Source organism: Vulpes vulpes, chromosome 1, assembly GCF_048418805.1.
Source record: "Vulpes vulpes isolate BD-2025 chromosome 1, VulVul3, whole genome shotgun sequence".
Lineage (NCBI taxonomy): Eukaryota > Metazoa > Chordata > Mammalia > Carnivora > Canidae > Vulpes > Vulpes vulpes.
Genome location: NC_132780.1, coordinates 48,824,627 through 49,112,984, shown reverse-complemented (window position 1 = coordinate 49,112,984; position 288,358 = coordinate 48,824,627). Strand labels below are relative to the sequence as shown.

At 40.5% G+C, this 288,358-nt stretch overlaps 1 long non-coding RNA gene across 1 annotated transcript; it reads left to right on the top strand.

Annotated features, from left to right (window-relative positions):
* The first annotated feature begins 60,140 nt into the window (after positions 1 to 60,140).
* LOC112908675 (uncharacterized) lies at positions 60,141 to 210,877 on the top strand. The gene is made up of 5 exons (XR_012002565.1): positions 60,141 to 60,412; positions 63,209 to 63,536; positions 200,394 to 200,451; positions 205,853 to 205,935; positions 210,742 to 210,877. It is a non-coding gene; the product is annotated as an uncharacterized lncRNA (long non-coding RNA).
* Positions 210,878 to 288,358: the final 77,481 nt, after the last annotated feature.

Here is a 288,358-nt window from a genome sequence, read left to right as displayed (position 1 = left end):
CTCATCTCTTTGAAGTGCTAAGGCGGCTCTTCATGGAGGGGGGAGAAGAAAGGGAGGGGGTTCAGGGTAGTAAACACACTATCTGCTCCTCTGGGAGGTGCGGGGCGACTTTCCAGGCACAGATGTTGTTTTGCTGTTAGAGCCAGAGACGCGGCCTTCGCGGGGGAGCTGACCGGATCCCAGAACGGGCCCCCCTCCCCCACCCCCTCCCCCTCCCTAAACTGGGTCAGGGACAGCTTCATATTTTTGTTGTCCTTGTGGCACTGCCAGCTCAGAAGTAGCATGATTGGCTGAGACTTGGAACTTAACAATTAACGTTAAATACAGGCAGCTGGCTGTGTTTTGATTAAAAGCCACAATCAAGAAATCTGGCAATCTGGAATTCTGTGTTGGCTGAAGCCTGGTTTTTTTTTTTCTTTTTTTTTCGCTTTTTAAAAAAAAACCCTATTTGCACAATTGCTCGTATTTTGGGGCCTTTTCCTTTACTGTCCCTAATGTTTTCCTTGTTTAAAAAATTGGCAGAAATCCTCACGAGTCATGTGAGGTGCCTTGGGGTCTGAAACAGCCAAGGTGTGCTGTGTTGCCTCCCACGAGACCTGCAGGTTCCGCTCTATTTGATGGACACGAACACCGAAGACACGGATCACTTTGTTAGCACAATCCTTCATTCTTCTTTTTTTCCCCCTACTCAATTAATTGCTCATAAATGGGGGAAAAAAAAAAACAACTCAGATCAACTCCGTTTAGTGACAGGGTCAGTCTGGAGGCTGCATTTTGTTGCTTCTAGGGCCATCTTGCGGTTGACAACTGTATTTACAATTTGGAGGTCAAGGATGGATTCCTTTTTTTTTTTTTTTTTTTTTAAAGATTCTATTTTTTCATGAGACACAGAGAGAGGCAGAGACACAGGCAGAGGGAGAAGCAGGCTCCCTGTGGGGAGCCCGATGTGGGACTCGATCCCAGGACCCGGAGATCACACCCTGAGCCGAACACAGATGCCTAACCACTGAGCCACCCAGGCCTCCCAAGGATGGATTCATCTGGAAAGTTGGTACACTCTCAATGTGTCAGTGTGACTTTGGACTTTCTGGTTCTACGACCTGAGTGCGATGACCACTACTTAGTTTCCATTAGAAAAACATTTCACAAAATATTCTATAATAGGAAAAACGAGGTGTGAGGAGTATGGACACTTATGCACTATTATGAAATATATCGAGAAAATCCAGGTTTTGCAGTTCATAGGAAGCATCTGCATCTCCTTACAAGGCCCCACGTGTTGCAGGTGGGAGAAAGACAGGGGAGCCCCTGTTTTCCTACTAGTTCCATATTTCAGATTTCTTCTCTCTGTTGCGCCCTAGATGACAACTGGCTATATGAGAAAACTGACAGAAACTGGGGGAGGTGAGGAAGGAGAATTCAGACCCCCGGGCACTGGCCCAAGGTCTTCTGGCTGTAGATGAGTCGGGCCATTCTCGGGGCATCTACATGGAATCTGCCAGGGGCAGCTCGCCCTTTCTGGCTTTCTGGGTACCATGTTGGGGATGCGTCATGAATCACTGTGCTCCATAGACCCCACGGCTCCCCCTGCCCCTTTGGCTAGCAGGGGTACTCTCGTAACTTCTGGATCTTTCTGCTCAGGAATCTTTTGGATCTTCTGCAGTAGCACTCAGGCTATCTATTCCACCATGTTGGAAGTGGTGCCACACCGATGACTGATCCCTAAAGACCTGCTTGGGAGTTGTCAGGGGCCCACATCTATGGACCTGGAAGTGGGAGTGGAGAGATGTTGATAACACTGGCAACCGACCCCCTCTCTCTGTTTCTAATCCCTTTCTTTCCATACTCCTTCAAGGGGAGAAAAAGGTTCTTCTGCCTTCTGCATTATAGGAACTTACCTTCCATCACATTTTTTATCCTATGACTTGGATTCTCTTTCTAGGACTTTAGGCAAACCTGTAGAACCAGTTTTGCCAAGCCTGACTGAGCCATTCACAGAATTGTCAAAAGTATCATATTTCTAGGGATTCGAAAATACGACTTTTGTCATCAAAGTCCAAAATTAACTCTTTGTGTGCATTTTTTGACATAATTATACTGATTCCTCTCAGAGGCAAATGGATGCTTCTGGCAGAATGGGGAGACAGAATATATTGGGAAATGCAAATTGAAAAGCACATTGAGGACCACCTGGGTGGCTCAGCGGTTGAGCGGCTGCCTTTGGCTCAGGGCCTGATCCTGGAGACCCCGGGGTGGGGGGGGGGTGGGGGGGTGGGGGGGTGGGGATCGAGTCCCATGTCGGGCTCCATACATGGAGCCTGCTTCTCCCTCTGCCTGTGTCTCTGCCTCTCTCTCTGTGTCTCTCATGAATAAATAAATAAAATCTTTCAAAAAAATGAAAAGCGCACCGATGTCTTTCAATAAAACATTGTCTTCAGGCCACTGTTGTTATTCATTCTAAAAATGCAAACCTCCCAGTTTGGACAGAAACTTGGAAAGCAAAGTACAGGCATCAGTATTACTTCTTAATGCTTCTCTCCCGACTAAGCCAAACTCAGATCTGTTGATATTCGATTTTGCATTGACAGTCTCCTCAGGCAGATGAAGAGCAAGGAGAGTAGGAGATGCTGGTGTATTTTAACAGGGATCCAGTTTCCCATGGCAGAGAGGGTGAGTCTGCAAAGCCAGTCTTCTTGACAGGCCAGTCCCCACACGGAAGCAGTATTAACTCTTTCTAAACAAATATATCTTTATTATGTCTTCCCTTCAAAAACATTCAGGGTTCCCTAGGAGAGACAGATGGAAACTTTCAAGGTCCCTTATAATAGGGCATACTTTACCCTGCAGATGCAGCTCCCACCACCCTCTGGTAGACAGGTTGTAGGCAGACAAACTGCTATGTCAGCCTGACATGCTCTGTCCCTTGCCACGACCCCACTCTGAACATCCATTTCTTTTTTCTGCTATTTAGATTTAGTTCACCCTTCCAGACCAGTTCAAATCCCTTCTCATCTGTGAAACTTCCCCTAAAGAGTCAGCCTCTCTTTCCTTTGTATTTCTTTAGGTCTGTGGTTCTTAACCTGCAATGAGAATCAGAATTACTTGGCAAGCATTTGATGGGCATATTCCAGCCTCAGACTTGTAGAACTTAATTCACTTGTTCTGGGATTGGGTCTTTGTGGTTCTGAGACCATTCCTGCTGAAGAATCGGGGCTGAAATTTAAGGTCTGTCCTATTCTGGAATGTTCAGTTTGGCATTTAGCAGCCAGGGCTTGCCTGTCAATGACCTGTTTGAGTGTAATGAAGTGTAATGAAGTGTGATGAAGATCCACCATCAGGCTACATCAGAGCTGATGTTCCCACTGTCCCCTGGGGTCTTCTGCATGTCCCGGACACAGCAGTCTTCTGCTTGCTCAAGGAATGCTCTAGGAATGCCAGCATGTTAAGGGACACGAAAATTCCTGATACTTCCCTTGATTTACTTTGTGGGCAAGAGCAGAGGCTTTTCACAACATTGGATTTCAGACACACAGAGCCCTCTGGTGGTCTGTAGGATAAAACAACCAAATGAAAAGTCATTACTAGGGAGGAATTAGTATTAATTCATTAACATTTATTTGTTCAACACCTCTTATGTGTCAGACGGTACATTGGAGGTGCGTGATAACAAACAGCCCCCCACGATCTCCCTCATTTCAGTGGAGCACGAGAAGGAACAGGTGATAAAGATGCCACTAAGCACAAAGGGCAATTCCAGATAGCCCTGAAGGCTATGAAAAACAGCAGGTGCGCGAAGGAGCCCCGGGAGACGGAGGGAAGAGAGGGGAGAGGGTCTCATTCTGAGTAGGCTGTACCTACCTGAAGGGCAGGGTAGCCCCTTGCATAGCTCTCTCTGAGTCAGCAGACTCACCCCCAGAGTGCTGGGACTCCAATGGAGGACAGGCCATGAAGGAAAAGACAATATCACTAGCAACTAAATAACAGGGCAATGAGACCTTTCCTTGGAGGCTGGATGGAAGCTTGACAGAGGCCAGGTCCCTGGAGAAGAGAGGCAGGGGTGTGGAAACCGGGCCTTGGGGCATGAATGTTGGTCTGGAGGTGATTGCGAACAGTGTGGGCCAAGGTCCAAGATCAGGAGAGTGACAGTAGGCTGGTGAGCAGGGAGGACTCCAGGGCACAGAACTGCAGACTGTAGAGCACGCCCTCTGCACCCACCGCCTCAGAATCCTAGCAGGAGAGATACCCCAGGAGGGGTCTGGGCTCTCAGGTCCCCTGTGCATTCAACACCACAGCTCTAGCAAATGTTCCTGGTCATTAGTCAGCAGTCACGGCGTATTAGCCAGTTGGCACCCAGGGTGGGTGTTTAGTTAGTGTATGAGGGCGAGGGAATGTGGTGGCTAGGCTGTGCCCCTGTGCCTGAAACCTGGCCCACTCTCTATGTATCATAAGAGCCTAAGGTCAAGGATTCTGTGTTTAGCACCAAGCAAAGTGTCTCCTGCTGTAGGAAGTAGGACCTCAACAAATACTTATTGGTTTCTATTTGACTGTTTCAACTTTGGGCTTTGATTTTTGTTTGTCTCTTATCTGGAGAAGCATTAAAAGCATGTGAATGGCATGTGAATCACATTGATGTGGGTAAATCAGTGGTTGATGAAATTAGGATATTTTTCTTCCTGATTCTCCTGCAAGCATGATTTAGATAATTGTAATTATATCTGAGGAAGAATTACAATTATGAGATGCAAATGAGCTTAAAATGGTACTCTTTGGGATCAAATGTACACAACTGCTCAATTGTTGGAGACCTGCCCCAAATTTGTGTTTCAGTTATTTAGTGCTGAGTGACAAACCACCTTAAAACTTAGTGACTTAAAACAACAACGATTTCAAAAAGATATACGCACCCCTGTGTTTATTGTGGCATTGTCTACAATAGCCAAGATATGGAAGCAACAACCCTTGTCCACTGATGGACAAATGGATAAGGAAATGTGGTATATATAATCCATGGAATATTATTCAGCCATAAAAAATTAGGTTTTGTTATCTGCGACAACATGGATGGAGTTAGAGGGTATTATGCTAAGTGAAATGGGTCAGACAGAGAAAGACAAATACCAGGTGATTTCACTTATATGTGGTATCTAGAAAACAAGACAAAATAAGAAAATGAGAAAAAGAAATAAAGAAGGGAAGAGCAAAAGAAGGAAAGAAAGAAAAGAAGGAGGAAAGAGACTCTTAAACACAGAGAACAAAGCAATGGTTGCTAGAGCGGTGGTGGGTGGGGGATGAAATAGATTAAAGGGATTAAGAGGTATAAACTTCCAGTTATAAAATAAATAAGTCACTACAATTATCGTGGTGAGCCCTGAGTAGTGTATAGAATTGTTGAATCAATAGGCTATGAAACTAGTGTAGCATATGCTAATTATACTTTAGTTTAAAAAAGGGAAAAGAAAACACATACCTGATTGTAAAATAATAAACAAACAAACAAACAAATAAATAAATAGATTTTGTTGTCTTTCTCAACCCTATGAGTGACTGAACTCACTTGAAAGAACTTCTAGTCCACATGATTTGGGCTGAGGCTATAGTCATTTGGGTGCTTGGTTGTACTGAAATGTCCAAAATGGCTCATTCATAGATCTGGCAGTTGACACTGGCTGCCGACTGGCTCCTTAGTTTTCGTATGTGACCCTCTTCATAAATACAGCTTGGGCTTCCTCCCAGCATGGGAGCTCAGTCCCAGGCAGTGTTTGGGAGGAAGGAAAGAGAAGTTGCTGGTCCTATTAAGGCCTCTGGGGTATGATAAGAAACTTTCACCACATTCTGTGTGGCAAAGTCCTCATGGGGCCAGCCCAGATTTCAGAGGAGAGACGTAAACTCTACTATTAAATTGTGAAAGGCACACATGTGCAAGAAGCCTCCATCTTTGGACATGACGTACCCTGCCTGCTCTCTGACCACCACAACTTGCATCCCTTCCATGTGCAAAATATACTCACCTCCTCCTTCCTACCTCCACTTAGTTTTATGGTATTAGGTCACAGTCCAGGATCGCATTATCAAAGTCTGGTTCAGGTATACATGGGGGTCCTTGGGTACAGCCTCATTGGCGCAGTTCCTGCCCTACACACCACACCCCCAACTTACAGTGTGAGAAGTGGACAGTGTAACTGCAGCAAATACAGCAGCAGGAATATAGCTGTCACTAGTCCATAGTAATTCTGAAACCCAGCCATGCATATGTTGACAGGTGGTTGTGTTTTTTTTTAAACATTTATTAAAAACCACTCCTCCTAGGGAATTGTTCTCTATGACTCTTGATTTGACTGATTGAATCTGTCCTTTCTTTTCCATTAGAAATGCTTGCAAACAAGTAGCTTTCTCAGCCTTCTTCTCCACAGTAAGAGGTTAGGCACCCAGAAATCTCATTTTGAGCTGTTATTCCCTTAATACAAATTAGTATAATTCCTCTAAAAAAAAAAAAACCGTTATAGGTTTCCTATGTATCAAATTATGACATTTTCTCCATTAGGCAAACTCCCTAGCCCATCATTGTTTTGAGACAGGCACCTCTAAACCCTGGAATGACAGTCAGGATGCTGTGGGCAAAGTCCGTCATGATTCTAGAAGGCCTATTGTCTGGCTGAGAAGGTCTTGAGACAACGTCTTACATCTTTCTGTGGACTTAGAAGGGTCTTACAGCTGTGTTCTTGGCTTGACTTTGACTCTGAGACCACAGTTTACTTGCAGAAACCTAACTTAATCTTTACCTAAAGGCCAATCTTCCTTTGATGACCCCTTCTTGGGCCTGGGGGTTCTCTGTGTGTTTTCTAAACTCTGCTCTTAAACTGAACTGTCCTGTTTTGAGGGGCTCATCAGTTCCTTTCCTCAGATTTTCTCAGAGGCTACTAAAAGAAACTAGTAGTTCCTTTGAACATTCTGTCTGGAAATCTCTATAGCCAGGTGTGCATGTTTGTATCCATCGTACCCATTGCTGCAGACAAGGTGGCCCAAATTTCAGAGTGGTGCCAAACTTGGACACAGATTGTCTTTTCTTCAGTCTCCAGTAGCAATTTCCTCTCTCACTTCTTTCAGTTTCCATCAATGGTTTCTCGGAGGGCCGTCTGGCTCTTGCCTGCCTCTCAATCCCAAAGCCAAAGCTACATATTTTTGGTTTCTGTTACAACAATACCCTAGATTCTGTTTCAGTTTTTTTTTTTTTTATTCTTGGAGAATAAACTCTAAACCAAATAAGCCTTAAAACTTAGTGGCTTAAAACAACATCGAGTCAGCTATCTCTCAGAATTCTGAGTGTCAAATGGACTCAGCTGGGCAGGCCTGCTCCCAGAGATGGCAGCTAGGACTGAGGTCCTCTGCGGGCTGGGCAGGAAGGGAAGCTCCAGGATGGCTCACTCACATGTCTGGCACTGGCTGTTGGCTGGGAGCTCGTTAGGCCTGTTGACCAAGGCCCTCTGTTCTCTTCCATATGGGCCTCAGCACGTAGCTGCACAGATGTCCTCAAAATCCGGTGCTTGAGAGGAAGAAAGAACATTCGAAGAGGAAGGAGGTACAAACTGCTAGCTGATGGTCTGGGTTCGAAATTCGCTTCTGGACATTTAAGCAATTGGAGCAAGAGGCCTGCCCAGATTAAAAGGGAGAAAAATAAATTCAGCCACTCAGTGGAGAAGTGGCTTGCACACCCTGGAGTGGCTGGAGTGGCTGGAGAGGCTGGAGGGCATGTGGGTCAGGTCGCCTTGGGAAATAAGCAAAGCAGGCGAGTACTGATCACCTCTTGTAGCAAGGAATCACATTGAATCAGACAGTGCTTTTCTCTTGGGGAGGAGAGAGACCTCACATTTCTGGAGCCCCCTGATCGTTTTTTTCTTCTGATTCATTCTGTATAGTAAAGGTATATTAATACTTCCCATTCAGACAATTGGTATTTTACTATCTACTTAGGGTAAAAAATTTACCAGGGTAAAAAAATGTGACATTTCCTTCTGTTGGACTGTGATCCTTGGAAAAAAAGTTGGAAAAATAGGGATTGAGGCATGAAGCAAAGTCATAATTTAGCACTGATCAACAATATTAAATGTCACCACAGTGTTCTTTTCTGATAAACATAATTTTTGTAAATTGTTGCAAATTCTCTGGCTGATCCTGATGGGGGGAATGGAATGACCATGAAGAGTAAAGCCGTCCCTAAACCACACTTATTCCATGTTGGTGTGTGTCTTCTCCTCCTTCCTCTTCTTCGTGTCCTTCTCTTCCTCTTCCTCCCTATCCCCTTCCCCTTGTCCTCTACCATCTCCTCTTCCTCCTCCCTCCTCTTCTTCTTCATTTTTTTTAATTAAAAAAATTTAAATATCTTTTTAAGATTTACTTAAGTTCAATTTATTAACATATGATGTATTATTAGTTTCAGAGGTAGATGTCAGTGATTCATCAGTGTTATTAACACCCAGTGCTCATCACATAACATGCCCTCCTTATTGCCCATCACCCAGTTACCCCATCCCCTCACCCCCTCCCCTCTAGCCACCCTGAGTTTGTTTCCTATGGTTAAGAGTCTCTTATGGTTTGTCTCCCTCTTCTTTTATTTCATCTTGTTTTATTTTTTTCTCTCTTTCCCTATGATCCTTTGTTTTGTTTCTTAAATTCCATATATGAGTGAGAGCATATGATGATTGTCTTTCTCTGACTTATTTCGCTTGGCATAATGTCCTCTAGTTCCATCCACGTCATTGAAATGGCAAGATTTCATTTTTTTGATGGCTGAGTAGTATTCCATTTTCTTCTTTAAAAAGATTAACATGCTATAACAACTCAAGCCATCTGGAATGATGTAAAGTTAAAAACAAAATCTCTACCTAAGCCCCACATCCTTCAAAAACCAAACGCCACTCTCCATAGACAACAGTTTCTGGTGGCAGATCTTCTGGTGGTTGCCATCATCAGAAATCAGTTGTTCCTAAATTTTAGAGTGTATTGGAAACCTCTTGAGGGTTTTAGCAGGTTTGGGATGGGGCCTGAGGATTTTAATTTCTAGCAAGTTCCCAGGTGATGATGATGCTTTTGTCTGGGATCCCATTCTGAGAATCCTGTCATGAAGAATAAAACTTTTTGTTATTGACTTACACTACATCCTCTTCTCCTCTCTCATTTATCTACTATTTTTCTTAATTATATATATTTTAATTTGGGTGTTTATCTTCATGTGAAATACAAATGTCCATGTTTATTTCTGGGTTGGTCATTTTTAGACAGTATCTATTGACAGCCAGAACTATAACAGGTGAGCAAACATGGAAATTATTTCTGTTGCTTTATAAGTATGTCTTCTGGGAAATTATACTTTTAACCATTTGGTGATGTTACAGGGAAATGCAATTCATTTTTACATTTTGTTCTTATATCTAGTCTTTCATTTGCTAATCTGCTAATCTTTCATTGATGCTAATTCTTATAAGATTGCGCATGTTGATACTTGCAGTATTCACTTTTACTGTTGCGTGTTTATTTTCTGATTATAACAGACACTAATAATCCATCTTAGTATCGGCGGATGTTCAGGATTTTAGGTAGTCTCCTGCTTCTGCTTCTCCTTTGACTTTTTCTTTGCTGTTACACAATGATGCAACAATAAAATTTTAGCACGTGTCCTTGTGGACATGTGCGATTTCTTTGTACCAAGATATGCCAGGGAGTGGAGGTACTGGGTTGGGGAGACCCAGATACCATTTACATATGCACAGTTTAGAGCCTGCTAGCCTGACCTGTTTTTCTGGTGATTGCCATGGTGACCAGCTCTGTGAGATCTGCCAGTGACTTTGCACGGGTCTCCCTCCTGTCTTTACTCCCTTCCTCCAGCCCAGGACTGCAGACTCTGCTCCTGTGTATGTGTGTGTGTGTGTGTGTGTGTGTAGAGTCTATGCCCACAGGGGCACACCTTTGGCACTGGGACACAGAGGCCAGTGGATGAACCTTCCCCTTTGTTCCTCAGGACTAACTGCCCTGCAGTTTGGCCTCTAGAAGGGTGATCTTCTTAGACCCAGCAGCCAGACCAGACTCTGCTGGTGTTCCATTTCCCTAGCTCACTCTGATCACTTTGAAAATATTCCTTGTCTTTGGTGGGGAGGTGGTGGGGTGGGGCAGGGTGTGTGTGTGTGTGTGTGTGTGTGTGTGTGTGTCTATGAAGCAGGGCTGATCTCTTTGGCTAATGGGGCTGCTTCAAAGTCTTCCTATCTACCAGGGTAGGAGGAGTGTGGAGGGCTTGTGGAGAGACTACTCATAATTGAGACCTAGGGGCTTAAATGACACACCCTAAATGCTGCACGGAGGAGAGTAGGGATTTACTTTACTGGGCTTTAGTTTTGGGGTTCCAACAAAGTTGGTCCTAGCAGAGATCCTAGTATAAGGGTTGGTTTGTTGCAGTGAAAGTCAGCTAGGGATTTAGCTGTATATTCAGGAGGTTGAAATGGATGCGACTTGGATACCCATTACCAGCTTAGATTAGTAAAGAGAGTCAGGCAGATGGCTCAGTGACTTACTAGCCATGGGCACTCTAGGAAATTGTGAAATACTGTGATTGTTTCTTATCTGTAAAGTGAGAGTAATAAGAGCATACTGTAAAGAGTTACGGTGGGGGGTAAGATGACATGATTTGTGCTATGCACAGAACACAATGACTGACACACAGTAAGTACTGTGCTAGGTACCACCACCACCACCATCATCATCTGGCCCATGACTGAGTTCCATGAAAGTGTATGTCAACTGATATACACTTAAAAAATTCACTCATTTCTATTTAGTTCCAGAAGCATAAAGGTATTTAGTCCAATCTCCAAATATCACAAAAGAAGACAAGAGGATCTAGAGATTATGTTTTGATTACATAGCTCACAGAGCCGGCAATTGGCAGACCCTGCAAATACTTTATGAAATGCCAACTCAAATATGGAAAATCAAGATAATTTCCAGACCTGTTTTGGCTTCTGGAAAAGTATAACAGCTGGTTTTTCCATTGCTGCTTCTGACTTTCAAGCACTTGGTAGACCAGTCCAACCAGAACTCAGATGCTTTTTGAAAGACCCCAAATGACATTTAAAGCATTATTAGAATTAAACAAATGTGTAAACCACTTTGTTGCCTGTAAACACCTTTTGGTGAAGGGATGTCATTTTATTTATTTATTTTTAATTTTTTTAAATTTTTATTTATTTATGATAGTCAGAGAGAGAGAGAGAGAGAGAGAGAGAGAGAGGCAGAGACATAAGCAGGCTCCATGCACCGGGAGCCCGATGTGGGATTTGATCCTGGGTCTCCAGGATCGCACCCTGGGCCAAAGGCAGGCACCAAACCGCTGCACCACCCAGGGAGGGATGTCATTTTAATTAAATGGAAATACGACTTTGCCTTTTGTTGGTCCCACTCAACACTGATTCTTTTTTTCTGATAGAACATCGTGATGATGTGAGATTGTAATGGGTTTGGGTTGGTGAAATAAATCTTTGAGAAGATAAATTTAAACAGAGTTTAATTCAATGCTATTAAACAGCTTTAGCTATTGATATCACCCCAAGCAGGACTCTTGTTCTTAAATGCAAGGGGGAGTATGTGTAATTACTCAGTGAGTCCACTGAGAGGAGCCATTTCCCTAACAAAGATAGAGATAAGACCTGGAACTGGTGTTCAGGCTTCAACATCCCCATCAAGGTCTAAAGATAAAATTACTTATGTGCGAGGTCTCCAGATTTCCAAATACACCATAATTTTGTACTAATCAGACAGAAGCATATTCAAAGAGGCAATACAAACATTTAGCTGCATTGATTTAAAGCATGAATTTGTTGAACGCAGCTGGTGGCACATCTCCCCAAGGGAAGGTGGCACATCTCCCCTTTGTTCTTTCTCTTTGCATTCCCTTCAGAAATATCCAGCACCACCTACAAGTTAGTTGCTGGTAGCAATAGCAATAGATAATGTTTATAGAGGGCTTGCTATGTGCTGAGTCTGTCATGAGTCCTGACTCATTTAACCTCACAAGGATCCTGTAAAGTTGGGAATAGTTATCACCATCCATATTTCATAGCTGGGACACAGAAGTGCAGGGAGGTAGGTGAATGTCCTAAGGTCACAAAGCTACCAAGAAGCAGGCAGTTTGTCTCTCATACTTCATATGCTGCCTTTCGATAGCAGAGCCCACTAGCCTTGGCTGAATGAATGAGTGAACAAAGCAGGAAGTGTGAGAGAGAGATCATGACATAAGGTAGCCCAGGCAGGTGTTCCAGTGATCAGAATTAGAAGGGTTTTCACTTGAGACAAAGAGAGAAAAGTCAAAGTACACAAATTAGTCCTCTGTACAATCGCATGACTACAGCACAGACACAAGAAAAGAGATGAAGATGAACTTGATTTAAATATGCTTTAATAGCAGAAATTCTGTCAAAAATTCTCAGGGATAATGATGTTGGGAATAGTAGAAGAAGGATTTGACCCAGATGAAGGGAATCAGGCATCAGAAACAGTTTGGGTGAAAAACATGCTGTGTTGAACAAAATCGAACTTTGTTATGGTTTTGTCTTCTCCATATTTTGTTAATATCTTTGAAGTGCCTCATCTTCCTGGACTGTCTTTAAAAGTTTTCCCTTTTCTCTTTTATTCCTGTTTTTGTAGCTGTTTTGAATACCCTGACTTTGCCATATTATCTTGGCCGTGATGATATGTGAACCCTAATTTGCCTGGCGATAAAAGAGATCTCACAGAGAAATCCAGAAAGTTAAGAAAACTAAGCCAATTTTTCCTGACTTCAAATGATTTCAGCCATACTATGTTTGACACACAAAATATTAAAGATGAAAAAAGTAAATGAATCATTTATAACCCCAAAGAGAGGAAAAGAGTCTCTTAGAGACTCTTCTGAGGAAAAATATCTAATATGGAGCCTGAGAGATAAGCTTGTGGTCCTTGAAGAAGCTCATGACCCGTAGCTGTGTTCACTTTCAGATTATTTTCTTGGCAAAACAAAACAAAACAAAATAAAACACATGGTGATTCAGAAAAATTAACTTATGGAGACTATCTGCTTTGCCAAGGGTAGTGTGAGAGCCCTGTTTTATTATCCTTGTGAGTCATCTCTTCTTGGTTCTGTAAAAAGGTTGCTATGAAACTCATTAACTGTTACTTAGGAATAAAACCAATGTTTGTGATTCATTTATAAAGCAGGAATTAATTGATTTCCATAATTAAATGGAGTCTTAATCTTTGAAGTAGAAATGACATTTGCCATTGACGATGTCATTTTAGGTATCAGTTGTTTGTGTAGAAGTCTTTTTTTTTTTTTTTTAAAGATTTTATTTATTTGTTCATGAGAATACACAGAGAGGAGAAAGAGAGGCAGAGACACAGGCAGAGGGAGAGGTAGGTTCCATGCAGGGAGCCCAACATGGGACTTGATCCCGGGTCTCCAGGATCAGGCCCTGGGCTGAAGGCAACGCTAAACCACTGAGCCATCCGGGCTGCACTATAAGTCTTTTTTGGATTCTCTCATGGGCTTCATTTCAGTTCAGAGTAAGAAAGGCAGTCTTGGAGCTTTAGTCAACTGCTTGGCCATCTGGCTGGATGGTGCACAGAAAGTGACCTTTTCTTTTATCTGTTTAATTTCACCTCAGGAAGGGCCGAGTGGCCACAGAGGGGTTTTGAGCCATGGGAACCTAGGAGACTGGTAGGGGGCACGGCTTGGCCAGATCCAGAGAAGGTGGTGGTTTAGCCACAGAATGCAGAGAATCACAACTAGAGAACCCACATCCATCAGTAAGTTCCAAAGGAATTGGGGATCTGAGAGAAGCCACCCAGGGGAGGGTCTATGTAGCCACAAGAACAAAATGGGGATCAGAAAGCATAAGCAGGAGCAAAGAATGTCTAAGAAACTGCCTCTGATGGGTCCCCTGGGCCACTCCTTGTGGAGTTGTCTACTTGACACATGTCCTATGGCAAGGTCAGACTTCTTAAAGTGCACGGTTACCCTGAAACCACAGAGGCTAGAAAAAATAAATGAAAAGACACATATGACTATGTAAAAAAAAAAAAAAAAAAAGCCTGTCTGGCGAGTTGCATTTTAAGAGAAAGTTAAGACACTCTGTCTTAACAGCTTAACCCTCAGTCTGTGGATGAGGAGAATGGGGCTGGGCAGGGAAGGGGTTGGGGTGGTGGGGCCTCACTCAAGTTTACCCAGTCCCTGGGAGTCCCTCTCGTGGAGCTAGTTTTTCCCTTCACCTACCTTAGCTATCCTCCCACCTAAACTGTTTGGACGGGGGCTGGTGGTGACTCAGAACCAGGTCTCCCAGAGCCTGTGACTGGGAAGGTAGCTGGGAGCGGGGCTGGGAGAACCCGCCCATTGAGGTGGGAACCACACTTCTCTTATACTCTTGCACCCTAGATTCATGATGGCTTCCACACATTTCTGGGGCAAGTATGAAAATCTATCATTTATGTTATATATATATATATATTTTTTTTTTCATTCTTGTCAAAAACACCCCATAATACATCTTCTCTGGAATCCAATACCCAGACATTTTTGGGAGAGCCTGATACAGACTCATATTCCTTCTCTGGGAAAAGCAATTTTTGCATCTTGAGGGAGCTTTCTTTTCCAAGAAAGGGGATTGAGATGAATATCTTGGAAATTCTATCTCCTTGAATTGCCGGCTCATCACACTGGGAATTTGAGGAAAACACATGACATGTGTGACAAGATACAACTGTTGATGTGAGCATAGCAAACACTTACTGTGCTTTGTTCTAAGCACTTTCCCTCCTTCACTCACTTAATCCTCCTTGTAGCCCCCCCAGGATAGATAATTCCCATTTATAGGTGAGGCTACTGAGTAGCTAATCGGTGCCAGGATGGCTCTGAAGTGAGCTGTCTTAGTCACTCTACTCAACTGTCTCCGAAAATGGAAAGGTGATCCATTTGTTCCTGTTCCCTCCCCTTGTTTTTGAATTAGAAAAATGGAAAGAGCACTATCTTTCTTGCCCCAAATGTCCTGGAAAATTTGGACAGTAAATCTTGTAGACTCTCAAGAAGAAAGAAACTAGTGTTGCTCTGGGGGAAGTTTATGGGTCTAATGGACCATCCGCTTGAGTGTGAGAGAACTAGATGAAATGTGAGCTTTCACAAATGCCTTTGGAAGTTGGACAAGATCTCTAAGGCAAAATGAGGGCAGAGGATGGGGGAGACGAAGAGGAATTACTGAGTGGTTCTGGGAGAGCGGGGCTGATCTGAGAGCTATTGCCTAAAGAATAAGAATTCTCACTCTGGGAAGACTTGGGTGGGTATATTGACTTAGCAAAAGACTATCATGGACGATAGAGTCTGTCATCACTTTTGTGCCTCTCTATGAACCCCGCCTCATGGTATTCACATACTTGTGTCATCTCTGCTTCTTGAATCTGATCTGAGCTGGTCAGATTGTGAGTTGCTTTAACCAACAGAATGATGTACAGGAAGGTGGCTCAGCCAGCTTCCAGCTGTTGGGGCAATTCTAATGGAGACACCAGATGCAGGAGTGAAGAAGCCCTGCAGACATCATATGGGACAAAGACAAGCTATCCTCTGTATCCTGACCAGAGAATCATGAGAAATATGCAATAATTATTGATACGGGCCAGCCATTAAATTTCAAATAGTTTGTTTCACAATACTTGATAACCAAAATAAAGTGCATAATTTGCATGTCTGGGAGCTGCAGAGAACTGAGGCCCAAACCCCCTTTACTTGATCCCAGCTCCGTGAATCCTGGTGGCAACATTATTTCACCTGTATCCAGCATCTCACCTGTAGGACCCCTAGCATCAGTGCTGCCATGACTTGGCAGAAATTCTTCCTAGTTACCCCATATGGGCAGCCCCTCATCCCCCTGGGCTCCTCCTATAATGTCTTGGGATACTCCTAAGCCTAAACAAGTGGAGGGGGTAGAGACTTGGACATTTGGTGAGAGAGTGTGGTAGTTAATTTTATGTGTCAACTTGACTGGGTCATGATTTCCAGATATTTGGTCAAACATTATTCTGGATGTTTTGTGCTTGTGTTCATTGAATGATATTAACATTGCAATTGGTGGTCTTGGTGAAGCAGATTATCCTCCATATTGTGGGTGGTCCATATTTAATTAGTTGAAGGCCTTAATACAACAAAGACGGACTTTCCCAGGGCAAGAAGGAATTCTGCCAGAAGATGGCCTTCGGAGTGGAGCTACAGTTCTTCCTTGAGGCTCCAGCCTGGTGGCCTGCCCCCATCAGATTTTGTATGAGCCAGTTCCTTAAAAATCTCTTAACCTCTCTTTCCCTTTCTGACTTTGTATATATATATATGTATATATATATGAGTGTGTGTGTGTGTGTGTATAAGCCTGTTGGTTCTGTTTCCCTAGAGAACCCAGACTATTACAGATAATAAGGTTTGCTGCATATATTCTTTGTGTCACTGAATTGAATGAGCTCAAGACCTTCTGAGTGGGGACAGTAGTGAATGACCCCTTGTTATGTGTATTAGAGCAATTACTGGTTTGCGAATTTGGGGCTGTGTGTTTGGCTTCTCTGGCTCTGCCCCTCTGTGACCTTGGGAAAACCAATCAACCTTTTTGGGCCCCAGTTTCATTATGGCTATAGCTCTCAAAAATTTCTGTAATTTAAATATGGTTATTAGGATAAAAAACGAAACAATGGAGCCATTGTTACTGCAATAATGAGTGCTTAATCATGGCCCAGGTGGGGACCATATAACAAGCTTTTTTTTTTTTTTTTTTTTAAGAGAGCTTTAGAAAGTGTGCATATTTTGCACTTCCTACTTTCTGCAGTTTAAGTTGTGTGAGCTGAACAGAGGGGGATTCTCGGGGGTTGCCATACTTAATCAATTATCCAGGGACATTAACTGGCACACCTGTTCACATTTACCTTTTTATTACTTGGCCTCAGAGCCAATAAAATTATGGTTTGTTCAATTCATTTTCATAACACATTGATTGCTTTTAATCATATGTTTTCTCCAAGTGTCTGAGTGCACAGGGGAGAAGGGCTATGTAAGCATCAGGGTCTGTCACCTAAAGGGAAGCCAACAGATTCTCTTTGACCTCAAAGGTCCTAACAGGAGGAGGTGTGCTTTCCCGGCCTGGGTGAGCTCTGGCTCCCTGGCCCCTGCCCCAGCATTAAGGAGGCCTCTGATAGTCCTGTGCAACCTAAGAGCAGCACCTCACATCTTTAAGTGACCTACTGATGAGGGCTGGCTCAGGTCACCTTTATGATAATACAGCTGGGATCCAGTTCTCCCGTGAGCTGCGGACACAGACCACAGGGGTGGAGCACCTCTTACGTGTTTTCTGACTCCCAGGAAGATCTTGTCTTGCTTGCTGGGACCCCGTCTCTGGACAGACAACAACAGTGGACTGGTTGCTGCTGCTCCATGTGGAGTTCTAGTGCCACAGAGATTTGAGCCTGGAAGGTGTGATCTTAGCGATGGCAGGTGCATAGTTGTCAAACTTAATTTCAGCGGTGGAGCCATTTGTTGAAAAGAAATGTGGTGCAGAAGTGCAGTATCGGAAGCGGATGGAAGGGGCACTTCAGGATGAAGCAGTCAGGGGAGGGCATGAGGGCTGATACCCCCTGGGGGGGCTCCCTCAGCCCTCACAAAACCCCCAAGGAGGTGACCCAATTTTTCCTCTTACTCATGAGGAAACTGAGGCCCAGGATCATGAAGGGCCTTCCCAACAGCACTCTGCAGAGTGCAGCAGCCTGGTGCATTTCTTCTGGAAGCTTTTCCCTCAAGTTATTCCCACACCACCACATTGCTTTTACCCATGACTTGCAAGGATTTTGGTTTGCTCTTCCTGTTGTAAATCATGGTGGGTTGCTTCCGATGATCTGGAAGAAATTCTGCTGTCATATATGGTAGTTCTCCCTTATCTGTGGCTTTGCTGTCTGAGGTTTCAGTAACCCGTGGCTGGTCCTGATCTGGAAGCAGAAGATCCTCTTTCCAACATGTTGTCAGGAGGGCAGCAACTATATCACATTCTCCTCACTTCTTCTCATCATGGAGGCATTTTATCATCTCACTTCATCACAAGAAGAAGGGTGAGTATAGGACAGTAGGATACTTTGAAAGAGAGTGAGACCACAATCACATAATCTTTATGATGGTGTAGTTATAGTTGTTCTATTTTATTTAGTTATTGTTGTTAATCTCTTACTGGGCCTAACTTATAAACTAAAGTTTATCTTAGGTATTATGTATAGGAAGAACATAGTGTACATGTGGGGTTTGATACATTGCCTGGGGGTTTCAGAATGTACCCCCCACAGAAAAGGGAGGACAACTGTACAGCCTTCCTGAAGATGCTTTGGTGAAGGAACAGAGATCAATCTAGGAGCTGGCTGCTGCTGTTTCTAATCCTGACCCCATGCCACCCAGCTTCATGATGATGGGGAAACTGCTTTCTTTAACTGGGCTACAGTCTCCTTATCTGGAAAATGAAAGTCATAACTTCTGGGATATGAGTCATATTAGCTGTTGTTGGTGCTGCTGTAGCAAATCATCACACACTTGGCAGCTCAAAACAACAAAAATGTATTCTCCCATAGTTCAAAGGGCCAGGAGTCTGAAATTGGTTTTGTTAGGCCAAAATCACCATGCCAGCAAGGCTTTAATCCCTCTGGAAGCTCTAGGGGGAGAGCGGTCTCTTGCCTCTTCCAGGTTCTGGAGGTTATCGACTGACATTCCTTGGCTTGTGGTCACATCACCCCAGTTACTGCCTCAGTGGTCACATTACCTTCTCTTCTCTGTGTGCCTCCTTTTAATAACTCTTGTGATTATATTTAGGACCTGCCTAAAAATCCAAGGTACTGTCCTGACTTTAAGACCTTAAACTTACATCTACAAAATTTTTGCCATATAAGGTAACATTTACAGGTTCTAGAAATTGAGACCTGATACCTTTGGGGCTACTATTCAGCCTACCACTCTAGTCGACCTCAGGGCCTTGTTCTGGCACTCGGGGAAGATGATGTGTGCAAAAATCCTTAATAATCAAATGTATTAAGTATGGCTTTTTCAAGTGATAGCAAATGTATTAAGTTCTTTTTAAAATTGTAATAAGGATAATATCTGTCTCTGCAGCAGAATATACATTAAAGTTACACAAGATAGTAAAATGTTAACAATAGAGATCTTACATGAGGTAAATTGGGTACATTTATTCATTTTACAGATATCAACTGATCACCTACTATGTACCAGAACTCTTCTAAGCACTTGAGATCCACTAGTAAATAAAGATTACTGGTTTTGTGCAACTTCTGTTCCGTAGCAAGTTGGGGCTAGTGGGAGTGGAGAACTACAAATAAATGTGATAATAATGAACTTACAGAGTATGTGAGGAAGTTGGACAATTATTCCTATTGAGAAAGCAGGGACCAGGGGTTGGAGGTTGGTGGTAGGCCCATTGAATGGAGATACTTGGACAGAGTTACAAGAAGCACGGGCATGTGCCCTGCAGGCATTGGGAAGAAGAGGGGTTTAGATTCACTATGATTATAATGGGTTGAGGTGGATAAATTGTTAACAGAAATGAAACAGTGAATTTGTTCTTCAACACACTTCTACTGCTGGCCTGTTTGAGGGATTGTGAGTGAAGATCTTACAGAGGCCATTCACATCGTGAGCCTGACCTGGGGAAGGCTGGTAGAAGCCATGTCTTGGCAGAGAGTGTCTCGTCCACCAGAATAATCTGCACACTCTAGCTGCCCGTGCTCTGTGGAATGTACACCAGTGGGCCTTGGGTGGCCAGCTTTGTGAAAGGTGGGGTACTTTCTTTTATTAACCCAAGGCAAAGGGGGTAGGGATGGCAAGTTATCACCTCCTTTTCTGAATTCCTGCACTGTCCATCCATATATCACTGGTGAGTGGTGTGGCGGATGTTTCTACTGTTCAACAGTGTCTGGTTCCCTTCTGCTTCTGGGCATCTAGGAAGACTGTACATGCCTGCCTGCTCAAAGTCAGACATGCCACGTGACTTGCTTGCCTTAGCCAGTGAAACATGAGTGGGAGTGACACGTGTCCCTTCCCAGAGAAGACCTTTAATTGGTGGTGTTCATCTCTCCAACCTCTTTTCCTGCTTCAGCAAGTATGCAAACATCCACCAATCTGGGGAGGTGACACAGAGTCATCACATGGATGACAGCTACCCTGCAGAATGGTCCTGACCTATAAGAGATAATTCATACCACCAAGATTTGGGGATTTGTTTCCATAGGTGAATCCTAGCTTATTCTGAGTATATATATATATATATATATATATATATATATATATACTCACTATATATATATATATATATGCTCCCAGATATACATATACACACACACACATACACACATGCACACCAGATTTTATATATATATCATATATAATATAGTAGGCATAGTATCTTATATATATATCTATTATAATGGGCATAGCATCTTACATCCACCTTGCATCTTACATCCATCTATTACATGCATGTATTTACCCATTAGTTAACAAAAAGTCCTACTATACTATGGAAGAGCACAAGCTTTGGAGTTAGATCCTGTTTTTTGTCCTGGTCCCTTTGCTTGGTCATTGAGTGACCTTGAAGACACAGTTTCCTCATTTTTGCAATGAGGAACAATGACTGGGAGCAACTTTTGGTTGGAGAAAGGGAAACATTGTGAGAGTTATGTATTGCCTATCACTTTGATGTGTATAGAGTGTGGATCCCTCAGCAGGGGAGGCAAGCCAGGCCCCTAGAGCATAACATGTAAGGAGGCACCCACTTCCAGGCTCCTGCCAGGTGGATGCATGTCTGTGTCAGTATCTGTCACTCCCTGGCTGGGAGATGGCAGCTTCTTGCTGGTCAGAGCTGTATCTGCTTCAACTGCCTCCGGGACTGACTCCCTGGAGGGCTACATAACACGATTTCCATTTATGGGGGGCAGACCAGCACTTTTGCTCCAGCAGAAGGACTGATGCCTCAGAGAAAATTCTGTCGCTAGCCCTAGACTGCCAACTTCCTTGGAAGTGAACAGAGCTCTTGCCTTCTGGCTTGGGGGAGCTGCAATGCTTTGAAACAAAAGGGTGTTTGGGGAGTCAAGAGTCAGGCTGGGTCTTCAAGGGGTGTTTGGTGATGCCCTTTCAGCTCAGATCCACTGTTGTTGGCAAACACCCAATCCACTTTGGACTGTTGTCAATGAGAGAGCTGGAGACAATGTTCCCCCCCCCTCCCCCAGCCAGGCAGAATTCCAAATTATTGGCTGAACCAGACTAAACTAGGACTCATGGAAAAAACTTGCCAATGCCTTTTAATAGCTGAGTCAGTGTAGAGGTTTGGATGCAAAACTATCAAGTTCTAGACATTATACTTAGGAACATTCCAAAGTCACCAGGATAACTTGCAACACACATCATTGCTTTGCTCCTTATCTGCCCTTTCTTTTCCAGCACTTTGCCAGTTCTCCTGTCGGAAAACAAAGACACTGAACACTTCATCTGTTTGTTTTGCCTCTTTCACCTGACCAAATGTGTGCTCTCAAATGAACTTGGGGAGGGGCGCCTGGGGGGCTCAGTCAGTTAAGCCTCCAACTCTCAGATTTCAGCTGAGATCATGATCTCAGGATTGTAGGATGGGGCTCTGAGTTGGGACTACAAAATAAATAAAAATAAAAATAGATAAAATGAACTTGAGGAGAAACACTAGTCTGGGTTCTTCCTTCCTTTTTAGGATTTATTTATTTATTTTAGGTGGAGAGAGTGAGAGTGTATGTAAGCAGGGAGGAGGGGCAGAGGCAGAGGGAGAATCCCAAGGAGACTCCACATTGAGGGGCTCGTCTCTCCACCCTGAGATCATGACCTGAGCTGAAACCTCAAGAGCTGGACACTTAACTGACTGAGCCCCCTCTAGGTGCCCCAGTAATCTGATTTCTTTGGTTAATGCAAAGGCTCAAAGTGTCCAGTTAAACAATCCAACAAATGTCATGGATTCTCTAGAACAAGATTAGATGCCATCTCAGATAAATAGACAAATGATCGTTCTATTTCACTGGCACAGAGTTTGTATTGTCATGTGATATATGTATTCTAAAGAATGTTGGATTCTGCAAAATTGAGCACTTGACAGAACAGGGCATCTTTTGACCTTTGCACCTGTATAATTAGACAGCACAAACAATCATCACAAAAACACTAACACATTTTAAAAGGCATTTTTAAAAAAAAAATAGAAATATCACAAAAATATGGAACTTTACCTTTAAAAAAAAGATGAAAGTTGTTTGATCGGAGGAGATGTAAGCCCAGGAAAGCCTGAGTTGTGAAGACAAGCGTATCATGCACAAAGCTTGGGGAGAACAGAGCAATATGCCCTTGTTATAAGGGGCATATGGTGAACTGAGCAAAAAGGAAGAACATGGAGTGAGTGGGCTTCTTACACAGTGTTCTATTCCTTGGTGGCTTTGCAGCAGTCAGCACTGTTGGTATGCTTGGTGGCTCAGTTGTGTTTGACTTTAACACCCTGGGACAAATCACGTATGAATCCATGGAACTCCTCCTTACATGATTCCCTTATTTGTTAATCACATAGGAAATAGTGCACGTCACAGAAATGTGCTTTATGGCAGATTGTGTACGCTCAGGCATGAACTGTTAGGATTGAGATCGAGGTGATTTTCAAGGAGTACAGGCAAGTGGAATCTTGACCAAAGAGCCTCATATGGTCTCTCATCTTTCACCAATTTTCTCTTCTCTTATCCAGAAGGAAACTTACATCATCTTTTTTGTATTGACTTCTATGTAGTATTGGTTCATAAAAGAAGCTCAGCTCCTTTCTTTTTAAAAAAGCATTATACTTGCAAACAAACAAGTTAAAATAGTTTAACTAAGGTTAGTGAAAACTTTCACAGTAAATAGACCCAGATTTGGTTAGGGAGAGAAGTTTGGCTTCCCAGTTTCTCTTCTATTAGTCACTGTTGGCAGGGGAAATTGTTAGCCTGAAGGCATCTAGATATTTTAGGAGAAACAAAATCTTAAGCTTTTAAAATTTTTCCAGCTATTTTGAGGCCTGGCAAAATCCCATGCATGTTTGCTGTTTTGGGTTTAGTTTTGCTGAACACTTTGCCTATTCAAAATCAAAGGGAGATTTAATCTGCATAGTATGTTTCTGATTATTTGTATGTAAGTCAGCAAAATGGTGCTTGGTCTGAGTTATTTATTTATTTTTTCATCTCTTTGATTCTTATTGCACTTCATGAATTTTTCCTCCCATTTCCTCTCTTTGGCTTTAATTTAATGAATGTCCTCTTCATGGACAATAAAATATTTGCATTTCGAGAGGCTCAGATTTTGTCAGAACATCAATATTCCCAAAGTGGGACACGATGATTTCCCATAAGGAATGTTGGGACTGTTTAGAAGCTGGAGGTGGGGCTTGGAAACCTTTGACTACTTCTTTGATTTCTTGACTTGCCTTTTTATTCGTAGTTCTTAGGGCAAATACGGTTGCTTATGTCTTAGGAATGATGGTAAGACAGGAAGGCAACACCACCAGCCAGCCTCCCGTCCTTCTTGCCCTCTCCCTCCTCCCCCTGCACAAACACTAAACTCAATCTTGCCATTGCTTTAAAAAGATTAGCTTCAAAGTTACAAGTTTAAAGAATCTGCAGTATTTTTCACGGGCTAAAACAAGAATATTTACGACCTGTCAACTTTGAAATAGTATTAAAGGCTGTTGGGCAATTTGACTTTTCCTCCTTCATTTTTCCAAATGTCTCATTTTATCTCATCCTCTTGTTATTCTACCTTCCCAAATGAACTTGCTCAGCTTTTCCAGATTTTGCGATTCTGCCCAGTGTCAGGAAGTGTTTGGCTCCCAGACTGCTGGCTTGGAGTGCTGGCCTCAGCAGGAAGCCCTGGGGGACAGCTGGTATCCGAGAGACTAGTGGGTTCGTGGCTCTTCGGCAGGTCCCAGGCTGCTGACAGAAGGCAGGACTCTGGCGCTGGCTCTTGGGCATCAGCTGCCTTCAGCAATGTCTCCTGGAGCTTACAGAATGTGGGTGAATTCAGGGGGAAACCGGGATCTGGGTAAAACAACAGGAAGGCAAACACTGGGGGCTTGGCATTTATTTATTCTTTGCTTAAAATGATTCAACCCTGCCCATGAAAAGCAGTCCCATCTTTTTCCCCACCCATGGAACACATTTCCTCTGGATAACGCCTACACTCACAAGCTGAAATCTTGAATCATTACTGGTTTTATTTACATGTACTTTCTAGCTTTAATTTATGATATGGTTTTCTTGGGTTTAGACTGTATTTCTTCAGCCTTTAGCAATACAGATTACTTCAACTAAATAAAATTAATAACTTGTTTCCAGATTCACTGCCTGGGGTGGATTAGAAGGTCAAGAAAAACAGAAGGAATGCAATTATATAAAAGCCAATTCAAGGATAGCATTTAATATTTTTCAGATAACAGCTTTAGTGAGATATATTTCACATACTATAAAACTTTTTAACAGTGTACAATTCAGTAGTTTTTAGTATATTCAAAGTTGTGCAACCATGACTATCTAATTTCAGAACATTTTTGTCACCTCAAAAAGAAACCTGGTACACTTTAGCAGACACACCCCATCCAACTCTTCCCCCACCCCCTGTCAACCATGAATCTACTTTTGTCCCTCTGGATTTGCCTAATACGGACATACATAAATGAAGTTATATAATACTTTGTCAGCTGATGGATATTTGGGGACAATTTTGATTATGAATAACACTGCTATGAGTATTCATGTACAAGTTTAGCTTGAACATGTGTTCAGTTCTATAGGGTCTATACCTATGAGTGGAATTGCTGAGTCCTCAGAAAACCCTAGACTTTTGAAAAACTACCTGTTTTCCAGAGTATCTGCATCATTTTATATTCCTACTAGCAGTTTGTATGCGGGCTCGAATTTCTCTACATTTTTTCCAACACTTGTTATTGTCTTTCTTTTTTATTTTAGACCTTCTAATGGGTGCGGACTGGTCTTTCAAGGTGGTTTTGATTTGTATTTCCCTGATGGCTAATGGTGCTGAGCATGTTTTTATGTACTTGTTGGCTCTTTGTATATCTTCTTTGGAAAGATGTCTACTCACATCTTTTATGCATTTTTAAATTGAGTCATTTGTCTTTTTATTGTTGAATTATCAGAGTTCTTTATATATTCTGGAACAATCCTTTACATATGATTTGCAAATATTTTCTCCCACCCTATGGAATGTCTTTTCACTTTCTTAATGGATTCTCTTAAAACATGAAAGTTTTTAAATTTTAAAATATTTTTAAAAAGATTTTATTTATTCATTCATGAGAGAGGCAGAGAAACAGGCAGAGAGAGAAGCAGGCTCCCCGTAGGGAGCCTAATGTGGGACTTGATCCTCGACCCCAGGATCACACCCTGAGCTGAAGCCAGATGCTCAGTCAGACGCTCAGTCGTTAAACCACCCAGGAGTCTCTTTGAAAGTTTTTAATTTTGATGAAGCTCAAAATACCTACTTTTTGTCATTTGTGCTTTCAGTGTCATAGCTAAGAAACCATTGCCCAGTCCAAGGTCCTGAATATTTACTCCTATGTTTTCTTCTAAGGTTTTTTTATAGTTTATAATTTTTTGGGGGGGGGTTGGGTTATAGTTTTAACTTTTATATTTGAGTCTTTGGTTCATTTTGAGTTAATTTTTGTATATGGTGTGAAGTAGGGGTTCACCGTCTTTCTTTTGCAGTCGATATTCAGTTGTCCCAGAACCATTTATTGAGAAAACTATTTTTCCCCATTAGTCTTGGCATTTTTGTTGAAAATCCAGCTTTATTTTTGGTCTCTCAATTCTATCTGTTGACCTGTGTCTATCATTAGGCCACTACCATGCTGTTTTGATTATTATAATTTTGTAGTATGTTTTGAAATTGGGAAGTATGAAATCCTCCCGGCTTCTTTTTCAAGATCATTTTCGGTGTTGTGAATTCATTGCATTTCCATATAAATTGTAGATCAACTTGTTAATTTCTGTAAACATGGCAGTGAGAATTTAATAGTGGATTAAATTTGTTTTACGATGAATAAGAGATTATTACTCAATCACTGCTATACCTTTTATCTTAAAAAATAAGACAAAACAACTGTGAAGTGTTTGTGTAGTGAGCCAGGAAGGCAGAATAAATTGTAGAGGTTGTTTAGAATCAGGGAGGTCTGGATTCCTTGTGAGTGCACCAACTTCTAATATGATTTTGTGTAAGTTGCTTAACTTTTCTGTTTCCTCAGAAAAAAACTGTAAACTTGGAGTAATAATGGGTACATTGTAGAGTGACTGTAAGGATCAAATCAGGTAACTTGTTTTTTATGCTTCTGGCACAGTGCCTGGTATATCGGTGCCCAGTATATAGTAGCAATTATTACTGTTATTAGACATTCCCCACTTCTGTTAAGGAGAGAATTAGAAGAAATGAGACAAATTATAGACCTAATTATGCAGATTATAATATAAAGGAGAACTCTTGGCACCAATTGTGAATAGCTTATTAAAAAGAGACTTGGCTTCTTCACCTGATGAAATTTAAGTGAGCAGGACAGCCTACAGTATGGGGAATTTTAAAGTATATTAATGCCTGAAAATAGAAGAATATAATACACCCATGATTTTCAATGTGTGATGTGAGGTCTGTCAAGGACAGAGCTATTATCTTAAGCTGTTTTTTACTTTTTCCATTGTCTTTGTCTTGGAGTGCACAGTGGAGTTTTCCAGGAGCTAGATGACATATGATGATGTTATTGCTCTGATGAGAATGTGGGCTTTGTACTTTTGTGTTTTAGACTTTTTTTTAAAAGTTTTATTATGAAATACAATAAGTATCAATAGACATAACCCTTATAAGCAAAAGTTCTTTGAGGTCTTCCATAATTTTAAAGCATAAAGGTACTGAGCTAAAAAATTGGCAACTTCTTTAGTAGACAAACCCTGAGATACCACTAACAACTCATGTTTTGAAAACCTTCTATATGCCCAATACTGTGCTAAGTTTTCTTGGCATCATGTCATTGAAGCTTGATGATACACCATTGTTGAATCTCATTTTAATGGTAAGGAAACTGGTCCTGAGTAGGATTAAGTAAATTGCTGATCAGTGGCTGGTAAATGGCAGAACTAAGATTTGGACCCACTGCATCTTGTTTCTTGGGCTCTGTCTTAAGATTCTGTAGTGTTGGAGATTCAGAGGATATTAAGCTTCACAGTGAACTCTTGCTCTGGGATCTGAAGAGCTGAAAGTCTGAGGTATGTGCTCAGCACAATTTTAGAAGGCAATATTGTATTATGAATCTTTAGCAGTTGATTGGAACAAAAAGCCAAGGCCAGGATTGGGCCCATAATATTCCCAGAGATCTTGCCTTGACACTCTCAGCTCTTCCTAAAGGAGGTTCGTTGGCTGCCCTCTATCCTTTACCTCGTTAGATTTATGAGCTCTTGATTGCAGCAGGGGAGAACTGGCCAATGCTATAAGCCCTGCTGTGGGGGCTGATTAATCACTAGCTCCCAAGTGAAATTTGGAAAGAGTAGGACAGCCAGGAAAGTTACAGATAGGGCTATGCCTCCACATATAAACTTCTTCTGGTGCCAATGTCTGGACTTTTGGCATTTTAAAAACAAAAGAGAGCTAGGGATAGCAAAATGAGGTGAGGAGGAGGGGCTGTCACAGGCACTGTTAGAAAAAAGGAAGGAAGGAAGAAAGGGAGGGTAGAAGAAAAGAAAAGAAATGACCCTAATATTTTTATATTGCAAAAAATTCTTGACTAGACTTGTCCAATGTTATGGATATCAGAAATTTACCTAATTGATTTCCATCATTAAAAAGTCTTTTAAAAATTACCATTTATTATGTGTGTGACCCACAGGAGACCTCAAGGCTTGACTTTGCCCAAGTCTCCAACCCATGGGCAATTTTACATTTGGTGGGTACACAGGTTCCATTCATCCCCAATTTCCTGGTGAAGAAACTAAAGACCATAGAGTCTTAGGAGTTTGCTTGAGATCTCACAGCTGGTTTACAACATGGACACCATGCATTTTCCTTTCTCCAGATACTTCACATTTCTGGATTTTAAGGACCAGCAAGTTTTTTTTTTTTTTTTTAATGGAAGTGTGTGGAGGGGGAGGAGGGATGAATATAACAATGATCTCCAATTTTTTGTTTTAGCAAGTAAAGACATTAAGAAGCCATAACCACTATTTGATATCAGTAGTTCTAATAAAAGAAAGGACATTTACCTGTATTTTAGTGTCCTTTGAAGAAGCTTAAATTTAGCTCTATGCTGTACTTTAGATTTTTCTACTTTCCTTTATTTGAAGGCACATTGGGGTAAATTTTGCCAAAGACTATTCTTTGTCTTCAAGCTGATATTTGACCACCAATGAGCTATATACAGTTATTTTTCTTTTTTAAAAAATTATTTTTGAAGTATAATTGACATACCACATTATATTTTATTTCAGTTTCAGGTGTAAAATGTATTGATTCAACAATTCTGAACATTACTCAATGCTAACCATGATAAGTGTAGTCACTATTTGTCACCATACAGCATTATTATAATATTATTGACTATCTTACTGATGTACTTTCCATTCCTCTGACTTATCTATTTTATAACTGGACATTTTCACCTCTTTATCCCCTTCATCTATTGCTACCTGCCCAACACCCACATCCCCTCCAGCAACCACCAGTTTATTCTCTGTATTTAAGAGTCTGCTTGTTTTTGTTTGTTTGTCTGCTTTATGTATTTAGGTGCTTTTAGTTTCAGGTATATGACATAGTGATACAACTTTTCTATCTGTTATGCTATGTTCACCACCAGGGTGATACTATTATAATATCATTGACTCTATTTCCTATGTTGTCCCCTTTATTCTCCTGACCTATTCATTTTATTTTATCTTATTTTAATTTTTTTAAAGATTTCATTTTTAAACAATCTCTACACCCAATGTGGGGCTCAGACCCATGACCCCAAGATCAAGGGTCACATGCTTGACTGATTGAAACAGTAAGGTGCCCCCCAACTTCATTTTATAACTGGAAGCCTGTATGTCCTATTCTTTTTCACCCATTTCCTCATCCTCCTTTTCCCTTTGCCAATTAACATTTCGTTCTCTGTATTTATAGGTATGGTTCTACTTTTTGTTTGTTTCTTTATTCATTTGTTTTGTTTCCATTAAAAAAGATGAGAAAAAAAAATAAAAAAGATGAGATTTTGCCATCTGTGACAACACAGATGCACTTAAGGGTATCATGCTTAGTGAAATAAGTCAGACTGAGAAAGACAAATACTGCATGATTTTACTCATATATGCAGCTGTACTTTTAATTCAAGAGGAAGGTGGAGCATAACCCTTCCATAATCTCTTCTTTGAGAGAGAGAGCAAGCCCTGCTTCCTGATCATTTGAATAGCAGGTGTGAATTCTAATGCTTGTAAACTAAGCCCCCAGGGATGGCTGCAGTCAGTCCACTGAAAACCATATGTAGCAATGCCTGAACTCCCATGAGGGCAGTGTCCACCTGGCCTGTGTTACTGGCTAACTGTCAGGGCCAATAAAGTTACTGATGAGAATCTGTGGGATGGCTTTTCTTTCCATTTTCACTTGGATTCCAAACCTACGTGATAGAGCAAAAGGTTTATGGGAACATTAAATATCTCCACTAATTGTCTGACCTTCTATGATTGGGGCTTTGCAAGACATCAAAGCTCTAGTTTTCGGTGTAAGCTGAACTCAGCTGACCACATCAGAAAAAGAGAAATAACTGACCTTAGTTGGACTTTACCATGACTTCCATAGCAATGACCTTTGGTTTTTGCAATAACAAAGTTATAAATACATTATATCAGAACGGGTGGATGTGATTATACCATGTGTCTGCTTTTATAGGTGAGAATGTGAAAAAAATTCCTCCCTCAAGGTGGTCCATTTACTCCTAAATCTCAGCAAGAGTCTTGGTCATTTCAAGTAACTGGCTAGCCGTTGGGGTGATCACGTTTCACTCCTAAATTCTGGGATAATCTTAGGGACTCTTAAGTCTTCTAGGGGGTTCTGAAAAGTCTGAATTAAAATGGGTCATGGGGAATTTGCTAGAGCAGTGGCATCACCCAGGATGATGCTAGTCATTATCCATGTGCCCAGGATACTAATAATTGGACCCCATTTCAGCCCCAGACAGTGCTTCTCTTGATTTATTGTTCTGTTCCTGAGCCTCTCTGCCCAAACTTCCCATCTCCAGATTAGTTTGGAAGCTCTGGGGTCAGTCTGCTTTTCTGGGGGCTGTGGAGTCTGTTGTGCCTTAGAGCAGTAATGGGAATTTAATCTGGGTTGAAGATACAGTTAATTAAACCAAACTAATAAGTATTTCCAGAGATCTACTGTGTGCAAGTCCCTGATTCTTGTCACTTTGTTGAAGGTAGTGGCATAGGAAAAAGAGATAAGAAATTTGGAGTCCTTGGAAATTTCAGACTTTGGAATAGGTCCTATGGCAACATAAGAGTACTGATTGACTTATGGGGGCACCTGGGGGAACTCAGTAGGTTAAGCATCTACCTTTGGCTCAGGGTCCTGGGATTGAGCCCTGAGTTGGGCTTCCTGCTCAGCGGGGAGTCTGCTCATCCCTCTCCCTCTGTCCATCCATCCGACTGGTGCTCTTTTGCTTGCTCTCTCTCAAGTAAATAAATAAAGTCTTAAAATAAAAAGTGTACTGATTGATTTAGCACATTATTTATTTTGTATGTATTTTCTATTGTGATCTCACTGAACAACCATGGTAAGTGCTGGTATCTCCATTGTACGCCCGAGGACAATGGCAAATGAGTGGCAGAGCTGAAATACTTGCATTTCTAATTCCAAAGTTGGTGATGCTGTATTGATTCCCAATTCTCTCCTCCAGACCCTGTCCAGGAAATAAACTGCAAGGCTATACTTGAAGCCACCAACTCATCTCAAATGCAATGATCTTTTTATCTTTTTAAATTTTATTTATTCATTCACGAGACACACACACACACACACACACACAGAGAGAGAGAGAGAGAGAGGCAGAGACACAGGCAGAGGGGAAGCAGGCTCCCTGCGAGGAGCCTGATGTGGGACTCGATCCCAGGACCCTGAGATCACAACCCGAGCCAAAGGCAGATTCTCAACTGCTGAGCCACTCAGGTGCCTCTGCAATGATCTTTTTAATTGTACAACTGTTTTTTGGCATTTCTGCAGCCATGCTGATGATGCCTACCTTATGCCAGCTCCCCGAAGGACACTAGTGATGGAGAAGAATGTTCTGGTTGTTCTCTCTGTGGAGACTCATCTGACCAAAACCTAATTTTGTGAACCTAAGGGCTGCAGGAGCCGCTTCTCCATCTCGGTCCACACTGCTCAGAAGACTGAGCTTCCTTTGGCTGCAAGATGGTGAATCATCTCTCCCCCTTGTTGCTCAAATTGACCACTGGATGTGGGGCCTGCCTTCAGGAACCATTAATTATGAAAGCAGGTTCAAAAAGGTCATCAGCAGAAATGGGGGTTTCAATCCAATTAGATCCTGGGAATTGTCTTAATAACACTGACCATCACTAAATTTCAAAAATGGGCTTTGCCGCTTTCCACGCCTGGGCTGCAAAAAGTCTGGAGCTTTAATGACCTCTTATGTCCATTAAGGGATATGATAGACATGAAGTTTTATAAGGTAAGGACCAAAAATGGAACGAGCTTTCGATGCCAAAATTCCATTAAGCCTGCAATAAAGGACATAGCCGATCTATTTTGCAGATATATTTTCAGGTAGTGAAACCAAGTAAAATAATAAAACCTTTTAAATTTAATGTTTATTCTAGGGACTGATCATTTAAAAGAAAAAAAAAACATTCTTTTTTTTTTTTTTTTTTTTTTAAAAAAAACATTCTTAATGTGGCTGGGTAATATGTTTTTCTGCTCTCTTTTTCTTCAGGGGCCTAGTTATATTTTTTCTTTTCCCCAGGGGCAAAATAATTTTGCTGTAATAGTATGTTGGCGCATGGGAATAGATACAGGGCCCTTGCTGGATCTTCCTCTAGACTGACTTCTCTTTGCTTCTGTCACTCACCGAAAGGGCCACAGGAGATAAAGCAAGTCTCCCAGCCAGCCCTTATGATCTGGTTCAGCCCTACCCACTTAGTATTTATTTCATCCTCTTTCACTAAAATGAAAAAGCATTTAGCTTATTCTTAGTGTGTTACTAACCATCATATAACTTGATAGAAGATTGGTGAGGAGAGGAAGTTGAATAAATCCATCTACCACCTTTCTAGTTCTTGAAGCAGGAGGAAAAGTTGCGAAAAAGAACAAATCTTTTGCTGCAAAAATAGCTTCCATCACCAGAGAGCCAGAAATTTTGTTCCTGGAATGTAAGGGAGCACACGGTTAGATTTCCAGAGAAACCAGGGGGCTGAAAATGTAGGGGAAAACCAGTGATGGAGGTAAAAGTGATTTCAGTGATGCTCCAAGTTCAACTGAGTTTCCCTGCATGGATGCAGGTGAAGAATGAGCAGTGCTAGCTTTAACGGGTAGGATTTGCCAGGTTTCTCTGATGATGGCAAACAGGCAAGACCACAGTGCACAGAGTTGAGAGTGACAGCCTCTGAAGTCTCACTTGAAAGTGTGAGCAGTGACGAAGGGGTGTGCTCAATTGTCTGTGGGTCCTAGTGGGGCTGAGGATCCGTCGACCAGTAATACCAGGAATGCCAATAGTGGTCCTAGGCAGACAGTAAGGTGTTTAAATGCGGGCTGCTGGTGGCAGAGTGGCTGCAAGATCTAGGATGGGGCCATGAGAGTTGCTGTTGGTCCAGAAGGGTAGGAGAACGTACCAAGAACCCCATCCTCCCAAAAAAAACAAAATTCCAAGAGAAGCCAGAAAAAACCCAAGCAACAACACTCTGTCACCGCTGCCACTGAAATATAGCCAAGCACTGTTGCATACGAGTGTGCCTATAAGAAAACAACAGAAGAACATTACAAGTAAAAAGAACAGGTAACTTCTAACCAAACCAAAGCCAGGAACACAGACGGCTCTAAAGATAGTGTCTCAGGGGAAAGCCTTCGGTGAGAAAGAGTTGCTTCAATTTGGGAAAATTTACAGTTCAAGAAAGAGATGTAATGAGGATGAACCTTTATGTTCCTCACAGTGTAGACCTGAAATATGCAAAAATCAAATGATTTAAGAGAAACAGATCAAGTTACAACCACGGGGACACACAGCAGTAAGTCAGACACCTTCGTGGGTGCGATCCATAAACAGACGTCATAAGTGCACTGATTTTATTTGTACAAAGGCACGATGCACGTGCACACAATTTGTTCTTACCTCGGAGGCTGCGAACACCGTCAAGAGGGGGTAACCGAACACGGTGCAAACTAAGGTCCGGTGAGTTATTAGAAGAAAATCCAAGGTTTACCAACAAGTAGCTGATCGCTTTTATGACACCGAAGCCTAAGTCTCAGCATTTTAATGGAATTCTGCCTCTAACTTTGATTCAATTTCTGCTCTTGGAGAAGACATGAGCCTTAAGTTGTGAGATTCCCGTTGTAGCTGGGTGCCCGTGTAAGTTAATATGCAGACTGACTGGGCCCCTCACCCCCGCCCCGCCCCCGCCCCCATGCTTGTGCACAATGCTCTGAATGTTCTGTGTTTTCCTTGCCTTTGATTGCCATTCCATCCCCGGCTTCTCATTTCCTCCTCTCCTGAGTTTTGGCCGGCATATTTTTGGAACTTAAAAAAAAAAATGCATCCTCTGTCTTTTCTCATAGGCTTCGTTTGCATGTTAGTCTATTTTGGATATTTTTTTCTCTGATGTCTTCAATATGCTTTATTTCCTGTTTTTATAGGCTTTATATAACTTAGGAAAAAATGTGATCCAAGACGTGTCTGGAGGAGAGGTGATTATTATTATTTTTTTACTGTAATATGGAATATATTGACCTGCAGTGTTTACATGGGGTGTGGTTTGCAGAGTTGTCTTTAGATGACAGTGACGGGAGTGTTTTCAGGGGCTCTTCATCGTGGGGAGGGCAGTGGTGAGACACACATGCAGACAATTAGCGTACATGCAAACAAGAGGGTGGGATAGTGTCTGTTATCCTTCCATTGGCCCCATTTCCTTCTCTTCCATATTAACATTATCAGTGACCATTGAACAGCAAAAGTCTGAACCGCTTGCTTCCACCTGTATGTGTGTTTTTTCTAATTAATACAGTACAGTAACGTAAATGTATTTTGTCTTATGATTTTCTTCATAGCACTGTCTTTTCTCTAGCTTACTTTATTAAGAACACAGCACATAATACATATCACATACCAGCTGTGTGTTAGCCCACTGTTTGTGTGGGCTGGGCAAGGCTAGCTGGTCAACAGTGTGCTAGTAGTCGTGAGTTCGAGGGGAATCAAAAGTTATATAGCGACCTTCGACTGCATGAGAGGTCAGGGCCCTTGACCCTCATGTTGTTCAAGAACCAATTGCACTTTTTTGTATTCAGTAAGTGCACAAATCCTAAGTATTCAGCACAAGGAATTTTGACAAATGTACACATCGTGATTACCACATAAAATGATTCCATCCTCCTAGAAAGTTCTTTTATACTTCTTTCCAGTTAGTTCCTATTCTCACAGCTCTCAACCACAGCAGCAGGAAACCTCTGACCTGCTATCTATCATATAGTTCAGCTTTCTATGCTCAAGAACTTCCTATAAATTGGACCATATGTGTTCTTCCATTTATGCATTATTTCATTCTGCATGTTATTTTTGAGATTTATCTGTATTATGTATATCAGTAGTATATTTGTTTTTTTTCTTTGCTTCATAGTATTCCTGCATGAATAAGCTGCAATTTTTTGTCATTTTTTTAAAATTTAAATTTTAGTTAGTGAATATACAGTACAATATTGGTTTCTGGAGGAGAATTCAGTGATTCATCACTTACTTACAACACCCAGTGCTCATCAGAACAAATACCCTCCTTGATACCCATCATCCATCTAGCCCATCCCCCACCCACCTCACTCCATCAACCTTTAGTTCGTTTTCTATCATTAAGAGTCTCTCATGGTTTGTTTTCCTCTCTCATTTCTTTTCCCCCTTCCCATATGTTCATCTGTTTTCTTTCTCAAATTCCACATATGAGTGAAATTATATGTATACCACAGCTGGTTAACCCATTTTTCTATTGATGGAAATCCGGGATGTTTTCAATTTTTTTTGTGAATAAAATTATTATTAATGGACAGGTCTTTTTATGAACACATACATTTGTTTTGCTTGGTCTATACCTAGGAGTGTTACTGCTAGGCCATAGGGTAGGTGAATACTTAAATTTATCAGAGAATGCCAATTTGTTTTCAAAGTGACTGTATGCTTTTAAACTCCCACCAGTAACCTATGAGAGTTTTAGTTATTCCACATCTTTGTCAACATTTGGGAGAGTTAGTTTTAATTTTAGCCATTATGGGACGCCTGGGTGGCTCAACGGTTTAGCACCTGCCTTTGGCCCAGGGCATGATCCTGGAGTCCCGGGATCAAGTCCCACATCGGTCTCCCTGCGTAGAGCCTGCTTCTCCCTCTGCCTATGTCTCTGCACACCCCCTCTGTGTCTCTCACGAATAAATAAATAAAATCTTAAAAAAATTTTTTTGCCATTATTGTGACTGTGTGAAAGTATCTCACTGTGATTTTGCTTTGCATTTCCTTGATAGCTAATGAAGTTGAGCACCATTTCATATGCCTATTGAGTGTCTTTGTCCATTCTGGGTGGTATCACAGGAATACCATAGCCTGGGTGGCTTTACCACAAACATTATTTTTTAGAGGTGTGGAGGCTGGGAAGAGAACAGTGCCTGGCTTGTAGACAGCTGTTTTCTTGCTATATCTTCACATGCTGGAAAGAAAGAGACATAAAGGGATAGAGATAGAAAGATAAGTCGAGGGATAGGGATAGAGATAGAGAGATAGAGATGGGGGCTCTTCTCTTGTGTTTCTTCTTATAAAGGGTGCTAACTAATCACCTTCTAATGACCCAATCACATTCTCTTGTCCCATCTTCTAGTACTATCACATCAGAAAATTTCAATATATGAAATTAGGAGGGTGACACAAACATTTTGTCTATAACATTGAGCATTTGAATATCTTCTTTGGTGAAGTATCTACTTAAGTCTTAAACCAATTTTATTGGGTTGTTTACATTTTTAATATTCCATTTCCTTTTGAAGAGCTTAAATTATTAATATGTTAAAATCAAGAGCCAACTAGATGCCTGGATTACCACAGGGCTTTCAGATGTAATATCTGAATCAATACAATAAACTGCATTTTTCTTACTTTACAGGATAGGACTCTGAGCCTCAGTCAGATTGAAAACTCCTCTGAAAGGGGAAGCTTTCTGACCTGAAGTATACAGCCCTTGGTGGTCAGTTCCACCAGATTTCACTGAGAAATGGGTGGGAGGGAAGCCATTACAGAAGAAAATTCATTTGCCTGGAGATTGGCCCTGGCTTTAAAAAAAAAAAAAATCGTTAAAAAAATCGTTTAAAAAATAATCTTTTATCTTAGAATACTTAGATTTTTACAAAAAAAGTTGCAAAGCTAATGCAAAGAACTGCCATTTATCCAACTGGTCCTTGTTTTTCCTTTAAAGCTGTATTGAAATGAGATTCATATACCCTACAACTTTCCATTTACAATGAAATGGTTTTTAGCATATTCACATATATGTGACGTGCAACCATCACCACAATTTCAAAACATTTTATCATCTCAAAAATAAACTCTATATACTTTAGGTATCATCCTCCATTCCTAAGTGACCATCAATCTACTTCTGTCTCTGTAGATTAACCTGTCCTGGATGTTTCATGTGAATTGAATCATACAATATGTGGTCTTTTGTCACTGGATTGTTTTGGTTCTGGCTGTTCCTAAGCTGCTGTGATCACTACCCCTCCTGGGCACTCTGCAAACTCCATTTCCAGTCCCCTTGCAGCCAGCTGTGGCACATGGCTGAGTTCTGACCAAAGAAGTCCAAGCAGAAGTTGATGTGTGTGCCATTTCTAGGCCTGGCTCTTTGAGGGCAAAACCAACCCAAACATCCCAGCCCTCATCCTCATGCTCTTTCCTCATGCTTGGGCCGAGTGAAAAAAAATTCTAAAGACCTAGACAAAGGCGAAAGTAGAAGACCAGAGGAGCCTGGGATGCTGAATGAGGAGCAGAACCCTCCCCTGACTCCTACTGAAGAGTGGCTGGGGCTCTAAACAAATGTTTACTGTGTAAAATAAGCTCTTATGGTTTAGGAGTTGTTTGCTCCAGCATCTAGTTTTATCTACCTCTCCTACTAACACATTCTGTGAACATTCATGACTGAGTGTACTTCTAGTGTGTAAAACTCTGATCAAAAACTCCGATCATGCCTGTCTTTTTATTAGGGTGTCTAAGACAAGCCATTCACTCAAGGCTAAGAATTAAGAATCATGATACCTTTTCTGATGGTGCTCTAGCCTGGTGTGCCAGCACAAATTTGTGATACTTTCAAGCAGTCTTAAAGAAACAGGCCTTTCCTAAACTTAATATATTATTGAGTTGGAAAGAGCCAGAGAGGACATTCTTATGGAATAAATCCCATATATCCAAAAACATTTCTCAATGTCCTTATAGTGGATTCTCCAAGCTTAGCGTTTACTTCAATGTCTTTGCTCCATAATCTCCTAGAACATAGAAGCCTCCTTAGAAAACATGAGGAACAGAGCTATGTGAATTTCAGGGCATTTCATGAATTATAAAAATCTGCTCAATTCCAAAGATCAAAACTTCCACCCATCTGGGGTATATAAATCCTATACATAGAATTTATGAGGAGGGTTATCTTGAATTATGTGTTGGGTGTTGGGTTTGGCACATAATAAATATAAATTATCCCCACAGGACAGTAGTTAACATCCAGGGAGAAAAAAAATCAAGCATCTGTGAAATTTAAACAGGAAGATGCCCTACTCTTCTCAGAGAAAAAAGAGTTTATAATCCCTAGGAGATAAGAATGATGTTTTTAAGTTCTTTACTAACTCTTCCCCATGGGAGAAGGAGAGATTTATCTGCTCAGTGATATTTGGAAAAGGAGCCAAAACTTGGTTTACTCCTCTGGGTCTCCTCCTTTTCATTTCTTTCTGCCCCAAAGGTGCCTTCGGCAGTCTGCTGGGCTGCTGGCTAGCAATGCTGTGGGAGACCTGTGGGCCAGCTGCCCCAGAAATTAGTGAGTGAGTCTGTCCAGTTTTGATGGGAGGTGTTAGGAAGCCAATGGAGGCTGGCTTTCTAAGATACACCCTCTAGAACAGCTTCATTGGTAATCAAGCTCACATTTTCTTCTTCATCTCTCTGACCCTGTGTCTCTCAACTGGTTCTGAACTTGGAGTGTGCAGGGCATTAGCATTGGAAATACTTATTGGTCCCTTGGTTTCTAGCTGATGCACATCTAGTATATTGCATGTGACACACAAATCAGTGACTACCTAAACCTTCTTTGCCATGTGCAAAATTGCACTGAGACTGTGTGTGACTTCAAAAGAACAATAGCATTTTTGAGTGTTCTCAAATAGATGGAAACTCCTTGAAAGGAGTGGAAAACTTGCATGAAAGGTAAAATCAGTCAAAGATGGCATATATGTAAGGGTTAAGTCATGTGGGAAAGACGGGTCTAATAGGAGGTCAGTGATTGAGGAGGCTGTTGTGTACTGGAATATTTCTGAAGATTAAATGTGGCCCTGCAGATGTCTATAAGTCTTGTATGTATGTAAGTTTATACGCAAAGAGACAAAAAAAAAATCTTTTCAATGTACCTCAGCATACGTGGTTTCAGTTTTCCAGAGGTTATTTCTGGTTATTTGGGCCCTGACTTTTTTCCCCTTCTAGTTGTGCTCTTTCCATGGCATATAAGAAATGTTATAGCCAAATACACAAAGGGAATCTAAGGATTTTGAGTTCATGTGTATTTCTCTTATTAAAAATAATCCGGGCTTTTGAAATTTCCTTAGCATACCCACGTCAAGGATGTGTCAACAGGAACAATGTGAGATTTGACATGCTCTTCGTTATGTGGTTTTCTCTGGATATTTCTCCTCCACCCACACTTGCTCTGTAATGTATCATTTTTTTAGAGGAGAAGGTAAATGAACACTTTCGGGGACACCATCACAAATCAAAAAAAGAGTGAACACAGCCTGAAGAAAGAGAATGTCAAGAATGGATGTGAACCATGGATACGTGAACACAGGATGAGATTGTGAAAGCTCGGGTTCCTGAGATGGCCTTTGCTCTATGGTTTACCAACACCTGAGTGGCTTTGTGAACGTACCACACGCTCCTGGTTCTAATTTCCATCAATCACCTGAGTGTTGGCCAGCATCTGCTCAGCTAATCATATGGCCTTCATGTAACCTTAAAGAAGTGCACTGACATAAACGAAACATGTGTTGCAGTGTCTCGGAAGGATTCCCCAGCAGTGTTATTGGGAGAGGGGCACCTTCACAGGGGCAGGAAGGGAGCCTTCTGCTGGAAGTCCTGGGCATCGCACCCTGCCCTTGCATCTGCTGTCTCTGTGGCCCCTCTGTCTCCTTCTCCTTCACTCCACAGAGATGAAGTTGGGTCCAGAGGCACTGGCCTTGGGCACCTGTAAGACTGATTCCAATGTGAGGAGCTCAGGATTCTTGCCAGTCGCCTAAGTGCTCAGTTTGGAGCCCCTCTTACTTTGGGCACGGGTGCATTCCCAGCAGCTTCCCCAGATGTGTTCTGTGGGAGAAGATGGGGGAATCTGGTTTTCTTGACTGTGGTAATGTCTTCCTTAGGTAGGGATGCTTTACCTTTAGCCATAAGATCAGGCACATTTCCCTTTAGGTTTCTGGGGGAATATGAAATGAACATATAAATCTCATAGTTCAATACTTGAGAAATATTGAAGCCAAGGTTATTTGATGGCTCACTGATATTCTTGATGAAATGATGCTTTCTTTTAATTTAGATAGATTTTTTAAATAAGTCTGATAACTTTTAAAAAAAGATTTATTTATTTGTATTTATTTGAGAGAGAGAGAAAGAGATCATGAGAGCAGGGTGAGGGGCAGAGGGAGAAGGAGACTCCCCACTGAGCAGGGAGCTCCTGTGGGGCTCAGTCCCAGGACTCCGGGATCATGACCTGAGCTAAAGGCAGGTGCTTAACCAACTGAGCCACACAGGGGCCCCAAGGCAAATAATTTTTAACCTGTGTATTATCCAACATTTGAAGCCTAGGGCTCCCCCATGGCTTTGTTATACTCCACGGAAGTGAGGAGTCTGCCTTCCACACACCACCCTGTCCTTCTGAGCAGATCTAGTTTCAAGACACTCATTAAATGTCATATGTTTAAGGGATACTTCAGGCTTTGTGTCAGACGTGGTAGTTGCTTACCTAATATTCTCTCTTTCCTTACTGCGAGAATCACATTTTGTTGTGTTGTCAATGCAGCTACCTTATGCGTGTTCATTTTCTAACCTGTCTCACTTGTGATATGGTTTTAGCCAAAGAGATGTTAACAGAAATCACTGGATGGGGCTTCTGGGAAAGGAATTTAAAGGAGCTTGTCTTGACTGACATATACTCCTTTGCCTTTGGCCCTTCTATCCTTCTTTTGCCTGGAATGGCCACTGTAATTGTTGGTGCTCCAGCAGCCATCCTGGGATCTCGAAGATACTGTAAGACTGAAAACTATGTGCTAAGGATAGGGGAGCCTGCATCCTGATGACATTGTAGAAATTCCATGCCAGCCATCAATTTCTCATCTCTATACTTCTTTTAAGTCACTGCCACCTGTGTTTTCTTTTACATTTCAGCAAAAGTCAATTCCTTTTTTTTCCTTTTTTTCTTTTTTTTATTAATAAATTAATTTTTATTGGTGTTCAATTTACCAACATACAGAATAACACCCAGTGCTCATCCCATCAAGTGCCCCCCTCAGTGCCCGTCACCCATTCCCCCCCACCCCCTGCCCTCCTCCCCTTCCACCACCCCTAGTTCGTTTCCCAGAGTTAGGAGTCTTTATGTTCTGTCTCCCTTCCTGATATTTCCACACATTTCTTCTCCCTTGCTTTATATTCCCTTTCACTATTATTTATATTCCCCAAATGAATGAGAACATACACTGTTTGTCCTTCTCCAACTGACTTACTGCACTCAGCATAATACCCTCCAGTTCCATCCACGTCGAAGCAAATGGTAGGTATTTGTCGTTTCTAATGGCTGAGTAATATTCCATTGTATACATAAACCACAGCTTCTTTATCCATTCATCTTTCGATGGACACCGAGGCTCCTTCCACAGTTTGGCTATTGTGGACATTGCTGCTAGAAACATTGGGGTGCAGGTGTCCCGGCATTTCATTGCATCTGAATCTTTGGGGTAAATCCCCAGCGTGCAATTGCTGGGTCGTAGGGCAGGTCTATTTTTAACTCTTTGAGGAACCTCCACACAGTTTTCCAGAGTGGCTGCACCAGTTCACATTCCCACCAACAGTGTAAGAGGGTTCCCTTTTCTCCGCATCCTCTCCAACATTTGTGGTTTCCTGACTTGTTAATTTTCCCCATTCTCACTGGTGTGAGGTGGTATCTCATTGTGGTTTTGATTTGTATTTCCCTGATGGCAAGTGATGCAGAGCATTTTCTCATGTGCATGTTGGCCATGTCCATGTCTTCCTCTGTGAGATTTCTCTTCATGTCTTTTGCCCATTTCATGATTGGATTGTTTGTTTCTTTGGTGTTGAGTTTAATAAGTTCTTTATAGATTTTGGAAACCCTTTATCTGATAGGTCATTTGCAAATATCTTCTCCCATTCTGTAGGTTGTCTTTTAGTTTTGTTGACTGTATCCTTTGCTGTGCAAAAGCTTCTTATCTTGATGAAGTCCCAATAGTTCATTTTTGCTTTTGTTTCTTTTGCCTTTGTGGATGTATCTTGCAAGAAGTTACTGTGGCCAAGTTCAAAAAGGGTGCAAAACTCAATTCCTGACTAATAAAATACTCTATTTTCAGATTACTTCACTTAGAGATAAAACAGAAATATGAATGTTTCACATGAAAACTTTTTTTTTTTTAACACATAATAGTTCTGGTGAAATTCTAAATTTAAACCTTGAGGATAGGGCTTGTCCTACCTGTCCTGTTTCTCTGTAAATCCCATGTAGCAGCAGCAAAGAGGCCTAGCTTAAAAAAAAAAAAATCAGGATTTTCTAATTTAGCCTGCGGGAAAATCTCTTTGCTTTGGTTTAGTTGTCATTATATGCATGTGAATCCCATGTTACTTGGAGTTTCATGGAGAGAGAAGCACACAGTTTGGTGCAAATCAAAGAATAAGGGTTTTGCCATCTAAGCAGATGTGGGTCTGAATCTTGACTCAGCTGTAAAACAGCTGTGTGATTTTAAACCCATTACTATATCTTTCTTTCTCAGTCTCAGTTTTTTGATTTAGAAAATGAGGAAGGCTTTAGGGTAAAAGAGAAGAGTCTGTAAAATAGCATATCCAAGACACCCAGTGAAGTACCTGCTGCCATGGAGGATTATTACCCTGTGTTAGCATCTTGTCTTTCATTCTTTCACTCAGCAGATGTTTGTTGAGCATCAACTTTGTGCCAGGACTGTATCGGCATGCAGTTCATTGACTCTCTGAATTTGCTTCAAATGGAATTATGGCTTCAGGGCTGAGTGTCAGGAGGACTAATGTTGATCCACTTAAAAGCCCACTGGCACTAACTGGGGGAGAGTGGGTTGCAGAGCTCCATCACAAGGTTTCAGTTAAGAAACCAAATTGAAATCCTAGTGGTATGATGAGGTTTGGTGATTACCATCCAAAACCAAATACAAGGGCCAGGATGGATCTGGTGGATACAGTCAGCATTTGGAAGCTGTAGCAGAACTTTGAAATTCCATCTGGAAAAAGCTGTACTTCTCCAGGAAACAGAATGGATTTTGGTGTAGAGAGACCCTAAAAACTGAAATGAAATGAGGCTCATTTCCTCATTGACTTCAGCCCCCACCAATTTCATATGTCTCACAGATGTGAAATCAAGTACCTGAAAATCATTACAGTCAATGGATTATTTACAACAAGAAAGCATATATTTTACCCAAGCTGGCCCCTGAGTTTTCAGGAGATCTTTCCTCAGGTACCTCTTGAACTTGGCCAACTGGGTGAACTCTCCAATGGTCAGCAACTTAGAGGTTGTTCAATATACACCCCTTGCGGATCATGACATGAAATAAATATTTAGAAGAAAGGCTTCGGAAAAAGTACAGAGAATTTACCTTGTGAGAAATTATTATTCATTTTCTTCCCCTCATTCAGCAAGATGCTGGACTCAAAGCACTTACAAAGAGCAACCGTGGCAGTGGTTCATAGTTGCTGCACGGTTCTCAAGGCCTGGGACTTTATGTGGCTTGTTATCATATTTAGCCCCAAGTGTTAATACCTGTCTTTCGTGAACACAAACCTAATGTAGTTTCCCTGGGGAGCCCTGTGTCACAGTGGAAAAAATAGGGTCTCTGGTATCGGTAAGGCTTGAGTCTGCCGACTGTGTAACTTTGAGCACATTATTGGACCTCCCTCAACCATAGGTAATTATTTTCCACAGCTTTTCCTTTTTTTCTCAGATGAGTAAACTGAGTCTGGCTGAGTTGGGCCACCGGCTCAAGGTCACACAGCTGATTGATGGAAGAGCTGTCTTCTATCTGCGAGTGCCTGCTTTCCCACATGCTTCTCTGCAGATGTTAAAGACCCCATAGATCACAGAGGGACAGGAGACACCCTGCTTTTACATGGGGGCCCAGTGGGGTGAACTGGATGCTCCAGTGATGGCAGGTGCCCCAGCCAGGTGTCTGCCTCCACCGAGGCCATGAGAGGGGCACGCATGGAAGAAAAACAGTTTACCGTATTTTATTTTTATTCGTTCGTTTTCTGGCTCTGGACTGGAATGTGAGTCAGGATAAGCTCTGGGTTAGAGCCATCCTACCGGTTTCTAATATTTCACATTTCTTCAGGACGTATGGATGTTTTCTCCCTGGCTGGAGCAAGTGCTGTTTCTCCCTGGCTGGAGCAAGTGCTGTTCAATTATCTAGTTGTGTTTACATTTTTCTCTTATCTCCACAGCATCATTTGGGTCTCCAGCTACTGTTCTGCTCTGCTTTCCTGGGATAAGCTTCTGCCATTTGACTCCTTCCATTGTCCTCATGATTTCTCCTCCCCTCACGCTGGCTGTACCTCTGCCGCTTTCTTTGTTATCAGTTACCTGCTTTCTGCCTCAATGGCTATTTGTGTAATTCCCTGTCTTGTGTTTCCTGGTGGGTATAAAGATTATCTCCTAAATATTTGTGCATATGGGGGAATCATCATTTGCGATACCCATTACCTCTCCATTGAGGAAAATATTTCTTTCTCTAGTCTCTCAATCCGGATCTCATAATGGGTCTTTTCTCTCCTTTTTCTTCCTTCCTTTCTTTCTTTTTCTTTCTTTCTTTCTTTCTTTCTTTCTTTCTTTCTTTCTTTCTTTCTTTCTTTCTTTCTTCTTTCTTTCTTTCTCTTTCTTTCTTCTTTCTTTCTTTCTTTCTTTCTTTCTTTCTTTCTTTCCTCTTTCTTTCTTCTTTCTTTCTTTTTTTTTTTTTTTAAAGATTTTATTTATTTGTTTGAGAGAAAGAGAGAGAGACAGAGAGCAGGGGAAGAGAGCAGAGGGAGAGGGAGAAACAGACTCTTTGCTGAGCAGGGATTCCCCTTGCGGGGCTTGATCCCAGGATCCTGGGATTATGACCTGAGCCAAACGCAGATGCTCAACCGACTGAGCCACCCAGGCGCCCTCTTTTCTCTCCTAAAGCGAAAGTTGTCCTGCTGTTCTGGGTTTTCAGTGGTTTTGAGGAACACTTCCGGTAGATCCTGTGTAACACAGAAAACATTTTTGCTTTGAACCCCAGAACTGTGTTTTATGGAATTTTCTTTTTAAAAACAGAACAAAGAGTAGTTGCAACTGCCAGTTCCTTGGCTCTAGCTGTTTTGTTTTAGGCCCTAAATGGTAACCAGACACTGACTCAAATTCCGTGGCCCCATGACCAACACCCCCCTTTCCCCTTTTCCTCTTGAGGTTCATTATTTGCTCCAAATTAAAACGTTCTGGTTGGAATGAGTGAGTATAAAGACACAGGGCAGCAGGGAGCTCCAGTTGTGCTGAGGGATTATAACTCGGGAAGGCCTTCCTTGCTGGTCTCTGATATGATTAATTGGCCGAAAGGAGCATAGCTTTGTAGTTTGAGGAGATCGGTTTTGAAAGGAAGTCTGCTTTCGTTACCGTGACAGTTGGATTTTAAAAACAATTTCTCAAACTATTGAAGACAATTCAGAGGTTTTGGCTTTATCCAAATATGAAGTTGTTGTTCATTCATCTGTTCATGCACTCGCTCATTCATTCGTTCACCCTGCAAATACTGATGGCATGGCTACCATGTATCAGGCATTGCCTAGGCTCCGAGGACACCAGGGTGAGCCAAAGTATTGGCCCCAGCTGTCTCCAATCTTGTGGCAAAGTAAGGGTGAGAAATATGAAACCGATAATCCTGTGAGTAAGTGAACATCTGCACACTGAGACAGATGCCCTGGAGGAGAGCAGGGTATTTTCTGGGCAGATGAAGAAGGGTCGCCTGCTCTAGGCCCAGCTGTGTGTGCCCAAGCATGTGTCAGCAATGCAGGGTGCTCTGGAGGAAGACTCAAGAGCTAGCTGAGGTATGAAAGGTAGTTCACTGGGCAACGGTTGGGAGTGGGGTTTGCGTGTTCTTTTAGGGGAGCCTGTTCCCGTGAATGAGCATGGTGCATTAGGAGAAGTGAACGGAGACCAGATAGGTCGAGTTTCTGAGTGTGATAGGGCAGTGGAGTAACAGGGACCTGATTATAGGCCAGGACCAGAGATTTAGTCTTCCTCCTCAGAGTTGCTGATGGGCTCTGCACCATGAAATAATATGACTACATTTACATTTCGAGAAGAGCACTCTCGTTTCAGTGTAGAGAACAGATTTTTAAGAGGCCAGAGTGGATCCATTCGGTCACTTCAACCAGGGCCAGGATGGGGGTTGGGGGGCACGTTGATCCCTGCTCTGACAGGATTGTAGTTTGGTGAGTGAGGACAGATAATCAGCTAAAACGTAGATTAAGAGAAAAGTAAGTTCCAGTGGTGAAGAAGTCAACCAAGAGGCATCTGACAGAGAGTGTGGGTCTACTGGGGCAGGTGGAGCTACCAGCACCAGTTCCCTGAGAGTTTTCAGGAAAGATCTCTTTCAGGAAGTGAGATTTTTCTTCCTAAATGCAGCATTTCCCCCCACTTTTCGGTTTTGTGTCTTACCTAGAGCAGAGCCCATCACCTTACCAGCCCTTTCGATGCTTGTCCCTATGTGGTGACTCAATAAATGGACCTCTGGATACCCTCAATTTTCCTTGGTCTTCATGCAGTCATGGAGTGTGTGAGCTTGAAGGAACTTTCTAGATCATCTGATTCGCCTCTCCCATCTTACCGGTAACAAAGCAGAAGCCTGAAGAGGAACTGTGTAAGAGGTTAGCAACCACATCATCCTAGTATGCAGGCTACTTCGCCTGGGGATCTCCTACCCCACCATTTGGTCCTCCTGGTAAGGACGGGAGCATAACCGTGCTCACTAGGTCATGCAGCCTGTTTCCAAAGCACTTTTCACTCTTGGGTGCGTAGGAGACTCCAAATACCTGCAGAAAATGAGTAATAGTCTTTTTTCCCCCTCCCCTGGCATCTCCTAATGCAAAAAATCTTGGACAGCAATCAATTTAATTTAGATTCCAGAAAGTGCTACTTTTTTTTTCAATCTGGCTTATGTTAATGATATTTTTAAAACACCCTGAAGCTCTAAAGTGTATTTAAGACCATGAAATAGCATTAGAAAGCTTTTGCCATTTACTTTACAGAGTTGCATGGAATGCAAAGTCCAAAAAATAAATAAATAAAAAAGAATTCGGTTTCCTATTGGTTTTCTTAAGATTTCAAACTCAATAACACATTTCTTATTTAAGATTTATAAAAATAAATATATTTTTTTCCATAATTGAGTCTTATTGGCTAAGGTTTAATCTAGAACACAGTTTTCATGGCTGAATTCAAAATCCCTTTGGGACTAATGGTATAAACTAATTTGAAATAACGCTTCCTGAGCTGGTTTTAATTAAAGTTCTTTTATATTGGATCTCTTAAGAGATTCCCCACCACTACCTCCCCCTTTTTTTGCAACATTGTTCTGGGAAAAAAGTCCCAGTGCACTTGAAGGTATCAGATTTAGTCAGGGCTGTAGGCATTGAAGAAAGAATTAGGTAGTAACATTAATCCTGGTGGAAAACACTTTACTGATGAATTTCAGATCTATCCTACTGCCAGGGAAGTTTCTTTTATCATTTGAATGAGATAGGCATTTTATAATTTCCAGTGTCAGGTGAAGAAGTTGAAATCCAGAAAAATTAAATGGCCATATTCACACAGCTAAGTCAAAAGCGTTTTTATCCACCTATCAAGTGGCTTGAAGACATTTTGTATGGCATTTCAGCTTAAATAAAACAAACAAGCTCGGTGGAGGGGGAGCTTCACTGGGAGCCAACTTAAAAATTCATAAAATTTCATGGAACTTAAGCATTCATGTTTGAATATCCCTTTGGGGCTTTGGTTTCTTTGTTTGGTTTTCACAGATCAGAGTGGCACCAGAGAAACCAATTCTCCTGAGTCAGTTGAGGACAGAAAAACACCAGCTCTTCCTCAAAAGCGTCACAGAAGTTAGGGGCTAATACATGTGGCTTCACAGCGGCAGGTGCCAGAGGTCTGACTCGGGTAACCGGTGATATAGTCTCCTGTGCCTGCTGTAACAATGGTTCTGAGGGCCAGGTGTCCAAACTCAGCTTTACTCCAGCTCCTGGTGGCTGTCACAATTCTTTGGCTTGTGGCTGCATCACTCCACTCTGTCTATGTGGTCACTGCCTTCCCTGTCTGTGTCAAATTTCTTTCTACCTTCCTCTTATAAGGATACACGTGATTGTATTTACGGCCCACCCCGATAATCCAGGATAGTTTTCTCATCTCACAATCCTGAACTTAATAATATATACAAAGTCCTTTTTCCTTATAAGGTGATATTTACAGGTTCCGGGGATTAGGATCTGATATTTTTGAGGCCACTATTGAACTTGCCATACTGAGCCTGGATCCATCAGGCTGACATCATATATTTATGGCCAACAGAGGAACAGGCTTTGGGCAAAAGGCCAACAGAAGAGAGCCATCCTGCTCTCCAGACTTGGGGTAGAATGTCATAATCAGTGTCTGGCAGAACAAAAAGACCAAGGGTAAAATCTTAAGCAATACAAGGCTTCAGAGTGACCACACTGGCATGATTACTGCTGAGTTTGTTTATGAGAGGAAAGAAAGCAGCCATGTTGGAAGCCTCGGGTGGTTTTCATATCCTGGAAGTTATGTAGAAATAGTTGGAGAGGAATGTGTTATTCAGGAGTGTAAAATGATTTCTTGTTCAAACAGACCGCAAGGCTTGAGAGACTAAAAAATCCTCCCAGGGAGCAGAAATGTAAAATGCCCTTCAAAAGGTTATTAGTGTGGCCCTTTGGGGACAAAGGCACACATTATCCTGAGTCTCCTGTTGATTTTACCCCATGGAGACTGGTTGTTGAAGAGGCAGGATGAAACAGAAGCTTCCAGCCCTGGTAACCCAATGTTGTGGTGAGGAGCAGTTCTCCTTCTTGACTTCATTCATGAGTCCGGCATGGAGGGGGATGAAGATGCCCGGTTAGTGGACACTACACATTCTTGTCCATTTACTTGCTTTAGATGAAAGAACAGCACCACACTGCTCAAAAATAAGTAAGTAAATAGATAGAATTAGCCAAACTAGATCTTTTGTAAATTTCAGAAGCATTTGTGGGCATTGGCAGCAGAAAGAAGCTTCTAGGCCATCAACCTCACTGCCTTTCCAGAACCTAAGAAGTAAGGATAAGGCATTTCACCGAGATGTTCCAAATGCACATTAAGAGCATTTCGAAGCTTCCCATGGGCTTTGGTAGTTATGTTTAGGACAGAAAACACTTTTTTTCTCATACTATCATCTATTGCCTCTAAAAGTTCTGGAACTCTCTGAAGTCCCAAATGTCCTACCTCTTTTCATTTCTTTCCTTCTTGCTCTCTCATAAATAATTTCATATGATTAAGTAAGTTCCAGAAATGCTGTTCAGGTAAAAATTCTTACCTAGCCCCAGTTATCCAAGCCCAGCCCTGGAAGCTGCTGATTCTAGATAAAGGTCCTCAAACCTTGGCTGATCCTCTATTTGGCAATACTGTGATTAAAGAGAATGGCTGGACTAGAAGCTGTTTACCAGGTTGCCTCTGGCCTCTCCAACTCAATGACTTAGAGCTCCTATCTTGTGTCCTGTGGGGACACCAGACACTCTGCATCCACTGCTGACTGATTTCAGTCAAATGAGCAACAACAGCCTTGTTGTTTCTTGTCGAAGAGCTATGCAGTGGGGTGACCTGTGTTATTAAACTGTTTGGGCATATCCATTCATAAAGCATTTTTTTTTCTTTGTGGAAGGGAACTCTGTCCAGGACAATTCCATTCCAGGGTACAACACTAGCAAAACTGAGTTCTGTGACTCGCTGCTCTATCAGTGACATTTTCAGCCGAGACAAATTTCATGGCACCTGGTGGATTTTGACCCTTTATCTTTCTCAAGGCTGCTGGATTTTGACCCTTTGTCTTTCTCAAGGCTGCACTGTGGAGATGATATTCCTGTCTTCTCACACAAACACCTTTCGTAAAAAGCCCACTTTTCCCTGATCACCAAGCAAGTTGAAGTACAGTTGCCTCCCACATTGTGTAGGACATCTGTAGGCTCCTGGATGACATTTCCACTAGACTTGGTTGGCTAGTTTAGTAACCAGGCCCAGGACATTGGTGATTGAATTTGTCTGATGGTCAGTCACTGACAATGAATTTATTGAAAACTTTCAAGTATTTTCCATTCTTCTGGACCCGACTCAGACCCTGCATTTGGAATGAGGTGGTTGCTTAAACTCAGCACCATGCAGTGACCTTTTATACCCAGAACATCTTTTTTTTTTTTTAAATTTTTATTTATTTATGATAGTCACAGAGAGAGAGAGAGAGAGGCAGAGACACAGGCAGAGGGAGAAGCAGGCTCCATGCACCGGGAGCCTGACGTGGGATTCGATCCCAGGTCTCCAGGATCGCGCCCTGGGCCAAAGGCAGGCGCCAAACCGCTGCACCACCCAGGGATCCCCTCCCAGAACATCTTTTGCTCACAGGTACAGAGGTGCCGCATGATCCCCTCTTTCTCCACCATAGCACACTGGCCTGCTGGAGCTCAGAGAGGGTTGCTGCCACAGTTTTCAATGAGATTTTTCAATTGAACCAATTCAGTAGGGACACATATCCCTCACAGGAGAAATATTGATATTTCTTTCTGGAGGAATGTTTGCTGGGCGACAAACATATTCAATATAATTATTTTTCTGCAATATAAACTACAAGAAAGAAAGGCTAGACTCTCCTTAGCGTCATGGGCTAGGAGATCCCCTAGACTGATGGAAAATCATGGATAAATAGAAAATGGAGAAAGAAACTATTTTTAAAAAGATTATTTATTTATTTATTTATTTATTTGAGAGAGAGAGAGAGAACAAGCACAGAGTGGAGGTGCATAGGGTTCAGAGAAAGAGTGAGAAGCAGACTCCCTCTAAGCAGGGAGCCCAGCTTGATCCCAAGACCCTGAGATCATGGCCAAAGCCGAAGGCAGATGCTTAACTGACTGATCCACCCAGGCACCCTAAGAAAGAAAATATTATGTGGATATGAGTTAAATAGAAGATGGCTGCAAGCTTGGTTTTCTTGGGACTTCTGTCCCAGCTTACACTTGTTGTTTAGGAATAAATATGTATAGCACCCCTTTCTTTTGCTCCTCAAATATCCTGGCTTAGACATTACATGATCACTCTAGTTAAACAAAGGTTGAGAAGCACTGGTCTGATAGGACCTCCAAAAGAGTTCCCAGAGCTGATTCAAGATGTAATATCTGGGAACAGAGTTTGGGTAGGAGAAAGGCTTCACAGCAAAATAAATTCCGCTTTTTTTCAAGTGTTGTTTATTAAAGAGATAATCATGGTTAGCTGCTTGGTGCTTGTAAACAAATTGTTTCCCTTGGTTCCAGTATATATAAAAGAAAAAGGCTGATAAGAACCAAATATCATTTGGCAGCTAAAACATTTAGCTCTCATAATGAGAGGAGCGATGGGAGCCTTATAGTAAAAATTAAAAAATCCATTATATCTTTCTTTGGACTCTCTGGATTTCAACTCTTTGGGGACTCTTATTCTTAATTATCTTTTTTGCCTTTATCCAGTACAATTTAGACAACTCTTGCTTCTAAATTCCTTCTCCTACAAAGAAAGTGGGTACAACTAAAGACATAACCTTAGATGTGATTACTACATTCAGTTGGGATGTATGATTATTCCTTGATTGGTCATGGGGAGGGCTTGTCCTTGTCTCTCCCAGAGAAAAATTGGCTGAGTAGCTTTGCCTCACATCCATGGACCTGAATAAGAATACGTTGTAACATGAATTATAATTAGTTATTAGTTTTTTCAATTCATGCATGAGAAACTCTAATTTAAACAATGAAAATAAAAACAATGACACCAAAACAAGATCAGTGCTTGCAGCCAAGTTGCTCGAGTGACTATCTCCAGTGCATTTTTCTCTTACTAAAATCTCATCTCTGGATTTTGACATATTAGTTCTCTCCCTCCCTCATTTAATTTGTAAGCAAAGAAATAAGGTGATAACCCATCTCCAACAGCTGTCCAGATTCCACCGCAGCCCATGTGAGTCCTGACGGACACCAGTTGTCTTGGGAGTCTTCTTAGTATGTTCAGAGAAACCTGTAGTTTTTTTTTTTTTTTTTGTTTCAGTTAGCTTTATGGATGTTTCAAGCTGGGGCCTGCATTTTTCTGTGGTAAGCTCACCCTTCAGTGTTCCCCTGGAGGCTTACTAACCTTGGCCATATTCATATTTTATGTGAGCTGAGCTGTACAAACTTGCTATTGCCATTTTTTTTCTTGCACTGAAATAATTTGCTTTTCCCTTACAGCAAACCTGGGCTTAAACAACTTGAAACTGGTCTGCAAACTGAAAGAAGAGAAAATTTGCTTTGTGGTTATCACATCAGAGAGAGATATCCCAAAATTTAAGAGATTATCATTGTTTTGTTTGAGTCAACATGTATGGCAAGTTATCTGTCCTCCATCAGCGTGGTTCACAGGAGTCCGTGGGGGAGGATGGTTTCCCCGGGGAGGCTGGGTCTTAATGGACAGTGTTTAAAATTCAGTGCTATTTGTATTAAAATGAGTCTTCAATAAGACTGGCCAACTCCATTTTTATTTTACATGGTTTTCAGTGTCTGGGCCCATTATTCCTCTAACACAGGAAGGTATTCTGTGCATATTTGGCTGTTCCTGCAGTCTCACTCAGAACACAGGAAGTATGGCTAACTAGTAAGAGAAAAATCCTTTGAAAGTTTCTCTTTATACTTGTCCTCTGCTCTTTTGGCAGATGCATGCCTGAAAAGAAAAGGTAGATGCTTATCTCTCTAGTTTGGTTCAGGGTTATAGAAAAGTTGCCCTGAATTAAGTATTTCTATCCTACTGGCCTACTGGGGCACTTAAAAATCCCAACCTTTAGACCACACACTCTTAATTGTGGCATGTGGGTTTCTATGAGTTGAAATTTAAAAAAACCCACAGAAAGTTATTTAACAGTTCCAACTTTTAAGTGTGTCCTTAAGTCTCTTCCAGACTAGGCCCTGTGGCCAAGAATAGTGACAATGGGTTAAACCATTAAAGGCCTTTGTCTAAACAGTAATCTTGGGGGGATAGGAGGAGAGGGGAGGACACCAACAGTGCAAGATGATACCAGCAGGTGTGATGGCCTTACTGGGAATGTGCTCATTGATTAACCCACTTGCTTAGGAAGGCCCTGGGGAGCAGGACAATGAAAGGAAGAGGGAAAGGGTTAAGAAGGACCCTGATTAACTCATCACATGATTTGCCCTATGTTGTCCTAAAGGAGTGTAAATAGAGTCTGTGAAAATATGTATTTGAAGAATGTATTGTTAATTATTTAGCAGCCATATGAAGATTCAAGTCACATACCATCATGCACGCATTTAAAGCATGCGCTTTAAAGATTTTTGGTATATTCACGGAGCTGTGCAACCTTCACTTCAGATTTTGCACACCTTTCCATTTTAGCAGTCCCTCTCTCTGCAATGTCCTTGCAGTAGATACTGGCTCACTTCCTTCTTGTCATTCGAATTTTTGCTCAAATGTCACCTCTAAAGAGCTAAAGAGCTTTCCCTTCCCTAAAATAGCACCCTGTCCAAAGTTCTCTTTCCTCCTGGCTTTGGTGTCTCCAGGGCCCTGGGACAGTCTGGTTTGTGTGGGTCTGCATCCATGGCCCTCCAAAGGCAGGACCTTTGCCTCGTTCCAGCTGCTTCCTCAGTTCCTGGGCCCAGGCCTGGTTAGAATTAGCAGGTGAGGGAGGAACAAGGGTGGGAAGCTGTTCTTATCCTGCAGAGACAGAAGGGAAGGGGAAGTGACAGGAGCAGCAGCTACAGAAAAGGACTGGCTCACCACAATTGCTTCCTGGGTCAATCATCTCCTGCCGCCTGACCCTGGCACCAGATGCTGCCGGATGTGGAGAGGGCAGGAAAGCCAGGCCTCAGGTTCTGGGACCTTGAGCTCCTACTTTGTGTAGGACCTGCAGAAATGATTTGGTAGGACCAGGACATTGGGCCTCTGGTGCCTTGTGGTTCTGACATTCTAGAACTCTGATGGAATTCTCTGATGGGGTGTAACCGAACAGATGCAGGGAAAGCGCACCTGGGACGACCCTACCTTTAATAAATCCTGTCTCTATGGCTGCCTTTGCCAAGTGAAGCTGCATTTCTCTCCTCCTTCCCCTCCACTCCAGACTCACATCCTTTTGGAAGGGTGGGATTTTCTAAGGCTTGGGGTCTTAGGCCCAAATGGCAGAAAAAGGGTGGAATATAAGTCGTGCTTGAATGTGCCATTCGAGCTGGAGCTAAATTGAGGAAAAGCTTTGTCTGAGAGTTTACAAACATACAATTAAGGCTCTTATAGTTATCTAAATCCACTTTCTTGCCTTATAATTTCATGGTTAGAAGCATTACAGTTGTTTTTAGATTTTCGTTATAACTGCATTATAACCACAGACGGAACCGAATAGTGTTTGTTTATTTGTGTAACAAATTATGCCCCTCAGCTAACTTTCCTGTGTAATTTGCATTGGGTGTACATTTTGCAAAAAAGCATACATTGGTCTGAGGGCCTTCTTTCCTTCTCTCTTCCCCAAAGCAGCACTGATAATAGAAGGTTGGGAACCAACATGCACGTAAGGATGTTTCACCCCCGAGTGTATTACACATTATTTTATGTGTGAATGACACACGTGTCTATAGACAGACCTGCAAAGAGAGAATTGTACTAAGAGACCCAAATTCAAACTCCATTTCTTCGATGTCATCTAGGTAACTCCATGTCTGCTTACTTCATCGATCTTTTATTCCCATTTAGCTCTGGCCCCAAAGTGCACCCCAAACACACCCTTATAAATTGCAGATATTTTGTGCAAAACCAGAATAATAGTTCTCTGAGCTGCTATTGAGTTGGAACAAGATAAAGTCTGAAATTCCATTTCAAATCTTGAGGGTGTTTTCTGAGTACATGCTAGAGATGACCAGAATGACAAGAGATGGTGCTATCTTCTACATCAGGTTAAAATTTGTTCAAGGTAATTTTTTTTTTATCTGCACGTATGGCATTTGGGTCTGAGAATGAATGGGGATAAATTTCTTTCCGCGTGCCCACTTGAGACACTCTGTGTGAGCCAGGACTGTTGCCAACCTGGGTTCTGGCAAGAAAACTGAAGACTCGCGAGGGGCATGTATCTCTTTCTGTGTTATTTTCTGGTTCTTCTCAGCAACCCAGATTTCCATCGTGACCACGTTGCCTTTTGTCCCAAGATTTTATCCATAGCTGATTTTATCCTTCGGTGTTACTTACTTTCTCTTTGGCCTCACAGACCACCTGTGACAAATGGTAGAAATGTCTGAAGTGGTGGTAAAGTGGAGTTCATCAAAAACAAACATATGTAATATATTTACACAATTTGAATTGATTAGCAAGTTGGGTGGGGATAAAGTTTTAATTCAAAACAACATAGGAGTTCTTGATAAATGACCAGTCCTTAATTAAGCCTAGTAGATTCTGGATTCCTGGTGAGACAAAATAATTACAAACGTAGAAGAATAATGTAAATACCTTACATCAAATTATTGCTTTATAGTTCACATAACACTTTGAGATAAATCATTCTCTGAGAGATCTTGTCTCTGGTATACACCAGCTGATGACCTTGGCAATGACCTCTCAGTTCACAGTTCTTAATTCTGCCCTCTCAGAGGGTGGGGGGAGTGGCCTGAGGTCAGTGTTCCAGCAAAACTTCTAGTTCAAAACAATCTATGACTCTGGTAACTTCTTTTATTTTTTCTGCTTTGTAGATTAGAAATGAGAGGAATCATGGGTGTCTTGTGATCGGACAGGATGACTTATTTGTAATGTTAAGAGAAAAACACTAATTTCTTCTTTCAATCCACACAGGTTTCTTGGGCTCTTGCTATGTGTCGGGCATAATGCTGAGGTGAATTAGGCCACTGCCCTGACCTTCCAGTGGGGAGTAGGGTGGCCTACTGCCCTGGGCCTCCTGCTAAGATGGAGAAGGTCTTGGGTACCCTGGGACTAGGGGGCCACACCAAGGGGGAGGGGCTGAGCATAATGAGTTTATGAGTTAAAACAAGTGAACAAGGTAATTTCAAGTAGTGACAATTATTGGGTAGCAGATTTTTAGGATGATGCTATTGAGTGCATTTGTGGGTGGGAGTCGGCTGGTGCTTTCAAGGATCCCCCGGGAGATCACGTTCCTACCCAGGCAGGGAGGGATGAGAAGGGAGCAGACATGCCATGAGCTGCAGGAGCTGTGTTCCAGGCAGCAGTACGGCAAGTGCAGGCATCTTCAGAGGGGGAAGAACTTGGCTTGCTTGAGAAATAGAATGTTCTGGCAGCAGGGAGAGGGGTATGGGCCTTGTGGGCCTCACAGAAACTCAGACAATAACAAGGATAACTGCTGTTATATTCTGGGCCCTCACTCATTTCATGACATCAATCTGTGTAGTTATGCATTTTACAGACAAGGATCCTGAGACACAGGGACTTGGGGTCTTATCTCACCCCAAGATTCAAACCCCAATGGATGATGTAGAGTCCACACTCGTCATCACAGACTTTGGTGAGGGGAACCCCTCTGTCAACATGAAAATGTGTCCGTTCCCCCACTCCCCATGCTCACTGACACCCACACCCCCGCAAGGACCCTCTGTGGGTGACGGGTCCCCCAGCCCTGCTCCCTGCGGAGCCAGTTTCTGCTTAGCCAGGAACAGCCACTGGAGGAGGCCTCTGCTGCCTTTGTGGACTCGCTCCAGCGCTGATCGGGGTAGTTACGGGGTGGCTTGGAAACGGTCACTCTGCGTGTAATCAGGTCACTTCGCTGAGAAAACATTTCTGTTTCAGCTTCCTTCCTTCCCTGGGCCTCATCCAGGGAACAGTGTTGCTGACCTTCGGAGCCACAAAGGCCACAGATAATGGGGCACAGCAGGTCGATGGAGTCAGCAGAGGGGAGAGTCCATGGTGAGGATGCACACACACACACACACACACACACACACACACACATGCTCACACACACTCACCCGAGAAAACTGTTAGAGTTGCCAGCCAGAATCTCACATTGTAAAAATGTTTAGAAAAATAAGGCTAAGAGCAGATGAAACCTTTCTAGTCTATAATTCTTTTTTGATTGCCTGGGATGCCCCTGCTGCTCGGGATCGGGCAGAGGAAGAAGGCACTCGGCTCCCAGCAAGTGCAAAAAATCACGCAGCTGTTTCCGGTCCCTTCTGTCCTCACAGCTCGGCTGGCGTTCAGCGCAGCGTGGCCTCTGTGGCTCTGACTTACCCTTATGGCCTCACCAGAAGCACAGCCGGCATCGAGACATGGGTTTCACACTTTCTTTCCAGGCTGCTTAAGAACGAGAGAGATCTCTTCCTCCAGGAGAAAAAGAGTGCCTTCTGATTAATTAGAGCCAGAGATGAAAAATCAAAGTGACATGGAAAATTCAAAAGATTGGGATGTTGAATGCCAGATTTAAAAATTAATATGTAAGATTTAATAGATTACTTAGGCCTCATGACAATGAACCCTGAAAGATTTTTTTCTGAATCATCTTTTTAAAAAAATTTTCTTTGTCACGATGCATAAATGATGGGCTTTACATTCTGGGAATCAGGAGAAAAATGGAGAAGGAATGTCATATATTTTGTTTTAATATGTTCCGTGCTGTCATTTGGTTTTGATATTCAAATCTCTTTTCTTTGTAAATTCCTAACTCCACCCCCCCCCTGCATAATCATGGTTCTTTGACTTTTACAAACTTACTGAATATAAATCCTGTTTAATTGTAGCCTGGTTCATGTGTACTAAAGAGTTATGTTAGTAACCAAAATGCTGTTGATCAGTAACTGGGGACAGATTTTGCAAAGAAAGGAAGGTGGAAAAAAATTGGGGGATTCAGAGGGGAAAGCTAGACTTCATCTTCCTTCTCCTTCTGTTCACTGCTTCAGCTGCAGGTTTTTCCAAGTTATGGTGGCCAGGGATGCACCCCTCTTAACGCAGGGGACATGGCGGGGGCCGTGTATGCTCTCTCCTTTCTCTGGTAATGTCTTTGCGGCTCTCTCTGTCTCCTCTGGACTCTCATACCAGTATCTCAGTTACCCTCGAGGGCTTGGTGTGCCGCTGCAAGGAGCTGACCTGCGTTCTAGTTCCCAGTCTTGTTAGCTGTGTGACCTTAGCCAAGTTACTTAGCCTCTCTGAGTCTCAGTGTTCTTATTTATAAAAATGAAGAATGTAACAACAGTTCCATAGGATTGTTAGAATTAACTCAAATACTGTATGTAAACGTTGGGCACCCAATGTTTTAGAGTATTATTATCACTTTAAGTCTTGAGCTTTGGGTCAAAGTCAGAAATAAAGGACGTCGAGGCACCAGGTAAACAGTGTTTGGCCTTTATGGAGGCTTGATGTGGTGCCAGGTGTGGCAGGAAGCTGGGGGCCTGAGGCTGGCTCCCCCAGGTACCGGCTCCCTTGCCCCGTGTTGCCGTGTGTCAGCTGGGGTCCCAGTCAGGTGCTGTCAGGCTTTTCGTTCGGCTGTCAGAGGGCCCACCTGGGTCCATGGATGTTCAGCCTGAGGCAGATCTTGAAGTTAGCCTAAAATGTCCCTGGCGGAGAGCAGTAGCCTCAGAAGTGGAAGAAAAGAATCCAGTTCCATTCACTGGGTCACCTGGGGAGGCACCGCAGGGAGGCCGTGCCAGAATGCAGGCCCCTCAGTGTAGACTTTGTATGCCCTGCGATACATCACAAGCTTTCGGAGAGGAAGCTAAATAGGATATTTTGTGGGTCACCACATTTTCCTTGCTTTCATAATAATACTCCTAACCGGGCACCTGGGTGGCTCAGTGGGTAGCATCTGCCTTTGGCTCAGGTCATGGTCCCAGGGTCCTGGGTGTGAGCCCCACGTCAGGCTCCTTCCTCAGGAGGGGTCTGTTTCTCTCTCTGCCCCTCTCCTGCTCATGCACATGCTATCTCTCTATCAAATAAATAAAATCTTTAAAACATAATATTCATAATAATAATAATATGTACAGTTTCTTGTTTTCTTCCCTGGGCCCAGAGTTCTCCCACTGTCCATTTGCTACTTCCCAGAATCCTCTCTGAAATGCTTTGCTTAAACCTATGCGGTATTCAAGGTTTTTTTTTTTTTTTAATTTTTTCTTCCCCAGTCTCCATCCCTAATTCATGCACACAAACTGCCCCCCACATGCACACACACACACACACACACACACACACTCAACTTGTTCTATAATCTTTAGGGTCTTACTCTCAATTAGTTATCCTGAAAAATACCGTTGCAATATTTCCTTTTTTTAAAAAAATATTTTCAAAAAGATTTTATTTATTTATTCATGAGAGATGCAGAGACACAGGCAGAGGGAGACCCAGGGAGCCCGATGAGGAACTTGATCCCAGGACCCCGGGATCACACCCTGAGCTGAAGGCAGATGCTCAACCACTGAGCCACCCAGGCGTCCCTATCCTCACAATATTTCCAAAGCTGTTGGATTAATGTAACACAAAAGCACTCTTGGTAGAAAATACCAGGCCAGGGCTCAGTGAATTTTTTCTTCAAAGGGCCAGTTCCTAAAGATGTAAAGCTTACAGGCCATACGGTCTTGGTTGCAGCATCTGAACTTGGCCACTGTAGCAGGAAAGCCGCCGCAGATAATATAAGAATGAACGCACATGGTTGTGTTCTAATAAAACTTTATTTGCAAAAACTAATAATGAACTTGATCTGCTCTCTAAGCTGTAGAGTGCTGCCCTCTACCACAGATAAAGGAATGAGCAGGGGGGGTGATCTCAGATGGTAAGGCCGGCTACCAGCAGGGAGCTTTAGAGCAGGAGAGGGCTTTGATGCCACCTTCCCCTGTCTGAAGGTCCCCCAGACCCGGGCAGGGCCAGACAGAAGCCCTCGGCCTGCGTCCCCAGAGTTAGCTGAGCTGGCAACTGGCCTAGGGTGGTTTAGAGGATGGAAATTTCCAAGTGGGCCAAGAGCCTTCTCTCTGCCAAGGACTGATTCAGAGTTCAGGGATTAAGCCTCTGGCGTGGGGATTAAGCCACAGTTTCACAGGCTCTGACCCTCCCGGCACCAGATGCTGGGCCGGGCCAGGTACAGCCCGTGCTGTTGGCCCTGAGAAGGTCCTCACCCCAGGTGTGGGCATGAAAGGGAAGAATGAAATGAGGGGCCCGAGTTTTCTGCTTTCAATCTTGATTCTCTTCTACTTCTGCTGAATCTGAGATGAGAACATACTTTGGAAACAACCAAGGAGCATGAAGGAATTTATCCCCAAGGCCAAGAGTGAGTAAACTGCAGAGTGTTAAGTTCTCAGTAGGGATGCAGAGAAGCATGGGCACAGACCTCACATTCCATCCTCGTGCTTTGTTCTGCTGGCTCCATGCTGCTGCTTCCTGTGTGTCTGGAAAACCACTCCTGATTTCCAGGTGTTTAGCACGCATGTGCCAGCCTACAGGGTCTATTTCAAAAGCAGCTTGTAGTTACCTGGGTCATGTTTGCACCTTCTGTTGTCAGTCATCCAGCAAACACTGGTCTCCGGGGGGGGGTGGGGGTGGGGGTGGGGGCTTTGAACTCTGGAGTTTGAGGAAGACGCCTCTGGGTCAGTCCTTTGTTTTTCACCAAGACAGAGACCCAGAGGGGGATGGGAGTGGTTCAGTCGAACACTAATCTGAGGCGCATGGAAGACTAGAAACCAGTTCTATGGGCTTCTAGTTCTGTGGTCCATTCATGAGACAGAACTACACTGTTGTCTGTGATGATAAAGGTAATAGGTTAGAGGCACCTGTAGTGGATTTCAAGTCCAATCAAAGTAAAGTAAAGGCTCTTTGACTATGAGGTGGAATAAGTTTTTGCCTCACTCTGTAGCTCTAACTTCTTCAAATCCTATAAAAATTAGCTTTTGTTTCCTTGCATGGAGGTTACTTGTGTATACTCCTATAGCAGTCGGGGTAGGGTGAGTTATGTTGCAGTGACAAGTGACCCCCAAAGTTAAGTGGCTTACAAAACCAGAGTTGTATTTCTCACTCATGTTATGTGCGTGTTGTGAGTTGCTGTGTTTTTGCTCCCCACCTCCTCTCTCAAAGGCTGAGGCTGGCAAAGCTGCCTCTCACCCAGGGTTGGAAAACTCTAGGTGGTAGGCCGAATCCAGTCTGCCATCTGCTTCTGTGAATATAAATATATTTCATTGAAACATAGATATGTTTATTCACGGATCTGTTTATTATTCATAGATATGAAACATGGATATTATTTATAACTGTGTTTGCATTATACTAACAGAAATGAGTATTTGCAGTAGAGGTAGAGTACAGACCACAGTGCCCCAAAATTTGACTTTCTGGCCCTTTACAGAACAAGTTGGCTGACCCCCCAGTGTGAAACATTGACAAGAGAAAAAGAGAGCGAACTACAGGCTGGTTCTTAAAACTTCTTCCCAGGGCAGCCCTGGTGGCCCAGCGGTTTGGTGCCACCTTCAGCCCAGGGTGTGATCCTGGAGACCCGGGATTGAGTCCCACATCGGGCTCCCTGCATGGAGCGTGCTTCTCCCTCTGCCTGTGTCTCTGCCTCTCCCTCTCTCTCTCTCTCTCTCTCTCTCTGTGTCTGTCATGAATAAATAAATAAAATCTTAAAAAAAAAAAAAAACTTCTTCCCAGAAGTGACACATGGTCATTTCTGCTCACATTTCCTACACTCGAACAAGACATGTGGCCACTCTTGAGTTCACTAAAGAGGGATGGAAAATCAACCTATTTCAATGTGATTTATGTTTTATTTGTACAAAAGTGGACTCCTTTTAAATTAAGCAGAAGAAAGATTTATGTGAAGGGTATTGGGTAATCACACAGTTGACAGGAAGGCTGGAAAGCCAGGCTCCCGAGGGAAAGAGGAAGAAGCACCACAGTCCCACCACAGCCATGGCCTCTGTGCATCTTGCCCCCTGGGGTCTCCTTCACTCCAGGTCCTGACCACTGCCCACTTCCCTGAAGCCACTGGGGGTAACTTAAAATTGGACCTTAGCCTGCTTGTCATTCTCTCAAGATTCACAGTGCTAGGTGGGTGCCACTTATTGACCACATTTAAGCCATAAGGCCATGTCCTAGCCACTGAGAGGCCTGGGAGAATGAGTATGAAGGTTGTTGGTTTTTTTTTTCTTCCCATCTTGGGAAGGCAGAAGGAAGGGGCCTTAATTATAAAGATTTATAAAGGGAGAGATTTCATTGATGTAGGACTCCATGCTGGGAAGCTCAAGCATCATCCATTCTATGCTCAAGTGCTGCTAGCTGGAGGCTGGGCAGGGTGTGCGGCAGAGTTTGGCACTGCTTTGAGTTTAACTTCTTCAGTGACATTTGGGCAGCCTTATCTCTCCGATGCTTCCAGCCTGTGGCCTGGAGAGATTGGAGAAGGGTGGGACAGCTTCTCTCTTCTGGTTGTCCAGAAGCTACGATGACACTCATCACCTGGACTTTTCTTATCCCCTTCCTCCTTATCCATCATTCCATCCCCGTGAAAGACCTCTACCCTTTTGTAAAAAGTAAGTCAGAAATCTAGTCATGGTCAGTACGAGAGGGGCAGGAATGTATCAGAAATCAAATCGAATACGTTTCACTTTGTTGCTCCCAATAGGTAATTCTACTGGTGTGAATCATTGGGATTGGATTTTGTCCAAGCACTTTTAACCTCACAGGGTGCAAGGCAGGGGTTGTTTGACAAGCCAAGGTGGGGTTTGGTTTTGAAGGGGTGAGCTCCATGGATACAGAGCACGCCTTCAGGTGGGGTACACTGAGGTCATGCCAGCCAGGAACCCCTTTCCACTAAGGGCCTCCAGTTTGAACCTTTGAGTTCATATCCAAATGAAATTATGTATAGTCTAAAAGATCGAACAAGAGTAACTTGTAACTTTGAATCCCATGACTAGACCTTGCTCTCTACAAGCTAATATTTCTAACATATCTTCTATGTGAGTAACCCAATTACATTGAATCATACTTTTTCCTTTGAAAAATATCGATTTGTTTGGTGGGAATATTTAACCACAGTTTTTTTTTAAACTCTATGTTGGTATCTTTTTATTTTTTCCAGTGAATTTGAAGTCTCAGAATGTGGATGTGGCATGGAAAATTCTGGACCTTTAATGCTTCCCCACCTGAGATGACTAAAGCAGACAGATATGGATTCTCTAAAAGATGTGAACCCCAAAATAGGAAAAGCTGGTGTGACAATCCAGGGGTCCAGGATGTGTTAGAACTTGGAGTCATGGATCTAAGGACTCAGAACTCTTATTTGCAGGTTTGTGGTTGTGTATTGAATAATCGCTTTGGAACAGACTAATGGTCAAGAGCTTCCTAGAAGTGTGAGATGGCTTGTCACTGCACTTATATGGGAATACCTAACGGAAACTGTTTATAAGGTAGGTTTACATTTCTTTTGGTGATTTTGGATATGTCCAAAAAATGGCTAAAAGCAAAAAGTACATCCAGCATTGGGATTTTGTCTGCAGATTTCTATCCTATTTAGATCTTATGGTTTTTTGTTACGGTGTTGGCTGGGGGAGGGAGGCAGTGCTGTATCCCAAGGGTCAACATGGATATGGTGGCTTTGTCATGGCTCTGTAACATGCGATGAGCCAGGGAAAGGTGGAAATTAAAGCTCAGGCCACTAAATGGGAGCCCAGTCTCCCTGACAAGAGCAGGACAGCAAAACAGGTCAGCAAGTCAAATGTCCAAGTCAGATGGAAGATGAGTACAGCAGGTTGGGGAAACAGGGATGGGCAAGGAGGATTTTCCCTTCTTCGGTCCCTCTTGGCTTTAGAGTCTGATATCACCATTGGATTCTGGAGCCCATCCTGCCTTGGGAAGCTTCCATTCAGCAGGCTCTGTTCCCTCTGCCAGTGGAAAATAGAGAGTGTCTTCAAGTTGGCAATCCAGTTTCTTATTGGGACCAGTACCCTGATACCAAGGTTAAATTCTTGGAAGCCTAGATCCTACCCCCACCCCTTCAGACCCCAAGTGACATCCTGGTCCAGGGAGTTGCTTATCTAGAATCTTATTGCTACCAACCAATAGCTGACTTCTTTTATCTCTGTGTCACCTTCTCTGGCATCACCTGCAAAGTCAGTCTTCTGTGAGGACCCAAATGAAAGTCAGATATAAGTCCCTGTAACTGGGTGTCCATATTCAGCTCTTTTTTTCTTTGTTCTGCAGAGAAGCTTGACCAGGGAAGGAGGCTGAAGGTTTCTTCTATCACTAGTGTCTCTCCTGCCCAGGTCAGACCCAGAGTCCCCAAGAGCAGTAGCTCTACCAGGAGGCTCTCTTGAAATGATCAGAAGATGGTTTAGGGGGCACAGTGAAGCTCAGCCAGGCCTCTGATGACCAAGGGTGACTTTGTTCTCTTCATCTTTGTATCTGCTGCTGTTTGCTGCTGAAAATGGTTTCAAACCTCTGGAGTCCAGTCTTCCTTTTATAAAAATACTTTTCATATTCATTTCCTTACAAAACACACAAAAAACTCAATTTATATTCCACATATTATACATGATTAAAGCTTTCTCCCTTTATTCCTGCTCTCAAGGTAATTATTTTTATTGATGACAAATGTGAGGTTTTGGTCTCTCATTATCTGCTTCACAAAAGAGAGTACCCAATTAGTCAAATAAAATTCACAATTTTGCTTTATTAAAATATTTTATTTATTTGAGAGAGAGGGCATGAACAAATGTGCGTGCACATGAACCAGGGGAGGGGCCTAGGGAAAGAATCTCAAGCAGACTCTGTGTTGAGCAAGGAGCTCCACACAAGGCTCAATTTTATGATCCTGAGATCATACCCTGGGCCAAAATCAAGGGTTGGGTGCTTAACTGACTGAACCATCCAGGAACCCTTATAATTTTACTTTTTAAGTGACCCATATTCAGTATAATAGATACATAATATTTCAACATACGGTTTCACAATCATTGTATTTTAGAAGCTTAGGGACCCTCTGGCCCAACCCCACAATGTACAAAAGGGAAACTGAGTCACAGAGAGGAAAAGTAACTTTCCCAAAGTCATATCGAAGTGTGCCTTCACAAATGCTCTTCCTGCTTCTTGGCCTAATGCTTTTGCTACAAAGCTACTTTTCCCTTAGTGATCCTGTCACTTCCTTTCTATGGACTGCTTTGAGCTAAAGGTTTATCAAGCAATTCTATTTTTTAAAGGCTAAATAAGCACATCCCAGTTGCATAAATTGAAGCATGAGCTAGAAAGTAGAATTGTGACGTGGGCATCAGAAAGCCTGAGAGCTCCTCCTGCCTGTTCAGGTCTCTCTAGTGCTTATGGTGCTTCTGGGGCTGTGGGAATGTTGAGAGAGCCAAGGAACGGGATGGGGTAAGAGGGGATGTGGGTGTGCGGACAGGAGGGCAGTGAGGCAGCACAGAGCCCGAGGAGCCATCGGGCTGGGGGACAGCCCATGGTACACTTTAAATAAATAGTGCTTTTCCAATTGGTGTTTACCAATTCTTAGTTGTGGATATTTGGGGGAGGCTCAAGAAAATGTTTTCACAGCCCTTGGGGATCGTGTAATGAGAAGCATGTGTAAACTGAATGTTGAAGGAGCCACACCTGGGACACATTTGACCCATGACAGATACTCATGTGGGAAAAGAGCCAATGTTTTTGGAGCTGGCCCATTTTATGAAAAGATGCCTATCAAAACAAACACAAGTACACAAACAAAGCAACAACAGCAACAAATACCGCAGGGCCTGAGATTTGGGCATAGTTTTCTGAACAAAAGACTCAGCTCCACCAAAGCTCGGGGAGAGAAGCCATAAAAGAAAATGCCCCAGTCTGAAGGAGAGGCCGTCTCACTTCGGCCTCATGTGCATCCCCCGCGGGGACTATCATGTTACCGTTTTAATGAAAAGCAGACACTTTAAAAATGACTTCATACCAAATGAAAAATGATTCTAAGCTGAGTATGGCTTGTTGGGGGGTGAGCATAGGACTCCCACAGGGGTATCTGTGGCTCCTCTCGTCCCCTGGGCCCAGGGTTACCAGGGAAGTAGAGATGCAGCTGATTTGAACAAAAATGCCACGCCAGGGGGTGTCTTCAGACTCTGCACCCATCATATATTTTGTTCTCTTTGCTACTTGAATGTGAAAAAGCAAAACCATGTACTGGTCCTGATTCAAGGGCTCCAGAGTTCTAGATTTTATTCTGTGGCAGATAGGGAGCCCCTGAAGGCATCCTCAGTCAAATGCTGTCCTCGACTTGGCAGAAGGAGCCCTTTGTGATGGTGTGTTTGCTTCTTCTCGTATTGTCTCTCAGTCTTGCACTCAAGCTCAGTGTACCAAATCCAGGTCACTGAATGTCCCAGAGTTTCTCCTACCGCCCCTTCCTTTGTCAATATTATTCCCCCTTTTTGCATGCCACTTCCACCCCATTTGCTTGGCTCATGCCTGTTCAAAAACCACTTCACCCTGAGTTCCTGCCTCCACCTCTTTAGTCATCTCTGTAACGGTATCAGTCATGCCTGTTACAGTTATGGGCTGGGGGAGGGATTGTCTGCATGATTCAGGGACTCTAAGTTCTTTGGCTGAAGGAAATGTGTTCATTCATCTCTGAATCTCCAGTGCTCAGTAACTTGTACAGCATCTGGAACACAGTAGGTGCTCCATAAATAGCATTGATTGAGTGAATCAAAGAATCTCAGGTTTATGAGTTCATAAAGTGCCACCTGATTGGACAACTTTGGATACAGATATTGCTGGTTCACGGACAAGCCAGCAGAGGTAACTGAATCCAAAGAACAGAATTCTGGTTCACCTTCTATGGTCCATGATGTCTCTGAAAGTTGTTGGAAACAAAAGACTTGCCAAACAAAAGAAAAATGGCTCGTTGTAAGCTCCACACATTAAGAAGCTTTCGCTATCTTCCAGTATCTGGGTTCTCCACAGAACTCCAAGACAGGGATCCCTGGGTGACGCAGCGGTTTGGCGCTTGCCTTTGGCCCAGGGCGCGATCCTGGAGACCCGGGATCGAATCCCACGTCGGGCTCCTGGTGCATGGAGCCTGCTTCTCCCTCTGCCTGTGTCTCTGCCTCTCTCTCTCTCTCTCTCTCTCTCTCTGTGTGACTATCATAAATAAAAAAAAATTATTAAAAAAATTAAAAAAAAAAAGAACTCCAAGACAAATCACATAAAAGGAGTGCTATAGACTAAGAGAGTTAATGGCGAACTTCTCTGCTTTTGTTCAGTGTGGTCTTGAGGTCTATCCTTGGGGTGCTTATAGCCTAATTGCTAGTATTAGCAACCAAGTGAAAATGATGGTTGTGGGAGTGTCTGGGTGGCTCCATCAGTTAAGCATCTGCCTTTGACTCAGGCCATGATCTCAGGGTCCTGGGATTGAGCCCCACGTCAGGCTCTCTGCTCAGCAGGGAGTGTGCTTCTCCCTCTCCCTCTGCCTGCCACTCTGCCTATTTGTGCACTCTCTCTCTCAATCTCTCTCTGTGTCAAATAAATAAATAAATAAATCTTAAAAAAAAAAAGAAAATGATAGTTATCGAAGAAGTCTTGGGTTCATGGCTGATAGCACATTTGCAATTTTACAGCTTTATTTCCTACATTAATGCAAAGGAATAAGTAATGTAAAATTGTAGTCACTGTGACAAGATCTGTGAATAACACAGGGCTCTTAGGGTTGTAAATAAAAACCCATCCTTGACAAGCTTAAACAGGGACTAGGGATTTTATTTACTCACAGATTTGAAAAATCTAGAGCAAGTCTGGCTTCAAACATGAGTTGATTCTGGGACTTAAATAAAATCAAGACAGTCTTTTCCTGTGGCTCAGTTCTGTCTGTTTCTGTATTTGCTTCATTTCCGGGTGCCATCTTGTGCCTCCAAAGCTCCAAGATCGTACTCTCTCAGTCCATATTAAATGTGAAAGAAGATAATGTTTCCTTCTGGAATCACCTACTCCAGTCCTGGGATTCATTCTGATCAGACCAACTTGAGTCAGGTGCCTCCCTGACCCAACCATGTGGCTCTGTGGGTTGGATGTACTGAGGGTCCAGGCTTGTGACATTTGCTCCACTTTGGAGGCTGGGGGCAAGGGGTAGGGCTCCTCCCAAGTCACAGAGGGTGGGGTATGACTCAAATCACCAAAACAAGGGAAAATGAATATTGGCAGGCCGGCAAAAATCATTTGTTGTCCATTCCAGGGGCATAAAAACGGAAGTACAGTTTGATTATTCCCAGAGCCTATCAAAGCACAAAAGCACAAATGCCATGTCCTGACCATTGTCCAGGCCAACTCTGTACAAAGTATTCCTTTTTCACCTGATACTTAAAGTTTTGGAGATGGCCCTGTTATACAGGGTGAAATAAGAATAAGACCTAGACCCTGAAGCACGAAGGTACTTTCCATATGCATGTGAGATGACTTCTTTTTGAGCATTCTTTATAATCCCTGACTATGTAATACAAAGGGCGTGTTGAAATGACTACTTTGTCAGAACCTCTTGGTTGGAAGCCAGACAAGGAAACAGGAGAAAGCTTGAAGCCAAGGAGGCTCTGTAACTCTGGGTAGGAGTGGGGAGCACCCAGGTCTGGAAGGAGCAGGGATGAAGGGATGAACAAACCTCTCTTATCCACCTTTGCAACTGCATCCAAGAGGGGCATCTGTGGGAGGGTAATTTATTCATTTACTCATTCATCTCTCCAACATTTCCTGAGCACCTCTGCCCACCCATGTACTGGAAATACATTATGGTACCCAGCACACTGCATCTTCTCAATAGATGAATAGATGTGTGTTCAATTAATGCAATCTCGAAAAATAACCTTTCATGTTACAATTAAAGATGTAATGTCACACATGAAAATATATCACTGGTTTACACAGTAAGTGTTCATGAATGTCTGCACTGGTGACAGTATTGGTTAACAGATCCTGTCTGATTTGAATGGTGAGGTAAAGGTGATTAGTAAAAAGAATACTACTCATGGTTAACACTGGAGTTTCCTTTTTTTTTTAATATTTTATTTATTTATTCATAGACACAGAGAGAAAAAGGCAGAGACACAGGCAGAGGGAGAAGCAGGCTCCATGCAGGGAGCCCGATGTGGGACTTGATTTCGGGTTCCCAGGATCACACCCCAAGGGGAAGGCAGCGCCAAACTGCTGAGCCACCGGGGCTGCCCAACACTGGAGTTTCCTAGTTATATCTATACTACTTTTCTTTGCACCCATTATCCCATTTACTTCCCTACAATAACACTATGACTTATTACTATTAATTATCCTTATTTTACAGAAGAGGGAATAAAGGCAACAAGAGATTAATCAGCCTGTGCATAGTCACACAGATTATAGTTGATGGATCCAGGGCCTTCCTGAAGACCAGTCCACTTTTCAGAATTGAGGCTAAGTACTGGAGAGGGTAGAGGTACCAGGCGGGTGCTGGGGTGAGGGACAGAAGTCACAGATTTATTAACATTACCTACCAGGAAAAACTGTTTACACTGAACTGAATCAGAAAGCTTCCAATGGGGCTTTATGGTCTCTCTTTGTTACGTAGGAAAGCTGAACACAAAAGGTTGTCATTGTATTTTAAGCTCTTAGCACTGAATTCCAATTGGATCAAAGCCAGGTGGACACCAAGCAGAATGGACTTGATACAGGGAGGGTGGGAGAAGTGGAAAACGGGTTTTACTTAAACCTTATAGGGCCTCTGTCTGTGTCTTCCTTCCTGTGGGTCTAGAGCTTCCTTTGCCCTCAGGTGGAGACTGGAAATCCCAGCAAAGATACTTGTTTTTAAATTTTGCTTTCACTGAAACAAAATGGTAAGTGGGCTCCCTGAGCAATCAAGCCAAGACTTTGAGGAACATATCAGAGTTTTTTGACATTTGCCGATATACAGACTTCCTGCTTTGTAATGGCAATTTCTCCTCCTTGCTATTTCTGTGCAGTTATACTACAAGAGGTGGAGAGATGTTCATGTGTGCCAGAACATTAAAAGAAAATTTACACTGAACACAGTATAATAACTCTGGTTCTTTCTCTTTTATTAAAAACAAAATGTGTAAGAGAGTTCTGGTTTGGAGGCGAGTTGTGTTTGTAGTTCTCACAGCTATAGTGTTGATATAGCACCCAGTGCCCATCAAGACTTGACTCGGTTTAACTGTTTTGAAGACTTCTGTCCCATGCACATGGTCATCATTTGGAAGCAGGCTGAGGAGTTGCAATGTGCTGTCTAGAATAGATTTTCCTGAAATTGTTAGACTTGCATAATTCCAAAGTAACCTATACCATTTTACATTTGGGAAGGAATTTGGAGTTCTTGTTATGGATGGGCATGACCTACAATATCCCATGTGCTTGAGAACAGTGCTGGATCTTGCCAAAAGTGCATGGCCTAGCCTGCAGGCCCCTTTTAAGAGGAAGGGCATTTTCTGTGGAAGGAGGCCCTGATTGATCATTGCAATCCTCAGACAGTTTTAACCATAATCATAACCCTTGCCTACTATGCTGGATACTTGACGGCTGTTGTCTTATCTGGACTTCTTCCCACTCACAAGCTCCCTCTGGGCTTGGTTTTTGTTCTTGAAGGTTGCGGAAGATAAACAACAGTTCTTTAACAGAAACCTAGCTGGAACTAGGCCAAAACCTTCATGGGGAAAAGTGGCCATATCTTGTCACTTGAGCCTTCTGCTGTTTTTTGTATTCTTGTTGGTTTGTTTGTTTATTTATTTTTAATTAAATGTCATTGTGAAAAGCATTGCTGTGCTGTGTAAAGGAAAGTCTCTCTGGAGTGCTGTTGCCAGGCTCAGCTACTCACTAGCTGTGTGATTTTGGGTAGGTTATTGAATCTTTCTGTGCCTCAGATTTCCTCATCTATAGGTCAGCATAATAAGAGCATCATTAAGGGTCACCTGGGTGGCTCAGTGATTGAGCATCTGCCTTTGGCTCAGGATATGATCCCGGGGTCCCAGGACTGAGTCCCACATTGGGCTCCCTGCATGGAGCCTGCTTCTCCCTCTGCCTGTGTCTCTGCCTCTCTCTGTTTGTCTCTCATGAATAAATAAATAAAATCTTAAAAAAAAACTTTAAAGAAATCCTCTGCGTGTGAAATGAAATAAACATATGTCGATACCTAGAGCATTGCCTGTCATATGGAAATCATTTGATTTTTGTTAATTATTGTTATAAAAAATTATACAGAATATATATAGAATATAGATGTTTGTACCTCTTTCCTGACATGAGTTTGACTATTTGGCTGTGACATAAATACCTAGATACATTAAAAGTGAATAAATGCCAGGCAACTGAGGCCATATGTTGCCACTGGAATTCATTCATTCATTTTTTCATTCATTCATTCATTCATTCATTCACACAACACACACACTGTGGCAGGCACTAAGCTGGGCTTTGAGAGGCTTGGATAATTCTTACAGGCTTTAGTGGTAAGGTCTTCAGACTGGCTTCAGCATGGCGGTGCAGGAAGGCTCTAGGGGCTGGTAAATTAAAAAAAAATTTATTTATTTATTTGAGAGAGACAGAGAGAGAGCAAAAACAGAGGAAGGGGCAAAACGGAGATGGAAAAGGACAAGTAAAATAGCCACTGAGTGCAAGCTGGACTTGGGGCTTGATCCCTGGACCCTGAGAATAGGATCTGAGCCAAAGTCAAGTGCTTAACCCACTGAGACACTCAGGTGCCCCACAAAAATGAGATACTGTCAATCCATCAATCTCTGTATATTTGCTGAGCATTTACCAAGGCAAAGCACCAAGCTAAGGAAAGAAGTAGGCAGAGTGGGCCCTGGGGTAGAAATACAACAAAGTACAGAGAACACCTGCTCTCGAGGAATTTACAGTCTTTTGCTGGGAAGACAAAGTACATATGTATGAAATTACAGTGTCAGGCTGTTTGTGACTTAAATAAGTGAAATCTGTATCTGTCTTTTCCAGCACAATGGTCCACCTGGATAGTACAGGGACACACGTTTCTTCTGAGTTGTACAGACCTGCCAGCTCCTGCTCGGGACATGGAATGCCCTTCTTGGAGGGCAGGAATGGTTCTTTGATTTTCCACATGGCTGTGCCTAGTCAGGCAGCCCTGATGGTCTACCTCTTGCTTGCCAGGGCTTCTGTTTCTCGCCTCTGTGGACCCAGTAGATGAATCATTGCCTCTCTGTGTGCCAATAGTACGTTGTATAGACCTAGCATCTCTATCATGGTATTTTTCACATGACTTCGGAGTGGCTGATGGGTCTCTGCTGGCTTCCATTAAGAATTGCTTCATTTATCTATTCCTACATCACCAACCACCTCAGAACTTACTGCCTTAAAACTACAACTACTTAATTACCTACAATTCTGAGAGTCAGGAATTTGGGTAGGGCCAGGGGGTGCAGCTTGCCACTGCTCCACACGGTGCTGCCTGCCGTGGCTTTGCTGGGGCTCTAGGAACTGCTGTGGCCTCCCTCACATGTCTGGGCCTTGGTCCTGGCTGTCTGCTAGGGTGTCTCAGTTCCTGTCTGAGCTGCCCCTCTTTCTCCAGTGATGTGTCACCATTTAATAGTCTAGCTGGAGCCTTGTTATATGGCAGCTGGCTTTTAGGGGATGAACATGGAAGATGCAGTATTTCTGAAGATCTAGCCCAGAAATCACACATAGCCACACTTCAGCCAAAGCAAGACACAGGGATGTTCAAATTCAAGGAGTGGAGAAATAAAATCTGCCTTTTGATGACATGAATGGCAAAGCCATGGTCCAGAAGAACATGGAGGAATGGGTTGGGTGGGGGTGGGGGGTGGGGATGGATGTGACCACCTTTGGTAACATCTTATTTATTCTCAACACTTAGCACATACCTGGAACATTGGTAATTGCTTGATAGTGATAAAATCTGGCATTTAATGAGCTCACTTACTTAGGCATTTACATGTATTATCTTGTTAAATCCTCACAACTCTTTGAGGTGTTATTATCCCCATTTTGCTGAGCAAATTGAGGCTTGGAGATGCTGGAACAATTGCCCAAGGTTATTAAACTAGTAAAATGTGGAACTAGAAATCAGACTCAGTAGCCTGGCTCCAGAGGTTAAGCACAAACCATTTTACTGAAAAACTGAATGATCAGGCTTTTTGTGGTTTACTTTTCCCTGGTATCATTTGTCACCATTACAGCCCTGTAGCTGCTTCTTGTTATCTTGTTCAGATGTGAAGGAAGTAGATGACACCTAATAGGTATAACCTTTGAAACTAGAAGAGACACGAGTGCTGGGTCTAGCTTTGATTCCTCTTTTATTTTTTCTGGAGGCAAATCTCTCTACTGCCCATGCCTTGCAACAATTGGTTTCCAAAAACAAAAAAAGCTTCTCTGTGATGGGATGCTATCACAAAGAAGGTGGGCCTTCGGGTAGAAAGTTGGTGGTGGAATTTTCATATATTTTTTAAAAATTTTAAAAAAGTTCTTATTTATTTATTCATAAGAGACACACAGAGAGAGAGAGAGAGAGGCAGAGACACAGGGAGAGGGAGAAGCAGGCTCCATGTAGGGAGCCCAATGTGGGACTCCATCCCGGGTCTCCAGGATCACACACTGGGCTGAAGGCGGCGCTAAACTGCTGAGCCATCAGGGCTGCCCAAATTTTCATATTTTGATGAGATTTTCATAGAGTTTATATTTACTTACTTTGAAAATTATGAGGTCATTACTTCCAACTTTCTTGGAATTAACAGAGTGCAAGAATGGATTGTAGATGTTTTTCGGTGAAAGTATTTGAAAACAAAAATTTTGACAACCTTGTATTCACTACCAAAATATGCCAGTTTCAACATTTTACTGGGTCTTTGTGATCCTAAAGTCTGGGATCCTCTGCTTCATCAGAGAAAGGAGGTAGGATAGTAGGTCCATTAAGAGCAAGGGCTGTGGGGTTGCACTGACTCCTGCTACCCTCTTTGAACATTGAGTCACAATTCCTTGCTATTCCTTTGCTATTGCATCAGCAAGGTGGATTTGGTATAGTTGTGATAATTTGAAGGTATTACTTGCAGAAAATACTTTCTTAGAAGAATGTCTGGCATATAGTAATGCACAATAAATGTGAGAGAGCATTATTATTATTGATCCCTATGAGATTCCCATACACAATGATGACTGGAATTCTTGTAACTACTTTTTCCTGACTGGCCCTGGCCAAGCAATTAACATTCCCCAATCAGCTCCATGAAGACAGAGATGTGGAGATGCAGAAACATCAGTGACTAGCTGAAAGCTCCATAGATTCCTGAAACAAAATCAAGCTTTCAGAATAAAAGGCCTTTGTCCTCAAATCCTCAAGCCAACTGAAGAATTATCTCTTGGTTCTTAAGAGTCCTGCTAAAAGATTTGAATTGCAATCCAATGCCTCTCTTTAAAGAAGATAAGCGAATAATGAAATTTTATCAGAAAGAATTTTAATGTTCTTAAAATTACATCTGGTAGAGGAGATTCTAGGAAGTTAGCTGTCAGCAAGCACTCTGGTACCCTCCTTGTTTAACTCCTTATGATCTGTCCCAGATACACAGCTCCTGGGCTTGCAATTGGGCAGGATGGGAAGAGTGTGACCCTCAGAGTCCTCCAGGGGCCAGAGAAGGCTGTGCAGTTATAGGACTTTGTACCTCTCCTAGGAGCCTAGTGTCTGAATGAGGGTAATCCCACTCAGAGAGTCCCTCCATAGTCCTCAGAGTTCTAGGACCCCTGCAATACATGCCATGCCTCTCTTGCACATAATCCTAAAAGGACCTCACAGGCCCTGGAATGGTGGGAGAAGATGTTTGGTGTGTTGGTTTCCTGCCTTCCTTCGATTCTGGGCAAAGGCACAATTCTTTGCTGAGCATCCCAAGGGGAATGAAATCTTCTGGTGCTTCACACAAGCCACTTTGTATATTGGGGATCTGTATATCGTCACTTTGCTATTGGGGATCTGTACTTCATGAGGTCACTACAGTTTAAAGTTCCCCACCAATCTGACTTGAGTCCTGAGGGTGAAGAGAAACAAACAGGCAAAAGAAATCTACAAGGCAACCCCAGAGAAAGAGAACAAGCTGAAATCTGAGAATAGGGGGGGCTGAAGGAAACAAAGAAATGACAACTTGAATAATTAAAAAAAAATACAACACCAGGCATTTGGAGATAAGAAAACTAATCTTTTTATTTAAAAATTCAGTAGCTGGGGGCAGTCCCGGTGGCGCAGTGGTTTGACGCCGCCTGCAGCCCAGGGCGTGATCCTGGAGACCCTGGATCGAGTCCCACGTCGGGCGCCCTGCATGGAGCCTGCTTCTCCCTATGCCTGTGTCTTTGCTTCTCTCTCTGTGTCTCTATGAATAAATAAATAAAATCTTAAAAAAAAAAATTCAGTAGCTGGGACACCCGGGTGGCTCAGCGGTTGAGCGCCTGCCTTCAGCTCAGGTGGTGATCCTGGAGTCCCAGGATCAGAGTCCCACATCCGGCTCCCTGCAAGGAGCCTGCTTCTCCCTCTGCCTGTCTCTCTCTCTCTCATGAATAAATAAATAAAATATAAAAAAAAAATAAAGTAAAAATTCAGTAGCTCAGTGAAAGATGGACATCACTCTTAACAAAAATTGTTGTTATGGAAGATCAAATGGAAGGGAAGAAAGACTTCAAAGAATAAAGGGACATAGAGTAATCTTAATGAAAGTTGATAAAATAGTAATGAAAATATAATTGATCATTAAGGTAATGAAAATAGTGCCTTATCAGGCCTGAGTTGATGCAGTGCTGGGTGAGTGGCAGGTTGTACAGAAGACTTCACAAGAAGGCTGAAGATGTTGTCCTAGATGGAGCTCATATACCATGGTGCAACAATGTGTCAATCATTCTACACAGAAAAGGCAGGAGACAGGTATGCAAAGGTATTAGTCCTTTTTCTTGTTTGATCTTGCTGTTCTTTTTATTGGCATGGCAGGCTGTGCCCACTGACAGACACGAGCAAAAGATTTTGGCTTGATGCCAAGTAGAGGGAAACATTGGCTAGGTATTAAAGAACCTTTTAGACAATAAGAGTCATTGAAAAAACAGAATGTATCATCTCAGATGTTGGTTGAGATATCATCCATTTCAAAGTTCAAAGGAAGAATTGAAAATATTAAGTGTAATCATTGGTCTCAAATCTCAAATACCAACTGACAGACCCATGAGCTCCCTTGATTGGAAAATAAACAATGTGACTTTGGCAGCTTTCTCAATACTGTGTTGGTCTCACAGAGTTTACTAGCATATTATTAGCCACTTGATTGGGCCATGAATTAAAAAAAAAATCTTTGAGATGGTTGTTCTATAGATGGAGCTATGGGAGGGATGGTGTGTGACCTATGTGTGGGAGGAAGGGTACACATGGATACAACAAAATTTTCTGCCCATCTATATACCAGCTAGACTAGATCTTCCAGCATCCCTTATAGTTAGATGAGAATGAAAGTGCTCCATGGAATGGGAATATGAACAAAAGTGGGCCATGTCTAAGCCTGGCCCATAAAACTGCCATTCAAGCTCCTTCAAGTCCTTTGACTTGCAAATGACTCTGAGGCTTTAAGGGAAGGTAGAAAATTAACATGGAAGGAGCCTGGGTCTCTGAATCTCCCAGTACAGGACAGTTGCTTATTTACCAGGATCACTTGCATGGCCCATTGTACCTGTAAGAATAAACTTTTATTGCAGCAAGTCATTGAAATATTAGTTCTTGTTTGTTACAGCATCTGACAATACCCTAAGATAGGGAACGGGCCACTGTAGGTGCGCCATGGAAATTTTGCCTTGAAACATTTGAAAGTGTTTTCCACAGACATGTATTAATTATGTGCTGTTTAAAAGCATACAGTGTTTTTTTTTTTTCTCCCCCAGTGTATCTTTGAACTCCCACACTCTCGTCCCCTCCCAAGACTTTGTAGAATCCAATAATTAGTTGAAAAAGAACCTTGGGCATACTTCATTTCACCAGGGGTGTTTGGGCATTTGCCACATGCTGGGATCTCTACCAAGCTGCAGGACACAGATGAAGTTGCTGCCCTCTGCTTGCTTGTCATTGGACTCTCTGCCAGCTAAGTGTCAACGTTGAACACTTTCAGGGATCGAGGACTCTGTCCCTTCCATAGTCCCTTGTTTGGTTGTAAAGAACTATAATAATAATATTTTCCTAATATTGAATATTAGTCTATCTGTAATACCTGCTAATTGGATCCAGTGACCTAAAAGTTGAAGACATTTTTCTTCCCATTCTTCAGGCTAAACATACTGAGATCCTCCTCTCATTCCTAATTGTCTTGACTTTGAGGGCCTTCCCCATCTCCAGAGGTACATTCCTATATGACCCTGTCTATTATCTTAGTTTCATCAATCACTTTCATACAGCAGTGCCCCAGAATGCCTGGTAACAGCTTCCTCTGTGATGTTTCCTTTCTCTGTCTTAGCCAAGGCCCCTACCTCTCCAGCCTGGATCACGCTGTAATCATTCAGCTGTTTTATTTTATTTTTTTTTAAACTTTTGTTTCCTATCCCCATAGTTTTGTCTTTTTGAATCATCCACCCCTCTTTCCCTGACAAACTAAATTTCCATAACCCCTGATTGGTCTAACTCCTATGAATTACCCACATACTGATTTCAACAGATGACTTCCATGCCTAAAACTTACAACTTTGGTTTAGATTCCACTCTCTGGTTTCCCAGTCCCCTGGGGATGCCATGAGGAAGGGTTTGGTTCTGAAGGCTGAGTCAATCTTGTGCAGGAGCTTGGACTTTGTCTCCTTGGCCTGTGCTTTCTACAGAGGAAGAGAGTCCTGGGGGGGTGGAAGCAGTACATGACTTCTTGGAGCACTGTTTTTACTTGGAAATGTAGGAAAGAAACTTTCCTTTAAAATTGTAGCATATAAACTGCTTAATACAGTGTCATATGTTTATACAAATATTTAATTTGACATAGGAGACTAGATAAGAGCTACTTTTTTCCCTATCTAGTTTTTACTGATTATTTTAAAGTTTTCATCTCATTCCAGCTAGTTAACATACAGGGTAATATTAGTTATAGGGGCATAATACAGTGAATCAGCAATTCTGTACTCAGTGCTCATCAAGACAAGTGCACTGTGTAATCCCTTCACCTATTTAAACCTCTCCCCCCAACCCCATTCACCTCCCCTCTGGTAACCATCTCTACAGTTGATGGTCTGTTTCTAGATTCGCCTCTCTCTTTTCCCTTTGCTCATTTTTTTTTTTTGGTTTTCTTTCTTAAATTCCACACATGAGTGAAATCATATAGTATTTGTCTTTCTCTGACTGACTTATACTCTCCAGCTCCATTCATGTCATTGTAAATATCAAGATTTCATTCTTGTTTTTATGGCTAATATTCTATTCTATACATATGAAATATATATAAAGATGTGGTATATATATATACACACACACATATATACATGTACATATACATACATATATATATGTGTATACCCCCACATCCTCTTTATCCATTCATCAGCGCATAGACATGGGGATAGTTTCCATAATTTGGCTATTATAGATAATGCTGCTATAAACATCAAGGTTCATGTCTCCCTTTGAATTAGGACTTTTGTATTCTTTGGATAAATACCTAGTAATGCAATTGCTGGATCTATTTTTAACAATAAAAGATACTTTTGAGGAGGATTGATTTACAGTCTATCTCCAGTTATATATTCACTTTTTCATGTTTTGGACATTTGAAAGCTATGGTCCAGTGTTTTCCAAACTGTAGGTCATGACCCATGTGTGAATTATGAGATCAATTAGTAGATTTCAACCTGATTTTATTTTTAAAGAAAAATAGGAGTAGAATAGGATGGAATGAAGGGACTGAAATGGAATGGAACAAAACAGGATGGAATGGAGCAGATCAGAACAGAATAGAATAGAATAGCTCAGATAAGCACAAGTGCACAGAAGTTGTTTGCTTCAGTGATTCAGCAATCTTGTCAGGGACTCACACTTTTGGCATCATCCTAAGGCTAATTCCCTCCAGTTTTCTTACGCCCCATACTCACTAACTGTGTCCAATAAGACAGAAATCTTGGCTTTTTGATTTTCCTTTAAGAGTAAGGAGCATCTTCTTCGGTTTGATTTTCTAGAATTGGGTTTCGGTAATGCTACCTTTGTGCTGAGATAAATTCTTTCAACAGAGGCTAGAAGTAATAGATACTGGGGAGTCACATCCAGTGTCTGCTGCAACAAGTGTACTGTATTTTGAATTATAGATAGCAGGGAGCAAGGCTGAAGAGAAGGAAACCATTTAAAAGGTCCTGAGTATCTCCCTATTAAGCATGTTCTTTCTCCCCAGTATATATCTACATCCTTTTATCCTATAAACCCTGGCTTATCACCCACTCTCTTGGTAAAATCTTTTCATACCACTTCAGCTTGCACTGCCTTTACCTTTTCTGGATTCTTGTGTCTATTCTCTGAGCCTTGCCATTTGAGCATGTCCCACTTCCAGCCATTTAAGGCTTACATTTCTAGCTTATTATGACATGTGGAGGTAGAAATCATGTTATATACTTCCCTGTACCTTCTTCAGGTCTGGACCAGGCTTTCCTGATTAGGCTGATTCATTCTGGTGAATCATCTTTTTTCATACTGGCAGAATGTCAGAAATGACATATTTGAAATGCTGTATTTGAGGACTAGGGGAGAGGGGAACCATGAATAATTCAGCTCTTCCAAGTAGCTCACGATTTTATTGTGAATAAACTGGCCCATGAGTTTTAGCAATACAAAGTTTCCCCACCTCTTTTTGGGGGAGGCACAGTTGCAGAGCCTCCCCTCTTCTGGGTACTCCATCTAATCCCATTTGACAGGGATAAAGGTTGAAAACAATGTGATATTAGTTTGGGATGCACAATTATGAAGACTGCTAATTAAGAGTTTGGAAGGAATTATAGGAACTGTGAACATATTAAATCCCATTTCCTGTGGGATGAAAAAATAGGTCTGGGTGATAGTGTTTGTTAAGGGGACCTGAAATCTCAACAGAAACACTACTTTAAAGTTAGCTTATTGATTCTACCAGGAAAAATTTCCACTAACACACACTTTGGAGTCTGTGGCCATCCAAATCGAGTTAGAATGAATGTTATCAATATGTCACTGGGGACATCTACTTCAATCTGTTGAAATTCCAAATTCTGACTGTACGAGGAAACTTGGCATCCAGGAAATTAATGCTTCCCCCCCCGAAGAGGTATAATCAGGAGACCCTTGTACTCACGTTTCAGCTAAAGTCCAATGTTTCCCCCCCTCTAATCCTTTATAGCCTTGGCTTTGATCAAAATAAGCTTAGATGAGTTCCAAAGATGAGTTCTGTAGAAAAGAAAAAAAAAAAGTCTTCGTTGCTTATCATTTATGAGAGACTATCTACAAACTCAGTCAAGTTTAAGGATATTTAAGGATATTTAATTGCTTAAGGAGGAAACATTCTCATTAAAAGGAAGGTGCTAGTGCAGTCAGATACCTGACTCAATCAGTATTTTTACAAGTATATATATTATTATACATACTCAGTTTTGCTGATTAATGAATGAAGAGAATAAATAAAATAGAGTATAAAAGGTTGTGTTTGCTACATCTTGTGTTGCATTCCATAATTCCTTGACGGTTCCCCTACCCCTGCCAGCTTTATTTGGATATAATTGACTCTTAGCATTGTGTAAGCTTAAGGTATGCAATGTGTTGATTTGATACATTTCTATGTTGCAAACTGATTACCACCAGAGAGAGCTAACACTCTCTTTTCATATAATTATAATTTCTTTTTTGTGGTGAAAATTTAAAATATGCTTTCTTAGCAACATTCAAGTGTACGATATAATATCATTAGCTGTAATCACTGTGCTATACATTAGATCCCTAGAACTTCTTAACCTTATAATTGGATGTTTGTGCACTTTGATCAACAATGCTCCATATCCCCTTCCCAACTCCTAGTAGCCACCATTCTGCTGTTTCTGTGAGTTTGGCTTTATTAGATTTAAGATTCCACATATAAGTGGTATCATACAGCAGGTCTTTCTCTTGACTTAATCTCAGTATAATGCCTTCAAGGTCCATCCATGTTTATGATCATGGCAGGACTTCCTTCTTTCTCACAGTTGATCAATTTTTATTGTATATTTATACCATGTCTTTTTTTTAAAAATCCCTCCATCCATTGCTGGACACTTAGATTGTTTCTATATCTTGGCGATTATGAATAATGCTGCAGTGAACATGGGAGTGTAGATATCTTACAAGCTCTTGATTTCAATTCCTTTGGATATATGCCCAGAAGCGGGCTTACTGGATCATATGGTAATTTCATTTTTAATTTTCTGAGGAACCTCCATACTGTTTTCCACAGTGGCTGTGGCACCAGTGTACATCCTCATCAACAGTGCACAAGATTTCCCTTTTAGCCACATCTTCACAAACACTTGTTATTTCTTATCTTTTTGATAATACCCATTCTAGCAGGTGGGATGGGATTTCTCATTGTGGATTTAATTTGCATTTCCTTGATGATGAGTGTTGTTGAGGACCTTTTCATGTATACCCCTTGAACATTTGTTCTCTTTGTAAAACCATCTGGATCTTCTGCCATTAATTAATTTGTTTGTTTGGCTATTTTAGCTATTGAGTATATGAGTTCTTTATTTTGGGTATTAACTCCTTTTAGATATATAATTTGCAAATATGTTCTTCCATTTGGTGAGTTGCCTTTTCATTTTGTTTTTCTTGTATAGCACCTTTTTAGTTTGATGTAGTTCCTCTTACTTATTTTTGCTTCTGTTATTTGTACTCTTGGTGTCTGATCTAGGAGATTGCTGCCAAGACCAATGTTAAGGAGCTTTTCCTTATGGTTCTTCTAATAGTTCTATGGATTCAAGTCATAAATTTAAATGTTTAATCCATTTTAAGTTCCTTTTTTGAAAGATATAAGATAAGGGGCTAATTTCATTCTTCTGCATGTGGTTACCCAGTTTTCCCAACACTATTTTTTTTTTTGAAGACACTGTTCTTTCCCTATTGAGTATTCTTGGCTTTTTGTCAAATATTAATTGCCAGTATAAGTAAGGGTTTATTTCTGGGCTCTTGATTCTATTCCATTGGTCTATGTGTCTATAGATTTTGTTTTTTCTCCAACTTTGTTCTTCTTTTTCTGGATTGCTTTGGCTATTTGAGAGTCTTTGTGGTTCCTTACAAATTTTAAGATTGCCTTTTTTATTCCTGTGAAAAATATCATTTGGATTTTAATAGGGATTACATTGAATCTATAGATGCCTTTGAGTAATATGGACATTTTCATAGTATTCATTTTTCTGATCCATGAACACAAGATATCTATTTGTTTGTGACTTCTTCAATTTATTTTGTCAAATCCTTGTAGTTTTCAGTGTAAATATCTTTCCTTGGTTCAAGTTACTCCTCAGTATTTTATTATTTTTGATACTATTGTGAATGGGACTGTTTTTTAAATTTCTTTTTCAGATATTTTATTAATATATAGAAATGTAACTGTTTTCTGTAAGTTGGTTTGATATCCTGCAACTTTACTTAATTTATTGATTAGTTCTAGCAGTTTTTTTGGTGGATCGCTAGGATTTTCTCTATATAACATATCATCTGCAAACAAAGACAATTTCACTTCTTCTTTTTTTATTTGAATGCTTTTTATACCTTTTTCTTGCCTGATTGCTGTGGCTTGGACTTCTCGTAAATGTTGAGTAGGGGTGGTAAGAGTAGGTACCCTTGTCTTGTTCCAAATCTTAGAAGGAAAACTTTCAACCTTGAACCACTGAGTATGATATTATCTGTGGGTTTGTCATATACAGCCTTTATTGTGTTGCAGTATGTTTCTTCTATGCCAATTGTTGAGTTTTTATCAGGAAAGCATGTTGTATTTTGTCACGTGATTTTTTGGCATCTATTGATATGATCGTATGATTTTTATCTTTCATTCCATTAACGTAGTGTGTCACATTGATTGATTTGCATATGTTGAACCATCCTTGCATTTCATGGATAAATCCCATGTAATCATAGTAATTGATACTTTTAATCATTGAATTCATTTTGCTAATATTTTATTGAGAATTTTTGACTAATTTTTCTATGTGCATCAGAGATATTGGTCTGTAAATTCCTTCCTTTCTTTCTCCCTCATTCATTCATTCATTCATTCATTTATTATTTCTTTCATTCTTTTGTTCTCTTCTCCTTCTTTCCTTTCTTTCTTTTCTTTTCTTTTTTTTTGAGGTGGAGGAAGAAAGACAGAGAGAGGGAGAGAGAGAGAGAGAGAGAACTAGTGTATTTAGTGAGTGCCATTTGACATAAATCCAATACCATTTCTGTAAATCAGAAAGATGCAGGAAATAAGGAACATCAAAAAACATAATATTTATTAAGATTTATTGATCACATAGTCTGTACTAGGCAGTTGCTTGCACTGTCTCTATTAATAATCACAAGAAATCTTAAGAGCTGTCTATGTTATTGTATTGGGAATATTCCATAATAAAATTGTCTTAATTTACTTAATATTTTACACTCTCAATAAGTATTTCAGTGTTTTTCATGTGGGATAGATACTGAAAAGTGGAGTTGCTACATCATAAAACATTTTATTTATTTTTATTTATTTTTGGAGATAATAGTTTTTTAATTTTTTATTTATTTTTATTTATTTTTATTTTTTAAAATTTATTTTATTTATTTTTATAATAAATTTATTTTTTATTGGTGTTCAATTTACCAACATACAGAATAACACCCAGTGCTCATCCTGTCAAGTGCCCCCCTCAGTGCCCCTCACCCATTCACCCCCACCCCCCCCCATCCTCTTCCACCACCCCTAGTTCGTTTCCCAGGTTAGGAGTCTTTATGTTCTGTCTCCCTTTCTGATATTTCCCACACTTTTCTTCTCCCTTCCCTTCTATTCCCTTTCACTATTATTTATATTCCCCAAATGAATGAGAACATACAATGTTTGTACTTCTCCGATTGACTTACTTCACTCAGCATAATACCCTCCAGTTTCATCCACGTTGAAGCAAATGGTGGGTATTTGTCGTTTCTAATGGCTGAGTAATATTCCATTGTATACATATACCACATCTTCTTGATCCATTCATCTTTCAATGGACACCGAGGCTCCTTCCACAGTTTGGCTATTGTGGACATTGCTGCTAGAAACATCGGGGTGCAGGTGTTCCGGCGTTTCATTGCATCTGAATCTTTGGGGTAAATCCCCAGCAGTGCAATTGTTGGGTAGTAGGGCAGGTCTATTTTTAACTCTTTGAGGAACCTCCACACAGTTTTCCAGAGTGGCTGCACCATTTCACATTCCCACCAACAGTGTAAGGGGGTTCCTTTTTCTCCACATCCTCTCCAACATTTGTGGTTTCCTGCGTTGTTAATTTTCCCCATTCTCACTGGTGTGAGGTGGTATCTCATTGTGGTTTTGATTTGTATTTCCCTGATGGCAAGTGATGCAGAGCATTTTCTCATGTGCATGTTGGCAACATCTCAACATCTTAAAAGCCATCTATGAAAAACCCACAGCAAATATCATTCTCAATGGGGAAGCACTGGGAGCCTTTCCCCTAACATCAGGAACAAGACAGGGATGTCCACTGCTATTCAACATAGTACTGGAAGTCCTAGCCTCAGCAATCAGACAACAGAAAGACATTAAAGGCATTCGAATTGGCAAAGAAGAAGTCAAACTCTCCCTCTTCGCCGATGACATGATACTCTACATAGAAAACCCAAAAGCCTCCACCCCAAGATTGCTAGAACTCATACAGCAATTTGGTAGCGTGGCAGGATACAAAATCAATGCCCAGAAATCAATGGCATTTCTATACACTAACAATGAGACTGAAGAAAGAGAAATTAAGGAGTCAATCCCATTTACAACTGCACCCAAAGCATAAGATACCTAGGAATAAACCGAACCAAAGAGGTAAAGAATCTATACCCTAAAAACTATAGAACACTTCTGAAAGAAATTGAGGAAGACACAAAGAGATGGAAAATTATTCCATGCTAGTGGATTGGCAGAATTAATATTGTGAAAATGTCAATGTTACCCAGGGCAATTTACACGTTTAATGCAATCCCTATCAAAATACCATGGACTTTCTTCAGAGAGTTAGAACAAATTATTTTAAGATTTGTGTGGAATCAGAAAAGACCCCGAATAGCCAGGGGAATTTTAAAAAAGAAAACCATAGCTGGGGGCATCACAATGCCAGATTTCAGGTTGTACTACAAAGCTGTGGTCATCAAGACAGTGTGGTACTGGCACAAAAACAGACACATAGATCAATGGAACAGAATAGAGAATCCAGAAGTGGACCCTGAACTTTATGGACAACTAATATTCGATAAAGGAGGAAAGACTATCCACTGGAAGAAAGACAGTCTCTTCAATAAATGGTGCTGGGAAAATTGGACATCCACATGCAGAAGAATGAAACTAGACCACTCTCTTGCACCATACACAAAGATAAACTCAAAATGGATGAAAGATCTAAATGTGAGACATCATAAAACATTTTAATATATACTGCCAAATTGTATTCCTCATTACATCACTGTCCAGTTTTTCCTCAATCACATTTAATATTTTTACACCTAATTTTTCCCCCAAATCAGTGCAAAAATGGTTATCTCATCATTATTCCTAGAAATTTGATGGCTTAGAATTTTTTTTTAAAGATTTTATTTATTTATTCATAGAGAGAGAGAGAGAGAGGCAGAGACACAGGCAGAGGGAGAAGCAGGCCCAGTGCAGGGAGCCAGACATGGGACTTGATCCGGGGTCTCTGGGATCACGCTAAGCTGAGGGTGGCCCTAAACCGCTGAGCTACGCAGGCTGCCCATGGCTTAGAATTTTGAAGAAATCTTTTTTAGAAGAATAACATACGTTAAAGTGTTGGTTAGAGTATTATAACCAAATAAAATAAAAAAACCTAAGAATACATGGCTGAACTGGAAAAAAAAAAAAGAATCAGATAATTCTTAAGAGGCCAGAAACAAAAAGAAAGTGTGAACCGTGGGGTAGGTGAGCTTGTGTCTCCTCTTGGTATAGTTATTAGTCAAAGGGGCTCTCTAACCAGTGTTATAATGGGCCACATGTTCAGGGAACAGACAAAAACAAAAAGAATGAGACCCTCCATCAGTCAGAAACCACTACAGAGCTACATCTTTTATGTGATAACTAGAAAAAAAAATTGGCCTAGCAGAAGGAGATGTTGGTAAGACTTCCTGTTTAATCCTTGACTCCGACTGGAGCCGGCAAAAAGGAAAATTCTCACATTTAAAGATTATTACTTCCTAGATGTTGCAAGGATAATACAAGACAACAAACAACACTACACATATAAATAGCTTAGATGAAATATACTAAATTCTTCAAAAACCATGAAATATGAAAATTCATTCAAAATATAATAGGTAATATATGGGTAGTCTTATAACTATTAAATAAATTGAATTCATAGTTGAAAACCTTCCAAGAAATCTTCAGGACCAGATGGTTTCATTCAAATATTAAAGAAATAATAAGAATTTTCTAATTTCTTCCAGAAAACAGAAGAGAGAATATATTCTAACTCATTTCGGGTTGCTGGCCTACCTTAATAATAAAAGTAAACAAAGACAGTACAGAAAAAGAAAACCATAGACCAATACCCCTAGGCATCATAGATGCAAAAATACTCAATAAAATATTAGCAAATTGAATCTAGCAATATATTAAAAGAATAAAACACCCTAAACAAGTGGGGCTTATTCCAGGAATGCAAGTTTGGTTCAATACTTAAAAATCAATGAAATCCACTATATTAAGAGCCTAAAGAGAAAAATCATATGGCCATATCATTCAATGCAGAAAAAAAACATTTAACAAACTTCAACACTCATTTAGGATTAAAAACCCTCAGTATAATAGGAACAGAAAAAAGGTAGGAGATGCAAGAAGGAGTACTGAATAAGGAAAACTGTTAAACATGAATAAATCTAAGTAATCATTTGTTAAAACAATGTCTAATTGTTAACAGTTGGAGATGACACTAAAATATGTAATAATTCTATATAAATCAGGAGAGAATGTGTTTTTAAAAAGGCATACCAACTTACATTGATGTGGATGTAACTGGAGGATATTATGCTGAGTAAAATAGGTTGATCAGAGAAAGACAATTATCATATGGTTTCACTCATATGTGAAATATTAGAAACAGTGCAGAGGGTCATAGGTTAAGGAAGAAAAACTGAATGGGAAGTCACCAGAGAGGGAGAAAAATCATGAGACTTTTATCTCTAGGAAACAAACCAATCTGGAGGGGAGGTGGATGGAGTGATGGGGTGATGGGGTAATTTGGTGAAGGGTATTAAGGAGGGCATAAGATGTGATGAGCATCGGTGTTATACACAACTGATAAATTATTGAACACTATATCTAAAACTAAGTATGTACTATATGTTGGCTAATTGAATTGAAACAAAAAAAAAACATACCAAGTTTCTCTTGTTATTCAGGTGTGTTGACAAATTTACTCTTTGTAAAGTTAATATCCATGTTCAAACTCTTAGAGTAGCCACAGAAGAATAGCAACTATGTATAAAACTTATACTAGTGCAGGAGAACTAGGACATAAAGATAAAAAACAACCTCAAAAAATCTTAAGAAATGCTAGGCAGGTCATGATAATTATATAACAAAACAACAACGATCACGGAAGTAACTTTTATATAAAGGACAAATTAAAAGTGCAAAATAAGATTAAGAAATGTGTCTTTAATCAGTTGGCCAGTTTGTACTGGGGTTATAAACCAGCCAGATATCTCGCTGGGACTAGGCTTCAACAATAGACGTTTGTTCCTTGCTCACTTTCTATGTCCATACTGTGGGTCCAGTGTGGCCCTGCCACACCCTGCCAGCAATTCTGGTTCCAGCCTCACAGAGCAACCTCTATCCTGAACACTGGAGGTGTTGAGGCAGAGGAAAAGGAAATGTGGCAAATCATGAATGACACACCTCACTTACCCCTTATTGTACTAACAAGCCACATGGACACTGTTGAGATCAGTTGGGTGGGTGAGAAGTTGAAATCTTCAAAGAAGAACTACTTCAGAGATGGACAAAGTATTTGATGAATGCAGTCTACCACAAAATAAACCCAAAGACATCGGAAATTACATTTAATATAAGTATACTAAACTCTTTGGTTAAAAGACAAAGATTATAAGAAGTTGTTTTTTAAGATTTTATTTATTTATTCATGAGAGACAGAGAGAAAAAGGCAGAGACACAGACAGAAGGAGAAGCAGGCTCCACACAGGGAGCCTGGTGCAGAACTTGATTCCAGGACCCAGGATCAAGCCCTGAGCCAAAGGCAGATGCTCAACTGCTGAGCCACCTAGACGTCCTATCAGAAATTTTTAAAATCATTTCTATGCTTTCTATAGAAGTTCCATTAGTAACATAAGGACATAGAATGATTGAGAATCATAGACAAAAGAAAACTGGTTATAAATAAATGGTAACCAAAAAAAAAAAAAAAAAGCTAAAGTAGCCATATTAACATGAGTCTAAACATTATTTTAAGACAAGAATTATTATTAAAGTCACTATGCATTGGCAAAGGATAAATTTTAAATAGTGTGGTCTTAATTACCATATACTTAAAATATATAATGTTAAAATTGATAGAAACACAAAGAGAAATTTGTCATTTCATACCATAGTGTTAATCAACAGGCAAATAAAATAAAACAGATTAAGATAGCAGATTTGAACATCTTAATTAATAAATCATGATTATTAATTAGTGGGTATATATTTATATAAAACCATTTATATATAATTTTATGTAATTATTTGAAAAGTAGAAAATCTGTATTACTCTATAATTATTTCAAAAATTGAATCAATAATTAAGTATCTTGATCTTGAGAAAATACCAGGTAAGATCTACTACCTGGTAGATGAAAGATTTGAAAGTAGCATGGAAGAATTGATTTAAAAGAGCATGAAAGAATTGATTTAAGATTTGCAAAAGAGGAAACAAATATATTATTACTTTTGGTGATATCATTGTCTTCACAGAAACCTCTCCCAAACAACCAAAAAAATTCTTAAAATTAATAAGGGAGTTAAATTTTCTTGGTAGATGATTAGCATGCAAAAGTCAATTACTTTTCTACACAGCAGCAGAAGATAAAAATCATGTAGAAATAAATGTAATACAAAATGCACAAAACTATTATAGAGAAAACTATACAACTTTATTGAAATATGTTACAGAATAATTTGTTAAATGGAGAGCTGTATTGGTTTCCCAGGATTGTCATAGCAAATGCCACAAATGAGTGTCCTCAAATAACAGAAATTTATTCTCTCACAGTTCTGGAGGCTAGGAATCCAAAATCAAGACATCAACAGGCTGTGCTCCTTCTGAGCTTCTGTGAGAATGCTTCCTTCCCTCTTCTTCATTTCTGGTGGTAACCAGCAATCTTGGAATTCCCTGGCTTGCAGCTACCTAACTTGGATCTCTCATCTTCACATGGCTTTCTTTTCTTTTATCTTCACATCCATTCTTGTATAGGCACTAGTCCTACTGGTTTAAGGGCCCACATTATTCCAGCATAATCTCATCTTTACTAATTGCATTCGCTGATCTTATTTCTTATTTTCAATTAAGGTCACATTCTGAGATACTGGGGGTTAAGACTTCAACACAGTTTTCTGGAGGAACACTATTCAATCCATAATAAAAGTTATACCATGTTGATGGTTAAGCAAAACATATTCATGTTTCTGGGCATCTATCACATTTGTATGAATTGTTGCCCAAGTTTTGCAATGCAATTCCAATAAAATTCCAACAAAGCTGACTTTAGAATTTATATGAAAGAGAAAATGATCATGAATACAGTCAAGTTAAACTCTATGGAGAAGATCTTGGTAGAAGGACTCACTTTACTAGATGCCAAGACTTTCAAAGTGATATAAACTAAGACAATGGGATATTGGGGCAGAATTAGATGAATGGAATGGACTAAAGAACCAAGAGTCAGACTTATACAAATATGAAAAACCTATTCTTGACAGAGCTGGAATTGCAAATCAATGAAAAAAATTGAACTACTCAATAAAATGGTCCTGGGAAAATATAGACATATATTAAAAAATTAAAAATAGGTCTCCACCTCATCTTGTATTAAAAATAAATTCCATGTAAATCCATGGTTTCTATTTTAGGGATAGAAGATTTCCTAAATAAGTTGTAAGGAGCACAAAACGGAGAAAGATTAATAAATTTTACTATATAAAAATTCCTAATATTAACCATCAAGTGTATAATTTCTTACCATTTCCTTCTTCTAGCTAACTAATAAGTTCTAGACCTATGGTAGGTATGAGAGATTCAAAAGTGAAGATCATGGACAGTGTAGGGAGGAAAAGATATGTTTCCAAATAATTTCAGTTTTTGCAGTGTTATGAAAGAGGACTGCAGGGAACCCTAACCTGCCTGGAGCACCAGAAAAGTAACTGAAAAGATAGCATTAGAGGGAGCTAATGGAGTAGAGGTAGGAAGCAAATAGCACTGGTCTGAGGGAAGGGCAGATGCAAAGGTTCTGAGAACCTACCATGGGGCCAGGGAGGCCCAAGGGCGAGGTGCCCAAGATGAAAAAGGAGAAGTGGTAAGGTCAGATCATGGAGGGTCTTGGGGCCATGTTCAACATTTTGAAATTACCCAAGAGCCATGGGAAACTTTAAAAAATAATCAAGGAAACGAGATGATAACATTGCATTTTAAAATAGCAAACCAGGTGACCTCTGGAGAGTAGAGAAAGCATGAGTGGATGTAGGAAGAGTACACATCATTTTGCCTTTTCCCATTCGTTAGATGTCATTTTTTCAAGGTGTTTTATGAGCTAGGGAAGTAAGGAAGCTTTAAAAATAACATATTATATAAATAGAATAATGATAATAATGGTATCATTAATATATAATTACCAATTAATGATACCAATGCGATCCTTGGTTTTACAGAAACTGACTTGCCCAAGGTTGCCCAAGAACTGGCAATTGAACCTGGACAGTTGGCACTGGAGTCCATGGTCTTAGCCACTGCACCATGATGGCCAGAATTAGGAGAAATAATAAAGCAACTGTATGTACGCACTCCATAGGAAACCATTTTCAAACTCTACCCAATGGTCATATAATGGTTCAGAGACCCAATGGACATATATAATGCTGCTTCTGGTCTAACCAGAGAGGTGACTTATGGTATGATGCAGGCCCATTGCTGGCCCAGTCACCAGAGCTGAATCAGCACTGAGATGCTGCCCAGATCCATGGAGAGTCTGTTTATTTATTTTTATTTATTTTTTTTTTTAATTTTTTTTTTTAAATTTTTTATTTATTTATGATAGTCACAGAGAGAGAGAGAGAGAGGCAGAGACACAGGCGGAGGGAGAAGCAGGCTCCATGCACCGGGAGCCTGATATGGGATTCGATCCCGGGTCTCCAGGATCGCGCCCTGGGCCAAAGGCAGGCGCCAAACCACTGCGCCACCCAGGGATCCCGGAGAGTCTGTTTAATATACTCCCTGAGGATTGAGGTGGACTCAGACAGAAATTCTCTTCTTGAGTCTAGTTACAGACAAGAAAATCAGATTTATCTTCTTTGCTTGACCATAGCAAGTGTTGACCAGGCAACGAACGTTGTTCATCCACTTTCTCCAGCCACTGAGGTGAATGCCGAGATGGTGTGGCTAATTTCCATGACAGCCACTGTGTACCAAATCCAACACCTGCACAGGTATCATATGTGTACTGACAGGCTTCCCTGTAGTGTTGGGAGACCTTGCTCTTTCAGAGGAGTTGTTTCTAGCCATTTCCCAGGCATATTAAGGGTTTGCTTGTATTTATAGCTACTGCTGTAGTCTGCATACCCCTGGACATCTGCACAGGACCTGTGAGGTTCCATGAGGCAAGGAGGGTTCCTTGTGAGAAATTTGGGGCTAGGGCAGCTGCAGGAAGGAAAGCATGTGGAAGAGGGGGCACTTCTTGTCGTGGCTGTTGTTCTAATATGTTCTTTGTTAGCATGGCTCCTTTTCATTCCCTGTTAGTTTTTACTTCCCTCTGTCCATTGTCAGTAGAGTTGCAGCCAGGGGTTCTTTCTATGAACTGCCTCCGATTAGCGCTGGCTCAGCTGTGTTTTGTCTGTTGTGACTCCAAGTACACATGATCACTGATGGGGGGCCAATGGCTTAGAAATAGATGGCCAGGAAAAACAATTACAAGACACAGCAATGTCAGTTCATTTCCTTTGTCTGGATCTGTGAGCGCACAGGTGCCTCTGCTTTTCTCTGAATATCAGATGATACATATTAGAGAAGTGTGATCCTTGCATCTACTTTGCTGGGACTTTCCACTTGGCTCTCTCATTCATTCCATTAATCAGTCAGTTCAGAGGCTGACCACCCCAGGCCTTCACACTGCCTTCCAAAGAAGTTAATCTACTAGGAAGAGAGTACAAGTCCAATGCCAGCTCATCAGCAAGAAGAAAATCGAATTGAGTGCGTTTTTTGTTTTGTTTTTGATAGTAATGTGTATTTGTAAATATAATTTATAATATGCCAAGTATTTTGACAATTATTCCAATTTGGCTCTCTCTAAAACATGAAAACAATTCAAGAAATTGTTAATAATGGTTTTTTGCTTAGGGAGGTGGGGAAATTACACTTATATAAATCATTTTATTTTTCCAATGCACATGCACTATGTTTGTATTTAGAAAAGAAAAAAATTGAAGAAATACATGCAGAGAAAGAAGTATAAAGAAAATGGGGAAAATTTAAGCAATTGGTGAATCTGGCTAATGACATTTGGAATTCTTTGTACTATTCTTGCAAGTTTTCCATGAGTTTAAAATTATAACAGTTAGAAAGTTGCAATAATGGCCTAAAAAGATTAAAGGTATGTAATTCTTGGGTAATGTTTAAAATGGGTAATTCCAACAAATTTGCTTGGAATTTCCCCAGGAATCCCCCAAATGCCTAGATTACAGGCTTTGCTTAAAATCATAGATTTAAAATATAATAGAGTGAACTATAGGCTGTGGGAGAAATTGTTGTACAGTTGAAGCACAACACAACTGTATTCAGTTCATAGCTTTTACTGAAATATAAAACAAACTAAGCAAATTCTTTGAATTTTTTTTGTATGCAGGTGTGCAATTACAGAGTGACTGTTTGTTTTCTGAATATAGTATGTTCCATACTTTAGAAGGTGATAATTACCTTGTTAGATATCCATTCTATTTTTTACATACCATGAAATTCATCTGTTTTAAGTGTATAATTCAACTACTTTTAGTAAATTTATAGAGTTGTTCAACCATCACCACAATCCAGTTTTAAAATGTTTCCATCACCCCAAGGGATCCCTTGGGTCCATTTACAGTAAATCCCTGTTCCCACCCCCAGACTCCAGCAAATACACTCTCTGTCTTTACAGATTTGCCTGTTCTGGAGATTTTATGTAAGTGGGATCATACAATATGTGGTCTTTCCCATCTGGCTTCTTTCACTTAGCAGAATGTTTTTGAGGTCCATCACCCCTGTTTTTTCAGGGAATTTTTTCTTGGTGTAAGAAGTTACTCAGAGAATAAGCAAATACCTTACATTTACTCTGAGGAATGAAGAAAGTGAGCCACTAACACATACCAACAGGTCTCTCACAGCTGAATCTGCATCAAGAACTCAGCCTGGGGGATCCCTGGGTGGCACAGTGGTTTGGCGCCTGCCTTTGGCCCAGGGCGCGATCCTGGAGACCCAGGATCGAGTCCCACGTCGGGCTCCCGGTGCATGCAGCCTGCTTCTCCCTCTGCCTGTGTCTCTGCTTCTCTCTCTCTATCTCTCTGTGTGACTATCATAAATAAATAAAAATTAAAACAACAACAACAACAACAACAACAAAAAAGAACTCAGCCTGATAAATTTTTCTTGTCCAGAACTCATGCTCTCTCAGGAAAAGCAAAGCAGTTTGTTGACTGTCTAAAGTATCTTCCAGAATTTGGGAGATTGTCATTATCTTAATTTCTTAGTGACACAGCAGAGACATTGAAAGAGAAAGAGATACAAGGACAGACTCAGGTACTGCACAGAGGATGCAAAACCAAAATGATTGTAAAGAGACATGTTTTGTGATCATGTCATCTGGCACCAAATGTGAGCTGTAAGGAAATGCCAAGAAACAATGTGCTTTTAAGAGAATGTCAGTCTCAGGAAATATTGTATTTGATATAAATGCATGATGCAAAAACAATTTTAAGTGTTATCATTTCATAGTAATTTAAAACATCCCAGTTTATAAGAAAGTTGAAAGAACACATTAGATTATGAAGCCCAAGGGGTACATCTTTCTTATGGGTTTAGATAGCTTTAAAATGAATTAGCAATTTGTATACTCTTTTCCCTAAAAATGGCAAAAGAAGACATATTTCAATTATATGTATGTATGTAATTGCTATATATACATTATGTATAAATTGCATATCTTTCCATTTCAAGCATCTGTGACTCAGCCATAAATGTTTTGTCTTCTAGGAAAATTATGAGGTTTATCCATCAGTTCTTTTAAAGAGTCTGTTTTGTTGTTTTTTTATTTGCCTATTTGCATGTGTCTTTCTAACAGGTGGTGCCCAGACTGTCCCGGCATCTCCTAATGGTCAATTTGCAGCCAGACCTCTGATACTGCTACCACGTGTTACCTGCAATCATGCAATTAGTCATGTTGGTTGTGTGATTTTTAAAAAATGAGCTATTTCAAACCAAGGGTCCTGTTCAGACAATTCTGTCACCTAGATGCTCCATGGTTTTAGAAATTTGAATAAAATCTCTTTTGCCAAATCTTACTTTTGTTTATTTGTTTTCCTAGGATACCCTTTTAGGACAGAAAGGGCTTCAATTAAAAATTTCTACACCATTTTCCTCCATGATCAAGGAATTGTGTGACTTCAGGGATGGAAACATTAGTCAGCATTTCACAAGATTAGACTTCTGGGCTGAAGATCAGAAGCTGCAATAAATCAATATCTGAATTTGCAAGTCAGTGAGAATAACAAAGGCATTTATGTTTAGCCCAACTGCAAGCCCAGCCAGTAGGACACGATCATCTTCATTGGTTCCCCAAGTGATAAAACCCACACAGATGGAGACAAAGAGCAGATGTGGCGTCAGTGGTGGTCTTCTGTCCCACTACTGTGACTGGCGCCCCAAGAGGGTGAAAGACACCACATTGGACTGTTCTGTCATCACCATGAAAACATGATTCCCTTCCCAAAAAAAGTCTAGCAAAATAACACAAACATGACCAAAGTTGGAGTTAATTGCTGCAGGAGAATGAGTGATCTAAGGGATCTTGGGGTAGTCAAAGTATCTCATTCCCTGAAAGCATCACAGAAAAGGAGAAATAATGTTTTAAAAGGTCTAAAATTGAATCCAGAAATTTGAGACTTTAGAACTTCTGGCATCAAATTCAGAATCCTCCATCTCTTCTGAGACTCACTAACCAACTTGGAACAAGACTCTGAAAAAATGGGGCATATCTTCTGCCTCCAATCCTTGCAGGGGAGCTTAGAATCCTTCCTTCCATGAATCTTCCTTCCTTCCAAGTTTTGTTATTATTTTCTTTAAGTTTTGTTATTTTTAATTAAAGTGTCCCTGCTTTCCTCTTCTTCCCTGTGTCTACATGTTTTTCTTTCTCTGCCAGCCATTCCTCATATTTGTAAATGAGATAGGATTATGCAGATAAGATATTTGTTCCATCCTCCTCATCAACAGCATCATAATCATCATCATTGTCATTGCCATTATCTTTGGGTGACAAGAGACAACATGTGAACAGCAATCACAGTATGTAAAATCAGGGAAAAGTAAACTTGCAAGCATCCTGAGTAAATAGATGATATCTCTAAGAGAGATGTTTCCACATGTGCTTCCACAAGCACATTCCTCTCTCACCTGTTCTCTTAGGGACATGCCCAGACAGTCAAACTATCCATACAAATACAGTACTTGTAGCCTGTGTCCACTTTAAACAGGACCCAGACTTTCCATTGGAATGCAGCTGTATGGCTAGCTCAACAACATCAGCCATCCTGAAGATTCAATGATGATATAATTCCCTCAAATTTCTCTGGAACTGATGACATTGGCACTCATTCTGAATTGGAGGGTTTATAGCATTAATTAGGGATCAAGACATGTATTAGAGAAAGGAATTATGGCATTTTACTTTGGGAAATAGCATAGTTTTCTTCAGTATGACAGAAAAACTCTGTCTTGAAAGGAATTCAAGTTTTTCGTCTTCTTCATTTAAGTAACAAAGATGAAGAAATGTAGACAAGTTGACATTTTAGTAGCAGTTCATTTAACCAATAATCTTCGATCATCTTCTACTTTCTGTGATGAGTATTATGCTAGAGAATAATACTAATGATAATAACTAATGTTTATTGGATATTTACTCTAATCCAGGTCTTGTGTTCATGTATCAACTTTAATGAGTGGCTGCCTGACATGTGGTGCTGAGATGGAGTCTGAGACCTTGTCTGGATTTAATGAGAAAGAGTGTTGCAGTTGATTAACGATGTCTGCTTTGGGCACAAGAAGGAAAAATGATGATACATACAAATATATTCACATCCTATGGCTTTGTATTATCAATAAAGATAGAATGTAGAATGTGACAAAGCACAATGACATTGTGCTCTGAAGTCCAGAGCAGAAATTCAGGAAAATCATTAACATGTAGGTGAATTTGATCTTAGTTTTGACAGAAAGTCAGACTTTGTTGGGTGAGGTTGAAAGAAAAGAGAAGAACATTTTAAGCAGAGGGAATCATTTCAACAAGATGCCGAGGAAAGAGGTAGGGTATGCTAACAGATAGCTACTAGTTGGGCCCATCTGGTACTTACAAGGGACAATAGGAATTTAGAGGGACAATAGTGTGGAAGAAAAGGAGAGAAAGCTTCAATATTGGCTGAAAATGGTTAAAAATGTATAACTATTTATTTATTTTTTTTAAATTTTATTTATTTATTTATGATAGTCACAGAGGGAGAGAGAGAGAGAGAGAGAGAGAGAGAGAGAGAGAGAGGCAGAGACACAGGCAGAGGGAGAAGCAGGCTCCATGCACTGGGAGCCCAATGTGGGATTTGATCCCGGGTCTCCAGGATCGCGCCCTGGGCCAAAGGCAGGCGCCAAACCGCTGCACCACCCAGGGATCCCTGTATAACTATTTAAATTATTTTGTGGTATGGCCAGATATGAGGATGATTTTGAAAAGAGTACATAGAATTTATCCAAGAGAGAGGGATTAGAGCATAGCAGTGCTAATGCAATTGTGAAAGTCTGGGTGGGACATGTAAGGTCTGCTAGTGTAGCAAACCGCTGTGAGCAATATCAGCAGGTAGAATGAATTGTCTTGATAACCAAGTGAGCACATGGGTGAGGACAAGAGGCATACCTATCATACATTTCTATGACATTTATTTAATAGAAAAAAGGAAGCAGGAGGTTTTATGATGATGATCTTTGTTTTGTTCATCTTGATTTTGGGGTGTTGAGAGGAAATCCATATCTAGTAGGCAGTTGACAATTATGTTTGGTGATCAGGAAACTCTGTAAGGCCAGAAAGATGGTTTAGGGAGAGGTTTGCCTAGACATGATAGCTGATAAACTGAGAATTCAGGGGCTTGCCATGGAAGACAGCAGAGACAGGAAGATAAAAATTGACCTTAGCAGCTGCCATTTTAGAGTACAGAAGATGGAGCCATGCCAGCAAAGGTGACAGAAAAGAAGAGGTCATTAAATAGAAAGGAGAAGAGGACGAAGAGAATGGTCAACCTCAGGATCATTGTAAACAGCCCTGCCTTGAATTTCTTTTGGATTTTAGGATGCCAATGCATGTTCTCATCTATTATTTTAATTAATGCTCAAAAGTTTGTTTTAGAATGTTTACATAAATTATGAAATATCCCTGGAAGTGTCTTGGGTTTTGTGCTATTTTTGCATATGAACAAGTAAAATTTAAATTGCTCTTGAGCCATTGTTCTCTCATGCATCCCAACCACTGAAATGTGCAGAGGGTTAACTGTAAAAATGCAAAGATCTCTCTTGAATGTTCATAGTCTCTATTTCCCTATCTGCTCTCAATTTCCTCCAGATGTGAGCACTCCTTTCTTGCCATGTCATTTCCACTGACTGATGGGTCACAGAATGGACTCCATCACTGGGGCTCTATCCTCTTTTTCCAGGAGCCTTATGTAAAAGTCCATATATAAAAGTTGGCTTCTAAAAATCTTGAGGTAAATAAAACTGCCAAAGATATTATGATATTTTCATTTTCTGCCTTCTTTATTTTTTCCTCCTATCTTTCCTTTCTCTATCTTTTTTTCAGAAAGTGATTCCCAAGAATTTCTGGGACTCATCCTCTAATACCATTTCTATTTTGTTTTTTTTTCTTAATGTTTTCTTTTGCTGATTTGCTTCAGAATCTGTGATTTACGATTTTTATTTATTTTAGTAAGAATGTGTAGTAGGAGATCATGTGGAAAGCCATGCTTAAATATTCTTATGTTTTCTTCTGATCTGTAACTGTTCGGTAAGTGAGGGCTGCATTGGTATCTATATCTTGCCATCTTTCAGCAGCTTATATGGCATTCCTATTTTACCACAATATAAAACATGCATTCTCAAGGGGGCAATATCATCTCCAAAAGGGGTGAAAATTAGTTTCTTAGAGGGGGTGAGAAAATCTTACTCATAATCTGTAAAGGACTTATATACATATGCGTAAACAAATACACAGTCTATCTGTGATGTTATAATTTTACTGGAGAGTGGTTAGGGAAAAAAGAGTCGGAAAAGTCTTCTTAGGCAGTGATGATGAAAAACAAAAGTTCAGAAACACTGATCTAAAAGAAAATTATGGTTTGTTTCAACACAAACTCTTGCTTGAGCCAAACATTATAAATAAATTATGAAGCATGACAAAATAGAGGGGAAAAATGGACATTTTTGTCCAAATATTCACCTGTTTTCTGCCCTTTTGAGTGCTTTAAATAACCTACTCTCTATTAGTCATATCATTTTTTTCTAATAATATTTTTCCAAGAGCATAATTCTAGGGTTTAGAATTATGAGTGACCCTGGTTTTTAATCTCCTTTATCATTTGTAAAATCACACAGTAGGCATTTCTGTTTAACTGTATGTATGTATGTGTGCACTTACCTTCTTCCAACAAACCATTGTAATTCATCCCAATGTAGGAATATGGCAAATGCTATAGAGAACAGGTAAGAAACAATAAATTTGGAATATTCAGGAACTTGGAAAACAGCAATTTTGTGCCCATCAAATAATGACCACTTTCCTTTTTCAATCATGTCTGAATTGCTAAATTACATGTTGCTTCATCCTTTTATGGGCATCCTTTATCAACCTGTACCTTTCTGTTTATTAGGCCACATCCTTTCCCTATTTCGATATGAATTTTGTAAAGTACTTGGCATTTTTGAAATAAATTTTGTAAACTACACCATCATACTATGTGTGGTACAAAATTGCAGTTATGAAATAAAATCAATCATGGGATGAAGAGTACAGTCCAGGGAATAGGATCAATAATATTGTAATAACTTTGTATGGTGGCTGATGGTGACTACACTTACCAGGTGTAATGTATATAAATATTGAATTACTATGTTGATTATTATAATATTGTATATCAATATAATATTGTATAATATAATACCTGAAACTAATATAATATTGCATATCAATTATACTTAATTGAAAATATCTCCCTGGGGATCCCAAGACGAGTGTTTACTATGTCACTTGCCATGCATTATGAAATTTTTATATGTGTGTATATGTGTTTAAGACTGATTTTCTCTGGGGTGAGTTGACCCCAAACTTCAGGAGAAGAGAGATAGTCAAGAGTGATGAGACCTCAAGAGAATCATAGTGTTTTATATTTGAAAGAGTCATAGAGATCATCTAGAAAACTGTACAAGCTGCATTATTCTAATAGAATAGTGGAGGTTCACCAAGGCCCAGGGAAGTATGAGAAGTCCCCACACTGGGGACAAGCTTGGGCAAACAGCCAAATGCCCTCATACTCATTTCTGCATATTCTTCTCTGCATCAAGTAATGATTTTCTGGAGTGCAAGTTTTCCTTTCCAAAGTCTACTTTCTTGTTCTTTGTGATATTTAATGCATAATTTCTCACAAGTGAAGATCTCAAGATGTCTTAATGATATTTTAAGTGAACTCAAGGCATTAAGAAAGATTAGAAATTTTCTAGAATGCTCTAGAAAGAAGACTCTTAATAAAAATCTAAATGAGTATGCCTAAAAATTTGTGTGACTATACCCTTCTATGGTCACCTGAGCTTTTAGGATGAAATTCTTTGACTTCTGGCCTTGTAATCTTTGTATACTTACTATCCCTTTCTTTTCTCCAATTTTTACTGGCTTTTCTTTTAATTATCATGTGTTTCATTCAGGTTTGTGAAACTTTGATAGTGGTGCAGTGAAAAACAACCTAATGAAGAATTATTAGAACTTCCATTTTGTGGGATGGCAGTATTAATAGTAAAATTTTATTTTGAAAACTTGCCTTTTGTACATGATTAACATTTTTTAATAAAAGCATTTGCAAATAAACTCACAACTCTTATTTCCAATGTGTGTGATCCTTTCCCTCTTACAGAAATCTTTGTACAGAGTAATTTTTAGGTATATATATATATATATATATATATATATATATATATATATATATATATACCTAAAGGTATAGGTAAATATAGGTAAATATAGGTATAGGTATATATACCTAATATATAAAGGTATATGTGTGTGTATATATATATATATATATATACACACACATACCTAAAGGTATCGCCTTAGGATATATATATATATATCCTCCTCCCATACACACACATTTCAGAATGAAAAAGGTACTAGAGCCATGGGCTGAATATTCAACAGCAATTTTTGTGTTTATGATGTGGGATGGAAAGAAATAGAAATTAAACCTCTCTTCTTTCCACAAGCCACATTCAGACTGGCTCCAAGTGAAGGGTTTTCACACAGGCCAGTTTCTGTACTATGAATTTATCCACTTTTCAACCAGTCTTGAGAGATATTTTAGTCTCAGCATCTGGTCGAGGTCATCTCTCAAGCACAAGTGCACCACTGTGCCAGTCCTGGGGCCGTTTTATTTGATGAGGACCACAGCTCTCTGGCAGATAGGCTCTGTTTTGATTTCCTAAACCTCTTGGAGGTGAAGGAAGGTTTGCTGACTGTGGTCAGGAAGGTCCCAATTATGAATGATTCCCTAACCAAGTGTTGAAACACTGTACTTTGTAATTAAAATGCAAAATACACAAACTGCCAAGCCTAGAAGAATTTTTTTTTCAGGAATTTTCCTTGAAAGCTTAGCTTCATAGTTCCTTCAAGCATCTTCTCTCTAAATTTACTATGATTCTTTTAGTCTGCCATCAACAAAATGATCTTGTTTGATCCCTTTGATTGATACTGTCTCTCAAGAAATATGGATATGATTTATGCTATTTATAGAATACATTTCAGAGACTTGCTTTTTTTCACATATATATATCAAATCTTGTCATCATTCTACTTTGCTGCTGCTGTGCAAACTCTGTGCTACCAGGAAAATGAAGGAAAATAGAACTCTATAGAAAGCATTTTTGTCCTTTTAATCTAGTAAAACTTTGCTCTGTGTATTGTAAGACTCTGTTATTGGGTGCATACAAGTTTAGAACACCTTTTTTTATAAATTTATTTTTTATTGGTGTTCAATTTGCCAACATATAGAAATACATCCAGTGCTCATCCCATCAGGTGCCCCCCTCAGTGCCCGTCACCCATCACCCCCACCCCCTACCAACCTCCCCTTCCACCATCCCTAGTTCGTTTCCCAGAGTTAGGGGTCTCTCATGTTCTGTCTCCCTTTCTGATATTTCATACTCATTTTTTCTCCTTTCCCCTTTATTCCCTTTCACTATTTTTTAAATTCTCCAAATGAATGAGACCATATAATGCTTGTTCTTCTCCGATTGACTTATTTCACTCAGCATAATACTCTCTAGTTCCATCCACGTCGGAGCAAATGGTGGGTATTTGTCGTTTCTAATGGCTGAGTAATATTCCATTGTACACATAAACCACATCTTCTTTATCCATTGATCTTTTGATGGACACTGAGGCTCCTTCCACAGTTTGGCTATTGTGGACATTGCTGCTAGAAACATCGGGGTGCAGGTGTCCCGGCGTTTCATTGCATCTGTATCTTTGGGGTAAATCCCCAGCAGTGCAATTGCTGGGTCCTAGGGCAGAACTATTTTTAACTCTTTGAGGAACCTCCACACAGTTTTCCAGAGTGGCTGCACCAGTTCACATTCCCACCAACAGTGCAGGAGGGTTCCCCTTTCTCCACATCCTCTCCAACATTTGTGGTTTCCTGCCTTGTTAATTTTCCCCATTCTCACTGGTATGAGGTGGTATCTCATTGTGGTTTTGATTTCTATTTCCCTGATGGCCAGTGACGCAGAGCATCTTCTCATGTGAGTGTTGGCCATGTCTATGTCTTCCTCTGTGAGATTTCTGTTCATGTCTTATGCCCATTTCATGATTGGATTGTTTGTTTCTTGGCTGTTAAGTTTAATAAGTTCTTTATAGATCTTGGATACTAACCCTTTATCTGATATGTCATTTGCAAATATCTTCTCCCATTCTGTAGGTTGTCTTTTAGTTTTGTTGACTGTATCTTTCCTGTGCAAAAACTTATCTTGATGAAGTCCCAATAGTTCATTTTTGCTTTTGTTTCTCTTGCCTTCATGGATGTATCTTGCAAGAAGTTACTGTGGCCAAGTTCAAAAAAGGGTATTGCCTGTGTTCTCCTCTAGGATTTTGATGGAATCTTGTCTCACATTTAGATCTCTCATCCATTTTGAGTTTATCTTTGTGTATGGTGAAAGAGAGTGGTCTAGTTTCATTCTTCTGCATGTGGATGTCCAATTTTCCCAGCACCATTTATTGAAGAGACTTTTTTTCAATGGATAGTCTTTTCTCCTTTATCGAATATTAGTTGACCATAAAGTTGAGGGTCCACTTCTGGATTCTCTATTCTGTTCCATTGATCTATGTAGAACACCTAATTGGTGAATTAAATCAGTTATCATTATGTGGTGACAATCTTTATTCCTAGTAATGTTTGTTGATTAAAGTGTATGTTGTTCGGTGATCCCTGGGTGGCTCAGCGGTTTAGCGCCTGCCTATGGCCCAGGGCGTGATCCTGGAGTCCCGGAATCGAGTCCCAGGTTGTGCTCCTTGCATGAAGCCTGCTTCTCCCTCTGCCTGTGTCTCTGTCTCTCTCTCTCTCTCTCTGCGTCTCTCATGAATAAATAAATAAAATCTTTTTTTTTTTTTAATAAATAAAATCTTAAAAAAAAAATGAAGTGTATGTTGTCTGCTAGTTAACATAACTATAACAACTTTCTTTTAGTTAGTAGTATTTGTCTGCTGTATTTTTTTCCCTATATATTTTTTTCATTCTCTCCATGTCTTTCTTTTTTCCTTCCACATAGCTGAATTGGCAGGAGTCAGGGCAGGAAACTAATGTGGGTCAAACAGTAAAGAGAGATAGAACTGAGACACACAAAACAAAGGACAAAATGCATTGCACTTAAAAGAGTACCTATAGAATGCTAATTATGCAAATACTTCTACACATCTGGATACATGTTTGAGGGATGCTTAAAGAAGAAAAAGAAAGGAAAATTTTCTTTCATCAAATACCCATAGACAAAGCCAAATAACAGTTCAAACGAGGAGAAAATAGCTTTCATGTGTAAAGAATTTAAAAAGAATGACTATATTTAGATGGGAAGGTAATCAACTGATTATAAAAAAAAGGAGCATCCCTGGGTGGCGCAGCAGTTTAGCGCCTGCCTTTGGCCCAGGGCATGATCCTGGAGACCCGGGATCGAATCCCACATTGGGCTCCTGGCATGGAGCCTGCTTCTCCCTCTGCCTGTGTCTCTGCCTCTCTCTCTCTCTCTCTCTCTCTCTCTCTCTCTCTGTGACTATCATAAATAATAATAATAAAAAAAGGAGCAAAAGGTGGGAATAGGCAATTCATAGAAGAAGAAATGTGAACCACCAATAAACATATATTTAAATGTACAACTTTACTAGCAACTAAGGAAGGAAATGCAAATTAAAATGAGCTTTTATCTTTTACCTGTTAGAATAGAACATACTTCAAAATTAGATAAAATTATATATTGATAAGGGGGAAGGTATTATATATTGATGGGGGAAGGTACCTCTCCCTCTAAATGATATTGCTGGTCAGGATTTAAGTTTCTATTGCCTTTTTGCAAGGTAGTTTGCAAACCTTTTAAACTTGAATGTATCTTTTGAGCCAAAAATCTCACTTATTGGTATCTGATCAAGAGAAAGCCACATGTGTATGAGGGAAGAATGTACAAATCTATTCCCTGGTGGTATTTTATGGAATAGTTTTTTTTAAAAAAAGGAACCTTGAATTTCCACTAATGGGGTAATAATTTCATAATCCATCCTATGGAATATTATGCAGCCGTTTTTTAAATGCAAGAAATCCATACTTAACACTTATGAAACTACCTAAAGACTTTAGCCAATTAAAAATGCCCACAAAGTAAAGAATTATTCTATTTATATAAACAATACAGATTTGAAACAAAAATATTTATTCCTATAGTTTCATATGTAAGTAGAATAAATTGAGTGGATACATGCTAAATTCACAGAAAGCATCACATGGCAGTAAAAGAACTGGGAATGGAGGTACTGTTTTTAGGGTAAATATTTGCATCTATATTATTTCAATTTCTTAGAATCAGAAATGAATTTATATTTTACTCTTCATTTAAAAGAATTGTTTTTAAAAAAGATGATTTTACATTTGACTAATGGCTGAATTTTCAGTATGTTTTGATTTCACTGTTTAGATAAATTAGATCATAGCTTTTAAAGCAATGATAAAATTCTTCTCTAAACTTACAGGAAGAGGCTAGCACATACAAAATCTTTTGGTTGACCAGTGTACAAAGCAAATTTAAAATTAACTTCAGACTTAAGGAAGAAACTTTGTGTCTAGAGTGAAATGAATAATTGGGAGCTATGAGCACGTCTCTTTTCTTTGACACGGGGAACACTGACTCCCCTTTTCGTTAAAATCATGAGGGATTCTCAGTAGATACCACTGACCTGCAGAATGTGAATGGGACTGTCTGGAATAGTTCTTACTGTCTGCTTCATTAGATGTATCTTACTCTTCCAGGACAAAAGGCTCTTTTTCTTTTGAGTATGTCATGCATTTGGCTAGGTATTGCAAGCCTGGAGTCTGATTCTATAAAAAACATCACTATCTTTAGGATTATAAACTATGGTAGGGCCAAACCCTATAAACTGTATGATAAGTTTTAATCTTGCTTTAAAAATATGAGGCTTTTAAAAATTAAACTCTGGAACTCTGAGCTGCCATGGACTATAGTCTAATCTCTCACTTTACAGATGAAGAAACAGAACCAGAGGAGTTAAGTATCTCATTCAACGTCACTCAGTGACTCTTAAATTCACCAGGTACACAGTGGCCCCAAACAAATCACCAATGTAGCCTCTCTCAGGGCGTACATGTTCTTCAACTGCTACTTGTTGGAGGGACTGATCTAGAGCCACATGGTTATCTTATGATAATTCTAGAGAATGATCAATTCTGGGCTGTTTGGGTAGAGCACCAAGCTACAACTGTCTAAACTGTCTATGGAGAACTCCAGAAGTTATTTATTGTTTACTGTTTTCAGGCTATCTTGACTTCAGACTGCCTAAATTCTATTCTCAAGTGAAATTTTTAAGCCATTATCCTTTTGAACAAAGAAGAAATTACGCTATCAATGTATAGAGAGTCTAAGGATACACATTTCTATGAAATATGGAAATTTAGAATGAAGGTTATTAGATACTTGTTAATAAATATCTCTAGTAATCTTGAGTTAGGTGCACAATTTCTGAAATATCCACTTACAGCAAAGATGAAATGAGGGTAGAGTATTGATCTTTATGTTTATTGCACTTCCTAGGTTGATATGGGATTACAATGTTATTTTAGTTAGTCTAAAGTGCACAAAACCTTTTTTGTAATTGAAATAGGATCTTTTCTTCCCTTCCCCCATTTCCTTTGTTTCTTTCCCCCTTTAAGCACCCATGTGTGTGCATAGACACACACACACACACACACACACACACACACACACACACACACATACAGGTTATCTCCAAAAGAAAAAACAAAAACAGGACCTGGAAACTCAAAACACATTGTCATCTTTCTGCTGAAATTGTACCCAGCAACAGAGTATTTCTACATTTCCTTTCCCTTCCTCCCCCTTTGCTCAGTATAGTCCAGGGAGATTGATAAAGGCTGGAGACCCAGGCTAGCAGGCCCATTTATGACAGTCAGACCCCATTACGGGCTCAGCTGAGGACACATCTGGAACCCATTTCCTGCCAGGGGGAACGGTGGATGGCGAGTAGTAGTCAGCGTTCAGCTGAGCCTCTCCTGTCTGGCTGTTGGCTGCCTCTCCTGGCCAGAGCCTGAGAACGTGGCTGCTAGTGAAAGTGTTTATGTGTTTATGTGACCACAGGTATGTGCTCTCGGTGACAGATCTCCTGTCCCATGTCGTGTGTCCTGGCAGGCAAGTGGAACGTGGGTTAGAGCCAGAGGGAGTGCCCTCTGAGGTTGCAGTGTCACTGCCAGGAGAGGGAGTGTCCCTGGGTGTGGAACTCGGGCTTCAGGAGGACAATCAGTGGCTTTTCTTCTGGATTTGGGGTGGCTGCAGCATTTGGGAATGATACTTCCTCTGCTGTTAAATTTAGTTATGGTTTTGTCCAATATTGGGGGGCAGGAAGACAGGCTGCCTCACAAGAGACAAGTCACTCTCTGTGTGGAAAATGGATTTTCTGAGTGTAATATCCACCCCTTAGCAGAGCCATGACCATGGTCAGGTAAAGAGGGTCTCCTCTCCACCTGTCAGAGAACTCAGAGCCTTGAGACATTCAGTGAGCTTGGGGAGAAAGTGTCCCACAGATCAAGATGGCATCTGTGACATCTGTGGGGAGCCCAATCACAGTAGAAATGTTCCATCTGCTTCCTGAATGTTCTGGGAAAGGAAGGGGGCCATGACAAAGACAAAGGGTACTGAATGCTGCACTAGGCAATGGGAAGAATACCAAAGTGATATAAGTCACAGAATTTGTGTTCTGTTGTTATTTGATTGTGTTTATTGCTTTTTATCTGGAGATGCTTCAAACTCAGTGGGGAGATAAGGTTAAAAATGAAGTCTCCTTCATGGCTTTCTTCAGTTGTACATGTCCTCTGGAGGTGTGTCATCAGTTTGCTCTGAGTTTTTTCCCTTCTTACTCTGCACATTTTCCATTTCCTAGATTCCAGCAATCCTGGTTGTACAGGCATCCCCTGGTCAGTAAACCCAGACGTGGGCCATTTAATACCCATGGACCTCTCCCTCTTGCCCCTAGGTGCCTTGAGGTGCAGTGTCCCATGGTGAATCCACCACCCTACTCTTTGTATCAGCACTTTTAAATCACCCACCTGGTACCCCAAGTTAGAAATCTGAAGCATTTTTTGACAGTCCCTTCTTTCTCTATCTTTCTCTACCTAATATGGTACACAAGTACCAATATCTCCTGAATGCATTGCCTCTCCACCATTTTCAAAGCCTTAGTTTAAGTATTCTGCATTTCTCCCTGGACTGTCAATGATTCCTGGCAATGCACAGTATGATGAGAACAGATGTTCCCTTTTCATAAGAAATCTTCTGTAACATCTCCTTTAGCACCCTGAAATGAAATTCATAAATAATGTAATCTATCTGAACACGTTTTGAAAATTCACATAAGGCTCAAACGTTGATGTGAAGGGAAAATACAGTCAAAGAAATTTGTACTAGCTTAATACACACTTCAGTACATGAAGACAGAAGTAAGTGGTCGGTGACTATACCCACGTGAAGAATCGTCAGGAATGTGACAACTGTGAGTGCAATCCACTCTATGCGTGTTCTAGAAGTGGTTCAGATACTGAGGGTGATGCTGCTGTGAGGGACATATTTTCCAGTAAGGTGAAGGCTCAGGCAAATTTCTGAACCCAACAAAGTACAGTCTCCGCCCCCCCACCCCCACCCTGATGCCAAGGTTGCATTCTTGGAAAATTCAGTGTCTATTAAAATGATACCAAAAAGTTATTTTGTTTTTATATGTAAATGTTTAGCAGGATATTTGAAAATGATTCAGGACACAGGGCAACTCTTCACGACTCCAGCATTGTAGGACAATTGGCATCCCCAATCTGTTCCCACTCACTGCCAGAAGCACCCCAAATCCTTGCAACAGCCAAGAAACCCCTTCACAAGTTTCCAGAGCATACCCTGGCAGGTAATAGGAGTCTACTTCTACTGGGAGTCACTACAAAATCTTAATTTATTTATGTTAACTTTTACTTGCTCAGGCAATCTACCTTTCTTTGTAAAAAATGAAGATATGACAGGTGAATCTAAAATTCTTCTGACTTCCACTCCTACCCTGGTCTACCTCACTATCATTTGCAGAAGTAACCATGGTAAATTCCTTAGTATTATTATTCCAGGATATTTATTATATGTTAACCTGCAACTTATGTTCCCCTAGAATACATAGGGTACCTGTTATGAGTTTATTGTGTCCTCTGAATATTTGCTTGTGGAAGTCTTAGCCCTTATTTGGGTATGCAATTATTAGAAAAATAATTAGGTTAAGATGAGGTCATGCTGGAGGAGGGTGGGCCTCTAATTCAACATTACTTATATTCTTATAAAAAAAAGGGACATTTGGACTCAGACACGGCACACAAGGGGAATGCCATGTGAAATAAAGGCAAAGATGGGGTGATGCCTTGCAAACCAAGGAATGATGAAGATTGCCAGTTAATGAGCAGAACCTAGGGGAGAGGCATGGGGCAGATTCTTCTCATAGGCCCAGAAGGAAGCAACCCTGCTGACACTCCTCTCTCAGACTGAGCCTCCAGAACTGGGAGACGCTACATTTCTGGTGTGTAAGCCACGCACTTTGTGATACATCTCAATGGCAGCCTCAGCAAAGACATACAATACCATTCTGTGTCTCTGAGCTTTAGGTGACAGACAAGAAGCAAGCAGAATTAAGACAAGCTGAGGAAGAGGGAGGCCTGGGGCTCCTACAGGTTGAATGACTTCCCTCTGTGGAGACGTCAGCAGGCTGGAACCAGAAGCAGAAGCGCACTTCGAGCAGAGATGCTTGCATTCACATTGCCTTTCCCATGAGTCCCATCTCGCAGCAAAAGACGCATCTATTAAGTCAGATTTGCAATCAAGTTGTTTTTATCAAAAAAAGAAAGTTACAATTAGTTTCGCGCCTTTTTTCAGGCGGTAGGTTTGAGAAATGAAAATAATGAATAGCTCAAACTGTAGCTGGGAGCATGACAGACTTTTAACTGGCTGCAGTTTATAGCCTGTGTGGCTGGGAGAAATGTGATCTCCATCTCATTCTAGATCCTTCTCTACACCTTGCTAAGCATGCATGATGAAATGGGTTCCATAATACTGCCTGAAATGTACAGCATGACATACTACTGATGAAAATGAAATGAGCAGCTCAAAATCACGGGCCCTGAAAGAAAAAGCAGACCTTATAATATCCAGTTTCAAAAAGTAATGTATTTTAAAACAATTTGCAAACTGGAAAGGCAATTAAAAGGGTCCTTTTACTCTACTGTGCCATGTGTCACAAACTTTAAGCTTTGAGAGTTTCTCATTGCATCTAAGATTGAGCCAAAGACATTTGGCTTCAGCAAAAACTAGGAAAAGCACTGCTAAAATGATCATATTCTATGTAGTACTTTGAATACTTTCAATGATGACAGATTCTTCTGAAAGCAGGGTCTGTGGAATATACCTCTCTTATAGTATTTCACCCTGAAATATTTATAGGAATGCTTCTGTATACTTTAAGATTTTATATTCTAAATGGAAACTTCTAAATATCAAAAATAGTATTAATTTTCTAAAATAGTGTAAGCTACACACAAAAAAATAGTGTAAGCTAATATTATTAGCCTGTATTATTTTGTTCTTCATTCAGAATAAAGTATATTAGTGCATAAACAATAGAGATATATATTTTATTATAGAATTGTACAATTATCCTGTGTACTCAATATCATAGAGATTTAAACTTATAGTTCCATCAACATATCTGAAATTGGCAGGTTTAAAATTAAAATGTGAACAGCCCTTTTTTGTATATGAGTTTGTTTCTTGCTTTTCTGGTGTCTTTTAACATGCAGAGATTACAAAGTCTTAGTATTTTTCTTATCCCTAATTGTCATAGTTATTTGTCACTAATGAAATTGTTTGGAATAAGTAAAGCAATTTTGCCAGTTCAGCAAGATAACCATGTAGCACTGTAAAGAAAGGAGCATTAAATATTTTATCCAGGAATGATCACTTCTGTCTTGTGACACCATTGAAGCTCTTTGAGAGGGTGACAGGAAGAGAGAGACAAACCTCACTCTAACTGTAGCAGCTTTCTGGGCATAGTGTCTTTTACTCAAAGCACTTTGTAGATTTATCGCCCTTCATAAACACAATCAGCTCTAATCAAAGCCCTTTAGTGCTTTTTGAGTCGCGTGTTGAACAATTCAAGATGAGCTCACCACTTAGGCTCCTTTTCCTTGACATCCTCCAACATCCTTTGCTTCACCTGACTTTCTCTGCCCGCAATACTCTTCCAGTTTTTCTTTCTTGCCTTCCTTCCCATCCTTTATGCCTTCAGCAACTTCCGAGTCTCTGCCTCAGGGAAACTTTCTGGGCCTTTTGCTCTCCAGGTCAGACCTCCCTACCTCCACATGCTCTTAACACTATGATCTTTCTTTACATGTCACGGATGTATCATCATGAGGATCTGCATGAGCACTTGCTTGAAGTCTGTCTCTACCCCTGCTCTGTAAGCTCCACAAGCATTGGGGCTTTGATTTTCTTCACCTAATGGCATTTCTAGTTTAAAAGCCTTGTGCTAAGAGACTTATTATTATGAAAAAAAAGATGATGTTTCACCAAATATCAACTTGTGCCATTCAAAACTGACCATGTGCTCAGTGGATTGACCACAGACCAACCCTCATGCTCAAGAGCAGAATGTACGGGGTGCTTTTAACAATCAAGAGCACTTCCACATAGAAGCATTTCAGTACATGTGATGAAGTCCCGTGGAAAAGGGACTTCAGATGTTGAGTTGCTTTTGCATATAGTTTTTTCATTCAAAGGCATGAACTAGGGCACTCGTTATGCCATGGTGTCAGCAGGAAATACAAGTCTACCCAGATGGTTCAGGTAAAGCGACTTCAGGAAGGCACTCTCTGCAGAGAAGAGAGACTAGACATGAGCAAGAGATGTCCAGACATGTAAAGACGTATAACAGCAGGAAGTCATTACCATCTCCCTCAGGACTGCTGGACCCTGGGGGGAAACAGTGCCATTGGAGCCCCCTAAGAGCTGGAAGCCTGAAGAAGATGGCTACTCTCGTGGGGACAATAGTCATGGAGAAATGCAGGTATTGCCAAAGATGTGGCACCAAACAGGGAGGAAACAGAGAAGAAATACTCTAACCCCCTCCTCTTTTCCTACCTGCTACCAGCAGTACCCCTGTTGGCTGAACCCAAGCAGAACCCAGTCAGAGGCAAGCCCCTGGCAGGGGAGCCCAGATGTTGAGCCACCAGAGAGAAAGGCTGAGAATAGCTCATGGGAAGGGGTGAGAAGTGGAGAATGACAGCACATACTCTCTGCTCACGAATCTATAGGGAGAATAATCCCTGTTTGAGAAAATTCCTTAGGTATTACACTAAGCCCAGAGTGAAATGACAGTGTTCACTTGTAGGAGACTATCTTTGACCCATCTCACAAGAAAGGTTCGAAAACAATCCATAATTACAAAGGCACTGAACAGGCCAAAACTTGTTAAATATCATTGATAGCACTTTTGTTATTTTTAAATCTGTTATGTTTCAAAATATGTTTAAGGTAGACATATCATTGTCATATATGTTCAGTTTTCTCTTAAGCTTTATCTCTCTGGATATTTTTCTATCACTGTTTGACTCAAGAACATTTTTTTTCCTATAGGAAGGCAGGAAATGGAGAAAATTCAAGGAGAGAAATAATAATAATATACAATTTTTTGAGGTACTCTGAAAATCTATGCTACTCACCCTCAAATGCTGATCTGAGTACACCAAAGGTTGTAAGGCAGATACTTTTTAATATATTTTTATGACTCTAAAAAATGAAAGAGACTCTTTTCCTACCTGTAGTTCAGGGGTGAGGGGCTGGCTTTGCCATTTCTAATCAATAGCATGGCTATGTTACTTGGTTGGTATTTCATTTGGCAACCTATAACTAATTCTACATTTTTAAGGATGATACAGGAATTTGATGCCAAATTAGTCAGGGGTGGAGAGGATTTCATTTTTTGGTTTTGTTTCTGTTCAACATTAGTTGAGAAGCACTAAGGTGTGGCTTGGGAGGGAGGAAAATGAGTGCAGTTTGAAGGCTCTTTTGATGGTGACGAAGAATGATCCAAAGGAGGAGTTGACTGTCAGGGTTCTCTGTGGGTTTAGAGTGAGGTAATTGGTGAAGCTCAAAGCCCAGGTCCTTTAACAGAAAGTCCTCCAAGCCCCTCTTTGTGGGCTAATCTTTTGGGAAGACTGTCCAAAGCAGTCTGACTGTATTGTTACAGTCAATACTGACTGTATTGTTAAGGCATCTGAGCTCTGGCCAAGTCAGACATTCCAAGGCTCCTATTTGCTGGACTGTGAATTTCAGTGCAGTTTTTAAGTACTTGACATGGTTTTCCAGTCTTGTCCTAACACCCTAACAATCAGGGCTGGTCCTCTAAGTAGAGAAATCTCTTTGCTAAAATGCTCCATTCACTTCGATAGAGGTGTGTTTGTGTTACCAAATCGAAGCTACTGAAATCTTCTCTTTAAAGATATGTTAGCTATCTCCAAGAATTAGATCCCAAATAGTAACAGTTTAGGACAGAAGTTTTAAGGCAGAGAATTGAATGATGGGGACATAATGATCCCAAAACTTTCTTTCATCCTGTGGTGTGCAGACATCGTCGGGTGTATGCTTCCTAACATTTTCATTCTTTTCATTCCTCCTTTTTAATTATTTTATTACATTTTCATAGAATTTTCATAGTCTCAGTGACATGTAATAGGGCAAGCGCGAAGTTTAGGGTCAGAAAACACAGGTTGCAAGTTCTTGATGCAATGGCAAGTCACATAGCCTCCAGGGGTCTTACTTTCCTTATCTGTAAAATAGAGCTGTGATGTGTCATGGGCTCTACCAGGCTCAAGCACTGGGAAGTGAGAAGGCAGTTTTAGAAAGTACTGAAGCTTCCTTGGTTCTGGTGAAAAGGTCCCACTGAGTCATGGCAGCAGAGCATGAGATGAACAGAACCAAGTCATCAGCGTCAGACAAATTTTTCCCAGCTCCGAAACCTTTTGCAGATTTTGATCTTTAGAGCATAAAGTCCAAATGCTTCAGTGTGATGCCTGAAGACTTCCTTTCTCCAGCCACACCCGACTTTCCATTGCAGCTGGAGAGGCAGCAGCTCCTTCAGCTACATGTTCATTCTACTGTCTCTCCTTCTTCCCTCAAAATAGCCCATGCTTTTCCTGTTGTCAAGAACAGCCTCCCGTTTTTCCTCTGCCCACCCAATTTCTACTGACTGCTTCTGCAGTCTTGAATTACTTCAGCTGCCCAACTGCTTGTTTCTTGAGGGATAATGCTTTAGAGAGGGAAGAGAGAAGAAACCTGGCATCACTGAGTACGAAGAAATGCTGTATCTCTCATCTCAGTTTGTGCTCGTACCCACCCTGCAGTAATGCTACTCCCTTATTTTACTTATGAGAAACCCAAGGTTCAGCAAAGCTAAGTAACCCGGCCAAGGTCACATGCTATTAAGGGGCTAGTGTCTCACCAGACCCAGGTCTGTGCAGTGCTTGTTGCTGCCTGCCTTTACCGATGCGCGGCTCTCCCTTAATGCTGATGTAAGTAAACAAGCATTTATTGACTGATACAGCCTCAAAGGACTTCAAACCTTTTCCAACAACCAATGGTCAATCAGAGACTGTTAATTCCTTTGTAAACATTTGACAAGAACAGATGCCTGCACATGATGTTCAGGTAGTTTTCACTTTTTCTAATCAGGTAAAGGATTTGTGATTATTTTTCTTAAACTGTACAATGGAGGAATGGTTAATTTTGTTCATATTTAAGCCTAATGAGTTGTTAGGGTGTACTTAGAATGAGCTGGCAGTCACAGTTCAGAGAAATAAATTCCACATAATTTTATTGCCAATGTAACTTTTTTAGAATTTAATTGGCTAGGTCTGATTTTTAAAATATGTCCATGTTAGGGCCTCCATTGACACTCGCGGCTAGTACTTCCTTCACGGTGGAGTGAAACTGGCCCCATGGAAGCAGGTGGGCTGCAGCTGGCTCCTGCTGAGGTTTAGGGGGTGCGGCATTTTAGACTCTTTTCTGGAGAAACTAATCTCACACCAGGCTACACGCACACCAGACAAGAAGTTACCAAACCCTGACACTCTGTCAGACACACTCTCAGAGATCTGAAACCGTGCTGGTTAAGGTTTTTTTGTTTTTTTTGTTTTCTTCTTCTTCTTCTTCTTCTTCTTCTTCTTCTTCTTCTTCTTCTTCTTCTTCTTCTTCTTCTTCTTCTTCTTTCTTCTTCTTCTGCTTTTAAGCTGCCTGAGGTGATGATGACTCATTGCAAGGTTAACGCATTTCACCTTTCACCAAAGCTGCAGCCAAAATATTTTTCCACCTTTATGACTCACCCTTTTCCCAGGCCATTAAATTAGTAGGAGTTTAGAGAAAATATACCAGGAAGGCTGAGGCTGTCCCCCTCATTCACCTGATGAGCATGGGTGTATCCCAGCTGTAACCTGGAGTCTCCTGTGTTGGCCAGGTTCAGGTTGAACTTGGACTTCAGGACTCCATGGGGTTCGGATAGAAAAGGCACTACGGTTTTTAGAACGCTGCTTTTCCAGTTTCGGAGTCATAGACTTTCTCTGGTTGCTATGAAAACAAGGGTCTCCTTGATGAGAAAGTGGATGTCATGAGTCAATCAGAGAAACGTGTTTATTTGTGGTGCATTTCTAGGTCCAAGTCTTCAGAGAGCTTCTGAGCGTGCACTCTGACCTAGCTTGACCGCACCTCCCTAAACGTGTCTTCTGCCGGTTTCCTACATTATTGTTTCAGCTAGACCATTCTTTCCATGGACTTGAAGCCTTGCCACCATCTCTTCACTGAGGATTTCCTTCCCACACCTGTGGCCAGAATGTCCTCCCTTCCTTTAATCCATCCATCTAAACCTTAACCTTCTTACCTTCTTTCCTTCTTTCCTGGCTCAGGCTAAATCCTACCTTTTTGGTGACATCTGCTTTGACAGAAATTGCGTCCTCTCCTTTGCCACTATAAAAGTCTTTCACTGCTTTTAAGAACCTCTCTTTGCCAGTGATTCTGTAGCTTTACCTCGATGTATCTATGTGTAGGTTTCTTTTTATTTACTTAGCTTATGATTTATACCTTTCATATATTCTCAGCCTTCATTTCTTTGAAAATATTTTCACCTCTTTTTTTCTTTGCTTCTTGATTGTCTCTCTTTTTGGAACTCTGACTAGATATAGATCAGACCTTCTTGTACTTCTGTCCAACATTCTTTGCCTCCATCATATTTTCCATGTCTTTCTTTTCTGTGCTTTGTGCTGTATCTTTGGATCTGTATTCCAATTTTGACAGTATCTAATCCAAACTTCCCACTGAGATTTTTTAAAACAAGTTTATTGAGCTATTATATAAACATATAATTTGTATACATGAATTCAACCATTTTAAGGACTTTACAGGTCAATGACTTTTAGCAAATTTACCTAGTTGTGCAACCATCATCATAATCTGCTCTCAGAACATTTCTGTCTCCCCATAAAATGGCTCGTGACCATTTACAGTTAATCATTATTCCCACAGCCCTAGGAAATCCACCAATCTAAATGTATCTACAGATTTGCCTCTTGTAGATAAATGGAATCATATAGTATGTGGCCTCTGTGGTTGGTTTCTTTTACTTAGTATAATGTTTCTGGGCTTCATTTATGTTGTAACTTATATCAATAGTTTGTTCTTTTTCCCTACTGAATAGTATTCCACTGCATGGAAGATACCACAGTTTGTTTATCCATTCATCTCTTGTCCACTGACTTTTCAATGTCTAAGACTCTATGTTTCTTTCAATAAGTTCTATCTGATTTGATTTCAAGTTGATTTCATAATTGTATTCAATCTAGTTGTTTTCTTATATTTATGCCATCATTTCATGTTAGTTATTTTAAACATATTTTTACTTGGTTTTGAAAAATTCTAGAGATGAAAATCTAAGCAGTCTGAATCTGGTGTTTTCTGATGGTGTGATTCATGTTTATTCTGCCTCTGTTTCTTATGTTTGGATTGAATTCATGTTTTGTGGGAATCTTGTGTGTTCTAAATTTTAAGTCTCCTGGCCAGCACCCAGGATGACCCTTTTTCAGGTTCATTTTCAGGTTTAGAGTTTCCTAGACTTGGTGGTAGTGTAAAAATTCTATAAAAGACTTTTTATAAAAATTTTATAAAAGACTTTTTTCTCCTGAACAAGAGTGGAAGAAGGACAACTTTTCTGGTTTGCTCTTTTTTTTTTTAATCCCCCTTTTCCCTCAAAGTATGGTTCTTTGAGTCCCAGCTCAAATAGTATATGCCAGTGTCTCAGTTCTGAGTCTTTGATTCAGGCAGGTCCAAATCCTTGACTCTTGGTCTTTAAAACAACAACAACAACAACAACAACAACAACAACAACAACCCAAGGTCTTACCTGAGGCTACCTGAGGGTAGCCAATGTACTAGTTTCCACTTATCACTTGTGTTTTCATCTTACTCTTAATTTTTGGTCCTTTATTTTATTTAGGAATATAATCACATATACCTTTTTAAAGTGTTTTTTCTATTTTATATAGAATTTATGAGTGTTTTATACCATGAAGTTTTTCAGTATTTAATGTACTTTGGAACACAGATGAACGTAAGCAGTCAGTGGTTATCTTGCTGTCCAGACATCAGTGTGTTCACATCTGAAAGTGTGTGTGTGTGTGTGTGTATAAACTGTCAGTTTCTATGTGTGTGTGTATATATATATATATATATAAATATATATATATATATATATATATATAGTCAGTTTCTATGCTAGAAACACAAGCTCACTTATCATTAACCCAGGATTAGTGCCTGAATAGAGGAAATGTAGGTGTTTATAGAGCTAAACTGTATTTTAAGTTTAAGTAATAGTTTTTAAAGGTCATACTGAATACTTCTGGAAGGGTCTTTTTTTGTGTTTTTTTGAGCTTTTTGACTTGTGGTATGAGACAGTAAATTTCAAGGAAGTAATACTGTAATAATTTTTGGATTTTGTGGAATATTTTCTATCTTTATTTTAATAGTTTTTGTAATACAATGTTATGCATTAAAATTCACAAACATATTTTTTTTTTATTCCAAGGGTTGTATGCCCAGAATAAATTTTCCTTCCCAAAGCTGTTAATGTTGTGGCACACTGGGCCATCTTGTCTGCAGCAGGGAATAGAAGAGTTATCTTCTGATTATCCCTTTCATAGTGAGGTTCCTATTTGAAGAAGAACATAAAATTATCTGACTTTGACAGGACCCAAGGAATCTATTTAATGTCCTCTGAAGGCCTAATTTGAAAGCTTCAGATATATCTGTCTTTGAAGAGTTCTATCTTATTCCTATGAATTTCTTAAGAACATTGTCTCCAGCTACTCATGTATTAATTTCCCAGGGCTGCTGTAATGAATTATCACAAACTTGGGGGCATAGAGCAATAGAAGTTTATTCTCTCACGGTTCTGGAGACTAGAAGTCTGACAGCAAGTTGTGGGAAGGGTTGGTTCTTCCTGGAAGCTCTGAGGGAGAATCAGTTCCATTTGTCTCTTCTAGTTTCTGCTTTTGACAGCAACCCGTCGCATTCTTTGACTAGTAGACACATTGCTCCCATCTCTGCCTTCTTCTTCATATGGTGTTCTCTTCTGTAGTATCTGTGTTTCCACATGACCTTCTGATAAATTATTAGATTAGGGCTCACCCTGATGCAGCATAACCTCATTTTTAACTAATTACAACTGCAAAGATCCTATTTCCAAATAGTGTCACATCCTATGGTCCTGGGTAGATATGATTTATAGAGAGATACTCTTCAATTCAGTCCAGTCCAGTGCTGTGGGCTGGCCAGAATGAGTACAAGCTCCAGAGGTCTCCATTCCAGAGACCTTGTCAACACTATATGTATCCTCTCTCAGTTGATAAGTAAGGTATCAGTAGCAGTTTCAAAGACCCAGAGATCCCTAATGTAGAGCCCAGATGTAAAAGCCCTCGGAGAGAAACATCATTTTTATTGTGAAAAGCATTGGCAATCCACAGTAGCTGGGCTTTGCTGGATCCATCCATCTGGATGTCTTGTAAAGATGCATTTCAAAAGGTGAGAAATAATACAACTTACCTATAAAAGAAATAGGGCTGGGGCTATCGGGAGCCACTGGTAAGGAGGGAGACTTAGTTTTCAAAGCTGGCAAGCACCTTCTCTAATTCTTGAGAGTTCCTAACATTCTGGGCAATTATGAAAATAAATGGAGCAAAACTGCCTCCAGCCATGACCTTCCACCTTTTCCCAGTTCCCGCCGGATCACACAGCAAAGATCCCAGGGTCTCTACAGATATTTAGCTCCCTTTAAAACACACTCTCATAAAAACTAAGCAGTGTCATCAGAGAAGAAAAGCAAACATATTCAGATTTTTTTTAGAGCCCAGGAGGACTTGAACAGTACTAATTTTTAGTTGGTCTGATGAAAGCAATAATGTGGTTTTTCACCAAGAAGCATTAAATGCCAGATCTAAAGTCTCCCATCTCCCATTTCTCCCCAGAAAGCAAAAAAGCTTTTTTTACCCCCTTTTGCATTGTTCTAACTGCACACCTTTTATGCTATAAACCTACACTAGCTCCAACCACACAAACCTGTGGTTTCCAATGAAGCCTCTTCATGGATCGCCATAACTCAGGCATAGAGAAATTGTGGTACAAAAGAGAATGCTTCTTGGAATTCATAACACTTCCTTACTTTGCTGACTTTATTTTAGAAAGTAATACCTAACTGCCCAGGGGGATTTTAAAGGAGTCGTTGGCTACGTACAAAAATGAAAAAATATGAATTAATTTTAATTCCGTAATAGATCTCTATGGTTGCTGTCTATCTTAAAGGAAGGATTACAATAAGGAAAAGGTTTCATTATATTCACAAAAATCATAGTTAATACTATTCTGACATGAAATCTTTGTTTACCTCTTGTAGGTGGTGTAATAGATTTGTCAAACTAGTTCTATTAGAGGTCCTGATTTAAATCTCCTATAAATCAACTTTAGTTGGCTCAATATCCGCACCCACAGTGATTTTAATTCTGTAGAAATAATGACTTGGCTTTCCACTCAAGCTTTACCTTTATTTGTGGCTTTAAAAAGTGTTGTCAAGGCCAACACTTTTCCCCCTGGGCTTTCCTGACTAGCTGGCATAATATCAGTATACCCAGGTGCCCCAAGCTCTGAAACTTTTTAAAGTCAAACGTTGAGGTAAGGGATGGGGATACCAACACGTTACTTGAACTCATGATGGGCAGGGATAAGGCCAATTGTTAATCCCTTCCTATTCTGAGTAACCACTTCTAATTCTTAATCACTTCCTAAGATTGAGGTTTAAGCAATTTTTGGTGGCAATATGTTTTCCTACTTTTTGTAAAAATAAAAAAAATTTTATGTGCTTATGGTTGTTAAAATAATATATTCAAATGGATGTCTGGGTGGGTCAGTGGTTGAACATCTGCCTTCAGCTCAGGTCATGATCCTGGGGTCCTGGGATCGAGTCCCACATCGGGCTCCCTACAGGGAGTCTGCTTCTCTCTCTGCCTGTGTCTCTGCCTCTCTCTGTGTATCTCTCATGAATAAATAAATAAAATCTTTAAAAAAATATATGAACTGTTAAAAAGTATTCCAACAATTACAGCAAAATAGCTAAAACATCTACCCTTCCAAAAAAGCTTTAAAAAGTTAAAACATCTTAATTTGGGTCACTTTGAAATAACAAGCATTAGTATTTTAGGGTACATCTTCTTGGATTTTTTTTCTAAGACAGTACATATATTGAATAATATGTAATAGATTATAGTCATAAAAGTTGTATTATAGCATATATTAAATAAATATCAACTTCTTTTTTTCACTCTGCATTAGCTCATGTATATCTTTCAGTATCTAAATACAGATCCTCATCATATGTCGAAATGGCCCAATAGAATTCTCTAGATTTTATGGATGAACTTTAACTAGTTTCCTCTTGGTAGATCTGTTATTTTTCTCTGCTACAAAAATTAAACATATTTTGAGCTTTTATTTCCTTATCCACATGCAGTTTGTATTTTGTGCAGCTTGAATCAATTATTTGTCGCCTTACATGTTTGTTTGTTTGTTTTTTCTCCTATAAATAAATTTAAGCACCCTCAACTAATCACTCATGGGCAACTACATCTACAAGAGTTGGCCTGATCCTGTAGGGATCAACAGGAGGGGATGTGAATCTGGGTGTCACTGCCACCATTCTTTTTCACAGCTTATTGAATTATCCTCCCTGTTCCTCATTGTGATATGCACATTCGTCAGTGGGTATACATGTATGTATGTGTGCACACATATAAGTATGCAAGTCCATAACAAACCATTTTAGGAAACTGAAGTTCTCCTTCCACATAACGCTGACCAAATACATTCCCAAACATGCTGATTTCAACATTTTGTGGATACTCCCACAGTTGGCTATTATCTTTGGAAAGTATGTTTCAAATATCAAGTCCAAATATGAAAAATATTTTGAGTGTTCTAACAAAGCAAAAAATGGCAACACCAGCATTATAAATAAAGCATACTTTAGTCAAGTTTTTCAGAAAATAACCTCACTTGGAAAAATCATCTTTGAAATTCTTCATTTTAGAGACACATATACATCTAATGCAATTGCTGGGAGATAGTATAGCGGTTGTCACTACCAGCATAATACAGTGTGACTTTTTTGCTGAATACTGTGTTCATATGCATTTTGACTTTTGTTATTTATAATAATTCTGTGAGGGGAGCTGCGCAATATTATTATCTCCATTTCATAGATTCATAGATGAGAACCCTGATCCTAGAAAGGTTGATGACTTGTCTAAGGACACCTTCAGCATGGGATGGGAAGGTGTCTGAGTCAGACTCTGGAGTTTTTGTTTTTGTTTTTTTTTAAATCTCATATGCTTTGCTAGCGTAGGTGCCACTGGTTCACTTATAGCTCCATAAAGTCTGTCTGTTGTGGTAGTTTTCCCTTACTGCTGAGTTTGGGTCCATGAGCATCATTTGGAATGAGATCATTTTCCTATAAGACTTTTGTTAATAAAACTGTTCCACAACTGATTCACTAGGTATCGGTCAAGCATGAGTTTGCCTCCTTGGTCGTTGGCATTTTTAAATGTTTCTAGGGCTTGGTTATGGGGAAAAGAGTTGCCTCTGACATACTTTATTTTCCAATAATTTTGTCACTGGGCTGGTGTGACTGTTAGATGTACACATCCCCTCTACGTCCATTGCTAGCTGCCCTCTCTGGGTGCCTCTATAAGACCATGCACCATAGTTCTTTATCAATCTATGTATCTTATTACAAAAATACATCAGACCATGCTTTGCTGATAATCCTTAAGCCAATCTGTGTTCAGTTGCAACCACTGTTAACATTTAGATGGAGTTCTCCCATTTTTTTTCCCACATCCTCTCCATTTTTTTTTTTTACTGCCATACTTGCTTTTGGTTTGTTTTTAAAAATTTGTGTCAGATTGTAATGAAAAAAGTTTGTATTCTGCTTTTTAAATGTAGTTATATCATAACCATTTCCCCATGTCATTAAATAAATCAAAGCACATTCTTATGGTAGACAATTTTACAGCTACGTTTATAAAAATATTTAACCATTCTTCTATTTTAGGCCCTCTGATTGTTTAAGCAAGATTGTGACAATGACGAAGGACAGTAAGCCTGGATCATTTCCTGAAAGTTGCTGGCAACTTATGTTTCATTGATGGTGCATGAGAATGTCTTTGTCATGGACTCTTCTAAAAGTCTCATCACCTTTAAATATTTTATTAAAATTCCTTGCCAATTTTTAAAACCAAAATAATACCTTATTTTATTGTAGTCACTGGATGTGGACATGTTTGCTCTTCTGAGGTCTACTAGAAGCCATTCCAATTCCTTTGCTTTGTGGTATTTGCCATCCTTCCCTTTGGCCCATTTCCTACCTTAGGAAGAAGGGAAGGTGGTCTGGCCCAGGCACTGTTGGTGAGGTGTTGACTTGCACAGCTCCCACTTACCGTTCATTCACAGGTTAAGGGGAATGTTCTCTCACCTGCATCTCCTGGCCCAACCAATATGCCACCCAGTTAGGTTCTGCAAAACTGAGTTCTCTCCCCTCTCTGACAAATGGGAATGCTCAAGTACACAACAGAGCTCCCTTCTTCAGAATGTCCTGTGACTTAGTCTGTTTTATTGGTGTTTTACTTCATAGGCCCATAGCTCCTGGGAGGCACTGTGTCATAGCCACCATCATGCCAAGCTGTCTTGGGGTTAGGAATTGCACTTGTTTTGATGAGAATGGCAGATATAGGATGAAGAAAGAAGCATCTAAAAAGAAAAAGATACCTCTTGGGCATCTGGGTGGCTCTGTCAGTTAAGCATCTGCCTTCGGCTCAGGTCATGATCCCAAGGTCCTGGGATCAAGACATGCATAGGGTGCCCTGCTCAGCAGGGAGTCTGTTTCTGCCTCTCCCTCACCACTCATGCTCAAGCTTTCTCTCTCTCAAATACATAAATAAAATCTTTTTTAAAAAATGATACTCCTGCAACAGAAGGAGGGTTCTCAAGTTGCTTGAAGTTCTCATCCTTCAACAAAAGGGCTGACAATAAGGAACACACGGAGTCTCCGGCTCTCTTTTCAAGTGTCAGAGGTAGTCTGTTTCAGGTGGCCACGCATGAATCACCCACTAGTCCATAGTTATGGAAGTAATAGAAATCTTCTCTAGGTTGGTGGCCTGTATCTGTTTCAATGTGAGACAGTTTCTTCTTTCATTGGATGCATCTTTACAGATATTTTGGATTGGAGTATCAGAAGATTCCATCAGTGAATTATAACCACGCTCTTTAATTTTTATTTAAAATTAGAAGCTTCCATTGGTTTATTTTATTTTAAGGGAAGTATCTGTCACCTGGGACTATTATTTGTACAGACAGCATACCTTTATGTTTCTCTTGCCTTTAAAACTAAGAGAACTTTTTGCCACCCAGAGAGCATGTCATCCATTTCTTGTTCCATGTTCTGTAACAGCATTTTGCACAGCAGATGGTTTTTCATGCTGACTTCCTCAGAAGAACCTGCCAAGTAAGGGAGAGAGTTGATATTTTTTCCTTCTTTGGAACACCCACCGTGTTCCATTAACCACCATGGAGGCCACCAAGCTCTCTGGACAGTGACCCTTATGCTCTGTAAGGCTTATTTGGCCCTTACACACATCAAAAGACAAAAAATAATGCAACATCAAGCACCTTTATTTTTTTTAAATGTTACAAGTTTGGTGATTAAAAATAATACCTCTAATTCTAATTTTTCTCTTTTTGATGTGTATAACTTTGCCATTTTTGGTTTTCGTGGATTGCCTTGGAATAGAGTTCCTCTTTCCTCATTCATGAAGTGTGGTTCTGTTTTATCTTTTCATTCCCTCTGGGGAGGATTTTTCCTTCAAGTTGCCTATACCTTCTAGTTTCCAGTGTCTTCTCCCCACCTCTGACAGCCTGTATGACTTTTAAAAATCATATTGCACCATCCTGCCTTTCTCTTCCCAGAAGCTTTCCTTGATCCAACCTGTTTAGAAAAACTCATAGTGTGATTTCTGCTTCCACTGCTCTTCTGGTATTGCTTTCTGAAAGGCTATCTGTACGTTTCTGAATCAGTGGAGTGTCCCTGCCTCTATTCTTTGAACCCTCTGTGGCATTTGGTACCTGTCATCATCTCTGCTTCCTATGGAAACTGTCCTCTTTGGAGTCTCTGACCTGGATTCTACTCCCAAGGGTGATCTGTGACACTGTCAGGGCCACAACTCTGTTAGCAACTTGTGCTTGGCACTGAGCGGGGTGCATGACACTTTAAGGTTTTCCTGTTTGTTAAAGTTGGGTTATAAAATCTACTTCAGAGATACATTATTAAGATCATAATGAGAAGGCCTCATGGATACAAGGATGCTACTTCTCATTCTTTCCTTGTAATGACGGCTCTTCCTTCTCGTGACCCTTAAATGTACCCCCTTTCTAGGATATACAATTTATATCCTAATTGTACAATACATCCTAGTCATACATCCTAATTGTAATGACTTGCTGGTATATCTTCCTAGTGACCTAGAAATTCAAGCTGCTCTCCGCAGATGGAGTCTAGAAAAATAGCTCCAACTTCCCCCTACCGTGGCCCTCATGACCCATCAGTCAGTCATCACGTTACATGGTGATATCTAGTGAATCCAGTCAACCTACTGTGCCTCTGTAATAATTTCCTGGACCATCATGAGATTATCTCTGTGAACCCCGTCAGTCATGGTCCTCAGATTTGCTTGGTTCCACTTTGTCATACACAGGGCCACTGCCAGGTCAGTATTTCAATGGGCATTTTTGATTATGGCTTTTCCCTGCGTAACTGCCCCTAACTCTTTACACTGATCCTACATTCTAGCCAAATGGGTTTACTCTGTCCCCTGCCTCCACCTTTGAATCGGATGGATGTACTGGTTTGCTCCATTCCAATGCTATTCTGCCTTTATTAACATCTGTTGCAATTCGGATCCTTGTTTATGCCTCAGTTGAAATACCACTGTTGACAGGAGACATTCGTGGACTCATCCAATTCTACATGAAATTTCCTTCCTCTGACCCTCTTATAGCACTTTACTTCTTTCTCTCTAATGACACATATGGCACAGGGATTTGTAACTATGCGCATATTGTATATTTGTCTTACTCTTTCTACTGAGCTCTTTCCCCCTTGAGCTCTGGGACCACAGATTACTCACCTGTGTATTAGTTATAATGCTTATATCTTTGGCTTGCATGAGGAGGATGATTGATCAGTATTTATCAAATCAGCCTTTCTGTTGTGATAGTAAATAATGATGCGTGTATAATGCAAACTCACTTTCCTATTTTTCACCACATTTGCTGCATCCTTTTGGAAATTTGGAGGAAATACATTTTTAATTATTGTTAAAAATTATAATAACTCTTTACATCTTCAAGTGTATAAATAAGAAGAGCAAGATATTCTTGAACTTTAGGTTATAAAGAGAAGAAAGAAAGAGGCACACTGAACAATTCCTTTTACGTTTCATCCTGGTTAGAAGCCAACGTAAATGCTTGTGCTACATGAACAAGCATATTTCCTGCCGTGAAGCCTTGGCTGTTTATCCTGGGACCCCTCTCCACCACTGGCTGCCCTCAAACAACTATTAACCCCTGCTTTGAGCCAGCAAACCAGATGTGAGTTTTTTTCAGCAAATTATTGGTTATTTCGCCACATGTCGTTTTTTTGCAGTTAAGTGTTTCCAGCTTCTCAGAGCATTCCACAAGAATAACATCATATTTTTTCTCCAACCTGTTAATTAACATAATTATTTATCAGCTCTAAACCACAGCTTGGGTTTGTTAAGTGGCTAGCAGAATGTATATTCACTGGATGGAACACAGTTCTGCTAGAGAACAAGGTAACATTAAAAAGTAATTAAAATTAATTAATTAATTAAAAGTAAATTTAAAAATAAAGTAAAAGAGAGTTTTGTCAGGGAGGAGGGACACTTCATTCCTCCCTTTGCTTCTGGATCCATCACTCTTTGCTCAGGCTATACCCCAGGTATTGGCTTGATGTCCCCAATACTTTTCTTGTCATTGAGGCAGCATGGTTTCCAGAATGAAGGGTTTCTTGTGCCATCTCTAGCTCCAGTGTTTGAAATCTGTTTTTGTAGTTCCAAAGGGTTAAAGGGTGAAGAGGGTTAAGGTCTATTTTTCCTGCCATTCCCCAAATCTGCGGGTTCTTAGGCTTAGCAGAGTTCCTCTTGATATCCCTGCTCACCATACTCCCCAGAATTACTGTTTTTGCATTTACTGGGTGAGAATAATTGTGCCTTTCCTCTACATCAGCAGTTCCCAAAGTGCTTTCCAGGAGCTCCGAAAGTCCCTCTTTCGGGGGATCTGCTAGGTCAAATATATTTTTTCAAGGTGGTCAGATACTACTTGTCTTCTTCCCTCTCGTCATTCTCTTACCAGGATAAATGGAGTTTTCCAGCAGATCAAATACAGAAACAGAAATGAAAGTCCAGCTATCTTCCATGGAGCCAGATAGGAGTGTGATATACAAAAGGGCAAAAGCAGTGCCATCCTTCTCATTCATATTTTTTTGTTTTGAAAAATATACTTATTCGCAAAAGTATGATTTTACATTAACACATAATATTTTCCTGTTATTTTGTAAAGATTTATTTATTTATTTTAGAGAGAGAGAGCTGGGGGAGGGGCAGAGGGAGAGAATCTCAAGCAGACCCCCTCAAGCAAACTCCCCTCTGTTGAGTGCAGAGCCTGATATGGGGCTCTATCTCAGGACCCTGAGATCATGACCTGAGCTGAAAGCAAGAGTCAGATGCTCAACCAATTGAGCTGTCCAGGTGCCCCTTGCTGTTATTTTTAAAGTAAATTAAGACAAGTCATCGTCAGTTTTAATTTCTAATATAGTTACCATTTATAGATACTATACCCACATAACCAAAAGCACTCTGGGAGCCTTAATAATTTTAAAAGTGTGAATAAGCACTGAAACCAAAAAGTCTGAGAATCAGGGCCTGTCACATATCATTTACATGAAATGTCCTTGTCTTAGCAAGCTTCCATTATTACATGAGTCCAATGGCATGTTCCTTAGAAGAGAAGTCAAATACACCAGGCATGTGTAAGTGTGTTAACACTTTGACAAGGGCTATAACAAATGGTTCCATCATCCATGGAGATGACCTCTGACCACCCTGAGCCAGCTTGCTCTAGAAAGTAACCTCATGCATGATCATGCTCTTATGGGCAGAAGCCAAAGGGCTGAGCATGAGAGAAGCTGGTGGCTATGGGGCCAGGAAAAGGGAAAGACAGTCTTGGACTTGGATTGGTGCCTGGGGATACAAACACTCATGGGGAGGAACACTGGCTATCTACAAAATTTTTCCCTTTGGTATTATTCCTTGAGAGCAGAAAATCCATTTTCGGAATTCAGCTCTTGCCTGCACTGCGGTTTTTGTGAAGACAATAATTAGTAGCTTTCAGTGGATTTCATGTGAAAGTCAAAGTGGCTCCAGGCTGGACCAGAGATGGATACATGTCCAAATGTTTAAGCAGAAATTTAAATAGCTGAACCACAAAATATTTGGATTTGATTCCAATTCCCGTAAAGTAGGTGCCATCTTGGAACTTCCTGTGACTGTATTCTGCTTTTCTCAGAGCTCATTGACAAAAAGTCTTTCCAGCAAGCAGTGCTTTATTAGCACATTAGTGCTCCCCCTCACCATTCCATTCTAAGAAAAACCTCACACACCCACAGCCAAAATTCATTTCCATTCTATTTGCAGAATCCAAATAATAGCTTATTCACACCAGATTTGACAAAAGTCATAGTCTCCTTAGGAGTAGAAACAATTATAGCTTTATTCAACTAATCAGTTTTTATTGAATAACCCAAGACATCACATGATAAGAATGAAGAGACACCCAGCCCAGTCTTTGAGCGCTGGGTTGTAAGTCCCTTAAACATTAATATTCAGATTTCAATGATTCATTGTTTCTTCCTGCTCATGCATTGCTACACATACCTCAAAATTACCTTCAATAATTTTAGGACCCCGTAAGGTGAGGATGCTTGGTTATGTCCAATCAACTTAGAAATTAGCTCCTAAGTACATTCCTTAATTATCCAACCTAAATAGCACTTTTCCAGCTCTGATACTTTCAGAATGCTATATGTAGCACTGAATTCTACTCCTGAAACTAATATTACACTGTATGTTAATTAATTAGAATTTAAATAAGAGCTTGAAACATAAAAAATACAGAATGTTATTTGTCATTATTTGAGCTTGTCTTTCTTATTTATAGGTGTGTATTTGTTCTGACACCCTCTTTTTGTTAGAATGGAACTCCATGAAGCAGGAACGTTATATTCCTTAGTGCCAAAGCAGTGACTGGTACATAGTAGGCTCTCAGTATTTGTTGACTAGAAGAATGAAGTTGCAATATACATTCTGAAAACACTTTTTCTCCGGACACTGCCACTTACATCTGATGGGTCCACTCTGAATCTCAGGGTTTTAAGTTCTACTAACATCTGTGGTTGTATCTTAGTGGGAGACAGGCTCAGAGAGAAGCATAAGGCAGGGGATTCTATCACCAAATTGCCCATAGTCAACTTGTGAACAATATCAGTCAGGGTCCTTCAGGGAGCAAAAGTTAACCCTAAGTGGACAATTTGAGGAGAGGGTAATAAAGGGACTATCTATAAAGGTGCAGGAAAGGTTTAAAGTATCTAATGAAGGATGCTGTTGTTCACTTTGGCTAATGATGCCGGGAGCTGTTCTCTTTCTGGAATCCTGAGAATGTGATCATAAGGAGAGGGCTACCTGAGAGGGGTTGGGGCATTCGGGAGAGAAAATATGGCCACCTTTGCAAAGTGCTGCTGGAACAGAGCCAGAATTATGAAGGGAAGCTCGAGAGGCTGCCAGTAGGGAGAGGACAAAGAGAGATTGGAGAGTAAAGCCCTCTTGGACTTGCTTGGTGGGAAAAGAAGCATTATGTACAGCAACTTCTGGATGTGTGTTTGTGATTGCCTGATGGTAATGTTGTCATGTTCTCAAAGTGACGACAACCACAATTACGGGCTTTATCCTGAAAAATTACCTGTAGATCCTCAGACCTGTGCTATTCTAAATCGGGAGTAACAAAGATCTGCCTCCATTCTCACCCAGGGAGGATGAGGAGGATAGAGCAGGCAGTGTGTTGGGGAACAGGACACCCTGTCTCCCCCATACAGAAATCATGTGTTAAAAGTGTCTGGCAACCAGTGAGTGACCACAACATGGTCAGTAATAATTGTATTAGACTCCCAATAGATAGTTGGGCTTTTGTAGGTTTTTGTGGCCTCTCTTGGACACTTGAAACAAGTGGAACTGGAATTTGTGAGTGATCTTTCAGTGATATAATCCAGAGTTGTCCTCAAAAGAAGCAGATCTAGCCCAATTCACACTCAGAAAGTCTGGCTCCAGAGCCTTTGCTCTTAAAGCATTTGTGGGTGCCATACTTGTGTCTCTTTGGTTTCTGCTGTTCTTGGGCACCAACAGCTACTTACTGCTCCCTAGGCTCTCTCCTGATGAATCTCTGACCGGAGGCTCCAGTAGACCAGAAGCACTGAGGAGTTAAAACTAAGGAACATCCCTCCACCAACAGTCAAGATTTAGTCACTGGAGTGACTCATTCCTCCAGTGGGAGAACTCCCATACCAGTTCTTCACCGTCTTGCATGGCTTCCTGGTGGGACTCAGCCCTGCGAGTCTTGCTCACCCACAGCATGACCTTACTCATTCCTGCACCCTGATTTGCTGTCTTCCCTTCTCTGGCCTGCTGCCAACTCCTCTCCTAGTTCTTTGTGGGATCTTCACCCTCACAAACTGTTTATACTAAGATTCCTGTCTCAGGGCCACTTCGGGAGCAAAACAAGCTTAACGTACTGCCCAATCTGATCTCCTTACCTTAAATCTCCCTCCTTGCTCTAGTGTTTTCAACCTTCTCGTAAACTCCTCCATTAGGAAACAATCTTATATTGATTATTCATACCTTCAAGTGAATTGAAGTTAAAGTGTCATGATTCTCAAAATTTCTTACATTTAATGCAGTCAACCAAACTGATTATGCTTTACCTTTATCCTTCATGAGCTCTAGGAATAATTCAACAGAATTGACTTTCTTTTACTTAAATCATTCTTCTGCTTTGCATTCCAAAGTGTCACCAAGCTCTGTCCCTCCTTTCTCTTCAATGACCTGCTATGTGTTCATTCTTTGGAAAACAGCTACTTTTTGGAAAAAGAAAGGAAGGACACGTGTATGATTCTTGTCCCTTTGCTCTTCCTCTCCACCTGCTGGAAGTAGTCCGTTGGTTTTTATGGTGTTAGTGATTGCATTTAAGCTGATCTAAATCTGTATCACCATCCCTGGCTTTTCATCCCGTGTCTCCCATTTTTTATGTTTCGAACATTTCTATATACATGCCCCTTTTTCTCGAGTACAGCCTGTGTATATAAAGGAGAATTCCTGATCTTCACTTTAAAATATCTTCTTTTGGGATGACTGGGTGGCTCAGCGGTCTGCCTTTGACTCAGGATGTGATCCCGGAGTCCTGAGATCGAGTCTTGCATCAAGTTCCCTGCATGGAGCCTGCTTCTCCTTCTGCCTGTGTCTTTGCCTTTCACTCTCTCTGTGTGTCTCTCGTGAATAAATAAATAAAATCTTTACAATAAAACAAAATAAAATATCCCCTTTTATTAAGTTGCCTATTTATACGAAAGTTAACACCATTCTACAATCATCTATCTTTAAAAGTCAGCAGTCAGGTGTGACTCGTCCTTCTCTTTTGGCTCCTCAACCACTTATCACTTCCTAACTCTTCTCTAGCCACAGAATCTCTCTATCTAGTTTGCCCAATAGAAGACTGGGCTAATTTTCCTCAAATTCTGCATACATCTTGTCCCTATTGTAGCACAAAACAAAACAAAAAAACCAATAGTTCTCAACTGACTTCAGGATAAAATTCAAATTTCTCAAAACTGTGTGTGTGCTTTCCTGTCTTTCTTCTTTTTAAATTTTATTGCTTGAAAAACCTGTTCTGGTCTAATTAAAAACTCTTTATTCAATTTATTTTTCTCTATTTTTCCAAAACAAATTCTCCTCTCCAGCCAGACTGGTTGATCCAGTGTTCCTAAACATCATGCTCACTCTTATCTCTGGGTTTCTGCTCACTATGTATAGTGGAGAACATATTTTGAGCCCTTACTGTGTGGTAAGTGTTACATAAAATACTCTCATTGTATATTAGCTCATTTGTTCTCTACTGTAGCTCTACAAGCTAAAAATTATTGTCTACACTTTATAGATAAGAAAGTGAGGAATGAAGAACTTAAGGTACATTGCACATCACGTAGCTGGTAAGTGGTAGAACAAGATGAGAACTCCCTTCTGCCTCAGAACTGTTAAGGAAATACCTCCCCTTCCCCCAAACCTGAAGATCTTTTCAATATCATGTCCTTTCAGTGTTATACTGGAGTTTTGTGTAACGGGCTTCAAGAAAGCACCTGATTCCTCAGGAAAATGTACTTTTGTTTGACTTCCAATTGACCATTGATCAGGACCCAGATTCCATAAAGTTATGTTAACTTAGTGAAGATTGTTAAGTTGCAAATGATATTTATGCAGTAGAGATGTAAAGATTTGTGTCCAGTAGAAAAGGGAGCCCCAAAAGTTATAGTTTTCTTGTCCTATAGAAGAAGAACCAATTTTATTTTTAACTTTGCAATTTCATTTCGACATTCTGACTCTAATTAACAACAAGTCTTTTGATTTCTTCTTTATTCTGTTGAGTCAGCGTTATTATACTACTGATTTCCTCATTAATGGGCTAAGTGGATCTTAGAAAGATGTATGTTCTATATTTTTACAAAAGTCATACTTTTAGCTTTTTGAAAATTATGCTTTGACAGCAAATAGCTTGCACTCTGAATTATTGTACTAATATTATTAACTCAGTACCTACCAGTTCCAGAATGCCTGCCCCTTCTCTAGCCAAACTTTCAAATTTAAATGAAGGCTCACCTCTCCTCTTGAAATCTTCCCTAAATATCCTAGCTCATGCTCATCTTTTTCTTCTCAGAACTTAAAGAATACTTACTGGTTTTAATGACACACTATTGAATTTTACCTTAGTGTCTTACTCATTTATCTAGATCTAGATGTAGCCATCCATCCATGTATTTTCTATCCCCTCCAGGTGAATAGAGAGAACCTTATGGAGTATTACTTCAAGAAGATTTTGAAATTATTCATGCATTCTCCCAACCTACTCTGTCCCCAAGGTGCCTAGAATAGCTTTGGGCACAAGGTATATGTTCAATAAATACATAATGAGTAAAATTGAATTGAACTTTGAAGATTAGCCTTTGCTATAACTCATACTTCTCCTAAATTATATTTAAGCCACTCCAGACAAGACAGAGACGGACTGTATCCAAGAATGAGTAGCCTTTAAGAAAGAATAATAATGATGAGGAAATTTTGTTATCACACAAGGAGGGGGAAAACGTCTTATGTAAGCCCGAGGATCCTAACAGTTAACTTTAGAATTTTCCCTCATAGTTAAATCTCATTCCAAATGCCACTTCTCTCAAAAGCCAGCCCAGTGGCAATCTGTGCTTTCCCCTTTTAACCACAACTCTGTTTAATTTCAAAACAAGGGCAGATAAAATATGCTAATACACAGCAAGTCTCCTATTGCTATTCATTAGGAAGTCCCTTTCCAGTGTGAAAGTCCAGTCTTCCGTGAATTCACAAACAAATGATTGCCCTTGTTACTGGCATTCCACACCGGTGATAAAACATGGGAGAGAATCAGCCTTGGCCCAATTGTGAGGGTTTTTTCCTGGAAGGTGCTGTGTTCTTTGTCTTTAATATATATGGAAATGTATCTATGTACACTTGTAGGATGTTTTAAAATAAGTGTATTTCTACCTGCAGAAACATTAGTAGAAATCCTCTGAGATTTCCATTTGGTGGTGGTGGTGGTGGTGGGAGCAGCGGCGGCGATGGTGGTGGTGATAGTGGTGTGTTTTATGAGTTCAAAGTCTTTGCGCTTGAGCTATAGGAGCCTGCTGTAAGCTGTGGACTATTTAGCATGCCATGTGGGCCACAGTCTCTGACATCTTTAACTAGAATAGCAAAGGGCTGGGAAAAGGAGCACGGTAGAGTACTAGCAGCCACGAGAGAGCAGGGTTGGAATGTTGGCTCTGACCACAAATTGGTACACAGAACTTGTGTTTTTCATTAGAGTTGCTGCAGTAATGCTGGTTTCTAACATTCCGAAGGCTATTCAGACTTATATTAAATTAAATTCTCCTTTAAAATCACTCTGTGTTGGAACAACATGAAGGATCAGACTGCAATCAAGAAACTTCAGGAAATAAGAAAAACTAAGTCTAGCTCTGGCCTTTGCTTATGCTATTGGTATGAATGTGCAACACGCATTATCTGTGATTCAGTAGTTAATTTGGAATGTATCTGAAAGATACAGTATTGCTTTGAGCTTTTAATTGACTACTTAGTTCAAGTTTAATATATACAATATATGCAATTTGTGGATTATAGAAGCAACTCTGAGTGACCATAATACATTTATATACCAAAGCACAAAGATGAGAGAGTATGTTTTATACTGTGTATAAATAAACACTTATGCAAACCACATATTTGTTTAAATATACTTAAACATTCATTTGTGCAACCTACAGCTAAAAGTTCTGACTGGCAAAACTCAAGCATTAAGAAATTTGCCTCTTATTCTATAATCAAACCCTCACCATAGTCAATTCTATCATCTAGCTAGCTAGCCAGCTCTTTTACTCAAACACATACATATACACATACCACACACATACACAGAATTTATACCTGCACAATGTTTTGAGATCCTCAATCAAGCACATGTATTAGTCAGGCTAGGTGGGGCGATGTTGCAGTAATGGACAAATTTCAGTGGGTTAACACAATCAGAGTTTATTTCTCCCTCATGTAAAACACCCAAGGAGTACAGACAATCTTCCGGACCGCTATCCTCTGCGAGTTGGCTGAACAATCCAGGTCTCTTCGATCATATAACACTTCCACATCAACATGTGCATCCAGAACTGTAGCAGAAGAGAGGTAATAGCCTAGAGAGTCAACCATAGTATTATTGCCTGTTGTTCCCATGCATACTTGGCCAAAGTAAGTCATATTGCCTTATGTAACTTCAAAGAGGTAGAGAAAAGCTATCCTCCCATGTACCTGAAAGTACATATTGGTATGTGACAAAATCCTATCACATGATTAATATAACCTAATGAATGTGACTGATTTTGAAATCAATCAACTAATCAATCTGTCTCTCTGTCACACACACACACACCTGTGTGGGGGTGCGAGATTTCTGGGGCACAAGTGAAGGCCATCCTTTCTTTCTGCAAAATATACCAGCCCAGATTGACTACAGAGGCAAATGGGACATTTCTTTAACTGAAACTTTATTTATTTATTTTTTTAGGTATTTCACATTAGGCCAACATCCAGTCTTTAATGAGGAAGATTTTCAGTTCTCTTTCTGAAAGTAAGTTGTAAAACAACGATAGCAACAACAAAGCCACAAGTTTCTCTTTCTCAGTAAGAGTCAAGATGAGAAAAGAAAAGAGGAAGCCAAGCAGGACTCAGGGAGTGTTTTTTTTTTTTTTTTTTTTTAACAATTTTATTTACTTAGTCATGAAAACCACAGAGAGAGAGAGACAGGCAGAGACACAGGCAGAGGGAGAAGCAGGCTCCCTGTGGGGAGCCCCGTGTGGAACTCAATCCCAGGACCCCGGGGTCATGACCTGAGCCAAAGGCAGACACTCAACCACTGAGCCACTCAGGTGCCCCAGGAAGTGTATTTTGTTTCAAGCCAAAAGCCTGAAGGCTTGTAGGCTTGGGGTCCTCCCAAGAAAAAAGTGTATTTTCAGCTGTGATGGGTCTAACAATGAGTAGCATGCAACAGGTTTTTCAGGTTCTAGAAAGGAGGAGTAAGGGAGTCCACTTACAAAAGGCCTTCTCAGCAGTGTTTCTCCCATGAAGGCTGAGAGAGATTGGGGCATCAGGGAGAAAAGAGACGTTCTCTGTCCAGGAGGGCTTCACAGCATCCAGGCACACTGCACGCAAGGACAAGTGCTGTTGTATATACCCAAAGCCCTGCATGATCTAGCCCCTAGCTACCCTGCTCCAGCTTGGTTTCAGGCCACCTGCACCACTTCATCACCTGCCTATTGTCTCTGTTCCCACCATGCCCAATCTTATTCTAATTCTTGAGTGAGTAATGTGCCCTCCTGAACAGGGCCTTTGCATAAGCAGTGCCAAGATTGCCTTTCCTCATCTCTCCCCACGTAAGTAAAACCTATTCATTCTTCTGACCTCAACTCAAATACCACTTCTTAGAGAAACCTTCCTTGATGGTCAGAACCATCATTATTCATGTATCACATGCCCTGCCTTTTAACAACTTCTACGGTTTGTGATTATATATGGATTGGTGTAGTGGTCTGAATAATGTTGCTCTTCTACGGGTCTTCTAAGCTTCCCAGGGACTGTATCTTTTTTTCCCTAACTTTGTATCTTTATTCTCTTTCTCTCTTTTTTAAAAAAGATTTTATTTTTTTATTCATGAGAGACACAGAGAGAGAGAGAGAGGTAGAGGGAGAAGCAGGCTCCATGCAGGAAGCCGGATGTGGGACTCGATCCCGGGACTCCAGGATCACACCCTGAGCTGAAGGCAGGCGCGAAACCACTGAGCCACCCAGGGATCCTTGTATCTTTATTCTCTATCCCAGTGGCCCAAATGTGTTAGGACTTCAATAAATATTTGCTGAATAAATGCAATATCATACAAATAAATGACCACAATTTCTCATATTTTTATAGCTCTATTTAGGTATCAAGTACTTTGCCTATATTTTCTGATCTTATATTCAGAATAGATAAGTTGAGCAGTGATACATGCTTTTAGGGCCAAGGTGGATGGTGCTCCAAAGCTATAATTTTCTATCCAGTGCTCTGACCCTGTAAAAGTTACCACACTCCCTTGAGTCTCATCCCTCTGTATGTAAAATAAGTGCCAGATTCAATGCATATAAAGTGGTCCTCCAAATAAAGAAGAAAAAGATCAATCCCCAAGAAACAAATGGACAACTGTATAAATAGAAAATTGGTAACAGAGGAACTATGATTAAAATATATATAAAAGATATTATTCCTTAGTGAAATGCTGGGAAGCAGGTCACAAATGTACTCACGTTGTTCAGATACCCAGAGGAAATGTTTCTTTATTCTAAAATGTAATCTGGTCTCCCTCTAACTCTTACTCACTGTGCACCAGGAAAAAAAATCCGCATCCTGATTTCAGAAAATCCACATTCTAAGAAATGTATCCCAATTTAGTAACCGTAGTCTGCAATGATGTGATCATTTAAACAGTCTGCCAATAGTTTTGTTCAACGGCCCTAGGTAAAGAGGCCTGTGTCCCAGAATTCTACCTATTTTCCTTGTTTCTCTGTAACCTGACATTGGATATAAAAAGAACCTTAGTGGGTACCTGTGGTGTGAGATTAATGGGGAGGAAGCCCCAAACCTGTATATCATGTCTGTGTAATGCCTTCTACTCCAGTGTTCCTGTCCACCTGCTTTGTTGGGGACCCTGATGAAGACCATGAACTTGTCCACTATCTTTACTGACTTGGTCATAGCCAGCTGAACTCAGGGACTGGCTGTACCTCATCTCGGTGCTCACTGGCCCTCTTTCTGTCTCCTGACCACACCTTTACCCAGCCTCCTGCCTACTTCCATAGCTTCTTCTGGGGGGCCAGTACACCATGCCACAGTTGATCCCATGTCAGAACTGTTGGCTGCCAACTCAGCATCTGTACTATGAAGGAACCATGAGAGGCTTAGAATGCCAACTCAAAAGAGAGCATCCTCCAGCCTCTTATGTGAAAGCTTAGATTCAATGAGGGTAATTTTGCTGGGTTGACCAAAAATGGTGTGGTTGGAGCAAAGTATTTTGAGTTTAAGAAGCAGAAAATGCTTAAACCTGCAGAAAGAGGTGGCATTTAGCCAGCCAGTCTACATGAAAGAATGGGCTTCTTAGAGTTGTCTGAGGAGACATCATCTAGCATCCACTTCTCTGCAGCATGCAGGTGGGAACTGAACTGGGATGCTTTGGGGTTGAGTGAAGGATGTATCCTGGCTGGTGGTATTGACAGCAGTAGCCAAGGACTCTGGGGACGTCCCAGAGACTTCAGGATGTTGCCTGTCTTCAAGAGAGATACAGACAGGCAATGGGCCTGTCAGAATAGATCATTGTGAAACGAAAATACAGAACCCTCCTAGAAGGCTCTGGAAGGCGTGAGACTTCTAAAATTAGTCCTGATGGTGTGAGGCCATAAGAGAAAACGCCCAGAATCTACTGGAATGGAATTTCCCACCAGCACAGTGAGATGGGGTTTAGAACAGATTACATTTGTTTAGGGCTAGAAATAAATGTGCTATTTCTCTCACTCTAGTGGGTGAACTAAAATTGTTACACACAAGAATGTAAATATGTAAAGAGAGGTCAGGAAAAGAGAAGAACTGAATGGTTTTCCAGAGTAACCTTTGCGGAGCAGTAGGGGTAAGCTGGAAGAGGGGAATGGCAATAGGGACCTTTCTGGGTTTTATTTATTTATTTTATTTTTTTATTTTTTCCTTTCTGGGTTTTAATCTGTATTTATTTTTATTGTAGATCATTGGCCTCAAGACTCCTTTCTTGTCACTTGTGTAATAAACATATACACTAACAAGAAAATGCTTGAGTCTGATGATCCCTGTGAGTTTCTGACCACTCTGCCATCCTCCCAGCTATGTGATGGTGCCCCCTGAGGCAGCTGGCTCAGCTCTGTAGGTGCTCCGTAGGTGCTCCCCACCAGGGGCCATAACCCTCCGCCACAGGACCTTGCTACTTTTCCTGCTTCACCTGTGGTGCTCCCAACTTACCCCTTAAGGTCGCCTGAGGGAGCTATCAAATCACAGGAGACATCTAGACCCCCCTCCCAGAGACTCAATGTCCATTGGTCTCAGGAGGGCCTCAGGCCTCAGAGCTTTAAAAAGCTGCCAGGTGAGTCTAATAGCAGCCACACTCAGAACTCTGAGAGACACTCTCTGGAGGTCAGCCTGAACACAGCAATTGCTTCCTACCTCCGCTTGTCCTCCCTCTGCCTCCTCCCTAGTCCTTGCTATCTCCTTCTGTCAAAATCCTATCTCTCCTGGAAGACTCTGCCCAAATCCTCCCTTCTCCAGGAAGACTTTGTTCACTTCCATCCTAAGCGCCCCCCAATGGACTTTATTCATCCTTCTTGTGTGATCTTTATTTTGGCACATTTTGCACTGTAGCTAGTTGGCTGTTTGCTTATGTCCAAGACTGGAAGCTCCTTGAGGCTGGTGGCCGGGGTTTATTCCTCTCTGCCGGGCCTCTTGGGGAATACTTTGGGTCTTATACACAAACAGTGGGGAATCGAATTGCACCGGACCTTCACACTTATTTTAGTCCAACTATATCCACACAGACTAAAGTACATACGTTTTTGAGGGAAATGGAAGTATAAATGAATCATTCATTTTCAGAAAAACACAGCTAAATGCTTCTTCCTTAAGAATGTATTCCGTAGAGTTACAATCTCTGTGTACTTACTGGGTGTCCTGCCCATTGTTGGGACAGTGTCCACTTGATTGGAGGGTCTTGGATTTAGAAATTCTGACTTCGTGGAAATAAACTCATAAATTTAATCTTGTTAATGTCCTCTGGGAGGAAAAATATATCCAAAATTTTAGTTTAGTCCTACAATTACGGAGAAAAACCAAGTCCCTAAGAATCGGGAATGCATTAAGTGGGAAAGGAGAGAAAAAATACATTCATCCTTTCCAAAATATGCACTCATCTCAAACTCTGACTCTTGGAAATGAAAGTGATAATGGAAACATTGCCATGAAGTGGTGTCATCCCATAGTCCTTGTTGGGATGCAAATCTAAATCATGCAAGCCTCTGGATTTAGCTACCAGTTTATTGGAAACACAGGGATAGATAAATACATTAAAGGACAGGACAGGGATACAGGCAACTAAATCCAGACTGGGAAAATGCATAGGGTAAATGATCTGGTTGTGTCAACAGATAAACTGCAAAGGGTGATAAAAAATTGCAAAGGGGAATAAAAGAAATAGAGAGGTAAGGTAAAAGAGAACTTAGGGCCATTTTCTTTTTTTTTTTTTTTTAAAGATTTTACTTATTTATTCATGGGAGACAATACACACACACACACACACAGAGAGAGGGAGAGAGAGAGAGAGAGAGAGAGAGAGAAGCAGAGACACAGGTGGAGGGAGAAGCAGGCTCCCTGCAGGAAGCTCAATTCGGGACTTGATCCCAGGACTCTGGGATCACGCCCTGAGCCAAAGGCAGATGCTCAATAGCTGAGCCACCCAGGCATTCCTAAGAGCCATTTTCAACCTGCTGCAATGGATGCCTTCATTATGGTCCTGATTCAAACAAAAAGCTATAAAACAAAAAGCATTTATGAAGTAATTAGGGAAATGTGAATAAATGAAATATATTTGATAATAGTAAAAATTATATATCTTGTGATAATGGGATTATAAATATAATTATTACATATTATATAAAATACTGTTATTAAATACATACATATATAGTAGTATATATTAATATATACTGTATTTATTAATTATATCATTATATGTTAATATATGAGAATATGTATCTTATTATATGTCATAACATTATTAATATAATATGTAGTTTTATTTTGCCATAAAATGAAAGTGTTTAGCATCTTGTCTGCTCTCCCAACTCTTGACAAAACTGTTGAGGTTTCCAAGGCTGTGCTGAGCTCCACCAACTCATCCGCAGAAGTGTTATTCACCACCCCTCAGCCTGCCAGAAAATCCATTAGGTGGTCATATAAGGCCCGGGCCAGGGAATGGATGTTGAGTGTGTAATTCATGTCCTTCCATTCAGACTCTCCAGGGGACTGAAAGCTCACTTTCCTGATGGACAAGATGTCATTCTTGTCCTCTTCTTGCCCAAGCTCATCTTCTGGATTGTGACAGTCCAGCAGAAGGGCCTTCTTGCCACCATTCTTGATAACTTCAGCCACAAACCTGGGAGTGGCCGTCAATTCAGGCTCCTGTTCTTCAACCATGTGTCCTTGGGAGGGCTCCTCCTTCCTATCAAATGTTGGTGAGATGGTCTTGTTAACGTTCCAAGTGACAGTGATCTTTTCTCCAACAGTTTTCTGCACTAATTTGGCTTCTGTTCCATTCACTTCCAGCTCCCAACCTCCAGACATCTTAGGGAAGGGACTTGTGCTTCTGTATCTTCCTTTTCTCCTTAAGCCCATCATTTAGGAATTCAACAAATTTGTCCCCTTAAGTGTGCAGCACATCACAGCTGCAAGCACAGGCCCCAGCACCTGGGAGTCCCAGAGCCGCCAGGCCAGTGCCCTACTAGTGCCTTGGTGCCCTAGTCTTGAAATCTCAGAGCAAAAAACAAACAAACAAACAAACAAACAAAAAAAAAAAAACAAAAAAACAAACAAAAAAAAAAAACAAAAAAAAAAAAAAAGAAGAAGAAAGAAATCTCAGAGCAACAACATAGAGTTGAAATTATATAGTATCTGGGATTTCCTTCAAAATAATCCTGGGTGGGGCACCTGAGTGGCTCAGTGGTTGAGCGTCTGGTCTGTCTTTGGCTCAAGTCATGATCCCTAGGTTCTGGGATCGAGTCCCACATCAGGCTCCCCGTAGGGAGCCTGATTCTCCCTCTGCGTGTGTCTCTGCTTCTCTCTCTGTGTCTCTCATGAGTAAATAAATTTTAAAAATCTTTAAAAAAAAACAACAACAATATAATCCTGGGGTAAGGGAGTAAGTGGGGGCATAGACAAAATGAAATTGTCCCTGAGTTAATTTTTGAATGAGTACATGAAGTTTATTATATGATTCTTTACTTATGTCGTATTTTGCAAGAGCATCTAAAGTATTTTTTTTAAAGATTTTATTTATTTATTCATGAGAGACACAGAGAGAGAATGAGAGGCAGAGACACAGGCAGTGGGAGAAGCAGGCTCCATTCAGGGAGCCCAATGTGGGACTCGATCCCTGGTCTCCAGAATCAGGCCCTGGGCTGCAGGCGGTGCTAAACCGTTGCACTACCAGGACTGGCCAAGCATCTAAAATATTAACAAAAAGGCATTAAAACACATCACACTCATTTAAGTAAAAGCAAATTACTAATAAAATTGTATAATCATCACATTTAAAAAAAAATATCTGGGACCGGATTAATGATAAGAACTGTCCGGGCTGCTCAATCTCTTGATTTCCTTGCAGTATCTAAGGGATAAAGCATATTCTGGCTAATAATAGGGAAAGGGTAGGGGCTGGAGGGAGAAATGGTGTTGATTCAAGAAACTGTTTGACTCTTGCCTTAAAAGCTGATTAAAACAGAAATCAGAGTTTCAAAAAATTAAGACAGTCTGGAGGGGCGGTAGGTGGGGGGAAGGGATAATTGGGTGGAGGGCATGTGATGGAATGAGCAGTGGGTGTTATAAGCAATTGATGAATCACTAAATTCTACCCCTGAAACTAATAAAAAAAATTAAGGCCGTTTGACATATGATAAAAAAACACTACCTGATAGTGAAAAGTAAACACCTGGAGGTGTCATCTGAAGGTTACAAAGTGAAAAATATAGCAAAGAACAATTGGTTTTTACAAACTTTCTTTTTTTTAATAATATTTTTTTATTGGTGTTCAATTTGCCAACATAAGAATAACACCCAGTGCTCATCCCGTTAAGTGCCCCCCTCAGTGCCCGTCACCCATTCACCCCACCCCCCGCCCTCCTCCCCTTCCACCACCCCCAGTTCGATTCCCAGAGTTAGGAGTCTCTCATGTTCTGTCTCCCTTTCTGATATTTCCTACCCATTTCTTCTCCCTTCCCTTCTATTCCCTTTCACTATTATTTATATTCCCCAAATGAATGAGATCATATAATGTTTGTCCTTCCCCGATTGACTTACTTCACTCAGCTTAATACCCTCCAGTTCCATCCACGTTGAAGCAAATGGTGGGTATTTGTCGTTTCTAATGGCTGAGTAATATTCCATTGTATACATAGACCACATCTTCTTGATCCATTCATCTTTCGATGGACACCGAGGCTCCTTCCACAGTTTGGCTATTGTGGACATTGCTGCTAGAAACATCGGGGTGCAGGTGTCCCGGCGTTTCATTGCATCTGTATCTTTGGGGTAAATCCACAACAGTGCAATTGCTGGGTTGTAGGGCAGGTCTATTTTTAACTCTTTGAGGAACCTCCACACAGTTTTCCAGAGTGGCTGCTCCAGTTCACATTCCCACCAACAGCACAAGAGGCTTCCCTTTTCTCCGCATCCTCTCCAACATTTGTGGTTTCCTGCCTTGTTAATTTTCCCCATTCTCACTGGTGTGAGGTGGGATCTCATTGTGGTTTTGATTTGTATTTCCCTGATGGCAAGTGATGCAGAGCATTTTCTCATGTGAGTGTTGGCCATGACTATGTCTTTCTCTGTGAGATTTCTGTTCATGTCTTTTGCCCATTTCATGATTGGGTTGTTTGTTTCTTTGGTGTTGAGTTTAATAAGTTCTTTATAGATCTTGGAAACTAGCCCTTTATCTCATACGTCATTTGCAAATATCTTCTCCCATTCTGTAGGTTTGTCTTTGAGTTTTGTTGACTGTATCCTTTGCTGTGCAAAAGCTTCTTATCTTGATGAAGTCCCAATAGTTCATTTTTGCTTTAGTTTCTTTTGCCTTCGTGGATGTATCTTGTAAGAAGTTACTGTGGCCGAGTTCAAAAAGGGTGTTGCCTGTGTTCTCCTCTAGGATTTTGATGGAATCTTGTCTCACATTTAGATCTTTCATCCATTTTGAGTTTATCTTTGTGTACGGTGAAAGAGAGTGGTCTAGTTTCATTCTTCTGCATGTGGATGTCCAATTTTCCCAGCACCATTTATTGAAGAGACTGTCTTTCTTCCAGTGGATAGTCTTTCCTCCTTTATCGAATATTAGTTGACCATAAAGTTCAGGGTCCACTTCTGGATTCTCTATTCTTTTCCATTGATCTATGTGTCTGTTTTTGTGCCAGTACCACCCTGTCTTGATGACTACAGCATTGCAGTACAACCTGAAATCTGGCATTGTGATGCCCCCAGCTATGATTTTCTTTTTTAAAATTCCCCTGGCTATTCGGGGTCTTTTCTGATTCCACAGAAATCTTAAAATAATTTGTTCTAACTCTCTGAAGAAAGTGCATGGCATTTTGATAGGGATTGCATTAAACGTGTAAATTGCCCTGGGTAACGTTGACATTTTCATAATATTAATTCTGCCAATCCATGAGCAGGGAATATTTTTCCATCTCTTTGTGTCTTCCTCAATTTCTTTCAGAAGTGTTCTATAGTTTTTAGGGTATAGATCCTTTACCTCTTTGGTTAGATTTATTCCTAGGTATCTTATGCTTTGGGTGCAATTGTAAATGGGATTGACTCCTTAATTTCTCTTTCTTCAGTCTCATTGTTAGTGTATAGAAATGCCACTGATTTCTGGGCATTGATTTTGTATCCTGCCACACTGCCGAATTGCTGTATGAGTTCTAGCAATCTTGGGGTGGAGGCTTTTGGGTTTTCTATGTAGAGTATCATGTCATCGGCGAAGAGGGAGAGTTTGACTTCTTCTTTGCCAATTTGAATGCCTTTAATGTCTTTTTGTTGTCTGATTGCTGAGGCTAGGACTTCCAGTACTATGTTGAATAGCAGTGGTGAGAGTGGACATCCCTGTCTTGTTCCTGATCTTAGGGGAAAGGCTCCCTGTGCTTCCCCATTGAGAATGATGTTTGCTGTGGGCTTTTCATAGATGGCTTTTAATATGTTGAAGAATGTTCCCTCTATCCCTACACTCTGAAGAGTTTTGATCAGGAATGGATGCTGTATTTTGTCAAATGCTTTCTCTGTATCTAATGAGAGGATCATATGGTTCTTGGTTTTTCTCTCGCTGATATGATGAATCACATTGATTTTTTTACAAATGTTGAACCAGCCTTGTGTCCCAGGAATAAATCCTACTTGGTCATGCTGAATAAATTTCTTAATGTATTGTTGGATCTTATTGGCTAGTATCTTGTTGAGAATTTTTGCATCCACGTTCATCAGGGATATTGGTCTATAATTTTCCTTTTTGGTGGGGTCTTTGTCTGGTTTGGAATTAAGGTGATGCTGGCCTCATAGAACGAATTTGGAAGTACTCCATCTCTTTCTATCTTTCCAAATAGCTTTAGTAGAATAGGAATGGTTTCTTCTTTAAATGTTTGATAGAATTCCCCTGGGAAGCCATCTGGCCCTGGACTCTTGTGTCTTGGGAGGTTTTTGATGACTGCTTCAATTTCCTCCCTGGTTATTGGCCTGTTCAGGTTTTCTATTTCTTCCTGTTCCAGTTTTGGTAGTTTGTGGCTTTCAAGGAATGCATCCATTTCTTCTAGATTGCCTAATTTATTGGCGTATAGCTGTTCATAATATGTTTTTAAAATCATTTGTATTTCCTTGGTGTTGGTAGTGATCTCTCTTTTCTCATTCATGATTTTATTAATTTGAGGCTTCTCTCTCTTCTTTTTAATAAGGCTGGCTAATGGTTTATCTATCTTATTAATTCTTTCAAAGAACCAACTCCTGGTTTTGTCGATCTGTCCCACAGTTCTTCTGGTCTCGATTTCATTGAGTTCTGCTTGAATCTTTATTAACTCTCTTCTTCTGCTGGGTGTAGGATCTATTTGCTGTTTTTTCTCTAGCTCCTTCAGGTGTAAGGTTAGCTTTTGTATTTGAGTTGTTTCCAGTTTTTGGATGGATGCTTGTATTGCGATGTATTTCCCCCTTAGGACTGCTTTTGCTGCATCCCAAAGATTTTGAACGGTTGTATCTTCATTCTCATTAGTTTCCATGAATCTTTTTAATTCTTCCTTAATTTCCTGGTTGACCCTTTCTTCTTTTAGCAGGATGTTTGAAGTCCTCCACGTGTTTGAAGTCCTTCCAAACTTCTTGTCGTGATTTAGTTCTAATTTCAAGGCATTATGGTCGGAGAATATGCAGGGGACGATCCCAACCTTTTGGTATCAGTTCAGACCCAATTTGTGACCCAGTATGTGGTCTATTCTGGAGAAATTTCCATGTGTACTTGAGAAGAATGTGTATTTAGTTGAGTTTGGATGTAAAGTTCTGTAGATATCTGTGAAATCCATCTGGTCCAGTGTATCATTTAAAACTCTTGTTTCTTTGGAGATGTTGTGTTTAGAAGACCTATCGAGTGTAGAAAGTGCAAGATTGAAGTCACCAAGTAGAAGTGTATTATTATCTAAGTATGCCTTAACTTTGGTTATTAATTCATTTATATATTTGGCAGATCCCACATTCAGGGCATATATATTGAGGATTGTTAAGTCCTCTTGTTGGATAGATCCTTTAAGTAAGATATAGTGTCCCTCTTCATCTGTCACTACAGTCTTCGGGGTAAATTTTAGTTCATCTGATATGAGGATGGCTACCCCTGCTTTCTTTTGAGGACCATTTGAATGGTAAATGGTTCTTCAACCTTTTATTTTCAGGCTGTAGGTGTCCTTCTGTCTAAAATGAGTCTCTTGTAGACAGCAAATAGATGGGTCCTGCTTTTTTATCCAGTCTGAAACCCTGCGCCTTTTGATGGGGTCATTAAGCCCGTTCACGTTCAGAGTTACTATTGAAAGATATGAGTTTAGTGTCATCATGATATCTCTTCAGTCCTTGTTTTTGTGGTTTGTTCCACTGGACTCCTTCTTAAAGGGGAATTTTAAGAGTCCCCCTTAAAATTTCTTGCAGAGCTGGTTTTGAGGTCACATATTCTTTCAGTTCCTGCCTGTCTTGGAAGCTCTTTATCTCTCCTTCCATTCTGAACGAGAGTCTTGCTGATAAAGTATTCTTGGTTGCATGTTCTTCTCATTTAGGACCCTGGATATATCCTGCCAGCCCTTTCTTGCCTGCCAGGTCTCTGTGGAGAGGTCTGCTGTTACCCTAATACTCCTCCCCATAAAAGTCAGGGATTTCTTGTCTCTTGCTGCTTTAAGGATCTTCTCTTTATTTTGGAATTTCCAAGCTTAACTATTAAATGTCGAGGTGTTGAACGGTTTTTATTGATTTTATGGGGGGAATCTCTCTATTTCCTGGATCTGAATGCCTGTTTCCCTTCCCAGATTAGGAAAGTTTTCAGCTATGTTTTGTTCAAATACATATTCTGGACCTCTGTCCCTTTTGGTGCCCTCAGGAACCCCAATTAAATGTAGGTTTTTCTTCCTCAGGCTGTCATTTATTTCCCTTTTCTGTCCTCGTGGTCTTTTAATTGTCTCTTTTTTCCTCAGTTTCCCTCTTTTCCATCAACTTGTCTTCTATGTCACTCACTCATTCTTCCACCTTGTTAACCTTCGTTGTTAGGACCTCTAGTTTGGATTGCATCTCATTCAATTGATTTTTAATTTCTGCCTGATTGAATCTAAATTCTGCAGTCATGATGTCTCTTGAGTCCTTTATGCTTTTTTCTAGAGCCACCAGTAGCTGTATAATAGTGCTTCTGAATTGGCTTTCTGACACTGAATTGTAATCCAGATTTTGTAACTCTATGGGAGAGAGGATTGTTTCTGATTCTTTCTTTTGAGGTGAGGTTTTCCTTCTAGTCATTTTGCTCAGTGCAGAGTGGCCAAAAACAAGTTGTATTGGGAAAAGGAGAAAAAGAGAGAAGAGAAAGAAGGAAAGAAAAGATAAAAAAAGAAAAAAGGAAGGAAAAAGCAAAGAAAGAGAAGAAAAAGAGCAAGAGAGAGAAAGAAAGCAAAAAGAAAAGGGTGGGGGAAGCAAACAGACATCAAATAGCAAAAACAAAACAAAACAAACAAACAAAAAACCACGGGGGAGTATCTTCTGATTCTGTATACTTTAAGTCCCTTGACTTCCCCTGGAACTGGTCCGTCTAGCTGGTCTTCTGGGGGAGGGGCCTGTTGTGCTGGTTTTCAGGTGTTAGCACTTGGGGGAGCTGCTCTGCCCCTGCCTGGTGCAGGGCTCAGTGGGGGTTGTTTACCCCGTGAGGCCCCAGGAGGAACAGCCACAGTGGCGGGGCCAGCTCTGGAGCCCTGGATTCAGCCCCCGCAGTAACTCGGGGGCTCTCGGTCTGCAGGGCCTGGAGGCTCCGGGGCGGGGCCGCTGATCTGCTCAGGTCGGGGCAGGAGCGTCCTTGCTGTCCCCTATTCTCCTGGCTTCTGCCTGTCCCGGGGGAGGCCAGATCCTGGGCTGTGTCCCGGCGCCCTGTGCTCCGGGGCCTGCGCTGTTGGATTCGCGCTCCCGCCCCGCAGCCCCCTCCGCGGAGCCGCCGCCCGAGCCCCTCCGAGCTGCTCCGGGTCCCGCCGTGCGCGCTGCAGCCCTTAGGGAGCTCGGCGCACTCTCCGGGGCGCAGGTGCCTGTTAGTGTCCCAGGGAGCCCGAGGGCATCCCCGCCCTCCTGGGTCCTGCTCTAACTCCCTGCGGGCCCCTTTCCGCGGGGAAGGTTGGTGCAGCTCCTGCCTCTCCGGGACGGGGCTCTCCTGTCCTGGGGACACTCGCCCCGACCTCAGCCCGGCTCCTCGCGGGGCCCCTCCCCCTTGGAGGCCTTTTGTGTCTTTATTTCTTTTTCCCCGTCTTCCCACCTTGATAGAAGCGCGAACTCTTCTCACTGTAGCATTCCAGCTGTTCTCTCTTTAATTCTCAGGCTGAATTCATAGATTTTCAGGATGATCTGAAGGTTATCTAGGTAATTTGGTGGGGACAGGGGACTTGGGGACCCTACTCTTCCGGCCATCTTGCCCCTCCCTCTTTCGGTTTTTACAAACTTTCAAGCTGACTGGTAAATAAAAAGTGGAAAGAAAGAGAAATACAGAATGAGGGGAAATGCCAAATCAGAGGCTGGAGGCTGGAGGCTGGATGGCAGAGATGGGGCCCTTCATGGATGGTGAGATGTTGCTTGCTATCCTGTTATGACGTTTGCAAGGATACCCACGAGTCCATTCTTTTCCAATCTAGTCACGTGTGTAAGATGAGAAAGAATCCATAATCCGCCTTTGAACGTGAACTTCTGGAGAATGACAAACAATGAAGAGAAATAATGATAAAGATCAACGTCAAGCTGGAATGGAGCAAGCAGAGGGGAAAGAAGTCAGCATGGCTTAGTGTAAGGAAATGTGTAATTCCTCCCCACTCTGAATTTTTCGTTATTCCTGCCCCTTCTCAGCGTGGAGCATCGGCTGCCCTGGTTAGCTGTGATCATCCCAGGACAGGATTGTCGTAGGAAAATGAACTGGGAAAAGACAACTGACTCCGAGCGTCTCGGGGCAAAGAAATAACTTGTGGGGTGACTGCATTCACATCACTCGACACACACACTCCCTAAGAGAAGACTCCCCGTGCTTCAGGAAGCGGGAAAGGCAGACAAAAGGGTGAGTGAGCTCAGCAAAAATCATGGAAATGCAGGTTGAGGAGGCATCAGAGACCACCCAACCTCCCTTCAAGGATCCACCCCAAAAAGCATATCTGGGGGCCCTTGAAATCTTGGGTGGCTGCACTGTGTGCCTTCTACATCAAGAGTTCTTGTGGGACTGTCCCTTCTATCCTCCAGGAATCTCTGAGAAGCCTCAGGAACTGGAGCAAGAGGAATGTCTAGAAAAGGCCCATTGAGGGTTTGGGGGCATGGGCGACTTGATTGAAATTTTGCACAAGAAGCTGTCAGATGTGTGATACAACTGATAAAGTACCCGATGTGTAGAATATCTGTGTAAGAAACTAGGGATGGGTTCATAGAAATTAAAAAAAAAAAGTTAAAAAATTTTTAAATTAACTCCAGAAAAAGCAAAATTTTGTTCAAGAAGAGAATGTACTTTCAGTATATTACATGGCTCAGTATGAATAATATTCATGTTACCATAATAATGGAAGCAATGGAAGCTCATTTATTTAAAAAAAAGTAACAACTCTGTTGGGTAAAAGGGTAGGATATTTATGTGGGAAGGTAGGGAGAGCTAAATCTTCAATGATCATAATATGAAAACAATATTTAAAGGTGGTTGGAATCAAGAAATTAGCAGTATATTCGCTGGTTATTTTGAAATAAGGATCTAAATACCACAAGAAACATTAAGAATATGTGGATAGTGGTTGCCTCTGGAAAGCTGAAATTGGGGACAGAAAGCATGAGGCAAGGATTGCTGGGTTCCTTTCTTTTGGAGGGATGACACTTATATTTGAGCCTTTAAGCCATAAACATGTATTACTTAGATTAAAAACATTAAATAAAAATGTATAAAGTATTTGTGCGTCATTATATTACTGACCTAGTCATTAGTAAATTCTTCTAACTTTTAGAACCTATGATTCTCCACCAAAATATGTAAAAGCCTGCAATGTAGTGCTTGGGGCAGAGGAGGCACTTAGTCATTGTTAGTTCCCAGAAACTTCCAGAGTCACAAACATTGTGCCCCTATTGGGAGTGGATTTGTCTGTTGAGAATGGGCTTTCACTTTGGCTATGAAAATCTGCTTTAGCTCTCTGCTTTGCCTTTGTGGTGGTGTGTACGCATGTGTTACACCGTTGTCAATTAAAAAGACTTTTATTTTTTTAAAAAGATTTATTTATTTATTTATTTAAAAAAGACTTTTAAAAATAATTTTGTTTTTGAAGCATAACATACACATGATAAAGTACGCAAATCTTAATTGCCTAGCTTGATAAGTTTTTGCAAAGTGAACACACCTACACAATCAGTGCTCTGATAGAGAAGCAGAGCATTACTAGCAGCCCTACCAAATAACCCTCCCCTCCACTCTCTCCAACTAACCAGTGTTCTCAATTCCAAACTAAATATAGTATGTATCCTTTAGTGTCTAGATTTTCCCTTCCCTCAACAGTTTTCTTATGTAATTCATCAATTGCCACTTATCACAATGTATCTATGTTGATGGGTGAATAATGCTACTGTGAATAATCTGAATTTCTCTTGGGCAATTACCTATGGGAGGAACCACCATGCCACAGGTGTTCTTAATGGTCAGCATTAATAGACATTATCAAGTTCTTCTCCAAAATGATTTTTTCCAATTTACAGTCCCAAAGGTTGGATATGACTGTGGCCGTGCACCTCAAGTTTGCCAACAATTATACTGTCAGCTTAAAAATTACTAGGCTCCTTGGTGAGTCGTATCTTATTATGATTTTAATTTCCATTTCCCAATGGACTAACAAGTTGAGAAATTTTTGTAGATTTTTTTTTTTAAACGTCACTTCCTCTAGGGTTGTGTTTTTTTTTTAAATTTTTTTTCAATTTTTATTTATTTATGATAGTCACAGAGAGAGAGAGAGAGAGGCAGAGACACAGGCAGAGGGAGAAGCAGGCTCCATGCACCAGCAGCCCGACGTGGGATTCGATCCGGGGTCTCCAGGATCGCGCCCTGGGCCAAAGGCAGGCGCTAAACCGCTGCGCCACCCAGGGATCCCAATTTTTGTAGATTTTTATGATTTTCTTTCTATACTTTTGGCTTGTCATTCATTGTGCTCCTTGAACCCACAATTTGATATCTTTATTCAGGTTCTAAAAATCATTTCAAATAATACTTTTATTCCATTTTCCTTTCCTTCCTGGGACTTTAATAACGCATGGATTAAAATTTTCTACTATGCCTCTTGTCTTACCCTCTTCCCTAGATTTCCTATTCTTTGTGCTTCATTATATATGTATCTGATCTAACTTATCATCAAGTGTCTAATATAACAATAAATTCATTTGACAAGTATTTAATATCAATTACTACATTTTTCAGTTCTAGAATTTTCATGTTTAAAATATTTTCCATTTTACAAAAAAAATTTCATTTAATTTCTCAAACATAACTCAACATCATGTTTTTCAAGTCTGTAGTTGATAACTTTAGTTTCTAGTTACTTTTTTCTCTTTGTTTTCAGTCAACTGATTTCAAATAAACTCATATTCTTATATGTCAGGTTTTTAAAATATATAAATATATTTTTACTTTGGGATATATTTAGATGTACAGAAAAGTTGCCAAAATACAGAGTTCCCATATGTCCCTCATCCAGTTTTAGTTTCTCATGTTTTCGTCTTAAATCACCATGGTACAAATTTCAAAACAAAGACACTAACAGTATTAACTGAATTCTAGACTTTTCCTGGCTATTCTTCATTGAGTGCCAGCCATTTTTCTTTTCTTTTTTTAATATTTATTTATTTATTTATTTATTTATTTATTTATTTATTTAAGAGGGAAAGAGAGAGAACACAGAGGGAGAGGGAAAGGGAGGAGTGATGTCCTGCTGAGCAGGGGGCCTGACGTAGGGCTCCATCCCAGGACCCTGGGATCATGACCCAAGCCAAAGGCAGATACTTCACTGAGTTACCCAGGTGCCCTGTGTGCCAGGCATTTTTAATGATACATTGTAAAGACAATTTGAAGCATTGATGCCATTATCTTTTTATAGTGAGAATTTACTTTTTCTTCTTTTGGCAGGTTGTTAAATTAGGGGAAGATCATCTTATTCCACACCAGAATAGAAATAATCTGAACGTGGATTTCAATCATCCTGAAGGCCAGTCCATGTTTGGTTTACCTTTATCCTTTGTTACTTATCCATTGGGAATCCCAAACAAAGCCATGGAAAGTTTATCAGGATACTCCTCTTTCTTGGCCCATGAACTCCATTTTTTGTCCTTTATATATATATGTAAGGTGACCAAAGCTCTGTCTAGTTTCTCAGGCTTGCAGCCACTACTTTCACTTTCAGAATTAGTAATGAGTTTGAGGGGAAAAGTGGCCCCATATGTGGGCATCTTACCTTAGCCTCTTTCAGTTCTTGAGCCTAGAAATCTTCCCTGTCTTGTTTACTCTCTGATGACTTAAAGTGGAGTATACACACACACACACACACACACACACACACACACATATTTATATTTATATATTCATCTATATCTATATATACTATTTTTTTCCTGAACCCAACTTTTCTATTTGTTCTTAGAAAGTTGGCCCCAAGTAACTATTTAGCCATTACTAGAAGTTAAGTTTTCTGAAGCTTTTTAAAAATTAAAATTTTTAATTTTAAAAGTTGGCCCCAAGTAACTATTTAGCCATTACTAGAAGTTAAGTTTTCTGAAGCTTTTTAAAAATTAAAATTTTTAATTTTAAAATTTATCTGTTGATGTTCACTTGGGTTGCTTCTATTTTTTGACTTCTGTCAATAATGCTATTATGCATGTGAGTATATAAATATCTGCTTTCAATTCTTTTGGTTACATATGCAAAACTGGAATTCCTACTTTTTGAGGAACCACTACAGCTGCCATCCTATTTTCCATAGAGACTGCACCATGTTGTGATCCCACCAACAGTGCATAAGTGTTCCATTGTCTACACATCTTCCCTAACTCTTGTTATTTCCTTTTTTCTTCCTTTTTTCTTTTATATTAGCCATTCTAATGGATGAAAGATGGTATCTCGTTGTGGTTTTGATCAATGCACTTTTGATGTTAACCGCCTAAGTTTGCAGTTTGGAGTTTGTTTTATATCTGTAGATTATCTTAAGAAGGAACCTATATGTCTTCCTAAATAGTGTGTAGCAGGGACTCAGCTTGAGCCAAGCTGAGAATTTTATTCGTTAGGGCTGCCAGGTGAACTGATGTGATATGCCAGTTGGAAGTCTGTCTTTATGATGACAGAGCCTCAGTTAAGGCCTAGGGCTCTTCTTGTCCAATGCCATTGCTTATTTCTGCCCCAGGCCCAGTCCCTGGGACTTCGGTATCCCTTGGATCCTAAGAAAAGGCTCACATTAGTAAAAACTAAAAAAGGTGATTTTAATCAAAAATCTATTTATGACATTGCTTTGTGTTTCCCTAAGGAGTAAACACACTCAGAGAGAAAAGGAGTTGTCTGGCTTTGAAAACATCTTCCAAAGTGGGAGCAATTGGGTTATGAAACACAGAGAAAGTGGTCAGAAGTGGAATGGAGTCTGTCCATGTGCTCACTCTCCTCACGAGGAAGCTGACTGCATTCTGAGGGGCAGTGGATTTGGTAGGAATCATGCTCTATTCTGCAAGTGACAGCAGCGCCTGGGGGATGTCAAGAAACATCTGACTAGACTTGTTAGTAAGCTCATCTGAGCCACCCTGGATTATGTCAGGAATATTTTGGGGAATTTTTTATGGAGAATAAATTTAGAGTGCAAAGGAGAGGGCTGGTTGGGTGAAATATGGACTATTTTTGTTAATGTGACTTCATCTGTACCCAGAGTTGGTGAAGTATCAGGAAACTTAAGATGCACACAGGTAGAAGGTTTTGGGATCTAGTTGCTAAAAGGAGGCTAGCTGGAGCCTGCTGGGGTTAGCAACTGTCTGAGGAAACCTATCCCCTAGCTCTTCACACACATTCCTGAGACATAAATCACCCATGTTTCTGGAGGCCATTTCTCCCATAGCATTTCTCACTTTGTTGTACTAAAAAAGCAACAACAAAAAACCCTCATGTTCATATATTTTCAGGAAGTGATATCATATGTACATAATGGTGGAATTAGCCCCAGGATTTTGCTCTATTGAAATACAACAAAAGAAAGCTTTGTCATAATTACTTACAAACTTATTGTTGGTGTCATGTAACTGTATAGGCAGTGATTGCAGCAGAAAAACAAGAATTGTATGCAGCTATGCCAAAGTACCAGCACAACCCACACATTATCAGTAATAATGGTACTCAAAGTAGCTTACTCTCAGGCCCTTAAAAGATCTTGGTTTGTATGTAATGCTTGTGTCAACTGTTGAAATATAATTTGAGATAGGCCCATTTTTAATACCTAGGGTGAATAGAGAGTAAAGTGATGTGTGTGTATACGCGTGTGTGTGTGTGTATGTCCAACCTGCAAGAAATCCTTTTCTATATGGGTAAAGCCATGTGAACATATATGTGTAAATGCATTTATGAAGATTTTAGAATATGGATGAATATAGCTTCATTTTTGCCCTCAATGAACATAAAATCTAATTAGACACAGTGTTTATCAGACCTGGGAAAACAGAACTGCCTGGGAGTGGGGTAAAGTTTGGGTTATATTTTGAAGTACCAGATGAGCTAGGGCTCAGGTCTGACCAGGCCTGAAGGGTTAGGAAGAGTCCCAGCACCAAAAGTTAAAACAAGAAGGTGGAAAAATGAAAGCTGGTTAGATTGATATATCCCCAGAAAGCTTGAGGGAGAATCTGTGACATAAAGCTCCCCTTGCCCTGGCGAAGAAAATGGCCAGAATCTTTCTCAGAGCAAGGGAGAAAGCTGATCTCTGAAAGTAAGGCAACTGTGTTGAAGTTTATGCATTGAATCTTCTGTGTGTGAAAACTTTATTTTCTATTACTGAACTCATCTTTCTCTGGAGTCCTCCAGCTAATGTAAACTTGCCAAATTGAAGGTAATCCAATCTCTTTTGGTTTAAATTCAAGTTCAGTTCAAGGTTAAGTCTCTATCAGGATGGCCCCTTTCTTCCCTCCTCTCTCTAATCTCCCAAACTGGAGGTTATATGTGTGTGTGTGTGTGGGCAGGGGAGGGAGGCGTGGGGAGAGGGGGATGTTTCCACTATGTCCTGGCAGTAAGAGCCAGAAGGACCAGAAGTTTGAACACTGTGTGCTTGGTCTTCATAAGTTTCTAATATACTAGGGCCAAATAATAAGGAAATGGTGCCATCTGGTTCTGGGCATTGGTACTGGCAGCCAAAGCATGTGTGGGTAGGATGAGTTATGGTCCCTCTCTCCTCATACATAAGATGTCATGTGGATTGTTTTGGGGAATTTGTCCCTTTCCTCAAGTTGGGCCGAACTTTCTTTCTTGTTATGTAGATCTGGCAAAGTCTTGCTGAGTCTACCATATAGTCCTAGGGGTGGGCATACCATGTGAGAGCCCCAGTGGTTTCTCTGCCCCACTATGGTAGATCTCCCTGGCGAGCTAGCTAGCATTTCCCTACTAGTTGTCTTTTGTGCACCAGCTCCAGCACTTGTAGAAACTTCTGGATCCCTCATGTAGTGCAGGGAGACTAGGGAATGCCATGTTAGGCTCATCTGCTTAGAAATCTCATACTGCCCTTGCTATTCTACTGTGCTTGGCCATATTGGTTTCCATGGGAAAGTGGAAAGCCAGTCTGGATGTTCTGAGATTCCCCTTCATCTATCCAAGATTTCCATCAGAGTTTCTGTTGTCTCATACTCTTCCTTTGGCTGAGCCTAGGACTGTCTGGCACTCGGTTAGACTTCTCAGTTAAGTCATATGTTTTCCTTTTCTCTATCTCCTGCAACTTGTCCTATCCTCTTATTCAACCCTATGTCCACATAAAAACTCTGTTTTCTGAGTAGACAAGGACCAATATATAATGGTGATATTTATAGAAGGGAAGACTAAAAATATATAAGGAGGAATTCAGAGGAAAAAATTATTCTCAGAAAAGCCTGGCTTTTAACAATATTGTCTTCCTATGAATCCAGAATAACTAACTTTGTGAATGGAGGTGGTATAATAATCTCTTTACTGAAAGTATCTACCCCTCCTTCCCTGGGGTAATAGACTCCTGAATTATCCTCAGTATAAGATAATTCACAAGGCAGTTTATTTGCGGGAAGATGAAAAGAACATTGCAGCTATTTTTGACGTATCTACATACCTTCAACTACTGAGTAGATACACTTCTAAAATACCTTCATGCCCATCTTTTCAGCAATGTTCTCAGTGTGTCCACTTTGAGTTGGGCAATAAAAAAAAAGACAACTAGTGCACCTATATGGCACAGTCAATTAAGCATCTGACTCTTGGTTTATGCTCAGGTCCTAATCCCAGGGTCGTGAGATGGAGCCTGGTGACAGGCTCCAAGCTCAGTGCAAAGTCTGCTTAAGTTTCTCTCTCCCTCTTCCCCTCCCCCACCTTAAATAAATGAATAAATCTTATTTTTTAAAAAAGCAACTTGTTATACCTCAGGAGTATGGACAGGTGTCCTTAATAAGTAATCACCTAGAATGATGTGTGGGTGCACAGATCCTGACAGGCTCCACACACATCCTACTCCATGTCATAACTTTGATATTAAATGGTACATGTCAGGGATCCCTGGGTGGCTCAACGGTTTAGCACCTGCCTTTGGCCCAGAGCGGATCCTGGAGTCCCGGAATTGAGTCCCGTGTCAGGCTCCTGGCCTGGAGCCTGCTTCTCCCTCTGCCTGTGTCTCTGCCTCTCTCTCTCTCTATGTCTATCATGAATAAATAAATAAAATCTTAAAAAAAATAAAATAAATGGTACATGTCACTAGGTTTCATTTTCAAAGCGTTCCCTCGAAGTTCAATTTTTATTTTCTTCTTCAAGCAATGCTGCTAATGAGATAGAACATCAAGTCATCAAGCTGAGGCTCTATTTCCCAAGGGCTCTTCTCATGTAAAATTTTTTTTTTAATCTAAAAAGGAATTTAAATAGTATAAATTCTTCCTAGATGTAAATAAATCATTTCAGTTTTATAGGTGAGTTTTAACTTCCTACTACTCTTGCCTGAAATTCTTCCTACACACTGAGTTAGATTTTCCTTCTAAGTACAAGCCAACTGGGAGACAACTGTGATTCCTGAAATCTTCCCATAAATAACAATAGTCCTCTGGAGTTTATGTTCCAATCCTGGATATTTCCATATTGTTCATCATTACGGGTATAAAAATAATAGAATTTTGTGGAGGCAAAAGATAAAATTAATTGGGAGTGGCAACCAGATTATAGTGCCTTGATGTGCCTTACATTAATTTAATTAAAATATATTTGATAAATATTTATTATGTGCCAGGCATTGGGCTGGAAGGAGATGCAAAGTGATATTATAATATTTTTAAATGATTAGGTATTAAAACCATGACTTACTAATATATAAATATCTGCACCTATGTTAGGTCAGTTTATTACAAGATAAAATATATTTATTTAGTAACCATTGATCAGATCTGGCTTCTTCGCCAAGGATTGTGCCCACTGGGACAGGAGCAAGTGAGACGTTATTATCCTAATTCATAATTCTATTACTAATCTCACTATTTTTATCTTTCTACATAAAGGTTTGCTGTAAGTCTTTAAAAAATAAAAAATTCATAACTACCTTAACACAAGTCAACAATGAATTATCTGAATTTGCCAAGCAGTGTTTAGTGAGAAGGGCTTTATGTGAAGTGGTGCTTCTTTGAAGATGTTCTCTTTGCTATTCGTTTCAGAAGACAACTCATAGCATTTTTAGTCTTGGTAGCTGCCATTTCTCTTCTGCTTGAAAATATTTCTTGCAGGTTATTATTATTATTTTTTAATCATACAATAGAAACAAGAAGACAAAAATGTCTGCTCTTGGTGAGGAAATACTGACAGCATAGATTCATAAAAATAACCACACACACATATATATAGGGCTTTTTATTTCATAAGGTACATCTGCATGTATTATTTTATTTCTCTCATAATAAGAACTCTGGCGATATCAAAGACTTTTAAAATAGAAAATAGAACTGGCTTGGAGCCATCAAAGTCAGATTCAGGGTAGGAAACGGATTTCCTTTTGGTCTGAGGAATAAAGTCTCTCTTTGATTTTTTTTTTTTTTTCATGCTATGCTGGCCTTTTGAATGTATGTGCTTTGGCTTATTTAGATCATTGGAATATGTACACTTCAAACAATCCAAAAGGGCAGTTATGGTAAATGGGCTTTGACCCAATAAACCAAATATGTGAAGTCCAAGCCAGGGAGAATTTACTTCCCGTGGACTGTAAGGGTACATTTTATTATTTCTCTATCTGTACATAGTGAGATGTTTCTCCTGATACATTAGAGCATTAGAGGCCCTTTCTTTATTACAGAGCCGCACTAGCTCATTATGGTGTAACAATACTAGGTGATGGAGGGATTGGAAGACTATGGGCAGTGGAGGAAGGCAAGGAGGAAAGGAAAGAATGAATGAAAGCAGAAGGCAAAAAAATCTGCATTAAAGAAAGGGAGAGAAACAAACCAAGTGTGCAAGTGGGAGGGGCCAGGGCAGGGTTGGGTGTCCAAAGACCCTCAGCTTGATTAGAAAGGATCTAGTTATTTCTTTAAAAGAAAATTTTAAAACTATATGCCTTGTACTATCTCTAGAACTATATATATCTAGATAGAGCAAAAATTAGCAACAAGTATGCTAAACATTAATAGTGATTATTTCCAGGCTGAAATCTGAGTGATTATTATTATTGTTGTTGTTGTTTTCATTTTTGCACTTCTCAGATCACATCTGACCAGACCAAGCCAAAGTCAGCTCAAATGAACCCTCATGAACTCCTTTCTGGCTTTATGATTGACAGCTGGCCACATTATTCCCTCTCTGGAGAAATTGTTTTATTTATGCCCAAATGCAATTACTCACAGCCATGACCATATCATAAGTCAAAAAAGTTGAACATGTACTATGTGCAACTTGGGCTGGGTCAAAGAGAAAATTTAGAGAGCGTTTTATAAAGTGAGTTTAAATTTCTAATTCCTAAAATAAAGCTATTTTTTTTTTCTTCTGCCAGCAAGTGCTTGTATCCCTTTGGTTCATTCTGGTCTTTGGAAAGTAGAACTTAGTATTAGTAAATGTAGGAAAACACATTTATGCACCCTGGAAAGTTATTGTTGATGCTGGTCATCATCCAAATAAACAACCGAACTGAACTTTATTGAGATGAAAGAGTTATTACAGTTAACTCCCAGAATTACTTGGTTCTGTCTGGATTCTTGTTTTAATTGATTTAAATACTGTATGCTATCAAATTCCTATTTCCCAAGTTCAAAGAGAAGTGGATGATCCAGAGAGATGAATGGTAATGATAAGAAAAGGACAAATTCAATACTCCCAGACTATCCAAATAAAAACACAATATATTTTGATCCTTGGCCTACTAGGGAAGGAATTTAATCTTTAGTAACATAAGGCTTTTGGCTCAAGATTTTTAGACTGCTGACAAAAAAAGATGGTCGTGAACAATTTATACTTGTAAAAATAATTTGTAACTCATTATTTATTCTTCAGTAATGAACTCATATTTATTTAAGACCCAGTCACATGGATGACATGGATGTTATTGCCACAGGATTTACTTGTTTATTTAAATGAAGTTAAAACCTTTGGGTTTTGGCCACTTTATATGCATTTTGCAAGCTGGGAGAATGAGTTTTTTTTAGTTTGATATCAGAATCCAATAACATATCTCAGAGCCTTTGGTCATCATTGTGCACTTTCACTGGAGAGAAGATCGTTTTTAACTTTTAAAAGACTCAGTTGGATGTAGTTCATTCTATTGCTAGTTCATTCATTGACCATCAATATAATATGGGCATGGCCCCAGCCTAGAAGCAGAGTGTTTACTAGTGAAGGCTATTCTCACCTATTCTCTCTGGGCAAATCTCTTTCCTCTCTGAGCCTCATTTTTCTGCATCTGTAAATAGGGACTAAAATGTTATTACATGAATTAAGCGAGATGATGTAGGGAAAGCATTAAGACAGTTTCATAATACACATTTAACTTTTAAGAAGAGGCTTAAAGCTATTTTGTTATTAACAAAAATAGCTTGTTCAAAATCAACCAATCCCCCAGTGTCCTTATTGAAAACCTACCTAAAGCCATTTCTAAGCTGCCATTTCCTTCTCCACCCCTCATGTCTCTCATCTGTTCACTCAAATCTCTTATTCTGTATGTCATTTCCCACATAATCACTCCTTTCTTGAGTCTCCTGAAGATCTTTCCCCTCTTTTAAACAGACTTTTCATGCAGCAACATGGATAGACCTAGAGGGTATTATGCTAGAGAAAGACAAATGCCATGATTTAATTTATATGTGGAATCTAAAAACAACAACAACAAATGAACAAACTAACAAAAAGCAGAAACAGACCCATAAATACAGAGAACAAATAACATCGGCTACTTCTTGATAAGATACATTGAAAAGGATAGAGAAACACTTCTGTGCAAAAAAACCAGGAAAACAATGCACAAACTGATTTTAGTCATGAGGAAACAAGCCCAAATTGCTTGACTTCTTCAAAAACATCAAGACCATTGAGGAGAAATGAAGACTAAGAAACTGCTCCAGATAAAGAGACAGAATAAACATGTCGAGTAAATGCTTGCTGCATGTGATTCTGGGTTTGACCCTGGGTAAGATTTTTTTTTCCTCAAAATGACATTAGAATAATTAGTGATATCTGAATAAAGCTTGTAGATTAGATAATAGTGTTCTATTGTTAAGCTCCTGGTTTGATCATTGCACTCTGATTTTGAAAAATATGCCAGTTCATAGGGAGTATGCACTGAAGTATTTAGATGTATCTGCAACTGGATCAGACAGTTCACAAGAAAAAAAGAGCATGTACACATATTTACAGAGACTGAGAAAACAAACATGTAAAATAATAATAGCTGAGAAATCTATGTGAAACGTATATAAGAATTCTTTGTGCTGTTCTCATAACTGTTTTACAATAAGAAGTAAAAAAAATGAGCTCTTTCTATGATGACAGCCATGATGAGTAGTATGCCACTTAGTAGATATTTTGGGGAAAAAAAAACCTGTAATCTGCTCCTATTAGGAAAAGTGATGTTTTAAACAATAAGTCATTTAAAAAATGCTTTTAAAATAGAAACTGTGGCAGAAAGAACATTTTGCTAATGAATGTTTGAAAATATTTCTTATTATCATGACTTTAAAAATTTTGAGTATACCAATAAAACATTTCCGTGTCTACACCACTTGAATGAAAACCTGAAAATAAAATTAACCCATTGAAAAGTCTTCCAAATGTAGCATTTCAGTAGAATTCTTTTCTACTGTTTCTTATGCAGCAATATTATCTGTTTGTTATGCAGATAATATTGCTGCATAACAAACCACTCCAGGACTAGGAGGATTAAAATAGTTTACTATTATCTCCAACAGCTCTGGGTACAGACAGGCTCAACTAGATGGTTCTCACTTGGGGATCTTTCACACAGCCACGGTCACAAGGCCACTGGGGCTACAGTCACCTGAAGTTTCTTTCATCCATGGGTCTGGTGTCTGGGCAAGGTTGGCTGGGAGTGCTGGGGGCTGGCCAAGCCTCTTTCCTTCCCTACCCACAAGAATTGCCTGGGTTTCCTCATAACCTGGAACCTCCGGGTACTTCATCTTATATGGTGGCTGGCTTTCCCCAGAACAAAAGTTCTAAGAAAGAGGAACAGATGGAAGTCCAAAGGTTTCTTTATGATCAAGTCTGAGAAGTAAAGAGCTTCACTTTAACAATATCTTATTGACTAAAGCAGTCACACATTAGCCAAGATTCGAGGGAATAGAAGAATAGACTCCACCTCTCGGTAAGGAAATGACTTGCATTTACAAGGACGGAAGGAATTGATGGTGGCCATCTTGAAGACAAATTGCCAAACTTTTGAATCCAATTTGTTAAAAATACAAGAAAAAAAAAGTGCCACATCTTTATTACTTTATAAGGAGAACATACTGACATACAGGAAAAATGGACATTTATCAGTCAAACTTTAAGAAAAGGCTATGATTAATTAATTGGTGGATGGGATTTAAAAGTGAGCATCAAGATTTGGTCAGTACATTCAAGCATGTACTTCTCCTCTATAAGTTTATCTCTGTGGGATAACATTTTCAGCTGTGACAGACAATCAACTGAACTTAGAACAGAGTTTTGAATTCTGTATCATAAAGCATAGAGTCAAATTTTTTAAAAAGGGAGCATATTCGGGTGCCCGGATGGCTCTGTTGGTTAAGCATCTGCCTTCAGCTCAGGTCATGGTCCCAGAGTCCTGGGATCGAGCCCCACATCAGGCTTAGTGGGGAGTGAGCTTTTCCCTCTCCCTCTGCCCTTCCCCTTGCCTGTACTCTCTTTCTCACTGTGTCAAATAAATAAATAAATAAAATCTTAAAAAGAAAAGGGAGCATATTCTACTGTTTATTCTTAAAAAAATTACTATTAAAAGAAAAAGCTTTTGACTAATAATATTGTAAAATAGTAACTAGGTTATTTCATTTCTTTTAACTTCTATTTTTGTTTATAGTTTAGGTACATAATATGTCCACACAGTTACACGTTCAAGACAGGCAACCCACTATTGTGCTAGGAACATAGATTCTGGGGTGAGGTGACCAGATAAGAATTCTGGTTCCTATTACTTGCTGTGTGACTTTGGACAAGTTACTTGACCTCTGTGCACCTCAGTTTTCTCAACTCTAAGTAAGGGCAATATTAGAACCAATATCATAGTTGTGAGGACTGAGATAATATAGATTCAAGAATGTAATATTTAGCTATAACTACTACTATTTAGCAGTATCTTTGAAAATAAAAACCTGCAGGGACACCTGGGTGGCCCAGTCAGTTAAGTGTCTGCCTTCAGCGCAGGTCATGATCTCAGGGTCCTGGGATGGAGCCTGGAGTCGGACCCAGAAAAGTCTGCTTTTCCCTCTGCGCCCCCCACCCCCCACCATGCTCTCTCTCTTTCTCTCTCAAATAAATAAAATCATCAAAATAAAATAAGAACGTGCATCCATTTGACCGACGACTCAATATCTAGATATGACTTTGGAGAAACGCTCATGAGCACGGAGCAGCTTTGTGCAAGGATGCCCATGGAAGCATCACTTGCAATAAGGAAAAATGGGAAGTGTGTAAATGTACATGCATAAAGTACGGTCGATAGACACAATGGAATACTTCACAGTAGTTTCAAAGAGTGAGGTAAATTTACACGTATTGATGTGGAAACGTCACCATGACATTAAGTTAAAAATCAAATTATGGAACAGTGGGGATAATATGATTCCATATATGTAAAAGATAATCATAAAATTAAATCATGTACCTTTATATTATAGTTGTGTATAATATAAATATTTGTATTTCTATATAAATATTAGTGTGTTTATATATGGATATAAAAAACGGTCTGGAAGGATATATGCCACACTTAGTTTACAGAGGAATGGGTTAAACAGGACTGTGGGCTGTTCTCTAGTTTATAAGTGTTTTATAAGACTGTGTCAACATGGGGCACCTGGGTGGCTCAGCGATTGAGAGCCTGCCTTTGGCTCAGGCCCGGATCCCGGGTCCTGGTATCAAGTCCTGTATTCCGCTCCCCTCAGGGAGCTTGCTTCTCCCTCTGCTTGTGTCTCTGCCTCTCTCCTTGTGTGTCTCTCATGAATAAATATATAAAATCTTAAAAAAAATAATGTGTCAATATAATGATTGTATACTTAAGATAAATGTTACAAAGTGTGAGAGTCGTTCATCTAGGTGGTAGAAGGGGGAGTGCATAGAACTTGGTAATTTCTTACATAATGTGGTCAGAATGGGGGAAACAGATAAGTAGGGTTTTGATCTTTCTTAAAGACTACGTTTCATCCCTCAACTTCAGGATAGTAAGAATTTTTTCCTTCATTTTTCAAGTTCACAAGTGATGGAGACGGATTTCTTGAAAACATTTATGTAGTCAGTATGACAAGCAGAACATCCAAGTATTCCTGCCTTTGTTCTGTTCAAAACTCATCACTGATCATAGTTTGTAAACTTAAAAAAACAAAACAAAACACAGTACCGATTAATCACATCCATGGCAAGAGATTTCTTTTACTACTATAAGTATTCCACTCCCTTCCTTGAGGAAAAGAAAAAGACAGCAGTATGGCAGATTATTAAATTCATATCATGTATTATTCCTGAGTGAGAATCACTTTTCAGAAGTCCTGAGTGTAATCTTGTCTTAATACATAACTTCACTACATGCCTCCAAGTCATTGGCAGGTCTCCAAAGAGACCAAACAGAACTTCAAATATTATTTCAGATCACTGAGGGAACTTGGGAAAAGTGAGATTGATTTTGCTTTAAGTGACTAGAGTCCGGCCCGCACGGGTGAGTCTGGGCCACCTCATTCCGGGGGTGTCACCTGCGTTGCACCAGAGCTCCGCAGAACAAAGAGGCAGAGAGGCGCCCTCCAACAGGTGTCCGCCGCCCTCTGGCCAGGTCGCGGCCCACCTGTGTCCCCGGGGTGGGGGGGGTAGGGGGGGACGGCTCAGGGCAAATGGGAAGAAAAAGTGACTCCTGGGATTGCAGGACCCCCTGAAGGAAAGGGCGAGTGCTCAGGGGTAGACAGGGTCCAGGGAGAGGCCCCATCCGCAGACTCTGCCCTGCCCCAGGCACAGCCACCCTGACAAAAAACCCAAACACAGCTCGGGAGCCCGGGAGGCATCCTGCCACGTCGGGGTGCTCGGAGCCGGCTGGGGGTCGCGGGGCTTTGGTGCCTGGAGGACGGGAGGGGAGGAAGAGCTTGCTCGCTCTGCCTGGTTTCCCTGTGAACCCAGTAACCCCCACTGGAGAGCTGGGAGCGGGGCGCACGCTATCATCCGCAGCCCTACGGTGTTTCCAGAAAGAACGTCTTCTCAAAAGGCACGGGGCGACGTGTGAGGAGCACAAAGCCACGAGGGGCTGGAGCGCCACGGAGGCAAGTGTCCAGGCGCCAGTGGCCCAGGCCACCGAGAAAAAGGGTTCCCGCCAGCAAAATGCATTCATGCCCCGCTGTGCGTCTGGGGTCGCAGGGCTGCACTTCCCTGGGGGGCGGTGGACGGGGGATGGGGGGATGCTGGACCGTGGAGGGGGGATGGGGAGATGATGGACAGTGGAGGGGGGACAGGGGACGCGGGGCGGTGGACGGGCGGCTGAGGGGTGGGGACGGGGGGCGCAGAGGACGGTGGACTGGGGACCAAGGGTGGGCGACGGGGGACGGCGCAGGACCCACACCCCGAGCAGAAGCATCCGTGCTCATGCTGAAGCCACGTTCTTGGAAACTCAGGTTTGGCTTCCCGCGTCCAGGCGCCCAGGGGCCTCTAAGGCACAGCCCTGGGATTGGGCGGTAGGACTATTTCTGCTTTGTGGGTGTGTGGGTGTGTGGGTGTGTGGGTGTGTGGGTGTGTAGGGGGGTTAACTCCATTCAGTTTCATTTTATTCAGATGGGCGATGCTTCCCCGCGGTTCAATAGGCAGACGTATTAGTAGGCATCAGGATTTTTTCCATCCTCCGGGCCCTGCCCCTCCCCCCGGGCAGTCACCTCCCGCTAAGGGTCCTTCTAGCGTCTCTTTCTGCAAATACACGCACATGGCACATGAACATAGACTATGCTCTCCTTTTATTTACGCATTAGCGTTAACTTAATAGAGAATTTTCATCCCGTTTTTTTTTTTTTTGTTTTTTGTTTTTTGTTTTTTGTTTTTTTTTTACAGTTTTATAGTCTCCTATTGTATGGACATATTCATGGACTAATTCAACCAGCAGCCTGTAGATGAACCTTAAATTATTTCTAGTCTTTAGTGATCATACAGCATAGCAAAGGATAACTTTGTCATGTCACCTGTAGGCAAATATTCTATATAACAGATCTCCAAAAGTAGAATCATAGGGCCAAATGGCATGTGGATTTTAGAGATGTGGCCAAATTAGTCTAGATACTCATAAACCATAAACTTACTTCACTTAGCATTATACTATCGAGCTCCATCCATGTTGTTGCAAACCCAGTGATTTAAAAAAAAATTGGTGGGGGATCCCTGGGTGGCACAGCGGTTTGGCGCCTGCCTTTGGCCCAGGGCCCGATCCTGGAGACCCGGGATCGAATCCCACATCGGGCTCCCGGTGCATGGAGCCTGCTTCTCCCTCTGCCTGTGTCTCTGCCTCTCTCTCTCTCTCTGTGACTATCATAAATAAATAAATTAAAAAAAATTAAAAAAAATTGGTTACTATATTTTTCTTTTCTAGAACTTTCCACTGTTTCCTCATTGCATTTTCTCTCTTTTGGCTGTGACTTTCTATCTTTTCATTAGTTTCAAGAGTTTATAATCACTTCAAAATTGCAACATGTGTGGAAGGGCTGCTTTAGCATTCTCATCAGATCATACCAATATCTGTGTCATGCCGACGTCTGTCGATTGCCTTTTTTAAGTTAAGATTTTTATGGTTCTCAGTGTGATAAGATTTTGGATTGTTTCCTAGACATTTGGGTACTATGTGACTGATTCTTACTTACATTTTTATTTTAGCAGGCAGTCAACCTATATAGTTGAGAATCATGTCCTGATCCACTTTGTGGGCTGTGGTTCAAGTCAATTTCAAAGCCTTGGCAGTGATGGCATGCCCTACGGTGTGTTCAATCCTGAGGCCAATCTGGAAGCAGGGTGATGTTTCAAATCAGTATTGAGCTTTTCTGTCTTTTTGAACCATTGCTGTGTTGTTCCTTGTGTGTTTTATGTTCAGGTCACTGAGTGTTCTGCCTGGATTCATACACCGATTTAGAAATTTACTCTTTCCAGTTCTGTCCTCCATTTAACCTCCCCCACCATGTTCTAGTTAGGAGGGGAGGGATATTGCCTCCTTGTTGCAGGAGGAAGAATGACTCCTACCTGTAGCACCTGGTAGGGAGGGGAAGGGGCAAGCCTTTTTTTTTTGTTTGTTTGTTTTTGACATTTGACTGCCTAAGGGCAATATGTAGATACAGTCATTATGTTTTTGCCCTACTGGAAATTTTGGTCCTTTGTCTATAGAAAGAAGACTTTTCTTGGGCTTTAAAAAATCTGTACTCATGTACCATGCACCCATGGTGTTTCTGGGTGGTCCTTTCCAGAGCTCTTGTGGTCATATATAGGAAGTGAAAATTTTAATGAAACAAAGCAAACAGCGAACAAACCCTAGGGACTCACTGCTGGATGGGTTCTTGAGCCTGGAGGACCCTCACCAGTCTAGCTTCTTTTCTGTAACTTCTCAATCTCCTATCAATCACTTTATAAATTTTGTCCAGGGCTTTTTAATGTCATTGGTGGGAGTAACAGGGTGGAACATCCTTGTTCTATCTCGTTTGGAACCTAATCTAGAACCTTATTCTATCTAGTTGTAGAGATCTACTCACCTTTGAAGAAACGATAACCCAGAATCTACTCTTTACATGCCCAACTTCACTGGTCCCTGAAAACTCTTGTAGGCCATTTCCCTAAGTCTGAGTCACTCAGTTTGGGTTGTGGTCAGGGCCACTTTCTGATCCCACCTCTGTCCAGCAGGAGCTGCAGTGTGTCCTGACTCCAGCTCCACTTGTCTCCCACCTGGGTGAGTTGAAGGCTTTCAAGCCCTCGTAAACCATGCTCTCCCCATGAACCATGGTTATTGAGGTAGTAACTCTTGGATCAGTCCTCCTGTTTATCTCCGGAGGGCAAATATTAATGTTCAGAGGCAGCTGCTTAAGCCTGTAAGAAGGAAATACTTGCATAACCACCTCATAATATGCAAAATCCTCTCCCACTAAGTCTTCAAATTTCACATTATTCTGCCTCTTCTAAAATCCTGCACCTAAATTATGCTCCCACAAGGCTGCCAGGCAAGGAAAGGGACCCCTCCCTGAGCCAGCTGAGTCCCTGATGCTTCCTTGCCTGTCAGTACTCTAGATCTCCCTCTGCAGGACTTAATTATGTTCTCAGTCAAGGGTCTTCACTTGAAGCCCTTGCTATTTGTCCCTCCATCTGGTTCTTTTACTCACATCTCTTCCTTTTTAACAAACAAAAAACCCAGCATGGAAACAGCAACAGCCACAAGAAGAGCAATCAAGCAAAAATTTTCTTCACTTTGCTCTTCTCCTCGAGCTACCTTCACTTCTTGTCTTTCCAGCCAAGTTCATTTCTTTTTTAAAAATTAATTTACCCATTAAAAAGAATTCTTTTTTTTTCTAGTTTTATTAAGATATTATTGTCTTACATCACTGCATAAGATTAAGGAATACAGCACAATGGTTTAACTCACATGTGTTGCAAAACAATCACCACTATAGGTTTAGGTAGCACCCGTCATCTCATATAGATACAGTAAAAAGAGAAAAAGGAAGAAATATTTTTTCCCTCGTAATGAGCACTCTGAGGATTTATTCCCTTAACAACTTCCCTGTATCTCACACAGTGTTGTTATCTATAGCCATCACACTGTGCGTTATATCCTTAGTGCTTATCTGTCTTGTAACTGGAAGTTTGGACCTAGTGACCACTTCCTCCTATTTTCTCTTCCTGACCCCTGCCTCTGGTAGCCACAAATAAGATCTCCTTTTCTATGAGCTTGTGGGTTTTTGTTGTTGTTGTTGTTTTTAGATTCCACATGTAAAGTGAGATCATACAATATTTGTCTTTCTCTGACTTATTTCACTTAGTGTAATGCCGACAAGGTCTATCCATGTGGTTGCAAATGGCAGGCTTTGTTTCTTTATATCCTTCCAAGTTCCTTAAAAGAACAATCTCTGAGTGTTCATATCCCAATTCCTAGCTTTGCTAAACTCCTACCATATCTTTAAAAATTCCACATCAAGGTCCCCAGCAACCTGAATATTGTCAATTCCAGTGAGAATACCCTAGCTCTCCCTACCCTCACTCTTTCTCAAAACTGTGAACTCTTGTGCTTCTATGACCTCCTCCATTCTTTGCCCCACCTCTCTAACAGTTCTTGGTCTCCTTCTTGGTTGTCTCAGCAGCCCATCCCTTTGACACAAATTATGATAATGATAATATGAATAACAACCAACTGTCATTTTTATTGAGCTCTTGACCAAACTCTAGGCTAGGTACTTGGACAGTATTATTACATCAAATATCATCTATTCTCATTAAAAACCCACATAAAAATCCATTGTGGAAATGTGGACACTGAGAACTGTCAGGCTATTTGCCTAAGTTCATGCAAGTTATTCCATGACAGAGAATAGGCATAAGTTTTCTCAAGCTGTGCATCCTTAACCAATTTCTGAGTTCACTTAATATCCTCTCCTTGTCCACTTTCATGGTCTTTAATGAGTGATATCTATGAAGTGTTTTTCCCACTAGATTCCTAACTCCTAACCAAGTTTCCTTCGAACTTGTCAATCTGGGTGATCCTAGCAACCTCTAATTCACCATATATCTATCTTGCCTCATCCTATTCCTCTCCCTACCGTACCTGATCATCCTTTAGTATTCTAGATCCTTGGAATTGGGATACCCAACTTCCACCCACTGTACAGGAGACACAGAGACTCTTCCTCTCTTCTTTGCTCATCATTTAACATGAAGTCTATCAATTTGCTTCCTGTTTCTAGAATACTGCTTTTCTTCGTTGTCCCCACTGGTAATCTCAGATCCAGGCTCTCATCTTTCTTTTGACTATGGAAATGGGGTCCTACCAGGTCTCCCTACTTCCTAAGTCAGTTACTTGACTCCCTAAGTCAATAAGCTGTACTCCAAGGGTTTTTTTTCCCCTCTAAAATATAAAAATGACAATTCTGGTTATCTGTTGCTATGTATCAAATGAAGACTTAGAAATCTAAGACAAAATTGATTATCTCTCAAATTCTGTGAGTTATTGGGGGCAGTCCTCCTCTGGGGTCTCTCATTCAGATGGTAGCTAGGACTGGAATCCTCTACAGGCCTAATCTTGGCTGTCCAGGTCATTCATGATGGCAACCCACATGATGGTTTTTGTCTGGGAGCTCAGTTGGGTGATTGAGTGGAACATCTACATGTGGCATCACCCTTGGTTTGGGCTCCTGACAGAGTAAGTTTGCTTCTAAGAAGAGGTGTCATGTCCCCAGAGCAAATGTTCCCAGAGACGAGGAAGAAGCTGTAAAACTTAAGAGGTACCCTTGGAATGTTTCTTCTGTTACCTTCTTTTAGTTAAGCTGTTGCTCAGGCCAGATCAAGGTTCATGGGGAAGGAAATTAGACCCCATCTTTTAAAGTGATGAGTACCACACATGTGCAAAGGAGGGAGGTGCTGAGTTGATTTTTGTGGAGATTATTTACCTCAATACCCATATTATTTTTGTGTGTTTATGTCTTTCATTCATTCTCAGTTTCTAGAAAGTAAAGCAGAAATTCCTTAGAACAGTGTGCATAGACTTTCCATGGTTTGTGACACCTACTTCTCCAACCTTTTTTCCTTCCACTCCCAACCTCCCACAACTATTGCTTATAAATCTCTCCATCCCATCTCTGCCATAAGTCTTAATGGTTATTTCCTCCCCAGTCCATCTTAAAATTTTTACTTATCCTTCTTCGCTTAGTCAACTCCTACTTCAATCTTAAAGACTGTCTAGACACCACATCCTCCAGAAAAGCTCACCTGGGTAGAATGAGCCACTTTTGTGGGCTCCTATTATACCCTGGGTGCATTCGCTTATCATAATACTTGTTATAATACCTGTATTGATGTTTTGTTTCTCTTTCTCCACATACTCCCAGACAGCTAGCCTTTTAAAGATGGGATCCAGGTTCCATTCACCGTTGCAGCTTTGGTGCACAGCCCTTGTGCAAAGGAGGCACTCTAGGCATCTGTTGGTGGCAGAGCCGGGTTTTCTCCACTGTCTGTGGTTTCATACTTCTACATAGAATGTTGAAGCTACTTTAATGCAAGAAAACAGGGAGAAAAGAGCGTGTGTGCACAGTGGCTTTGTAATGTATCAACTTGCCCAGACTGAGCTTCATTTCCCACAATTCCTTCCCCTGTATGTGTCGGGTTAGGGTTGGCCACAAGAGAGACACGGTGGGAGATGTGGAAGGTGGAAGTGAAGGAGCAGTCGTGATGTAGCTCGCACATTGTTGCTGTCTGCTGGCTCATCTCGCTGGTGTGGGGCAGCAGCCAGGTCTGCAGCTGCTCCTCCTCTCACATTCTCTTTTGGGTTCTCTGACTCCTGGGCCAACTCTGTGATGAAGGGCACCAGCTTGTCCTACAAAACATTAACACCAGCAAATTCAGAGACATGATATGAATTTCTGTTTGTCCTTATGGGGGCTCCAGCTTGTCCTTGCTTTTCCACGGCCTGCTCTGTGGACAAAAGCCTTATAGAGACTGATCCGCTCCCACAATTTTGTAAGGTAACAGAGATGTCTGTCTGTGTCTATAGCTATGCATATGTGTGCATGTACATACATACTCATGTATTACCCCCTGGTGCTTCTGCTAATCTGATTGAACTATGACTGATATTGGTGGGGGAGTTCACTGGGCAAAAGTCGAGACACATCAGAAACAATAGAAAACCATCTGGCTTTGCTGATAGCCATTGCTGTAATAATAATAATACAACTCAACAGATCTCCATGATAGCTCTTTACTACCTCACAGGACACCACAGAGTCAGTCACAAGCCTTTGGAGTCAGAGAGACTGGATTTTATGTCTGGCTCCATTATATTCCCGCTACGTTAATTGGGCAAACTCTTAATCTCAGTTTCTTCATGTTTAAAATAGAAGGAACAATTATATCCACCTCATGTGTTCATGGAGGATTAAGGGATAATCCATATGTTGGGTGACAGGCACTGAGGAGGGCACTTGATGGGATGAGCACTGGGTGTTATTCTATATATTGGCAAATTGAATTTAAATAAAAAAGTAAAAATAAAGATAATCCACATGTAATTTTTAAGTATGTAACTAGCATGTATTAATGCTTAAACCAAGTTAGCTAATATTAATTATGAAAAATACATAAGTACTTGTAGAGACTACTTTTGTCCTTAATGTATAGTCCACTGATTTACATTTTTATCCATAATTCATAAATTAAATTTATGAAGTACATGCACACTCCATTCTATTCTTAAAGATCATACATGTATTTTGAAACCATCCTTAGTCATTATGGGCTAAAGAAGTTAGAGTAATTAAAAAGTCAGAAATATTAATAAGATTAAAGATTAAAATGATATAGTCAGCTTGTTTTGATAATATAAACTCAGAGTTCTAGAACCCTTTCATTTCTTTTGCTCCTCCAGAAATCCTCCTTTAGCCTTAGATTAAATTCCACCTGCCTTAAAAATTGAATCAAGTGACCTACCAAAATAAGGAATTAAACACATGTCTTCAAAGTCCAACTGGCTGTCAGGAATGAGGTTTGCAGGAATATGCAAACCAGAGAGTGAGAAAAGGGTCTTGGAATGATCTGACTTTTCTTTTTGCCATTTGGAACATTTGATTTTTCTGAGTTTTCTTTGTTTATGAATTGAAAATGCTTTTGTTTATTAAGCTAATTAAATTATTTTAAGAACGTAAACAATGCGAGATAAGGGACTCAAACATTGTGAGCCTCTCTGTCTCTCTCTGTGCTAACAAACGGTCCGTGTCATAATAAAACAAGTCTATTTCTAAATAAGGCAAAAACGACTGGGTCTTGTCTGGTGAAGCAAGACACCGAACACAGCATCCCACTGTGTCTGCTGCCCCTGCTACATCTTGGGAACTTCATGAAACCCAGTATTATGTAGCAGAGACCAAAGGTCACTTCCCAGACCACAAAACACAAGGCTCCTGATATTTGCTTATCACCCTCAGTTATTGGGGAAGGCTCTAGATTATGAGAATTTAAAGTAAGTTCTTCTTCATATCTTCCTGAGATTGTGATAATCTGAATTTATTCATGTTCTTACCTCTCAAGCCCATAAACACCTTAAGAAAACTACATAGTTTATATTCCCACCTGTCATATAGGAGGCGTTAAACATTGATTTTATTCTACAGAATAGAGAAACAGTTTGCATTTTTTTTGGAAATGAAACTGTAGTCAAATGTAATCTTATTCAAAACACCAATTTATGAGAAAAAGCAAAGACAGAGCTATAGCCACTCTTCTTTCTTTCCTCTCCAATGGGATTCTTAGGAGTCTTCGAACAGTGTCTTGACGATAAAAGATGAGTTGAAAATTCTTGCATTTCTAAATGTTACTTGCCGAAAAACACAGGGTAATATTCTTCAGGTCCAAGAAGTTAGGGGGGATGTATGTATCTTAGGCAGAGACAGAAAATATACATTTTGCTTGGTGCATCTTGGAAGGTGTGCATCAATACTGGGCACTGTGCAGGACTTACAGGTTCTGAATCCCACTTGGCTCAAGTGGCATTTCCAAGGCCACCTCCTGAAGGGGTCCAGGGCAGGACTCAGAGCCCTGATATGCACTCTCCATATCTTTCCTGCCTTCCCATTCACAAGCCTCCTTCCACGACTTAATTTACTACAGCTCCAGGGAATTCACTGGAAGCATTTTGTTTACCTAAAATCCAGGAGCAATAAATGAAATAATAAAATAAAATAAAATAAAATAAAATAAAATAAAATAAAATAAAATAAAATAAAATCCAGGAGCAAATACAAGCTGGGGAAATTAACATTTTTAAGGAAGCAAAAAGAATTAGCATTTGAGTTGCTACTATGGGACACATAACATTCTTCCATCAGAAAGCAAGCTCTATAGTTTAGAATATGCAATCTCTTCAAGAAATCGTGGTGTCATTGGAAAGGTAGCAGGTGCTGCCTTGTGCTATGGATTTGTCCTGAGGGCTAGATGATGCCATGCCTATTGCAGAGCTCTTTGGTGCAAGAGTAGGGTTCTAACCATGCCTGGGACTGTTGATCATTGTGAGCATGTGGTTGTGATGCACAGACATGATCTAGTCCATTCTTAAGTTTCTAAGTACATTTTAGGAGTCCTCGGTGTCATGATCTCAAAGATGGAATTCAGAGATGACGGTCTACATTTATCTGCTGTTAAGGGGAGGCCCAGGTTACAGGAAGCAAGGACCAAATGTAAAGTCCTCTTGTTGTGCTTTTGGGTCCCTCCTATCCTGGGTGATTTGTCAGTCAGGAGGGTGAGAGGAAGTGATATACTATGTCTGGGCCATAAAACAGAATTTATGAAGATCATCATTCTTGAGAGTCATGGGTCTCATTCTTGAGTAGCATGGGGTTCACTGCTAGCTATTGTAAAGTAAAACCTCCACAAGTGGACACAATCTCTGGTGAGTTCATGAGACTGTAGCCATGGGACTGGCATCCAAGATGGTAGCTTGGTGCCTGTTGTTTCCTGTTTAGGTGATAGAGTATGTGAACACCCAGATTATAGCCAAAAGAGTGAGAAAGCTGACTTGCTTCGTGTATAGCTGAGTAATGTTTTTTATAATGACTACTGACAATTTTTCAAACATCAGTGATATATACTATGAGGTACTCAATACTTAATACTTTGCTTCTACCTCAAAACATAATCTATTGTGCTTTCTCAATTCTTCACCAGGAACCCTTGTCTGGAACATAAATGACATGTTTTTCATTATTTTTTTAAAATGGTTTAGGCAGGCCTTCATTTAAGAAGATCCTAGGCCCCAGAAGGGATGTGTGTGGATACTTTCTAGTGCTTTTTCTCACACCCATCATGGCCAGGATGCAGAATTTTCTATTTTCTTCTTTTTTGATGTGGCCCAAGCAAGCAGTCTAACCTGTCCCCTGTCTCAACGCTTGGGTGTGGGGAGCAGCACCCTATCAGGGAAGGAGAGAGGAAAGAGGTAATGGTGACCCTTTGTCACCAGGACCTTTTCCAGCTCTGCTCACTGGCCCAATGTTGGGCTCCTCAGCACCATCTTCCTTTTGTCTCTCTTCTCCCTTCTTCTCCTCATATTATATGTTGGCAGGTCGAACTCCAAAGAAAAGTATACAAAAACAAAACAAAACAGAACAAAAAAACAAACAAACAAAAAAAACAAAGTGATGGAGGGGTTGGGCGGAGAGGCCACAAAGTTCCAGATTCAAGAAGACAGAAGGGAATGCTGGTGAGAGCAGGGCTGAAGCCTGCAGAGATGGGGATGGAAACCCCCTCCTCATTCTCTATGCCCCTCTTGATAACAACCCTTAGTTTCCAAAGAACCCAGGGCAGAGATTGAGAGACAGAGCTGCCCAGCGTGTCTGAGACAGCAGGGGGATGGCAGCTGTGGTTGGCAGTGAGCAGAGGTTCTGGGGAGAGGAAGGAAGCTGATACCGGAGGAGGAGAGATGGGAGATTGGTGGGGCCATCCGGAAGCATCTCCAAGGATTTCTGTTGGCAGAAAATCCTTGACCCCCAGCCGCTGGAAGACCCCATCTGTGCTGCTAAGTCTTCCTGGAGACTTTTCTGCTCTGTCCTCTGTGTCTGACCCCTGCCTTCCTGTGGTCTTCTCTCCTGCCTCCATGAAGACAGCCTCTCCCCAGGACACAGGGCCTTCTGCTGCTCTTCACACCTGTCTGGTCCCAGGGAAAGGCAGAGAGGCCTCTGGCAGAGGCAGCTCCTGCTTAGAGCATCAGGATGAGGGCCCGGGTCTAAAGCTGACCCCAAACCCCTGCAGAGGACACCCCCAGCCCAGATAAGAGGGAGGCCATTTAAATATCAGAATGGACTACTGTAATTCTTGAGCCCTCCCAGAATTTTCAGGGCTGCCACCTGCTTGCTTCAGAGGCCATGGTGCTCCCCCGGGCAGGAAGCCCCCGGGCGCACATGCTCCCGTCTGCTGGGGCACTGACGGAGAACTTCTGCTGCCTGGCACGCTGGGAGGAAGAGCTCATGAAACAGATTGTAAAGCCCTGGGCCATGACTTGCTCTCCTGTGACTTGGCACTTACGTAGCTTTTTCCACTGGTGCAGACGGAGCAGGAGGCCAGGCCTCCCTCCTCAGATGGACGCCTTGCCCAAAGCATGCTTATGAGGCTCTAGTCCTTTGGCCCTCGATTCTCCAGTTCTGCCCCCAGGCCCCCCAGAGGGTTTATTGAGTGGAGCTGTGCTTGACACGGAGGTGGCAGGTTGGAGGCCATCCCTATTACACATTCCAAGTGTGAAATGGCTTGAATCTGTGGGCCTGGCCCCAGGAGGCCCAGAGGCACAATGCTGGCTCCCAGATCACGGCCAGTCCCAGTCACTGGGTATGAATCTGCTTCCCCACTGGCCGCCCTGCCAACATGGGGCTCCTGGCTGCTGGACCGGGGCGGGGTGGGGGGGGAGTGCTTTGCTTCCTCCCCGCCCCCCCACCCCCGCAGCGCTGGAGTTGCAGGAGAGCACGTTTCTGGCCTGCGGGGGAGGCCCACCCCCCCGCCAGCTAGTTCCAGGCCTCCAGGGTGGCTGCAGTCACAGCTGTGATGACTTCATGATTCTCAAATGGCAGAGGGGCTGGGAACAGGGCTGGATTGTATTTGCAAGGTGCAAGCAATAAGCGTGGAGGAGCCCGGGCAGACTGGCCCTCCTGCCTCTTGGGTTGTGAAAGTTACTCCTATCTCCAGCACCAACTCTCTGAGTGTCTCCTCTCTTCCTCCAAAAGCCCCTTTGATGGTAAAGAGTGAGTGGGGCCCTTCTCGGCTGGGTGATGAGGAGGGAATGTTAAATGCCAAACTACTGTTAGGTGGGTTTGCAGGTTTTAGGGGGAACAATGAATAGTTCATTTGAATCTGCAAACGGGCCCAAGTCTGTTTGAGCTGGTTGGGGGTCTACCAATAATAGATGGCTCTGTTTCTCCATTAGCTTCTCTGCCCCACCCAGGAGGACAATCTGATGGGAAATGGGACCACCAGACCCCCCTACCAAAAGCCCTGCCTTACCAAGGTCTAAATCAGGTGAGAATCAAGACCTGGGCACCATGTCACTAGGTTGTCAAACTTCCTGACATTTCACCGTGGAGACAATGGTCTTGGACACGATTGGGGTGGGGTGTATGTGTGTGTGGAACACGTGTACACAGACTGTCAGATATGATTACGTCCATTGCAGCATTGTTTGCAATGGTGAAAATTGGAAAAGCCTAAGTATCTATCAACAGGGGAATGGGTAAATAAAATATGGTGTATTTATATGATGAAACTGGATGCAGCAGTTCAAATAAATAACCAGCCTGGCATAGAGCTCAAAAAAGAAACAAATGAGCAAGTTGCAGAATGATAACTACAGGATGAAACCATTTATGTAGAGAGAGAGAGATAAAAAAAAGAAAAATCCTTACAAAGCACAAGGCAATGTTATGTTCTCCATTCTGTCCTGCATTAGGCATATTTATGTACACATTTATATTTATGTTTATATGTATATATGTACATGTGTGTGTATATGATCCAGAAGCCAAAACCCCAAACCCCACATTGTCTATGAGAGGGTGGGAGGGACTGAAATTGGGGAAGGTGGCAGAAAACTCCTTTTGAGTAAACATTCTAATGTTTAAGGGGAGGATGATTTCACTTCTTTCTTATGTAATTAAAGATTCATTATAAAATAGAAGAAAATGAGGTGTTAGTGGTTTACAAACTTAATTCATCCAGATTTAGCAGATGTAGCTTTGAGTGTTTGGCCTAGTTGTGGATCGTCAGTGGTTTGGGTTCTTTATTCCCTTTTCCTCTGCTGAGATGTAGCAAATTGATATGATGTAGAGGGTGACAGAAGGCAGCACTAATGTGTGTTCTTAAATCAACAGATGATGCATTAGGTAACATGCAAGAAGGTCCTTTTCTGAGTAGTTAGTCTGTCACACTAGCAAGATGTGGCCTTGCTGAGCCACAGGGCCATCATCCTGTCCCGCCAAGTATGGGAGTGCAGCACTCATTGCTGTCACTGGGCCATCTACAAGGGGTGGGGCCAGGTGAGCAGACGTGGTGTATGGCACGTAGTCCTGACATCTCCCTTTGCCCCTTCCACTTGGAAAATATTGCAAGTAGATGTAAGTCAGCAATGCAAGCACCATCTTGGAGATTCACTTTATTTGGCGATTAAGTGAATAACAAAGTGAAAACTGCAAACCTACAGGTGGTGATTATTAAAGTCACAGATTTTCAAATACAAGGTGTCGTTTCATGTGTGTTTATATGTGTGTATTAATACTATATAATTTTAACGATAATACAATAAAAGTGCTTTTTTGTAGAAAACATTGAAAATCAAAAAAGAAATGACAATAGTTATTTTAAAAAATAATCTTTTCCCTAACTTAAAATAATCTGTGTTCTCATTGTAGAAAATTTAGCAGTTAAAGAAAAGTATAAATAACAGAATTAAAAGCAGACACAGATGAAGCAGTGGCTAAGTCTTGATGCCTTGATTATGGATGTTTTCGATTATTAATATCACAAAATTGCCATCCTACGAATCATATTGTTTTGTAGCCTATTTTTATCCTGCTGTTATTAATATCTGAAAGCCCATCACCCCCTAGATTTCCCTCATACACTTTTCATACACTTTTCTAGTCAGTTTTCTACCCAGAGTCCCTGTCCCATGCTCTCAAACCACCACACAGCTTTCCTTCTGAGCACTCGCCAGAATTGCCATTTTGTTAGCATTTTACTTAACTGTGAAGTTGTTTGCTTCCTCATCTAGAACATGACCTCCATAGGACAGATGTGGACACAAGCCCCATCTTTGTTTATTATTGCTTCATCCTCCATAGTCTGGTGGCTGAAATATCATAAGATCTTAATATTTTTGAAAACTATGTTGAATGAGTCCCTCTCCAGCTACTTGGGGGCCTGCCTCCTGAGATTGTTCTAGTTGTCTCATCATAGGTCAGAGTATGCCATCTATGCCTGCACACCAAGCCTCCCACACTCAGTGATTCTTTTTTTTTTTTTGTAGATTTTATTTATTTATTTGAGAGAGAGAGGGAGAGAGAGAAAGAGAGAGAGAGTTGGGGGAGGAGCAGAGGGAGAGGGACAAACAGACTCCATGCTGAGTTCAGAGCCCGATACAGGGCTCAATCTCACCACCCTGAGATCATGACATGAGCTGAAATCAAGAGTTGGATGCTCAACCAATTAGCCACCCATGTACCCTAACTCAGTGGTAGTTTTTTTTTTTTTTAAAGATTTTATTTATTCATGAGAGAGACAGAGCACAAGAGAGAGAGGCAGAGACACAGACAGAGGGAGAAACAGGCTCCATGTAGGGAGCCAGACATGGGACTCGATCTCAGGACTCCAGGATCACAACCCAGGCTGAAGCGGTGCTAAACCTCTGAGCCACCTGGGCTGCCCTCAGTGGTAGTTTTTATGGTAGCATTTCTTATGTACTGACTTAGTTGACTTCCGAGCTGGAAGATCCAAACACTTCTAGGAGGACAGACACACTGGAGATTCTTCTGCTGTAGCATAGATAGAAAACCACGTGAAAGCAGAGAAACAGTTTGAATGTAACTATAGTAGACAACCCTTGGACTCATGGGAAACTGCTGGCTCTTTTGGCTGAAATCTTGGTTATAAACTTCTAATTTTGTGGCTTGACATAGCATTTCTCATTTCTGGGAAACAACTAAACCAATTCAAAAAAGCTTCAGCTGCTTGTGACTACCATTAAGTTGCCACATTGCCTTCTTTTCATTGCTGTGCCTTGGGAGAACACAATTTATTTGTCCTATCTTTCCCTTCTTTGCTTTTTCTTTCCTCTCTCTTTCCATACCTTCTTCCCAGGGGAAGGCAAAAAAATCCCTAAGTCCAAACAGTGAAATTAGTATTTCAACCTAGGAAGTTCTACAAACGCATTCCAGGGGACATAGAGTTTTAATTGGCAGAGAAAAATGAAATAGGACTTCCTACATAATGTATCTGATTCCACAGGAAGTGGGAAACTCCCCATGTTTCCATATACATACATATGGAAATTTGTGAATCTATAGAGATAATAAGGGTATGGAGAAGAAGATAAGAGTAAGAACAGCTAAGATTTACTTATGACATGTGTCTTCTTAATCCTTCCATGTATCTGCACAGGAAGTTATTGCTATTGTCCATTTATAGAGAAGAGAATGAGATGCTCGTTGCAGGACATCTGTGTAAGACTGAGAGGAAAATCATGGAGATTATGGATGGTGCTACTTTTATGTTAACCCTTGTTTTTAGGGAAACTGCACTGTTAGCAAATTTAGTTTGCCAATGCATAGTTCTGACCAAGTTCCTCTACTGTTTAAAATGTCCAGTGGTCCCTTAACCAATTTTCTAACCAAGGCCAGGCAAAGTTTACATGTCATGTGACTTCCCAGACAGTTCGCTATTCTAGTGCACACTGGGAATTTCAAAAAGACTGTGTGTCTCAAACTTATTTGCCATGGAATGCATTTTCTTCTGGAGCATCTTCCAGTTTTCCAATGACCTTTGGCATGCTGGCCTATAAAGTAAAATTAAATGACTAAATCTTGTTCCTCATACCTTGGTTTGTTCCCTTCTGACTATCTTGAAGGTTTGCAGGGGCCAGACAAGCAATGTGAATGAAAGAAGCCAGAAGGAATGAAGTAATACATGATAACTAGCCTTCTGCAATGAGAGGAAGGGTGGAGCATGATGTGCTAGGAAATGTATGCCTTGTCCAGAGGAGAAAGCAGCTGCTAGCTCTGGCCAAATGTTGTCATGTGAAATGTAGAATTGCTTTGGAATTGCCAGAGATTTTGATAATCCAAGAGAATTTGGGAATCTGGATTTTGATTTAAACTATTCTTATTTTTAAAGGATAGCAATGAATGCATGTTTAAAACTCCATATGGGTGAACACTGTGTGAGCCAAAGCAAAACACACCCATAAACTGTATTTGTTTGGTTTGTGGATGGCCAGTTTGTGACTTCTACTTTTCTACTTTATTCTATTAGAGGATCTCGATTCCCTTTTTCTGCTTTCTCTCTAAAATAACACAGGATTGTTGAATATAAACTTCTTATTTTAGGGAGCAGTATGTCAATTATTTTTATTTGTTTTCAAGATCAAATATTAAATGGGCATCACACTCACACATTTACATGTACATATATGCAAATAGAAAGTGCAGTCACACCCATATATTTGGCTCACAGATTTTCTAGATTCACCTTCATTTTGAAGTTTGCTAGTTTTATGACTGGGCAGCAGACTGCTCTTCTTTTCCACATTCCTTAGGAGACCATGTGCGGTATGTGATAGTGGTCAGCACTCTTCAATCATAGGCCCCCCAGACTAATGTCGATTTGATCCTACTTTTATAGGATCTATTTGTATGTGTAATATTGGTGGATGTTTCTGAGTGCCCACAGGTTTGCAACTAATGCCTCCTAAAATATCTGCAGAGGAAGATGAAATTTACATTGTGGGATGGACTCATTTGCAGCCACATGGACAAGAAATGGAATGGACAAGTAAGGAATGGATAGAAGTGGGAAACTGAACAGAAGAAAAGATTTGATATTCCCTTTAAGAAATGCCATGCTTTTTAAAGTAGATAATAAGTCATTCCTCATAATCCGATTTAAATAGTGCTCTGGTTAGAATACTAGTGGAGCACACATTCTGTTGGTGTGAGGATGGCTATTGTCATGCCTACTGTTTGGAGGAGATTAGATATGGCCATTGGGCCTGTGCTGGGTATGTCTCCCCTACCTTGTCCCGCTTGTAGTCAGGCTTAACCTCCTCTAACTGCCTCGCTCTCCCTACCTGTGGTGCATTACAGACTTCCTTTTCTGTAGCATGCAGCTGGGCAATGGGGCACCTTATGAAAAGCTGCATGAGAATAAATCATGAGGATCCATCTTCTTGTGGGCATGCATCTGTGAGAGCTTTGGTCCTGTTCCTTGCGTTGCATCTACCACCTAGGAGATGGGGAATGAATGGTCATTTGAACAAACATGGAAATTTAGAAAGTATCGGTAAGAACAATAGCTACAACTATCTACACGCGGCCTGGGCAGCTTTGATGGCTGAGCCCCCGCCACTTGGAATGTTAGGGTAGAAGTTGGATGATCCCTATAGAAGATGTTTCTGCATGGAATTAGGGCTGGTGGAGACCCTCTCTCTGCTTGTTTCTAGCTGTGACACTGAACAGGGTTTTTAGCTTACCCAGCTCTTTGCTCTGGTCCCTGGGGTGTGAGGTTAGTGGGGTAGATATTGTGGGTATTCTGCTCTATTTCTACCCCTATGAGCACCCTCCCACACACATGCACACTAGCCTTACCATTTTTACACACAGACCTAACTTTTACTTGCCAGCACCTACATTTCTCTGCTGGGAGCTTTGTCGGGCCCCTGGTGCCCACTCCGCCTGCAGACTCTGCAGGCCAGAGGTGCTGGAGAATTAACAGCTCCTGGAAACATCCCTTAACACAAACACCACAGCTCCCTTGTCTGTCAGGTGCCACCCTGACTCCTAGTGTCCCGAGGGAAGTGAAGCTTCAGGGCTCACAGTGGAAACTGGCCTCATAGTTCACCCTTTACTGCCTATCTTCCTTTCCCAACTCCCCTACTAGTGATTCCTGGGCTCACCTCCCAGACAAAATGGCTTGCACTCTAATCCTTGCCACGGGGTCCTCCTCTTGGGAAACCCCCAAAGACCGCTGGAATCTCAGTAGGTTCTTTCCATGGACTAATTCACAGAATACCCACATCAGTTGCCCAAAGTAGGATTCAGTTCAACAAATAGCGGCTCCCAGATGGAAGACTCAGAAGTCACAGGGCCAGGGGCCTTGGCTAGAGAGGCAGCAGCAGGAATACAGCTGCGTTGTTTCAGATGCTAATTTACAGCTCCCACACCTCAAAGCTGAGGCAACGTCTAGCACTAAAGCAAACAGTGTGATTGAAACTCTCCACAGTGCCCACATCCCCGGCCAGCAATTCCGTGTGTGTCACCTTTGCTGGCTTCTCTCCTTATGCGACACAGTGCGATTGAAAACACTGCTCATGGCTGAAATGATAGTAACCAAGGGTTCGGTGATCTCCAGAGATAATTGTGTGGGAACTAGGTAAGGAGACAGGTGAGAAGTAAATTAAAATCCTCATAGATTGTCTTAAACTTGGAGCCAGTTAATATGCTGTGGCAACATGGGCAGTGTTTACAGTTAAAAAAACACCCACGTAACAGCAGGGGGTGGGGGTTTTACAGGATCCCTCTTAATGACCAAGCTATTAAACATCAAGCAGGAACTGGCTTCCCCCCGCCCCTCATCTAACCTGAGATTTCTCCAGGGAAAAACACAACTAGAGGCAAGTACAAGATGCCATCCTCAAAGCAACCCAGCCCCGAGAGTGGCATGTGTCATGATTAATACTGACTCCCAGGGCCCCCAGCCTTGGGCTGGCCACATGGACAGCCAAACCAGGAAACACGATATGGGCAACGCGTGATTGATGAGAAACCCCAGTCCACTGGGAAATGGCATTGGAAAGAACAAGCCACAGAGTTTGACCAATGTGAGAGTTCTAGCCTGGCGTGGCTCCTGCTGGCAAAATCTATTATCAGAACTGGAAAGAATACATGAGTGGTGGATAAAGAGGTCCCTTTCATTTCCCTCAGTTAAAGAGGGTTTGTTGCTCTTCTAAAAACAGAACTCTGAGAGATTCTAATGAAGGCCGCAAAGCTGTAGGCTGAGCATGGGGTCATTGGCATACTGCCTGCTTGAACTTGACCAGACTTTCCAAGCCAAACCAGGCTTTTATATGCATTGGAAGGAGTTTCTCTGCTTCTACTCAGTTCTTGAAACCTAGACAGTTGTAGAATAAAGAACCGGGGGGGTGCAGTTGGGGGGACAGTGGTTTCGATGGCTCCATGTGTATAGATGCCGCTTGGAAAAGAGTCCATTTGTTTTGTTTTGTTTTGTTTTTAAAGGCAACAATAAACAAACAAATAAACCTCTAATTTTATTAAAAGGCTCTGAATACAGACTGCTGCTGAGCCAGGTCGGATTAACTCAATATTTGTGTTGAGTCTTTGGTTGGTTCCTACTTATTTCATGGTATATGAGAATCCAGATGACAAATAAGCAAACCTAATTGTTAAACATAAGATCCTACAACTCTATCCCATCTGACTTGCCTACCCCCCTGCTCTTCCCTCTCCCCAATTTTCTGACTGGCATCTATTTTTCAATTCCAAGTTGGCCTAAATAAATTCAGTGTTTGGGGAAGGCTTTATAGGCATTTCCACCTTTCTAGCTTCTTAAAAGAATGTTGAACTCGTGCTTATCCCTGCTCATTGTGTCCCCAGGGCAGATAAGTCAGTGATTTCCTCCTGAAGCCCAAATCAGTTTGCCTCCTGTGCAAAATCCTGAATTTGGAAACTCAAAGCTTCAGACTACACAGGTAATAGGACTCTGTCTTAATCATGTGATGATTAAACCTGGACTTGGCTAACTTGTTAAGCATTCGCTCTGGGTCACGTTCATGACTCTTAAATCTTCTCATCCACATAATGAATGTAGCACTTGGGACTTTCTTGTCTCAGATAAAGAAACAACCTCTGTGAGGCCTTGGTCACTGGTTTCAGGCTCTGTCATCTGTCCAGGAACAGATTTAGAAAGACCCAAGCTGGAAACCCGCTCTAAGCCTCTAGTTTTTCCATTACAGATGTCTGACTAATAATTAAACTGAAATGACAGCAGAGAGGAAAATTCTAATGTACCAATAACTTCATTTTCCTGGCTGCTCTTAAAATGCAAAAGAGTATAATTTAAACAATAAATCATATTAAAAAAAATGGATGTCTGAATTTTTTCCTTCTTGCCTAGGACAGACTCCTCCTTTCTCAGTTAGGCTTCTCTCCTTTCTCTGTTGGATTTCTTTTTCCCTAATGTGTGTAAAAGTGCCACAACCATGTGTACTACATGGGGGGTGGGGTGGGCGAGGATAGGCAGTATTCCTTTTCGAATGCCCCCAGCAAATCCAGTGGTATACACTCACCACTCACTGCACAGAAATGGAATTTCCAAGTGCTGCACAGCACACACCAGCCATGCATCAGACTCAAACATCAACTTTTCAGATTTGAAGCTTCTGATTTTTCCTGCCTTCACTAGGTACTTTTCCTTTTTTTGTGAACACTGGGAGATTTTGAGTAAGGTGATCTTGGCTGGTAGGATAATATATGAAGATTTGGTGCTGGTTTCAAGTTTGATAAAAACAAATGATTACACACCAAGGAAATGTGAATTGTTAAAAGGTTTTTGTGTCATCCACTTAGGGAATACAGGTGCTTCTATTTTAAATACAGTATTTTTGTTACAGGGCTTGGAACTCAGAGTCTTAATTTAACTTAATTTTAACTGAAACAGCAATTCCCTGAAATCTCAAAGTGGAGGAACTTCAATCTGAGACACATAAATTTGTTTTGTGGCAGTGTCTACCATTGCAAATAAGATAGTCAAGTTCTGGAGTGTGAAGCCAGTAAAGATAAAGGGAAAGGAAATACCTTTAAAAAATAAATATTAAGGTATATTTCTCCCAACTCTTTCTACCTTTTAGGGAGAAATTACAGAAGTAATTCTCATACAATATTAAATTCTTATTCAGAAGACCCCACAAACTCTCAACGTTTGGCATGTGATTGATTCACTGATTTGTGTGTAAAGCTATGTCACATTTGAAATCTCCAGAGAAGCACTTCTGAGGCTGCAAAATTCTAGATGCAATAAACAGGAGTTGTTTTTATCATGAAGTTTTTGGATGTTGGATGGTTTTGTTGTCTGACCAAGTAGACCAGACATTCTTGAGATTTATAGTTCAGATAAGGTTTCTTACGTTTTAAAGTTATTTCTTGTGTTGTTATTATTATTATTTAAGTGGAAGCAAGTTTGGCACTAATGAATCGTATAACGAGTTAAGGAAGTGTCCAAATAAAGGAGTTCATTGCTTCTCCAGAAACAGACAAACACCTACCTCATTGAGATACCAGACCCTGTGTCTGGGTTGAACCAGCACCTGCCTTGATCGATAGACTGTGCTTATAGTACTTAATGACTTCGCTCTTCCAGGATTATAAAACACCTGCAAACCTAACTATACAAATGCTTACACAAAGGTAAGAAGTGTCAGCTGCAAGCTTTATAAATTTAACATTTTGATGCCTATTTCTGTTGAGGAGTTTAGTTCAAATCCTATAGAATCTACCTGCAGAAGGCAGGAGAGTGGCAGGAAGCTGGGGCACCATTCTCCACTGAATGATTGGGGTATTGGCTTCCATCCAGTGCCACTCGGCCCTTGGAACCCCGTCTAGCCCAAAGCCCAGGTCCACAGTCCCTTCCCACAGCTCCTGCTATATTTTCTCCAGTTAATGCGACCAATAAGTGCCTGGTAGTTACAAATTTCCTTTACCCTCACTTTTACTCTTTTTTTATATGGGCTTTTACAGCTATAGGCATTTCATGGGAGATAAATCACAGAGAACAGCCTGGGACACAGCTATCAGCAAAAATGCACAGGCTGCCATTCTCTCTAATCCAGCAGCAGACCTGGATTCTTAGGTAACTGAGCAACAGTATAACCTGGGAACTGAACAAAGTAAAGGCATGCCTTCAAACCCAACTACAAATATGGTTTATTTATACACAGACATTTAAAAGTCCCCAGAGCCACACACACACAAAAAATCACACTTTTAATTAAGGACATTTCCTTTTATGAGTTCCTGAAGGTAATGGCATCATGTGCAGGGATTTAATAGTTTGGGGGATTTGGTTTAAGTACCGATCATTTTGTCACACAACTGAAGCCTATTTTATGGATAAATGTCTTTAATTTTCAGATATTTTTCATGATGACTGCCTTTTTCTAAAGTAAGAAGAAAATTTACTGATTTGAATTTAAGGATTAAAGGTACATGATGACTTCAATTTTTCATCATCAATAAGCATTTAGTGAAAACCTAGCTGTGCTCTCCGATGTGGTAACCACTAGTCATGTGTGGCTATTTAAAATGAACTTAAAATTAATTAAATTAAATAAAATATTTGGTTTCTCAGTCACACTAATCACATTTTTTTCTTTTACCCTCCTCTCTCTTTTTAAAAATTCCAGCATAGTTAACATAGAGTGTACAATATAATGATTCAACAGTTCTATACTTTGCTCAGGGCTCATCATGACAAGTGTACTCCTGATCCTCTTCAGTTGAATCACCCATCCCCTGTCCACCTCTCTCTGGGAGCCATCTGTTTGTTCTCTGTAGTTAAGAGTCTTTTTAAAATTTATCTCTTTTTTTCTTTGTTCATTTGTTTTGTTCCTTAAATTTCACATATGAGTAAAATCATATAGTCTTTGTCTTTCTCTGGCTTATTTCACTTAGCATTATACTTTCTAGCTCCATTCATGTTGTTGCAAATGGCAAGATTTCATTTTTTTATGGCTGAGCAATACTCCACATTCCATATGTGGTATGTATACCACATCTTCTTTATCCATTCATCTATCGATGGACACTTGGGTTGCTTCCATAGTTTGCCTATTGCAGATAATGCTGCAATAAACATAGGGGTGTATGTACCCCTTTGAATTACTGTTTTTATATTCTTTGGGTAAATATCCAGGAGCATGATTACTGGATTGGAGGGTAGCTCTATTTCTCTAATTTTTGAAGAACCTCCACGCTGTTTTCCACAGTGGCTGCACCAGTTTGCATTCCCACCAACAGTGCAGGAGGATTTGGTTTTTGTTTTTGTTTTTCCTCACATCCTCACAACACTTGCTGTTTCCTGAGTTTTTGAGTTTAGCCATTCTGACAAGTGGGAGGTAGTATCTCATTGTGGTTTAAATTTGCATTTCCCTGATGATGAGTAATGTTGAACTTCTGTCTGTTGGCCATCTGGATGTCTTCTCTGCAAGAATATCTCTTCATGTCTTTAGTCCATTTTTTTTACTTCTATTGTTTTTTTTGGGGGGGGGTGTTGAGTTGTATAAATTCTTTATATATTTTGGATACTAACCTTTTATTGGATAACATATGACATATCATTTGCAAATATCATCTCCTATTCAGTAGGTTGCCTTTTAGTTTTGTTGATTGTTCTGCTGTGCAGAGGCTTCTTAATATGACAAAGTCCCAATGTTTATTTTTGCTTTTGTTTCCCTTGCCTCATGAGATGTATTTAGAAGGATGTTGCTATGACCAATGTCAGAGAAATAACTACTTCTGCTCTCTTCTAGGATTTTTGTGGTTTCAGGTCTCACATTTAGGTCTTTAATCCATTTTTTTTTTGTATGGTGTAAGAAAGTGGTTCTGCTTCATTATTTTTGCATGTAGCTGTCCAATTTTCCTGATATCATTTGTTGAAGAGACTGTCCTTTTCCCGTTGTGAATTCTTGCCTCCTTAGTCGAAGATTAATTGACCCTCTAACGGTGGGTTTATTTCTGGGTCCTCTATTCTGTCCCATTGATCTATGTGTCTGTTTTTGTGCCAGTACCATACTGTTTTGATTACTACAGTTATGTAATAACTGTAGTTTTAATTCGAAGTCTGAATAACTTGAAGTCTGGAATTGTGATACCATTTTTTTTTTCTTTTTTAAGATTACTTTGGCTATTTGAGGTCTTTCTCCATACAAACTTTAGGATTGTTCTAGTTTTGTAAAAATTGATACTGGTATTTTGATAGGAATTACATTAAATCTATAGATAACTTTGGGTAGTATAGGCATTTTCACAGTATTTGTTCTTCCAATCCATGAGCATGGAATATGTTTTCATTTCTTTGGGTCATCTTCAATTCCTTTTGTCAATGTTTTATAGTTTTCAGAGTATAGGTCTCTTGACTCTTTGGCTTAGTTTATTCCTAGATATTTTATTATTTTTGGTGCAATTGTAAACGAGATTGTTGTCTTAATTTCTCTTTCTACTGCTTCACTATTACTATGCAGAAATATGAAGGATAGGGGATCCCTGTGTGGCTCAGCGGTTTAGCGCCTGCCTTTGGCCCAGGGCCTGATCCTGGAATCCCAGGATCGAGTCCCATATCGGGTTCCCTGCATGGAATCTGCTTCTCCCTCTGCCTGTGTCTCTGCCTCTCTCTCTCTCTCTCTTGTCTCTCATGAATAAATAAATAAAAATATTTAAAAAAAAGGAAATATGAAAGATTTCTGTACATTTTTTTTGTTTCCTGTGACTTCGCTGAATTCATTTATCTATTCTAGTATTTTTGGTGGATTTTTTTAGAGTTTTCTATACATAGTATCATGTCATCTGCAAATAGTGAAAGTTTTACTTCTTCTTTACCAATTTGGATGCCTTTTATTTCTTTTTGTTGTCTGACTGCTGTGGCTAGGACTTCCAATACAATTCTGAATAAAAGTGAGAATGGACATTCCTGTGTTGTTTCTGACCTTTGGGGGAATAGCTCTCAGTTTTTCCCCATTGAGAATGATGTTCACTGTGGGTTTTTCATATATGGCCTTTATTATGTTGAAGTATGTTCCCTCTAAATTTATTTTGTTGAAGGTTTTTGTCATGAATGGGTGTTGTACTTTATTGAATGCTTTTCTGCATCTATTGAAATTATCATATGTTTTTTATATTTTCTCTTATTAATGTGATATATCACATTGGTTGATTTATGAATATTGAACCACCGTTGCATCCCAGGAATAAATCCCACTTGATTGTAGTGAATGATTTTTTTAATATAGTGTTGGATTCAGTTTGTTAATACTTTGTTAAGGAATTTTATATTTATGTTCATCAGAGATATTGCATGTAGTTTTTTTTGTGGTTTCTTTATCTGGTTTTGCTATCAGGGTAATTTGGGCTTCATAGAATGAATTTGGAAGTTTTCCTTCCTCTGCTATTTTTTTAACAGTTTGAGAAGAATAGATATTAACTATTCTTCAAATGTATTGTAGAGAGGAGCCTGAGTGACACGGTCAGTTAAGTGTCTGACCCTTGGTTTCAGCTCAGGTCCTGATCTCAGGGTCATGAGATTGAGCCCTGGATCGGGCTCTGTGCTCAGCACAGAGTCTGCTTAAGACTCTCTCTCCTTCAGTCCCTCTCTCCCATTCTCTCTCTCTCTCTAAAATAAATAAATAAATAAATCTTTAAAAACAAGTTTGATAGAATTCACCTGTGAAGCTACTTGATCCCAGATTTTTTTTTGTTGGGAGTTTTTTGATTATTGATTTGATTTCATTGCTGGTAATCAGTCTGTTCAAATTTTCAATTTTTCCTGCTTCAATTTTGGTAGGCTATACGTTTCTAGGAATGTGTCCATGTCTTATAGGTTGTCCAATTTGTTGGCATATAATTTTTCATAATATTCTCTTATTGTTCATATTTCTGTGGTGTCAATTATTTCACCTTTTTATTTGTGGTTTTGCTTGAATCTTCTCTTCACATTAGTAACATTTCAGGTGCTCAATAGCTACATATGGTGAGTGAGTACCATGTTGGACATACAGATAGGACATTTCCTTTATTGCAACAGTTATGCTGGATGGCATTGAGTCCTAATGCATGAAGATGGATAGATTGCCCAGTGGGCACTCCAGAGATCTGGGAAGTTGTCAGCCCTCCGAAGGTGAACACCATTTAGTTAAAGTGGCAAATGATGAAACATGATATTCTGTATGGGCAAACTACCCAGGCAGAACAGGGGTATCAATGCGAAAATGAAGGCATGAAGTTCAAAGCTGAACAATCCTAGGCAGGGTGGTATAATCTAGACCATATACTGTGACCAAACTTGGGGCTGAAAAATGAGTGATTTTAAAGTCTGTGGGGCAAGAGAGAAAAAGGGAAACCATACACAATTGTAATGTGGAAGTAACCTAGAATTCTCAAGGAGTGTTGTATTAGATTACTGCTGCTGTGACAAGTTATCACAAATTTTCTCTCTTAAAGCAACACAAATTTATTCTTATAGCTCTAGAAGCTGGAAGTCTCACTGTGCTTACAATTAAGGTATTGTTGGCAAAAGCATTTCTTCTACAGGCTCTAGATTTCTTGCCTTTTCCAGCTTCTAGAAACTACTTGTGTTGCTTGGCTTTATAGCTCCTCCTCCATCTTCAAAGCCAGCAGCGTAGCCATCTTCTAATCTCTGATTCATCCCTAGTTCCATCATCATATCTCTTCCTCTGACCCGCACCTTGCTGCCTCCCTTTTATTATCCTACTTGGATAATTCAAGATAATCTCCTCTAGCTCATGTTCTATAGCCTTAATCATATTGGCAAGGTTTCTTTGCCATGTTAGTGACATATCCAGAGGTTTTGAAAATTAGGATGTGGACATCTTTAGAGGAAGCAGTAGCCTGTCTACTATAAGTGTGGTAACACCATACGGTCTGCTTGAAGGTCTGTGACCTCATGGGTATTTGTAATTTAGAGGTTAGCAAGCTCAGACTATGAGAAAGTATTTATTAATTTATATTCCACCTAGTTCTAAAAAGGAGTTCATAGCTTTTAACAACATATACATATAAGATAGAGCTTATGATATAAAAAGGATACAAGGAGAACTATGGAGTATAGTAAGAACATAATGGTGGAAAGAATGAGGCCTAATGACCTCATATTCTCAATTAGTCCAGGGCCATCTTAAAGGCAGGATACTTTGAATGTAGAATCTAACAGCATGTTGTAAATGTTACCTTTGTGGGATCCCTGGGTGGCTAGGCGGTTTAGCGCTTGCCTTTAGCCCAGGGCATGATCCCAGAGTCCCAGGATCGAGTCCCACGTCGGGCTCCCTGCATGGAGCCTGCTTCTCCCTCTGCCTGTGTCTTTGCCTCTCTCTCCCTCTCTGTGTCTCTCATGAATAAATAAATAAAATCTTAAAAAAAATAAATAAAATAAATGCTACCTTTGTGATTAAGACAAGGGGTGCAATCAGAAATTCCAAATAATCACATCCCGAAGGCCAAAAAAATAGAGATGGGAGCTATAGGTATAGGGTAGGATATTTTTTTCAACATAGCAAAATGGAACTGCCCCCACCACTTTCCTTAAGATTTGGAAAGATAGTCTCTGTAAGAAGTGATGCAACTTACATCATTCACCGATTTTTCAGGCACTGACCTTGAGGATATGCAGAACTTAAAGTTCATTGATCTTTTAGACTTTACAAAGTTATTTATTAACTTATATTCTTCTTAATTTCAGGAATGGGTTAGCTGATTATAATAACATGTATAATAAAAGATATGATGGCAACTATAATTTAGGTGAAAGAAGAAAGATGAGTCAGGATAAGAATATAATGAAGGCTTCAAAAATGTGTATTTATCTAAACCTGTTTTGGTTGGGTTGAACCAATGAACTTGGTCATTAAGCAATCAACAATATTTTTAAGATGGAAAACAACAAAACACATTACCGAGAAAAGTTCTAATTAATATTCTTACTAAATATAGGTAATTTTTTCTGGGACACTCACAAACATGACATAGTGATTGATGTCCTCAGCAATATCTTTTCCTTAGATGTTGGAGTTTTATAAAGCTTTTTCTAGTAATGATTTGGGCTCTTGGGATCCCCAAAGCATAATTCATAAAAAGCAATTCTTTGGGGATCCAATAAAATGAAATCTGTGTGCCTGGATTCTTTCTAATCTTCCTAAGCCAAGAGGATGGTTGTGTACACCTAGAAGAACAAATTGACATTGATCCTTCAAACAGTTCTGAATATTGCTTCTTTCTATTGGACTTTTGAATAAGTATTGGGCCCATGTCAACTTGACATCATTCTCCCCAGCAAATGTCTGGATTGTGTTATTTCATATTACTAACTCAGTATAACAAGAGCCTTAGAAGGCCTGAATAGCATCTTCCCACCTCTTCCCAGGAGAAAACAGAGTGTCTGCAGTGACACAGGCTTCTCAAAGCATAACTATAAATCTTCTCCAAGTAATAGAAAACCATCAGACATTTGAGAATGAGGTAGAGCTAGCTGGGTGGGGTTTGTGCCAGGTTAGGCATCAGATGCCCTTGACTGGCCACACACACCAGTTCTTACACCAAACTATGTTGAAAGTGTTCCTTTCTTCAGCAGTGTTCTCCTCTCTAATTGAAGTCAGACTCCTGTCTTTATCTTTATCCTTCCAGGACTCAAGAATAGTGCAAGCATTTCATGGCCTTACAGAGGGCTTCAAGAGGGGGCTTTACCCATATTTGATTATATTTCTTGATTCACAGGCCAAAAAATATGATTTGTGAACTGAGAGGAACATAGGAAGAAAAATGTGGGGGAGAGCAGAGGTGGGTTTGTAAGAGGAAGCAAGTAGCCTTTGTATGGCTCAAGTGAGAGAAACCCCTCATGTTTCTGAGTATGTACTCAAGCCCTACTAACAAGTTAACAAGGGCCTAAGTCAGCACAACACTTCAGGGATATTTCCAGAAAGTTCCAGCGTCCCTCCATGGTTCATGGGGAAATCTTTTCTACTACTTCTCATCTCTTTAGCAACTTAAAAACAACAAACTCTTTGATTTATAACATAAGAGTCTGGTAAAACTGTGAATGAAGTATCTTGAGGGAAAGAAGATAATGTTTTTCAAGTGCCTTGACTAATATGTTCAGACTTGGGTCAGACGAGTCTGTGTAATTTGTGAGCTCCCATCATGGATTTCACAAAGGCTCCTCTGTCTTGTCAGCAGTACAGAGGGAAGACAGGGATAAGAGGAGAACCCATCCAGAGAGCACATTATGCTGTTTCCCAGTGTCTGACTTTCTTAACTAAGAAAGAAGAAGCATTGTGTTTGGGGTCCAGTCTGCTGTGTGGATGGCACATATGTGACCCTAAATGGTAGAAAAAAGGCCTTCATTCCTTCTGTGCTCTCTGATCTGTTTAAGATCCAGAGAAGTGTAACTATAGACCTTCCTGGGGTGGAGAGAAGCTTCTTTCTTGCTATCCTTCAGGTGTTAGCCTAAATGTCCTTTCTGGAAAACTCCTCTGAGCCCCAACTGGGATAAGCTGAAGTAACTGGCCCCCACATGACTTTCAGTTCCAGCTTTTTCTGCATCACAGATGAGAGGCAGTCTAGTGTCAGGTTTAGAAGCACAGATAGTGGAGGTGAATGGAAATCCAAATTAAAATCTCAGCTCTCTCATAATTGGTGAAACTTTGAGAAAGTCATTGAGCTGTTTTATTTTTTAACTTCATTATATGTAGAATGAGGATGTTAATTGCTACTACTTCACAGAGAAATTCTGATGATTGAATGGCTTAAATCATTGTAAAGAGCTCAGCACCTCACATAGGAAGGCTCTGTATGAATATTCACTATTACTATTTGTATACTTGTTTACTTATTTATTGCTTCTCTTCCCTAAAAAACTGTAAGAGCTATTAGGATGAAGGTTATAAATATAAAATTTTGTTTTCATATTCAATGAAAGACAAGATATCAATCTTCTAGCATAAAAGATAAAGTATTATCTTTGCCTCAAACCATATACAAAGATCAAGGATTAAAGGCCTTAATGTAAAAAATACACCATTCTTTATAAAGTTTTAGAGAATGCCATTATGACCTTGGGGTTAAGGAAGGATTTCCTAGGCAATAAAAAAGTGCTTATCATTAAGGAACTGCTAAATGTGTTAAAATTCTGTACAGTAAAAACCATCAGAACAAAAGGAAAAAGTCACATTCTTGGGAAAGATATTTACAACCACATAGCTGATAGAGAATTAGTACCTGACTATACATATTGTCCCTCTCCTGATCTGATCAAAGTAAATAAATGTTTAAAAACAACTCCTTCTACTTCTGAAATATTTTCAAGATTGTATCAGAATAATGGTCAGAGATATTAACTTGCAAATAAAATTTTTGGGTTTTTTGCATATAGAGTTGTTTTCTTTCTTTTGAGAACCAAGGACACAAATTATTAATAGTAAAAAATAATATATTTACAATGACTCAGAGTCTTCTACAGATCATCAAAATGTCAAATGTATATTTTCTTGAAAAAATTATGTATCTCCTCTTCATATATACATATATGTGTATATATACATATATATATTTAAATTCAATTAGCCAACATATAGTATATCATTAGTTTCAAATATCTATGTCCCCTTTTAGTTTATTTAGTCAACATGTATGTATTAAGCAATTGCTATCTTGGCATTTGTGTCTTTCTTTAACTGATGGCTATGTGTCATACTCAGTGTTCTCCTTTTGACTAGGATATGGTTCTGGTATATGGATATTTTAGTGTACATACAGAAATATATTTAAATAATTATCAATGTCGTCTTTCGTGAGCAAATTTTCTTCGTGTTGTAATGTTTTTGTTTTGAAGCTGGTTTTGTTGGCCCAAAGAAGATGCTTAAAAAGTGCCTAATGACTAAATCAGTGGTTGAATCTGGTTTAGGGGTTATATTATTATTAAATGTTCTTATTAAAAATTAATTTGTTCATTCAACAGATATTTACTGTTCATCTACTGTATCTCAGAGTGCTTGGGACACAGCAATGAAACAAAACCATTGTTTATATGGAGCTCACTTTCTAGTGGAGGTAACATAATAAATAAATATGTTAGGTGGTAGTGAGGGTGAAGGGAAAATAAAGCAGGGTAAGTAGACAGAAAAAAGATGAAGGACATGGGGCTACTTTCAACAGAATAGAGGGGAAAATTCTTGGATAATTTGACATTGGAGCAAAGCTCTGAATGAAGTGAGATGGACAGATATCTGAGAGAAGGAAGTGTAAATGACCTGTGGTAAGAGCCCAAGTAGCTGGATGTGAGTGGGTGAGGGAGAGAAAGTCACAAGAGATGAAGATAGAGAAATAGCAAGGGGTCATCAGATAGAGTTGTATAAGCTATGGTGAAAATTTTGGATTTTATCCTGAGAGAGATAGAAGCCCTTGTTAGATTTGGAGCAGAGGAACAATAGGTCAATTTTAGATCTTAAAAGCATTTGTTGTTGTGTTAAGACAAACACACACATGCACACTGAAAGGGAAGCAAAAGGATAGAATCAGGAAGAACATTAGAAGGCTATTGCAATAATTTTGCTAAGAAACGATGGCAGAACAGAAGCAGAACAAAGGGCGTGAGACATGGCCAGATTCTGGATACATTCCAAAGATAGAGTTGTGAGTATTTCATGATATATTGGAAGAGGGATCTGAGAGAAAGAAGTCAAGGAATGAACACCTCAAGGATTTTGGCTTCACCAATTGTAAATATGGAGTTGTCATTTATCCAGAAGAGGAAGGTGGGAGAAAAAGCGAGTTTGGGTGGGTAATCAAGAGTGAGATCGAAATTCCTGGAAGGCAGGAAAATAAATGTCTGGAGTTCAGATGAATGACCTAGGCTGCAGACAGACATTTGGGAATCATTAGGGTGTAAAGAAATTCTGTGGATAGATCAAGAAAGAAGACCAAGAAATGAATACTGGATTGGATTGACAGGAGTTTTAGTGGCAAAACCTGACTGGTCAAGAGAGGATTAGAAGAGATACTAGGGGGACAGTACATTTAGATAATTCTTTGGAGAATTTATATGCTATGAAGGAGTAGAAGAATGTGGCAAGTAGTGGAGGGATGAAGAGATGCCAAGGTTGCAATTACAACGTGGCTGGGAGCTCACTGCAATAATCAAATTGAGAGAGAAATGGGCAATTTTGTGAGAGGAGGGCACAACTGCAGGAGAGGTGCCCTTGAAAATTCTCTTCCCTCTAAGGGATAAAATTCACTGTCTGAGGGAAGGAGTGACCTTAGGAAGGTGTGGGACAAAGGAACAGGATGAGGGTGTAGTTCATGGGCCCAGACGCAGGTGGATTGGTACATTTGGTACATTTGGAGGTGGGAACTTTTAGGATTTCTCTTATTACTAATTCTCTTTCCTTGAAGTAAGAAAGTCTTTACTTGAGAGAAAGGAAAGGAGAATAAATTTTAGTAGGTTAGGGATAGAAAAGGAATTATGAAATGGTAGGTTCAAAGATTCATAGTGTGAGTTGACCAGGGAAATGTGTAGAATTTCTGGCCAGCATTCTGGGCTCACTGAGGTTTGGTTAATAATTTAGATCCAGATGAGACAGAAGGCACAAAGTTGGATTTAATTATGTTGTAGCTAATGGAGGGAGCAAGGAGGGGAAAGGGAGTTGAGAACAGTGCAAGGGACTGAGCAAGGGATCAAAAGCAGGTCTGGAAGGAGAAGAGGACACTAGGAGGTGGGAAGCCATGAAAAAATAGGAGAGGGGGTGCTTAGAAGTCCCAGGGGGCCAAAGGGTTAATGGAGTTTGTACTCTAGAGGTAATGATCTGAAAAAATAGGATGCAGTGGTCATCAGGTGGAATGTTTGAAATCGAGATTATGTAGGGGCACACCAGCTGATAATGATAAAGTCTGGAGTGGGACAGATTATTTGAAATGGGGTGGAGGGCAAGCACATAGGAGGCAAAGGGGGAGGGAGGATCAAGAAATGAAATTATTAGAAGAATTCTCTATGTGGATATTGAAATCCTCAAGAATCATAACAAGGTAGCAGTGGAGAGAGTGACAGGATGATAAAAGAACAACTAAACTCTATGAGAAGTGAAGAGGAGTGATTGAGGGTCTGAAAATGACCACCCCAAAGAGACTAGTTTGTAGCATAGTCTTATCACATGGACTTCAGAGGAGCTCAGATGGGGGATGAGAAGGGGGGTGGTGGAAGGAAGAGTAGATGGTCCCCAGGATGCAGCAAGGAGCTGGGAAGACAGTCATTTTGTCATACTGTGGGAGACAGACATGGTTGACCTTCTGAACTCATGCACAGAAGAAGATAAAAATACTCGAGCACAGCTCTCTTCTTTTTCCTGGCCTCAGCAGTTAAGACCCAATTGTATTTTTTCTTTTTTTTTTCCCATTTCCAAATAAAACTAATGATCTTCCAAGTCACTGAGTAAGAAGCCCTTAGGTTCTGTTTGGCTGAATGAGACGTGTACCGTCTGTGTGTTTATGTGTGTGTGTATAAAAGCATCTATGCTTGTTCATTTATTATGAAGAACTAGCCAGTTATTTTATGGTATTGTCATTTCCATGGTCTTAAAATAAATGAGTTTATCTAGATTTCTAGTAATGAAACTGCCTAGTTGACATCTCATAGCTGCTTGGGGTCCTCTGGGACTTGAGCTCTTTATAAACCTTTGCCCTATATGTGAAAACAGCAAGGAACAAGAGAGCACAGACAATAACTTACAGAATGAAATGCAGCTAAAAGCTCAATTTGAAATGAATGTTCATCTATTGCTGGAAGTCCTTTAACATTTCCAGCAGCCTTATCTGCAAAATTGCCTGGATTAAAAAAAATAATCTGTCTTTTCTCTCAAATCTGTCAACTCATTCAGTACAAAAGCAAAATAAAATCTAGTTGGGTCACAGCATTCATTCAATTGTTCAAGACTATTGCAAAAAAAACTCCATACAAGTTTTTCATTCTTGAAGATCATTTTCTGTTTTTTCGTCTGTAGAGTCAGATGTAGTCGATGCCGGGAAAGCAACTTCAGAGTGAGAAATGATCCAGTAGTGACTTGGCAGTTCTTCTTACATCCTGTTCAGTGCCTGGAGAATGTGGTTAATGGGGGGAGGGAATGGGTTACTCAGCTGAATATATGCTCTAAGTTTGCCTTAATTAAAATGATACAGTAATGCGTTTCAGATAGAGGTTAAATTTCCCTTTCTGGAGGGAATATAATGTGCTGTTTTCCTCACCTATTTTTATGAATGCTGTGTTAGTCAAACAGAGTAATAATATATTTGGGAAAACTTGGATGTGCCTCTTGCCTCTGGTCTGTTTTAACTTCCTCTTATTTTGCCCAGAGACCTCTTTGGCCCATTTGTGAATAAAAATAAATTCTATTCTCTCTTGATAATTCATGATTGCCTTTACAGCAAAGTTTGATCTTTCCAACTTCTTGCTTAGGAAGGAGTGGGAAGATGACTATTTCCTTCACCTGGTAACTATACAGGGAGATGAAGCCCACACCAGCAAACCCCATGCATGAATTTGTTTTTAGCCCATGAAACGATCTCTGATTTACACACAGAACTCAGAGAGGTTGGATATGGGTATTCCATGTACTCTCCCTCAGAAAAAGAAAAGAGAGGAGGAAAAAAGAAACCGGAATCTTATTGTGCCAGAGACCTTTCTTCATTCTCCTTGGCATCATTTTCTCACTAATTCTTGCTTAGTATTTACTTGTTGAGCTCACTTATTTAAAATAAAAATACCTTCACAAAAATGTTTCTGTGCCGTAGAGAGAGTGAAAGGGACGATGCTACCCCTGGATAGTTCCAGGAAACCCCTGCCTGGACGTCCATAAATATTCACAGCCTTCCCAGGGTCCAGGGGCTGGTGGACTGTGGGCAGTAAATTACTGCCCTGGGCCTGTGTTAGGAACAGCCCCATAGGCAGAGATGTGCAGGCTGCTGACATTTTAAAAGCTTTTGTGGAGGGAAAATGATTTGCAAGTGTTTGGCAAACAGAACCTTTCTGTATCTCTGTGTCACTTTCAGAGTCAACTTTGGACTTCTAAAACTTCCATGTTTATGAGAACAGAAAACTATTCTTTAGCCTAATGCATATGAAGAACTCCAAGCTGCTCTGTGTGCAAAGGTGAAGCCTAAGGATTGAGAAGAGGGGGTTTATGTTCTGTAGCTATGAACTTCAGCTGGAGCTCAGAGAAATGGGCATAAGTCCAGGCAAAAGCAGGCAGAGCCTCTTAAAGATGAAATTTACTTGGTCTATTTCGGTCACCCTTGGGTTAGTTTCCATGGACACTGCTTTTGCTGCCAGGGTGGTCAGCACCCAGATAGCGCAGGCATGTGCTCCCCGAGCTGTAGAAAGGAGTAAAAAGGTTGATAAGCAGAGTGCAAGGAAAGGCAGCCCTTTTAAGTAAGGTCAGGACCAAAGGGAATGTGATCGAACAATTATTTAACATGGAGGATGGAAATAAACTGAGTAGAAAAATCACTCGGGTCCCCATTCCCAGGGGAATCCTGGTCATTGTGAAGGTAAGCCCTTAATGAGAACACCCTTGTCTCCTTTTGCAGCCAAAGTTCTGAGTTAGAGATGAACACTCTGCTAGAAACCCACCCGAAGAAATCACAGGTAAGTTACATAAGCAGGTTATTGAAAAACAACAACAACAGATTCTGATAGTGTAGGCTGATAGTGTAAATGAAAGCTCTGTAGAAAACCAATTTGTTCATTTCAGAGGGCAGGGGACCGGGTCAATCTCGTAAGCTTCCCCAGCTGTTCTGGTGGCGGAGAGGAGACAAGCACCCAGGTCTCCTGGACTCCTGGCAGAGAGGGCTCTGTTCCTGTCAATCATTGGATCCAAACATCACACACAGACCCTCAAAGGTTAGGAGAATTCCTGCCACCCCCAAACCATATCCCTAATGAAAAGAAATCTGCCTCTGCTCACTCTCTCTTCACCCTGACCTTTAGGCTGCTTTTGTAAACTCTTTTCCCCTTCAAATATTTCTTTAGAATTAGGAGATCATGGGGATACAAAGGAAACGAGAGAATCCAGAGCATTTTAGAGCTGGAAGGGAGCACCTAAAATATCCCTGGCCTCCTTTATAGATGAGCAGAAAAGAGGAATGCTTCTAGAAGGAACTTTCAAATGCAGATTCTGATTCAGTGAGGTCTGGGGTGGGACCTGAGGTTCAGCCTTGCTACCAAGCTCTGGGATGATGCTGACCCACAGACCACTCTCGAGTATCAAGGAATAGATCAAGTGACTAGCTTCAGGCTCTACAACCAGTTAGTGGTTACTCCAGTAACCATAATGCTGTTCAACTAATTTCAGATGGTTCAGAGCTGGGTAACCTTTAGCAAATTCCTGAAACGCTGAGTCATAGTTACTTCATCTGTAAAAGGTGTAGTTTATGGGATTTGTGACCTCTTTGGTTAGCTAATAGGGATAGTGTTGCCTTCATATAGATCTTTATTTACAAAGGAGACTAATATCAAGGAAAATTTTGAATTGGGAGTCAGGAGCCCCTGGGTGACCCATCCCAGAGGAAACACTCTGGTCTCAATTTCTTTCCCTAAAAGAAGGGATTGGCCTGGGTCACCTTTAAGATTCCTTAAAAACAAAACAAAACAAAACAAAACGAAAAACTCTAAATACAGTTTATTATTTGTGATAGGCAGTTTTTTAAACAGCTTCCTTCTGGGGAGATATGAAAATACAGTAAGAGCTGACACTTGCCATGTGCCGTGCAGTATTGTAAGAGCTTTCCACATAGTAATTTGTAATTCGTTGTGTCTTCACTACAACCCGGAGAGTTGGACACTGCTATCCTTGCTTGACAGAGCCAAGATGAAGAGGCTGAGGCCTGGAGAGGCTCAGCTTATGCAGGTGTTAGTGGAAGAGCCAAGCCCTAGTGGCTTCAGTCTATGCTTTCACGGACTCAGTTAATAGCAGTGGTCCACTCTGAAGAGTTTCTGGCTCTAGAGCACCTCCACTTGCATTGTTGGAACCAAATTGCCATCTTGTGAATTGTCAGAAGTGTCATCACTGTCTCCATTGTGCATGGGTGAAAACCAAGATTTACATAAGTGCCAAATAGAGAAGCCAGGGTTTCAATTGGATCTGATTGCATCCAAAGCTACATCCTTTGTGGCTTTCCTGTTCTTCAAGCCTGAAGCTCTACCTATGAACACCAAACTTATTCAGATATGGGGAAACTTGATCTCTGTAGCTGACCAGCCTGAAGGAGGTGGAGTCCACAAAATATTTCTAACAGTTAGTGGCTGGTTTTAAAATTTAAAAATAAGTTGGGGGGCATGGGTGGCTCAATTGGTTAAGCATCCAATTCTTGATTTTAGCTCAGGTCATGATCTCAGGGTCATGATCCCTGCTCAGCAGGGAGTCTGCTTGGGATTCTCTTTCTCTTTCTCCCTCTATTCCTCCTCCTTGCACTCTCTCACAAATAAATAAAGAAATCTTTTAAAAATTTGAAAAATAAGCTGATTTATCATCCACTAAACTTGCTATATGTGTTTGCTAAATGTACTAATATAGATACAGAGACTTCTGGGTTTCCTGTGTAGATAATAATACCAATAATAAATTTTTTGTTTTTTATTTCTCAAATTATGTCTAGTTCTAATTGTCTATCACATGGAACATAACATTTCTAGTTTAAGTAAGTACAATGATTTGGAGTCATGGTATCTTTATTCTTGCAGCATATCAATGGTCCATTTAATGCCAAGTTCTTGAACAGTAACAGAGACCCATAATTATGCATAATTTCTATGGGAAAACTGTCCTTGATCCACTTGAGGACATATTTTTTCAAGCACATAATGGTTGAGGGGGGATGTGATAGTGTGTCTGGAGGCTTAAAACTTTCCAGCGACTGGGAGTATTCTGGAGTTATGCCTCTTTTTGTTCTATCCCCAAGCTGAACACTCTAATTTTTGCATATGATCCCATGAGATCACTACACATCCCTTGGCTGCAAGTTACTCTGATGCCAATCTGCAGTCACTACATACTCAGGTGAACTGCAGGACGCGTACATCTTTGGCTGTCTCACAAGATGAGGAGTCCCAGAGTTAATTTGTTTTTTTTCAAAAAAGGTGGGAAAAAAAGAAGAATTTGGGCATTTAAGCCACCCACCTGCTCCATCAAGAGTTATGTTAACCATCCAAGGTTGGTTGGATATGCCGTTCAGGAAAATGCCCCCTGAGGCCTTCCTGATGATAGTTGACACATGTACAACAGATACCACCTTTACAAACTATATTTATTTCAGCCTGCATTCCCAGAACCAGAAGAAGGAGGTACTCCCTTCCCTTCTATAGGGGACAAACTGAAGCTCCCAGTTCAGTTTCGGAAGGGGCTCCATTCTCCCTTGCACAGAGCTGTGTCAAGACTACAACTTGGGCCCCTCGTTTTTTTGTCCAGGGCTTTCTTCACTCCACCAATGCTACGATTCTAACATCTTACAAATGTCCTGTGAGAACGTCCATATGAAATATATGCTCTTTCTAAGTCTGTTTACTTCTGACTCTGTGGAAAAATTTAAGAGACATTAGTAACTTTTTTTTTTCTTTCTCAAGTCCCTGTGAAGAAATGACCGTCTTTGTAGTGTTTCTTGTCTGGGCCCTGGAAGGAATCCAAAACTGTCATGTGTTTTCCATCTGGCGCTCTTTCAAGAATCTCTTTGCTGCTTCCTATAGCCTGGAGGCCATCCTGCAGAACTCTGTAGAGCACCCCTGGCAGGTTGGCCGAGGCAGGAACACAGGCAATGGGGAGTCTCAAAGAAGATTGGAAAGATTTGTGGGGCGTGCAGCCGCACCCCACTATGTGCAAACTCACTCTAAGACAGAAGAGGACCCCAGAGAGACTGCTTTTCAAAAGTGGATGACTACCTGCTGATTTGTTATGTGACTTTTTTTATTTTATTTTATTTATTTACTCATGAGAGACACACAGAGAGGCAGGGGCACAGGTAGAGGGAGACATAGGCTGGCCACAGGGAGTCCAGTGCAGGACTTAATCCCGGGACCCCCGGATCATGACCTGAGCCGAAGGCAGAAGATCAACCACTAAGCCACCTAGGTGCCTTGTCATGCGACTTTTAAATAGTGAAGTACCCAAGTAAATTTTTACAATATAATTCAATTTATGAAAAAAAAATTCAACTTGGCTTTCCTGAAGCAGTCATGGGTCATGGGTTTGAAAGGCAACACAGAAAGGAAATACCGAACTTCCAAAAGAAGGTCAGTGGAGAGTGGGCATTGCAGTTTGAACTGTCCCACATCCTCAAGGCCCAGCCAGAGAAGACCAAAGAGACGACAAGAGTCACAGGTTTGCTGAAGCTTAGAAATCTATATTTACAAAGGGGTTTGCAGTAGAGACTGGTGTCCATGTTTTCCTTCTGAAATAGGTCAAGAAAGTGAAACTTTGCAGGCAATCAGTGGGCATGATCTGAATAGTGTATACTGAGGATGACTGAGTCATTGTTACCCAAATTCTAAAAGGCACCTGCAGCTCTCCGTGCCAACCAGTGCCCCACCCCTGACCAAGTTCAAGTTAATTAAGGTGGAAAAGAAATAAAGACAGCTTTGTCTAGATATTTTTATTTGGATGAGCCCAAGTGTGAATCCACTTTTATGTATTAAGCTTGTTCCTGATCATTTGAGCAGACTCTTGTTCTCTCTGCTCCTCTTCACCTCTTCTCTTTTTCCTTTGCTTCCTCTATTAACAACCACTGAAAAGGCATTGGGACAGCCTGTTGTTTAAGGACTCCTGTGGGCGATCCCAGGATTTGGGAGCTGGAAGGGAACCAACAACCACTTTATACCTTTACAAATGAGGCAAACCAAGAGTCAGGACATTGAACCGATGTGTGCAAGGTTTGAGGGCTGTCAGAGCCAAGTCCCCGGCACTGAGGTGCTTGGAGCTGCCCCTTCTCTCTCCTGCTCTGCTCTCAGGAAGAACATGGTCCTCTGAATCCCTGTCTAAAGGACCCGGCCCCCAAGGAGAGCAGCCTGGTACTTAGTCCAGGTGACAAGGTCCAGGTGACCTTCCAGGTGACAAAGAAGTTCCCTTCCATGTATCTTTTCCTTTTTTTTTTTTTTTTTTTTTTAAGATTTTATTCACTTACGAGAGAGAGAGAGAGAGAGAGAGAGAGAGAGAGGCAGAGACACAGGCAAAGAGAGAAGCAGGCTCCACGCAGGAAGCCCGATGTGGGACTCAATCCCAGGTCTCCAGGATCACGCCCTGGACTGAAGGCAGCACCAAACCGCTGAGCCACCTGGGCTGCCCCCATGCATCTTTTCCATTATGCATGATGGCACCTGTAGGACTTTTGTACAGGTGCATATATAATTTGTCATAACAAATTACCACAACCTGGGTAGCTCGAAACATTTATTCTTTCACTGTCTGAAAAGTCAGATGTTCAAAATCAAGGTGTACGCAGAGTCACACACACCCGCAAAGACTCTGGAGGGGCATCCTTCCTTGCCCCTTCCCGGTTCTGGTGGTTCCAGGTGTACCTTGGCATATGGCTGCATCAATCCAATCTCTGCCTCTGTGGTCACCTGGTCTTCTCTTCTGTGCCTGTCATTTCTCTTCTTTGTCTTTACAAGAACGCTTGTCACTAGGTTTGGGTCGACCCAGCTAATCCAAGATGAGTTTTTCATCTCAGGATGTTTAATTTAATTACATTTTTTCCCCAAATTAGGTCATATTTGCACATTCCAGGGGTTAGGCCTTGGAAATATCTTTATTGGGGGCCACCATTCAACACACTGCAGCATTCATATAAATAAGCTCTCAGAAACACCACATATCCTCAGTGTAGATATAGTAAACTCCATATTTGCATTTCCCAGGGTGTGTGTATTGTATCCAGTTTTGAGGAATTATTTTCCAAATGAGTCTCATGGTGGAATGATTCTGGCAATTTGCTAATTTGGTATAACAAACTTAAGCAGTAAGCAGGTTTTTCTATTTTGTTTTGTTTCCTTGTTTGCTTAGGAAAAGGACTTTTTAGAACCTTTAAGAAACTGATGGGCATCATGGCTTTTCAGAAATGGGATTCAGTGCATGGCATTTCCCAGGTGAGTATGTTTAGAATGATTATGTTTTGTTTGGGTTTCCCAGAAAGCAGGATTTAAGACAAATTTTAAGTGCAAGCTTTCTACTGGGGACTATTACTCAGGGAGTCAAGAGTGATGGGTAGGACACATCAAAGACCAAGGGAGAGGCAGCCAAGAGTCTGGCTGCTTCCCAGGCTGTTAGCAGCCTGATCCCACAGAGCAGCTCAAAGAGCTGGGTGAAATGTGTCTGGGGGCTCTCTACTAGGGGAAGGAAGGAGACAGTAGTCATCCACTGGTTTCCTCCATAATTAGTTCACTTTCCCCACACATGCAGTCTCTACACCTAGGTCTAAGCACCTACCTAGCAGATCCTTACCTGCCTTTGAGAAAGAACAGCATGAGCACCTGCAGGAAACAGGTCAGAACCCACCCAAAAGTAGTCCTACCACAGTCACTGGATTAGGAGACACCTGAGACCCTATGAATCTGAAGCTGTGCTCAGGGAGTATCTGAAATGCGCCTGGGCCCATTAGTTCAGGGAACATCCCATGAAACAAGTGCTCCATGAAAGACTCTTTGAGAAACCAACTCATTATTAAATTGCTATGAGATGTTATTTCATTAACGAACTTGCATTAATCCAATTTATGCATTCTGGTATCACCGTATACTCACTCAATTCTATACTTCAGAGACAATCTCATTAGTCTAACTTGACATATGTTACTACCCCTTTTAAAATTTTAACTCAGGAGAAGGTTCATTCTTGGAAGAACTACTTATACACATTGGTAATAACATTATATTCTTGGTGCTGATTTAACTTCATTTGTATTAATATCTTCAGACTGTATGCTATGGAAATGGGAAAGTTACTTAGGGTAGGAAATACTTCTATTCCTGTTCATCTGGATGATGCAGTAAATACTATCTTCCCAACAGAGAAGGGAACAATAATACACAGCAGTCTCTTATCTACTGAGTGGGAGAGAAAAAGAGGAAAAGAAAGAGCATTGTCTGGTCCAAATTTGTGGACAGTTACATTAAACAGAAGAATCAGTAAATGAAATGTATTCCTGGAACACCTGGGTGGCTCAGTCAGTTAAGTATCCAACTCTTGATTTCAGCTCAGGCCATGATCTCAGAGTTATGAGATTGAGCCTGTATTGGACTCCATGCTTGACATGGAGTCTGCTTGAGATTCTTTTTCTCCCTCTCCTTCTGCCTCTGCCTTCCCTCTGAAAAATAAATAACATCTTAAAAAGAAAAAAAGAAAATGTATTCCTTTGCAATGATTGTAATTGACTGATGTTGAAGGTGAAAGGAGAGTAGTGAAGGAGAATATGGCAGAAGAGAATATTAATTGTTCTTGGTGATGAAGGGTATATGATCACATTTTCAAGAAAGGATTCAGACATTGCAAAGAAGCTGGTTTTCAAGATACCTGCTCTGCTTGCAGAAGTCTGTTTAATTGGCGTGGAGGAACCATGAATCTCAGCAAGCCCACATCCTCTCCATGGCAGGCACGCAGGAAGCATATGTTCCCAACAAAGCCAACAAAGTAAGAATTATCAGGAAACTCAGAGCTGACAATTTTAGTTCAATTTGGCTTTCATATTGCCATCAGTGAAAAAAGTTAGAACCATAGATGTGGAGAGGGGAGGAGGTAGAGGGGTTGGTGAAGGGTAGGACAAGATTTGTACTTTTTAAGAATCTAGAAATGTTCATTTCTAAAGTTCATAGTAGAAGAAAAAGACCACAGGCTTTGTAGGCAGTGACTTAAACTCAATTTCTGGATCCCCCTGGCTTATGAGCTATGGGGGCCTTGGGATAGTTAGCTTCTCAGTCCCAGTTTACTAGTCTATAAAATGGAGAGAATAATATTATATCCCTTAATAGCAAATAACGGAAAACTCTACTCAACTTAATTTAAATAATACAGGGCATTTCCAGGCAAAATGGCTCCTGGCACTCCTCCAAATACGTAGCATAATAATGGATAAGAAGACATAGTTGGGGCTCAGAAAACAAATAAATATACAATGGAAAAATAATACAATGTGTCTCATGTCCTGAGGGATGCAGCATTGGCTAGAAGTCTGTCCTAGGAAACATTACTACATGGAAAAGAAAAAAAAAAAGAATAGAAAAAAGGATCTAGAGATCAGTTCATTGCCTGGCACTTGGGCCTGAGTGATACTTGAGGCTACACATATATATGACAGAGGAGAAAGGATGAAAGTGCAGCCTCTTGACCAGGATTTCAATCAATTCACCTCCACTTTGTGGTTAAATCCATAATATATGACTGTGGAATTAGGGCCTATGGAGCTAGGGAGAGGAAATACAGAAGTGTGAAATGGTATGCATCTACCAATGTAGCCTCAAAATACAAAAAGCAAAAGATGATAGAATTATAAGGAAAATTGGGAAGCCCCAGTGGCCCAGTGGTTTAGCACCACCTTCAGTCCAGGGCGTGATCCTGGAGACCTGGGATCGAGTCCCACATCAGGCTCCCTGCATGGAGCCTGCTTCCCTCTGCCTGTGTGTCTCTGCCTCTCTCTCTCTCTCTTTCTCACTCTGTGTCTCTTATGAATAAGTAAAGAAAATCTTTTAAAAAAAGAATTATAAGGAAAAACTGATTAATTGTTTAAAACTCTGAGATATTCTAGTATGTCAGAAATGATTGGTTGAACAGACCCCTAGTCAGTAAGAATAAAGAAAATAGGAAGAGAAGATAAAGCTTTGTTCTAACAAATATAAAGACAATTCTACAACTCTCAAATGCAAATATATCTTATTTCTAAGTACACATAGGGTAATTATAAAAGTTTACTATGTATAGGTCACAAAAATATTATCTCCAGATTTCAAATAACCATCATCATATCAATCATGGTTTTCCAATGAAAGGGAATTAAAAGAGACATAAAAAAAGAGAATAAAAATGAACAAACATACATTGGGAAACTAGAAATGTACTTCCAAATAATCCATGGTATATTAGTTTCCTATGACTGCTATAACAAATTGCCACAAACTTGGTAGCTTAACACTATAGAAATACATTTTCTTACAGTTCTGAAGACCAGAAGTCTGAAATCAGTATTACAGGCTGAAATCAGTGTTTCCAGGGCCATGCTCCTTTTGAAAACTTTAGGGGAGAATTCATTCCTTGCATCTTCTGGTTTCTGGTGGCTCCAGAATTTGTAAGGCTTATGGCTCCATCCCTCTAATTTCTACCTCTGTGGTCATATGCCTCCTTCTCCTCCTCTGTCTGTAATGGAATCTCTCTCTGCCCCTATCCTATAAGGATACATGTGATTGCATTTAGGACCCACCCAAATATCCAGAATAATGTCTCCATACCAAGATCCTTAAGTTAGCCATACTTGCAAAGTATGCAATAAAGTAATATTCCCAGGTTCTAGACATTATACATGGGCATATTTTGAAGAGGGGTGGGGTGAGTATTACTCAGCCTACCACATGAGTGAATGAGAGAAATCACAGTGACAACTGAAAGGCAATGCAAGTCACATATATCAAGCCTTGTAGAATGCAGCAAAAATCATTCCTAGAGGTAAATTGGTAGCCTGAAATGCAAATACATAAAAAAAAAAAGAACATTTAAAATAAACTATTTGATTCAATGCAAGACATTGAATCAGGAATCAAACAGTAGCCCCCCCCCCCCCAAGCAACCTAGTTTTATTGGCACGTTTTTGCAAACTTCAAGGGAGAAATATTCCCTATGTTATACAAACCATTTATGAGTCCAAATCCAAAAAGTCAGCTACCCACATAATTTTATCAGGCTAGTAAAACTCTGATGTGGAATTGAGACAGAACAGTAGAATTATAGACCAATATTACTTATAATCAATGAATGCAAAAATCCTAACTAAAATACAGTAAACTGAATTCAATAATGATTTAAAAATATATAGGGACAAAGTAAGGTTTATTCCAGTAATTATAAGGTTAGCTCAATACTAGAAAATCTCTCAAGGTGGCTGGATGGCTTAGTCGGTTAAGCATACAACTCTTGATGTCAGCTGAGGTCGTGATCTCAGGGTCATGAGATTGAACCCCATGTAGGGCTCCATGCTGGGCCTGGAGCCTGCTTAAGAGACTCTCCTTCCCCTTGCTCATGCACATGTGCTCTCTCTCTCTCTAAGAAAAAAAGAAAGAAAGAAAAAGAAAATCTCTTGATGCAATACATATCATTAACAGTTTAAAGAAGAAAAATCATATGATCATCTCAACAGAAAGCCTAAGGTAGCCTAAGGTTCCACATTCATAATTAATTCATAATTAAGAAACTAAAAACACTTAGCAAAGTAGGACTGGAAGGAAGCCTCCTTAACTTGATAAATGGTATCCATCAAAAACTGATAATAAGCATTATATTTACTAATGAGATTTTTGAAGTTTACCTGCTAGATCAAGAAGAAGGTTTGCCTGTATTCAGTTATTTATTTTTTTTTTTTGGCATGTTCAGGTTTGGTGGTTTATACTAATTTGCCATTTTTTAAATAGTGTTAGGTTTGCATATGTGGGTGGTAATAGTATAGTAGCATGGCCTAGAGTAGGCTGCCGGTTTTCTACAAAATCCATGCACCTCTTTCTCCATAGTTGGAGAGTCTTAGGTAGGCATGTGGCAGTGTAGCCAGCCTGTGGTTCCTCACTTCCTGTGAAGTGCTGTGTGGCTGTATGCCTAGGTTCTCACAAGTGGAATGTAAGAAGAAGGCATGTGTACTATGTAGGGGTCTGCATTTGAAGACATGAGCATATCCGTTCCAAACTCTCTTTCCTCTCCACTAGCTGGCACTTGGAAGTGGCATGATATAGCTTCAAGCATGCAGGTGGTGACAGTCCCAGGGATGAAGAAGTTACAGGAAGGAGGGAAGTAGGCTGAAGGACTTTGTGGAACAGTGCTACCCCTGCCTGGGCTGCTGGTGTAGGGGTAAGTGATAAAGAAATAAAGCTGTGAATTCTTGAAATGCTGAAGCTTTGTGTCTCTTTGTTACGGCAGCCCTGCCATACCCACACCGTGAAATAACAAATACCTGTCTTTGTGGCAGTTGAGGACATTGGACTGAATGGTGCTGCAAATAAGCTTCAACAGCGTCTGATGTCTTAAGAAATATGCAAAAAGAAATAGGCCTTTTTTAAGATGCTGGGTTGCAGATACCCTGATATTTGCTATATAATTTTTCACTCTTTTCTGATGAAGTTAGAGTGAACGACAAAAAAAAAAAAAAAGATAAAGGGAATTTACTGGCTACAGATACATCTGACTTTAGGATAATCTAAATTCTGCTGCTTAATAATATGGCCAAGAATTGTTTCATTTTTGACTTTGTTCTGCCTTACTCTGGATTTTGGTAGCTCCTTAAAATGCCCTTCCTGATTGCAAGATAGCATTTTCTGGAATTCATAAGCCTTCTTCATTCTAAACAGAGACTATCTTTGCCTCCAAGTTGGTAAAACATTCCTTCATAAAACACTGAAAGAGCTTTTATTCTTTGCCAAGTATTCATGACACAGAAATGACTTAGACATGAGTCCCTACTGGAAAAGCTCAGTCATTGCCCTAGACATCCACAAATATTTGTTTTTCTTCCTGCATCAAGTTTGTTTTTAAAAATCCTCATATTCTGCAAATGGTGGTATGTATAGAACTGGCACCCATTGTACTTTACATGGTCTCCTTGTCCATGAACATGAGACGTTCACATCTTCTTCCCAGTTTTATTGAGATATAATTGACATACAGCACTGCACAGTTTAAGGTGTCCAGCATGATGACTTGACATATGAATATTGCAAAACTGATTACCACAGCAAATTTAGTTAACAAACATCACCTCATACAGTTAAAAAATATTCTTGTTTTCCTCGTGATGAGAACCCTTAAGATGTCCTCTCTTGGTAACCTCCATTTTTTTTTCTAAGAGATTTTATTTATTTATTCATGAGAGGCAGAGAGAGAGAGAGAGAGAGAGAGAGAGAGAGGCAGAGACACAGGCAGAGGGAGAAGCAGGTTCCATGTAGGGAACCCGACGTGGGACTCGATCCCAGGTCTCTAGGATCACACCCTGGGCTGAAGGTGGTGCTAAACCGCTGAGCCGCCCGGGCTGCCTTCTTTGGTAACTTTCAAATATACCATAGAGTATATTAGCCATGGTCATCATATTGTACTTACATCCCAGCTTTATTTATCTTCTAGCTTGAGATTTGTTCCTTTTGATCACCTTCATCCATTTCCCTCAAAACCATTCTTTGCTTCTGGTTACCACAAGTATTTTTATACCCAACATCAAGCTACCTCAATAAGGCAAATACTAACAGAACTCTTTATTCATTCCCTTTGCTTTGAAACCCTTTCACTTCTTTTTCATTAGAAAAGCTTTAATGTTTTTTCCTAAGCCCCTTAGGACATCTTTCTAAGGAGTAACAGGAAATGAGGTCCATGGCAAAGTTAGTGACTGGGATAACTTCTCCCTAGCTACAATGTCATTGCTTAAGAGTTAGACTTCCTGGATGTCAACTCCAAGCAAGTTCATTGTTCCTTTTTTTTGTGTTGCTATAAAGCTCTGTCTAGACAACAGTATAATACTTAGCTGTATATAAACAACTATAACATGGCATGATTTCTCTTATACTGTTTCTTGAGGATAAGAACTGCCAATTATTTGCTTTTGAGTATCAGTCTTCTGGATCATAAAAGAGACTTATGGGAGAGAATGCTGATTGCCTATCTAATTTCTTCTTCCTCAACAACAGACTTGTGTTGGAAATGTCATTATGCTTAGTTAAAAAATTGTTTCCCATCGTCCCTTCCATATAATAGTGGTCAATGTGCAAGTGGATATTTTTGGATGGGACATCCAGAAAAATTCTTTTTAAAAAGGGACTTATTCAACTGGGAGGCAAGTGTCCCTCTTCTCCTCTTCCCTTCTTTTATCTTTCTGGTTGAAGTTCCAGCAGCCACCTTGTGACCATGAGTCAATTTTGAAGATATAAGGCATGTGCTAAGGGTGGCGAGCAGAAAGAGAGCAAAAATACAGAAAGGGAGGATAATCATATGGACATTATTATACTGCCGGGCTGTACTATCTATGTTTTTTTTTTTTTTTAAAGATGTATTTATTTGAAAGAGAGAGAGAATACATGTGTGATTTGGGGAAAGGAAAGAGGGAGAGGAAGAGAAATCTTCAAGCAGACTCTCCACTGAGCATAGAGCCTGATGTGGGGCTCAATCCCAGGACCCTGAGATCATGACCTGAGGCAAAACCAAGAGTCGGACACCTAACTGACTGAGCCACCCAGGCACCCTTACCCTTGGACTTTTTTAATGTGAGAGAAAAAACACACATTTATAATTTTTAAGCCTTTATCATTTTTAAGTCATTGTCACGTTAGGTTTATATTACTAGTAGCTGAACTTCATCCTAACTGATATAAAGCTTGATAAAAGTTTACAACTAAAGTAAAGAAATATAATGTCCAAGACACTTATTAGTACAGGCAATGTAAGTCAAAGGTAGCAAATCATCAGGCCGCAGGCTGAATCCAAAAACACATCAGGTTTATTTTTGTTTTAACTGCATTAATTGCCAACATCAGAGAGCTGGGGGAGCTTCATATAAACACTTGGATTTCTTCTTCTTTAAAATCAAGAAGGTTTAGCAAGAAGGAGGGCCCATACTCCTGCCCCACATCAGTTGATGAAAGGTGGCTGTCCCATTGGTGTGGGGCCAAGAGTCTTCATTTCAGCTGTACCTTCACCCACCCAGCTCCTCTTGTCCATGGGAGCTGCCCAGCCCTTTCAGACAATTATTAAGTGTGTGGCCCCAGATCTGAGGAAATGTCGTTCCAGGCTAGATTTTTAGCCTTATTTTTTCAGATTGTTTAATCTGCTCTGATCAAAGGCATCCTGTATCAGAAGAAGAAGTGAAAGAAGAAGAAGAAGAAGAAGAAGAAGAAGAAGAAGAAGAAGAAGAAGAAGAAGAAGAAGAAGAAGAAGAAGAAGAAGAAGAAGAAGAAGAAGAAGAAGAAGAAGGAAGAAGAAGAAGAAGAAGAAGAAGAAGAAGAAGAAGAAGAAGAAGAAGAAGAAGAAGAAGAAGAAGAAGAAGAAGAAGAAGAAGAAGAAGAAGAAGAAGAAGAAGAAGAAGAAATAGAGGAAGCAGTCATCAGAAGGTAACTAACCAGGTAGAGAGGGGACCCTAAACGAGGTCACAGAAGATCTGTCAGAGGCCCTTCTGACGGTTAGGCCAAGAGGAAGGAAAAGTACACAGAACACAAGCAGCCATCCCCAAACAGCTGCATCCCTCTGAAGTGAGCTGAGGCACCTCTAGGGACCCTTCCACAGGTGTTTTATTGAATATGTGTCAAGTACTTACGTAGATGATGAACTAGGTCAATGAACAGATATGAGCCACTCTGTTCATGTCTAGCTTAAGGCCTCAGAGACAGAAGTGACAATAATCTCACCTGCAGGTACAGTTGTGATGTCTGATGGGGTTCAACGTATTCTCTATGAATCTGAGGTAGAATCTTAGAGAAATGATTTTGTTGCAGTCTGAACCACCTGGCAATGCAGTTGGTCCTTGGAGCTTAAATATCAGAATCTAGACAAAACCAAGAATGCTGTAGGTAAATGCAAATTTGGATTCAGGGATTGAGACAGCCGATTTTTGTCAACACTACCAACCTTGAAACCCAATCATGTCTTGTTTTCTGCCTCCCTTTTTGCAATATCCCCTTTCTTCATAGGACTTTCTAGAATCATTGAGAGTTGACTCCATAATGTAAGAGACCAAGCAGCAAGTAAAAGATTTTCCATGTAGCCTTTCAATGGAATAACCAAAATGACCTATTAGCTGTTTGCCTCTCTCCATGCATTTCTCATCACTTTCTTGGTCTTTGGATAAAAAAAAATGTATTTTAAGAAATGTGTATTTAAGACACGGGTACTGGAAGAAAGGGTATGGAGTATATGAAAGCTCAATGCAATAACTCTTCAGGCACACATGTTTAAAACAGTGTGACAGTCACATCTGAGCCATCCAGCACGTTGCTGTAGTGAATACAACAGAAACAAAGAATCAGAGAGGGCAGAAACCCCATTTAAGGTCAAAAGTGGCAAAGAGAAGATATTTTAGGATAAAAAACAAATATCCAGTCTTCTGTGCATCTTTGCACGACTTACTATTTCAGCAACAGTGGGAAAGTTTTAAACCACTTATGTGGGGATCTTTGGTCAGTAATGAACTTCATGTTCACAGGGGAAATCTTTTTTCTCAACCTGAGGCCTTATGACCTAAGTCATGATAACTCATTTTTTTTTTTTAAGCAAGGTCAGTTTCAAAAGCATATGGGATTCGATCTGTGTTTCTTTAAAACATGGGACATACACCAAATCCAGAATTTTATATTTCTCCTTAATAACCTGACATGAAAACTAAATGCATAAAACGTTTGACCTTGTAAAGGCCAATCTCTTTTGAGTTATGGATGAGGAAAAAGAATTTTAAAAAACCCTGAAACACAGCAAAGAAAAAAATTTCCTCCACACAGTCTCATTTTTCAAAGTGCTGAAATTTCCAAACAGTTTGATGATTTATCTACAAGCTTTCTCCCTAACAAAGGTTTTTCTTCTAGCTTGAAACCAAACCCAAAGAATTCCAGGCTTAAAAAGATCATTGTCTCCCTGTCCCTCTATTTGTGCATGTGTGTGTGCGTGCTTGTGTACGTGAGTGTGTCTGTGTGAGTGTGTGTGTGTGTGTGTGTGTGTGTGCGTGTGTTGCCATCAAAGACGGGTCAATGGTACTCTCCTTAAGATTAAGTGACACTATTTTGGACAGCAATCTTGCCATTTTGGTAAGACCTGTACTGGGGCTCAGCACATCACTTGAACAAAGAGGATCCATCTGCCTTGGGCTTAGTCCAAACTCCCCATCAATGACAATGGTCTACTTGAGTCCTTGCCTCTTCTTGGTCCTATTGAATTTCTCCACACAAGAGACAAAGGTAGTACAAATCAGAGAAGAAAGAACCCTTATGTGAACTGGGAATTCTTCCTTATTGCAAACCCAGTGGGAAGCCACAATCCCAGGCCAGTGCTAGAGAGAGGTTTTACCTGTTTCCCCCAGGCCAGGCAGCAAGACAATGCCTCTCATTTCAATAAATCATTCCTTTGCCCTTCTCAAGGGGGAAAGGAATTTTACATTTGCATGTGTTTCAGGTCTTCCAGACAAAAGCTGGACTTGGTAGGAGAAGGACATATTTTGGGAGGCTCCTGTCAACTCTTTGGTGCCACAAGTACTCTTTAGGAAATGATTGTTTCCTGGACAGTAGCCAAAGGCACAGCTTCCAAGTGATGGACAGCTCCCAAGGGTGGAAGTTGGGGCAAGGACAAACTGAGAGAACTAGACTGTGCATCTGGGGAGACTGAGCCACGCAGGGTCAGAGCGTGTGAGGGAGGAACAGAAAGAATGCTTTTCTGGGAAAGAGTCTGAATTTGAGGTATTTGACTTCTATGGGCGAGATCTTTGCTCCATCTTGTGATAAGAAAGGAGTGGTGTGTTTACAAGTACATACATGCTTAACATATTTTTTGGGGATTTATATGCTTTACTCTCCTTAAATGCTATAATTTAGATTTAAATTCAGAAAATTAAAAGGAAATGTCTAACAGTGCTGTGTCAAAATTTTTCAGATTCCTGCTATTATGGAAGCTGATTTCCTGTGATGAAAAAAATGTCATTTCGGCAGAGCTCTGAGAACTTTTAGAATGTGTGCACCAGGTCTGAAAATGCAAAGTGGACTATGACACAGAAAGAAAGACATGTGTACATGCTTTTGCAGGAGCAAGCAGTGGATGAAATTAGTTTCCTCTAGCAATACCTCATGATTGAAATATCCAAAGATCCCAAGGAAAATTTAAAAAATCAGAACAGTTGAAGAAGTGGATGATGGGAAGAAACTATTTCTTTCCCCAGCTCCCCTGTCCCTCAGGCAGGGCTTTTGCACCAGCTCCCAGAGTTTCCCTATTGGAAGATGATTTAATAACACTCCTCCCTGTGTCAATGTATTTCAATGTATTCTCTCACCACCTAAACTAATTGCTTGCACTTGAACCTTTGTCCCAGCACCAGCTGCCAGAGAGGCTCAGAGTAAAACACATGTATTCTGGACACTGAAATGTTGGTATGAACAAGCATGTAAGGGCCATGCTGCCCAGGGTCTCTTGTCTGACAACACCTGACATAGTTCCACATCATCTTCACAAATTACTGAGTTACCTGGCCTTGCTGAGCATAAGCTGATCTAGATACTAGAATTTAGCTTGAGCATAAACACATGGACAAGAATATGATTCTGTGAAGCAGGGAGGTCAAAATGAGAATTTCTTTTCACTAAGGAGTTAGTGAGAAGAGCCATGAGGCTGAGTGAGCCACCTTTGCACCTGCCACGAGAATGTGTGCATTACTATGCCTCTTGTTTTATGCTGTGCAGCCTTCCTCTTCGGAGTGTCTCACATGTTCTTACCCTGCTCTGGGGTTTTTCATTCCTTGTTTCAGGATCTGCAACAACTCTCATCACTCCTGATGGCAGTTGTTGATGTTACCAGCTGCAGGTACCCACAGCCCACTTGATGGGCAACCCACTCACCACCCCTCCCAAAGCCATCTCTAGGAAGGTGAGGTTCTTGCTGAGGGCACTGAAGACTCCCTGAACCATTGCTCAAAACCAAGTGAAAGATGGGATGAAGCATCCAGGAGAAAACCTACCCCTGAGAGGCAGAGACTAATTTCCCAATTGCTGATGCCAGCCAGTCATCCTTGCAATGAGTGCCACAAGAAGGTACCATAGGCATTGACCAGAGACGAAAAGCAACTGCATCTTTTCAGGAAAAAAAAAATGTGGTTATTTCAGGGATAGCAAATCAATCAGCAGTTGTTGCCATTTTTGAATATCCACTTTGTGCCAGGAACCATGCTAGGTATTTTCTTATGTTGTCTCTGACCCATGTGTCTCCCAACACCAACACTGAAAGAAGAGTCTCGCCTCCCTCCTACCCTTCTTCCCCTCCTCCTCTCTCTCTCTCTCCTTCCTTCCTCCTTCTTCCTATTCTCCTCCTCCTTTCCTCCCCCTCCTCCTCCTTCTTCTCCAGCCAGTCAGCCTGCATGCCTTCCTTCCTTTTTTTCTTTCCTTCCTTTCTTCCTTCCTCCCTTCCTTCCTTCCTTTACAGCAGAGATCACCAAGCTGCTGAGAAGTTATTTGATCAAGGTCACAGCTACACTACAACAAAACTGTGATTTGAGCCCAGATTTGTCTGATTCCAAAATCCATTCTCTCTTGTACTCCTTGAAAGATATAAAGTTTTGTAGCTTAAAAAAAAAATATATATATATATATATATGCCTGGAAAATGCTTTTAAGAAGATGGCCATCTCAGCAGAGGCTTTTCTAAAATAGAAAGAGAGGAATTCTCAAAGGATTGTTTATGAAAACACAAATCACTTGCATTTCTGCATTTGAACTTCTGGGTAATGAATTACAATAGTTATTGAGGACTTACTGCAACAAGTAAAGTTTAAAATATATTTTCTCTTCTTTTCCGGACCACTTATAAATTCACCCACTACACAAGTATTTATTGGACACATATTCTCGTAACAATTGATTGTTTGTTATCTTGCATCTGAAAAACTCCGAGTTGAACCTTCGACAAAGTATTTGAAACAGAAGTAGTCATTTCTGAAAGAAACAGAACTTCAAAAGCATATCGCCACCCGAGAAGGACTTGGCTGGGTAGTTCATTTCTTGCTATCACCGGTTGGACGAGAAGGCCCAACTCAGAGCTGTACAAATAGGAATCAGTTTCAAGGTTTCCAGTTACTATTATTCGCTTTCCTTTATTGAGTCACCATCGACAGGATAGCCAGAAAGATAGATAGCTCACAAGTATCTAGGCACTATTCAGTCATTTATATTTTAAAACTGAGTCCAGTCCAGTTTAAATTCTGAAACTCAGAGTTTCCTTCCAATTAGCACCAACAAGACTTGAAATCAGCTTGTGGCAGAAAAAGGCTTCTATGTCTCTGTCTTTCTCTGTCCCCCTCTTCTTTCTCCCTTTCCCTGTCGTTCTCTCCCTCCCTCTCTTCCTGCATCTCCTTCTCTCTCTCAGCTCTGTGGTCCCTCAACACTGACCCCACCAAGAGAGTTTCTGCTTTCATCTTTTGCCTCCTCCCTCCCTCCTCTGATCTGTCTGCAAAAGCAGTACCCGGATCTCTTTCTTGAGGCTCTGAGACTCTAGGCTGAATGACAGAAAGGATTGCAGGGGAGGCAAATGAATAAACAAAACAAAGTAGACCACTTGGAACAAAGAGTCAGTGGAAGGTATTTCAAAACCACAGTACCCATTGCACTTATTTTTTCCATGTCCTTTCTCTTACCCTTAAATTTCAGGAGGGGTTCTGGGTTTTTCACCACACTCCCCCAGCAAAGTGCCTAATGTAAAGTAGGCCCTCAATGAACGTTTGTTGAATGAATAAAATTCAGTGTGGACATATCAGTGCAGTCCTGGGTCTTGATGGAAGTGTATGACAAAGGGGAAAAAGACAAATGAATGGGACAGAATGTCCTGGCTTCAGTGACTAGGTACTGAGCATGAGTGATGCACCAGGCACTGCTGCTTGGGTTCAGCTAGACCTACTGAAGAATAAGAAATGTTCTGTGTCCTGAATTCTCATAGACTAGTGGAGAGACAGCATAATGAGTTGTAGTGTTGTTGTTTAACTTGTCCAAATTCTACAATAGAGATACCACAAAGTTGTAATAAATGAGATGGAGACATGCAGGTACTAGACTTTGTAACCAAGAGTTGAAATTCTCTTTCGCCAGAGATGAATGCCCCCTGGGAAATACAAGGAGGAAGGCTTGTCCCTAGTCAGTGAAGGTGAGGAAAATTATTGACAGTATTGTCTTCAGCATCCACATGGAAAGAACTAATGAGATGTGCAGTTTTCTTCATCTAGAAAACTCTACCCAATAGCTGGACTTCTAGCAATTTGCAAAGTTGCTATAAAATGCCCTGTGCACATTAAGAAATACTGTATAAAACACATCACAGAACGTTTCACTATTGGGTAATATATGGTGATAGCTCTCATTGGAATAATTTGATGGGAGGGGGAGAGGATTTAGGTTGGAATTAATAAAATCAAGCAGTTCTTCTTCAATTCACTGCTTACTCTATACCAATTGATGTTTTGCTGAGGAAGGAAGAAGTATTATAATAGAAATAGCTACTACTTGACAAGTCCTATACCTCACAGAACTGCTATGAAAATGTTCCAATACTCGGACTTATTTTCCAGTAAGACTTGGAGTCTAAATGCTTTCTCTCTTTTAAGACTAGGCAAGAAAATGGAAATAAAAGTGAAGTGTCAGCATAAAAGATACATAGGCCAATGTGGCCAATATAGTAGTTAATAGCCATGTGTAGCTATTGAGCACTTGAAATGTGGCTCACCCAAACTGAGGTGTGCGGTAAGTGTAAAACCACACTGGGTTTCACAGACACAACTCCACACACACACACAAAAAGGCAAAATGCCTCATTAATAATTTTCAATATCTATGACATGTTGAAATGATAGTATTTTGGATATCTTGGGTTAAATCAATATCATTAAATGAAATTTCACCCATTAATTTCACATGTGTCTTTCCTTTTTTAAATGTGGCTTCCAGAAAATATAAAGTTATATATATATAGTTTGTACTATTATCTAGTTTTCAGTACTACTTCAGGTTGTGATGTAGGGCTTATTCTCTCTCTCTCTCTCTCTCTCTCTCTCTCTCTCTCCTCTCTCTCTCTTTATTTTTTTTAACCAAGAATTGGGCAAGATTTCTATTCAGAGCAACTGACCTGTTTTAAAAGAAAATCACAACCATGTGGGAATATGAAAGACACTTAATTCAGTTTTATGTTTTGTTTTTGAAAGACAAAGGTATCTAAAATGTCATGCTAAACCAATTTTAAAATTAAGAACAGAGATCATAAATATCTTTTTGCTGTTGTTGTTGAGTAAAGACTCAAAATCCACTTCAATTCATGTGATGGCCGAGGAGAAGTAGGAACCCAAAATGGCAGGAGAGGGAGGCAGGCCACTGGGGTGGAAGAAACTTGTCCTTCCCTCAGAGTATTAATTTCATGCTCATACTCCTAAGAATCCTGAAAGAGAAAGGTATGCCTAGAACACAAATACCTTCTTGGGCCATGTGCCGATTATCCATGCTAATCATGGTTATTCAGCTGAATTACCCCAAATTACATACAAGAGATGCACCAGAGTGTCCTCTGGATTTCTCCTTTGTGGTATAGCCACTCTCCGGGGATGACCAGAGATTCCCTCCCTAGAGCATACAATGGGCTTTTCCAATCGGGAACCAGGGTGCTGCTGGGTGAGAAGAAAGAGCTGCAGGATAGGATTGGCTTTCCCTCAGCATGTCTGAGGGTCTCCAGTTGCAGCCACTTCCACAAAAAACTAGAACTGTAGAATCATAGAATTGAAACACCAATCTGATCTCCTGGCTGCATTTGCCCAGGGAAGAGCATGAGAAGGAAGGTGTCATGAACCCTGGCCTTGGAAAGAGGCCTCCTCAGGGAGGATGACTACTCAGGCACTCAGAGCTAAGGACACAAAGCCATGGGGGTAGGCCTCTCAGTGAAGGTTTTCTTCTCCCATCCGCAGGCTCAGTAGCCGGGCTCAGGGCTGATGCTGAGAGCTTCCAGCTGTCCCCTCGTGTCCCTGTTGTCAGACTTTGCCAGCCCATCACCACAGGATCCAGAAGCAATCGATCAAAGCTCTTGTCCGAGGCCCTGGGCACTGGTTTCCACTCCCACTGCCAACCTAGAGGCCACAAAACAAATTCCAAAGCATCTGCTTGATTTCAACACTGTTATTGCTGCTATATATAAACAATGTTTTAATTTTAGGTATTCTACAAAGCAAAATAAAACAAACAACCGCAAAAACAAATAAAGAGATCATTGACTTTGAGATGAAATTGATCCACATGGTTTTATTTTAGTTCAAACGTCACTTTTCACAGCTGGAAATGCCACATTACCAAGGGGCTGGGTAGCTTTTCCGAGCCTCGTCACCGCCTGGGATCAAACATGTTCTTAGTGAGGGCCCTCGACTCTCTCTATCCTCCCCAGTTGCTCCACAGGCCCTCCAAGGGGGTTTGGGCAGGGCGAGAGTGTGGGCACTCTGGAGGCCTCGGTCCTATCTGTGAGCATCTTTGATTGCCTGCCCTACAAGTCCCAGCCAGAGCATCTGCTCTTCATCCTACCTGGGAGCCAAACTCATTTAGGGCTTTTTTAGGCTGAACTAACTTCCCATGATCCACCTGCTATCAGTTCCTTCCCTAAGCAACCACTGCCCACAGCATGCTACATATTTGCTCTCCTAAATCTTACTCGAGCATCCTGTGAATTATTTTCTTGCCACGTGTGTTGGATGCTTGAGCAGAGTTGGTTGAATTGTTCCCAGAACTGTTTATGTTGCTGTCTTTGTTATTACAACTATCTAATTCAATTAAATATAACATAAATCAGTGGAAAATGAATTTGGAAAGAGAATTTTCTCTGTCAAAATTAAGTCAAAAGTTTTGAACTGTCTTAGGAGACCTGTAAAGTTTAAGGGGAAAAGAAAAATCGTAACAAGGGGAGGGGCAAAAAAAAAAAAAGAAAAGAAAAATCGTAAGAATCTAGAGGGAGTCGGTGTGCTGATTATTTCACTGGTTTTCATTTAAGACTTGCTTCTGTTAAGAAAAAAAAATAAAACTGGAAATGAGATGATATGTATTATTGCTGTGGCTCATCTATGAAAGACAATGCAAAGCTCAAAGCAGCTGTCCCGAACTCAAAGAGTAATCTTTGGTCTTATATTAAATGTTAACAAATAAATGTAAATGTATACATTTTGAGTTAGAACAAATTTTGTAAAGTGTGCATCACTTGTGATGGATGAGTGAGTCCATAGTAACTGACTGACCTATCATGTATTTTCATATCACAAAGATAAGAAGGTCCTATATTTGAAAAGCAGGAAGGGAGAAGGGCATACATGTATTTCAAAGAACAAAGGTTAATATCTTTTGCGACTGTCACATGACTAAAGCAGCCATTTTTATTGCCAGAAACTTTGAGAAAGTTACTTTCCCATACTTGCTTCTCCCTAAGCCTTTTAACAACTGGTCACAGAACACAAGTTTTACTCCACAGGTTAAGTTCTTGTTTTCTTGTTCCTTTTTCTCAAGACCAATCTACGTGCCTATAACATGTTTCTGGTAACTGCCACGAAGCAGGGCTGCTCACTTTCCGATGAACGCTTCTGCCTTAGCAGCCAATAGAGTTTACCTTTTCCTCCTTTATTTTCTGGTTGATTTTATTCTAGGACTCTTGACAAAGAAAGTGCTTAAAAATATTAATAATCAGCTGATCAAATAGAGTCAAAGCTCAGAGACAGTACTGTCACTTATGCTAACTTTGAATCCCACAGGAGTTCCTTCATGTCTCCTCTAGGGATCCTACACATCATAGGAAAGTAATAATCCTAACTCAGACGAAACTAGGACCCAGCCCTTCAGCAAGATGCTGAACTTAAAAAAAGTGCAACATCCCCCCAAATGTACTTTGGAGATTCACAGAAGTCTCTCAGACTCTAGAATATAAAGCCCCCTCCTCTCCTGTCTCCTCAGAACTCCATCACAATGGCAAATTGCCCCCCTCCCCTCCCTCCCTTCTACTCCCCATCAAGCATTGCCACTCAGTCTAGGCTGTCTGGTTCTCTCCCTCATCCCCCTTCCTAGGTCTAAGAATCTCTTGTTTGCTTATCTTCCAATAACTTCCTTCCCTTGCACCATTATCACACAAGTCAAGACAGACACTTTTCAATATTCCCCCCACTAACCCACCCATTTCCCTGATCTACATAACAAGTCTTAGGTGCAGAAAAGTGGGAAAGGCTTTTAATCCCTTACAATAATAGGAGTTGATTTCTGTGCCATTCACATGAACAGCACTGGCTCTGTTATCTGCTAAACTTTGGTCTCTAACTCTTAACAACAGTCAAACTAAAATTTTCTTATGTGTGTGATCTTTAAAAAGTCACATTATCTCCCTGAGTGTGAGTTTCCTCAGACTTAAATATAGAAAACAACCACCCCTCACAGACTGTGAACATTGAATTTGATGCTAATTTGCAGGATGCTTTACAATGTAGAAGCACTTTCTCAGATGGTAAATCCATAGGATGGCAAAGACAAGACCCTGAAGAGGAATTATGACTCATTGAAAGTCATGTTCTGGAATGTTTTCAGACGTGGGCTCATAGAATTGCATAAAACTGCCCAAGTTGAAGATGATAATTCACCCTGAACAATTTTTCAAATGGTAGAGGATAAAATTCTTTTTAAAGGTAGTAAAGACATAGCTTTCACCTAAGTATAAAATGAATACATAGCAAAGATTTCCATGTAACTATTAATTAGTTAGGATCCAGACAGATATTACAACAATTTTAAAGGAAATCTAAAGTGTGGACACATATGGCATTAAGTAATTAACCAGGGCGGATGTTAGCCTGAGGTGGGCACTAATGTCTTGGCAGCTATATAATCAAACCAGAACTTAAGCTGGAGTCAATTCCTAGAAATGCCTCAAAGTTAAGAAATCAAAATTTAAGAACAATCAAACAGCCAATGAGGCTCTCCTAAATCAGCAACCACTTAAGCTGTAGCCATCAAATAATCTGCTTTGCTTTGCTTCTGAGCCTGAACTGTAGAGTCTTTCCCCAGCTCCTGACAATGGAGCACCCCCGACCACTTTTGGTTAGAATGGTTGTTTGCTCAAATAAACTCTTGTAAATTTTTTTTAAAATTATTTATTTATTTATTTATTTATTTATTTATTTATTTATTATAGTCACACAGAGAGAGAGAGAGAGAGAGAGAGAGAAGCAGAGACACAGGCAGAGGGAGAAGCAGGCTCCATGCACCGGGAGCCCGATGTGGGATTCGATCCCGGGTCTCCAGGATCGCACCCTGGGCCAAAGGCAGGCGCCAAACGGCTGCGCCACCCAGGGATCCCTAAACTCTTGTAACTTTTAACATGCCTCAGTATATCTTTTAACAGTTCATAGGTGGTCAGGAATGGCCAAAATAAATATGCTTAATAGTTGCAAAACTGGCTTCTATGATCGGGAAAGTGGGGGGATAAATCATTGGTATATCCATTAGACACAATACAGTGAGTTCTCATTATTTGCTGATTCAATATTTGTGAATCCACCTACTTGCTAAAATACATGGGTTCAAAAAGCTTCATTCGGGTGTGAGTTATAGTGGTGTTGGCCATTAATTAAAGGCTAATGAATCAACACTGCCTATGAAAGAAGGTGTGTCTAAACAGAAATACACATAAAACAAGGCTATGTATTAATTGGTTGATAACAGTGTAACCAGAGGCTCACAGGAACCTAATACCGTGTTTCCCATAAAAGCAATGTTTCAGTATTCACTAATTCAGTGTTCATGGCAACTTTATAGAAATAACTACTGTGAATAATAAGACTTAACTGTATTTGTTCTTGGATAAGAATCAGTTTTATTAGCATCAGGTATCTATGATTTAGAGAGTTTTAAAGTAGCTCAAAGACAATAAAAGACACAGATAACTCAGAAGTGTTATCCTGTCCAGGCAGGACACCCAGTAGTGTTTTTGCCCATTTCAAAATCTTTCATGATTTTTTTGACACTGAAAAAAATAAGTTGTTTCAATTAAACAAAATAAGCAGTGGCTATCAGATTACGAAACAAATTCTCTTAAAATTTCCACTTGCTTGCTAACACTTAATCTTCTAGCCTGTTAAAATAAATGATCCCATTCATTGCATTCCTATTTGTATGATTGGTCATACGATGACTTCTTCAGGAAATTATGATAAAATTGGAATAATTGCAGGGGAGGGGTTATTAGGAGAACGAAGGTAGGAAGGAGGTAGACATACAGGCTCTCTCATTCAAGCCTAGAACTTCTCAGCAAGCAGGTGAGATTACAGCTATTTTGCAGAAGAGAAAACGTAAATTTTGACAAATTAAATAATGTTAAAAAGGACACAAATGGGTAGATGGATTGGACCTATTTCTAGATCCAAGTCCAGGGCTTTTTCTACCCCCTAAACATCCACTGTGTTTTATCAGTTTTTGGAAATCACTTGTCTCACCTTTCCCTCTGGTTGGTGATTGAAACTGGAAGGTAGATTCAATCTCAGTGTAGGATCTTGATGTCTTCACAAAGCTGTATCTATTTGTTGATTTATTTGCCTACAGTCTTAACTTTTTTCCCCTAGGAAGGCCAAAGGAAAGGAGAATTTCTGGGCTTGGATCTGAGGAGGAAAATAAGCTACAGGGTTAAAGGACCTAAGATGTGCTTAGAGAGGCAGAAGCTAAACAAATTCCTAATACTCCTATGTGGTAAGAAACGTACCCTGCTCCCTCTTCTTTAACTCTGCATTTCCTATCTATAACTATCTCAATAATCTCAAGAAGCCAAGGTGAAGGAACAGTTTACATAACTGTCAGTTCTTTTGCCTTTTGGATTAGTGACAGGTGTTCAGTAGTTGACATAATTACTGAAAAGTTACAGTATCAATTTCTCGGTTTGTCAGCTCACCATGTCTAGATATCTGTTTATTATTTTTTAAACAAATATTTTATTTATTTATTTATTTATTTATTTATTTATTTATTTATTTACAGAGAAAGGGGAGGTGCAGAGACACAGGCAGAGGGAGAAGCAGGCTCCATGCAGGGAGCCCGATGTGGGACTCGATCCCAGGACGCTGGGATCACGCCCTGAGCCAAAGACAGATGCTCAACCACTGAGCCACTCAGGGGTCCCCTGACTGTTTACTCTTGAAAAGTGTTCTTCCTTAAATCTTTATAACACTATGATAGATAGATAGATAGATAGATAGATAGATAGATAGATAGATAAATAGAATGAACAAAGATACAAACATATTTACTTAGCTACATAAATACATAAGCATATGGTTCCATAGGTAATTATGTCAAATGGATCCTAAAGTTTTTACAATCCTTATTTACATGACATACATAATATTAGAGGACCTGTTTTTACTGCAGTATTTCATATATAAGTGAAACACAAATATTTCAATATTTTATATATAAGTGATACACAAATAAGCTGTAGTTTTAATCATCCCAAGAAGCACAACAGAGCAAGAAAAGGATTCAAGGCAACTGAGTTCTCAGGGTGACAGAAAAGCAGTAATTCCATAAAGGGAACTGCAGAGAGGGTCCCTATGTTCTCTTCCATATTTGAATTATTCTGTGTTTTGTGTGAAGAGAAAAATCAAAGACATCTGCAAATACGTTGACAAGCTCTAGCATGGTGCAGAGGTTTTTTTATTTAGCTAAGCTGGAGTTGATTTCCCAGAATCCTCTTTGCCAGCAGTTGAGTTCTGGGTTGGGGCTGCAACAAGAGAATCTGCGTGTGATTTGGAAGGTGGCAGTGAAGCAACGGACATTACACCCACAAGATGGGTGCAGGGCCGCAAGTGCAGCTACACCTGTGGATGCTGATCGGTTGGCTCCCATGATGCCTAGCAGCAGCAGCTGGGTCTCATGTGCCCCAGCCTCCAGCTGAACCGCATTCTACTTTTCTGTGGCCTGGGCCAGGTGTGCATGTGACTTGGTGGAGATGGCTTCCAGCTTCTTCTTGCAAGTCAACCACATCGTTGAGGTTGGAGGTGGGAAGAGAGAAGCAGTGTGGAGTTTGTCCTATGGATTCCAGTGTGCACTTGTTTGTTCTTCTTGACATTCAGCTTTTCTTCCCAAGTTCAGGTCCTGCTGACTTGCATCCCTTTTAGGCCTACCACAGAACCAGAGCAACATCTTTTTTAAAGACTTCTCCACCAGCTCCCACCATCCATATGATAAATCCCTTATTCCATATCACTCAGAGTGGCTCTGCCTCCCTGATTACACTCTGGCTGATTCACAGATCTCATGGAAAGAGTGAATGTGAAGTTAAGAGATTGGATTCTAACCCCAGCTCTACCGCTGCCTAGTTGTGTGTTGGCATACCACTTGGCTTCTCTGAATCTCTGTTTTGTTAGATAAGATGAATACCAGTGGCCGCTCCAACTCAAAGTCTGAGGCGGGTAGTAAAATACCACCACCTCATTTACAACTTGCTGAGACGTGATTTTCACTCAGAGTTTTAGAATTTGTAAAAAGCAAGGCAATTGCTTTAGTCAATTCAGGCTCTGTATCTAAGATCCCTTTTAAAAATTAACTTTGTCTACTGATATTGGCATATGCTTTTGCTATAATGCTTTAAAACATTCGTTAATATGGAGCAAATGCAAATTATAGTGTTCCACGGGACAAACTACAAAAATTCCTAGTGAATATGTGCTTGTAAAATGGCCAAGAGTATTGATTGTCATAAGGTTTGGGTTATCCTGAATACCTGTTAATGTGAGAATTGCAGGAACCTGGGACTGGGGTCTGGAACACATCAATGGTTATTCAGTGGGGTTAGCGGAAGAATGTCCAGGAGTTACCTGATAGCCATTCTTTCTTTGTCCTGCAAATTTCTGACAGTTTTTTAAGACATCTTTTTCATCAGAGCCATCAGGAACAAGTATTTCCCAAGAGCTCTTTCATTCTTTTGCATCAAAGAGCAGAGATGAAATACAAAGTTAGAGTGAAAAGTAGATTGAAATGATTGTAGGATGGATCAGGGGCTCTCTGACAACACTTTTCAATAGAATGACAATGGGGTAAATTCTGTCAAGAGTCTCCCTCCTCCCCAGTGAAAGGCTGCATGGTGAAAACATGGCAGTGAGACAACTGAATTCGTTCATCACCATCTCTGTGCCATGATACATCATCAAAGAAATAATGATGATAGTGATAAGAGCTACTGCAACAATACCACCCTGCATTTCTGAGCTGCTTTTGTGCTCTTTCTCTCTCCAGTTAATGACACAGATGTCTACAATCCAAATGCACCTGTGTTTAGAAACATAAGGTTCATTATGAGAACAGAGCACTGATCTCCTCCGGACCATTCCTGGATCATGAACAATGGCCACATACATAGCTGCAGAGCCAGCAGCCCCAGAATTAACTTCTCTGATGGCAGATGCATTCTTAGACTTCAAAATTCTATGCCAGTGGGAGCAAATTAGAGGCTTAAGGGATTTATTTCTTATTACATGAGGAATGCATGCACATTGATTCTTTTCCACCAGTGAGAGGTCAACAATGGCTTTCATTTAAAACACAAATATCTCATTTAACAGAAAGGACAAGGGGAGGCCAGAGGATAATGTCTAGGTAACTCTCCAAGGGTTTGGAGGAGTTTAGTGGTGCGGGAATCTTCTGGGGCCCTGGTTTCTTACAAGGCAACAATAAATCACTTTTAATTTCCTAAATATTTAGCCCAAGAGTTAAGCAAACATTTTGGGGGGCATCTAATTTGTAACAGGCACTGAGGCCATGCTTCAGGAACTTTTAGTCTGGTGAAGAAGAAAAATTGCTGCCTTATCCATTGGTTTACCTCCTATCATTAGCTTAGCTTATAGCATCAGTATTAGGGTGCCTTTTTGTGTTACCAGGAAATGTGGCTGATTTTGGTGGTTCTGTTTCCAATATAATCTGTTGGCAAGATGCAGAGAGCTCAGAAACTAAGCATAGAGCTTAATGAATGGTAGGGGATGTATCCCAGGACCCCTGAGTTCAATGTGTTTCCTCACCAATTCAGCAAATATTTATTGATTACCTACTAGATAGAAGGGCCTGCTTATATTCCCAGAGAGCAGACAGACAATCTTCAACTAAATCAAGTAGAAAATACTAAATAGTTATAAAGTATGGTGAAGCAAACATAAAGGATGATGTGATCCTGCTATATTTAAGCTGAAAATTGAATGGCAAAAGAAGACAGACATACAAAGTTTACAGAGAAAAGTATTCCAGGTTGAGGAAATTGATAGTTCAAAGGCCCTAACAGGAGAACCCATTGACCTGTCAATGACACAAAGGGAAGGGCAGCATGCTAGGATAAGGAGTTGGCAATGAAGAAAAAATATCTTGTAGAGTCCATAACCCTGAAATGGAATTTTAATTTATTTTAGTATTTCTCAAACTTTAATGTGTATAAGAATCATCTGGAATGTTTGTTAAAACACAGATTGCTAGGACCCATCTTCAGAAATTCTCTAGTGCATCTAGCATTGGGGCTCAAGCACCTGTATTTCTAAAAAAAAAAAAAAGAACCTGTATTTCTTTAAGATCCCAAATGACTCAAATGTTGCCTCCCCCATTCACCAAATTTAAAAAAAAAATTTGTTTTGATACATAACTTACATGCCATACAATTCACCATTTAAAGTGTAGAATTCATTTTTGGTGTTAATATTAACAGATATGTGCAATCATCTCTTCCCAGCTCTATGCAATCACCAATGTGATTTCTGTCTCTATAGACCTGCCTATTCTGGATATTTATATAACTGGAATCATACAATATGTGGTCCCTTGTGACTGCTTTCATTCACTTAGCATAACATCGTCAAGATTCATCCATGTTGTAGCATCTATCGGAACTTTTTTCCTTTTGATAGCCAAATAAGATTCCATTGCATGGATAAGCCACATTTTACCTACCAATCTGTCTGTTTATGGATATTTGGCTTGTTCCCATTTCCATTGGCTATACTTTGATAGACACTGGTTGAGAAGCAGTTGGAAGCTACCCACACCAATATTCATGTTGAAAAGACCACTCTGATGCTGCATGGAAAATGGGCTCCAGAAAGACAGGAGTGGCAACCGGGATGATGTCAAAGAGGCTACGGTCTTGTCAAAGCAAGAGATAATGGTCACTTGAAATAGGAGAAGTGGTATTAGTAAGGGTGGAGAAGAGTGGATGGATTAAGAATGTGTATGGGAAGCAGAATCAATGGATTTATTGATGGATGAAATATGAGGTGATGAGGGCAAGAGAGAAATAAACATACCTAAGTTTGGGACATAAGCCACATGCTAGATAATGTCAATTTTGGACATAAGCCAAAATTATCCCAAGAGGAAATTATTATGCTGTTAATTGACATGAGAAATTTGATTTCTAAGATTTCTGGAGTCCCTCTGTTGCTGTGGCCATTAGAAAGGTTAGTTAATACCTTCCCCGAAATAAAGAATTATTTTGTTCAATGTATATACTAATTCTGTTTTTTCCCCACTATACCACCCAGCCTATTATGAATGTTGCTATAATTTGTGTTTTCTGTATTAAAGGTTATTCAATTATGCAATAGAAGTAAAAAAAAAATCAATGGGATAGATGTATGGGCAAGTAGCTTATGAAGAATATATGGAATTCATGAGATGTATTAAATGTATTAAATGATAAGTTAGTAACCTGGGAGACATATTTAGACAAAGTGAGAAAAGCATATATGTACCAAACAAAGAGAGAAATGGAGGATAAAACCAATAGACACTAAATATTCATGAGTTATATGAGGCTCTGAATATTCACAATGCATTAATGTACACATATTCATGAGGTTTCACATCAGCCACCCATTAGTGACATCTATTATGGTGCCACATGTCCTTTCCCCAAGAAAGATAGACAAAATTCAAAGCTATTTGTCACTAGAAGCCCAATGCGCTATCCATTGCGCCACAGAACCACCTTCCAAGCTATTTGTTAGGCTAACTGGCAAGCCATAGCTTCAATAGAGTGAACATGTATCATTGGGTCTAGGCTCCTTTTATTCTTTGGGCCCCCTTGTAGAATCCTCAAGTGCTGGTCTTTGTAGCATGGCTGTCATGGGAAGGCTGATGCAGCAAAGGGGAAGAGAGACAGGATGCAGGAACATTGCATAACAGAAGATTCTGGGAGTGTGATCCTTCCACCCCGAGCTACAAGTATGTTAATTTCTTACCCTGTCTTTTTCTCCTTGCTCCTGGCTGTATGTTTTATTTTTTATTTTTTTTCTGAAGATTTTATTTATTTATTTGAGAAAGAGAGAGGGAGGGAAAGAGAGAGAATGAGCGGTGGGGAGAGACAGAGGGAGAGAGAGAGAAAAGCAGACTCCCTGCGGAGTAGGAAGCCCAGTACAAGGCTCAATCCTAGGACTCTGGGATCATGATCTGAGCTGAAGGCAGACACTTAACCGACTGAGCCACCCAGGCACCTCTGGCTATATGTTTTAAATTGATTTAATAAATTATGTGATTCAAATATGTTAATTTGATTTTTGAGCCTTCCATTTTTCTGAGCCCTGAAATAGCTGCCTGGTGATCTATTTGGATAGACTGTATCCAGGCAATTTCCCATAAGAAGCTACAACGTGTCATTTACCAGAGCCCAAGAGAGGAAGAGGGCCTTCTCCCAGGGATCCAGGGATTAGCATGGCATGGATTTTATTCTCAGTGTATGAACCTTGTGGGTTGGACACAAATGCCAATTTAAGACTAAAGATTTCCTATTTCTCTCATATTTACCCAACCACCTTCCAAGCTATTTGTTAGGCTAACTGGCAAGCCATAGCTTCAATAGAGTGAACATGTATCATTGGGTCTAGGCTAGGCTTTTGTTTGGGGCCAGCCAATCTGAAATCAAATGTGTATATAATAATAAACTGCATTAATTATCCCAAAAGCACATCAAAGAACCATCAACACAAATGAGATAGCTATAAGTCGAACAACTCCAAAGTGAAGTGAAGGGTTTAACGGGTTTAACACAACTGTGACAATTTAAGGGTAAATGCTGAATTCAGGAGACAAAAACAACCTGAAAATCAAACATAGTTGAAAAGTTTAATGTCCAAGGATGGACCTGGTATTTACTAAGGCCCAATGCCCCAAAGACGAGAATGGCCTGAATGGTTAAGACTAACCCTGAAACTGCCCCCTCTCTCCTTACCTTCTTCTTGTGGAATGTATTGAAAAAATCTTACAGGATATAAGACTTAGCCTTATTTCACATGCCCACAGATACATACAAAAAAACACAAACCAAGACGTGTCCGCTACAAAGTATAAATATGAATAAACTGCTTTGGAAATTATTTAACAAAGGAAAGGAGAAGGAAGAGAATTCAAGAAAGAGAAACAAAATGTTATCCTAGAGAAAGGAGGCTTTTTGGCACTTAAAATGAAATTTTCCATTTGAAACTCAGCTCTCCCACTGTGGAATCTGAGAATGTCTAACACTTCTGAGCAGAGCCCAGGTTGAGAAGCAAGGAAAGGGAACAATTTTCCATTCAAAGCTCCCACCTTGCAAATCTATTTCCATTTCTTCATTTGGCACAGCCAATATTGGCTCTGCCTTTGGTTCCACATCCATCTGGGGGAATCATTTGACTGAAATAGAAGGATTAGCAAATGCTTCCCAAATTAGTTATATTACATTACATTCTATATGGCAATTTGTCCACATTTTTAAGTAAAATAAAGGGAGGGGGCCTAAAATAAAGTTACTTACAACTGACTTTTACTGATAAATAAGTTTCTTTGTGCTTTTACATATGTCATCTTACTATTTCATACTCACCACAACTCTGGTTGGAATGTAAAATGGCATTATGCATTTTGCCAGGAACTCATATCTGAGCGATGCTTTGAATAGTGCTCTAATCTCAAAGAAGAGTTTATCTTACCTACTGATGTGTTTCTCTGCGGTCTGCTGAACTGTGTGGACTGGGTACACAGCTGTCACCTGACACGGTGCAGAGAGAGCCAACAGTACATTTACCTCACCTCATCAGGGGCCACTGTGCTACCATGTGTGTCTCAGCAGTAAGAGTGAATGGCATGAGCAAACAAGAGCCAACCACCTAGGATGGCATCATTTCCCTCTCTAACATTGGGAGTCTGGGGGTCTAAGCAGCAATACATTGAGAAGTATACTCCACAAATCGGTGCAAGATGTCCTACAGCTCATGCTAGATAATGTCAAGGACACTTCTATCCAAATAAATGGATATCAGAATCATTTTCAGGGAGGAATATGGGGTGTGGGATTACTGTTAAAGAGATACAGAATAGCCCTGTGTTCTTAGGCAGCCATCTCCTGGGGGATGGTCTGAGGCAACAGCATGAGCTTTGAATATCGAGTTTGAGATTTCACTGCAAACCCTGTTTTGTCACACACTACTTTTGACTTTGGAAGAGTCTTTGATTTCCTCTTGAAAATGGTGAGTTAGGGCCAGATAATTACTTGTTTCTTCCAACTTCAGCTCAAAAAATAGAATCACGGAAAATCAGATTGGTTTTATAGTGTGCCTGGGCTCAAAGCAGGAATTGCTACTGCCTGCTTCAATGAAACATGAACATCCACATTTAAAAGAAAATGGAATATAACCCAATGACCATGACAAGAACTGATCATAGCAATCCTGACGACACAACCAGGCTAGATGCATTAAAGTTGAAGGAAGGATGCGGTACCATCAAAAGAATTAACAGACTTCCTGAACTATAAACTCAGAAAATGTGGAGCCTGCTGCTGTATGAAGGCAATGTAACTTGGCTCCAACCAAGAAGAGAAGATAACAGAGCCATCCTCTTGAGTGGAGACATTAAGATCCTGGCCAGCAGTGGCCATACCACACAGCATAGAAAATCTCATTGGGTCACATGATTTGGGAGTTTGACTCCTGGGTATTTGGGTGGAATGAGACAATACAGTGATAAAGGAACAACTACCAAAATCACCATTGAAAATGTACATTTATTTATTTATTTATTTATTGAAAATGCACTCTTCTTTAATGGCTCCTTGAATTGGTGAATTGGAGCAGGGAAAAGGGGGCTGATGGAAATGTATTTCTCATCCAAATGCATCTCTCTCCTTTTGCAATCTTTGCACAATCTCTTCTGAACTGAACTTGGCACAGTGGCTTAGGCTGCCTGTTCGTCCAACACTAAGGGTGCTGTCAGCACTCTGAAGATAGCGCACTGATCATATTTGTTTTGGCCTCTCTGCTTCAAGGGCAGATGGTTGTCATGCTGATTGGAAGGGAGGTGTTGTGACAGGGGAAGGGCACGTGCCAGAGCCAGCCAAAAAAAGGATGCTGGGATGTTTCCATACAAAACAACTATCTCTAGAAATGTTGTAGGGAAATGTAGCGTTCTAGAAATTTCTAGAAACAAAGGAGCTAGAACCCCAAGGACCGGAAGTCTCCTCAAATTCACAGTGCAGGAGGACTCAGGTTTGAGTGGAGGCCAATGAGAATACAAGCTCCTGAGGTAGAGTAGCTTCAGATCTCATCACCTTGGAAACTTGATCCTGTCCTTTTGCATCATGTGGGTTCATCTGGCCAGTTTGGCTTTGGCCTCCAGCTCATCTCTAGGACATCAGAAACTCCTCTTGTATAACGGCTACAGGGAAAATATTTGTGGAGGGTCTACTGTGCATCACACATGTTTGTTGGACCAGGTTTAGGTCTTTCCTGAAAATTCAGATGCTACCAAGAGAAAGTGTGAGCTAGGGTCCCATAGGGTCACACCTCTTGGTCCAGGCAGTACTACATGCCTGCATTCATAAGGAGCTCCTCATTGGCTGAATTACTTCCTGCTGTGCTCTATGAATCAGAAAATATTTGTTGGGCACCTATTTAGCACCTAGTACAGTGGAAGGGGTGGTGCCTCAGGAGATGATAAAGATTTGCAAGGCTTTCACCACCTAATCATACATTTAAAATCAGATTAGGGGCTCACATGCTAATGACATGCCCGTTCTGTGATATGGGAATGTCTCTGGACAACTTAATGCTGATTGTTGGGCCTGTGGGATCAAGGGGGTTTCAGGAGGCACCAAGAAAATGGCAGTGGGCCCTCCATCTTGTCACCTTTGCCTCGGGACTTTCCTGCCACTAGCGGACAGCCCAAGGACATGTCATCAGGGAGACAGGACCTATTCAGGAAACTTGAACCGTCCCTCACCCAGACCCCATATAAGGGCATCAGCAGTTATCGCCCCATACCGATTCCACCAGTAATATGCCCTTACACCTATCACCCCATACAGACAAGACCCCTTACTCCCTCCCCACTTAAAAAAGCCCCCTTGTCCCCCCCTGGACACCACTTCCCGGGCCCTGCGACTTGCCCTTCACTCCCTTGCGGGTCCCCGGTACCTCGCCTGAGAGCGCTTGCATTAAAAGCCTGTTTTGACCAACCTTTGCCTGGCCTCTCTATTTCATTTCATTACCAATCAGATTAAACCTGACACCGATAAGTGAATATACTATCATTTCTGCTAATACTTATATTTTGCGGCATAGTCTATAACCTTGCAGGGGTAGTGTCCTAGAGCTGCCATGCCAAACTACCACAAACTGATCTGCTTGGAAGAACAGAAGTGTACTCTCTCACAATTCTAGAGACCAGCAGTCTGAAACCAAGGTGCTAGGAGGGCTGCACTTCCTTTAGTGCTGAAGGACAGGTTTTTATTGCTTGACAGCAGCATCCCTTGTCCCATGCGAGGTAACACATTCCCAGATGGGATGGCATTTTACATGTCAAATTGTCTGGGCTAAGGGATGCCCAGATAGCTGATAAAACATTATTCCTAGGCATGTCTGTGAGGGTGTGTGGGGGAGGAGATTAACATTTGAATCAGGCTGAGTGAGGAAGATCCACCCTTACCAACATATAATTTGTTGTGGGCTTATGTAGAACAAAGAGGCAGAGGAAAAACAATTTCCCTCAAAAAAAAAAAAAAAGAAAAAAAAGAAAAGAAAAAAAAGAAAAACAATTTCCCTCTCTCTTTTTGAGTTGGGCGTTCCATCAGACTTCAGACTTGGTACTCCTGGTTCTCAGGCCTTTGGACTGGGACTGAATTCTACTACTGGCTTTCCTAATTCTCTAGCTGGCAGATAGAAGATTGTAAGACTTCTCACCTTCCATAACCAATCCCTATAATAAGTCTCTTCATATATAAATCTATATATACCCTCAGAGCTCTGTTTCTCTGGAGAACCCTGTCATATAATCCCTAGGAACAAGGGTGAGGTTTTTCATGGTGGATGACCACCAGGTCCAGCCAACAGGAAGTCACAATCCTACCTTTCTAGGTATACATTTTGGTAAACACCACTCAGCACCACACATCTACGTGGGCCACTTCACCTCACTGAAGTGGGAGAATGGTCTCATCTGTGGCGGGGGGGGGGGGGGGGGGGGGGGCAGTGAGATGTGGCATGAGAAAGCCCTCGAGAATGAATTTGGCTCAGACAATGTTCATTCATGTTTCCCCCTTTTCCTTCCCTTCCCCTCTCTCCCTTTAGCTATAATTTTCCAGGAAACATTTGCTTTGAAGGTGTGTCTTTTCCTCATCGTTTAGATACAAATTTGGCATCTCTTAGCCCTACCTGCTATTTATGGATTCCTGCTTATACCCAGAGTTCCCTGGCAGGCCTGGGTTAGGCTGATGAACCCTTAGGTTCTCTTTACCCATATTTCACTATTTAATCCAACAGGGGACTTTAGACAACAGTGATTTACTTAAGGGCCAAGCAATCTCCCGTAAGAATAGGCCATTATGTGTTATCAATAGGGGCTTCAGAAACCTCCTGGTCAGGGTTGGCTTTCATTGTCGTTATTGTTGTTGTTGTGGTTGTTTTTTAATAAGGAGGTGGGGAGTTTCTGTCTCAGACAATAAGGATATTATTTAAGAGAGAGAGAGAGAAAAAGATCACAATAAAATCTGAAACATTACTTATAGTTTTATCCTTATTTCAGCCATATGTTACATACTTATCTTCTAAAAGAACAAAACAATAAAAAAGAAGAGGGAAAATAAAGTGAAGAATAAAATTCTACTTCCACAGAGTAGTTTCTACTTTGAAATATTTTCTTTATCTTGTTTTTTGTGATACACACACACGTGCACATGAATAATGCAAGTAAATTTTTGATATAACTAAGTTATCATAATACTTTCTTTTTAAAATAAATTATAAGCACCTATGAAAGTTATCCCCCAAGTTCATTAATACAATAAGATTTGTAAAGTAGATAAATAGTTTCAAAAACATCCATGTTACTGAATATTTTTGATCAGTAAATTTCTTACTTTGTTAACGATATTCATGGAAAAGTGGATTTAAACATCTTGTGGCTATCCTCTGAAAACTGGTGTAATCTCATAGTTGGATAATTAGTTGAACTAATTATTCCTTTAGTTGAACTAAAGGAACTATTCCTATAGTTGAACTATATTCCTTTCATCACTCATCTGAGCATTTCCACCAGGAAAGGACTATGCTAGGTGTTGAGGACAAAATGATGGAGGTGCCTGGCTGGCTTAGTTGGTAGAGCATGTGACTCTTGGTCTTGGGGTGGTGAGTTCCAGCCTATGTTGAGTGTGGAGTTTTCCTAAAAACAAAAACAATACCAAAAACAAAGCTTCCCCACCCTTGCTGGTGTGCCCAAGCTTCAGAGTCACTGATTTATTCTTGAGAATCCTCTACTCTCATCTATCCTCAAGGGGGAACTTCAGGATGTTCAACTCACAGAGATCAAACCACTTCTAAATGGTAACACTGGTACACAAAACTTTAGGACTTTTGCCTACCAGGAACATGGCACAGAAACAACTCAGAGTTTGATCCATGCCACCATAAGAGTCCTACCAAAGGGAAACAGACAAGTTTTTCTGACAACAAGACATTGGTCCCAATCAACAATCCTGTTTCCTGGGATGCCTTAGCTCAGTGGTTGAACGTCTGCCTTTGGCTCAGGTTGTGATCCCTTGGTCTCGGGATCGAGACCACACTGGGCTCTTCATGGGGAGCCTGCTTCTCCCTCTGCCTGTGTCTCTGCCTCTCTCTGTGTGTCTCTCATGAATAAATAAAAAAATCTTAAAAAAAATCCTGTTTCAATGTGTTCTTTAACTTTGAGGATCTGCAAGAGATCACCCAGCACTTTGTTGTCTGTCATGAGGATGCCCTAGGCCAGCAGGAAGGTGTACTTTTTTTTCCCAACAGGGTCCCAGTACTCTGTGGTGAATGAGCTGGCTGAAATGCTGCCTCCTGTTCTTACCCACTTAAGTCTGAAAAGCATCATTGGGATCGGAGTTGGAGCTGAAGCTTATATCCTCAGCAGATTTGCATTCAATCATCCAGTGCCTGTGGAAGGCCTTGTGCTCATTAATCTTGACCCTTGTGCTAAAATCTTGATTGCCTGGGCAGCTTCCAAACTAAGCACCAAATGGTGTTCATCGGCTCATCTCTCCACCCTCTCTCAAAATGTCTTACTCACATTTTTATTTTTCCACTAAAGTATATAGCAGTTAAAGGCAAAAAAGTTTTAGGTATACAGCTTGTTGAATGTTTACATATGAAACTGCCACTCAACCAATATACAGAATATTTTCAGGGCCAAGGATTCTAGTACCTTTAATTAACATTTCCTTTCCACACATAACTGTTATTTTGACTTCTGGCACATTTGATTGGTTTTATCTATTCTTAAACTTCATAAAATTAGAGTGGCAGAATATGTATTCTTTTGCCCCTGGCTTCTTTTATTCATTATTGTCAGTGATCTTCCTTCATGTTGTGTGTAACGATAGGTCTTTTTAATTCTTGTTCAGCAAGTCTATGGTGTGAATACACAAAGTGAGTTGTTTGTTATTTGGTTATTATGAATAAAGCTCCTGCAATTATTCCTTAAAAAAAAAAAAAAAAAGATCACCAGGCCTATCTCTGCCTTGAGGAATTCACAGTAAGATAATTCATAATTAATGAGGAAAAGACGATGAAAGAAATCACAGGGCCCCATGAGAGAAAGAGGAGGGTATAGAAGTCCCCTCGGCCTGAAGGAAGGGACATCTGAACTAAGTTTTAAGAAAGAGCAGGCATTTTCCGCATGAAGGTGAAAGGAACATGGGAACATAGGGCAGAGAAGATGAGCAGAAGGAAAGACAGAGAGCCAGGTAAGTAGAACAACATGGGAGGAGCAGTGTAACATGGAAAGGAAATTTCCAACTGGTGCATGTTCTTAAAGCACCACGTTGTGCAGGTCTGCAGTGGACATCTGGTTTGGCTTATTTGTCTGTCTGTCCAATGGGACCCCTCTTTATTTTGGTAAATCCTTGATTTTCCTTTGGGAAGCTGCTACTTCCCCGCTCTGTATCTTTGTGGTTTGGGACAGGGGTCTATCAAATTTGGGGCTCCAAAGACGAGTGCATGACCATGGTTAGCCAAGCACACATCCCATCATTTCTGGAACAGGCACAAACCCAGTAGATTGTACAGGACAAGTAACCCTAATGTTGTAACAAACACGTCTAAATCTCAGTGTGTAATTTCTCTTGCATGAAAAAGCCCAACACATGTATTCTTAACAAAGTGGCTCTTGAGGATGTCTTCCTCCAGATGGTAACTTAGGATCCAGATTATTTTCATCTAATAGCTGTGTCATACCCTGGGACCTCAGAGTCCCCTGAGGCCCTGGGACCACTTGCCGACACTTCTGTATGAGCCAGCCAGGGAGTGAAGCCTTAAGGTTGAGCATCCAGGCCTTGGGGAAGGAGCTTCACTCCCACTTCCATTTCATTGGTAGGGACTGGTCACATGGTGTGACCCAGCAGCAAGGGACCTTGAAATGGAGTTAAGTGCATGCCTGGGAGGGAAAGGGAGTAGTTCTGCGAGTGCCAGTGCTTAGTAGTAAGTGATCCTGCCACACCCAGGCTGAGCTGATCAGAGCCAATGAGCACAAGCCCTGAAATTGGTTTTCCTAAAATTACTAGGAAACAGGCTTTATGGGAGTTGTGTGTGGGAGAAGAGAAATTCTACTAAAGTGGTAAAACTATATCTGGAGGTTCTGGTCCTCAAATGGAAGAACTTATCTGAGAAAGAAGTCAACACAAAATGACAGCACAGAGATGGGGGTACGCTAGGCCTGGAAAGGTGCCTAAGGCTCAACGCAAGAAGGCAAAGCCCTGCAAATAGGTTCTAGCAAGGAGGGCAGAGTCAGCAGTACCACAACTCTGTGGCCTCAAAGCCTACACCAAAGGCATCTTGTCTGCCTCAGAGAAAGACAAATTCTTGGCAGTATTGTTTGAACTCCTGGATCCATTTGGAACCAGATCCATGCCTTGGAATTTTTAGTCTCATAATATATATAATACATATATACATATACATATACATATATATATATATATATATATATATATATATATATATCTTTGCTACCAACAATATCCTGCTAAATAGGCATTACTGTCACAGGGAACTAGTGAAAGGCTTTAAGCAGGAGAGTGGCACAGATTTGTGTTTGAGAGAGGCCAGAGTGCGAACCCAAGCTCTCTGCAGCATATCCCATGTATTGTCCCTGAAAGTAGACAGAGTCATCTCACCTCTGTGTAGATTTTTCTCTACATAATTAGTGTTCTTTCGCCATCAGAACTCACATTTGAATGCAAATGTGAAAGATCTGTGTAAAGCACAATAGCTTTTATGAGACTACCATTGAGGTTCCTGAGTTTCTTGCTTTCAGCTCAGAGATTTTGAGGCCGGCACTGAAAACCAGGGCTCTTCTGTAGCTTTTCTGGCCCCTCCAGGACCAATAAATGCTTAAGGTCTTGCAGCAGAAAAATGTGCTAGGATTTTAGCACTGGGTCTTAGGGAAGAGATTGAGTGAAATGAATGTTTACCTTTGGGGATGAAACTGATGCTGGGAGAGAACCCCAAAGTTTACATAGTCTCCTTGGGGCATTGCTAGTGCTACTGGCATAGGTGGGCCCATGGGGCAGTGGTGGACGTTACCCCTAAGGTCCAGAAAGTGGGAAAAACCCCGCTGTCACTGTAACCTATTTCCCTAGACACTGATATTCAGCATTCCTTCTCCTCGCTAGCTGGAAAGAATACTTGGTGTTTGAGCTTCGATCAGGAAAGTGTCAGTGTTTAAATGAAAGTATGGACAGCCTCAGTGCACACAAACAGGACGAGCAGGCTTTAACCTAACAGGAGACTGTGGGGAAGACAAGACGGCCATGCAGGGGGCCCTGAGCAGGGCGGCCGGGGCATCGACCACTCTCACCACACAGATAGGTCTGTGTTTACCCTGAACATCCCTAGAATACTAGGATACCTGCTGCCTTCTTCTGATCAAATACCAACATTGCTTCCTGTCAACTCTCCCTTAATTTTGAAGAGACAGAAAGCAGACATTTCCCTTGAAGCTGCTCCTACAGATAAGTCTCCCAGATCACCTCAAGAATTCCAATTTATCTTATCTGCTCAGCAATACCGCCAGGGGAAACGTCAGACTTCTCATTTTGAGAAGCTGGCAGGTCACTCGAGTTCATGTAGGAGATGAGCAGTTTATGTATTTTTTCCTTCCACCTTGAATTTTAGACTGTCCTAAAACGTTAATGGGCGCTTTCTCCTTCAACTTTTTTCCTTTGGTCGCTGGAGTACTTTTATGTAAATCTAAGGATGGCATTAGGAGGCTTGAACCTGCTATCCCAGGACAAAATTCCTTAAGTGATCTGTATCTGACTGGCCTGGTAGTAAAACCCACGTAAAGCCCTTTCTTCGTCAGGATCTGTGAAACACATTGCTACCTTGTCTTACGGTTTTATTTAAAGATAAATCCTTACGAATTCACAAGACATATATTTCTCCTATAAAAATTCCCTGTAATCAATTTCCCCTTGTCTTAGACCATTTTATGGGAATTTTAGAGGAGAGCCAACATTCCAAAGAAGAATGTTTTTGTTAGGAGAGGTACATCCAAAAGCTTTTTGCTTTGCATTATTTTTAATCATGATAATTCATCTGGGGATTCCTTGAAACTCTTTAAGGAAGACATAATGAGCAGTTGTATGCGTAGGGACAACCAAAATCAAGTCTACGCTAAACATATGGATGTGTTGTCGTTAATCTAAGTATTTACCAGGCTGATCTCTTTTTTATTTTACCCAAAATACTACTTGCGTTAATGGAGTCTACCTGCATTCTAGAATCAGAGAGAAAGAATTCTTTCTCCTTTACTGAAGCGATCAGAGCTTGGAAGCGGAGAAAAGCAGGGAAAATGAGCCCATTTTGGAAATGTTTCAAGTAGTGTTTATTCATACAAATTTATAACCATTTTGCAAGGCAATTTGGAAAAGTGGTGTTTACCCCACTTAGAAAGGCTTTCCTTCCGCTTTGGGTTCTCAATAGCCCTCTCATCATATACGGCAGAGTTCCAGGCTCCTGCCATTCATTCATTCATTCATTCCATCAGTCATTCCTTCATCAAATATTCATCAAGCTCGGACTAAGGGCCGGGCAATGTCCTAGGCACTTGAGATGCACTGGTGAACAAAGTCAACAAAAGTTGTCAGCCCCTAGGATGCTTACCTTCCTCCCTGCAGCCCATAACCAGCCTCTCTTTCATTTGACGTGCTTCAACATTTAGAGGCTGAGACACTGACTTTAATTCTTGCACCTGTACTCCATGTGCAGTGACCTGTTTTTCACAAGCTAGACTTCATGGCATTGAGTTAAATGCACAGGGTCTGGGGTCAGGCCTGAGTCAAATCCCAGCTGACAGGGCCTCAGTTTGAGCAACGACTTACACTTCTCAGCCCCATTTTCCTCATCGGTGGAATGGGGAAAACCGAGCTACCAAATCCACAGAGTTGCTCTGAGGATTAGATGAGATACACATGCAAAATACTCATGCAAGATACTCATGCAAAATAGCCCTGGGTGTGGCATGCGGAAAACACACAGTAAGTCTTAGCTTTTTATTCGATGTGGAGTATGAAACACCCTACAAATTTGAGTGGTCCAGAAATATCTTTAAAACTGCCTAAAACCGCCCTCATCCCCATCCCACTGTGCAGGCTAGAAAGTCATTTTTGGTCACTACTGATCTCTCTCTCTCTAGATTTCTTAAGAATCTGAAAGTTTGGAAGTGATGGGGAAGGAAGTTTCCTTGTGTCCCTTTTATAGCCATCATTGTGGTGGCTCCCTGGTTTGGGGCCACACATGAGCCTCCCTAGGGGTTCAATGCCACCACCACCATTCCCTCAGAGGCCCTGTGAACTCAACAGGGTGATTCCAGGAGACAAGCCCTCTGCGTTCCTATTTCTCCAAAAACTCTGAACCTCCACCCACTTCCTGGTGTGGGGGAAATCTCTGCTTCTCTTTTGTTGCCCTGAAAATAGACCGCTTTCAGTCCTTTATATCAAGGACACCTGGAAAAATGTGTTCATCAATCCAGGCTTTTACGGAAGCAAGAAGAGCAGGACTACTTACTTCTAGAAACTTCAGCTCCTGCCTTGCCTCCCTTGAGGCAAAGGCGCTGAAGGTAGGAAGGAGCCCCTCTGGAAAGAGAGGGCCTTGGAAGGGTAACTATAGTGGCAACAAATTCAAACAAATATCTCAGTACATTTCCTGCAACTTCAGGTTATTCTTTGCAGTTGAGTCCATATCCTATGCCTGTCGATATCACATACGTCACCTGACAAACAGCACTGAATACAGAGAACCCATTTGGATGCGCAAACCTATTCTGTGTGCACTTGAGTAGGCCAAAATGGTTGAAATGGACGTGGCTTACCTCCACGACATCATCTATGAGTCATAAACCCAGGGAGTCTCCTGTCTTACCACTCCAGATGGCATTCCATGAAAGGAATGTCTTCCTTGGGTCTTGCTCATGGAGGAACAGTTACTAGGAAGGGCCAAGAGGACTACTTCATCCAATAACAAGGTCCCATTGATTGGACTCTGAGACTTTCTACCATTTACTTTCATGCAAATGTGTCAATAAGTAGCATGACTCATATTTTGAGAGATACCATCTGGGACACAAAATTCCACTCCTGACTATAACAAAGTTCCTAACTCTTTCAAATATAACAATTTCTATTCTTATTTTTCTTTTTGAGTAATTTTTGTTCAATCTTTTTTTTTTTACTTCTTTTGTATTTTTAAATTCAAGTATAATTAACATACAATGTTATGTTAGTTTCAGGTGTATAGAATTCAGCAATTCTATGTTACTCAGTGCTCAGCATGATAACTATAGTCTTGATCTCTTTCATTATTCCCCCATCCTCCCACCCAACTCCCCTCTGGTACCCACCAGTTTGTTCTCTATAGTTAAGAGTCTGTTTCTTGGTTTGTCTCTCTTTCTCCCTCTCTCTCTCTCTCATTTTCCTTTGCTCATTTGCTTTGTTTCTTAAATACCATATATGAGTGAAATCATATTATTTTTGTCTTTCTCTGACAGACTTATTTCACTTAGTATAATACCCTCTAGATCCATCCAAGTTGTTGCAAATGGCAAGATTTCATTATTTTTTATGGTTAAATAATATTCCACACCTTTTTTATCCATTCATCTGTCAAATGGACACTTGGGTTGCTTCTGTATCTTGGCTATTGTAAATAATGTTGCAATAAACATAAGGGTGCATATATTTTTTCAGATTATTGTTTTTGTTGTCTTTGCATAGATGCCCAGTAGTAGAATTAGTAATTCTATTTTTAATTTTATTTATTTATTTATTTATTTTTAAATTTTTATTTATTTATGATAGTCACAGAGAGAGAGAGAGAGAGGCAGAGACACAGGCAGAGGGAGAAGCAGGCTCCATGCACCGGGAGCCCGATGTGGGATTCGATCCCGGGTCTCCAGGATCGCGCCCTGGGCCAAAGGCAGGCGCCAAACCGCTGCGCCACCCAGGGATCCCTATTTTTAATTTTATGAGGAAAGTCCATAATGTTTTTCACAGTGGCTGTGCCAATTCAATCTTAATATAAAAAGTTTCAGACTTTATCCCAGAGGGTCATGCAAGAAAAAGAACACATTCAGAAATATTTGTTCAGAGGTGCTAGAGAAGGAAAGGACATATTATTATTACCAAAGAATTTTTCCTTCATTCAATTAGAAAGTATGCATAGGTAAGACCTGCTTATATTTTGAAGTGAATAGGGAAAAAAAATATGCAGAGGAATAAAACTCATTTTGATGATCATCACAGTGATTACGTATACAGACTCTGTGACCAGAAAGCTGGAATCCAGCTCCTGTACTCTATCCCTCTGACCTTGGGCAAGGTCATCTCATTGGGCCTCTGTTTCCTCACCTGTCAGATGTGTTGCTGTAAGTGACACTGCTGCTGTAAGTATTGTAGCAGATACTGGCTGTCCCCATAAGCTCCCTTGGCACTCATTTTTTTGTGAATGCCAATGTCTTCTTATTGCAATCTCCTGTGCAGAGGTTTTCTGGCACCAAGTTATGTACATATAGTGTGAGGCAGGCCAGAAGTGCCATGGAGTTAAGGACCCCTGGGTGCAGTCCCCCTAACCAATGAAGGAAGAGTGGGTAATAAATTATCCTTCTTCCTTGCCCCTGTGGGGAGAGAGGGATAGCCTGAGGTACCTGTCCTGCATCCTATCTCAGAGGACCCCAGCAGAATTGAGCTCAACTGCCCACAGTAGTAACTATTCATTAAACCACTGTGCATCTACTATCACTTTGTTATTTGGGGAACAAATTACTTCCTCCAAATCCTAATCACAGGGAAACCACAACCTAAAACAGCTATTAAGTGTTCATATTGTAAGATGCTTAGAACTATTTTTCAGTCATGGGAAGAACTAGATAAGTATTGGTTAAAGGAGGAAAATAATACGGGGCACCTGGGTGGCTCAGTTGGTTAAGTATCTGCCTTCGGCTCAGGTCATGATCCCAGGGTCCTGAGATCAAGCCCAGTCAGGCTCCCTGCTCAGTGGGGGAGTTTGCTTCTCCCTCTGCCCACCCCACTCCCACCCTGCTACTCATGCTCTCATACTCTCTCTATCTCTCTCTCAAATAAATAAATAAAATCTTTAAAAAAGAAAAGAAAAATGATAAGTATGTAAATTATCTAACCAGCCTGAGATAATCTAAGTAGGGGGATGGTATGCTTTACTGGCTTAGAGTAGGGAATTCAAGACCAAATGATAATAATAATTAATAATAATAATAATACTTGAAGGCATCTGGCAATAGATGACTAAGTACCATTTTTGAGTACCTATTATGTGCACAACATTTTAACTAGCAAAGATAGAAGATGAGTCTTAATATTTTTCCTCCAGACCCAGAAATGTCTTGGGCATATACACCAACACACATATATGCAGGTATAGATCTATCTGTATATGCTCTCAACACACACATACTACAGGCATGTAAGCACATTCATATTTACGTGCCTTCATTGGTGAGCAATGATAAGAAAGGTCATGCATGGTCAATGGCAAGATAAGTGTCTGTAACAGGCAGGCTGATATTGAGTTGGCATGGTATGGAGTTAAAATACTGAAATACCTCCATACTAGTGACTCAGTAGCCACTGCCCTTCGTATCCCACTATTTACAACATTTCAATAACAGAAAGTAGTAGTAAATGTACAATAAATACATGTTCCAATCCTGAGTCCAGGAATAACTGGCTTACATACCCATTAAGAGTGGATTTGCTAACGTTGCCATGCTAAAATTAATCTTCAAGTAAATATTGCAATTTCATAAAGTGACCCAGCAACTCACCATCAAAAATGGTGTTAAGCATGAGGTCAGATAACCCTCAACTGGAAATATAGTAATTATAATAATAAAATAATATAAAATAAAAATAATAAAAGTATCTCAAAATTATTAACATCATTTTATAGTGTGTGCTCATGTGTTCAAGAACTCCCCACCTACACATATTAAAATAAAAATTCAGAGACCATAAATATGGAACAAGCTATGACTTATGTTTTTGTACAATTAAATTCAATATTACTTAAATTTGAATTAGTTGAATTAATTTGATTTAATTTGAGCAAAACACCATCTATTGCATTATTGTTCACTTGAATTTAATTGGCTTTGTAGTTTCCTTTGTATTTAACCTGAGAATTTACTTCGATTTTACAATTGCATAAGAGCTACAAAACTAAAGTGGTAATGCTTAGTTTAGGTTCTTACATATTTAAGTGACATTACAGTAAAGTTGTTTTAGTTGATCCATAGCATTTTTCTCCTTTTCTAAAGACTCAGGATCAAAGTTGGAGAAACATGGAGGCCGTGAACTTTAGTGACCACCAGCCCAAATTCGTATCCTGCACTTATGTCAGTTTCTACTTTTCTGACCCTTTGTTCTCTTACCTTTAAAATGAAGCTGGTAACTCCTCCATTCCAGCCCCTGCCCCAAAAAAACAGAATCTCGATGGAGATTTGATGGATGGTGTTGGTAATGGCCCAGCCTCTGCCTGGCTGGGAAAGTGTACTCAGTAAATGTAACTTCCCCTCTGTTTTCCCTCCCCCTTCACTGGGGAGATGGGTCCTTTTTCTTAGGATTTTGTTTTATTTTGTTTTTTCTTTTAATCTGAGTGTTAAAAAGTGAGTCAAGTCTCTACAATCTGGTAATCTTGAGCTTTCCAGTCAGGGCCACTGCATAGTGTGTAGGCCTAATACAAAACGAAATTGTGAGGTCCTATTCACAAAGCAGAGAACAATGCCAGGGAAGATAGTGAAACAGAAAGCTTTCCCTTCCTTCCATGGTCTTTCCCCAACTGCCATCATGTTTCCTATTTCCTAGTTAATGCCATGCAACTTGGGCTACCTGAGCCCACTAAGCCCCTAGACTGCAGGACTCTGCTACCCTTCCTTTGAGCCCTCTGTCCAGGCCATCCTGCAACACCCAGCCAACCCCATGCTTGTGTCCAGGCCCTGGGGGTACTTGCTGGCTGGGATCAGGAGGAGGGAGTTGGGCAGGACCTAGATCTCCAGAGGATGGAGAGGGGAAAGCCAAGAACATGTCACAGAGGAGCAGTGGGAGGCTAAACCATGTATGAACCAATGTTCCAAGACCCAGAACGTGCTCTATTTGTTGTCCATTGGGTTTCATTTACACCACACACAGTCAAGATCAGATTATTAAGAATGACAAGATGGCAAGCACAGAATACTGAATTCTAAGACTGCCCCTCCTGAAGGCAGGGCTCTGTGCAACTGGGTGGCCACAGGGCCCCGAGGCCCACTCTGTTCTCAGTTAAGGTGACCAATAGGTGTGCTATGGCAATGGTTATTTCCGTAAGTGAAGGGCTCTCCTAAGGACTGCACAGAAATCTTAAAACATTTCACACATGAAAAGGCCTGTAGCCAAATGGGAGGAAATAAAAGAGTTCAAGAAGCACTGAGGGTATCAGAAGCCACCTCCTACATGGAGCCTTCCAAGCCTCCACTATTTGGCTAACACCAGGCATGCTGCCAGTTGGCTCATCGCATTTCTGAATAGGTCGTGCATGGAGACAGAGTTGGCTGGGTCACGTGGGACATAGCTCACACAGGGCATGTTTTCCTTCTGCTGCACACAAGGAAGTGATACCACTGTCATGGGAACTGCCACCCTCCAGACAACCAGGATTTCCCTTGATGTGTTATATCCAGGCTGGGCTCCATTGATCCCTTTTTGGTTGTTTTGGTTTTTGTTTTGTTTCCACACATTCTGTGGCTAAATGTAAGATGACAGATCCAGAACCTCTTCAAATATTCAATTCTGTTTGTACATGCTCTGTCCTAAACAGTAATCTGACAAAGTTCATGCTATAAAGCACCAACAGGCCAAATTGAATTTTAGTCCAGAATCTTCTTCCCCTGGAGTAAAGACTTTGTAGCCCCAAGACCTATCATGGGCGCAAGCACAGGGTACATGCCCAAAATATGTCTGTTGAATGAATTACTGAATGAAAGAATACATTGATCTAGAGTTTTGATGTGTGCCCTTGCCCCAATTTCTTTCCCCCCTTAATAACTATGGAAAGTAAGCAGAACAAGTATTGTTCTTCATTGTACATATGTGGAAACTGAAACTCACAAGGTTTAAGTGCCTTGCCCAAAGTTATAGGACTGGAATCAGAACATAGGTTTCCTGAGCCCAAGGGTAGGATTTTCTTGCCTCTTAAGTGAACACAGCAAAATTCCACTGTCAGGTTGATCTAGGCTGGTTCTGCAGACAGCCTACTTTTCTTACAAGGCAAACTTGCTGTTATCTTGGAAGTTTTCACTTAATGTATTTTGTCCTTATGTCTTGTCCCTTTGGTGAGCCAGGACAGACAAAACACATGTGAGGTGATCATGTTTCATAAAGTAAAAATGATGGCTGGCCAACAGAAGTAACGCTTTAAGGAGGTCATTTTCACTGCTGTCATCAAAAAGGCATCATTTTAAAAATGACATCATTAGCTATGTCTAAGCATTTCTGCTTAGACAGATAGGGCAATGGAGAATCATGATTATACACCTTAGTTCCAGAACTAAATACTAGAATTCCTGTTCTGCCACTTTTTAGGTGGGTGGACTTCAGGGGAAACTACTTAATCTCTCTTAGCTTCAGTTTCTCATATGTGAAATTGAGATAATAAAAAGAGAAAACTTAGAAGGTCGTTGTGAGCTGGTACTGAGTCCATGGCATGTGGTAAGGGTATAATGTGGGTTATCTTGTACTAGTGAAGGCAGGTGACCTCTGGAAGGAAGAGTGAGCAATGCATTCAGACATAGATTAATTGGTGAATTACTCCTCTTACATATAGGTCATGGCACATCTGTCTGTGAGAACATCAAGAGATTAAATTCCCTTGCCGTAAGGCTAAAAAATAAGTTAAATATATCAACCCAACTTGAATAAAGGCACAAGGTCAGTGTGATTTTTAAGCCCATCATTAGTTGCTTCTCTGTGTTTCATAAGGTTCAGCCGTAGGACACTAGACTTGCCCCTGGATATCAAAACACAAGTCCTTCTGTGTTTCTTTTTGGTGTGTGTCTTTGAAAAATAAAAGCTGTTTTCTGGCCTTTTGAAAGACCGTTTCAGAAAGTACAGCTGAGATCAAAAAAGAAAATCTTTATGTTATTTTTTGCTAAATTCATCCCCAACTGTGATCAGAGATTTCACTGAAAATAAAAGGACTCCAGATATTTTTGGGGGGAAATTATTCCAGGCTTCTGTTTTCTTAAATGTATGCATGAGATAGAGTCTCTTTCTACAATTTCTAAATCTACAGTTGCCTTGCAATCTTTCTCATATTCAACTACAGGAAACTCTTACTCCTTGCTTAGTTTTCGTCCTTCAAGGGTCAGCCCCAAAGAGGGTTAAAGAGCATGGCAAGGGCCATCCAGCAATCCTCAGACAAGTGGAATGGAACTGACCCTTTTGGATTGACTCCTCCCACAAGCCTGGCTGTAGCTGTAAATATAAGCCCAGTATTACAATCACAAATACATCTCCATGCAAGCTCAGGTCTCATGGTGACTTTAAAATTTGCTCATTTCTGGTGTGTGGGAAACAAACAAAGCTATCCAAACCTTCAGTCTTGTTGCTTCCCTTTAGAGATAAACCCTGTTAATGGGTACCTAGGTGAAAGGCCCATTTGATTAATATTAAACCTCCAAATAGTAGGAAAATCTGGGGTATCTGGAGAAAGAACACACTGACTTAAAAGGATATTTTGTGACTCATTTATTCGACAGATACCGAGAACCCTCTGCTGTCCTAGGCTTTGGGCATGGAGCCATGAACAAGGCAGACACCGTCCCTTCCCTCTGGGGCACTCAGGTTAATGGGAAAGATAGTAAACAGACTTTTTTTTTAGGAAACACCCTATGGGGACATATATGTCAAAACAAGCAAACAAAGCAGCAGCTAATACAATTTGGCACCTAAGCCTTCTTATGAAGGAGGAACATGCATTGCCGTACCATGATAATTGGGAATTAACTTAAGCCCAAGACTCAGTTTCTTCACCAGTAAAAAAGGAATGATTCTATTTATAGGTCTATGGTAATGCTCAGATCGTGAGCCTTAAATCTTTATGATGAGCATTATGTTTGTTTTTCAAATTTTGATAATATGGGCCTTTACTGAGTTGCCATTTTGTATCATGCAGTATACAGAACATTTTGACAGAAAGCATCTCATCCAGACATGACAGGACAACCCCCGAAAACTAGAACAACCTCAAATGGAAGAGTTTAGTACTAAGAACTGGTTTCCTATGGACTTGTTGCCTTGGTTGGGATACAAGATTAAAGTAAGCCAGTTTGGGGGCACCTGGCTAGCTCAGTCAGTATAGTATGAGACTCTTAGTCTCAAGATTGTGAGTTCAAGCCCCATGTTGCATGTAGATTACTTTAAAAAAATAAAATTTTAATTAATTAATTAATTAATTTAATTAAATAAGCCAATTTGGAATAGCCTCAAATCAAACCAAGCTGTTAATTTTTTCTTTCCCACATCCACTAAAACTGATATTCATTCTTTGTTGCTAGCTCTGCTTATTTGTCAAATTATGTTGGAATGAAACCAGTTCTGATTTTGAGGCTTCTCTTTTAAGGGAAATGTTGATCCGCTATGCTTCGTACTTGAAAGCCTAAGAGTCCACCAAGACTTAAAAAATCAATTTAAAGTTAATACAGAGAAGCCTTAATAAATGGCTCAACTTTTTAAAGCCTGTGAATCCCTTTGATGGTCGGTGAGTCACTTAATTTCAATTAACGTGGGAGAGAGAAACAGAGGAATTTAGAATGTGGCCATAAATAATGACATTGTCTTAACATATTTTTTACCCTGTGTGTCTGAGTCTTGGCCATTACAATCATAGACACAAACAAGTTTTTACTTTTCAGCATTAGATTATCAGTTAAATCACCTTGAACAAGCAGTCAGGTGATGTTCTATCTCAGGCAGCACCAGCAAAATTTTGACTATGCTACTTGGCTGCCAAGAGAGAAGCATCAGAGAAGGGGAGAAAAGAGCTGCAATCTTTGGATGGTAATTGAATCCTCCAGGGCCTTCTCATTGCCTTGTCCTTCATTCCGCCATTTTTATTTTCTAAAAAAATAACATCACACACACAACAGGCACATGCACGTACATGATGTCTCAAGGTACTTCCAATTTAACATACACCGTGACATATTCATGGTTTATTTATTTATTTATTTATTTATTTATTTATTTATTTATTTACATTCATGTTTTAGAGTATAACTTCTCCTATACCTGGGATACTTCTCTCTATATATTCTACCTCTCAGAATCTTCTTCAAGTTTTAGCTCAAAAGTTAGACCTTAGTAAGATCTTCTCTGATCTCCCCAACTGCAGATGAAATTGCTTCAGATTCTCTTCTCCCCTGCTCTGGGGTTTGGGAGCAGATGGGATACTGGCATAGATATTCTGCTTTATGGTTCAGACCAAAAATATCGCCACTGCCTATTATCTAGGACAGACTGACTGCAGTTGAGGACACATGTTCACTAGACAGCAGCAGAACAGCTTTAATTAGAGGTACCTCAGCACCTTAATCCACATACTGACTGATTCACCCCAGGTCATCAAGAAGCCACAGGGTTACACTCTCTCGCTGGGCTTTCACAAATTCAAAGACACAATTTTAAACCCAGAAGCAACCTTAGGGTGAGGCCCAACACACTCACACAAATGGCAGCCTTTGTCTGGTTCCAAGCCTTGCCACCCAGTGCCAACTCTAGGGCAGGTGTTAACCATATTCTTTCTTGTTCTGTAGTTCGTCACATATCTATCATAGGTTTTGTAAGTTTCTGGTAATGAGGACCAGGGATTCTAAAGTTTGCTTAATTTGGAATTCCTTAATTCTTTAATTTGGAATTGAATCCCACAGCCACGGCCACATCATCTGATAAAATAAGGCCATAATTTTCAACTAGCCTGAGTAATACCAGCACTCATCTTCTCTTGACATCAAAGAACCTCAATATTTTAAGAACCTGGTCATAACAAAATGTTGGGTAAAACTAATTTTAGTCTGGTTTCCAGTTACAGAATAAGTAAATCATGGGGGCGAAAGATACAGCATAGGGAATATAGACAGTAGTGTTGTAATAGTATTGAATGATGACAGATGGGAGCTACACTTGTGATGAACACAGCATAACATATAAACTTGTCAAATCACTGTATTGTACACCTGAAACTAATGTAGCATTGTGTATCAACTATACTTCACTTTTTTAAAAAACTAATTTTAGTTCACCAGTCCTCAAAAGGGGTCTCAAATAGCATTGTCATATGAAACTAACATAGCATTGCAAAGGTCCATCTTTCCTACATTACTATTAATTCCTAAAGCTGTTATTTTCATGACATCTCTCTCGTTCTTCAGGATTATTCTAATAACCATCAGAGATTGGGCCTCATTGACCCTTCTCTGCTGTACCATTGTTTCCACAGTTTGTCTGCTTTGGAGAACATACGCTCTCAACTTAGGTCTAGGGCAATTTAATGCAGGTCTAGAGATTAGCTCTTGGTATAATCTCATTTGTAGCCATGCTTCTTACATGCAGCCTCAAATCAGTGGCACAGTCAGAAAAACACATTCTGCTGGCCTCCTCAGTAATTTTTTAATTACCCAAATTCTTGATTTTCATTATAAAGGATACACAAAGGTCACTGCCACAGCATCCCCACCTCTCTCCCATGATATTCCAACAGGCACCATTATCCTGCCTATCACTTGTTGAATACCCCAAGCTCACCCATTTCATGTCATTTACTGTGTTTGGTGATTAATTCATATTCTAGTCTGTCTTTCATGACAAAGTACTGGTGGAGGTAAACTTATCCAGAAACTTCTCTAAAACTAAAGCTGCATGAAAACCCCCAGGAAGGTCTCTGCTTCTGACTTTGATGCATCTTGGCTTCAGGTCTCTCAAAGAGTTGCCTTTATTCCAATCTTTTCCCACTGATAAATCAGAATGATGTGTTTATGCCAGTTATCTCCCTTTCTGTTCTCCTTCTGGCCCACAAAGGACTTTGGCTCAGTATTGCTCTCCAATGACAGGACAAGTCTGATTCCCATTAATTTGGGTATATTAGACCACGTGACTCCCTTAGTATTGTTGGACACGTAAATTTAGTTTTTTTTTTTTTTCCAGACTAGCAAGAATAGCAGCTCTCTACTTTCTTCTTGTTGTTGTTCATTTGGATATTTTATACTAGTATTTGTTTAGGGAGTTTTTGAATTGAATTTCTTCCAGTGATCTTCCTAGTTGATTTGTTACAGTTCTAACAACTCAGCTTTGAAGAGAGAACTATCAATCAGTTCTGGAAAGTATTCTTTGTCGAATGTAGGACGCCATTTATAAGACACATCAGTATTTTGTGATGTGTCTTATAAGTGAAAACTCATGACGTGCATTCAGATGCACTCAGGGTTCAAAGATACTAAAATGTGAAAATGGTCCATAGTACATGCATACATAGTTTTTTTTTTTTTTTTTTTTTTGGTTATCTCAGTTTTTTTAATGAGAGGAATGTATGTATGGCACAAAATCCAAGAAGTCCTGAAGGCTATAAACCCTGTAGTTCTCCTTTGCCCCTTTGTCCCTCCACCACTCCTGAGGCAGTCAATTCTATTAGTTTCTTGTACCAAGCATACGTTTTTTTCTGTTGTTTCTGCTATTAATTCTTTTTTAAAGTCAGATTTGTAGAGATATGATGTGTAGTTAGTAAGATGCACTCTTCCTAGTGTATAATTCTTCATGCTCCTTTGTACCCACCCCTCCCCACCCCTCAGTAACCACTGGTCTTTGCCCTTATAGTTTTACTTGGTCCAAATTTCAGATAAATGGGGTCATACAGTCTATAGTTTTTGTATTTGGTTTCTTTCATCAGCATATTGCACATGAGATTTTGGTGTGTTGCTGTGTGCACCAGAAGTTCATTCCTTTCTATATGTAAGTATGTTCTCAGATACAACTCTTCAAACAATCTCTTAACCTCAGTTGTTCTTAGTGGATCTGTGAAAATTGTGTTCTTCTCTCCATCTGCCATGCCCACTCCAAAGTCACACAGCCTGAGCACATTCTTTTGCAGTGACTGCCACTCACCTTCCATGCTAAACTCTTTGGTTTAATTACATTTTAAGGTGTCCAGAGCAGGAAAAGTGCTACCTTTTGAGAACCCAAGAAGCAAAGAGCAGCTTTTAAGGAAATGTTTTCTGTCCTTCTTCTAAGAATATTCATGATGTCATTTTGGGACCAGCGTGGCCTCCAGGATGTGATTTAGGAGTATCCGAACAAGGCTTGTGCAGGAAAGTATTTTCTCCCTTTATGTTTCTTCTCAACTTCGTTTTTTGTCCCTGTCCCTGTCTCTCTTTCTCTCTCCCCCCTCACTTCTCCTTCTCTCTCTCTCTCTTTCTCTCCCTCAATGTTTTTCTCTGTCTCTCTTTCCCCTGGCAGTGTCTTCCCACCCAAATAGGAAGCTGCTGCTCTTCCATTTGGATACCCTCAAAGTTTCTCTTGATTTAGAGTCACGGAACACCTCAACCACAAACCCTGCAGGTATCTGTGGAAAGCAGATTCCAAGAGGATGGAAGAGCAAAGGACCAAAACCCCAAGGGAGGGACATGCTGCTGTATATCTTTATGTTGTAAAGGACACACACACACACTGTACTTTGTGAATGACCTGCAAACACTCAAATAAAAAAGTCAACTGGAAAGAATATCCTATTCTATTGCAAAACAGAATGAAACATTCTTAGGATTTATGGCTACTTTTGAAAAAGACAGTCTATAATGTACTTTCTACCTTTTCTCTCATTTCTTGCTGCTGTTTCTCTGAAATTAATGATGTTCTGTATGTTGACTAATTCAATTTAAATTAAAAATAAAAATAATAGGCTTTATGAAAAAGAGAAAGGTAGAACTAAAGTGCTCAATTGTCAGATAGACACTGAATGTAAAATACTGTAATATTTTACTACCCCAAACTCTAAATCAAGAGAATTGGCTCTACACCCATTTACATCTTTAGAATACCTTGAGTACCTTCTCTGGTTATTAGCTCAGCCAATCTTTCTGCATGTAACTGTATTTGTTCATGAATTCCTGTAGCTTATGGTAGCTTTCCAACAGTGGTGTACATATGGGATCCCTGGAAACTGGAAGCAGACATCAAGGGGTTCACATCAAGGCTTACGATCTCATCATGGGTAAAAGTTTCAGGGGATTAAAAAAGTTTCAATGAAGAAGTGAAATATAAAAGAATGCAATTTCTATACTCAAATGAAAATCTTCATAGCAGTAGCTCAAAGTAACATTCTTTAAAATCTTGGAAATTCATCCACAGTCTAGAGGTCACAAAGCAGATGAAGCCAAAGGAATCAGACTTCACTCTGTTTGTGTCTCTACCTACTTCCCTTCTCTGTCTCTGTACCTGTCTGCTTAGGGACAGGTAGAAGGATATGAATATATATTCTTATACCTATAGGGGTTTTCTGTTTGCTTTGTTTTTGCCTTTAAATTTTGACTATGATTCTCTTTAAACTTCAATATTTTGTCAGCTTACAAGAGCAAAAGGAATTATGAAAAAAAAAAAAACCATAGGAATTTGGAGAGACAGAGACATTGGAGTCTATGTTTAATTCCCTCTGACCCAGGCTTTAGCTTCTAGCCTGATAATTCTGTGTACACTTGTCTGTTCTCTTGCCCATTTCTTAGGGTTGCTTTTCTCTTAAGACTAATTAATACACTGATTTACACTTCTTTTTTTTTGTTCTGACATAAGTGTGGGGGGCTGATTTAATGCATTACTTCCTTCTCAACCTGCATGTAAGCAATGGAAAAAGCTTTTGCAATGGAAAAAACATTTGTTTACAGAGCGCATTATAAAATAGTCTCATGTTTAATCATTATCACAGCTCTGGGGGTTAGATTTTTTTTTTTTACCATCTCCATTCACTTCTCAGGAAATGATTATAAATTTATTAATTCCCAAACAGACAACTACATAGGAAGAAAATTATGCTGCACATCTTTGGTTATCTCCTACAATACCTCACTTCAAGACCAGCTCAACATGTAGGTGGTAATATGAATACTGAGCATGTGAGCCTTTCAGATTTTTCCTGTACATATTGTGACTCAAAGATAGAACAGAGAGAGTTCACTACCTCATCATCATTATTTTCCTATTTTCCTAGATACCAAAATACAAAGTTAATCCAGGTAAGTGCTCCTTTTAACCTTTAAACACAAATATTTTTCTTCATAACCAATTATAGCAAAGTTCAACATCATAAATTTAAAAACAAAAGAGAAAGAAAATGTACAATGTCCACAGTCTCACCACCTAGATAAGTTAGGTATTAACAGTAGGCAAAGGTATTTGAAAATATTCAATATGAATGAATATGTGAGTATGTTAATAATAAATCCATTATTGGTTTAAAGTAGGTTATTTTCATATAATATGCATTCAATAATTGTCATGTTAGTAAATAAATATCTACATTGTCATTCTCACTGAATATTATTCCACTGTATATGTTACATTATTTATCAAAAATAAATTGCCAACTCACCTCCTCAATTTTTATTTAAAAAATAAAAAATATTGTATATCAGAGCTGGGCATGTATAATCAACACTGTATTGAAGGGGAAAAAGGTTAAGGATATTTTAAAGGAGAAGATGAAGAAGAAACACCACAGAATTCCACAGAATTCCAAGCCTATGACTAGTTTGCAAGAAGGACCCATTGATGTGGTCTTCAAAGACAGTAAAAATTGAGGGTCACAGGGTCTCCATGTTGTGCTTGGTGTAAGTGCCATGGGGACAGTGCCTGAAGCCATAGTTTGCCAAGTGTCTATGGCTTCCATCCATGTTCATCCATGTTTAAAACAATCCAAAGGGTTGTTTTCAGCTGCAACTAGAAAAAAATGGGGTGTTTGAGAAATAATGATATTTTGGTGTTTTCTCAAATATTTGACAACTAATAAGTTCAACTCGGGTCTCAAATACGTACCTTATGCACAATGCTTGACACCATGTCACTATATTCTTCAGTGATGGTCAGTTATGGTAATCCCTTGCTCCCTCCAACCTTGGTCTCCAAATTCTCTCCATCTGAACTCAGTAGCTAAAAAAAAGTAGAAGAAATTTTTGAATAAATTCCTTGCCACTCAAAGAACTGCTGCTTGGTCTCCAAATTGGCTCAGAAAAAGCCACCTCTCTTGCTACTTAAACCTGTTAGCTGACGATTTGCTATCTGAATTGGGAGTATATCTATTGGAGATGCGTACATTAACCAACTCCCAAATGCACGTTCATCAAGGAGGAGGAAGTTTGGAGCAAAACACTGTAGATTTGAGGAAGGTTAGTAGATTTCTTTATGTTAGTGTGACTTGGTGACGGATTATAAATTAATGAAATGATGTATCTGTAAGAAAACTGAGAAATGACTTGGCAAATGGAAATAAGGAAGGAACTGTATGGAGCAGAGTAACTTTGACATCATGTTCAGCTCATAAAATCCCTTCTACTTGCTCTTTAATGAAATGAGTTTGGAATTTCTTACTTTCCTTGCTCCTCTCACCTCTCTGTGTCTTCTTGTTTGTCCGTTTATTTGTTGGATAATCTAAGTAACAATTCTCATCAGTGTCTCTACAGAGTACTTTATCATCTCAATGCTTGAGTCAACCAGAGGCATAAATGAAAGCAAGGCAGCTAATGAAACCAGAATTCACTTCATAAACAGGGAAACATCTGGAAGACTTTGAGTATTATTTTGCTTCTTCAGCTGGGGGTTTGTTTGCCCTTTGCTTCTGATCTGCTCCTAGATTTTCACATACAAGACAAAAAATACTTTGACTAAAGCAATGTTTCCCAACCTCGCTGGATTATGAGCATCGCCTGGGGACAACTTGTTAAATGCACAGATCCAGACATCATTGAATCAGAATTTCTAGGGAATTGGCTTAAAATGTGTGTTTTTAACAAGGGTCCCAGATGATTCTCATGATCAGACAAGTTCAGGGCTCACTGGACTAAGATGCAGACTTTTGTGATGAGATCAAAAAACAAGTCTATCTGTGAGTCAACAGCACAGAGCCTGTAGCATGTGTAAGGCATGAACAACTCAATAAATTTGTGTCAGGACCTGAGACCTTCATTGACATCCTAAACTTTGGCACTATTATTCACAAGCTTTAGTATCTACCAGTGATATAAACCGCCTATTCCCTGCTCCACTCCAGAAGATTCTAAATCAGTAGGTCTGGGGGAGGACAAAGAACAGTTTGAAAAGCACTGATAAATCAGTGCCATTCATCATCTCTACTTGAAGACCAGCCTTAAGCAAAATGCTAAAATAATCACAATTGTTCCCAATTATCTCTTCCTCCTTCCATCCATCTCTCTCAGGCGCTCTCTCTCTCTCTTTCTCTCCCTCTTTCCATTTTGCTCTTTCTAAGCCAGAGGCAGCCTTACATTATCTCACAAGGCCTTTCTCGGGCCCCATAAGAAATCTACCCTCCTTCCCCGCAGTGTTCCAATCTTTCTCCCCATTTCAGAGGATAAACTCTATGATCCTCTCCCCATCTCTCCCTAAATTTCTTCAGTCCATCAGGATATTGCCCTTGAGCTTCAGATATTTTAATCTGCAAAGCATCTAGGGATTTGCCATCTGGATATCTCAGAAGTATGTGAAAATTTGGATGTATAAACCATAAGCTCCTGTGCTATGACTTATCCACCCAGATACCGGAGCAGACCTTGGACATTGTTCTAGCTTCCTCATTTCCTTCCGCCTTTTCCTCAACATCACATAAGAAGCAAATGCTGTCACTTCTTCCATTTGCCCAAGTCTTCTGTCATTGTCCACATTCTTATACCAGTTCCTAGATTTCTTCCTCCCATAAGACAACAAACAAGCTAGCAAACCTTGCTCCTACCTTTGGCTTTCCCAGCCCAGGAAATAGCACTACCATCCATTCCAGAATCTCAGGGCACAAAACTTGGAGTCTGTCTCCTCTCTATCCCTACCTGAATCTGATCCACAAGCAAATTCTCTGAAATGCACCTGCAAAAATATATCCCAGATCTGAGCATTTCTCCCTCTCTCTATTTTGTCACACTGGTCCTAGCCACATCAGATTCTGCCTCAAATACTGCAACGACTTCCTCTTGCCACCACTTGGTGACCATTCTCCATAAAATAACCAGAGCGATCATTCTGAAACATAGTGTATCATTCCCCTGCAGTGGCTTTCCACTCACTTGGGATAAAATTGAATCTCCTTCTAGGCAGACCCTGTATTAGCTGATGGTGTCTGCCCCTCCACCCTCTACATTTCCTACCCATGAGCCTTCCCCATTTCCTCTGCCCCAGCCACTCCAGGGCTCCAGTCCTTTCTACCTGCACTCTATGTTCCCTTCTCCTTGAGATCACTGTGCACAGGTGCCTTCTCTTCAAGTGTCTGCTCACCACCTCCTCAGAAAGCCCTGCCACCTAGCTGGGCTTTTTACCATAACCCTCACTTGGCCCAGGGACATCCTTACTCATGCTCTTTGTCTTGGCATCCTGTTTGATCTAGCAATTGTCCAATTAGATTTTGAATTTTTTAACCAAGTGTTATTGGTAGTAGAAACAAAGACTTACTTAGGATATGTGTGGTTGGCTTCCATTTTGCTCTGTCAGCTTCTGCCATGGGCTAGTCTGTCTGGTAACCTGTGAGGCTCACGCACAATGAAGAGAGTCCTTATTATAATGCATAATCAAATCTGAAAGACTCTCAGAGATCACTTTTTTCCCGACCCCTTCCAAAAGCAGCTTAACAACACCTCTGTGTGTCAAGCCCTGATGCAGGGGCTCCCTAAGAAGGTGTTCTCAAGCAGCTAACTTCCCAATTATTAGGTATTGGTGGGAGAAGTCACAATGTTGTTGCTCCTGCCAGTACCTGGGCGTCTATCTTGTGTCCCAAGCTGTAGGATGTACAAGGCCACCAGGCCACTAGTCAGCAGAATAAAAAGAAAGATGGGCAGTTCTATACTGAGCATACAGGAACATGTGCAAACCATAGCTGGTGAGCATTCTTACCGTAGAAGAGGGAAAGAAAGATCGCATGTTCTTGCTAGAGTTGTATCATTCATTGTATGCTTCCAATCTTCACCTGGGTGTGCACTGTAATGTTTGGCAATACATTTTTATTTTTAGGTAAACCCTATCAGCAACAATAAGCTCACACGTAAATTGACAAAACTGAAAGTGCGCGTTTCATGAAAAATCCAGTACCTCATTTCCACCTCTCAAAAAAGTCGATGGATGTGCAAACTTACACAAAATGTCAACACTTACCATCCACCACAGGGCTGAAGTGATAGCAATGACCATTTAGAGAAGACTTTAGATTTCAGTAATTATCCTGAAAAGACTGAAATTGTGAACTATGTGCACACCCAGCCTTTCCCAAGGACATTTCTGCCTCATAGGTTTCTTAACATGGTGGAAACAGTTATTTGGGGGTGGGCAGTGTGATGCCTGCCCCCTAAACATGTCCAGTCCTGTGAATGGTCCCCAAAACCTGTGAATCTGTTACCTTACCTGGCAAATGGGACTTAGCAGATATGATTAAGGTTATAGACCTTGAAATGGGGAGATAACCCTGGATGACCTGGTAGACTCAGTGCCATCAGGGTCCTTCTTAGGGGAAAACAGAAAAAGATTTGATGATGGAAATGGGGGTAAGAGTCAGAGAGATTTACAGATGCTGTACTACCTGCTTTGAAGAAGCAGAAGGCCTCCGGCCAAGAAAGGTAGAGCCTCTCAAAGCTGGAAAAGACAAGGAAACTCATTTTCCCCTCAAGTCTCCAGATGGAATATGGCTGTAGCAATGCTGATGTTAGCCCAGTGAGACTTCTGACCGACAGAACTATAAGATGATGCCTTTATGGCACTTAAAGCTGCTAGGTTTATGTGCTTTGTTACCGCAGCAGTAGGAAACTGATTCATGCTCCAACCAAAAGTTGTATTTATGTTATCACTGCAAAAACAACTATCTTTATCCTTCATATGGGACAACAACCACGATGAGAAAACAATAGAATCTGAAAATATCCTTCATTTAACATGAGAGAGATTTCTTTTCTCATTTAAAAATAGGATCTTCTATGGACATGAGATATTTGAAGATTTCAAGGACTTCACATTAATTCACCACAAAATGCAAATTTGACAGACAGAGCAAGCACTTATATCGATAAAGTAAGACAATTTAAGTGATTTCCAAAACTATTCTAAAACAATCTTTAGGAGAGGAGGGGCCAGATGGCGGAAGAGTAGGGTCCCCAAATCACCTGTCCCCAACAAATTATCTAGATAACCTTCAAATCATCCTGAAAATCTACGAATTCGGCCTGAGATTTAAAGAGAGACCAGCTGGAATGCTACAGTGAGAAGAGTTCGTGCTTCTATCAAGGTAGGAAGACGGGGAAAAAGAAATAAAGAAACAAAAGGCCTCCAAGGGGGAGGGGCCCCGCGAGGAGCCGGGCTGAGGCCGGGGCGAGTGTCCCCAGGACAGGAGAGCCCCGTCCCGGAGGAGCAGGAGCTGCACCATCTTCCCGGGCGGAAAGGGGCCTGCAGGGAGTTAGAGCAGGACCCAGGAGGGCGGGGATGCCCTCGGGCTCCCTGGGACACTAACAGGCACCTGCGCCCCGGGAGAGTGCGCCGAGCTCCCTAAGGGCTGCAGCGCGCACGGCGGGACCCGGAGCAGCTCAGAGGGGCTCGGGTGGCGGCTCCGCGGAGGGGGCTGCGGGGCGGGAGCGCGAATCCAACAGCGCAGGCCCCGGAGCACAGGGCGCCGGGACACAGCCCAGGATCAGGCCTCCCCCCGGGACAGGCAGAGGCCGGGAGGGCCCAGGACAGCGAGGACGCTCCTGCCCCGAGCTGAGCAGATCAGCGGCCCGCCCCGGAGCCTCCAGGCCCTGCAGACGGAGAGCTCTGGAGTTACTGCGGGACCTGACTCTAGGGCTCCAGAGCTGGCCCCGCCACTGCGATTGTTCCTCCTAGGGCCTCACGGGGTGAACAACCCCCACTGAGCCCTGCACCAGGCAGGGGGCAGAGCAGCTCCCCCAAGTGCTAACACCTGAAAATCAGCACAGCAGGCCCCTCCCCCAGAAGACCAGCTAGACAGACAAGTTCCAGGGGAAGCCAAGGGACTGAAAGTATACAGAATCAGAAGATACTCCCCCGTATTTTTTATTTTTGTTTGTTTGTTTGTTTTTTGCTTTTTGATTTCTGTTTGCTTCCCCCACCTTTTTTTTCCTTTCTTTTTCTTTCTATTTTTCTTCTCTATTTTTCCTTTTTTCTTCCTTTTTTTTCCTTTTTCTCTTTTCTTTCCTTCTTTCTCTCCTCTCTTTTTCTCCTTTTCCCAATACAGCTTGTTTTTCGCCACTCTGCACTGAGCAAAATGACTAGAAGGAAAACCTTACCTCAAAAGAAAGAATCAGAAACAGTCCTCTCTCCCACAGAGTTACAAAATCTGGATTACAATTCAGTGTCAGAAAGCCAATTCAGAAGCACTATTATACAGCTACTGGTGGCTCTAGAAAAAAGCATAAAGGACTCAAGAGACATCATGACTGCAGAATTTAGATCTAATCAGACAGAAATTAAAAATCAATTGAATCAGATGCAATCCAAACTAAAAGTCCTAACGACGAGGGTTAACGAGGTGGAAGAACGAGTGAGTGACATAGAAGAGAAGTTGATGGCAAAGAGGGAAATTGAGGAAAAAAGAGACAATTAAAAGACCATGAGGATACATTAAGGGAAATAAATGACAGCCTGAGGAAGAAAAACCTACGTTTAATTGGGGTTACCGAGGGCGCCAAAAGGGACAGAGGTCCAGAATATGTATTTGAACAAATCATAGCTGAAAACTTTCCTAATCTGGGAAGGGAAACAGGCATTCAGATCCAGGAAATAGAGAGATTTCCCCCTGTAAAATCAATAAAAACCGTTCAACACCTCGACATTTAATAGTTAAGCTTGCAAATTCCAAAGATAAAGAGAAGATCCTTAAAGCCGCAAGAGACAAGAAATCCTTGACTTTTATGGGGAGGAGTATTAGGGTAACAGCAGACCTCTCCACAGAGACCTGGCAGGCCAGAAAGGGTTGGCAGGATATATTCAGGGTCCTAAATGAGAAGAACATGCAGCCAAGAATACTTTATCCAGCAAGGCTCTCATTCAAATTGGAAGGAGAGATAAAGAGCTTCCAAGACAGGCAGGAACTGAAAGAATATGTGACCTCCAAACCATCTCTGCAAGAAATTTTAAGGGGGACTCTTAAAATTCCCCTTTAAGAAGTTCAGTGGAACAATCCACAAAAACAAGGACTGACACTAAACTCATATCTCTCAATAGTAACTCTGAACGTGAACGGGTTTAATGACCCCATCAAAAGGTGCAGGGTGTCAGACTGGATAAAAAAGCAAGACCCATCTATTTTCTGTCTACAAGAGACTCATTTTAGACAGAAGGACACCTAGAGCCTGAAAATAAAAGGTTGGAGAACCATTTACCATTCAAATGGTCCTCAAAAGAAAGCAGGGGTAGCCATCCTTATATCAGATAAACTAAAATTTCCCCCGAAGACTGTAGTGAGAGATGAAGAGGGACACTATATCATACTTAAAGGATCTATCCAACAAGAGGACTTAACAACCCTCAATATATATGCCCCGAATGTGGGAGCTGCCAAATATATTAATCAATTAATAACCAAAGTTAAGGCATACTTAGATAATAATACACTTCTACTTGGTGACTTCAATCTAGCACTTTATACACTCGATAGGTCTTCTAAACACAACATCTCCAAAGAAACGAGAGTTTTAAATGATACACTGGACCAGATGGATTTCACAGATATCTACAGAACTTTACATCCAAACTCAACTGAATACACATTCTTCTCAAGTACACATGGAACTTTCTCCAGAATAGACCACATACTGGGTCACAAATCAGGTCTGAACCGATACCAAAAGATTGGGATCATCCCCTGCATATTCTCTGACCAGAATGCCTTGAAATTAGAACTAAATCTCAAGAAGAAGTTTGGAAGGACTTCAAACACGTGGAGGTTAAGGACGATCCTGCTAAAAGATGAAAGGGTCAACCAGGAAATTAAGGAAGAATTAAAAAGATTCATGGAAACTAATGAGAATGAAGATACAACCGTTCAAAATCTTTGGGATGCAGCAAAAGCAGTCCTAAGGGGGAAATACATCACAATACAAGCATCCATTCAAAAACTGGAAAGAACTCATACAAAAGCTAACCTTACACCTGAAGGAGCTAGAGAAAAAACAGCAAATAGATCCTACACCCAGCAGAAGAAGAGAGTTAATAAAGATTCGAGCAGAACTCAACGAAATCAAGACCAGAAGAACTGTGGAACAGATCAACAGAACCAGGAGTTGGTTCTTTGAAAGAATTAATAAGATAGATAAGCCATTAGCCAGCCTTATTCAAATGAAGAGAGAGAAGACTCAAATTAATAAAATCATGTATGAGAAAGGAGAGATCACTACCAACACCAAGGAAATACAAACAATTTAAAAAACATATTATGAACAACTATACGCCAATAAATTAGGCAATCTAGAAGAAATGGACGCATTTCTGGAAAGCCACAAACTACCAAAACTGGAACAGGAAGAAATAGAAAACCTGAACAGGCCAATAACCAAGGAGGAAATTGAAGCAGTTATCCAAAACCTCCCAAGACACAAAAGTCCAGGGCCAGATGGCTTCCCAGGGGAATTCTATCAAACGTTTAAAGAAGAAACCATACCTATTCTACTAAAGCTGTTTGGAAAGATAGAAAGAGATGGAGTACTTCCAAATTCGTTCTATGAGGCCAGCATCACCTTAATTCCAAAACCAGACAAAGATCCTACCAAAAAGGAGAATTACAGACCAATATCCCTGATGAACATGGATGCAAAAATTCTCAACAAGATACTAGCCACTAGGATCCAACAGTACATTAAGAAAATTATTCACCATGACCAAGTAGGATTTATCCCCGGGACGCAAGGCTGGTTCAACACTCGTAAAACAATCAATGTGATTCATCATATCCGCAAGAGAAAAACCAAGAACCATAGGATCCTCCCATTAGATGCAGAGAAAGCATTTGACAAAATACAGCATCCATTCCTGATCAAAACTCTTCAGAGTGTAGGGATAGACGGAACATTCCTCAACATCTTAAAAGCCATCTATGAAAAGCCCACAGCAAATATCATTCTCAACGGGGAAACACTCGGAGCCTTTCCCCTAAGATCAGGAACAAGACCGGGATGTCCACTCTCACCACTGCTATTCAACATAGTACTGGAAGTCCTCGCCTCAGCAATCAGACAACAAAAAGACATTAAAGGCATTCAAATTGGCAAAGAAGAAGTCAAACTCTCCCTCTTTGCCGATGACATGATACTCTACATAGAAAACCCAAAAGCCTCCACTCCAAGATTGCTAGAACTCATACAGCACTTCAACAGCGTGGGAGGATACAAAATCAATGCCCAGAAATCGGTGGCATTTCTATACATAAACAAGGAGACTGAAGAAAGAGAAATTAAGGAGTCAATCCCATTTACAATTGCACCCAAAAACATAAGATACCTAGGAATAAACCTAACCAAAGAGGTCAAGGATCTATACCCTAAAAACTATAGAACACTTCTGAAAGAAATTGAGGAAGACACAAAGAGATGGAAAAATATTCCAGCTCATGGATTGGCAGAATTAATATTGTGAAAATGTCAATGTTACCCAGGGCAATTTACACGTTTAATGCAATCCCTATCAAAATACCATGGACTTTCTTCAGAGAGTTAGAACAAATTATTTTAAGATTTGTGTGGAATCAGAAAAGACCCCAAATAGCCAGGAGAATTTTAAAAAAGAAAACCATATCTGGGGGCATCACAATGCCAGATCTCAGGTTGTACTACAAAGCTGTGGTCATCAAGACAGTGTGGTACTGGCACAAAAACAGACACATAGATCAATGGAACAGAATAGAGAATCCAGAAGTGGACCCTGAACTTTATGGTCAACTAATATTTGATAAAGGAGGAAAGACTATCCATTGGAAGAAAGACAGTCTCTTCAATAAATGGTGCTGGGAAAATTGGACATCCACATGCAGAAGAATGAAACTAGACCACTCTCTTGCACCACACACAAAGATAAACTCAGAATGGATGAGAGTTCTAAATGTGAGACAAGATTCCATCAAAATCCTAGAGGAGAACACAGGCAACACCATTTTTTAACTCGGCCACAGTAACTTCTTGCAAGATACATCCACGAAGGCAAAAGAAACAAAAGCAAAAATGAACTATTGGGACTTCATCAAGATAAGAAGCTTTTGCACAGCAAAGGATACAGTCAACAAAACTCAAAGACAACCTACAGAATGGGAGACGATATTTGCAAATGACGTATCAGATAGAGGGCTAGTTTCCAAGATCTATAAAGAACTTATTAAACTCAACACCAAAGAAACAAACAATCCAATCATGAAATGGGCAAAAGACATGAACAGAAATCTCACAGAGGAAGACATACAAATGGCCAACACGCACATGAGAAAATGCTCTGCATCACTTGCCATCAGGGAAATCCAAATCAAAACCAATGAGATACCACCTCACACCAGTGAGAATGGGGAAAATTAACAAGGCAGGAAAACACAATTGTTGGAGAGGATGTGGAGAAAGGGGAACCCTCTTACACTGTTGGTGGGAATGTGAACTGGTGTAGCCACTCTGGAAAACTGTGTGGAGGTTCCTCAAAGAGTTAAAAATAGACCTGCCCTACGACCCAGCAATTGCACTGTTGGGGATTTACCCCAAAGATACAGATGCAATGAAACACCGGGACACCTCCACCCCGATGTTTCTAGCAGCAATGTCCACAATAGCCAAACTGTGGAAGGAGCCTCGGTGTCCATTGAAAGATGAATGGATAAAGAAGATGTGGTTTATGTATACAATGGAATATTACTCAGCCATTAGAAATGACAAATACCCACCATTTGCTTTGACGTGGATGGAACTGGAGGGTATTATGCTGAGTGAAATAAGTCAATCGGAGAAGGACAAACATATGATCTCATTCATTTGGGGAATATAAATAATAATGAAAGGGAATAGAAGGGAAGGGAGAAGAAATGTGTGAGAAGTGTCAGAAAGGGAGACAGAACATAAAGACTCCTAACTCTGGGAAACGAACTAGCGGTGGTGGAAGGGGAGGAGGGCGGGGGATGGGGGTGAATGGGTGCCGGGCACTGAGGGGGGCACTTGATGGGATGAGCACTGGGTGTTATTCTGTATGTTGGCAAATTGAACACCAATAAAAAATAAATTTATTATAAAAAAACACAATCTTTAGAAAAAGACTAGTGACACAGAAATAGAGATATGCCTAAGATTAAAGTAAGTAAACATACTTCTAAGAATAATTTTGTTTTTTGAAATTCAGACAATAAGTATAAAGACTTACTTTATTTTTGACTTTATTTTTCAACACAGTATTTGCCTTTTAAAATTTGTTAGAAAAACATATTTCCAAAATTGTATGATTACCGTCAGCACTGCATTCCACTCTCAGACTGTCTTGGTTGGCACAACAAATTACAACGGCCACCGTGGTCTGGCCTGAAATTGTCCCCAGCTCCACCAATCACTGGGATCCCGGTATCCTACTTTGCTCTCTATTTAGCACTGATCACACGCTCAGAGTCACCAAGTTTATTTATTAGTGTAAGTTTTTTTGTTATCTGTCTTCCCCTGCCAGCATCAGAAGGTAGGCTCCCTGAAACTAGAGCTTCACAGAGAAATGGAGGCTTTATTGGGAAGCCTCCAATAAAAGGCTTTCTCTTTACCACACAGCAAATACGTAAACGTGGAGAGTAAATGTATAAATCTTTGCTGATCTCTCTGCCTCTGATTTTTCATTCTTAATCCATTCTCCACTTAGTTCTGAAAGTGCTGCTTCTAAAGGGTGTCCCTGATTGCCAGGGCCAGAATGAAGGGGAATTTAGGATATCGCCCGGAAGGGGATCCTCAGAAAGGGAGCTGCTGGCAGTCCACGGCCAGGAGAGAGGGGGCCTCCCTAAATTTTGTTACACACCAAGTCCTGGCCCTGCTAATTGCATTACTGCTCTACCTAAAGCCTTTTTGTGAAATTCCTATGTGCCTGTGTATAAAATCCCAGCTCTTCAGTACTGTATACAAGGTTGTACGTCATCTGTGCTTGCTTACCTCTGCTGTCTCATCTCTCACCACCTGCAATCCTTATATTTCAAGTGTTTTCTTATAGAAAGCATCAAGTTGAGTCTTGCTTTTTTAACCAATCTGACAATCTGTCCTGTTTTTTTTTAAAGAAAAATAGCTTTATTAAGATATGATTCACATACCATATACTTGATCCACGTCGAGTGCAAAAGTCAATGGGTTTTACTATATTTACGGAGTTGTGCAAACATCATCACAGTCCAATTTTAGAACATTTTTAGAACATTTTTGTTACCTCCTCCAGATCTAATAACCCCTTAACAGTCACTCCCCATTCTCCATCCCATACCTGCCTGGCACAGACACTAATCAACTTTCTGTCTTTATATCTACATATTCTGGAGGTTTTGCAACATCTTACAAGATGTGCTTATTTGTGACTAGCTTCTTTCACTTAGCGCCATGTTTATAAGGCTCAGCTATGTCATTACCTGTATCAGAACTTCATTCTTTTTTATTGCCAGATAATATGCCACTGTATGAATACATCTTAGCTTGTTTATCCATCCATCAGTTGATGGGCAACTGCATTTTTTTCACTTTGGGGCTATCACGAATAATGTTGCTAGGAGCATTTGTGTACAAGTATTGATGTGGACATATGTTTTCATTTGCTTGGGGATATACTTAAGAGTGGAATTGGTGGGTCATATGGTAACTCTACATCTAATATTTTGAGGAACTTCCAATTACATGCCCATCAGCAATGTATGAGAGTTCTCCATATGCATGCCAACACTTGTTATTGTGTATTGTTTTGATTATAGCCATCCAAAAGGCCAATATAGGAAGTGTAGTTTATTATAGGGTGTATATATTTATATTATTGTATGCATATATACATATACTATATATACCATTTAGAGAAAGTATATGTATGTTAGAGCCAATATTGGATGGTTCTAATCCAGCATTATATTTTCCTATTTTTTAATGTGTCCTATCTCTTCTTTTTTTCCCCCTCAGGTTCTTTACCTGCTTTCTTGTACTTGAATTGAGTATTATTTTTTTTTATACCTCTATTTTATCTACCATTGCCTTATAAGGTGTATCTCTTATTTTTTTAGTGGTTCCCCTAAGGTTTACAGTTTACATCTTTAACTTATCAGTGTCTACCTTCAAAAATATTATAGTGATTCAAGTATAGTATAGGAGCCTCACAACCATATGCTTTCATTTCAAGCTTCCCATTGTCTATGCAGTTTTTGTTGTACATTTTTATTCCTACAGATGTTCCAGATACCACAATGCAATTGGTACTATATTTGTTTTAGATAATCAATTTTCTTATACAGGGATTAAAAATAAGAAAAAAATATCTTTTATATTTGCCCTCATTTTCAAATAATTTCCAGTGCTTTTCTTTTCTTTGCTTGGATCCACATTTCTACATGGTATCATGTGGAAACCACCACTGATCCCCTGGAAGCCACTATCCCTACATCCCAATTATTTGGGCATCAGTAAAGAGAGGCAGGGTGTAGCAGCCACTGTTGGCAGCCTGCCCTCATCCTCTCCCCTCATTTCACTGCAAGCTTGTACTTCTTTGCCTGAAGAAACCCTCAACCCAATACTAACACTGAAGAGTATTTGTATTAGTCAGGGTTCTCCAGAGAAATAAAACCAAGAGGATGTGTGTGTGTGTGTGTGTGTACGTGTGTGGTGCATGTGTGTGGTGCGTGTGGTGTGTGTGTGTGTGTGTGTGTGTGTGTGTGTGTGTGTGTAAAGAGTTTCCAGAAATTGGCTTACGTGATTATGGGTCTGGCAAGTCTGAAATCTGGAGAGCAGGCCAGTACATTGGAAATCCAGGGAAGAGTTGATGCTGTAGCTTGAGTCCAAAGGTAGTCTGCTGGTAGTCTTTTTCTCTGAAGACCTTCAACCAATTGGATGAGGCCCACCCACATTATGGACAATTTGCTTTACTCAGTCTACTGATTTAAATGTTATTCATATCTAAAAAAGAAAAAATACCATCATAGCAACATTTAGACTGGTATTTGACCCAACATCTGGGCACTCTAGCCTTGCTAAGTTGACATATAAAATAAACCATCACAGCATTGATGTTTAGGTTCCTCATTCCCTGCCCCTCAGGGTAAAAACTCTCACAGTTGGGTTGTACAGTATCCTGGAGATTCTCAGAGAAATGAGGCCTTATCACTCACAGTAATAATTTGCTTGGTAAGGCAGTATTTATTGATTTCTTTCTTTTTGCGGTCTTACCTACTCACCTTTCCACCTGGGTCTCTTGGAGTCATTTTCAAAATACATTCTTTCCATTTGAATTGTTTCTCAATTTACTTCTGAGAAAATTCAAACTAATATATGGAGCATAGAATCACCACAATACCACATACAATAAGGTATTTTCTCTAAAAAAAATAGGAAACTTTTGTATATGGGACAATCAAAAGAAATTTTTTTTTCTACTATGGCACAGGTGCAATATGGACATTTATCTCTATTGAACTTCCCTTTCTGAGCCTGTTGCAATATTTTTTTGGATAGATCACTAACAGGGATGAAGTATTTTTAAAATCAGAGAAGTATTTTTTATCTGAATCATAATGATAAATCTTGGAGACAAAATTATTATTAAGGGTACAATAATTCCTCACATATTGTTCAGGGAATTTTTAAATTATGAAAAGGACGTAGGCAATTTCATGGAAAGCTTACAAGTAAAATAAAGAATGCTGTGCCAAGCAGCCAAAGCCAAGACCATAGTACATATATCATATATATATATATATATTTTTTTTTATTAGGCAAAGTATATCATATCATCGTGTCAAGTGAGTGCTTTGGTAGTCCTCACAAGTGATTATTTTTTCATGGAATATACAAGGAAATTGCCTGCTTATTAACTCTCAACTGTTTTATGAAGTTGATGTATTTGAAAGGCAAAAATTTTGCAAAAACATCTCTTAAGTGTTTAATAATTAAGGGTATTCTTCTTTTGATATAACTTTTCTGTGAAAGTGTTTTATTTTCTTCTAACTTGTTTTCATTTCTTTGTGAGCATTTTTTGAGGTTACAGACTATTCTAACATATTTTAAAGTAAAATCTGGACATTTTAATTTATTTTTAAAGATTTTATTTATTTATTCATGAGAGACACATTCAGAGAGAGGCAGAGACATAGGCAGAGGGAGAACAGACTCCTCACAGGGAGCCTGATGTGGGACTCCATCCCCAAACTGGGATCACGCCCTGAGCTAAAGGCAGACACTCAACCACTGAGCCACATAGGCATCCTAAATCTGGACATTTTTAAATTGGAATAAGATAATTAAGTATATAAGGAGGGCCATACACACTATGAATTTTACATTTAAAAGGTGTGTTAAACAATATGAAGAATGCTGGGCTGGTTAGACAATTCATAGCTCTAAAAGCAATGCTGAAATGTGCCATGTTTTAAGTAGCTTTATTAATGTCTAAAGCTACGATCATCATACATTGTAGCCTTTTCAGGATAATCTAACAAAGGGAATGTTTGAAAACAGGAATCCACACCAGAGCACATTTCAGATCATGTGTCTTGACTTTTTATTCAAAATATGGATCCCATTGTCCTAGTTTCTGGTCTCCTTGTTTTTAGATTTATTTGCTCTGCTATCCCCAATAACCTTCACACTGAAAAAAAATCTCTCACTCTCAAATTATAGTTAATGATCAACTAGCCGAGGTTTATTGATAGAACTTCAGTCTAAATATCAGTAATTGCTACACACTTAACCCACTTACCCTGATGCATCCTTTATTTTGAAATAAAAGCTTTTCAGTATGCCAATAATCTTCTCTCTTAAGCTACAGAGTCATTATTTATCATTCTAAATTCCTTGTTTATGCAAATGTCAGTATTTATCTTCAAACCCTTGGCCTTTGAATAAAATACATGGATAGGTTCTCCATCAGTAATTTTGACTGTTAAGAATAACTCTGCAAAGTGAGCAAAACAATTAACTTTACAAACCACTCCTCCTTGCATAGAAACTATCCCACACTTTCTGCTCACCCGTTCACCTCTGAGTTTAGGAAATAAATAGATTTCAGCGCATGGCTCTCAGACTGTTCAGTAATAGCCAGTAAGCAATCTCTTTAAAGAAACCAATAATATATTTGAAATTAGCTGGCATACTTTCTTAGCACAGAGGCCTGGTATTACCACGACCTCCAAGGACAACCTCTGGCTAGATGAAGGGATTTGTGTGCATGTACGCTAAACCCATTCACCGTAACCAGTGGGATTTTCCACTGGTATGATGTCATCATATAATAAATAAATATTAACATTTAGAAAACGATCATGATTTGATGAGGCTATAACCGCAGCTGTTAAGAGCAAGGATATTGTAATTAGGCAGATGTGATTTTTATACCCCAACTACCCACCAAACTAAATAAGGAACTCACTATATTCCCTTGTGCCAACCTCACTATGTCTTAGTTTCCTCTTCTGCAAAATGAAAGAATGGCCTTTCCTTCTGAGTGCTGTGGGAGCATTAAATGAGATGCTACATTTAGAGTGCTTAGTTCAGCACGTGGCACATAGGACTCCTTAAATTAAGCCCAAATGGTGCAAAGTGACCACATTACCCTAGTGATGTGCATAAAATAATCCTTTTCAGTGCTTTTTATCACTTTTTGTTACTGCCAGATCTTATAATGGTTGTTCTATGTTCTAGAACTCCAAGCTCATCCAAACCCCCAAGTACGACTCCTATAGATGGATCATTTTTGTCGAGAAAAAAACATTTTAAAATTCTCTACATCACTGGCATCTAAGGTGAGTGTACTCAGGGGGTAGCAAACATGTTCCACTTGAATGAACAAAGAAATATTTGAGTTTCTCTATCAATTTTCTTTCTGTGTTTTATTTTTGTATCAGTGCAATTGAATGTATATAGAATTTACAAATACATGCACATTCTTGGGGAGGAGTACTGTTCTGGGTGTATAGCCACAGAGTTTGGAAGCCATTGTCCTAGCACAGAAATTAGAAAACTACAGCCCATGGATCAAATCTTGCCCATAGCTTATTTTTATAAATAAAGTTTTACTGGAACATAGCCATCCCAATTTGTTTCCATATTTTCAGAGGCTGCTTCTGTGCCACAAGGGTAGAGTTGAGGAGTTGAAACAGTGGCTACACAACCTGCAAAGCCAAAAATATTTACTGACTCTTTAGAAAAAAATGTTTTCCAACCCCTTCTCTAGAAAGTGGTTTTATAGGTGGAAGAATGTAATATGCACTGCTACCTGGTTTTTATCCCTTTTCAGCTCAGAACTATCAGATCTGCCAGCTAACCCCAGAAGGTGTGTAATGTTTCCCAACCCCCTCCTCCCCAGAGGTTGGTCCACAGACCAGCAGCAGCAAGTGTATCTGAGAGCCTGGTTTAAAATATAGATTTCTGGGTCCTACCTCAGGTCTCACAGCATCTGCCTTTGAACAAGACCCACAGGAAATATGTGTGGATGTTAAAATTTGAGAAACTGCAGGCTCACCTATACAGTTCTGAGGTCAAATAGTAGTGGAATCCTTAGAAGTTAAGGATATTAGTTTTAGATTTCTCATTGTACATATATTTGCTCCTGCAGTACACCGATGAACTGGTTTGCCATATATAGAGAATCAGGGGAGCTGGCATGATCTGGCTCTCCTCCAGTTAGTATTTATATATGGAAAGGTTAAGTCAATTGTGTATAATCATTGGGGCCCCTCTCTTTTATTAAAAGGGAGAAAAAAAGTCTCTTATTCTCAAAGGGTAAGCCATAGCGATGTGTTCAGCGATGGAGAAACATATACATATTGAGGAAGGACCGCCAGTCTCTAGATTGTGTTGTCCACAATGTTTTAGCTGTAAAAAAAAATTATGACAGTTCCATAAGGTTAAAAACAAGTTTCCCCATCTCTCTACATCACAGTGAAGAAATGAGCGAAGGATTCACTGCAGGAGCGAGGCGCAGGGAGGAACGTGCTCCCAAAGCAAACAGGCAGACAGGTGGGCCAGGCGGGTGGGCCCAGGAGCCAAAAAGTCCATTGAATCAGGCGGCCCTGCTCTCCGGGTCGGAGCCGGCCACCTTTTCCTTCCTGGAGGTTCTATCACAGGCTTTCAGCCTCCCTCCTGAAGCAGTAATGAGGGGGGTGTAATTTATTGAATGGGATGAGGTATACTTGCTGTGCTTGGAGCTGAGTTATGTTCCCTGGAGGGAGACGAAGTTATGAAATAAATCACTCCCTTTTTAATTAGCAGCTTTGACTGGCCTACCCGACCAGACTGAGCAGCAAAACGTGCGAGTCAGCCGGCCGCAACTCGGCCACACTCAGGCACGTCGGCTGCTCTTCGGGAGGGGAGCGCTGTGCACACGAGTGTGTCCCGGAGCCGGGGCTGCTAACCTGGAGCACCACAGTGAAGTGCTCTCTTCCTGCCATGGCCACGGCTTGGGATAAGCCCCACAGCCCTGAATAAGGCCCCATGGCCCTGGATAAGGCCCCTTTACCTTCTCAGGCCAGTGCTTCGTTCAACACAGAAAAAGCCAGAGAAGGCAGGAGAGAAGAGGAAACCAATGAGCATATCTTCTCACATTTCAGGTCCATCTTCCTGTCCGCTGCTCCAGACCAGGGGGTTTTCCTTCCACGTAGGGGTTTTACTTTCTCAGCACAGAGTGCCGAGGCTCTGATTTTGCCAGCATGGGCCACTTGCCATAGCTATGTCTATACTGCAGGCAAGATGCTCCATGTGCCATGGGCACATCGGAAACACATGTCATCTGGGGCAAGGGCAGCATTCGCCATGGCTTTGCTGGGAAAGCTCAAGGCGTGCACGAGAGGGACAGGAAACGGTTCTCCAACATAGAGGATCATAAATGATGTTAGAGAAGAAGAAGAATCTTGGAGAGTTGGTGAGGAAACAAACACACAAACATAATTGATTATGGAGAAATCTTAACTTTCTTGCCATACTAGTTAAAGCACCTTTACATTATTTTCTCTATTTCACAATCTAGATCATGCTGCAAAGCTCAGAACATTGGCCCCTTGCCTCCCTCAGTAGCTCCTCCCACCCCCAAAACTGAACAAGGAAACCGTGAATGTCTTTCATCCTGATGGTTCTCTGCAGAGCCCGTTATGTTTTTCCCCTTCAGAGCCCACTCACACCTTGAGACTTTGAGTTTCAAGTTGAACCTGGCCTCCTGGGGTTACAATCCACCTTGTGTGGCCAAAACTCGTTTCCTGTCTTGAAGAAGAATGACTTGACAAGCTTGGTGGACATGCTTCGCAGAAACATTTTGATGAGCAAAAACGAGAAGGAATCAAAAACATATGGGTTACATTTTCCTGAACATACATGTGATTTTAACAGAAATAGATTTGTCCCCAAGCATTTTGTTCTCCAGAATTTTCTGTCTGGACTCCAAACCTTGCCATGATGATGCCTGGCAGGGGTAGAGGGCTGCTTGGGAATTCTGAGGCTGCCCACGTGGATTTTATTAGAATCTGTAACTTCTTTCCTGCTTCCTGCTTGAAGATTTTGTGAGAATTTAGCCCAGATGAGCCCACTTTTAGCTTCTCAGATACATCTTTGCCCAAAGGCCCCATCTCCACCCCCAACCCTGCCACCCCATTTGCGGGAAACTCAGAGGAAACAAATATTTCTTGCACTCTCTTGGGAAAGGCTCATTCCCTAACCCAGGCCTTGAAGACCAAAATTACCCCTTCTTCAACCCATTTTAGAAAGAAGAAAAGGAAAATGATCTGAGAAACTTTCTCCTGCTCCAGAGCTCTTAGAAGAAGTGTGTGTAGCTCATGATTTCTCTTTACTTCGATCCTATTCACCTTTATCAGCTACTAAGACTGGCATTTGTGATATTTAAACCGTGATATTCCAGTCTGTTTTCCAGGCCTCTGCGTGGAAGCAAGAGACTGCTTCCCCAGAAGCCAGTGTGGCCCGTTCCCGCTGCTGTGCCCACCTGCTGCAGAGGGGGACAGGCCTCTCCACCGTGGGCACGGCCTCTCGGAGCAGGAGGCGGGGGCTCACTGAGGAAGCACAGACCACTAATAAATCGCATGGTCATTACCCTTTATGCATACTTGTTCTAATAGGTGTCGCAGATTCCTGCCTCCTAATAAGGAAGGGAAGTAGAAAAACACATAAATTCTCTCAAGGGAGTCAGACAGCCCGAAGCCACGTTCGACAGCTGCGAACGTTACCATGAGCACAAAAGCAAAACAGGACTTAAAAAAGTGATACATTGCCAGGGATTCTGGCGCGATTTCCTTGGATCCAGACTGTGTTTTGCACTGTTTCAGTTGAAGAGTAGCACTCCTGCCCGCCACATGTGATGGAATTTGGAGCTTAAATAAACAGTGGCATTACATTGATCTAAAGGGGATTTTACTGGATGCATCCCCACGTTTGGCTTTATACCATAGACTTGTTTGTTTGTTTGCTTAGTTGTTTATTTTAATTTTTTTCCTCTTTCTTTTGAATCTCAACAGTTTACATTTTGGCACAAGATGGAGGCTTTTTTGGTCCAACGCCCAGTCTCATTAAATCTAATTTGTGAACATTTGGAGGGTCACTCAGGTAATGGTTCTTTCTCCTCCTCCCCTCCTTCTTTTCTACAGTGTACTCTCTCTGGGGTAATCTGGAGATCTGGTGGAGATGGGTCGCATTTCTTTACCATGACCGCAGAGAAGAAGTTCAGGTGCCAACTTAAGAGGCCATTAGCCCATCCCCCTGAGGGCTTATGGGTTCAGGGAGAAAATCCATGAGAATGTAGAGGGTCAGAGTTCAAAGTGCACCCAAAAGTCCAGGGCAGCAGATATGAATTTCTGGGGTATTTTGATTTGGTCTCGATCTGTTTCTTAGTTTTGTTAATGCACACTGAGGCTTTCCCGTGAGCTATGATTCATTTTTCACAAGGAATGCGTTCCAAACTCCGTTTCACAACAGCTCTTCTGTTTTATCTGGTCTTGTTCACACTGACCTTGTGAAGTTACTTTTGAGAAGAATGTGTGATTTGATTTTTTAAGCAATTTGTTTCATCTAGTTTTGTACAACCCAGATGCTGAGATGTGTGTTCCTGGAGGGGTCCCTATCGCATGAGATGCAGAACCCCACAGGACTGAATGTCTTCAAGGCAACCAGAAAGAGCTTTCCTTCATTACCTCCCAGGAGTTTTTTGTAAGGTTGCATTGAAAGGAAGTACAAACAAAGGTTTCTTTTACCCTCTTCTAACGGCCTATTTCCATTTTTCAACCATCCACTTAGTCCAGGAAGACAGTTTTCTAATATACGGCTGGCCACCTTTCTTTATTTCTTCATTTTGTATTACAGACGGGGGAACCATGGTATTTTACAGGAGTTCACATTTACCTAAGGACATGTGGGCAATCATGGCAGAAAAATAATCCTCTAAGGCCAGTGGTCTTTAAAATATTCCAGGAAACTCCAGAACTCCATAACAATGTGGCAGATGTAGACATCTTCAATTCCAAATAAATAGCTTTTGGGAAAATCTATGGCAACATCTCTTAAAATCAGAAATAAAAACTAATGTAGCACTATATGTTAACTTCACTTAAATTAAAAAAAATGTTCCAGAAGGAAAGAAAAAAGTGTACGAAATATTACCCTAATTCAACGAAATAAAAGCAGGAAAGTTCCTAAAAATAAATAAATAAATAAATATATAAAATCAAAATCAAAATACAGGTCATATTAGACCTAGCTCCTAAATTTTGGAAGAATCTTTCCTTTAGAAATAAGTGCCACAGGTCTCTTGGATGGTTCAGTCAGTTAAGTGTCTGCCTTGGGCCCAGGCCATGATCCTAGGCTTCTGGGATGGAGCCCAGGTCCAGCTCTCTGCTTAGCAGGGAGTCTGCTTCTCCCTCTGCACTTCCCCCCGCACCACCCCTTGTGCTTTCTCTTTCTCTCTCTCTCAAATAAATAAATAAAAATCTTAAAGAAAAAGAAATAAGTGCCACATATATTAGGATATACATCTATCTATCTATCATCTGTCTATCATCTATCTATCTAATCTATCTACACACACACACACACACACACACACACACACACACATACACACATGTGCCTATTCGAGCACTGTTAACAGAATCAAGATGTTAGAAATGATCTGCGTGGCCAGGACCCTGAAATGGTGGCATATTGACACAGGATATCCCCTGTGAATGAATGATGAGGTGAGATTCTTATTAAATAAATGGCACAGCTGTTGAAAGACTCCAGTCATCATTTGCAACCGCAGATAAAAAGTTCATTCGTATTGTTTTTATTTATAATGATAAAATTTTGCTTTGGCGTATTCCGCAGAAATGAGTTATGTTAGATAGGAGAGTCAATGAATTAATTAGATAGGAAAAAAAAGTCATGCCAGAGTGACTCCTCAAAAAGAAAGAAATGCAGCTGGGGAGGGGCCATGGACATCTCATCTACATTTGTAATGTCTTATTTCTGATAGTTAGAAAGAGAGGAATCATGTTATTTTTTAATACTCTTTTGAATGTCTGAAATATCTCAAAAATGTCTAAGGAGTATTGCGCTGTTTCAAAGCCCAGAGGCTGGTGGGTCATTCCATGGTATTGTAGTCATCATGGGAAACACTGGGTGAAGGGGATGCAGAACAATAGCCCCCAAAATATCGCACTTATCTCCCCCACTAGGCTTTCCTGCTGCCTTCTATACAAAAGTGCTCCATAGCATCATGACATCCCAGAGAAGAGAAACATTTATCTAAACACATGGTGGCATGTTTGTCATTGTAGTACAAGAGTTAGCTATGGTGTGAATTGATCAAAGACAGATTTAGTTATATGATTATTGTTCAACACAGGTCATGTTTCTATTTGCCCATGTAAATATCATTTCTGCCTATGGCTGCAGAAACTAAAATGAACATCCTCTCATAGAAAGGCCTGCTGTAACTACTGGTGGGCCCATTGCAGTTCTACCATAGTGACACAGTGGACTTAACTCAGGTTTCAGAGATAGAAAGGATGTCAGAATTATCTGTAATCCTGTCCTTTTACTAGGATAAAAGGGAGCAGATCCAGAGAGTCTGAATGCCCCCAGTCCAGCCCCAATCTTCTGTGTCTTTCCACCTTGTCACACCTCACACCATAAATTGTAAGGCCACTTCCTGCTCACGTGAATTAAGTCATCAACCTTAAATGTCAACTTGCTGAATTTTATTTAGTTTTCCAAACTTTCTCCTGTGGGAGAATGTGAAATGCAACTAGATACTGCTTTTCTCCAATATTTGATGAGCGGTATTAGAGAAATGCCGTGTTTCTATTAAGAGGAAGTTGCCCTGTGGTGGTGAACCAAGGCGACTTTGTACCAGAGCGAGCCATCTATCTCTTTATTAAAGAAAGTCTAGACTGTGTTGTTCTTTTCTTAAAGACTCAGAATACTTCTTAGAAAGTTACTTCAAATACAGTTTATTGTTAACAGTCAAACAAATTCAGTGTTGCTAAATATACCTGCTATGTTATTTTAATCTTTACTTATATATAACAATTTAATTTTAATTAACATGTGTTGTACAATGTTCTAACTTCCTATAGCAGCAGGGAAAGGAAATGATATTGCTGACATGCTTTAAAGCCATCAACAGGAGGCAGGTTGATATATGTCAAGATATATGAAATGACAGAAAGGCGTTTGTGCTATCTTTTTTTCCTACCTGAAAATCTAAGAGAACTATAAGCCTGCTCACTCCCTAACTATGCCCCTAATTGTTTCTTATTGAAAAAATAATGTTGATGTTTTCAGTCAAGACATAAAATTGCCTTAGGAAGCAATAATTGATTTCTTTAATATCACCTTTATTAAGATATGTATGCACTTATATATTATCTATAATTATAATGTATTTATTAATAGTAATATTAATACATTTAATATATAAAAGATAGATGGATGGATGGATATCATATAATTCACCATTTTTAAGTGTGCAGTGTAGGGGTATTTAATATGTTTACCTAATTGTGTGACTATCACCAATATCTCATTGTGGATCATCTTATCACCTGAAAGGAAACCCTGTACCCTTTAGTGGTCACTCTGATTCACTAATCTATATTTTGTCTCTATGGATTTCTGTATTCTGGATATTTCATGTAAATGTCATCATATAACATGTGGCCTTTTGTATCTGGCTTATTTCACTTAGCATAACATTTTTAGGGTTCAATTATGTCATAGCACATATCAATACTTCATTTCTTTTCATTGCTGAAGAATATTCTATCGTATGGATTGCCACGTTTCATTTATTCCATTCCTTAGTTCATGAACATTTGGATTTTTTTCCACTTTTTGGCTATTGTGAACAATGCTGCTGTGACTGGTCATTTACAAGTTTTTGTGTGAACATATGTTTCCGTTCTCTTGGAAATATAACAAGGAGTGAAATTGCTGGGTCATAAGGTAATTCTACATTTAACATTTTGAGAAATTTCCAAACTGTTTTCTAAAGTAGCTGCACCATTTTACAATCCTACTAGCAATAATGAGGGCTTTAATTTCTCCACATCATTGTCAACATGTGTAATTACTTATCTTTTTATTTTAGCCATCGTCATGAGTGTGAGGTTATATCTTGTTATAGTTTTGACTTGTACTCCCCTAATGGCTGAGGGTATTGAACGCCTTTTTATGTGCTTGTTGTGAACACTCTTTCAAGAAATGTCTTTCAAATTTTTCACTTATTTTTAAATTGTGTTGTCTTTTTATTGTTGGGTTGTATATACTTTTATATTATACATTCAAGTACCTTATCAAATACATGATTTGCAATTATTTTCTCCCATTTTATGGAGGACATGTTTTCACTTTATTTGACGCATTAAAAGCTTTTGATTTTGACTAAATCCATTTTATCATTTTTTTCATCATTTGTCCCTCTGAATCATATATAAGAAACTATTGCCTATTGTAATGACTATGTATTCTTATTTTTTCCTAAGAGTTTAAAATTTTAGCTCTTATGTGTAGGTGTCAATACATTTGAGATAATTTTTTATATGGTGTGAGGTAGGGGTAAATCATCATTCTTTGCATGTGGCTATCCAATTTTCCCAGCACCACTTATAGAAAAGACTGTTCCTTCCCCTACTGAATTGCCTTGATATCCTCGTAGACAATCAATTGACTGTAAATATGAGGGTTTATTTCTGTATTCTTAGTTTTATTCCATTGAGCTATATCTCTATTCCTATGCCAGTTCATTATCTTGATTGCTATGCTTTTGAAGTAAGTTTTGAGGTCAGGAATTTTGAGACTTCTAACTTTTTTTTTCAACATTGTTTGAACTATTCTGGATCCTTTTCCAGTTCTGTGTAATAAAGAATTTGGCTGGCCTTTGTCCCCAGTTTCTGGGAGGTAATCTCTGAACCCTTGGAATTTCCTGAGTGAAAGGAGTGTCTTTGTTATTCATGTTGGGTCCCTTGGACCACACCTGATAGTTTATGCTAATGAAGTGACTCATGGTGGTCCCCTACATAGTTTATGCTAAGGAGATGATTCAAGATGGGGGTTGGTCATTCCAGAGAAACCAACCATGTGATTATAGTGTCAGAGATTTTAGCCACATATCAGCCCAACCTCTGGGAGGGGGAGGGGAGTTAGAGATTGGATTTAACCACATAGCTAATGATTCAATCAATTATGCCTGTGTAATGAAACCTTAGCAAAAACTCTGGATATTGAAGCTTGATGAGCTTCCCTGGTTGACAGTACTCTTCTTGTATGATCACATTTTGATGCTACATCCCTGAGGACAGAGAGGAGCTTTGTATTTGGAACCCTCCCACATTTTATCTGATGTGTCTCTCCCTTTGGTTGGTTCTAATTTGTAACCTGTTGCTGCAATAAATTTATGGTCCTAAGTATAACACTTTCCTGAGTTCTGTGAATCATTCTGGTAAGTTATTAAGCCTGAAAATAAATGGTCATGGGAACCCCTGAATCTGTAGACAGCTGACCAGAAGTGAGGATGGTCTTGGGGATCCCTGGACATTTGGCTGGTGCCTTAAATGAAGATGGTCTTTTGACTATGCCTCGAGCCTTAATTTGGTTAACTCTAGGTAATTTCCATATGAATTTTAGGATCAGCTTGTCAACTTCTGAAAAATAAAAAAGTAGATGGAATTTTGATAGGGATCACATCGAATCTACAGATCAATATAGGGAGCATTGCCATCCTAAAAGTATTAAGTCTTTTGATCCATGAACAGATGAAGTGTTTGCATTTATTTGGGGTTCTTTCTTTCAATAATATTTGTGATTTTCAATGTACAAATCTTTCCCCTCCTTGGCTAAATTTATTCCTAGGTATTTTATTCTTTTTGATGCTATTGTAAATGACATTGTTTTCTTAATTTCATTTTCAGATTGTTCATTGTTAGTGTACAGAATTTAACTGATTTTTATACATTAATCTTGTTTACTGCAACCTTGTCAAAGTCATTCATTAGGTTTGTTACCTTTTTAGTGGATTCCTTAGGGTTTTCTACATACAAGATTATATTATCTCACAATATAGTTTTTACTTCTTCCATTGCAGTCTGGATGCCATTTTATTTCTATTTCCTTTTATTGCCTAGTAACTCTGGATAGAATTTCCAGTACCATCCTGAATGGTAATAGCAAGAGTAGAAGCCCATCTTGTTCTTGATCTTAGGGATAAAGCATTGGTCGTGGTTTAGGTTTGCCAATGGCCTTTACTAGCTTAAGAAAGTCCTTTCTCTTCCTAGTTCATTGAGTGTTTATGTTAAGAAAGGGTAACTATTGTTTTGTGGAGAGCCAAGAAGAGGAAAGGAGTAAAATATTCTATAAAGCAACACCTAATGAGACACTCTTCCATTTATTTAGCTCATTCCTTATTCTCCATTCAAGCTGTGACTTTTGAGGATAGAACTGCTACATCAGAAACAGGAACCAGCTAGGCTGTCCTTAACCCTTGTACAAAGAATGGGAGGAGATGTTTCCCTCCAATGACTTGCATCCAAAGTTTGTGATCAAGAAAGTATTCAGTTAAAGAACTCCTGATTGCAGACTTCATAAACAGCAAAGGAGCCCTGAATCAGGAATCACTATTTCTAGTTCTAGTTCTAGAAAGGAATAACCTTTCTAGTTCAGATAAAGCTCCTGCTTCTAAATGGAAAACAAATTGTCTCTTACTGGGGTATTTTTTCAACTGTTCTTCTCCCAAATGGGAGATACTTAAACAAAAAAAGGCCAGGGGACTGAGAATGGAGGTTCCTTTATTCCCAGTGGTGGCTTTGTCAATTCTCAATGCTATCCATGAATTCTCATAAGCCTGGCCTTTCATAGTCCTCTTTGACCCCAAATACACATGGAGGGAATTTAAACAGGAGATTCAGAAAGGGAAACTATGCCAGACACAGCAATGATGAGCATGTTCACTAATAAGACAACTCTGACTGCCATTCCATTGTTGTTTGCATCATCCTTAGGTGTGTGATGAAATCTCCACTTGTGCATCCAGACTGGTCAGGTAGAGGGGCCATCTGGTGAGGCTCAGTGACATGGAGTGCTAAGATCAACTAATGATGTCTGGTCAGGCCAAGAGCAGGAGGAGAAGTACTGTCCTGCCTTGGTGCTTCTGCCCAGGTAATTAGCAACAAACCTCCCCACAATAGGCCGATGTGACTATTGCAGAGGAGACATGCTTCCTGTTCCAGGGAAGAGATCGGCCAGAGAGAGGAATTCCCTTTAAAAATTGCTATAGACCCAGAGAAAATGTAAGAAGAAAAATAAGAAACAAAAAGGGCTGAGAATTGACTTTGAAGTTTAATTGGAGTTCCACAGGTGCAGATATTCTTGGATAAAATGCAGGGAACATATATTTGCTTTTCATGATCTGAAAGACTCAGAGAGATGACTGCCTCAATTCTGAAACCAGGTCGTGTTGTAAACACCACTGGTGTCTCTTTCTGAACAGAGAATAACATGGTTTTGAGGCCTTAAAAAACATGGATTTTGAGTCTCTTTTATACACATCTAGAACCATCTTTGGGACAACAGGCATAAAAGGAAAGCCAAGTTCTTATTTTTCCCCCCTGACCATCCTACTTGCCCTTGCTGCAAAAGATGGAAAAGACTGGGGTTCAGGCTGAGACAGAAGCCAAGTAGCATCTCCCAGCTGGTGTCAAGATGGGCCAGAACTCCGGAAGACACACCGTTGGGTGTTTCATTCTTCATGAAAGTTCAATCCATGAAGGGAGGACAGAATGGGTGATGGGAAAAATACAAATATCATGGAACCCTGTGGAGGTCCTGTGAAGCATGTGCTCCCTAAAGACAACCAGACAGGAATCCAAATATTAACCTGGCACTTACAATCGAGAAGGCCAGTGACAATGTTTTCTTTCACCCTGGTATTTCCTCATCCATAAAAAGGGGATAAGAGTTGTACCTGAATCATAGGATTAGTGGAGGACAAAATGAAATGATGGAAATAATGAATGTGCAACAGGATGTGTTTATGTGTGTGTGACATTTTTGTACATATCCTGTGGCCGCCGGGATAGAAACCTCCTAGTGCCAATTAGAGTTTATTTCTTCAGTATCAGGTTTTACAATCTAAATATGAATTAAATGTGAATCAGGGAAAAGACTAAACTTCAGGCTGGAGAGAAGTGGCACAGACCAAGGAGCAATGGGAGGGTGAAGAAAAGCAATAGAACCAGGAGACTGTGCTCTTGTCTTCCCTGGCAGCAAGAGCGTGGCTCACCCACCCTGCACCCAGTCAGGCCTGGCTGAAGACTCACCCTGTGGCATCCACTCCAATGCAAACCCTCACGCAGTGGAGGACCCTAGGCAGTTCTGATTGTCCTCACAACATTTGGGTGGGCTCCTGAGGATGCAAAAGACTGTAAATGCACATGCTTGCTTGGCATGTAACTTCTCTGACTCTTTTCAGCAATTGCGGAAGAGTCATTTGAATTGGTTGCAGTGGCAAAACTAAAAAGACAGAGGTTGGGGCCCTATGTCAGCTGTCGCCGGTCCCAGTCTGGGATACAACTCCCGTCCTTCAGCTAGAAGGAGCTCTTGATTTACAATTACACCAGGATGGATTACCTGAAAACTCCACCTTCAGGCAAACTGTGATTAACTTGACCAAAGACATCTGGGAGAGCCATCGATGGCCTGAAATTATGACCTTAGTATTCTGGCCTGAAACTAGACACCTCTGGAACTGCCTTCCTTCAAGACTCTGGCACAGGGGCCTTTGTTTGCTATCCCAACTGCCTTATTTTTTTCTTTCTTTCCCTTGGAGCAGTTCAGTAAAAAACACCTCTGTAAGGACAGTCCACAAAGAAACAGTGATGACTCCCCAGTTTAGCAGTTCTTTTTCAGAAAACAAATTCCATTTTGCTCAAATCATGGGCAAAAAGCAGTGAATGCTTCGATGATTTGCAGCTGCTGAATAAGCAGGTTTATCAGAGCCTGGACTAAATATAAATTTGGGGCTTGAAAAAAAATCATACACTCACAATTAGCTGGGCTTTCCTGCTGGATACTGTAAAAGCACAACATGCTGTCAGGATGGATTTTCCATTGCTGTTATCAGCAGTGAATAAAGGTTGAAGTGAAATGGGAAACAGACTTACAGGTGCTAACACAAGTAATTTATCAGTGTGAGGCAGGCTCCCTTTTGTTCTCTAAAAGGCCTTGGAAACTTCGATGCCTTCTTTTATGCTGAGGAGTTGAAGATCCAGCAGCCAGACGTAGCTGCTGCTTGGAAAGAAAATAAAAAAATTTAAAAAATAAAATAAAAAAGTAAAGAAAGAAAGAAAGAAGAAAGAATAAATAAGAGAAAGAGGAAGAAAGAAAGAAGGAAAGAAGAAGAAAGAAGAAAGAAAGAAAGAAAGAAAGAAAGAAAGAAAGAAAGAAAGAACGAAAGAAAGAAAGAAAGGAAGGAAGGAAGAAAGAAAGACCCTCCTACCTAAAAGTTCCTTTCAAGAAACTATTTGGGCTTAAAAACTAAAGTTTTAGAGACCCATTAAAATATTTTCCTTCTGTCCTTTCCTCCCTCTCT